This window comes from Amblyomma mixtum, chromosome 4, assembly GCF_055824585.1.
Source record: "Amblyomma mixtum isolate Tamu chromosome 4, ASM5582458v1, whole genome shotgun sequence".
NCBI lineage: Eukaryota > Metazoa > Arthropoda > Arachnida > Ixodida > Ixodidae > Amblyomma > Amblyomma mixtum.
The window spans coordinates 156,862,936-157,112,405 of NC_143015.1; the positions used below are offsets into that span (position 1 = coordinate 156,862,936).

The window sequence follows — 249,470 nt, forward strand, 5'->3', positions numbered from 1 at the left end:
CACAGCTGCGGCAGCTTGTGACTTTCAGTTCATGTGTCATTGCTTGCTGTGCTTGCTACGGACCGCATTGCTCTACTTGCTATCTTTTCACGGACCCCTCATCCCTATCCCCCATCGCACGGTAGCCAACCGGAACATTCTTCTGGTTGGATTGAATTGTAAAACGTTTATTGCGTCGAGAGCAGGTTGCGAAGACACGTACTAGATGGCCGGCAGCCCACGGCTAGCGGCGTCCTCGTTGGCCCGCTCGATTGCCCGCACTTGGATCTTGGGGTCCGAGCTGACCAGCACGGCCTCCCACCGCTCGGGAGAAGGGAGCTGTATCAACTCCGCCGGAGGCGGATCATCTGCGCAATTCCACAGAATGTGGTCGTAGGTGGCCCTTTCACCACATTTATGGCAGTTTGGATCGTACTGGCCAGGGTACATGAGGTCAAGCACTGCCGTATTCAGAAGGGAGCGTGTTTGCAGACGGCGCCAGGTAACTTCCTGCGCTCTCGTTAACGATTTGTGGGGAGGGGGATATGCGCGCCTCTCCAGCCTAAAGTGATGGGTGATGTCATGAAATGAGATTAACCCGTCCCTCGTGAAATTCGGGTCGGAGGGCGCGCTCACTGCCCGGTCGACAAAACCTCGGGCTTGCGCGTGAGCTACCTCGTTCCCCGGATTAGACGAGTGGGCCGGGACCCTGATTACCTTTAGGGGTATCTTGAAATAAATAATTCAACTTCTCTAATCGGAAGGGGGTGTTTTGTAGGATGCGGAGTGAGGTAGATGTGATAAGGCCCCTCGCGAAATTGCGAATGGTTGTTTTGGAGTCGCTGAATATAATATCAGCAGGCGTGTTCGCTATAGCTAAGGCTATTGCCGCTTCCTCCGCCGTCTCGGAGGAGGTGGTTTCTATCGACGCGGCCGCCAACGGGGCGCCGTTCCCGTTCACCGCGACCACTGCAAACGCTTTCCTCGGGGTTTGTCCGTATTCCGCTGCGTCCACGTACGCCACGTTGTCGTGTCGGCCGTATATGGTGTGTAGTGCGCGAGCCCTCGCTGTGCGTCGGCCTTCGTGGTGCGTGGGGTGCATGTTCTTGGGTAGGGGTTTGATCAAAAGAGCTTTCTTGATGTGCGTGGGTAACTGCGTTTTCGAGTCTCTCTCTGGGAGCTGTTCGCACATCTTTAGTCTGTATAGGAGGGCCCTTCCCGCGCTCGTACGAGTGAGTCGTCCGAGCTGTGAAACGAGGTGCGCCTCGCACAACTCCGATAGAGTGTTGTGAACCCCAAGGGCCAGCAACCTCTCCGTGGACGTACTGTGCTGGAGCCCAAGGGCCGCCTTGTAGGCCTGCCGGATTGTAGCTTCGACCTTGTTTCTTTCCGCCAGCTGCAGTTGCAGGTAAGGGAGGGAGTAGACGATCCTGCTCAGCACGAAAGCCTGCACAAGTCGACATAGATCTTTCTCTTTCATGCCTCGTTTTTTTGCTGGAGATCCATCTGATTAGCGGCGCAGTCTGATTGACTGTGGCAGTGAGTCTGTTGATTGTTTCGGTGTTTTTGCAATTGTTCTGTATGTACATGCCGAGTATGCGTATGGTTAGGACCTCCTTGAGCGAAAGTCTTTGCACATATACATTCAGAGGGGTCGGTGGGGTCAGCTTAACCTCACTTCCTTTCCTCTACCACTTTTCTCTCTCTCTCTTTTATAGCCGCGCGAAACTGTTTCCACGTTGTTCGAGGTTATCGTAGATGGCTTATTCGCTTGATCTTGAAACTGGGCGCGGTCGAGAGCGCCGAGCACGTTTTTTGCTATCGCCACTGCCGAGTCCTTCAGTTAGTTGCGAGAGCATATCAGCTCAATAAAGAACTAATTATCGAAGCCTTTCGCCGCATTCCTGTCTTTCGAAGTGTCGTTACCGCCAAGTGAAAAAATCGTCAAGGACAATATTTTTCATGAATTCTTAGTGTCAGTTACTAGTCAAGGTTCGCTCCTGAACCCTGGTTGCGAGAATACTTTTTCTGCCGCGAATTAATAATGTAACCATCATTATCAATACGAATGTTACTGGCCATATATGAATTAAAAATAAATCCCTTACAATGGCCGTCAGAATAGAAAATGCTCATGTTAGGTTCGCAAGTGGACCCTTACATTTTCTTTTTTTTATCAGGCCATTTTGACCAAAAGTTCCCGTATGAAAATCGAATTTTGTTTAGCCTATAAAGCCATTATGTAATAGTCCGTCTGTTGTCATTCTAATTTTTTCCAATGCTTGGCAAGTCCTCACTGACTCTGCTAATAAATGCTGGGACCTCTTCCGAGAGCCTAATGCTTACACTTTTCGACGGGAACGATGCCTCTCGAAATGTAGCCCACAGAAAGTTTCCATTCGGCAACAAAGGCGGCTGCGGTGGCCACGATAACTGCTGCTTAGAAACTCATGCTGAACTTTGAATCCCGCTGGTTATCCTACATCTTCAAACGGCCAGAATTAATCTGAGCTCGACCAGTTCTCCCTTTCCAGAAGCGCAGATATTAGTGACTCCGAATCCTTGCTGACAGCGCGGGGTATTCCGGGTAACGGGTTGGCTGGTGTTATCTATGCCCAAAACTTATCCTGGATTCCTTATCCGAAGGCAGAACAGTGCGTTCTACGTAGCTCCTGCTGCACGAGCTCCAGCGTTCAAGGTTTCGCCGCCCCGTGCTCGTTTTGTACGACCTCATGAATTCAAGACGCCGGAGCATGACATGACGAAAACAGCCGGTTGAATTACTTTCGCTTTACTTGACACGCACAGCGAACGTGACAAGGACGGACAGCTCACGTGTTCTAGAGCTGTGAAGAACCGTCGAAGCAGTCGCACGTGGGAACTATGCGACTTGAGTGGATGTAGCGAGTCGGTGTAGAACGAAGGCGCATTCATGAACAAGGAAATAAAAGCTTTAGTTTTGCTTTCGCTTTTTTTTGTTCCGATTAAGTTTTCATATCAATACCGAGAGTAAACTAACTGCGTATAAGTGTGCACGTTCAACCTGCCTCACCACCACCAAAACCGGTGTCCTTCCTCTCTCTGCCTTTAGTATGGGTTCTAATGCTTCCTGAAATACGAGTGTTAAATAAATGTCAAAAAAAAAGATAAATTTTAAGAACAAATACAGAATTTGAAAGTGAATTCAGTGTGGACGTTGACTAGGAAACGCGGCGATATATAATAGCTGCAGCTAGCGCCGGAATGGGCTCGTATCGCGGGCCTTAGCACTGCCGTGCATGGCATATGATGACAATGGGCAGTTGAGCTAGTCGGTGATGAAAATACAGACCTCCAACTTAGCGTGTTGTATGGCTCTTACTCTATGCGTCAGTATGCTGTCTCCTGATGTTTTCAAGAGGATGATGATACATCGTGTGCTCTTTGAATTATCTATGTATACCAGGAAGCAGCAAGATTACTGTTCCGCATCAGTGAGGTTTGAAATTTCTGATCGCGTTCTGTACTACAGCTGTTGCCGCCTAGACCTCTGGCTGCCTCTTCTAATGGTCGCTACTTCTTCAGTTTTACGGCTGGAATCGAGAGATCCATGCCTTAAACGGGCCAGTCTTTGTCATTTCCCAAACTTTACCATCTTCCTCCTAGAAACTCATCATGCCTTCCAACCGCGTTTCGCGGCACCTTATTCACACTTAAGCACTTCACCTTCCATCTTCCATCTCCACATTCCAGCGACTACACATCTTAACGTTTCTTTTATGCGAAGCATACTACTTTAGCTACCACTTCAGCCCTTCACCGTGGTTATGCGCCTCCAAATCGCGTGATACATGACGTCACACCACGTACACGATGACGTCACGGCAGTGGAGAAACGGGGGCCCACCTCGCGCCGTCGCTGTGGTTGTGCGCCTCCAAATCACGCGACACGATGATGCCACACCACGTGACACGATGACGTCACAGCAGTGGAGAAACGGGGGCCCACCTCGCGCCGTCGCTGTGGTTGTGCGCCTCCAAATTACGCGACACGATGATGTTTCGCATTCTCCAGGCTTAACCAAGTTAAGCCTCAGCCTTTTTTCTTTTTTGTTCGGACAAGCAAGTCCAGGTATCATCTCCCTGCTGACACATTTTACCACTCAAATCGTAAGTGCGTCAAAGCGTTAAAGAAATCGTCTGCACGCTTAAACAACCTGCATCTCAGTGATACTTCAGCGCGGCGCATTTCAGATGTAAATAAATCAATAAAGCAACACTGGAAGCGTTTTGTCGAGGTGGTGGTACACCAAGAAGAGATAGTATATTTTTTATTCGTACTAGAAATAGTTTGTTCTTGTAACAATTCGTCGCAGTACGCAAGGAGTATGACCTGTTCGGGTGCGTCTTCTTGCCGTAAGCAAGCGCCCGCGAATCGCTTGCGGAGGCAATCACAATCTTCAGTCGACAGCAGGAACCGTTGACTATCTTTGAAGCGTCTTCTTTTTGGTAGCTTTGCAGGCGTGGCTCGTCTTTTAGTACAGAACGCGACGCAAAGCCGGCGCCCATGGACTGCTTCTAGTGACAGGCTACCTGTTCGCAGCACCGAGGGTAGACACCGGTTCCCTTTAACAAAACGCAGTCCCGACCCGCAAAGACTTTTCCGCAGCTGCAAATTCAGAAAAAAAGCAAAGGTCAGTTGGCAATTCTGCTGTCACCAATCACCAAAAGGTGTATGCTTCACCAAAGCATTATTATTGCGAAGCAGTACTACTTTCACTTTCAGCTCCTTGCGTGGCGAGGCCGCGGTAACTACCATTGACCTTGAGCGGCGCGCCTAGCGGTGTGACGTCACAGCTGCAAGAGCAGGGCTCCAACTTGTGCCGTCGCGAGGCGAGGCCGCGCGTGGTGGCTGCTGCCTAACTCCTGCGCCCGCCGCGCGCGGCGCGGATTGGATTGGATAAGATAAGATAAGATTAGATTAGATTAGATTAGATTAGATTAGATTAGATTAGGTTAGGTTAGGTTAGGTTAGGTTAGATTAGATTAGATTAGATTAGATTAGATTAGATTAGATTAGACTAGATTAGATTAGATTAGATTAGATTAGATAACCGATGCATCACCACAAGCACCACCACCAGCTACAGTACCAGCTGAACCATGGCGTAGCTACGGAAATTGCTTTCGCAATTACCGGGCTTAACCAAGCTAAGCCACAGCCATTTTTTTTTCTACAATCAAGGAAAGTCTGAAAATTAGTGTATGTTTCGAACCTCCTCTTTAAAAAAATAACTTGTATGGCTTAGAAAGTTTAGGAATTCAAGCATACCGCGCACTTCCATGATAACCGAATACCAGAGATATTCTTAAAAAATACGTACAGTTTACACGGTTTACTCAGTTTACAGTCTGGCATGCGCGAGAGTGCACATTTATGTTTTCATGGAGCCCCTACTCCAGTATGTGTTAATGACATGTGTCGGTGTGTGTGTTCAAGACAAGAGTTTCACATGCGCCATGAAACTCATTGTATTCTGCCATCATCAACCTTCATTCGCACTTTCCCTTTCCTCCCCTTCCCTTTCCCCAGTGTGGAGTAGCAGACCAGGGCCATGTTACAACCGGCCGACCTCTCCACCTTTTCCTCTCATTAAAATTCCTTTCTCTCTCTCTGTCAATCACACACACTGATGGCAAGAGTATAATTTTCTACTGAGCGCAAAGCTGTTTCCGCCATGAAAAATCAGCTAAAGTGTTTTTCAGTAAAACACACCATCACGTGATAAAAGTAAAAGGTTACAAAACCAGGCACCACTTTCAAGGCGCACCGTCAACGTTCGCGACATCCATCTTTTTTTACTAAGTGAAAATTTGTCTATCAGTCTGTCCAGCAGTGATTCCAGATTTATCCGGCACCACTTATCGGGAAAAGAGCTCTACATGCTTCAAAATAAAAGTCTTAAAAATGACGTCCACAATCGTGGACAATGTGCCGGATGTGTACAGTCGGGGACAAAAGTCTCCGGACCACGTGTTCCTATAAAAAAGCCGATAGCTCTGCTAATAGTCGGCGGCTGGAGACCACACTTATGAAGGTAAAAGTTAATTTTTTGTTCTTTCATCTCCGCAAGTGCAGTCTGCAGCCGCTGTCTGGTAGTAGAGCTATAAACTTCGTTTGAGGAACACGTGGTCCGGAGACTTTTGTCCCCGACTGTACATAGACAGCGCCAAATGTGCAGCTAAAATAAAAAAACAGGGCGAGAGCTACACGTCTGCTGTCAGCTTTTAAAAACGCTCTTCTTAATTCCCTTCATAACCGCTGCACATATAGGCTCAGGTGGCGGGATCGAATGCCGACCGAGGCAGCCAATTAAGTTTCAGAGGAGATGAAATGCAAAACAGTTCTGCGCTGTGAGATGGTTAGTGCCCCTTATACAATTACAGCTCTCACAGAAAACTGCAGAGAATGTTTACTACATTCGAATCGGAGCGAAAGCACGGATTTGTGCCACGCAGAAGACGACGGTGTGCATGCAGTGCCACGGGACGGAGCAGCTGGAAGTTGATGAAGACGACGCCCTCCTATGCACAGCGCGACAGTGTGGTGCAGTTTAACACGAGGCGTGCTGGTGTTTTTTCTGCCAAAGACCATTTCTGTAGAATGACTGTACACCTAAAAGAATTGTATGCCCAGACCGAGTATGAGCCGAAGTGGTACTTACTCTTAGTGCTGTGTTGTTCATTGCCTTTTTTCTAGTTCTTTGTTGCTTAGATGTGTCGTGTTGTGATTTATCACTTATGTGCTCCGAACTGACTCTTTTTTCTCTTGTTTGTGTGTTCATGTGGCACTGTTTGTAGATAGCTCATGTACAGAGGGCAAAAAATGTGTCTAGAACGACCGAACTGTGTGTTCCGCAGCTCCCAAAACTGCTACGGTCAGTAAGGTAAAAAATGACAATGAAATACTACGAGTTCCACTGCACATGCTTACATCTATACTATTTTAAACCAAATTTTGTCGCTAGATGTCGCGCATTCAGCCCGGAACACACTCAGAACGTGTTATAGGCAATAGTTTTGCCCTATGTACATAAAACATCGCATAATTGTAACAAATACGATTTTGAAAAAAAAAAAAAGCGGCGATAGCCTAGTGGTCTCCCTGAGCGGCTCTTAAAGAAGATCTGTTGGCGCAGCCGCGGGTTCGACTCCCAGTCATGGATATTGATTCACTTTCTTGTTCTCTTTCGCATGGTTTGACCTCAAACTCAGCTGAAGGCCAAACATGCATGGTCCGCGACTGAAGCCCGAGGCCCCGTAGTGACGCTTTCGCTTCAAAAAATGAATGTATGCAAAGCAACCGCTGGCGGAACTGTCACTTCCCTCCCCCTCGCTGCTTTTGGCCTCCACTAACGTGTTTAACAAACAGCACGTGAAAATTCCATCAGCTATAACCTCTATGCAGTAACGCAGTGGACGAGGGCAGCTGTCCTACCTGCGAACTTGCACTCAGCAGCACGGATTCATGGTCGCCGATCTATCAGGGCGGTTTGTTGAAGCGGCGTCAAAGTAAGCGCTAGAGGTGAAACAACATTACCGATAACACGTGCACGTGTACGATCCACAACACTCGTGTAGTATCGCCAACTAAATGAATTACAGGCACTGATTCTTTCCTGTTCAAGGACACGCACTTAAGATGCACTCTAAGCTCATTATTGGTTTGGTTTCGGTTATTGGTGTTTAACGTCCCAAAGCAACTCCGGATACGAGGAACGCCGTAGTGAAGGGCTCCGAAAATTTCGACCACCTGGGGTTCTTTAACCTGCACTGACATCGCACAGCACACGGGCCTCTAGAATTTCGCCTCCACCGAAATTCGGTCGCCGCGGCCGGGATCGAACCCGCGTCTCTCGGGTCAGTAGCCGAGCGCCATAACCACTGAGCCACCGCGGCGGTTCAAGCTGAGAAGTCGCATCCGCTGAGACAGATGATGACGATGTCCTCAGGATTAACGAGGACATCATCATCATCTGTCTCAGCGGATGCGGCTTCTCAGGCGCCCGACGCGCGATTCTCAAATTGATGCGATCAGAGGGCGCACGCAATGTCCGTTATAGCCAGGTGTGTTGTGTCCTGCGTGACTCCAACACCTCTTTCTTCATCTTACTATGTGCTTAAGCAGTGGTGCTACAACAAAAAAAGAACCACTTTTTGAAATTCAAACTACAGAATAGCATCGTAGCCAGTCCCTCAGCTGTGGCAGGCAAAAAAATTTATATAAGCTGTTGTCTTCAATGGAATCAGCATAGCCATTACAACTTCCTTAAGCACTACTTCTCGTAAAATAGATATAAACATCCACAAAGCGAAACTTAGACCTCTGAAGCCCTCAAAATTGCAAACACGAAAAAGAGGCGCCATTGTGTATGAGAGTTTCTCAAAGAGCACAACATCCACCGCGTGTAACTTCGCATTTCACTTGGCTCCTTTGTGACAAAAGGAATGAACTGGAGAGAAAAATTTCAGCTGAAGCTGCAAAGCTAGATATGTTTCGTTTTATACTCGCAAATTAAAAAAACTATAGGCGACACTTCGGCTCCGCTTTAAGGGTACAGATAGCGTTAATGCGTTAATGCCCATATATGCGGAATTGGTCATTCTCGATTTTACGTTGATAGATACCTGGGAGTCCTCATACCAGTACTGGTGCAGTGGTGCAGCGGTTAAGCGATAGTGTAGTGATAATAGTTTCATGATACCCAAAGCTCTAGAGCATTCAGGAATGTTTTTGAGTGCTATGAGAGAGAAAAAGTTAGCGCTCTGAATTCCATGGGAATGAAACCACTTCAAGCTCCACCGTAATGAGCTATCACATATGAGGATAAACGTTTCGCCAAACACGTGTACTGAAACCAGTCGCCCACAAAAGATTAAGCGCAGTACAACGGCAGTCTAATCCACGTTTTCAGCCAAGCACTATTCAAGCCACGTGCTCAATTAGCACTTCACGACGTACTGGCCTTGCATAAACAATCGCAGCACCCGTTTTACCTCCTGGCGAATATATGAACCGGAAGTCACTGGAAGCCAATAGAATCAGTTCAAGAGGCGACACTGACCCCGTGATGATCAGGTCACCTGCCATGTCGCACTCCCATTCTTCGCATGGAAACTCGGCATAAAAAGGTTCACCCGGTGTAATCTCCGTCTCGTTGTACAGGCATTTTCCTTGAGAAAGAAAAACACGATTTGGACGTCATGCACTCGAAGGAACAGCCTCGGCAGTTACTAATAAATAATGGTACACTGAAGACCCAATAAAATCCCCTAAGCACAACTATGGGGGAAATTTAATTCTTTTCTTGAAGCATTCTTCAACCGTGGCGACTCTAGAAAGCTGAGTAGGTTTTCCTTCTAGCTACCCAACTGTATTATGGCACATATTCAAAACCCCTGTCCTTTTCTCGGTTTCTTGAAGCACTGCGGAATTTGCCTGGGCCACACTGCTACAATGCCTCGAAACCTTGTCGCATAAGCACTCTGCTCACGTCAAAAAATTTCGCACCCTTCTTGAATTGATTGAAGCTGGTTCAATAACAAACACGTGAAGGATGTGATACAATTAGTGCCCGATTTATTACCCAGGACTATCTCAGGGATAAACACTTCGGTCAGCTTTGCGTTTGCAATAGATTTCTAAGGGCTATTCTGAAAACAGGCTTTAGTAGCTGTCCGTTGTCAATCATTACTTGCAGTTCGTGCTTGAATCCTTATTACTATAGTACTTATTCACACTACTTCATAGTTTAACACTCATTACCCTTGATATGTTAAAATCTGCATTAGTACTTAAAGTCTAGTAGAATATGCGAGAAGGGCTACAGGAATAGAAAAGATTTAAATAGAAGTTCTAAGCAAACTCTTGCTTGTTTCTGAAGAGGTTACTGCTAATAAAGTTCTCGCATGATAACCAAAATGTCTTTAGCTTAGCAGTTTATCTCTTGGTCCGTGCGTTATCCTCCTTTTGATTTGTAGTGCACTTTGAGTGGCTAACAAATTTACAAATTTAAGCTACTAAATTCTGTCCTGTCTTCTGAGAGCTAGACACTTACCGTTTTTGACGGGAACCTTCCCCCTCGATACGTAGCCCGCAGACAGCTGCCATTCCGCAACAAAGACAGCCGCAACGGCAACCAGAATCGCTGCCTGGAAATGCATCTTGAGCCGCTACTACTGCTACTGCTTATGCGACCACCTGCAACCTACTGAATGAGTCTGAGCTCGACCAGTTCTCTCCTTTTCAGTTTAGCGGATACTAGCGGTTGCTGACAGCGCCCAGTGTTCCTGGTAGCCGGGCCGCCGGCGTTATCTATACTCGACACTTCACCTTGACCTCTTAGACGCGGACGTAGCTCAACGTTGTACGTAGCCCCCGCTACACGAGTTGTAGCGTTCAAGGTCTTGCCCGAGGCTACTGAGTGAGCTCTTAAGACCGCGACGCCTACGCAAGCAGGAGGAAAAAAGGCGGTCGAAATATCTTTTTACATGCTAAGCACAGTATACGAGACGTAAAAACCCCCCTGCATGTCGAGACACGCAGAGACCCCTTGCATGTCTCGATGCTGTTTCGAAAAACCGCGGAGATTCTTCTCACGTATACCAACCGGTGCAACTTGAAGAGATCGATGCCGCCGGCTGGCGCAAAACTAAGGAGCCGGCGGGAATAAAATATATAAAAAAGCTTTCGCTTCCGTCTTCCATGTTAGGTTTTATCTCCGCTTCGCTAGTGCGATCCGCTAGTATGGCTCGCTCGTCGTTTGCCATGACAAACGATGCAGACGATGCAAATCGAAATGAAATGTAACTGGAAGACGGAAAGCGCTAGGCACAAACGCAGTAAGAAGATTTGTTTGCTTGCTTGGGCGAACCCAGCCTGTCGTGTAATGTCGCTGTCATTCACGAGAAGAAAAGGCAGTTACGTATGCTTAGCTCTGAAAGCTTAATCGGTGCTGGTCTGTGCCTTGTCTCTGCGTTAACACTGGTGTTTGCAGTGTCGTTCACATTTTCCTGTTCGAATGTAGGTGCGTGTCTGGCGAAGCATTTCTTTTTCGTGTACGACGTCATCATTTCAAGGCGCATGTGTACCTCTACACGTTCTCCCGTGTAAGTCTCCGGGTGGAAAAGAACAAAGCCAACGGGCTTTCCAGAGTGACAGCGTTGGACAGTCTTCAGGAATCGCTGGGTGTTAGCAGCTGAACGCAACAGATGATGGGCATACACTGTGTGAGCAGAGCGGTCTTGTTTGCTCGCAGTAAGCGAAAAGAACTGCTAAGCAACAAAAACAGAAGTGCTACGTAAGACGAAGAAAAGGCCTTCTACACCAAGCAAGATGGTCATCCCTGTTGTTAGAGAGAGGCGCTCCTCATTTTGAATTGAATTTATTTCCTCTACGTCATACGTGAAGAAATGAAAGAAAAAGCTGCCTTAAGGCAGCTTGGCAGTCCCCACTCTCTTGAACAAAAGGACAGCATCTAACACGTGGAAGCTGTATAGTTTTTCTTTTTCTTTGTAGCCGTATGGCTGCGTTTGGGTGGATTCCACTGAGTAATTTTTCCTTATTACAAATCTGCTCCACCTTGAGGGATTGCCCTAATCATTCGACCAGTGTATTGCAAGTAACATACTTATAAAGAAAATAGCACGTGTAAGGAGGGCTCCGACTGCTAATCATCTTCCTCCTTACACAAGCAACAAATAAAAATGAAAAAAAGTCATCTTGCACTCCAATTAAAAAAAGAAACGAAGTCCATAGCAATTAAGATGCGCGCACACTAGCACGTGCATATTATTCATTATCAATATAAAATGCGAACAAGTGGGACATTGGTTGGCTTACTCTATATTTTTTTACATCTCTGGAGGGGAGGAATAGTATTACGACAATTCTCAAGTCTTGTTTGTTATAGCGTGCAATTTGGTTTTAAGTATATATTTTCTATGTTCTAGTCAGTGCCGTCTCTATCTGATATTGCATATGCATGTACTTAACTATAGCCTCAGCACTGTCTTGCATTAGCCCCGTCATGTGCTCAAGCGTCATGTGGGTGTATATTAAACACATCTGCGTCGTATTAGATCCAATGACTTTCAGACGTTCCACTGAGACATCCTCGGACCTGCAATACAAACCAAGAAATTAAGGCGCCGACATTAAATCATTATCAGAGATCGAGTTTGACTGAGCTACGCGGACGCCGACACGACGCAGCTTCAGAGGTTGGCAGAAAGTACACGAGTAGGGTTGACACGAATGAAACACCGCTGGTATTGTCTAATGTACGTAGCCGTTATCCCCTTACTAATCCTCGTTGATGCCTTCGTTGGGCTTTAGGAAAGGTTATGCATGAGTAACAAACATGTTGGGCCTTGAACCAAGATTTTTCTTGAAGTAACGTCTGCAACCAAAGACGATGCTTTGCCACGATGTTTCATACAGGCCATACATAGCGAAAGCAGTCCCTAGCTGAGGAAGAAATGATTATCATGATATTCAGCTTCGTATCTAACTCTCAAATAAACATAGCAGATAGTTTGTTTGTTTTTTTCGAGCCGCCGAGATGGCTCAGTGGCTATGGTGTTCAGCTGCTGACCCGGAAGACGCGGGTTCGATACCGGCCGCGGCGGTCGAATTTCGATGGAGGCAAAATTCTAGAGGCCCGTGTGCTGTGCGACGTCAGTGCGCGTTAAAGAACCCCAGGTGGTCGAAATTGTCCGGAACCCTTCACTACGGTGTCCCTCATAACCTGAGTTGCTTTGGGACGTTAAAACCCCATAAAGGAAACCAAATCAGATACAATTTTCAAAATACATGTCACCAATGAACCAGATTTATATTCTGAACAAATATTTACAAATGAGAGGAGTCACTCTGAAGTTTGTAAGTAAATGCCAGAATACATTATACTTTTGTCTTTTCACTCTTCCCTGTCAGTACTGGTTTCTCGGTCCATTCACTGTCAGAGGCATCACCTGAATGACGGAAAAGAGTAGTCGTGTGTTTATTAGTGTAAATTGTATGAATGGCATTGCGTAAATAACACCACTTACATGGCCGCATGAATAGTTGGTGAGCATGCAGAATGAAGAGCAAGTATACCGTGAACAGAAAAAACAGTAAATGACTCGTTGCGTAGCGCACTCCCGAAAAGGTGGTCAGATACTCCACGAAAAAGGGTAGCTGGTCTACTCCTCTGTTTGCAGAGGTATTCAAGGAGTGTTAGAAAGAGTAGTGTGTTGCCGCTCTCTAGACAAAAGTTTACTTTTCGAGCAAATGCTCGGCTCACAAAGGAGTTAGCACAGCAATTAATAGAAATATTACGCACTCCTTCGCAGCTGACTTCATTGTATATTTCAGGAGTATGCGGCTGTTCTTTTTAATTAAGCGGTTTTTGCAGCAAACTTTTGAAGCAGTTTCGCTTGCTATAAGTTGGCCTTTATGATGCCTAGAGAGGTACAGTCTTTGTCAAAAGTAACCAGGCTCCATGGTTTGCTTCTCATTCGTATAACAGAGCCCTCACGTCTTCCCTAAAGATCAAAAAAGTTCTTTGGGGGTGAGAAGAGGGCTTCTTCTTACCATACAGAGATTTAGAGCTTCAGGGCTGGCATAATAGTTTTATTATACGACTCAGAAGACAAACGTGCAGCCTGGTTACTTTTGACAAAGACTGTACATTTCACTTAAAGAGGGAATATATTTGAAATGAATCACTCCTATTTAAGCCTCGTTGTAGAGCTTTGAGTTCGAGAATAAACGCGTCAAGAAATGACAGTGACTGATTTACACTACCGAGAGCTGGCAGAAGTATGTATAACGGGGCAATCCACAATGGGTTGATGGTCTGTAGATAGCAGACGACCAGAAGCTGGGAACAAGAGCGCTGTCTTGCCGCTCTAATTTTTGTATGCATGCATACAAGCGAATAAATTGAAAAAAAAAAATAAAAATTGGCAGGGACACATATGCTCCGCCTTAAGGGTATGACGCGATAGCGTAATAGGTTAATTGCCACATATGCAGAAGTTCATTCCCTACTTTGCATTCATAGATCCCTGGGAGTCGTCATGCCCCTCCTGGCGCAGTGCCCTGCGATGGCAGGTGCTCCCAGCGGAGGTCCTTGTGCGGCCCCAGGTTGCCTTCCCGAGCGACCTCTCGCGACGACTCACGTGACCTATGTGGCCCACCTAAGTTGCTTCTCTGTGGATTTATCTTATATTTTAACGCGACAGCTTTAAAAGCCCCGTTTTCCAGAAAATCCGGCGTCGGCGTTGCGAGCGAAAAATCACGAGCATGACTCTGGCAGGTGGTGTCCAGAGAGCAACCTATAGGAGGCAGGTGGAACACCTAGGTCACGTGACCTTGCGGCTTCGTCACAACCTGCCCACCGGATAGCGAGTACACGACCCACCGTGGCAGGTGGCAGTTAAGTTGATGATTGGCCGCTCGGGAAGAGCAACCTGGGATACGCAAGGCCCAGCGCAGTTTATCTATGCTGAAAAGCCTTATGGGATGCACAAAAGCATAGTCACGCACCCCTTGACTAATCTATCTTTCAGAGCAGTATTGAGTGGGGAGCAAGCTACAGGGATCATCACACATTGACGAATTTATCTTGTCGTTCTGCAAAAGCGATAACGATCCCTGCCACGCTTACGCTGACCGTATTGTCTTAATCACGCTTATCGAAAGATGCGAACCAGTGGCTTCCCGTACCATATAAGTGCATTCTAAGTGCGCAATGTGTCACAAGAAGCTGCAGCTAGCAGCTGGTGTACAATGGAGGCTGCTTAATGCATCTTATGAGTGACAAGCTGCCTTATCTACCTAAGACGTCGTGCCCGTAAACTCCTGTGTTCATGTAAGTACTAGCGAGAGAGTCACAGAGGCCTAAAATTACGTCATAAGAGTCACTTACCGAGGGGGGGTGCACTCGTTCCAAATTGTTCCATGTGCGGTAAAGAATTGCGTGGGCAACAAAATTTCTTGGCAACAAAAGTGTTGAGAGGTGAAAGCCGAGGACACTATGCCGTGACGACTTCCGGTGGATGTGACGTAACACCGTTCCCGTGGCTATATCGATGCCCAAATTACACACTTTTCGGGGATGTTAAGTGTTAATTACGCTTAGATACACATTTTTCCGTCTGATTTGACACAAATCCGTCTTTTTTCCGACCATTCTGTGCCAATTTTCACTATGCCATGACGACTACCGGTGCATGTGACGTCCGACCGTTCCCATGGCTACATCGACATCCGCGCTATTTCGGCGCGATTTCGACATTTTTGACCATAACTAATTAACTAATCAATCTGCAGTCATCAAACTTGGCTTCTAGGTTCATTTTTTCCATCTCTATTTGAAGCAGCCATTAGTCTTCTTATATTTTTTTTAGTTCCCGAGTTAAACGCGTGTGACACGCTTTGTTAACAAAACGACAGCATGAGCCATTAAAGACTTTCGCCTTAATAGTTTCAGGCGGCCCTCCAGCAACCCTGAAGACCAAATCATACCAGCGTCCCGCCGCGGTGGCTCAGTGGTTACGGCGCTCGGCTGCTGACCCGAAAGACGCGGGTTAGATCCAGGCTACGGCGGCCGAATTTCGATGGAGGCGAAATGCAAGAGGTCCGTGTACTGTGCGATGTCAGTGTACGTTAAAGAACCCCAGGTGGTCGAAATTTCCGGAGCCCTCCACTACGGCGTCCCTCATAGCCTGAGTTGCTTTGGGACGTTAAACTCCAATAAACCAAACCAAACCATACCAGCATCCAGGAGAAGCAAGCCTCTTCTCAATCACAGCGCAGTTAAAAGATCGATTGGAAGTTTCCACCGCACTGTCCGGGAAACACCGCTCCGGAATTCTTCCCCGCCCTCCTGACCCGCACGCCGAAGTCGTCTTTGTTCGCGGGCTGGGTCAAACAGTCCGTCGCGGAAACCAGTGCACGCGGGCCGAAAAGAGGAAAGGTGTGTTTGCGGCCGCATATTCCGACGACGATGAGATAACGCGCTCGCCTAGCTCACGCCCCTCGCCATCGATACGGTCCGCCACCGCGATAACGGCATATCGGCTTGGCTGTTGTTCAACCACCGAAGCAAAGCTAAGATCAGCGACGACCAGCTCCGCAGAAAACAGCGACGCCCGCGAAACAAAAACACAATTCGAGCATGGACGCCGCCACAGCAGTCGTCTGCGTCACAGCGTCGCTGGCTACCGTTTGGTGTCTTTCGGAGGCGTATCTGCGCTACGTCTATTCCAAACGGGTCGTCATCGGTAAGCCGTGTGTCCGTATCTCCCTTGCGTCTGTAACTGCGCGCTATCAATGCTGAGTGTATAAAACACTGAACCGAAAGAACTGAAGTATATCGAAAGAGCTGAGCCGAATAGTACCAGCCGTTGAAAACTTGAATTAAGTGCCTCTATAGACCTTTGCAATAGGGCCTCCCTCGGCGCTGCCATGTTGTTCACTGGACTGTCGTGAGCACCTCGCTATAGCACAGCGGAAGCGGGCGCGAAACCGGTTTCCGACAGTCCAGAGAGGAGGTGTTTCGACAACTCCCTCGCCCGATGCAATGGTCTAAGTGACGATCAAGTTAATGATAGAAATGTCAACGCTGTATGTTATATACGAGGTTTTGGTTTTATTCAGTATCCGCGCATTTGTTCTTCGAGCCGACATCCGCACGCCTAGCAAGTAGTCGAGGCAACTCCTATGTCGTTCGCATCTCTCTCTATAGGCACTTCATTGCTTTCTACAGTGAGCTTTGTTGGTGCCGACAATGAGTTTTATTTATTAGTCGTTACGTGTAAGCTCTCCTAAGCGCCTATTGTACAGGCGCTGTCCGGAATGCTAGAATTTAAATGTTTTCGAATAAATTCTTTTTGCCTATAAGTTCTAACGCAAAAACAATGCGCATTCTTGCACCAGTGACGCGCTAATAGCTGAAACTGTGGTACTATACTTTAGTCATTCTTTGTTATGTAGTGTGCGCGCCCAGCCTTTCTCAGCCAAGCGTGTAGCGAGGGCGGTTTAGCATGGATAGCTGCCGCGACCACAAATATGCAGCATTTTTTCTAGGTACCGTTATTGCAAGCGTCGCGTTCTTCTTTATAACCGTCCTTTAACACTAACAGAAAAATGCGGAGTCGTTAGGGTCAAGACTGGCCACAGTCGATTTCTTTGCACGTGTTGATAGACCGAGGCGTTTTGATTGTCATTGTACTGTCGTCACTTTCATTAAAGGGAACACGAGAGCGCGTGGCAGATAGCCTCGAACCCTACTTGTCGCGATACGTGGTGGCCGCTTTCAGAAGCCAAGTGGAAATGGAGGTGCGATCATTCACTGCCAGAAGCAGGCAGGGCATGCGGAACCCTTTCCACCACGTTATGAAACGCGGCCGCCACATATCGCCACAAGTAGGATTCGAGGTTATCGACCACAGGCTCTCGCGTTCCCTTTAATCAGGCTGACGACAGTAGACCGACAGCGGTAAGCATATTATTATTACGCTTGTCCGATAGTTCGTTCGCATAATAGAAAAAAAAAGTCGAGCCGCCGCGGCTGCTCAGCGGTTATGGTGCTCGGCTGCTGACCCGCAAGACGCGGGTTTGATCCCTGCCGAGGCGGTCGCATTTCAATGGAGGCGAAATGTTAGAGGGCCGTGTTCTGTGCGATGTCAGTGCACGTTAAAGAACCCCAGGTGGTCGAAATTTCCGGAGCCCTCCACTACGGCGTCCCTCATAGCCTGAGTCGCTTTGGGACATTAAACTCCCATGAAACAAAGTCTATAGGTTTGTTTAGAGGGGTTTAACGTCACAAAGCGACTCAGGCTATGAGAGACGCCGTAGTGAAGGGCTCCGGAAATTTCGACCACCTGGGGTTCTTTAAAGTGCATTCTAAGGATTGCATGTGTAAAAAGAAGCGCTGAGCATGGCTCGTGCAGGCAAATTCAGCAAATGAATATTAAATTACTTTTAGTTGTGAAAAAAAAGTGCGAAGAGAAAGAAAATTTTGTCTCCTCTCAATGCATATTGCCTCACCGCCTTAACAAATGTTTTTTTTTTATCCCATGCTCGAACAAATTAATGTTGGTTGGTCGGTTGGTTAATGGGGTTTAACATCTCAAAGCAACTCGGGCTATGAGGGACGCCGTAGTGGAGGGCTCCGGATAATTTCGACCACCAGGGGATCTCTAAATTGCACTGATGTAGCACAGTACACGGGCCCCTTTGCGTTTCGCCTCCATCGAAACGCGGCGATCAGTAAACGCCTTCATACTTCTGTGGGAACCAGCATAGCAACAATTTCGGAAGCGTCTTTTTTTTTTTGCGTCAAGGATGACCGACCGGCCAGGTGTGTTCCATATTGTGTATGCGACTGTACATTGCTGCCGACAAGACCGTCGCGTGGCTTGCAGGCCGCATGGAACACATTTGTATAAATTTATCTTTGAGGACCGTACACAGGCTGTTTCACGTAAGATTTTACACAGTTTTTTTAAATATGCTTTTTCAGCTAGAAGAGTGACTTGTTCGGCATAGCACTGTCAACGATGTAGTATATCATAATACAGCTAAAAAGTGCTAACTAGCAGGCTGATTACCTGTACTGAATGGCTAACTTTTCACTATTACTTTTAGGCTCCATAGTTATAAAAGATGTGTAGCCCTCTGCAACTAACATCCATATCATTTTTTACAATTTCGAAAACGCGGGAAACCTCGGTGCTGTGACCCAACGAATTTTGGCTACATCGCGACAAAATACATGCACTTTCGAGAATTTTGCAGGTAAAGCAACCTCTCCAGTGCATCTAACTCGTCGAAATAGCCGAAATTTGTTGGGTCACTGCGCCGAGGGTAACCTCGTTTTCGAAATTCTAAAAAATGATATGGATAACAATGACGGTGGGCTACACACTTCTCAATAATTAGGAAGCCTAACAGCAATAGTTAAAAAAGTTAAGTATTCATTATTACTTAACCAGCCTGTACTCTGATCTACAACCTTTGTCAAAAGTTAAGAGCCCAGGGGGTTTGCTTCAAAGCACTATTGTGGCGCTCCTGTAGCACTCATGGAAGTCCTACGCATCAGAGGGAGCAGGACGAAAAATCTTCTTACCTTCAGGAGATTTCGGACGCTGAGCAAGAATTACGAGCAAAGCAGTGTGGCCCAGAAGCAAACCCCCTGGGCTCTATACTTCTGACAAAGGCTGTACTATACCGCTGACAACGCTACGCCGAAGAAAGCGCTTTTCTAACTGAAAAAGCCTATTTTTAAAAATTCTTGAAAGTCTTAGGTGAAACACTCCGTACATGCTGCAATTATCTTTTCAGGAATGGTGCCCCCCGACTCGCCTCGTTCTGGCCACAACCTCTTCTACGGATCCTCCCTGGACGCCTGCCAGGAGATGACCCCGTCGTACGTCCAAGTCTGTGTCGACGGCAGCGATCACCTGCTCTCCATCCCGCTCGAAGCGGTTATGATCATAGAAGACTCGAAGCCTCCACCGTACGACCAGTGCATCATGCAGGAGTCAGAGCCACCACCCTACGTGGAGTGCCTTCCGGAAGAGTGAACGGCGACACCGCACACAAGGTTAACTATTGATTATGCCCAGCCCGAGGCACTCTCAGTATAACCAGGCGTTGACGCGGACGCCAGTCCAAGCTTGATCAGAGAGCTGTCTCGGCTTGAAGCCGCACTGACGAGGCAGCGGTGACGTTGTTACCGGTTGCCACTCGTGCCTTGTGCACAGAATGGCAGTGGAGGGTTGCGGGGACGCCATCTTGAAAACAAAACGCCTTACCGGCTTCAAGCCGCTTTTGTGCCACCGCCAAGAAGTGTCGAGCAGCACTGAATTATTTGATCATATAAGCCGAGCTGCTTCGTGTACAATCTTTTTATCTATGATTCCACTGTGAAATCTTAAGCTTTCCTTTATCTACTACGCCCACAGCCATGACGCCGTGCTGCTGAAATAAAAGGTTAAAAAGAATTACGTCGAGTCGCATTTAATCAGAAGCACTAAGCAAAGGCATCTGGTCCGTTTACATCTCTCTCCTTCGCCTCTAAACGCGTACACACTTTAGCAGAGCACACGGAATCGAAACGTTGCTAGGCCTAATGAGCTGGTTTTGGAAACGGGCAGCCAATTTTCTTTCTCCTCAGTTGTAGCACACAACACACGCAAAGTGACAAGCACGTTCTAATCGAAGACGTTGCAATTGCTGACATGAGAGGTGAGATTTAACAAGCAAAATTTGGAACCGCAATATACCTACATGCACTCACAAGGCACGCAAACAACAATCCACTTCATGAGGGTCTCGTGCATGGCTACGATTGAAGACCCTTCTGAAATGCAGCATCGCGTTTATTACTGCAAAGTGGACAGCTTCCTATACCGGTTCGATGCTTGCATCTTCTTGTACCGTTACATACAAGCAATTTGGTTTGTCTACACATACATGAAAAAAAGCGAACTGGTGGAAAACAAAACGGCCGAAACAAAGCCAGAACGAGAGCTAACCACGGAACGAGTTCTGGTACGACTCGAGATGACTTTCTGTAAAACGTATTTTACGTAAGTTTTCTTGTACCCGAATAGTCCTGTGTGACCTGACGCGATAAGCCTAGCCGAGTAAGCATCCCTCCTAACCCGCACCCTCTCAGTGGTGGCGCATGCATCTGTCCTTCTCTGTCCTGTCCACGCTGCGGTGCTCACTCCTGCTTGCTGCGTCAGCCGAAGCGTGGCAGAGAGGATTACGTGACACGTGCGTCACGGAGCGACGAGACTGATGGGCCTGGTTAAATGCTTGCCATAAGAGCGCGATTTTTAAATTGCGCGGTTTCAGAATTCTAAAAACCGATGCAGATTTTACTAACAATAATCTAGAAATGTTTATTTGTAACAAAGATGCCTGACTCTAATATTTAAAAATGTATCAGAAATTACTTAACTAGTTTAATATTCAACCTACAACCTAGGTTTTCTGCTGTCCGCCAAATAGTATTACTGGCGAACTCTCTAATCATATTAAGCAAACAAGGGAACGGGAATGAGGGGCTCGTTATAAATACGACAGAAGCCAACAGCCACAGAAACCAAGGGGCATAGGGGATTTTAGTTTTATTTATTTATTTTGTGGTGTTGATAAATTTAGAATATTAAAGCCAATTGATTAGAAAAGCAGAAGAAAAAACAACCACATGCCGCCGGTGGGATCCGAACCCACGACCTCCGAATTACGCGTCCGGTGCTCTACCTCTGAGCTACGGCGACGGCTGTCAAACCTTCTGCTTTCGGGGGTATTTATGTTTACAAGTAACCTAACCTTGAGAGTGTTCATCAGCGCCACCCACGTTCATGAGCGGCGGACGTAGAACGTCCTGAGTTACCGCAGGTGTGACGTAGAACGTCATCGAACGGAGAGGGTGGAAGCTGCGTGAGAACCCTCTTATGCTTCCTATGGCGTCAAGGCTGCCAGAACCGAGGCCCTCGCTAAGCAATTAAGCAAACAAGGGAAGGGGAATGAGGGGCTCGTTATAAATACGACAGAAGCCAACAGCCACAGAAACCAAGACGCGTAATTCGGAGGTCGTCGGTTCGGATCCCACCGGCGGCATGTGGTTGTTTTTTTTTCTGCTTTTCTAATCAATTGGCTTTAAGCGATAACATATTCAGTAATATTCTAAATTTATCGACACCACAAAATAAATAAATAAAACTAAAAATCCCCTATGCCCCTTGGTTTCTGTGGCTGTTGGCTTCTGTCGTATCTCTAATCATATTGTCACGCGTGGTTTAGTACGTCAGGCACGGTTGTGTACGTCAAAGTAGGCGACTGCAGCGGACGTCGGCAGCAGCCCAAAAGCGGAGCATTCGCTTGCCAGACACTTCGGCTTCTTTCTTTCTAAGGCGAGCTCGCGCGCATTCCGCGCAGTCGTGTTTCCAGGAGAACGATGACGATGAATGGACGGTGTCAGTATAAGTAGCACGTCGCCATTAAAATTGATGAGCGTGAGAAAACGCGAAACGGGGTAAGCTATAGCTTTTAAAGCTCGTGCGACAATAAGAACGTTTCTAACTTGTTCTGTGCGCTAGCCCCATGACGTTCGCTTGCGCACCTGAAGTATTAAATGCAAAAAAAAAAACTGCGCTTCCAGTTTAGTTATTCAGCCGCTGTGCAAGTCCCCAACGTCAATGTTATAGATTATAAATTCTCTACAAAGTGCGCGTCCACCGTTCTCCACTACGCATTCAAGCCAGCCTTTTTTTCAGACGCTAAGCAGCGGTTTAGCTCTTCGCCTCTCACTTACTGCAGAACCTCGCAACAACGAAACGATTTATAACAAAATAATGGATATAACGAAGGACTCAGGATTCCCCTTGTAAGCTCGGTCAACACGAGCTATAACGAAGCTACGGCTGTAACGAAGTAATCGTCGGGCGCAGTTCTTTGATACGGTTGAGCAACAAAACAATGAGTGACACGAGGTCTTCACTGTCGAAAAAAAAAAAAGCGCGAGGTTATCGTGAAATTTGACATAAATACGATTTACGTAGGCTGAGCCCAGAATCAGTCCTCCGTAACGCCACTGTATGACTATTATTGTGACAAGTCTGAGGTATACAGCGAAGAAAAAAACGTGTATAAACAGAGTCGCCCCCTCAAGATCGTGTAAATCGCCAATATGAGGTAGGCCGGTAGATGCCATAGTTCCAGGAGGCAACAGAAGAGGCAAATCCCTAGTAATCATCTCGGACTCGCAGAACTGTCTGTAGGAATTTCCTGCTAGGCAGAATTGGCAAGAATGCTGTCCTCGTTCTAACCCAAGGTGGCTCAAGCGAAGAAAAACATCCTATCACGTGGGCAGCGGGACATGCCGGCCCGGTCGGCAACCATGCAGAGGACGCCATCTCTCGATTTCATACTAACCGAGCGACGGCTGGGGCATTGGGACTCCAGCCAGTTACCCAGACGTACGGCGACATACTGGAGCACCTCAGGGGACTAAGGAGGATCTATCCCCCACCACATAGCGAACTCACTAAAGAGCAGACTGTAAGTTGGATACAGCTCCAAACAAACACACATCCATGCTTATTTATCCTAAATAATATACACACCAGTACATACTGGCTCGCATGCCCATGGTGCGGAGAGGCAGCCACACTGCACCACATCACATGGGATTCCAACACAACCCTGGAGTCCCAGTCTTACACAATGACACGCGGGAGCGTGGGGAGGTAGCGCTGTCCAGATGGGAATCCAGTGATCAGCTTTCACTGGTCGAACGGGCCCAAGTTGCCACAGCCGCCGCAAGAGTCCTGTACTACGGATTCCTCCCAAGACTCCCAAGACGCTATGAGCAATGTATATACGCTTTGACTCTCTCTCTCTCTCTCTCTTTCGAGGAGCTATGGTGGGTGCTCAGCATATACTAGGCCATAGCCTTGAGCGGAGTGCAGCCGCGAGATGGTACTGCTGTCGACGAACTGTGACAGCCCGGAACCCTCCCATCATCATCATCTAACTTGAAGCGCGGTTCCCTGGTGTCATGACGACTGCGTCTCGCGCTCATGGGCCACGACCGCTCGTGCAGAAGAAGAAGATCCGAGCAGGAGAACGGTCCACCATACCGAGCCGCTCTGCGAGCTAGGATATTATCTGCTTTCTTCACAGAGCAGGTAAGTGTGTCCTTGCGTAGCTTTAATTCATTGAGTGCGTAGAGATTGCGAAGTCATGTTAACAATCACGCGTTTTTTATGCCGATGTAGTACAAGGTTATACGGTATGGTTGGCATCGCTCATCGTGCCTTGGCGTCGACGTAGGTGAAGCATCTTTAAGAGATGTCCGGTCCTTGTGTGTTCCTAGTCCACGCTTCTGTGGCGGTAAGCCTCAAGTCGAGCTTCAAGCTATTCTAAGCTGCCATAAAGCGTTTCTGTAGTCGCCGGGGGATTCTCACACGGGCGTACTACACCTATGCGCACGCAGTGCTGTGAGTCCAGCTCGTTCACCGTCCCTTGGCTTTTGATGCGCTACAACTCCGAGATATGAACCAACAGGCCGAAGATTCGACATTATCGCGATTTATTGACGTACACGGTGAACCACACTTAAAAGTGAGCACGCTAGTGTGTGACCCCGCCAAGTTTGTCCTGCGCATCAAAGCTAAGGCAGAGTTGACGCGAAGCACTACCTTGAGGTCCTGCATGTACGCAATATCACTTCACTGCGTGGCCGTGTCGAACGTACGAGCGCTTCGAAGAGCAAGGTCGCGTATTTCCATGCACACATTAAGTGCGGACCACCGTGTGCGCGTCGGTTCTAGGGAATCAACACCTTGTGCTAATTTCGCGTTGCGATTTCGTATCTCGTTCCTATTGATTGCCTCATTTTGTTCGCTATTTTTTAGACAGAATGTTCATTAAATTTGCACCTCGGCCCAATATCGTGTCGAACTGTGTAGTGGACACGTTTTGTTACATTGTGTTCAGCCCCGTCAGTATACCTTTTCTTTAACTCTAGCAGAAACTTTGCAATGGTGTTCTTGTGAGGTGTAATCATCAACTTCGCATGCGGGATGTACAAGGTTCGATCCCCGGTGGGTTCGATACCCAACCGTTTTTTCAAATGGTACAAGCTTTCCCCTATCAAGTGCTCGGTTTTTCTCCATTACGATATGACCTTTAAAAATAGGTCTTCGAACCGTCTGATGCAGACCGAATAATACATCACCTGTGGCACTCTTTGGCAAAGCTGTCGCTGTGAACTTGAGAACAAATCAGCATCATAAACAAAAACTGGAGGTGACACTTAAGCTCCGCCTTAAGGGTATGACGCAATAGCGTAATGTGTTAATTCTCATATACGCAGAAGTTCATTCTCTACTTTACATTCATACAGATCCCTGCCAGTCCTCATACCCCTCCTGGTGCAGTGGTGCAGCGGTTAAGCGATGCGCCACTGCCCTGCGATGGCAGGTGCTCCCTGCGGTAGGTCTTATACGACCCAGGTTGCTATTCCCGAGCGACCAATCAATTTAACTACCACCTGCCACAGTGTGCAGTTTGCTCACTATCTAATGTGCAGGTTGTGATGACGCCGCATGGTCACGTGACCTAGGTGTCCCACCTGCCGCCTAGGTTGCGCTCTGGGGAACACCCGTCAGGGCCATGACCGTACTTTTTCGCTCACAATGCCGACATTGCCGAGGCCGGATTTTCAGCGTAACGCGGCCTTTAACGCTGTCGAGTTAAAAATTGCGAAGACACTTTGGCAACTAAAGGGTTGAGAGGCGAAAGCCGAGGACACTATGCCGTGACGACTACCGGCGGATGTGACGTCACACTGTTGCCGCGGCTATATCGATACCCAAATTATACATCTTTCGGAGATCTTAAGTGTTAATTACGCTTAATTACACAATTTTTCACCTAATCTGACACAAATCCAACGTTTTTCCGACCATCCTGTGACAATTTTCACTATGCCGTGACGACTTCCGGTGGACGTGACATCACATCGTTCCCGTGGCTATATCGACGTCCGCGCTATTTCAACGCAATTTCGACATTCTTACCTATGATTAATTAACTAATTAGTCTTCAGTCATCAAACTTGGCTTCTAGGTTCATTTTTTGTCCTCTGTTTGAAGCAACCACTGGTTTCCTTCTATCTTTTTTAGTTCCCGAGTTAAACGCGTGTGACACGCTTTGTTCGTACTAACTATGGCAAGCAGACTGTTCAGTACTCATCGATTTCCCTATGGAACACCTTACCTTTGAATGTAAAAACTCGCGTTCGGTATTTAATTTTAAACAGACCTTAAAGCATTTCTTGATAGCAGACAGTTGACCATTAGTTTCTTTGTTTCTTTCTTTTTTTATCTTCCTTTTTTCTTTTTCTTTGTAGTCTGTGTTCCTTAGTTTGCGTTCTTTGTCTACACATGTTTTTATTGCGTCTTAATTTGGTACCATCTTTCATTCTTAAAATGCTGCGCTTAATTTACTTAACTCAATGTTATTATGAACAGGAGGTCCCCTTTCAGTCATTCGACTATGGGATCTCCTTCTGCATATCATTGTACACTGCTCAAATGATTGACTAATAAAAAAATTCTGATTCTGATTTGTTAACGGACGATAGTATGAGCCCTTAAAGGCTTTCGCCTTAAAACAGACCGTATCCGCCATGAAGCCGCAAACGTCATCTTTGCGTAGCCGAAGGCGGATATTTGTGCACGAGGAGTGCCCTGTCCTCCCCAACGGTCGAGCGATACCAGGACCAGTCGTCCTCCGCTGTCTCCCCGCAATGGCGAGGAGGCGGCCCGCTCCGGGAGGGAGAGGAGACAGAGGACTTCCACCGCTACTGTCCGCTACCTCCCTGCTCCTGGTGTTCTGGCTGCTGAGCCCGGCACTCGTGGCATCAGCGCGGCGCCGACTGCAGCTTGAGACCTACCCGTCCGACGTCGTCTACGATCCAGACCCCACCTGTGAGTGTCATGCAGGGGTTGGGTTATTAAGACGGTCAAGGTCGCTGTTGGGTTCTATAAGCATGCAGAACGTGGTTAAGCTCCAGGAGGTAGATTGTGCGGCATTGGACAGAGAGCCGGAAAATGACAACAAACTCATGATGCTGCAAGGTTTGCAATGCATGCGAATAAACAAGGGATGGTCAGAACTATTAACGGTAAGAAGGGTTGTTTTGTAGGCCAATTGGTAATCCATACTTCAAGAAATGCTTCGGCGCGGCAGACAAGGACAAGACATAAAAAACACGCCACAGAGCGCTCTGTGGTGTGTTTCTGCGTCTGGATCTTATCTGCCGCGCCGAAGCATTTCTGTAAGTATAAACGGGAACCACAGGTGGTCGAAATTTTCGTCCCTCATAGCATGCGTTGCTTCGGGACGTCAAACCCCAATAAACTAATAAACCAACCAATAAACCAAAAAATAAACGGGAACTATACAAAGCGGATTGACAAAGCAGCCTGGACTTTCATCTATCTATGCTGGTGCTGCAATACCTTCCTTCCTCTCAGACTTGCTGAAGGAAGATGGCTGAAAGGAGAAAAAGTTATTGGCTAAACAAGTCCACGCCTCAGTTAAAAATCAGGCAAGAGCCGCGACTGTCCGCACCCAGCGTTCCTAGCTGTTTTCGCTGCTTGAAGTGTCTTACCGCTTGTTCGCTGTTCTTCTTTACTAACGCGTTCGGCTACCCTGGCCGCCTTCCCACATTAGTGTGCAGCACCACAAAGCTGGCTTTTGTACACAGGCGAGCCTACCTATCTTTTGACTCAACTGGGTCCACTGTGTGGGCACGCTTCTATTATATGCGTATTTGTTCGAACTGAACGCGCGGTCGAAAGATGAGGACGACGATGATTTAGTCGTTAAGAAGGGCCGTGTACCAATCGCTAGAAATGACGCGAGACCGCTGCGGAGATGGCCGAGTGACGTGACGCTTCGGCAAAAGTTGCTCTTTTTGAACAGACTCTCCTTGAAATTCTGCATAGGCAGTAGGATAGAGCAAAGTGTTATTCGCTTAGCGCCTGGAATTTAAGATGGTTCGGAAATTAACGGCTCTAGTTTCTGCTTTGGCTTTGCCGCGATTTTGGGAAAACATTCCCTTGAATTTACTTAAAATGGTATCCGGAAGTGTTTAATGCTGAAATTTTTCCCTTGAAAGTCGGCGCTCCTGTTGCGCCCTCTGTGGTCACGGTCAGCTTTGCGCTCTTGTTTTCGTGTGTTCGATACCGTGCAGAAACGACCTCCTGATGTTTACCGCGCGTTCCAGACTGCCTGTCGCCGATCAAGCTCAAATTCTCCAATAACCTCCGCGCCTACTACTTCGAGTCCTCTGAAGACGTCTACGAGTCCCGGACGCCGCGCCTCCTCTACGCGTACGGCCATCTCGTCGCGGCCCTCTTTGTGTCGGCGAAGGTGCCCAGGTGTAAGCCGGATATTTTGAACCCTTCTTTGATCAGCGAGCCAAAAAAAAAACGAAGAAAGAACTTTGTGGACATACAAGCGAAACCCCTTAGGTTGCTGCATACCCTTAAGGCGGAGCTTCAGCGTCCCCAAAATTTTGAAGTGGAACTTGTTGTAGACCAGCTTTTTTTAATTTGTAGCCTCGCTAGAAGCTCCTCGGACAATGCGGTTTACGAAAATATAATAATATTCATAGTAGTATTTTTGTTCGCGTCTTAGCAACTTTCTCGTTTTCCTTTTTTTCTGCTTTCCAGTGTTTCTAACGGACAAGTTCATCGAAGATCCGCTAAGTTACTTCAAAAATAACTACCTTTCGGTGAGTTTTCTTGAAAAAAACAACAACTTCTCTGCCGCATGCTCTGAACGTTGTGTACAGACGCTGTAGGAATGCAATCCGATCGAGTACCCATCGAGGCCTCTGTATCGCAACGGTGTCCTAGTGGTTTCGAGCATTCGCCTCGTATACGTCAGGTACGGAGTTCGAACCCCAGTGCCACCGCCCCCCCCCCCCCCCCCCCCCCCCCCCCCCCCCCCGGTCTGGTGCTCGACTTCTTGGGGCGAAACGCTGAAGAATAACAGGTCTTTTACTCTTTACTCCTCCTTAGCACCCCATTGCCCTAGCGTCATTAAAATCAAATCACCATCATCAGAAGCCTACGCCCTCTACCGAACATGATAGAAAACATACAAGTGCGCCAATAGACGAGACAGAGAAATGAATAGGACAACCGCAGACTTTATTTGGTTGACCTCGCTGGCGCAGTTCAGTGTTCTCCAACTCGGTACCTGGTCACTCAACAGCCCCGTCCAACGCTAGCAGCCGCCACATAAGCGATTATCAATAGGAGCTACAACTGATCACCGACCAGCCCTGTCCAGCGCTATCAGCAGCTACCCTGCCCCCGCATTCACCCTACAGCACATGTGACCAGGATGGTGTTGGGTATGGTGTTGGAGATGATCATGATGACTGTGATGAGTCCTTGGGAGACTATTTGCAGGAGGCACAGAGTTAACTGTATTAACTGCGGGGAAAACAATTGGCTGTGGTTTAGCTTTGGCTAAACCTGGAGTGACGCGAGAGCTGGAGTGATTCCCTCTCCCTCTTTCCACTCCCCCCCCCCCCACTCGACAGGGCGCATGCGCACAGTTATTGCAGCTAGGTTTCGCCGGCGCGCCGCGCAGCCGGCAGCAGCAGCACCACGTGACCTACCCACGTGACCAACGGGGCCTCCACAACGCACAAGGGGTGCCACGCTGAAGGCTCGAAGAGCTGGCGTAGTGTAGCTCTTGCTACAAATGCGGAAGCCATGCTCCTATGCACGTCGTCTCCCCAGAGTTTTGATGCTTTGGTTGAAACCATTCTGGTAACGCCCCTTGACAGCCTTATGCTCTTGTGCGGACCAAATACTCAACAAACTAATCTGGCATCGATCTTGTCAGATGACGCATTCTTTTCGGTGTTATGCTCATCTTGAAAACATAAAAGTAATTCCAAGATCCCTCCGGTGTTTAGCTCCCAAATTCTGGTATTTCAACATTCTATTTCCAACTATTCTCACCATTTGTACGAAATGCCCTACATGCCTAAAAAATCGGGCTCAGGTAATATTAGCGGCTTAGCTCAATAATGCCGATAGAATGCGATAAGTAGAGGGTCGGCATGGGCGAGCTTTTTAATCTCTAACTATACCGAACAAGGCAGAGGCATCAGAATTCTTGAGGTTACAATCTTGTCTTGCAATTAGCTTCTTGTTTCGGTAACAAGAAAAAGCTTTGACAACTGACTACTTTTTTGTCGCGGAGGAACTCTGTGTGGCACTCCTGAATGTGGGCGGAGCTTCACAACAGGCTTAGGTAAGTTATTTCCGACAATAATAGAAGTGCAGCTGTGCCGACATGTAGCGCTCTGCGGCATCTGCGGTCGACCTTGGCTCCACCAAGAGCTGCTCGTCAGCGCTTGGCGATGACATCATGGGCACTGATGACACGGGCTATGCGTGGAACCATACGGGAAGGCCTTCATAAAATAGCTCTCGCTTCTGATTAATCGTGTCTGTTTTTCTTCGAAAAACTCCATAACTGGCTTTCTTAAAGGGAAACTGCATAGGTTTTAGAAATCAACGAGCTTAAGAGGGTCGGATGTGTGGAACTTGCAGGTAAAGCGTGCGAAGTATTTTTGGGCTAGCACTTGAAATAGTGAAGTAATCGCCGATTAAAATCCGAACGCCCTTCAAAGCTTCTCCGCAGCGCACAACGCCAAGTGGGGGGCGCATGATCCACCGCAGAAACGCCTGCTTTGAAGGAAAAAACTAACACCACCGAAGGCAAACCCTGCTGAGAGTTGTGTGACAGCGTCTAAAGAGTCAGGGTAAGGTGTGGCTGACAACAGCGGTAATTTGAAATCATACCTTCCGTGACGTCACGCTGATTTTCCCTGCACTCCTCCGGTGCATTGAGGAGAAGCGCAAAATTCAATCGTCGATTACGTCACTGTTTTAAATGCTAGTGCAGAAACACTTGGCATGCTTTACCGACAGCCTACATAGATGTGAATCCTTGAATATCGCGAAATTCTTAAAAAAGTGCTGCAGTTGCCCTTTAAGGCGTGGATATAAAATTTAGGCTTAAAATATTCGTACTCATTGAATGATTGTGAAAGAAGCCAACAGCCACAGAAACCAAGGAGCACAGGGGATCTTTTAATTAATTTTTTTGTGGTGTTGATCAAGTAAGAATATTACTGAATATGTTGTCGCTTAAAGCTAATTGATTAGAAAAGCAGAAGAAAAAACAACCACATGCCGCCGGTGGGATCCGAACCCACGACCTCCGAATTACGTGTCCGGTGCTCTACCTCTGAGCTACGGCGACGGCAGTCAAACCTTTTGCTTTCGGGGGTATCTATGTTTACAAATAACCTTGAGAGTGTTCATCAGCGCCACCCACGTTCGTAAGCGGCGGACGTGGAACGTCCTGAGTTACCGCTGGTGTGACGTAGAACGCCATCGAACGGCGAGGGTGGAAGCTGCGTAAGAACCCTCTTATGCTTCCTATGGCGTCAAGGCTGCCAGAACCGAGGCCCTCGCTAAGCAATTAAGCAAACAAGGGAAGGGGAATGAGGGGCTCGTTATAAATATGAGAGAAGCCAACAGCCACAGAAACCAAGGAGCACAGGGGATCTTTTAATTAATTTTTTTTTTGTAACCTCTGCTCCTCACAGCTCCTGGGTGACCTCCCGCTCCTGGCGATGCTAGCGCTGCTGTGCCTCCTGCTGGGCATCTTTGTGCCCTTGGTGGGACTGGCGACATTGCTATGCCGACGCCGCTCCGCTGGCCGCACAGACATTGCGCCTGAGGGCGGCGCCGCTCCCGCTGCGGCCGCCGCTGGTGGCGCTGGCGGCGGCGCCTCCAGTTCCAGCTCCGACTCCGAGCAGCCAGTCGACGAGGAGGAGATACGCCGCAACAAGTACTCGGCCGGACTCCTGTCGTGCTGCGCCATAATGATGTCAGTGCCGCGCATCCGCTGCTGATATTTTGACAGAACGGCGTTGCTGATATTTTGACAGAAACGTGTTGACAGAACGGTGTGTGCATTTGTGAGCGGTGTAAAAGGGAACCTTTGGAAATGAAGAGTAATTTATAGTAAATTCATTTACACTCAAGGCTCTTCGGTGCCGAGAGTAATAAGTAAATCTGTTCAAGAAGAACGGCGCGAAAAGACAAGGGCTAAAGCAAGATGCACACAGACAGGTGTCTTCCTTTAGTACTTGTCTTTTCGCGCTGTTCTTCTTAAACATGGCATACGAACTCACCCAAGCATCAGTCCTAACGAGTAAATGTGGTCAGCAGTGAAGAAATATAAACTCTTTCCCACGAGGTTAAAAAAAAATGACATTGGGTGGTAAAAACAGGTACACATGTATATTAAGCAGATTAAGAGAGATGATTAGATAATGCAGTCCGAGAGGCATCGCCTACGGGAATGCACACCCTGGAGGCTGCAACATGGCTCTATCCACGGTATACTTTCCGGCAAGATACTGTACAGATCAGAGCAGTGTAAAAGGGAACACTTCTGTATGAAGAGTAATTTATAGTAATTTTTTTTTACACTCAGGTCTCATCGGTGCCGAGTGTAAATAAAGTAAATTGGCTGTTCAGCAGTGAAGAAATAGAAATTGGTAGCCACGAGTTCTAAAAAAATTATAATTGGCTGGTGCAAAACTGGAGTATACATGTCTATTCAGCATATTAAGATACTAAGGGCTTAGCGGTTTTAAAATTCGATGAGTTTTAGCTTGCCGAATGTGCAAAATATGCTGGTAAAGCCTGCGAAATCGTTTTTCTCTAACATTTTAAATGGTGGCGTAATCGCCGAATAAAGTCGTCGTCGGCGTTCAGGCTTCTCTGAAGTGCACAGCGACGGGCAGAGGCCCCGATAATGACGTCACGTATGACGGCACTGTGTTTCCAGCGAGGAAATGATTATTCCGTGGAAGAAAACCGACGCCTTAGAAGGTGAAGCTCACAATGCATTGTATGGCGCCCTCTGACGACGCACAGCAGCATGCAGGCGTAAGCAGCATACACTGAAGTTTCGGCAACAATGACGTCACTGCCGAGCTTCCTCGCACTCCTCCAACGTAGTGAGGAGAAGCCTAAACATCGTTGCGGTTTTAATCGACAATTATGTCACCATTTTAAATGCTAGTGCAAAAATACTTTGCACTGTTTATCTTGAAGCTTGATAAATTCGAATTCTTGAATAACCTCGAATTCTCGAAAAACCGTTTCAGCTTCCCTTTAAAGGCATCGGCTGCGGGAATTCACGCCACGTAAGCTGCAGTATAGCTTCAGACCATGGTTTACTTTCCGGCAAAAAAAAAAAAAAACAATTTCCTTTTTTTTTAACTTCTGCAACGAAAGGCGTTTCATGACCAATACGTCTAGAGGAAAACTGTCAAGTAAATTTGCGGCCTCTGCCGCGCAATACCCTGATCACCCCACTACAGGAATGCACGCAGTCTGTTCAATGTTTCGACCTCATCCATATGCATGTGACAACGCAAGCAAGGTTGCGACTAAAGAAACCCTACTGAACATTTTTCTTTACGTCACACTTGTAAGCAACCACTTGACAACAGCGATGACGTAACGTGTACGACATGTGCCCTTCGAATCTTACCCTGTTGGCATTTCGGCACGATAATTTTTTTAATTCCCTTTACTTTGCAGTGGTGTAGCGCGTTGCTGGTACAGGTCGGTAAGGAGGATTCAAGGCCGCTAGCGTTAGCGCCAGCATATTTATGGGCATTTTCTGCACGCGACTAGCCGACCACACACACGAACTATCACATACGAGAGAGCAGGGAGACTACAGCCCTTAGGAAAACTTCTTTAGTCAGTCTGTAGACTGTCTATAAGCTCTTGTTACCAAGTCTATGGATATAAACGAATGCTACAGTATAGTCGACACGCAACAGGAATCCTCTACACAGTCTATAGATAATCTATAGATTCATGGCCGTACTATATTAGTGGATTTTTGTCAGTATAGAAAGTCTATTGACTATGAATAGACAAAAGTAAATATCTATATGAAGTCTATAAGGGGTCTGTGACAGACTACAAACCATTTTGGTAAGAATACGAACGAGTGATCGAACGCAGCTGAGAACGCACCGCACAGCAAGGCACTCTGCGCGTTCCAAAAAGATGGAAAGTTGGAACCTTTCCACGGAGTCTCTTTTTGGTCACCTCGAGAGGACATTGCGCATTAATAAATGGACAGAATTTACCTCTAGTATGATGTTTCTTGCTTTCCTCCTTGTGTTTCGTCGAGTAAAAAGTTATCATTTTTCAGCGAAGCCGTTGTTGTTCATCATCATCATCAGCCTGACTACGCCCATTGCATGCCAAAGGCCTCTCCCATGTCTCTCCATTAACCTTGTCCTTTGCCAGCTGCGGCCACCGTATCTCCGCAAACTTCCTAATCTCATCCGCCCACCTAACTTTCTTCCGCCCCCTGCTACTCTTGCCTTCTCTTGGAATCCACTCCGTTACCCTCAAGGACCAGCGGTTATCTTGCCTTCGCATTACATGCCCTGCCCAAACACATTTCTTCCTCTTGATTTCGACTAGGATGTCATTAACCAGCGTTTGTTCCCCCACCCACCCCGCCCGCTCCCGACCTCTTAACGTTACACCTATCATTTTTCTTCTCATAGCTCGCTACGTTGTCCTTAACTTAAGCTGAACCCTCTTTGTTAGCCTCCACGTTTCTGATCCATAGGTGAGTACCGGTAAGATACAGCTGTTGTATACTTTTCTCAAGAGAGATATTGGTAAACTGCCATTCATGATCTGAGAGAACCTGTCATACGTGCTCCACCCCATTCTAATTTCTTTAGTTATTTCCCTCTCATGATCCGGATCAGCTGTCACTACCTGTCCTAAGTGGACATAATCTCTTACTACTTCCAGCACCTCGCTACCAATTTCTAACTGCTGTTCCCTTGCTAGGCTGTTGAACATTACTTTGGTTTTTCTGCATGTTAATTTTTAGCCCCACCGTTCTGCTCTGCCTGTAATTCATTGACCATGCTTTGCAGTTCATGTCCTGAGTGACTTAGCACGGCAATGTAATCCGCGAATCGCAAATTACTTAGGTATTCTCCATTAACTCTTATCCCCAACTGTTCCCAATTCAGGCCCCGGAATACCTCCTGTAAACAGGCAGTGAATAGCATAGGCGAAATAGTGTCTCCCTGCCTGACACCTTTCCTTATTGGGCCGTGTGCACGAGGAGGTTGGACAGCGCGGACGCTCGTATGATCTTGCCAACTCAGCCTCGATGAAGCACTGAGCTTGTGTCCATGTGCGCCGCTCAGCCTCGCAGTGTTCAGCTGGCCGTGTAGCCTTTTTTTTTGCGGAGGTGAAAGTGCCAGCGTCAAAGCAACCACCGAAGCCGAAGCTCAGGAATCATCGAAATTTTTCTTGCAGCACCTTAAGGCGGGATAAGTTTTCCGCTTGCTTTTTGTGAGGCTCCGCAGAGCATCTTATGCGCGGTGATTCGAATATGCCACATGGAAGCTGTGCTGAAGTATTGGGCACCGTTACAAATCGACATACTCAGCGAGAAATGACTAAATTTCGTTTAAGGTTAGTTATATCCCACTGGAGAAAGTAAGGCAGCGGTTCAACTCTGCCGAAACGAGTTTCACGTATCGAAAGCTACATAAGCATGTTTAAACATGGTTTATCTTTGTTACATCTTTTAACAATAGTTCCCCTCACCACTTCCGAGACGCTTATTTGTCTTCATTGAATGGCTTGATGGAGACAGACTGATCGATGGTCAGTATAGCGCACAGCTCTGGTTACATATGCCCTATACCTGACGTCACAACGGTGAATCGAATCACGTGACACGTGATTACCACAAGGATTCTTGCTACCTCTGCCGACAACTTGCGATGTCAAAATTCAATGTCAAAGTTCAAGATCAAAGTTCGAGGTCAAATGGCAAGGTCAAAGGTCAGAGTTGAAAGTCAAAGTTCAAGGTCAAAGGTGGTCCACTAAGAGGGCCACACACAGTTAGGTATGCGTGCATAGCAACACTAGCCATAACTTATCTCAAGGTCGTTTCAAGGTCACTCGGAGGCTCACGACGAAATCCATCCCAGCTATAGTAGTGTAGGTTTCGCTACAAAACTTCACTAAGTTTAAAACGAGATATGAAACAGATGGGCTGCTACGGGAGCTTCCAAGAGGATTGAATAGTCATTGCTTCGTTATATCTCTATTTTGCAGTAAACCGTTGTCGTTATAGCGAGGTTCGACTGTACATGCGTACTCCGTAGTCTCCTTTTGCTTTCAACAGAAAGTTGTGATGCTCCAGATGGCGATCAATATATACATTATATTTCTTTGAAGTCATATACTCGCTTTGATTTGAATACTCCGTTAGGAGTACTCTATATACGTGTCGGCAGCTTGGATCGAAGGAGGGGTGTAGCTTTCCCCTTAATAAAATTTTTAGACAGTCTGTAAGGTCTAAAGACTCTCTATAGGCAAATCCTAGAGAACAGCCTATAGGCAATGCAAGTGCTATAGATAGTCCATAGACAATCTATAGATTTATGGCCATACACTTTTGTTGGACTTTCGTCTATAGGCAATCTATAGACTATGAATAAACAAAAATAAATATCTATAGGAAGGCAATAGAGTTTATAAGAAGTCTGTAGACTGTCTAGAGGCCATTTTTATAAAGGTTCTTACCCTCTCTCTCTTACACTGAGCAGGTTGTGCGCCGGCTGCTCGCTGATCGCCCACCTGCACATGTCACACGGCGCCAGAAACGTCCTGCCGCATTCCCGCCGACTCATCAGCGACGCGCTTCTCTTCTTCGACAAGACCAAACACGTGAGGGCGCAACTCTACTCAAAACTGTTGCTAAACGTTCAGCAGAACGACCACAGGCGGTCCGTAGATATCGATCATTGACAGCCTACTGACTGCCTGTAGTCTGCTCTTAGAGTGACGATACCTAATAATTCCGGACAAAAGCATTTTTAAGGGGGAAACCTTTGGTGAACGCAATTTTGTCCCAATGCGCGTAACGGCATCCGCCAATCCGTCCATGCGCTGCTGCAACCTTAAAAAATTTCTTTGCACTGTCTCTAGATTATCCACAGACATTTGTGTATAAAGTCTATAGACCATCTATAGACAACTCCTAGAGAATACGATATGGCACAAATGCTATGGACAGTCTATAGACAATCTATAGATTTATGGCCATACACTTTTAGTAGACTTTTGCCTGTAGACAGTCTATAGACTGCGAATAGACAGAATGAATTATGTATAGCTGGGCAACACAGTCTATAAGAAGTCTGTAGACTCTATAGGCAACTTTAATAAGGGCGCACGCCTACCCCAAGTGGTCAACACAGCTACGCGATGCTATCCTTGTTTTTCTTCATATGTATATTTATATACGCTAGAGTAGGTACGGCATTTAAGGGCAGCTCATGGAGTACTTTTTTATGAGTTAATAAAAAGAAACCGAGGACAAGTTGATGCATCGCCTTTTCGTCTCATCCCTGTTTTCCTGCAGGAAATCGACATGCTCTTCGTGAGGGACTACAACACTTTCGAAGGCGACTTCAACCGAAGAATAGACAGTGAGTGGCGTCGACAATGAGCACAAGTTTGCCGTTTCCCGCATTCTTCTCTACGGGCCTCACTTTGCCCGGTGCGAAAATTTACAGCTGATGCGAAGTTTTCTTCACAGGTTGCGTCGTCAAGATGAGCGAAGACTTCAAGGGCATAGTCGGCGAGTCACCCATCGAAACCGTCCAGATGATTGTGAACCGTGAGTATTAATGAGAAAGCATTTCTTGGCTGATCAGATGCGTTCGTCTGACTAGACAGATCCATAGCCAATCCAACACTAGCCACATAACAATCCATGCATTCGCTATACTGCCTAAACAGTCCTTTCTTGGCAAAAAAAAACTCAAAAATAAAATCAAAACTAAAAAAAAATAATAAAACAAAGAATACCAAAATAAAAAGATGGAAAAAGCAAAAAGAAAAACTACAGAACAAACAAAAGTAAAAATAAATAAGAAGAAATAAAACTAAATTCTAGAGGCCCGTCGTGTACTGTGCGATGTCAGAGCACGTTAAATACCCCAGGCGGTCGAAATTTCCGGAGCCCCTAACTACGGCGTCCCTCATAGCCTGAGTCGCTTTGGGACGTTAAGCCCCATAAATCAAACCATAAGCCAAACCAAGAACATTAACCAAAAACATAATTGTAGGGAGAAACAGAGGACAAAGAAAGGCTTTCGCATTCCCCTTCTTAAGCAGACTTTAGTGCAATCCTGTAATTTTCGGAATCACCCTGGCCACGGCTGTCATTGCGTTGTTGCCAGAATGTATTCCCTCTGTGAGGTGGTCACAGTGGCTTAGCTACAGCTCAGAGCCGCGCACTCGCGGGTTGTTTCCCTGCGGAAATGAAGGCAAATTTTTTTTTTATATTGACCAACGGCAAAAACTCTCTCCAGCGAACAGATTTCGCAGCTCTCAAATGATGATCACGTGTTTCGATGTCAGTCCGGAGTCACCCAGCACAGTTATGCATGCGTTGCGGCAAAGGCCTAGCTATCGTGTTTTGATGCCTTCCAATTGATCGTGAATTGTGAATTGTGGAGTTTAGCGTCCCTATGCGACGCATGGGCTCTCATGGACGCCGTAGTGGTTGGGTACAAATTAATTTCCACTACCTGCGGTTATTTAATGAAGGCCGGCAGAGTACAGCAATCCGGGCGAGCCTATTGATCGCGAATATTATTTCGCTGTACGTCACGGGAGTGTTTAGAGTGACTTTTCGAGTTTCCGCGCCGCGGCGCCGCTTCGGTCGGAGGGCACAGCCATTTATGAGAGATAAGCACCGTTAAGTACAAATGTGAAATTAGAGATCCCTACGCTTTGTTGTCCAGTAGGAAACACGCAAAATCCCTGCAAGAGCGAATAATTTTAGCCTAAATTGTACCTTGTGTGGGTAAAAAAATAATAACGGCATTAACTAATCGCATTCAAGCCTGTGCTGAACTTCATAGAACTAACTCCTCGCTTATGGCACTTACAACGCTGTAATTGCCCTGCATGAACGTGGGTTCTTTTATGTGAGAACGGCAGCTAGTTACCCTGTAATCAATGCTGGCGCATTTTGTGTAAAGCTACCGCTATAACGAAGTAATCGCCGAGGCCCTTAAAGTTCGTTATAGCGAGGCCCAACTGTAGGTTGTTCTTTTCCCTAGGCCAAACTTCGGAGAATGTTTCATACGGAGTAAATAAAAGCGATCAAGAGATCTGATGTAGCTTTGGCACTAATAAAAATGTTCTTTAGAGAGTCTATAGACTTCTTACAGACTCTATTGCCTTCCGATAGATATTTCTTTTTGTCTATTCATGGTCTATAGACTGTCCATAGACAAAAGTCCATTAAAGGTTGGTTGGTTTATGGGGTTTAACGTCCCAAAGCGACTAAGGCTATGAGAGACGCCGTAGTGGAGGGCTCCGGAAATTTCGACCACCTGGGGTTCTTTAACGTGCACTGACATCGCACAGTACACGGGCCTCTAGAATTTCTCCTCCAAAGAAATTCAACCGCCGCGGCCGGGATCGAACCCGCGTCTTTCGGGTCAGCAGCCGAGCACCATAACCACTGAGCCACCGCGGCGGCTTCATTAAAGGTGTGTGGCAATAAATGTATAGATAATCTATAGACTGCTTATAGCCTTTGTATCGCCTATAGACTGCTCTATGGGATTTGTCTATAGAGAGTCTACGGGCAGAAGTCTATAGACTGTCTAAAAATATTTTTTGTAAAGGTAGGGCAACTACGACAGGAAATGGTATTTCAGTGATGCATTCGGGCGCCTGCAGGTGTCGCTCGCATCGATAAGTGCCTGAAGGAGGCGACCATCGCGACAGCCGAGCTCAGCACCGCCATCCGGGAGCTTCGGGACCAGCGGGTTGGAATCCACTTCCGTATCGCCGCAGCGGTGTCCGAGTGCGCAAGCAAGACTCCGCTCCCGCCCTACTGCAGGGACCTCAACAGGACCTCCGACCTGGTCCCTTCCCAGGACGCGTCGCCCGACGAGGTCCGTGCGAATAACGCGCGTTTGCTCTGTGTACCTGTCCCCAAAAAGTACGAATTGCTTCCACATAGTGGCTGATAAGAGATGTGCTAAAGATATAATTCCCACCGAGTATTCTTTTGTGGTAAAAATGTTATTCGATCAAGTTACTCTTACATGAGAATGTTTAGCGCAGGGACGACAGGAAAAATAAAAAGGAAGGAAGAGAAAGAAGGAAAGAAAGGAAGAAAGAAAGAAAGAAAGGAAGAAAGAAAGAAAGAAAGAAAGAAAGGAAGAGAGAAAGAAAAAAAGAAAGAAAGAGAGAAATAAAGGAAAAGAAAGAAAGAAAGAAGGAAAGAAAGGAAGGAAGGAAGAAAGAAAGAAGGAAAGAGAGAAAGAAGGAAAGAGAGAGAGAGAAATAAATAAATAAATAAATAAATAAATAAAGAAAGAAAGAAAGAAAGAAAGAAAGAAAGAAAGAAAGAAAGAAAGAAAGAAAGAAAGAAAGAAAGAAAGAAAGAAAGAAAGAAAGAAAGAAAGAAAGAAAGAAAGAAAGAAAGAAAGAAAGAAAGAGAAGGGAGCAGTGAAGCGACAGCGACAGGTTTCGTTACAACTGAACAGTTTCTACTAGACCACTGCACGGGCCTCAATCTGAGGCCCGAGACCTTAAGCTCGAGCCCGGCCCGGGCCCGCGGCTTCAAGCCCGGGTCCGGGTCGGGCCCGCTAAATTATCGGAGTGAAATCCCAGCCCGGGCCCGGCCCGTTTCACAGTAACGCTTGAGGTATACTGCTCACTCTGAGCAAATAGACTGCTACTAAACCGATAAGGAACTGGCCGACAAAGGTTCTGAAACCGCAGTTTGGCTTCCAGAAAGTTGGTTCTTTTTAACCCAGAAGGAAGTGATGAAGAGTAGTGCTCGCCAGGCCCGTCTTTTGGAGAGTGATCCCGTGTGGTGGGCAAAGAAAAACTAGAAAGTTACGAGGTCTAAATAAAAAGGGCTGCATACAAGCGTAGCAGTCTACTTCGCGTTCCCCTCGTGATTGTAATCAGTTATATTCTGCCGCCCGCGAAGTATAAATATTAAAGATGCCTAGCAAGCAGTAGGATGGCATTTTTTTTAGTGAACGTGGTCTCACAGGTTGAGCTCATAGCCGAACTGGTCGTCATTCAGCAGAAATGAAAAGCTAAAAGGCTTCAGTATTTCACGGTATGTGCTTGAAGACTATAAGCGTCCTAAACTGATATCTTCCCGAATGCATTTCTAGTAGTGTATAGGTATGTTTCAGGATGACGAACGATCAATGGCCAACTAAGGCTGGTTGAATTTTACTCTTACTGCACCGCGGCGTAGAAATAAGGAAATAAGTCAATGAATAAAGCTTAGTTTTTCTCTCAGCGCGTGCTATAACTAAGCTCATCCCTGTCGCTGCTTCAATGCCGTAGTTGTGCACTTCACTCTGCAATAGTGAATGAAAAGTCGGACACCAGCCGTTTCTGTACGGACCCAAGCCTGGCAGGCCCGCAGCTTTAAGCCCGAGCCCGGGTCCGCAACTTCAGGCCCTTGCCCGGTCCAGGCCCGACAAAATAAATCATGCCCTGGTCCGGCCCGGCCCGCGGGACGTGTCGGGCCCGGGCTTTTGGGCTGGCCCGAGCCCGTGCAGTGCACTAGTTTCTACTGCTTCAGCGAATATGTGCGTTCAACAAGACTTCTCTTCCGGCAGCTGTCAAAGTTAAAGCTCTTGAGCCATGTTTGTAGCGCAGTTTCTGTTTACTGTTGACAATTTATAGTATAGGACCGAATCAAAGCAGTCACAAAATACTGAATCCGACAACCCGTGCTTCGTTCGCAGGTGTACCTGGGCGGTTTGAAGAGGTTCATGACAAAGCTGGACCTGGTACAGCCGTCCTTTCTCAAGGACGAAGTGGACTTGGTGCGTCCTCACTCAGGGCACTGTTCCTCGGCCTGTCTTGTTCGGCAACCTTGGGTGGAGTTGAGAACCAGCACTAAGCGATGGAGAAACAAGCCACTGATTGTTCCGAGTTCTTGAAATGTATTCTTAACCATTGTACAGTAGGAGTGAACATAATCCACCAGGATATGCGTTCTTAAACTGCGAAGATTCTAGAAGAAAATTTTGAAGCTTTCCTTGTAACCGCACTTCTGAGCTCTGAAGGATGTTAATTACAACAATCCCCCTTTTTCACAAGATGTGGCGCCCTCTGGGGTGCGGGCGAAAGCTGTTTGAAAACAAACGCAAGTTGGGAGACGCAGGCGCTATCCCGTTCTACGAGGCACTAAATGCACGTGCGAAGTGTCAAGTACGGGCTTGACGGCTGCCGCCATCTGTCGCTTACGCCTGTCACTAACATGAACTGCCCAGTAGGGGCGCGGGTTGTTTTCAACCAGGGAAGCTGGAGGTGAGCCGCGCATGCGCAGTGCGGCCGTGTGAAACAGGCGAATTCCCTCGCATCCTTTCATCACGTCTCGCTATTATCGATTTCTGGCTGAACCGAATGTTTCTCCGCGCTACTGCCTCGAGTCAAATGGGCAATAATTTTAACACAGATGAACCTCCATGGCAACTTTGCCGACACGCAGGCTGCTCAGCTGCCTGTGACACCTGATGGAGTTCGGCGCACCCTGGGGGCAACAGCCAAGGGTAAGTGCTTACTCGCGGTAATCTTGGTAAACGTGGGAAGACATGCTCGTCCGCGGCGTTACAATGATACGTACAGGGTTATTTGAAAGTCCCCAGACCACAGGGCCTGCTTTTGAGCCGCGTAGGGGGGAAATTACGACATCTTCGTGGAGGGTGAAGAGTTTCAACCTTGCCCCTGAAGACCTTAATAGCTTAGGCACCGAGTTGGCAGACTGTACTTTGAGAGGCAGACACGGGGTGATTGAACGTGTAACGAATCCTTTTGCTTATTTATGGCAAATGAGCAGTGCTGCTCCGTTGGTATATCAAAATTTTGCTAGCATGACGGAAACCTGCAGCCACCGAAACTACGAAGCGAAGGCCATCGTTTTTTTCTCTCCACTTTGTGGTGTTAATTAAATGGACATTGATAGTGAGAAATTCATTAACTTAAAGAAAGCAGGGAGAACAACCACATGTCGCCGGTGGGATCAGGTGTACTTATGTACATGAGTACCCCCAGAAGCATAATATCGGACAGTCATCGCCGTAGCTCAGTTGTTAAAGCACCGGGCGCAAAATTCGGAGGTCTTAAGTTCGAATCCCACCGGCGGCATATGGTTGTTTTTCCTCCTCCTTTCTTATGAATCATCTTTAAGTGACTGAATATTTACGCTTCTAATCTCGAATTAATAAACGCCACAAATTGGGGGGAAAAAATCCCCTATCCTCCTTGGTTTCGGTAGCTGTTGGCTTCCGTAATGTACCGTATTTTCCGGTGTACAAGACGCACCCGCCATATATGCAGACTGTCATTGAAAAAATTGGTATATAAGACGCACCCGTGTATAAGACGCACCCTAATTTACCCAGTTAAGCTAGTGAGGCTTAATTAAACATGCTTATGCGACCATCGCAAAATGCACCGTACGTGTGAGAAGTTCTTAAGCAACGCTAAGTGATCGAAAAAGGCAACACTCACGCCATACCAGCCCACGTTTTAGCACAAAAGAAAAAAAAAAAGCGAAAGAACTCTCTTTACGTCCATAGCAATTTATTTTTACATAAAACTTTCAGTCTTCATCTTTGGATGCGCTATCGAAAAGGCAACGCGGCTGAAGCATTCTCTTCGCACTACGCACTTGCAAAGGGTGACTAAAAAAAACGTCGGCTTCTCTTGGCTTGTCTTGACAATGGCGAGAAGCGTGACTGTCGCCATCTTTTGGCATTTCACATTACCTTTGCTTGGGGCCTCCGAAACGGCCGCGTGTTGAAGATCCCGGAAGTGGTCAACCCCGCCGTTTGATGATAAAGTTCACCTAAAAAAGTTGCGCACGGCGGTCCCCGTAATGAAGTATTAACCATGTTACAACCGCGTTATTGGTAGTAATATTTTTTCGGTGAAAAAGCTTGAACATGAACCTGAGTAATTTCTGAACTCGCAAAAAAAAAACGGAAAATTCGCATATAAGACGCACCCTTGTATAGGACGCACCAGCAAGATTTTTGAAAAAAACCCGCGTCTTATACACCGGAAAATACGGTATTCCATATGCTTTGCCACATGCATAGACATGCCATATGCCATCCATAGACATGTCATGCCATATGCATAGACTTTATGCTAGGTTTGATTAATTATGTACCTGAAAGGAAACTGAAATGCGACACACTGTATCGTCAGTGTGTGTCATGCTGCTAGAAGGCAAGAGCCGTATTTACTGTAGCTCGGAGCACCGGAAAACCCGAGAGAAACCAGCGTCTGCACTGATGCCTCGCTGGCGGAGGTGTTCTAACCGTAGGTCAGAAGAGTGAGCACGCATAGCGAGCATACGAAAGGACAGCGAGCTTAGTGTTGCACAGATAAATGCATACTGAGGGGTGCTGAAAATAAAAAAAGCTTTCATATGAGAACGCCTCATCAGTCGTAAATATATATCATTTTAGTTTTCGCACTTTTGTCCTCCAGCCATCTTAGTGCAATAATCCCTTCGTTCATTCATTCATTCATTCATTCATTCATTCATTCATTCATTCATTCATTCATTCATTCATTCAATCAATCACTTTATTTCAGCTTTTTTTTACAAAAACTGAGGGCGGCAAGAAAAAAGCAGCCATTACGACCGCTTGACAAGCCTCGCCACCCCTACAAAGAGGCAGTTTGGTAGCGACTATGATGGTTACTTCATACACTGGTAACAACGCAAGGTACACGGAAAGACAATGCATGTAAATATATGCATAAAAGGAAAAATGTTTTTTTTTAAATACGTGCATAAATAAAAAGAAACTTTGTTTTTTTTTAAATACATGCATGAAAGGAAACTTTGTTTTCATTTTTCATGGACAAGTAGTAATTCCGCACAACAGAATAAAGGTTTTACACAACATTTACGGTTCAATGCAATAGAATTCTATACATGGGTACGCATACTGTGGGACCTAGCTTGCAAACACATTTCGAATAGCCGAGACAGACATGCTGAGCAACATGTCATAAAAGTGCGTGTTCAAGTATTTGGGAAGAATGTATTTTAGTGTGGAAAAACCATAGTTTGTTCTGCATCGTGGTAATGAATAGATGATACGCTGTCGTGTCATATACGGTGTCTGATGTGGTGTAAGTGTCACAATGCTAGAAAGAAATGTGTCGTCTTCGGCTATTATATTTTTATAGAAGGATGCAAACCTGTAATCGAACATTCTTGTTACGGGTATCATTCTGTATTGCTGGTAGATAGGACGTGTCGGAGCATCATACGGTACATTAGCAATTACGCGAAGTATTCTTTTTTGCAGTACTAGAAGCTTCTGGATGTTAGATGCTGTGGTTTGTCCCCATACAAGGAAGCAATACGATACATAAGAATAAAAGAACGCATAGTACAGATTCAGCTTAGTTTTGGCGGGTAAAATGTGTTTATTCCGCGAAATTATCCCAATATATCTGGAAAGGGATAGGCACACTTTGATTACATGAGCGTCCCACGACATAGTAGCAGTAAACACCACTCCGAGTAATGTGAAGGTTTCCACGTACTCAATAGGGGCGTTGTCGAAATAGAGTGGTGGCACACTGCCTATATGCTGCCCCTTCGGATGGAACAATAAAGCTTTAGTTTTTAGTTTGTTTATTTTTAATGAGTTCAAAGATGACCACTCAGATAATGATGACAAAACTGTATTTGCGGTGCTAGTTAGTTCTTTGATGTCAGGTGAGGACAAAAATAGACTGGTGTCGTCAGTATATATGATGTATTTAACTAAGTTACTGATGTTGCATACGTCATTAATATATATGTTGAATAGGAGCGGCCCCAGAAGGCTGCCCTGGGGCACGCCGTTTGTGATTGCTAACAAGTCCGAAGAGCAGTGATTTAAAGCAACATACTGGCGACGAGCACTGACATACGATTGAATGAGACAGAGGGCGTGGCCACGTATACCGTAGTGGTCGAGTTTTTTAAACAGAGTTTCGTGATTCAGTGTATCGAATGCTTTGCTAAAGTCTACAAAGACGCCAAGGTGAGGTGTTGAGCTTCGAAGTTATTTAATATGTATTCTTTTTGATCAAGCAGAGCATGCTCAGTTGATCTATGCTTTCTGAATCCATACTGACACTTGGCTATTACACAGTGCTTCTGTAGGAAATTGTAGTAACGTCGATGCATTATTCGCTCTAGCCCCTTGGAGAAAAAAGGTAGTACAGATATTGGCCTGTAATTTCCTAGAACGTTTTTATCACCTTTTTTATAAATAACCACAACTTTGGCCACCTGCATGGCAGCGGGAAAACGTCCTGTGCGAAGCGCGGTATTGTAAATATGTGTAAGGCATGGCACGATCAAAGGTAGTACGTATTTTACAGGTAAACTTTGAATATTACTTGGGTCAAGACTTGTCGTGTTCTTTAAACTTTTGCACACCGAGTAAACCTCAGCTTCGTCGGTTGGTTCAAGAAACATCGATTCGTTTAGCCTGTTGCCCAAAAATCTAGACATACCTGGATTGTACTGACTGCATCCAACTTCAGTGAAATATTGGTTGAAGGCATTTGCAAGGGACGGCCCAGCGATTTCCTTGCCATGCATAACTAGGCTCGCGAGGTCCTGATGTTGGTTATTTCGATTTAGCAGAATATTTAGGCGTCTCCACTTTTCTTTCGGGCGGTCTGAGAGATGCGCATTAAACAAGTTATTATAGTAGGCAGTCCTAGATGATTTAATTTCGCTGTTTAAGCGGTTCCTTAGCGACTTATAAGTGGCTAACACTGCGGGGGCTCTACTTTTTATGAAAGTCGCGAAGAGCTTGTGTTTCTTTTTTACCAGTCGTACCAAGCGAGCAGTCATCCATGGCTTTCGTGCTTTTTTTGAAGGTTTTATCTCAACGATAGGGAAACACTCATTATAAATTGGGAGAAAGAGCTGAAGGAGCTCACTGTATGATTCATCGGGTGTTGTGTGCTGGAAAACAGGATTCCAGTTCACAAGTGAAATACTGTTCCTGAAATGGTCAAGGCGGCTTTGGGAAAGTAGCTGTCGACGGACTTTCAAGGCTGTCTTTGCGGAAGGTTCTTTTTGAAGACGGACGAAGGACGAAGATAGGAAGATGGTCGCTAATGTCTATCGCAATACGACCGGCAAATGACGCATCCTCGCAATTGGTGATTAGTAAATCCAAAGAAGAAGAAGAATGTGAGGTAACACGTGTAGGTCCGCGGATTTCATTTTGGAAGCCAGCTGTTTGTATGGTGACTAACATGCGCTCTTGCACTGAACTGCTTGTGCTCATATCTATGTTGAAATCGCCCCCGATGCACGCCAAGAAGTTTTCAGAAAGAAAAGATAACTCGTGATCGAAGCTGCCAAAAAAATTGGCTGTATTGCCATGTGGGGGACGATAAACAACGCAAAAAGCTTGACCGCCACACCTAACTGTCAGCATTTCTATGTCATCGTTACTTAAGCAGTGATCAAATAAAATGTCACAGGAATAGTTTTCTTTGATCAACATTGCTACGCCTCCGCCCCGCTTCGTAGTACGATTAAGAAAAAATGTTCTGTACCCGGGCAGATGGATGACGCCAACGTCTGAGCGATACCATGTTTCTGTCAATAGAATGACATCGAAGGGACAGGTTAAGCTGCATAAAAAGTATGTTAGTTGTTCAGCTTTATTTACGGCCGATTGCATATTCAAATGTATGATTTGGCAGCATTTGTCTTTGTTTTGGGAAAAATATGCGTTGAGCTGTGAAGGTGTGAAAAGTGGCGATTCCTCCATTGGCAATGTTAGAAGAGCCATTTCCACGTGTGCTGCTTTACGGCGTCCCTAATTCATCTTCGATAAGTCTGCTTGTGAGTAGATGTGAACCACCGAAGAATCGTCAGTTTGGCGGGCTAGAATAGTGCCGTTCCTCGTCCACACATGTTTCCACGAGACCTCCTTCTTTCTCGCAATCGCAGCGCCTAGAAGCCTTTTGTTGTCTGGTGTCAAGTGTTCATTGACATAAATCGGCGGTGAAGTTGGCAAAGAGCAATCTACACTGATGTCCTCATTTCTCAGACGTACTTTTTTCGCCTTTTCCAGCACTGCGTCCCTTTTTACACGGGATTTAAATTGAACAACAATGTTTGAATTATTAGGGTCACGAGTGGGCACTCGGTGGCAACACGCTACGTCCGACTCAGTGATAGGTTCATGAATAGCATCTCCAAGGTTTGTAACAAGATTAAGAACATTTTCCTCGTCTTGCTTCAGGACACCTTTAATTTCAATGTTCGACCTTCGTGAATACTGTTCCGCATGATTAAGCTTTCTCTCAAGCTCCTTTGTCTGCTTTTCCAGAGCAGCACACGCCACGCTCAATTCGTTGGTTACTTGCTCCAACTTGGCGTTCTTTTCCTTTTCATTTTTTAGTTCCCTTTTTAGGTCCTCAATTTCAGCATGCGCGTGGTCAATGCTCTTAATCATTTCAGTTTGCTCATTGCGAACTATTCGGATTTCATTGCGCAGGTTTCGTTCGACAGATTCTCGTGAAGCTTTCAGTTCCTGCTTTATCTCTTCTTTCAACTTTGACAGATTGGCTCGCATTTCATCCTTCCTTCATCCTTCCTTCAGAGCAACAGGGCACACACCAGTTGGCAGCAGCGGCGACGGACAAGAAATGCAAAATTTCGATGTGTAAATGCCAAGCACTAACCTGCGGAACCGGGCAAACGGAGCGTTAGGCGTTGTTTTCCGTGCGTCGTCGCTACTGCCAAGTGATGAGGGTAGCCAGCGATAGCGGTTTTATATCCGGGTCGCGGTACGTCACTGCTGCTGGTGATAGCAGACGCCCCTCGTCGGTGACGATTACGTCCCCTGGTGCCGGTTGTCCGGTAAAGGGCAGCGCGTCCAAGCGGAGGGAATGCTCGGTCGGCTAGAAACTGTCGATGCAAAGGGGCGGGAACGACCTGCGGAACCGGGCAAACGGAGCGTTAGGCGTTGTTTTCCGTGCGTCTTCGCTACTGCCAAGTCATTCATTCATTCATTCATTCATTCATTCATTCATTCATTCATTCATTCATTCATTCATTCATTCATTCATTATTCATTCATTCATTCATTTTAAAGACTTTTTCTAGAGGCCCAAGTACTGTGCGATGTCAGTGCACGTTAAAGAACCCCAGGGGGTCGAAACTTCCGGAGCCCTTCACTACGGCGTCCCTCATAGCCTGAGTTGCTTTGATGCGTTAAACCCCATATACCCAAACCAAACCATTTTGAAGACTGAGAAAAACTGGAGAGGACATTTAAGTTCCGCCTTAAGGCTATGAAGCGAGAGTGTAGAGGGCTAGGCTTTCCATTCTGAGCAGTTTGACACCTTTGAACGCATTTGCAATTTTTTCAGTCAATTGATCAATTACGTACTCAAAAATTTCTTAATTATCATTAATTAAGCATTATCATTAGCACACCTTTGAGCCCCCTTTTTCCAATTTCTCATTTCTTTAATTAATCAATTAATTCAAATGATTTCATTAACTCGCCATCGCCTATCACACACCAATCAACCATCAGTCACTTGAACCACTAACTATCATGATACGATTTTTTTACGCAGCTCCCAGTTATAGGTTGCCGGTTCGAATCCCTGCCGCAAGCGAGGCTCTACTTAACTGCGAATTTTACGCTGCACGAAACATTGAATCGCATGACACAATCCGGAGCGTTCTGCGGTAAACAGTTGGCATGATACGATTTTTTTTTTACGCAGCCCCCGATTAATTCTAGAGGCCCGTGTACTGTGCGATGTCAGTGCACGTTAAAGAACCCCAGGTGGTTGAAATTTCCGGAGCCCTCCACTACGGCGTCTCTCATAGCCTTATACCCCTGTCAAGCGCGCAAGTTAAGTGCACTTACGGGGAGTGCGCTTCGGCATCCCGAGTGACACTTCGGGCTACGCGGTGCTAAACGGGAAAGCAAAGTGCACTCGTAGTAAAAAAAAATGGCGTCAGAAAATGAACGGAATTCATGAAGAGGTCGATGGAAAATAAAAAGGTGTCATAATAATTGATTGCTTAACGTGATAGCACAAATAAAACAAGGTTCGACAGTTTTTAACGAAGGAAAAAAAATAGAAACAGAAAAAAAGCCAAGACTATCCAGAATTGCGGCAACAAACAAGATGGCGGCGAGCAGCGTTGTTGCATCGGATCTCGTACCTTTGTTTTGCTGCTTCGCCTGTAGCTACAACGAACGAATTTTTTTCTAAAAACAGTATTATAGCATGTAAAATAAAGTTGTGAGTACTTTTTATGCGCTATACGCATGTGTTTTTGAAGTCGCTGATGGCGAGGCTACGCACTCAGCGCTCTCAAAGTGCGTTCTGTGAACGCACTCCGACAAGAGTGCGCACTTTGGCAAGTGCACTTATGTTACGACGTTTAGCTGTGCTAGAGTGCACTTTCAGCAAGTGACACTCTTCATAAGTGCACTTTATTTTGCGCGCTTGACAGGGGTATTAGTCGCTTTAGGACGTTAAACCCTGTAAACCAAACCAAACCAACCCGATTATTTCCCACACTCGGTGCAGACTACGGCTTTTCGACCGAACGAGCTGTATACGCTATCTCGTAAAACAATTCAGCACTACTTAACCATTCAAGCTACACTGCCTGAGGAGCAGGGCATCTCCAGGCATGTCGGTTGACGCATGCGCAAGATCGGTTTGGTTTGGTTAAACGTCCCAAAGCGACTAAGGCTATGAGAGACGCCGTAGTGGAGGGCTCCGGAAATTTCGACCACCTGGGGTTCTTTAACGTGCACTGACATCGCACAGTACACGGGCCTCTAGAATTTCTCCTCCAAAGAAATTCAACCGCCGCGGCCGGGATCGAACCCGCGTCTTTCGGGTCAGCAGCTTAGCACCATAACCACTGAGCCACCGCGGCGGCAACATGCGCAGATATCAAGCTGGAGGTGGAGTACTTCGGCTCGGACCTCGTGGATCTTGTGGACAACTTCAACGTGGAATGGGTGGAAAACCCGGGCATCCTGCACTCCATTGTGAGGGAGCGCTTTGGCTTCTTCTTCAATAAGGCCGAGCCGTACGTGCGTACACTGACCCCGGCCGGCGTGTCCTTCGTCGCCACACTCTTCTTAATAGTGTGCCTCTACTCGTGGGGGCTGGCCTGGTTCTCTTGGGGAGCCGACGAGGTACGCAAAGCCGCCATTAGAGGCTGCATGCGCTGCATCCTTTGTTGACACTAATTTTTCCAGGTCTTGCATGTTAGTTTTGACGGACACTATTTAGCGTTAGCACCGCACTGCTTACTTTGGAAAACAATCCAGGATCCGCTTGCACGAAGCAAAATTGAAAAGTCTAGTTGTCACTCTAATATTATTCGCAGTCTGTACTATCCGTAGGTACCACAGAACGCTTGCAAAAAGTAGCAATACTGTTTTCAAGACTGCGAACTAGACGCCGAAGTATAAGAAAAACTAGCGGAGGTGTAGCACTTGTTAAACCTAATGATACGAGCGAAAGCTCATTAAGCGTAGTTACCCATGGTTTGGCGCCGGAGTCGGTCCGGCATGCGCGTCATCCATGGCGAGACTGAGCGACTGAGCGCCAGCGAAGCAGCTGTTATACTCCCGCTAGTCGTGTGGTACGTACAGCAGCGGCGCCTATCCACAGCGAGTCACGTGGCATGACGTCACTTGCCACGCCTCCACTCCGCCAGCTCAAGGTCAAACGCGCACCAAACTTGACCTTGGGGGTTGTAGTGCGAAGAGTAGAGCTTTCCTAAGAGCTTCGCCATCATTGCAACTGATGTGGCCAAGCTGTTAGAGCAAGGCGATGGGGGGTGGGGTTGGTATGAGGAGGGGATCTATGAGTGTGAAGAAGAGAATGACCTTCTGCATAAAGGGGAATTAACCCATTACGCTATCGCGTCATGCCCTTAAGGCGGAGCTTAAGTGTCCAAACCATTTTCGAACACCATATTAAAGCCATTGATGGCATCCCTAAAAACTAAACTGCTTGCATCACGAGCGCAACTTTTCTAACTGTGCCGAAATCTGAGAGTTTCCGAAATGCCTAACTTCTCACTACACTCCTGCTATCACGGACATTGCGTGCAGGGTTGGCACGACCGTCGCAATGGCGGCTGGTGTCTGGCGGTGGGCGGCTTCATCTTCCTGCTGCTGTTCGGCTACGCCATGATGGCCACCGCGGTGGGCGTCGTGACCGGGTTCCCCCTGCAGCGATGTGGCTGTGACGTCATGTCCGACGTCTCGCAGCCCGCCTTCAGGGACGTGCTCGGGGTGGCCCTGAAGGTGGCGCGCAAGAGGAACATCGCCAACGAGACCCGCAAGGCGCTGTCGCAAGTCGACCAGGACAGCGTGCACGACATCGCCAAGCGCTTCAGCCGGTGCCACGAGGAACCGCTAAGCATGTACCACCTTCTCGGCGAGCAGCTCATACAGAACATCAGCAGGTGACCGCCAATCGCATGACGGGACGACGTAGTTACCGGAATTTGTGTGGGGAGCATGTGGCAGCGTGTCTTTCGGTTTTACGCAATTTTCTGGCTTATCCAAGCGCTGCTGTCGGTGGAAATGTCATATTCGCCACCTTGAGGCAGCGTTCCCTCAATCTAGCTAAACTTATAGTTCCCCTTTCATGCCCCTTTGCACCCCTAATAAAAATGGTCTATAGACAGTCTATAGACTTCTCATTGACTCTATCGACTTCCTATAGATATTGCTTTTTCTCTATTCACAGTCTATAGACAAAAGTCTACTAAAAGTGTATTGCCATAAATCTATAGATTGTCTATAGACTGTCTCTGGCATTTGTATTGCCTATAGACTGTCTCTACGATTTCTCTACAGACAATCTATAGACTTAATAGACAGAAGTCTATAGACACTCTATAGACTGTCTAAAACTTTTTTTGTAAGGGACCTTTCATCAATGTGCCCGTGAACTAGAAGCTCCGCGCCTGGGTTGGGGGTAAAGAGTGAAGAGGATATCGCGCTAAATGTCTTCGGCGCCACCACGATCTTTTTTGTTCTTTTCGTGTTCTAAGCATACACTCGTCAAAGAACTTCAGCCGCCGCGGTGGCTCAGTGGTTATGGTGCTCGGCTACTGACCCAAAAGACGCGGGTTCGATCCCGGCCACGGCGGCTAGAATTTCTTTGGAGGAGAAATTCTAGAGGCCCGTGTACTGTGCGATGTCAGCGCACGTTAAAGAACCCCAGGCGGTCGAAATTTGTGGAGCCCTTCACTACGGCGTCTCTCATAGCCTAAGTTGCTTTGGGACGTTAAACCCCATAAACCAAACCAAACCCAACCAAAGAACTTCAGGTCGCCGAAATTTTCGGAGCCCTTCACTACGGCGTCCCTCATAACCTGTGCCGCATTGGGACGTTAAACACCCATAAACCACAAGCCATAAACCATAAACAAGAGAAGGATTCACACGGACGACACTGGAATTTCGGGACCCACATGGGTTACTTATAGGTTCCGAAACGTTCGTATTATAAATTGCTTTTCTCGCTCTTTGGCAAGTGTATTTTTATTTTTTTCATCACTATGCTAAAAGACAATCGTAGGCTCCGAAATTTCAATGGTCTAAATAGCCTTCTTCGTTCATCGCTAGCTATGGGCCACTTGTAGGTGCCGAAACGTCAATGTTTTAAATCGTGTTTTATTCTTTCTGAGGCGATGTAGGTTCCATTTCTTCCCAAGCAGCACAATTAATCAACTTAGTATCGGAAACGTATCGGCAAAGGCCGGTCAAACAAAGGCCCAGATTGAAACCATCCATTTGCATTATTGTAGCGAGAGCTACACTACGTCAGTTCTTCGCGCCTTCAACGTGGCACCCCTTGAGCTGCGTGGCGGGGCCATGGCCTTGAGCCGGTTGGTCACGTGGTGCGGAGCAGCTGCTGCTGCCGGAGGCGCGGTGCGCCGGCAAAACCGAGCTGCAACAGCTGGTCGCATGCGCCGTGTCGAGTGGGGTGGGGGGAGGGGTGCAGTGGAGAGGGGGAGAGGTGTCGCAGCTGTAAAATTAGGCGGCTAAGCGGAGCTCTCGCGTCACTCCAGGTTTAACCAGAGCTAAATCACAGCCAATTTTTGGATTGATTACATGTGCTCCTTGGGTTTGCCAGAATATATTCGAATACTTACTTAGGGCAGGTAGTGACCGCAGATCCAGATCATGAGAGGGAAATAACTAGAAGAATAAGAATGGGGTGGAGCGCGTATGGCAGGTTCTCTCAGGTCATGAATGGTAGCTTACCAATATCCATGAAGAGAAAAGTATATAACAGCTGTATCCTACCGGTACTCACCTATGGGGCAGAAACGTGGAGGCTAACAAAGAGGGTTCAGCTTAAGTTAAGAACAACGCAGCGAGCTATGGAAAGGAAAATGATAGGTGTAACGTTAAGAGATCGGAAGAGGGCGGAGTGGGTGAGGGAACAAACGCGGGTTAATGACATCCTAGTTGAAATCAAGAGGAAGAAATGGGCTTGGGCAGGGCATGTAATGCGAAGGCAAGATAACCGCTGGTCCTTAAGGGTAACGGAGTGGATTCCAAGAGAAAGCAAACGTAGCAGGGGACGGCAGAAAGTTAGGCGGGCGGAGGAGATTAAGAAGTTTGCGGGGATACAGTGGCGGCAACTAGCAAAGGAGAGACATGGGAGAGGCCTTTGCCCTGCAGTGGGTGTAGTCAGGCTGATGATGATGATGATGATGATTCGAATACATCAACTATACATGCTTCGCGCCAACTGTGGCTCGCGCTTACTTCCAGCGCTGTGGGGAAGGACTGGGCCTTCTCTTGGCTCTGGTCGGACCTGAAGAGCCCAGAGCTGTCGAACAAGTTGTCCCACTTCGGCGACCCCAGTACACCCCTCCTGGTGCCCGAGGACATCCGAAAGCTGAGCGAGCTCGAGCCCAAACTAAGTGGCATCAAAGGTGTCCAGTTCGACCTCCTGAACGTGGACACCTACATACTGGACGTGAGCAACCTATCGATCTCTCTTCGGCTCACTGCCATTTATTGGATCACGATCACGTACGATGCTGTTACTCATCTTTCAAAGCGCTCAACTTGTGGGTAAATTAATGAAGTATTAAACCATTCTAACATTTTTTATATTCCGTTAGAGCGCAGTTTTTGTACAATTGTCCTCTTATACGTATTACCTCGAGTGTGTGAGCGCACGACACGCCCACACGAGAAATGGAAAACTACACACACGAACAAATTATGAAAAATAGTCTTTGAGATCAATTATGTTGAATGGTACGGCAAAGCAGCGCTGACGGACGGGACGGAAGAAGATGAGACAAACACATGCGCTGAACTAACAACCAAATGGTTTATTGCGAAAGAGGGGTGCAATATAAAGCATAGAAGGGAAAACTGCTGTGTAAACATGACAAGGCATACATTCGGGATATCACCAATGATTAAGAAAAGCGATCTCCTGTGGGAATAGAGCCACCGATGGTTGGCTTACACATGAGTTGCCTAATGTGTGAATGTGAAAGGCCTCCGATATCAGGCGTGAGGTGTGGTCTCTATACTTGCCGATGATAGTGGTTTGGTCTAAAAACGCCTCACATTTGTCGCAATCTGCGAAACCACTACCAAACCACTATCCAAACCACTATCATCGCCAAGTATAGAGACCACACCTCACGCCTGATATCGGAGGCCTTTCACATTCACACATTAGGCAACTCATGTGTAAGCCAACCGTCGGTGGCTCTATTCCCACAGGAGATCGCTTTTCTTAATCATTGATGATATCCCGAATGTGTACCTTGTCATGTTTACACCGCAGTTTTCCTTTCTATGCTTTATATTGCACCACTCTTTCGCAATAAACCATTTGGTTGTTAGTTCAGCGCATGTGTCTGTCTCATCTTCTTCCGTCCCGTCCGTCAGCGCTGTTTTGCCGTATACCATTCAACATGAACCAACCAGCCCGACTCAGCCCTCTCATTGAGATCAATTATGCCTTTTTTTCGTAACTTGAGCATATATGCCTGCAAAAATCTGGAATAAACAGGTACCTTTTACAACGTGTGCCTTCCTACGCCTGATAATATTCTAACACTGTGCGCCTGATCAATGTTACGACAAGGCGTTTTTTTTTACAGCTCGGAAAGTATTGTTGCTATTGCCGGTATTATGTTTTCTGTTCCATAGTGTTGCGATTTCTGTCAGTGCTATGTGCGAAGTACTTACTGCAACTATATCCGCGTCACGTCTTCTCAATTTCCAGTTTTATTCTATTTTTGTCTTCTATTGAAAAATATGCTGTATTCTATTCTCTTTATATATCTGCGTCATGTCTTCTCAATTTCCAGTTCTATTCTATCTTTGTCTTCGATTGAAAAATATGCTGTATTCTATTCTCTTTATATATCTGCGTCATGTCTTCTCAATTTCCAGTTCTATTCTATTTTTGTCTTCTATTGAAAAATATGCTGTATTCTATTCTCTTTATATATCTGCGTCATGTCTTCTCAATTTCCAGTTCTATTCTATTTTTGTCTTCTATTGAAAAATATGCTGTATTCTATTCTCTTTATATATCTGCGTCATGTCTTCTCAATTTCCAGTTCTATTCTATTTTTGTCTTCTATTGAAAAATATGCTGTATTCTATTCTCTTTATATATCTGCGTCATGTCTTCTCAATTTCCAGTTCTATTCTGTCTTTGTCTTGGATTGAAAAATATGCTGTATTCTATTCTCTTTATATATCTGCGTCATGTCTTCTCAATTTCCAGTTCTATTCTATTTTTGTCTTCTATTGAAAAATATGCTGTATTCTATTCTCTTTATATATCTGCGTCATGTCTTCTCAATTTCCAGTTCTATTCTATTTTTGTCTTGGATTGAAAAATATGCTGTATTCTATTCTCTTTATATATCTGCGTCATGTCTTCTCAATTTCCAGTTCTATTCTATTTTTGTCTTCTATTGAAAAATATGCTGTATTCTATTCTCTTTATATATCTGCGTCATGTCTTCTCAATTTCCAGTTCTATTCTGTCTTTGTCTTGGATTGAAAAATATGCTGTATTCTATTCTCTTTATATATCTGCGTCATGTCTTCTCAATTTCCAGTTCTATTCTATTTTTGTCTTCTATTGAAAAATATGCTGTATTCTATTCTCTTTATATATCTGCGTCATGTCTTCTCAATTACCAGTTCTATTCTATTTTTGTCTTCGATTGAAAAATATGCTGTATTCTATTCTCTTTGCAAATCGCTGTAGCACATTTCAGCTTCAAAGAGAGCAAAACTGATTTATGATATATGATACGACTGCATATATAAGTCATCATATATCATATACATGATATGATATATGATGACTTATGATAAACTTTCACTGTGAAACAAGTGCGTTTTACATACTTAGGTATTGTATAAGGACGGAACGTCTTTCTAAACGCTTTGTTTTCTCGCCATTGACAGGTGAGCAGCATTGATTTCAGCACGGACGCCTTCAACATCCTTTATAAACGACTGACGCGTTTACAGGACACCATTGACGACGTAAGTCTAAGTTCTTGCGTGCGCCCTTCCATATATCCTGGTTCATTTCGTTTATTATGCAATATCATAACGTGAAAAAAGTCATAGTGCAATATCATAACATGAAAAAAGTCATAGTGAAATGGTTGGTTTGGTTGGTTTATGTGGTTTAACGTCCCAAAGCGACTCAGGCTATGAGGGACGCCGTAGTGGAGGGCTCCGGAAATTTCGACCACCTGGGGTTCTTTAACGTGCACTGGCATCGCACAGTACACGGGCCCCTAGAATTTCGCCTCCACCGAAATTCGCCCGCCGCGGCGGCGGTCGGGATCGAACCCGCGTCTTTCGGGTTAGCAGCCGAGTCATAGTGAAATGATAATACATACAAGAATAACTACGCCGTACTATAACATTATTAGTTTCCGAAACAAGAAAAGCCTCTTTGTCGCTTTCGACGAATTGCGACAATCAACCAAGAAGTAAATGAATCAATGAATCGATCGATCAGTCGTTTGATTGATCGAGCAGTCAAATTTGTTCAACAATCGGCGCTAACGCATAAACGAGAATGTATAATGTTGTGCTCACGCTTCAACTTACGTTTGAGTTTTTATTGAGCCCTCTATTATAGTTATATAATGACAAATAAGGTAGCATCTTAGTTTCGTTCTCTTTTTGCATCCTTTTAAACGGATACACAATTAATGATACACTGTTTTAGAGAAGGGCGGAAAAATGTCTACATAGTACAAATAGAATACAGCTGCATTTTTGGTCACATACTTCTTTCTGTTACTTTTCTTTGCGCTGAATAAATTTCGCTGAAGCATCTGTGGGGCTTTACCAGAAAAATTGGCTCTTTCTGCCACCACAACCTTGCGCGTTAGGCTTCGCTGCTTTTAACAAGATACCAAAAGTTTTTTTCTTTTTTCCTGTGTATAGGCTATTGCGTGCTATCGTATTAGGGGAAAATTTTCCGAGTTTCTCGAGCATGCGGGGATGCGCATTGCGCATCTTTCACCTACATGTACAATAAGCTTCAGTTGATGTCTAGCGTGTGTCCCGTCGGTACCTCTTCGCTGTCCCTTGTGTTTTTAGCGCTAGTCCCTTATAAAAATGGTCTATAGACAGTCTGTAGACTTATTATTGACTCTATTGCCTTCCTCTAGATATTTCTCTTTCTCTCTTCATAGTCTATAGGCTGTCTATAGACAAAAGTCTACTAAAAGTGTATGGCCATAAATATGTAGATTGTCTATAGACTGTCTGTAACATTTGTATTGCCTACAGACTGTTCTCTAGGATTTGTCTATAGATAGTGTATAGACTTGATAGACAGAAATTCATGGACAGTCTATAGACTGTCTAAAATTTTTTTTGTAAGTGGTAACCGTATTTCAGCAAGAGACCAAAGTGATATGCCGCTCCGGACGTGCCCGATGTGGTTAACTGGCCCTATAACGACAGCCTTGCAAAGTTTTTTCGCACGTCTAACGGGGAATATCACTTTAAAAAAATTCTGGGTGCGCTTTGCTCTTACTAAAGTGCGATGAGGCGAAAGCCATTTCCGCCTCTGTTGCTGGCCCTGTTACTGTGGTGATGACGCCATAGGTTATATCACGCGCATGCGCAATATATTTCCGGTTACGACACACTACGCCATTTGATGACGCCATCAGTTTTTGTTAATTACTTTTTTTTATTTTTAAATTTATAATTAATTAATCTTTATTATTTCGTGTTACGCACACTACGCAATGTCGATGACGTCACAATTTTTATTATTTGGTAGTAATTATTTTGATTAATTTTTAATAACTTGATTTTAATTCATTAATGTTTTGTTACATCCTACGCCATGTTAATGACGTCATCGGTTTTTAATTGACAGCTGTGTCAATTTCGCGTTACGACATATTACGCCATGTTGATGACGTCCTTAGCTTGACAGCTAGGATGGGACAACTTCTGCGGACGCACAAACCGGCGAGTCATGAGCCTATAAAGGCTTTCGCCTTAAAATGGAATGCTGGTATGACCCATATAAATGTTCGATCCCGGCAGCGTCGGTCGAATTTCGACGGAGGCGAAATTCTAGAGGCCCGTGTACTGTGCGATGTCAGTGCACGTTAAAGAACCCCAGGTGGTCGAAATTTCCGGAGCCCTTCACTACGGCGTCTCTCATAGCCTGAGTCGCTTTGGGACGTTAAACCCCATAAACCAAACGAAATCAAATGCTAAGCGTTTGAAAAGTCCGGCTTTGTAAAACACGACTTATAGCTTTGAAGAGTGGGAATACATTGAGAAGGACAGTGCGAGCAACACGACTCGTTTGTATTCGCATGGCCAGCCGAGCGTCAAGCAGAAAGTTGGCGACGCCCTCCAACAGGTGACGAAGACCACGAACGACTATGCGAATGCGGAGCCTTTAAAGGTGCGTCTGCCGCTGGCCAGTTCTATTTTGTGGGAGGCACATGACTGGCACGTCTTGTAGTCATCTTAAAAAGAGCTCATTTTAGATGTTTTCTTGTCCTCTTCTGATTTTTGCTTGTCTTCTTCGTTTTTTGGCACTGATTCATGCGTGACACTGTCTGACCTCGCATCTCGCTCCGTTTGCCGCGCAGTGTCTGATTTTCTTGCAGTGAGGACGAGGTTATGGGTTGCGACACGAAAACGGAGGCCGAACTGTGATAAAATGTAAAAACAAAACCGTGGACCGAGATTTGGGTGATCGTTAAACAACACTAAACGGTAGGAAGTGATAGTGAGTCCCCATCTAAGATGGCCTGTCCAGTAAGACAAATTTCGAGGTGTCAAGATGGCTTTTGTGGCATAGTAATTGCAGTCGTTTAGGAAGTCACAAAACAAGTTAATTTTACTGAATAGTATACGCTGGTTACGTTAATTATGGTAGTATCTTTTAACCGCTACAGTTAGGAGCCTGATCCTTTTACATTTGTAGCTGGCGATTAGTGCTAGTAACAGTTATTAGAATTTTGTTAGCCTATTTCCACTCGTCGCTGTACTACATGAGTAGTATGCCGGTTACGTAAATTACAGTAGCCATCTTTTTAACTTATAGTTATAGGAGCCTGAACCTTTTATATTTGTAGCTGACGATTAGTGCTAGTCATATCTATCAGGATTTTGTTAGCCCTTTTCTACTCATCGCTGTAGTACACGATTAGTATGCTGGTTACGTAAATTACAGTAGTTAGTATTTAAACTGTTATAGTTAGGAGCCTGAGCGTTTTACATCTGTCGCTGGCGATTAGCGCTAGTCATCCCTGCTGGAAAAATTTGTACGATAGAATAACCTCATTCAGGCTTCGTCATACAGACGTCACGCAATTTGTGTATTGTATGTCATCTGTATGACTGATGTACGATTTCGCAAAATTGAATGACATTTGCTTGAAAATTTCTTATGATTTTTATGATAACTGTACGACATTTGTATGTCAAACTGAATGAGTTTATTGCAATCATACAAATTTTTTCAGCAGGGATAGTTATTAGGATTTTGTTACCCTTTTCTACTCGTCGCTGCAGTGCATTGAATTCTGTCCTTCCGGGCGCGTCGAAACGAAACCGTGCGGGTTGTTGAGTGCATACGACACACCCAAAGCAAACTTATAACTCGTCTCCGCAAGTCGGGTGCCACACGGCTACGAACACAGTTCTGTTTTCGAAATTATAAAAAAGTTATCAGGCTATTCCTTACCACCAGCTACAAATCTCTGAGAACTAGGCGCCTAATATTCAAAGCGAATGTCTTGGTTTCATATGGCCGCCGCGACTTGTACTGTAGTGCCTATTATGAATGCCCGAAAGACGCGGGTTCGATCCCGGCCGCGGCGGCTGGAATTTCTTTGGAGGAGAAATTCTAGAGGCCCGTGTACTGTGCGATGTCAGTGCACGTTAAAGAACCCAAGGTGGTCGAAATTTCCGGAGCCTTTCACTACGGCGTCTCTCATAGCCTCAGTCGCTTTGGGACGTTAAACCCCATAAACCAAACCAAACCTATTATGAATGCATTACATGGCGATGTCGCGTCAGCAAAAAGTGTCCGTAAAGCGTGTGCGCAATTTTTGTCCGCATGATTACGTCGTTCTCTGAAAATGAATGTGTGAAACTGTGATTGTGACAGTGTGATTGTGACAGTGTGGGATAAAGTTTTGCCGTGGGAAAAGTTTGACTGATGAGGTGTAATTAGTTAATTAAGCGCGAAAAAAACGCGAAAAATACACTAAGACGTCAGAATAGCCACGGACGTCGGTATAGTATGTGGACGTTTTGCTTTGGCATTGCTCCAATGCGGGTCGCCGCAGTGATCTCAAAGTTTTTACAATGCCTATCAAAACGCGTTTCTTTTGTTTTTAATTGCTGGTGGCCTTCGCCGTTCCAACCCCTGTGTTGTGACCGAATCATTAACTTTATTTTTTCCCTTTCTCATTTCCAGAAGAATGTGGTCCAGCTTTTGCAGGAACTGGCCTCCCTGAAGAATGTCGAAAATGAGACCATCGACGTGAGTTCACGGCGTAGAACTTCAGGCGCAGTCGTTAGCTATAATAAAGCTAATGGAACGCCTGAAACTTCATTTCAAAGGGACTGTAGAAAACTTCGTGCTGATCGTGTATGCTGCATTGCAAAAGTGGCGAATGCCGCCTATTGAAATACGGCAGTGGTGGTTTCGGTAGACCGTCATGGAAGGCTCAAGACTTGGTAACCGTAATGGCGATTTCTCGTCTTTGGATGCGTTCTATGCCGTTTTGAACAAACAAATACATGAACAAACGCCCCGCTGTAAACTTGTGATGTGCCTGCTAAATCGAATCTAATTTTACACAAATGTGGCGTTTTTTCCGACCATTCTGTGACAATTTTCACTATGCTGTGACGACTTCCGGTGGATTGACGTCACACCGTTCCCGTGGCTATATCGACGCCCGCGCTATTTCGACGCAATTTTCACATTTTTGACTGTAAATAACTAATTATTCTACAGTCATAAAACGTAGCTTCTAGGTTCATTTTTTCCTCCTCTATCTGAAGCAACCATTCGTTTTCTCATATCTTCTTTCGTTCCCGAGTTAACACGAGTTAAATGCTGCCGAAGGTGTGACATGCACCCTCTGCTAACGGACGACAGTATGAGCCATTAAAGGCTTTCGCCCTAAAATGGTGGCCTCCTAGTGGTTGCCATGGTAACCGCGGTGGTTAGATAGTGGAATAAAATAATAACAGGCGGCAGTGTCATGCCAGACCACACATTACCCGACATTCGTCCCGACATTACCCCCGTTAGTACCGACACTCGTGCAAAATTTGTGGGCCAACTGTTTGCCGCAGAATGTTCCGGATGGCGTCATCGATTCAGCGTTTTGCGCAACATAAACTTACTAGTTGTGTTAGAGCCTAGCCCGCAGCAGGGAATCGAACCGTCTACCAATGTACCCCCAATTCCACGTCTTACGAATCTTCAATGAACGTTGGGGCTCAACGTTTGTGGCAGAGTGTTCGGGGTGGCGTCATACGATTTCGCGGTTCGTGCAGCATAAACTTACAAGTTACAGTCTAGCTCGCAGCAGGGATTCGAACCGGCGGCCTATACGTTAGATGTGTTAATTCTCGATATTCGATCGCTGCCCCAGCGTCGACTTATTTTTCCAGCGCGCAACAATGGCACAATGAGGTGCGATTTTAGGTTCCCTATGATGTACAAGCACGGATGTTACTGAACATGCCGTGATGAACACGCTTGCAGGCTTATTACCGGGACCATGTCGACAACTTCACGTCGCGCACGCCCGAGCTTCCTCCTGCTCTCGCCAGGGTGCTGGGAGGGTCAGTCCGCTACAAGCAGCAGATAAGTAACCTGGTCAACACCTACTTGTCGCACGTCGCCAATGAGGCAAGTGGTTTTCTTGCTCGCCAGCTCCTGGCCTGGGAACATTTTCAAAAAAAATTTTAGACAGTGTTGTGTCCCCTTATTGCTTTTGTGTGTGTGCGCCCCCGCATCCTCCTCCTAACGACCACTCGCATCCTCCTCCTAACGACCACTTGCCCCTCGTCGCACGCTGTCGCCAGATGCCCCCCCCCATGGTGCGCCCCCGCATCCTCCTCCTGTTTTGGGAAGCCACTCCCTCCCGTGGACGCTTCTCCGCTCCCTCCTTTCTTCGGGCGGCCAGTTCGGCTCCTGCCTCGGTCGACGCTGGTCGCACCCTCATCGGCTTTAAATAAACGAAGTCTTAAAGTACCGTGTGCGTCTTTCGCTGCATTCAACACAGCGACCGGACACGACAGTGGCGACGAGAAAGTGGATTCGACCCGCGCTACGCAACGCTATTGACAAGCCATGGCTACGCGAGGGTTTCCCAATCAGATACCAGAGTTCAACGGCTCATCGTGGTCATCGTGGGTTGGACGCCTTCAGTTCTACTTTGAAGCTAACAACATCACAGACCCAGCCTTGAAGAGGGCCAACCTGCTGACGCTGTGCGGGGAGCAGACCTACGATACTGTCTGCGCCCTTATTCAGCCAAGCACACCAGCGGCAGTGTCTTACGACGACATCGTAAAAGCGCTGCAAAAGCACTACGACCCAAGGCCATCCGAGGTCTACAGCCGGGCTCGCTTCCAACGACGAGATCAACTGGGAGGAGAAACTGTGAGCGCCTACGTAGCCGCGCTCAAGAAGCTCGCTGCCGACTGCAATTTTGGAACGCTGTCGACAACAGCTACCGGGCAGGAGGGAGACGCAGCTTCTTCTGCTAACACCACCATGCTTCCCTTGGACGTGATGTTACGCGACAGATTTGTGTGCGGACTGAGTGACGAGTCACTGCAGCAGCGCCTGTTCGCTGAGAAGGACCTCACATTCAGCAAAGCTTACGACATCGCCGTTCGAGCGGAGAGCGCCGGTCACCAGCAGAGAGGGATTCGCCGGAACACCGAGCCGGTACACCAGACAAGCAACCAGGTGCGCAAGCCTTCTGTTGTTGTAAAATCGGTCAAAAAGGCACAACGCTGCTGGCGGTGTGACGACCAACACAACCCCCAGGGATGTCGATTCCAGTCAGCCACGTGTAATTTTTGCCACAAGCGAGGGCATATCGAAAGAGCATGCATTACGAAACGGAGACTTGCCAAGATAAAGTCACCTTCCCAGCCTAATCACAGCGTCAACGCCTCAGAGAATACGCCGCTATCTGATCTCCATGGAACAACATCAGCAACACCATCTGTGTTGTACGACCTGAACACCATGAATCTCGGCACGCGACCGAAGATTTTTACAGAAGTAAGCGTACATCACCAGCTGATTAAGTTCGAGGTGGACTCCGGCGCAGCCTGTACTCTGATCAGTGAGGACACGTTCCGAACTTCATGGCCATCTGACGCACCCGCCCTGCAACAAGACGACACGCACCTGCGAACGTGGTCAGGACAGAATCTGCCACTATTGGGCTCTGCCAACGTGCAGGTTAACTACAACGGCCAGACCCATACGCTACCTCTGCTTGTTGTGAAGGGCACAGGATCAAGCCTTCTAGGGAGAAACTGGTTTTCTCCACTAGGCGTGATGATATGCGGCATACACCAGACGCCGAGCCAGAACATGGTTGAGCAACTGCAAGAGAAATATGAAAGATTATTCTCGGAAGAGATTCCAGGAAACGAAGGGCCCCCGGTCACACTGGAGTTGTTGGACAAAGCGCAACCCAAATTTCTGAAGGCCAGGCCGGTGCCGTTTGCTCTCCGAGATTCAGTTGAAAAAGAGTTGGACAAACTGGAGCAGCAAGGTGTCATCGAGCCGACGCAGCATTCAGAATGGGCCACACCACTTGTCGTAGTTCGCAAGAAGAACGGAACCATACGCCTCTGCGGAGACTACCGGAGCACCGTCAATCTTGCGACTAAAGCGTCCTCTTACCCGCTACCGACACCTGAAGAAGTATTCAGTGTACTACGTGGCGCAAGAGTCTTCAGCACATTGGACCTCACCCAGGCGTATCAGCAGCTGAAGGTGAGCGAGTCAACTGCTGAATTATTGGCAATTAACACACTGAAAGGCTTGTACAAAGTCAAGCGACTGCCTTTTGGCGTAGCTGCAGCCCCGGCCATATTTCAAAAATTCATGGAGACAGTGCTTCAGGGCATCCCAGGAGTTTGTGTCTACCTTGACGATGTCATCATCAGTGGCACTTCCACTGAAGAGCATGCAGTGCGCCTAGAGCTCGTTCTCGAAAGGCTAGCAAACGCTAATTTGTGCATAAGCAAATCGAAGTGCTGTTTTGCGGTGCCAGAGGTGCAATTTCTGGGACACCGAATTGATGCGGAAGGCATTCACCCTACCGAGGACAAAGTGCGAGCGATCACAGAAGCACGAGCTCCAACAAACAAGCAGGAGCTACAGGCTTTTCTCGGACTCTTGACGTTCTACGACCGGTTCTTGGAACAAAGAGCTACCGTGGCCAACGACTTATACCAACTCCTTCGGAAAGATGTGACATGGACATGGTCGCCACGCCATCAGCAGTCATTCGATGCCCTGAAAGACCTGATTCGAAGATGTACAGTCCTCCGCCACTACGACGAAAGGAAGCCTCTGCTTTTGGCTTGCGACGCATCACCGTACGGAGTCGGCGCGGTTCTATCGCAAACTGACGAGCAAGGAAGGGAAGCTCCCATCGCCTTCGCCTCACGTACGTTGTCGCAAGCAGAACGCAACTACGCGCAACTTGACAAAGAAGGGCTAGCCATCGTCTACGCGGCGACACATTTTCACCAGTACATTGCCGGCCGGAAGGTGACCTTTATAACCGATCACCGACCGCTATTGGGCATTCTGGGACCACAAAGGCCTATGCCACCAACTTTGTCTCCGCGAATGACACGTTGGTGCATCAAACTCTCAGCGTACGACTACGCTCTGGTCTACCGCAATGGGAGTAAACATCAAAACGCCGATGCGCTAAGCCGTCTGCCACTAGACGCAACTGTTGACGAACCATTTCCACCAGGAGACGTTCTGATGTTCGAAGCACTGCCAGAACCTCCGCTTACAGCAGGCACAGTTGCAGCATCTACGCAGAAGTGCGCAGCTCTCCGGCTAGTTTACACAGCTGTTCAACAAGGCAACGTGCATAAACTCAAAGGGGACAACTTCGACGCTTACCGCAGGCGAGCTACAGAGTTGAGCACCCATCGCGGCTGCATCATATTTGGGTCCCGAGTTGTGATGCCGAGAGAACTACGCGCACAAGCTATGTCTCTCATCCACGCCGGACATCGGGGCATCGTTGCAATGAAAAAGTGTGCCAGAAGCTACATGTGGTGGCCTGGCATTGACAACGACATCGAAACAGTGGTGCGAGAATGCAGGCCTTGCCAGAGCAGCCGGAGCGCCCCGCCGAAAGCTCCTGTCCCAGAATGGGAAAAGCCAGACACACCATGGCACACACTGCACATTGATTTTGCAGGACCAATTGAGGGCTGCACTTTCCTTGTGGTCGTAGATGCCTACACAAAGTGGCTTGAGATAAGGCAAATGGGACAGACGACTTCGGCAGCAGTCATTGACAACCTCCGATCACTATTTGCAACGTTCGGCCTGCCGCGCAAGGTAGTGTCGGACAACGGAACACCGTTTGTGTCTGCGGAGATCCTCAAGTTTTATCGCGACAACGGGATCTCATCAGTTACATCGGCCCCCTACCACCCAGCGACAAACGGACAAGCCGAGCGCTACGTACCCGAGCTAAAACGCGCCCTTGAAAGAGATCAGACAGGCTCGCTGCAGCGCCGCCTTGCGCGCTTTCTCTTCAAGCAGCACACGACGGTTCAGAGCACAACAGGCGAGACCCCCTCGAAAATGATGTTCGAGCGTGAAATGCGAACCCAGCTCACAGCCATCCTCCCCGAGCCAAAGGCAGAGACGTTCCGGGAAGAAAAAGCAATTCCGCGCTGCGGCACGCTTAATGAGGGGCAGCGCGTCCTCGCCCGACAGTTTCTGAAAAAGCCACGCTGGGAGGAAGCTACAATTGTCAGACGCATAGGCCTGCGCTCTTGGCTCGTCAACATACATGGCACAGTAGCACGCCGACATCTCAACCAGCTGCGTAGATTTACGACGCCGTCTGAGAGCTGTCCGCCAGCGGAGAGAACACGTGCACCATCTTCCCACATAGCCTGGCACCTCTTCCCGGAAGAAGAGACTTCGCCCAGGACAGACCTAGGAGACACAGCGAACAACAGCCAGCCTACAAGTGTTTCTCCCCCGAGCGCACAAAGCCAGCGCGCCTCCACGCGTGAGCGCCGAGCCCCTGCACGATACCAGGCAACTTTCTAAGGGGGAAGGAAGTGTTGTGTCCCCTTATTGCTTTTGTGTGTGTGCGCCCCCGCATCCTCCTCCTAACGACCACTCGCATCCTCCTCCTAACGACCACTTGCCCCTCGTCGCACGCTGTCGCCAGATGCCCCCCCCCCCCCCCCCCCCCCCCCCCATGGTGCGCCCCCGCATCCTCCTCCTGTTTTGGGAAGCCACTCCCTCCCGTGGACGCTTCTCCGCTCCCTCCTTTCTTCGGGCGGCCAGTTCGGCTCCTGCCTCGGTCGACGCTGGTCGCACCCTCATCGGCTTTAAATAAACGAAGTCTTAAAGTACCGTGTGCGTCTTTCGCTGCATTCAACACAGCGACCGGACACGACAGACAGTATATAGACTGTTTATAGACTTCTGTCTATAAAGTCTACAGACTCTCTATATAGAAAAATTCTAGAGAACAGTGTATAGGCTATACAAATGCTATAGACAGTCTATAGACAATCTATAAATTTATGGTCATAAACTTTTAGTATACTTCTGTCTTTACACAGCCTATAGACTATAAATAAACAAAAAGAAATATATAATAAGGGAGTAATTACTCACTGACATCCACCCCAGCGCAGCCGTGCGGCTACAAAGGAAAGCTCCACCTACTCCACCTTGGGGGATTCCCCTAAACATTTCACCAACACAAAGCAATAGAGTCTACAAAAAGTGTATAGACTGTCTATAGATCATTTTTATGAGCGAACTAATCTATTAAAGGCAGCGAACTGCGGAGGGCATTCGCAGATACGTTACAGTTGTTTTGGAATATGTAGCTGTGCTGTGTAAATGGCGGCCTATAGCCTAAATGGCCTACTTGCTATTGGTGTACGAGTACTAAATGGTGTACTCGGGTTATTCAGTGATCCCTTTTATAAAAGGGAGTGCACGAGTGAGCAGGTGACTCCTGTTTTACTTCCATATGGGTGTATTTTGTGCTTAGAGTGTAGATGCAACTGAAACGCATGTTATGCAAGATAGGTTGATGTGTTAGTCGCAGCCATAACAGCACCGATTGACGTATATCCCCGACAATGTGAAGAAAAACAATATTAATGGCCAGATGCTACGCTTAAGAGAATGAACCCGGAAGAACGACCTTTCACTTGTAATAATGTTGCGAACAGTCATGCTCCTGGGAAGAAAACTGATTCGAAGGTCCTTTTGCAGATCAAGGAGGACGTAGGACGCTGCGGCCCAGCGTACACTATGTACAAGTCGGCCTTGAAAGCGGCCTGCTTTGACTTGGTGGCTCCCTATGTGAGTACGAGTGCCCCTCTGTAAGCATATACCTTGTTCGCGTTGTCCCCGATGCTGAGGAGCGAAACCGCTAGCTCGGTAGCAGAAGCGGTTTTCTAGACCGGCTAAGCTTAAAGAGTAAGCAATGTTTCCATGGAACTAGTTATAGCATATCGGCGCACCTAATTCTACTGCCTTTGGCGATACAATCGGCTAGCCTAATTTCTGAAGAACCGATCGGTGTGCCCGGTTTTGAGAAACATAGAGGTTTGGGGGGATTTTGCAGCTGCTATAGCCTCGTCACTCCCCGTGTACATTATAATTCGCATCTCTCTTTCACGGCAATTTCATTAAACTCAGAAGATCTGCAGTCTAAGTGCCATTATAAGTCTTAGAATCCTCTTTGCGCTCTCACGAAGTCACCTGTTTAAGAATTTAGCAGCAATAAAGATGCTGTGAGAAGCCTTTCAAGTTAGTTGTTCTGTCTAAATCAGTTTTCTCCTCCGAGCGGTCCTACACTTCCCGCGGTCTAAGTTTCCCGGGTTTACAGAGAGATTATTCGTAATTTCAGTTTCAATATTCCACGTATCTATTTAACTAAATGCGCGTCACAAGACACTGGTGCATGTTTCTGAATGCATAAAGACCAGTAGCAAAGAGAATAAAGGAAGATCATTGAAAAAGGACGCTTCAACCTGCGGCTGCATAACTTTATGTGCAGCACGCTCATGGGTTCAGCCAGACTTGAGAAATGTTTCGGAAGCAAAGCTCCAAAAATAAAAATTGTCAGGCCTGAAGAACAGTAGAACCTCGTTACAATGAAGTTGAATGGGGCTCGGCAATTACTTCGTTATAGCCGTAGTTTCGTTGTAGCGAGTGTTGACCGGTCTGTCAAGGGGAATTGTCAATCCTTCATTATATCCAATATTTCGTTATAAGACATTTCGTTATAACGTGGTTTGACGTAGTCTTTTATTTCGCTATAAAAAAAATTCGTAACAACGTGTTTTGAGTTCGTCTTAAAAAGCTCTGGACGACATCTTTTCATCCCACACCCTCTTGTACGCATGCTACTCGCAACGGGATCTCGGAAATGCAGAACAACTTCTGGGTGTACATCCTCACCTACATGCTGGTGGGACTAGCGGCCTTCGTGCTCGCCATCTCCCTCTCCAGTATGTACGTGCGCTCCGGGCCACAGTCGCCTGCTGCCCAGGAAGGACAGTGAGTGGTCACCAACCACCTCCTTCTCTACAGGCTGTTGACGTCATTCCCCTGGTGGAGCTCACACCCTGGTTGATACAGGCTGCGCTCACTCTTCATTATTTCTGGTATCTTGGGAGCGGTTGGGGGTGGTTTTCATTTGAACCGTGTATTTCTTGGACATTGCTGCGGTAAAATGGGGTTCAGCAATGATTTCCTATGTAAAATTTCTCGCTTGCGGAAGAGTCGACCATCCCCTCCGCCGCCCCCATAAAACCATCCCTGATTCCATGACGGCGCAAACTAACTGGTTCACTGCGGTAATTCGCTGACTTTGTATGCGGATCATGATGGCTTTAAAGAAAGAGACTTACAGACACCTTATTCAGGATGAATGCCGACAGGGTTGTAATACATCGTGATTGAAAACATCCTTCCTCGTCTGCTTGTCAGAATATTTCATAGCTGGACCGAGAACTGCGCGTTTTCGAAAATAGAAACGATGGAATTTTGGAAAGAACGGTCACAAAACCTTGCGTGCTCCTGGGTAGAATTAGTTTTGGCCAAACGTAGTGGCAGTTTTCTTTTATGATACGGCAAGCTGACGCAATTCACCCCGAAGAAGGTCCATCTCCCAGCTATATTTGTGAAAATTCATGCACCTTTGAGCGGCTTAGTGCAAAACGGTTGATGCGTTTTTCGCGTTCATTTTCACGTACCAGGGGAGCGGAGGGTGACGCCAAGAAGGCGGAAGAGGGTAAAGCGGGTGCCTCCAAGAAGCCCTCCACCTCTTCGAGCAGCTCCAGCAGGTAGTCCCTACAAACATTTTTTTAGACTGTCTATAGACTTCTGTCTACAAAGTCTGTAGACTCTCTAAAGACAAATCCTAGACTAGTCTACAGGCAATACAAATGCTATGGACGGTCTATAGATAATCTATAGATTTATGGCCATACACTCTAGACTCTCCAAAGACCTCTCTATAAAGTCTATAAACACTCTATAGACAGATCCCATATAGTGCAGTCTAGAGGCAATACAAATGCTATAGACAGTGTATAGACAATCTATAGATTTATGGCCATACACTCTAGACTGTCCACAGACTTCTCTCTATAGACAGATCCTAGAGGACAGTCTAGAGGCAATACAAATGCTATAGACAGTGTATAGACAATCTATACAATTATGGCCATACACTTTTAGTAGACTTTTCTCTACAGACAGTCTGTAGACTATGAATAGACAAAAATAAATATCTATAGGAAGGCAATAGAGTCCATAAGAAGTCTGTAGACTGTCCATAGACCATTTTCAAAGGGTAGGAGAGAAAGAGCTGTGCCCGTTCCCTGCTATCTCTTTGCGTGCTTCTTAAGGAAACCAATAACCGACCAAAACGCGTTGTGAGATTGTGGTGCACGAAACAAGATCTGGCCTGCTATTGTAAGAATCACTGGAATATCGAAGAAACCAGCGTTTTAAAACTTTTAACTCGGCTTTCATAATAGCAAAATATAGCATAAAATATGATGTTTCATTAAAGGAAACAACACAGACGAGAGCTGTGTTTCCTTGTTCGCTCGTCTGTGTTGTTTCCTTGTTCTTTCTGTCTTTCGTCTGGTTGACCTGTTGCACCCAATATGAGACCCGATATCTACCCGTCGTGACTGAAAACTGGTTTCAGGGTCTTACTCATACCTTTGACGTGATATTATTAAAACAACTCCTGATGTGAACAAACCTGCGCATATTAAGTATTCAAAGTACTGACTCTTGAGAAACAACCAAAACAAAATTCTATCTGATCGCAAGCGCACCACAGCTAACGTAAAACGCGGATGCGTTCATGTTAAAAACCACTGTGTCGCGTTCATTTCTTATGCCTAGTTTGTAACGCTCCCGCGGACTGTTTTGCACATTTCGGTGCACTATATTAGTGCCCATTGCGCTTTCAGAGCACATTGTGCCTTGTCTATGGGGATTTTACAGGATTCAGGAGGCGTTTACAAATGCGCCTTCTATACGGGTATTTGACAGGGCTCGGGAGGTGTCTACAAATATGCCTCATATATGATGCATTGACAGGACTCCGGAGGCGTTTACAGATGTGCCTTCCATACGAGTATTTGACAGGATTCGGGAGGCATTTAAAAATGTACCTGTCATGCGTGAATTTTACAAGATTCAGGAGGCGTTTATAAATGTGCCTTGCGTACTGGGACAGGATTCAGGAGGCGTTTACAAATGTGCCTTCTATACGAATGTTAGACAGGATTTAAGAGGGGTTTCCAATTTGCCTTCTATACGGGGATCTGACAGGATTCAGGGGGCGTTCACGAATGTGCCTTCCATACGGGAATTTTACAGGATTCAGGAGTAGTTTACAAATGCACGCGCACCACTTGAGCAGGATAATTTCGTATTTGATTTGATTTGATATCCCTTCTCGTGTTCAGTTGCCGTATGACGCAGCCCCTAAGGCACCGCGGGAAGGTTCACGGCTGATTCAATGTGCTGCTAGTTTAACGGCACATGCACAGCCGGCCGGTCTTGGTGGTTTGCTGATTCGGAGTTACATTGCTTGTTTGCCCCCGCAGTGGCATCCAGCACACAGCAGAAGTGAAGGCCCGCAAAAAGTCGTGAGTACTGCATTTTGCTAAGCAAACGCTGTCTCCCCGAAGGGATGAAGTACAATGCCAGCATTGAAACAAGAGGAAAGGGGGGGACCAACGACGATTTCCGCTACGGAACGCGAGATTCATTGACAGTATTTGTGGTAGTGAACAAGTTTTTTTTTAATAATATCTATCTCCTTGTCTGGTCGAGTGTGCCTTACGTCACTATCTTCAGTGTATGCGGACCAGTCAGCGTGGCGTATTGCAGTGACGTCACTGCATGCGAACCAATCAGCGTGGCCTGGTGTTAAGCGAACGCCAACGCAGGTGTACCGGGAAGTGTACCATTAATAGACGTCTCAGAAAACACAAACAAAAACAAAAAACGGCCGATTATTTTCTCACCGGCGTCACCCTTACAAATTCCTGCTGGAAGTATATGCCTGCGAGTACCATTTCATGGTTCTCTGCTTCAACTATTAGACTGTAGCCATTGAGATGGTAATCTTTATGGGTAGTTCGAAATCAAATAGTACCGAAAAGTTGTTTGAATTAAGGTGTTCGAATTAAGGAGAGACCGAGCGCATTCCGCCTAATGGAAAGATGCTCGTGGGAAGAAAAAGCCGTTGGTTCGAATAAACCGGAAGTATTAATTAAGCGGAAGTTCTAATTGACGCCATTGCACTGTATTTTATGTTGTATCCGGCACCGCGTGAGACGAGTCTTCTTATTACGCTCGCGCTCCAGGCGGCGCAAACAGAAGTCAAAAAAGGCGGAGGGTAATCCTGACGAAGCGAAGCCTGACGAAGCGAAGCCTGATGAAGCGAAGCCTGACGAGCCAAAGCCTGGAGAGCCAAAGCCTGACGAGACAAAGCCTGGAGAACCAAAGCCTGGAGAGCCAAAGCCTGGAGAACCAAAGCCTGGAGAGCCAAAGCCCGGAGAGCCAAAGCCTGGCGAGCCAAAGCCTGGCGAGCCAAAGCCTGGCGAGCCCAAGCCTGGCGAGCCCAAGCCTGCTGAGCCGAAGCCTGCTGAGCCGAAGCCGACTGAGCCAAAGCCTGTTGAGCAGAAGCCTGCCGTGCCGAAGCCTGCTGTGCCGAAGCCTGCTGAGCAGAAGCCTGTTCAGCCGAAACCGGCTGAGCCAAAGCCTGCTCAGGCGAAGCCTGCAGAGCAAAAGCCTGCCGGGCCGAAGCTTGCCGAGCCGACGCCTGCTAAGCCAAAGCCTGCCGAGCCGAGGGCTGTCGAGTCGCTGCCTGCCAGTCCTGATGTCATTGGTTACAATGTCGGCGATGAGGAGGTGCTGGTGCGGCCTTTCAGCTGCGGTATCGATCGCAGAAGGTCTCCCGCGGTGCTGTCGCCAACGGCATCATCCCCTACGTTCATCTCGTCACCGAGTTCGCCAAGTTCACCGAGTTCACCCTAGACTCAAAATGCCTGCAGAACTGGCACTCCCGAAACGAACACGGTAGTTATTTGGACGCTGTAGGATCCGGTAATGGGATCAGCTCCAATGCGCACACGCATTGACGTCACTGGGACTCTGGCGCATGCGCAATATTCCGTTCAACTTCCTGATCTTCTTTCTCTTATTTTCTTTACTCTCAATGCCGGCGTTTTTGTACTTCACTGCACTTTCCCGTCTACCATACTTCTGAACTATTTTCTTCCCAACCATGACGCCATAATTCACACTGACTCAAGTAGATGTGCTGAGTCAATAGTGTTACTTTTGTGTTTCAATAGTGTTACTTTCAATAGTGTTTCAATAGTGTTACTTTTGCTGGTTGAACTTAATCTGTTTTAGCTGTAAGTGTGGAACGCGTCCGATCAACCATGGCGACAGCTGTGACGTCGTATTGGTCACATGACCACTTCTAATTAATTGACCCCATATATCCGTGGCTTGTTCCCAGAAAGCACTGCGGAAATTTGTAACGTGGATGCAGACTCAGCTTCACGGTGTTGCATGTCTGAGGCACAACAGCCAACTTGACAGTCGTGCACACGCTCGACTTGTCAGTCGATCGTGTGCGAACCCATTGATGTCACGCCCTGTCGATGCGGTAATAGCTTTCACGACACTTAAAAGCGCAACAATATTCACGGAATTTGCAAAATCACAAATGCCATTAAATATGAGTGCACTAATCCTACTGACGCGGGCTCATACGATTGGCTGTTTCGGCAACCCATATTTTATATTTAGAATGTAGCTTCACTATTGCAATCTTTTGCCATTATTGTGCTCCTTGTTTCTCAACATTGTTTTGTTCGCACCCTCCCCTACAATAGCCCAATACGGCTGCGGTATGTATATATAAAAATAAATAAAAACATTTTATTTACGCATGCGCAAAGATATCGAACGTGTCCTCTCTTCCGCTGGCCTTACATTTTTGCCCATTTTCACACCTTATGTGAATTTTTGGATAAAACATTCCTGTTTTACTTCGTGATTTCTTTTTAAATTGCTAACATCCCAGGTAGAGCAGAAACGTTACCAATATCCTTCTTTTCTAGCATTTGTGAAAATTACAAATGAACTCTCAAATAAGCCAAATTCTGCCGAGCCGATGGCGTAGCAGGCTGGCTTCTTAACCTTAGTTAAACATTTAATCAACATATATATAGATATTTTACTGAAATGGTAAAATTACCCTTCAAAGCCAGACCCGAAGATTCTCCAAGTACGCAAGATGCAATGAGGGCGACATTTATGCTCACATTGGAACGGACATTGTATATGGCCTCATGCCTTTAAAGCTAGTCAGTACAGGCGTCTCTTATGTGATACCAAGGCAAAGGCCTCTCCCATGTCTCTCCAATTAACAATGTCCTTCGCCAGTTGCGGCCACCGTATTCCCGCAAATTTCCTAATCTCATCCGCCCACCTAACTTTCTGCCGCCCCCTGCTACGCTTGCCTTCTCTTGGAATCCACTCCGTTACCCTTAAGGACCAGCTATTATCTTGCCTTCGCATTACATGCCCTGCCCAAGCCCACTTCTTCTTGATTTCAACTATATAGGATATCATTAACCCGCGTTTGTTCTCTCACCCACTCTGCCCGCTTGCGATCTCTTAACGTTACACCTATCATTTTTATTTCCATAGCTGGCTGCTTTGTCCTTAACTTAAGCTGAACACTCTTCGTTAGCCTCCACGTTTCTGCCCCATAGGTGAGTACCGGTAAGATACAGTTGTTGTATACTTTTCTCTTGAGGGATATTGGTAAACTGCCCTTCATGATTTGAGAGAACCTGACAAATGCGCTCCACCCCATTCTTATTATTTTAGTTATTTCCCTCTCATGATCCGGATCAGCTGTCACTACCTGCCCTAAATAGACATATTCTCTTACTACTTACAGCACCGCGCCATCAATTGCGAACTGCTGTTCTCTTGCTAGTCTGTTGAATACTACTTTGGTTTTCTCGCGTTAATTTTTAGCCCCACCGTTCTGCCCTGCCTGTCTAATTCATTGATCATGATTTGCAGTTCATGTCCTGCGTGACTTATCAAGGCAATGTCATCAGCGATTCGCAGATTAGTTATTCTCCATTAACTCTTATCCCCATCTGTTCCCATTTCAGGCCCCGGAATACCACCTGTAAACAGGCAGTGAATAGCATAGGCGAGATCGTGTCTCCCTGCCGGACACCTTTCCTTATTGGAATTTTATTGCTGCGTTATAAATATCTTCCAATATTTTCACGTAACACTCTTTCTGACGATAACTTCCACTACAGTATTTTTGTCTGGAATCGCGGCACATCTGAACTACACCTGAAACCATCACAGGTCAATGGGGCCCCTGCTAAATGCTTGTGCGTGCGGGCTATACCAGGTAACATCCGGTATCAATCGGCTAACACGCAGGGTGCAGACACAAAGTTCGTGGGTGTTAATTTTTTTGTTGTTTTTTTTTTGCCTTGAAAAGGGCCTGCCGGTCCAGTAATCATGCAAATGAGCTAAAAAAACCAGTGCGCACAGTGAATAATTACAAGCGATTTTGTGCCAGAAGTGTCAGGTATCGGTCGGCGCCAGCGCTGAAGTGCACCTTGCATGACGTCACGGTGAACCGACCACATTCCTGATGACGTCAGCATCACCGGCAAGCTCTGATTGTTCTTGTGAACAACCACTAGGTTCGGTGACATGAGAGTAATGAAGGCAACTGTACCTTGACGTCACTCGATGCTGACGTAAATTCCAAGCGGCTCCTCAAACAAATATTCAGGGGGCACTTTGGCTCTCTAAAAGTGCTGCAAGGCGAAAGCGTTTCCTGGCCACTGTTTGTTTTATTTACTTTTTTATTTTTCACATTTTGATTTTTATTTATTTTTTTTGGTCCTTTTCTTAATTTTATCGTTTTTATTTTTACTTTCACGTCTTTTTATTTAGTTTTTATTTTTGTTTACTTTCTTATTTTTTATTTTCCTTTTCTTGACTTTACTCCTTTTATTTTATTTATGAAGCTCATGCATTCACTAGATGCGCCTTTATTCATGCTGGAACCTTGAGCCCTTTAAGCAGTGACGCCGAAAGGCGGACAAATCTGCTGACGCGTCTGTAAACACGGCTGCCGACGCGTCTGTCGACACAGCTGTCGACACGCTGCCGACGAGTCTGTCGACATTTCTGCCGACGCGTCTGTCGACACTCCTGCCGACGCGTCTGCTAACGACAGTATGAGGCATTAAAGGCTTTCGCCTTAAGATTCAAAAACATATTGAATTATGTTCCACTCAACGCCTGGGACTGAAACTTGCTAGAAAGCGTCTATCTCCTTACGCCCACGAAACAAATTACACTCTAAACAGAATGGAGTAAAGAGGCAGTAAGCTTTCCATAAAAGGGAGTGCACTAGAGGACAGCTTATACTCCCTTTTTACTCCCTTATAGGCGTATTCGTGTTTAGAGTGTATATTGTTTGCGTTCACAGTTTTGTGTCTGTATATACGTACCCCTTTTAAAAAAAATAACCAGAAAGATTATTTGTTCGATTCATCCAAATACAATTACTGTATCATTTGATGCCCTGTGTGTGTGTGTGTGGCTAAGTCCACTGTCGTCTTCTAGAGACAAACGGTCGGCCGCGTCAGCGCACATGTCGCTTAATTTCACGCGCAGCGATCAAGAAAATTCCCGCAGCAAGCTGCACAGATGGTGCGTGACATTTTTCTGCCGTGTTATGCGTTTTAACGCCTGCCTGAAATATTGCCGGGGAAATTATCGTTGCGTTCGGCGTGCTCTTTGTTCTTTTTTCCATGCAATAAAAATACCAACATACAAACCGAATTAAGTCAGGTGCGTCGGAGTCCGCCCGGATAGCTCAGTCGGTAGAGCGTTAGGCTTTTAACCTAACGGTCCGGGGTTCGAGCCCCCGTTCGGGCGCTAATTCTTTTTAAAGTTATATCCGTTAGTAGCACGGCCATTGTCTCGAAACAAGAGAAGTTGTTTATTATTAAATTTTTACGTTTGAAGACAATATTGTGCGCTGTGAGGTTCTCCACACGGGAAGGGCTGATTTCATTTAGAGCACGTGAAGTTACATGCCATATGTTCAGGATTGTTTTTAGTGAGCACTAGATGGGTCATTAGCGTAAATGCCGTGATGCGCGATTACGAAGCTTTGGAGTAACTCGGGTAAGCCCGAAGGAGCGTCGCGCCAGCTGCAGTCAATGGGAGGAAGGCGTCGATGACAACGATGACAAGTTGACGATGACAACGAAGCGCAATGCACAGCGCGAGAATGTAGCAGCTTAACACGAGGCGTGATCAGCTACGGCGATAGCATAGGAATCAACTGGACTACAAACACTGCAGCGAGTGTACAAATAAAAGTGAATGCATGAAAATGCTTGATACAGCTCAATTTTTTTGTTTACAATTTGTGACTTCCCAAACTCGTGACTCCGCTGTCTTGGACCTGTTTTTTACGATCTACCCCTGACGGTCAACAACGGTTACTGACCATTGTGCCGTTCCCGTTAATCTTTACAAATACATGATTTACAAGGGTGGAACAGCAGGGGACCTCGAAGTGCCTTTCTAAGTGCTGCTCGGACGAAGTTCGTGCAACGGCACGCAACTGCACAATAGTCTGCAGTGAAGCTCCGCCCACATTCAGCCTTCGCGCACAGAATTCCTCCACGACGATAAAGTAGTCCGCTGCTTAAACGCTTCTTGTTAGGTAAACAAGAAGCTTATCACAAGCAAAAAAATTATGAGCTCTAGAATATTGTTACATGAATTGTTTGATATAGTCGAACATTAAAAAGCTGATTTCGTTTACAGTTTCGATTGGCCAGCGGAGTAATACAGGACGCCGCGGACTGCGGCCCAGTGTTAGCAACTGCTGTTTTTTAAAGCTGTATCCTACTATAGGAAAAGAGCTGTGCATAGCAAATGTTCAACGCGCCTCCACGTTAACAAACGCAGCGCTCGGCGTGTTCGCTCGTCAACGCATCAAGACACTGGGCTGCATAACTAGCCCTACTAAGACTATTATTAGAGAATTTAAATATGCGCGCACGTACCAGTCGCCATACATGTCGTGACGGTGACAGCGACGCTGCAGACTCCTCGGCACTAAGAATTTCTTGCCAGACCAGCCGCCTCAGCTTTCAAAAGTATCGCATGCTGTGTAGGGTTGAGGTCGCTGAATGCAGGGTGCAGTTCTTTGCGAGAACTTCGTTGTCGGAATCGGGATCCATGTTAACGTTGGAGCAAACGTAAACGAAGCAACGACGGCTGATAAAGGCCCTCAACGTCCGGCCCGCAGTATTCATTTCGGCTGCTGCTAGGCGGGAGCGCAGAGCTCGCTGCCAGCAATCACGGAGTCCTCGTTTCCGTTTTCGCCGCTTTACGTCACCCTTCTCCTATTTCGTCATCAGGGAGTCCCGAGTTTGAATCGCAGCGGCGGGAAAGTTGTTCAATATCAAATCAAATCTCTCAGCAATAAATATACCTTCCGCTGCTGGTCAAGCAGCAACAAAGGCACGAAATACCGAACTACCGGATTTTACTAACAAAAAAATTTGATAGCGTTGTCCTTAGTGTCCCTTTGAAGAGAGAGATAATGGGTTAATGCCCATATATGCGGATTTGGTCATTCTCTACATTCATAGATCCCAGGGAGTCTTCATACCACTCCTGGCATAGTGGTGCAGCGGTTTTCTGTGTAATGGGGCCGTTAATGCTATCTCGTTAAAATGGGCATACGAGAGCGCACACCGAACAAAAAAAAACGCTTCGTAACATACATCTTCCGAGTACAATTTCAAATTGAGCTTTATCGAACGCTATTTCGAGAGTTCAGCACGCGTACCTTGATTTAAAAGAAAAAACTATACAGATATGCTTCCCACATTCTGGTCTCTGCTTACCTGGAGAACACCCAGCAAATTCTTAGTCGGGTGAGCTCGCTGGAACCACCCGATACTTTATGGAACCTGCTGTCCGAATCTGCTGGCCCTATTTGTGATAAGACAGCCGTATGCGACTGTCTCCGCAGATGACGCTGAGACAGTGGGACAGCTTGTGGACGAAGACACTGCTAACATCTCAGATAACCAGGATATCACTGATACGAATTGAGAAGAGGACTTGAGAGAACCTGTGCCCAAGTGCCTTGCGCTCGGCATGGTTCGTAGTTATTGCACGTTGATAGAAAGCTGCGGTCTAAGCTGCTCGAAGTCCATCGATAACACTGAAAAATGTGTTCTCTCCGAGGCACTGAAGATGAAGAAACAAAAAATTCATGACACATTTGCTCAGTAATCTGCGCACTGTAAGTGGCTATCAAAGAAATAAATTTTTTTCCATCTCCATGTTTGTACGTTATTAAATTTGTTGGTTTTTATACTGAATTACATGTTATATCAGACTCGTAGCAATTTTCGTGAGAGTTCGATCTGTTTGTTCGACTGTACACAATGCACTGCGCCTGGGAATTTTATGAATTCGTATTGTCCCGAAATTTGTATCAACCGTGTTCGTATCATCGAGATTCTGCTGAAAAGCACTAAGGTCAACAACTGAGTGCACGAAACATGAAGAGTGACAAAAAATTTATTACATCATTTTCTTGCACTCAAAAGAAACAACCAAACATACAACATTTCGGGTGCGATGAGTACGTCGGCACATCGCTGATTGAAGCCCTCGCCAGGATTCACGTAACAGCTGCCCCAATAAAAGAGCAAGACAGCGCAGCAACATCTTCACATCTTGTGCTGCACAAGCCTGGTCAACAGGTCATGCAGGTTTTGGGTCCAGTAAGTAAAGACAAGAGAAAAGGAACGCAAAGACAAATTTCTAAACCCGTTCTAACTAGCTATAACAGCTTCAACACAAATTACGCAAAGTCAGCTTCAATGACATTGTTGTTGGCGTCACCAAGGAAAATGTTAGTCCGCCCACCAGCATGATGACAATGTCGTTCAGTCACCAGCCACAATATGAACACAGAAGATTGTGACAACCAAAATGATGAGAGTTGTTCCAATGCTGTCGTGCTACAGTGACCATGATAAGCTGTGCATCACCTGAAGTTGGACACAAATGAACTGTAGGATGCAGGCCGCATTAAAGCAGCTGTTCAAAAAAAAAAATGCGAAGCAGCAACAATTATGTCTACTATGAAATCGAGGTGCAGCATTTTCAATGGTGAAACATGCTAATGTTTTGGTTCATGAGCACGTAATGAAAAGAACGCTTCAAACTTAAAAGCTTTAAAACTTTCGTTACCTGTAGATGCAGCAATGAATCACTTGCCTTGTTGACATTCCTGTATTGCTACATTGATTACCAACACAAAACACGGTACACCGCCGGTAGAACGGGCAGCCATTTCTCTGCTCTCCCTCAAACCTTCGTTCCAACCTACTTTACAATCTTCCAAGCAATGCTTTTACAAGCGTAAGGGCTCATACTTTCAGCAACCTATCCAGAACTATCAGTCAGCACTTCTGTGTAGTTCCATTTTTCAAAGAGAAAACCTTGCCAGAACACGCAAAACAGAAACTGCACCATTTCCATGATTTCACACAATCTCCTCCCTGCAACACGCTGCTCAGTAGAAAAACTTCATGACTGCTCCTCTCTCAAACACTCAACAGTGGATAATGCAGACTATATAAGTGCCCCCTACAAAGACAACGAATGCAAGTGAGCGTAAAGCAACTGCTTCTGATCAAATACTATTACATACGTTGCCAAACCAGTGCAGGGCAGCCACCACACATTCAGCTGAGCAGACAACCTCGTGCAGCCCATGTCAAAAGTATACGGGCCATTTAGCACTTTAGCAGATCTGTCATCCAGCCATGAGGCAGGCACAGCAAGCACCGAGATAAACACGGAATGCAAAAGGAAACCCCTCAACACGGCTCGATCTCTCCTCTGCTAAGTGGCCTGTGAACTTATGACAAAGACTGCACCCCACGCGCCCGAAGACACTACCGCTAAGCTTTCTCACTTGGCCCCACTTTAAACGACCACCAGCGGCTTAGAAAGGGTGCGGGCCGCGGGGGGGCCGCCCACCCCTCCAGTTGGGGCTCCACATCAGACCCGCTGCCCCTCGCACTCGGCCGTGAGGGCCCGCCCTCCGGACCTGTGGCAACGCCCCTCGCAGGCGCACCCGGCGGCCGCGCAGCATCGGGTGCCCCCTGTGCTGCTGCTGCTGCTGTTGCTGCTGCGCCATCACGGGAGGCCCGCCGGCTCCAGCAGCAGGGGCCACGTGCGCCGGCGGCGGTGAGAAGTGGGCGGGGCTGGGCGCCGCCCCCGGAGCCCCGCCCACTGCCGGCGCCGCCACCTGCGGGGGCCCCGCCGAACTAGAGGTCGGCTCAGGCTCCTCCCACACGATGCGTCGACGCTGCGACGGCGCCTGCTGCTGCTGAGACGGCGGCCCTGATGACGACGTGGCCACGGATGCGCCAGCTGTGCACAATCCAAAGGCCAAGATGAACACCACCGAGCACCGCAACACTTTCGAGCCATACTATGCACGGTGCAAGCATACGAAAGCAGTCAACAGGGAACCAAGGAAAGAACCCGAAAATTTTACGATTGTTGCTTTTTACTCTTGCTAGAAGGGAAAAGTGGTAGGAGATAAACTGACAAGGCGGAAAGGCTTTGGGCAACAAGCACAGAGTTTCTTACTATTACCTAGAGGGAAAGCTGGCAACCCGTCTATGGGAGTTTGCATGGAGACCCCTTGAGACCACTTCAGCCACCATGGGCGCTCAAAGCATCATGGGGCGGTGAGCTACCGACTGCAGAACTACAACTTTTGGCCAAACAATAATAGAAAAATAAAGCTATTCGATAACTACAAATGTCCTACCATTCAATATCTTGTCTAATGATTGCAACAAACGAGCAGAAAAGCATTTAAGTGCAAAGTTTGCCCAAAATAAGAGACGACTCGCTCTCCTATTGGCCAAGTAGTGAACACTATAAAAACTAATATTCTTAATTAACAGGCGCACTTTTAAAAGTAAATATGTTTTCAAAAAAATGTTGTTGCTTAGTTACTTTAAGAGGTTTTTTAATGGCATTTCGAAAAAAGAAACCTTTTATTGGCGTCGTATGCTGTTGCGGTTTCACTACTATGGCTTTTGCACACTGCGTTCGCGTGAAAAGTCGTCTGCGCACACACGAACAGCATGTTCGGAATGAATCATCTTAGTAACGCCACTCCGTGTTCCTGAAAAACTACGACTGTGCCGCAACAAGTAGCTCACCGCCCCATGATGCTTTGAGCGTCCGTGGTGGCTGAAGTGCAGCGCCGCCAGCTTTCCCTCTAGGTAATAGCAAGAAACTCTATGGCAACAAGGCGGAAATGTTTCACATTGCACTCTTAAGGATAGCTTAAGCGTCGTCCAAATTTTCTGCCTCAATATATCGCATACACTCAAATTTCACAATAGGGAGTACCGTAATCGTCAGCCAAGCTTTTTTCTTTTTTTACATCTGCCACTACGGCGACAACTATCGCACACAATGGCGAAAGTGAGGACATTGTGGGCGAAACGCAATGCCATCCAACATACAATTTAACTAACCAAAACTAGCTAGTGTTCGATAAACAGCCACAATATTTTGGGGCAGGGCCATTGTGAAAGAAAATGAAACTACTTGTGTGTGCCATAAAATCAGTGTGATGTAGTCGAGGGTTTGACGGCATACCATCTGGTCAGGAATCATGGTGATGAGGATTGCTGGTCACTGGCCAAAGTCAATAAAGAAAGGAGCAAGGGAGCCGTAGCGCTCCCGAAACGTCTTTCTTTATTGACTTTGGCCAGTGACCAGCAATCCTCATCATAAAATCAGTGCCTTGGAGTCACTAAGGTACCACATGCAATGGTTTCTCGCAGTACAATGGCATGGTGCTTACACACCTTTGCTATTCACAGTATGACATCTTGTCCCTGCTGTTGCACAAACTCAAGAGCCTGTCATTGCCAGTGCTCTCCCTCCTCACAGGGAGTCTGTACAGCGCATTAGAAGATTCACGAAAGAACACAGACTACAAGAAACGAGAATCTACCAGCACCAGTAAGGGAGCAAAAAGCCAGGGCGAGGGTGAAAAGCGTTCTGCGGATGTTGCGGGATTTGCTGGCACAACTACTAACAGCAATCTCTTCAAAACGTTTCGCATTCAAGTACACGCACTGCTGGTGCCATCAACTCAGCACGGGTTCGATTCCTAACGTGCACGTGAGGCAAATGAGTTTAAAGGTTGGGCTAACACAGTGTGACCTACCTGACGGGGACGGCTCTTCCGAGGACTGTGCCTCAGAGCCAGTGTCCACTGCAGTGTCGGGCGCATCTCCTTCCGAGCAAAGGAGCTCCTCTTCCTCCTTTTCGTCGGGAGTCACTGAGAAGCAGCAGCAGTGGGGGTAGTATACATCTCATTATTCACTGACAGAACAGTATGTGGGGGGCAAAAACCTGATCGGCAGATTACGCATAACTTGTATCAAGAGAGGCAGCTTCCAAACGGGTATGTGTAAGTGAAACAGGAGTATGTACCGTATTCACTCTAATGTAACGCGACCACGACTGTAACGCGAGGGTAGACTTTTCGGGTGTGAAAAGGGGAAAAAAAAACACAATTGTAGCGCGAGGGCAGACTGCGGGCGTGTGATGGAAAAACCAAAAGGACCCGAATGTAACGTGAGAAACCGGCACTGCACAGTTCTGAAAGTCAAGTGCAACTTTATTGAAATACATGCCAAACGGGCATTCCTATGCATCCTCACGGTTGTTGTCACCGTCACTTTCATCATCACAGCTAGACTCTTCTTTCGTACTAGCTGCCTCCCACAGCAGGTCATCCTTGCTTCCGTCTAGAGCATTTGAAATTGAGCCTTTCTTGGGCTCCCAAAAACCATTTCGCAGGCGGTTGCAGCTAAGCAATTCCTCGCGATGTTTCCTCTATTCCGATTGTCGATTCGTTGACGTCGAGACGTCTTTCAGCTGCTGAACTTCTGACTTTCTCAGTAAGCAGAATAGCGTAGCGTTAGAAGCCAGCTCTATACTGAACGCACGAGCACGCCATTCCGCTTGAAGACACGCTAGACCGTTTGATGATGGGGACAGGCCAATGACATGCTCCAACACACACTGCCACCAAATACCATGCTGTGCTGCCTGTGCGTTAAGCCACATAGCCACGTTTTTGCATCAGCTGCAAGGATTAACAGACAGACAGAGGTAGGATCGCTCCTTTGCTGGAGTCTTGGCAGCGATCGCACGTGCTCGGTGCCTCCGAGATTGCTGTTTTCTTTTGCGATCACGGAGGCCACACAATCTTGCTATAGGTTGCGAGAATTCGTCAAGAGATGGCGCCCTCTCATCGCAGTGACTAGTTGATGTCGACTCTTGTTGGCTTGTTCTCACTGGCGTCGTTTTTTTTTTTTTGCATTTGCAATTAGGTTGGCACTTTGTCACTTTGCCTTAGTAGCTGTGACCCATGGTTCGCGTACTGGTTGACCAGCGAGTTGGAGTGCACGATTTCGAAAGAGCGGGACGATCAATGCACACATTTTACACCTTAAATGACTTTAATAGTGTGTGTTTGGTGCCCTTCTTAGCGTTTTTAAACCTAGTATTCGATTGTAACACAGGGGGGGGTGACATTTCCTTTCTACTTTCGGTAAAAAAACTCATTACATTCGAGTAAATACAGTATAAGTGTAGTACTACATCAAGCACAAACCAAACCACAGATTATGTGCTATGCTTATGAGGAGTTGTCTTGACCTCAAGCTGCGAAAGCACTTTCTCTGCAAAAGGTGCTTATTTTGGTGACCTAACAAACCAAAAGTACCTCAGTTTAGCAGACAGAAAGTTCACCAAATTTTAAACAAGAATATTTAAGTGCTTCCAAGGTTAAGCGCTTCTATTTAACCTCTTAATGAATGCTCACAATGAAATGACTGAACATAAAGCAGCAAAATGAATACAGTAGAAAGCTTGTTAGTTCGAAATGCAAGGTTTGGTTTGGTTTATTGGGGTTTAACGTCCCAAAGTGACTCAGGCTATGGAGACGCCGTATTGAAGGGCTCTGGAAATTTCGACCACCCAGGGTTCTTTAACGTGCACTGACATCGCACAGCCCACGGGCCTCAAGAATTTCACCTCCATCAAAATTCGTCCACTGCGGCCAGGATCGAACCCGCGTCTTACGGGTCAGAGCGCCATAACCACTGAGCCACCACGACGGGGCTTAAAGAAAGCGAAAAACGTGCGAAATAAACAAAGAAAATTAATCTAGATCAATTTTCTAGAAGGAAATCATTTAATTTGGTTTTCAAGTGACAACGCGATGACGAATAGCATTAAAACTTTAAAGAGAAAGGTGAAATGGCTGCTAATGATGGGGCCATTATACCATAATTAGCGTAAACTTTTTACAGTAGAATATTGTTGACCATGCAGAGTGCAGTCATTGTTGACTTCTTGGGATCCATGAACTAGTGAATTTTCGAGCAATATGAAAAGCAGTGTTCGTAAGAAGTAGAGAAAAAGATTACAGTAAAAGCTTGCTAACTCGAACCGCATAGGAACACCAAACCAGTTTCAATGAACCGAAGTTCGAAGTAATGAAAGTGAACAGAAAATACGATAAACTGCTGTCGGGAAGAAGTTTGGTAGTGAGATTAGCATATAAAGATATCTATGATCACATGGTTCTTTCTTTTTTTTTTTTCTGGTGGGCACTGGCCAACACGTCTTGCCCAAACATGGGGGAAGGCCTTTTCCCTTAAAAACTGAAGGAGGGAGGCATTCAGTGCACTGGAAAAGTAATACAAAGACAGATAACATGTATCAGTGGCAGCTCCAGTTGGTTTGTTTCACACACGTTACGATGATTTTGTGCCAATCGTTGTTTCGGAGTGCTGGAGAAGTTACGACGTGCCTGATTTGCTTCATATTGTTAATATCTCAGCACTGGTCACGTCATCCATCACTAAAAAACATCAGCTTCCTTAGCAAGCTACTGAAGCCTTCGAGATCAGCAGTTACGTGGCAAGCAACATTTGGGCTCTAATCTCAGAGGTCATGCAGCTACCTAGTTGCCACCACTATGCTGCCACTGCAACACAAGGGGGGGTAGAGTGAGAGAGAGAGGCCTCAGCCATTCACAGTTTTCATTCATTCAGTCATGCATGCTGTTTTTACACTCCTCCCATCTCCTCCGAAGATGAGTGGGAGGCCTCGAGGGAGCGTTGCTCAGCTGTGTGTCCAGGCCACTTAGACGGGACCAAGTCGTGCAGTTCATTCCTTCGAATTTCTGGATAATCAATGCCAGGATTAATCAATGCCTTTCAAAATCCACTGTGGCTTTCAAGGGTAGGTGGAGGGAAGAAGTCCCTTACTGTCCGACCAGTGACAGATTACATAATCCATTAGCAAGCAAATGATTTCTGCTTGTTCTGAGACACGTGCTGGCAGTGCCCAAACTGAAGCACTCACCTTCAATCACAGGCACTGGAGAGATGACAACTGTGGATGGTGACGCCCGCCTGGCTCCTGGCTCAGCCTTGGCTGGCGATCCTTCGGGCTCTGAGGGCTCCTCCACAATGGGCACGGCTGAACTGTCCGACGAAGGCCTGCACAAGGCAGATAAGCACCAGGGCATGATGAATTCAATGTGAGGTCACAGCTGTAAATGACTTATGTGCATTCAAATCAATGCACAGCAAGAACTGGTTTGGTTTGCCTTTGGGTGTTCAACGTCCCAAAGAGGCTCAGGCATGAGGGATGCCGTAGTGGAGGGCTCCGGAAATTACGACCATCTGGGGTTCTTCAACGTGCACTGACATCGCACAGTACACAGGACTCTAGAATTTCGCCTCCATTGAAATTCTACCGATGCGGCCGAGATCGAACCCACGTCTTTCGGGTTAGCAGCCGAGCGCCACAACCACTGAGCCACCGCGGCAGCTTAACTCTGTTTTATGTGTTGCCATAACATCCCTCCTATTCGCTGCTATGTGCCACTACCAAACCAGCAGTTGTGGTGCTGTGCGTCTGAGAAAACAGAATTGCGCCAACAGGACGCACCCTTCTTCGCTGGACTCGGGGGCCTCGGTGACAAGAACGACGGGCGGGCTGCAGACGGTGAGCGTGCCCGCCGCAGAAGCCTCCTCCTCGCTGGGGGCAGGTGGCGCTCCCTCCTCGGGTGCCTCGTCGGGGGGCTCCTCCACAACACTCGCCTCCGCTTGGAACAGAGATGCGTCCCGCGATTCTGTGCGAAACACAAATCCTGCATGTGCCGCATGTCCTTGCTTACACACACACAGGTAGCATCCCATCACCAGACGCCATGCATCCAAGCAACTACACCGAAAGAAAGAAAAAGGAAGGGATACTAGCTGTTGGGTTTCTGTTCAGAGGAACTGCTCAATCCTGAGGCAAGACGTGATGCATGAAGTCTTAGTGAATAGACAGGCACGCTGAAATTAACTTGTCACTTCTTTCCCACCGCCGCCACATTTCTAACCTCTGCCTTTTTCACAACTTCTTCAACAGGTCATTGCACGAAGCAGTATGCCGCATGCACATATCTCAGTGCAGTCATCAACCGCTTCAAGTTGTATGTTCACATTCCGTATTACTACATTCTCAGCCTCGTTTTTTTGCCTGAGCAGCATCTGACTGGAATGGACTACCCCACTAAGTTACAACCATCACCTGTCCATCAAGATTTTACCAAGAAATAACGCAGCTGATGTTAGGCTGAGCCTCAAGTTATATCCGTAGCCCCACCCCTTACAAGTGCCCGTGAATAGGGGTCTTGAAGGAAAATAAACTGAAGTGAACCGAATGCATTCAGCAAGTAAGTAGTGCTTTAGCAAAAGTGCAGAACAGATATGCAGTGTGCGCTGCTGAGGATGTGCTGCTCCTATAAAGAAACACAGGAAGGAACACAAAAAGGAAGGAAATAGAAGCAAGGAAGAAATGAAAAAGAAAAAAAGTTGTGTTGTGTTGTGTTGGGTTTTATGGCACATAGGCAACTGAGGCCATCATGCGCCAAACACAAGGTATTGTAAAAGTTCTTTGTTGAATATTAGAGACATGTAAAAAGTCATCCCTGGTGTAAAGGCCTTCAGGCATTAATATTACCTTTTGAGCATGTACACAAATTTTACAAATGGCTACTAGTAAAAGCTTTAAAGGGGGCTGGGAAACCTCAGTAGCTATCCTTGGCTGGACAAGGACACTGAGACTCCCAATCAACCAAAATTAAAACCTCAGCCTTCTTCTCAGGCGTGAGAAAGTGGCTGAGGTGCATTAGAATTAAAACAGACCTGTGGGTAAAAATTTAGAGACACTTAAAAAATCCAGTTTCTTTAAGAAAGCTGAAAACACATGATATATCAGCAACTGCATCATCTCCTAAAAGCAGTGCGGGATGAAAAGGGATGTATTCGTTATAAAATTGAGTAAAGTACTTTCTCCTTAGTTTTTCCAAAAAAAAGTGAAGAGCATGCAAGACGCAAGGCAGGAACACAGGAAGAGAATGATGGAAGGAGACAATGAATGGAAGAAAAACAAGGATCAAAATAAATAAAAACGGCCGTGAAAGGAAAGACAAGAACCTCCAAGAGATTAAAGGTGCACTGAAGAGGATTCTGAACATGTCTTTTTGCCGCGGGAACTCGATCCACACGTTTCTAGCATTCTTAGAAACAGTGACTTATTGCCCTGTGTGGCCGATTTCCCCAATTAAAACGAATTAACGTCCGGCTCCCGCCTTTTTTTTTTTAAATTCTGCCTCGTACGGTGGGCGGACTCGACCGACGCGTGGAGCGCCTTTCACCCAGTCCCGTGGAGGCTTTGCTTTCGCTTTATTTTGTTTTTTAGGTTTCCATGAATAAATAGTTTCATTCGCAGATAATATAGCCGCAAAATAAGCCCGCAGAAATAAAAATACGCGCAGACTATTTGCTTCTACGGACTACTACGTATTACTCCGCCGATGGCAGAGCGGCAAGCCGCCACGGGACTGGGTGAAAGGCGCTCCATGCGTTAGTCGACTCCGCCCATCGTACGAGGCAGAATTAAAAAAAAAAGGCGGGAGCCGGCCACACAGGGCAGTAAATCGCAGTTTCTAAGAATGCTAGGAACGTGTAGATCGAGTTCCCGCGGCAAAAAGACAAGTTCAGATTCCTCTTCAGTGCACCTTTAAGCAAAGCAAGAAAGCAGGCGTCCACCTATGTATCCAGGCAAACTGCTGCCAGAAAAACACAGAAAATGTGCACTAACTGCACATGCGTTTGGCTCACCGGGTGGGGAGATTTGCAGCGGTGTGGATGGTACGCTGCGGCCGCCTCCTTCTTCAAAGTGCGACAGGTCCATTCGGGTGTCGTCCACTCCCACACCTGGGAAAGAACACGCAGTCGCATATGGTTTTTTTTTTTTTCCAAATCTTGACCCTTTATCTGCTGCAACTGATCATGAACATGAGAGCAGAAATGTAAATGAAAGAAGTGACATCATGTGGAGTGCATGGTAGACCCACCTTCCTGTGAGGCAAGCTGTGACAGACCGGATGGCTCTGGTGCGGACTGACTTTCGGATGCCGTGCCGAAGACAAAGCCACCGTGCGGCACGTGTGGAGAGCTATGAAGGGGGATGGGACACACGGAGAAAATGACCGCAGCAAAAGTTTTCAATAACGAAACAGGCCACGAGACTAGTCAGTGTAACTAAAACATTCTAAACCCGCATGCTGTAACCCTCCATAACCAAACCTGAGTGCGTACTGTGGCACCATAAACTTGCGGCTCATTTAATTGGTACATCACATATGCAAACAAATACATCACATATGCATACATCACATACATCACATATGCAAACAAACTCAACATTCATTAGGTCCAAATTAGAGTACGCTTCGGCATTATGGGATCGGCATTATGGATGGAGAAAGACATATACAAGATAGAGATGGTGCAAAGGAAAGCGGTTAGGTTTATTTATAACAAATACAGGAGGTTAGACTCACCTACAACACTAATGAAAACCAACCATATTCCATTACTTGAAGTACGCAGAAAAATTTCCAGTCTGTTGTTTATGCACAACCTTTTAACACATAAACTAAACATACCCAGCCCTGTAATTCTCAAACAATTGTCGCGCCGAACACACCATTCACGAATTCATTTGCTGGAACCCATTTTTGCAAAGACTGACTAATTCAAGCACAGTTTTTTTTCCACGGACTGTTTCCGACTGGAACTCTCTTCCCGAGGCCATTTTCCAGTCCTCAAATTTTAGTAAAGCTCTTGAGAAGCATTTTCTCGAGTGAATGAGCGTTGTATTTTGTTATTCTGCTCATTGTTTGTAACCCGATGTATTTTCTTCGTATTTGTCATTTTCAATGCCTTGTATAGCCCCTCCTGCATGGGCCGATCTATCGGCCTGCAGTATTATGAAATAAATAAATAAATAAATAAATAAATAAATAAATAAATAAATAAATAAATAAATAAATAAAGACAGAACATCGCACAGCTAAAGGACTATTGCCCACTGTTTGCCAATTTCCTCACACCGGCTGGCATTTTTAAGGGGGGACACTGGTCTTGAAAAGAAAATTTTATTAATTTAGTCATAGTTATGAAATTTTCAGGGCCCATGTATTTTTGTGCGCTGATTCTAGATATGTCATTTAATTTCATGTAAAACAATTCCTTGAGCACTTATGCACTTTTTATGCAAGTATTTTGCGGAGAGTTTTGAAGAAAATTTTCTGCAGGAAACTCGCTGAAATGTATGCCATTGGGTTCTCTTGACACCAAGGAATACAATAAGGGTGAAATCATCATCCTGGCTCTCATAGAACTTGAGTAACAGGGTACTGAAGCTGCCACTTCAGAAACAGGAATACACATTTTCCTTCTCATTTCAGAAGCGACAACTTCAAAACTCTATAACTTAAGTTCTATGATAGGCAGGAAGACAATTTCACCCTTATTGTGTTCCTTGGCGTCAAGAGAACCCAATGGCACACATTTCAGCGAGTTTCCCGCAGCAAATTTTCTTCAAAACTCTCCGCAAAATACTAGCATTAAAAGTGCATAAGTGCTCAAGGAATTGTTTTGCATGAAATTAAATGACACATTTAGAATCAGCACACAAAAATACATATTCCCTGAAGATTTCATAACTGTGACCTCATTAATAAAAATTTTTTTTTCAAGACCAGTGTCCCCCCTTAGAACAACACTACATTGAATTACCTGTCAACAATCTTGCTTCATTTTAGCCATTAATTAACAATAAGACCTGCCTAATCAAAAGGCATTACAGCAGAATATATCAAAACCAAATCCCGAGTACTGAAGACAGACGCAGGGTTAGCAAGCAACTGAAATGTGCTTTCCTTTCTAAAAGTAGGAGAAGGTTTCTCTGCTAATCCCATGCACCTCTCGAGTGCTCCTTTAGGCAACTTCATCTCCGTCCTTTCAGCGCATGGAAATCAGCCCCGTAAACACCAATGGCCTAGCATCTCATGAAAATGGTCCATTAAAGGTGCACTGAGGAGGAATCTGAACTCGTCTTTTTGCCGCCGGAACTCAATCTGCACGTTCCGAGCATTCTTAGAAACTGCGGCTTACTGCCCTGTGTGGCTGATTTCCCTAATTAAATCGAATTAACGCCCGGCTCCCGCCTTTTTTTTTTAATTCTGCCTCGTACGGTGGGCGGAGTTGACCAACGCGGGGAGTGCCTTTCACCCAGTCCCGTGGCGGCTTGCCGCTCTGCCATCGGCGGATTAATACGTAGTATTCCCTAGAAGCAAATAGTCTGCGCATATTTTTATTTCTGTGGGCTTATTTTGCGGCTATATTATCTGCAAATGAAACTATTTATTCACGAAAACCTAAAAAACAAAATAGCCTCCACGGAGCTGGCTGCAAGACACTCCCCGCGTTGGTCGACTCCGCCCACCGTACGAGGAGAATTAAAAAAAAAAGGCGGGAGCCGGGCGTTAAGTCGATTTAATTAGGGAAATCGGCCACACAGGGCAGTAAATCGCAGTTTCTAAGAAAGCTCGGAACGTGTAGATCGAGTTCCCGCGGTAAAAAGACGAGTTCAGATTCCTCTTCAGTGCACCTTTAAAGCAATGGAGTAGATTTCAAGAGAAGGCAAAAGAAGTGGGGGAGGGCAGAGAGTAATGCAAGTGAGTGACACTAGGAACTCTGCGGGGGATAGGGTGGCCACAGCTGGCACAGGACAGGGCTAATTAGAAGGATATGGGAAAGGTCTTTGTCCTGCAGTGGGCATAGTTAGGCTGATGATCATGAAGACAAACTCGTCCTCTGGCTAATCAAACAGAACACAGCAAATTTTCCAACGTTACCATTGCGCAATTTGTAGACATCAAGACAATAACAGTGACTCGCCACTTCTATCACGTGTGGAAGAGTCTAGACCCGCTCCAAAGTAATCGGCCGCAAGAGGCAACTCGGGTCAGGATCCGTTCAAACTCACCTGACAGCCTCGGCAAAGCCATCAGTCCTCCGAGGCACAAACAGGGTTGGCGTGCTGGGCACGATGCTGTCGTCGCCTTCTTCGAAGCCTGCCGCACTCTGACTCTGCAAGATTCAACAAACACGATGGAAAAAACTGGGACGTGGAAACAGCGGCCTTAACCTGGCACTAGAAGGTGACTTCGTTAGCATAACTGTGAAAGAGGCAGCGATCAGGAAGAAGCACAATGCAACACATCCTTTGAAACATCATGAAACAGCAACTATACGTTGCAAGGTGACCTGTGTAAGATGTGGCTGATATGTCCATTCTGCCAAAAGTCATAAAGACGGTTGATCTTCCCTACAACAGTCCAATTCATTTGAGTTCCAACATCCAACTACAAGGCTTCATGTCCTCGACATTCCTCACGGAGTAGCTAGGTGATAGCATTAAACAGAAGTTCTAGTAAGTAGCAGTCCTGAATAAAAGCTTCCAGCCCTCAGACTGTCATACGCCCTCTCCATTTGTTGCAGTACAATGCTACAGTATCCAAATCCTGCAAAACTAGGCACGTTTGAAAAAAAAAAAAAAATCCCTTACACCTAACTTCCTGCTAGTGGTTTTCCCTGACGGCACAAAACTACTGAAAAAAATCTGTCCAGGGCCACCCTGAAGCATGTCAAAAGACACAAAAATGTGAAATGAGACATGCACTCGTACACCCTCAGCTGGGCACTACCTTATTGCACTAGACCAGTGTCATCCTGAGGCCTCCTGTCTTGACTGAACAGGAATCCTGACCAATAACACTAATGCACAGCCCCTCCATCATTACAGCAATTCCTTACAATCCAAACAGATTAGCCAAAACCCATAACAGCCGCGGCTACCTTTGCAATAGAGCAAAGTTCTATTCGAAGCCTGACAAGGTGGACTAAGACGACATGATAGAGCTGTGCACGGGCTCGGGCCGGCCCGAAAGCCCGTACCCGGCCCGGCCCGCGGGCCGGGCTCGGGCCTTGCGGAAGTCTATTCACCCGGGCCCGGGCCGGGCTCGGGCCACGGTATATTTGTCTTAGACAAGCCGGCCGGGCTTCGCGACGATCGCGATTGCTCCTGTGTGGCTCCAGCCCCCTTGCTCAGAGTTTGAGCTTTCACAGGTTTGGAGAAGCAAGGCAGCGACGTACCCAAAGCTTTCTCTTCTTGCCAAGAAAGTGTTAGCCATTCCGGCTACCAGTTCAAGCAGCGAGAGAAACTTCAGCGCTGCCGGGTTCATTAAGCAGGAGCGCCGCACTTGCCTCAAGCCGTCATCAATGGACGATTTGTTGTTTTTACATAATAACTTGCAGTGATAACTCTCTACATGCGCCGTGTTTGCATATACTCACTAATTTTCATCTAGACCATGAGAGCCAAGCATTTTAAAAGCATTGAAATAAACCGATTTTCCTTAAATTATCTCTTTCTGTTTCGTCGTCACTTCAATTTCAGTTTTTCAGGTCAGGCCGGGCCCAGGCCGGGCCTTAACTCGGGCCGGGCCCGGGCGGGCTTATACCCCTGTCACACGGCCAGTTTCAATGGCCATCGAGTCGAGGGCCTTCCGAGATTTTCGATCGCCATCGAACTGGAGGGAGTTGTGGTGCTGCTACACGGCAAATCTCAATGGCCATTGAAGTCGTTCTCACCTCTTACGCCAAGCTCGTGTGGCGCCACAATCGCTACGTTCGGTTTCGCGCAAATAACAAAAATATATTGACGAAACTTAACTAAATGTTGAAATACACTTTTTTGCAGTCATAAGGCGTGTTCACACTTGTTCAAAAATCCGGCAAGCGAAGCGGATTCGCTCGCCGCAAAAACTAGGACCTGTTCTCATCTGTTGACGCCCCGGCGAGTTGGAACGGCCGCGCCGCTGCTGCTTGTCGCTGTGCGCACCACGTCGCCGCTCGCGGCGCACACAGATGCAGTGAGAAAAGCGCATAAATTTATGCTGTCTACGTACCACGAGCGTATGCACGCTTACGTACGCTAAACGCAGGCGCATTCCCACACTTAGTTCAGCGTATGCTAGCAGAGACGCAAAAATAAATTTAGCCTCTAGTGGCGCCATCTGGTTGTCAAAACGGGAACCATTACTGTCAACAAACCGACTCTCTTAGGCCTAGCAGCGGCAGAATCGTCACTCTAAATAAAAAATAAAACAAATTTATCACTTATACGTTTTCTTGTAGGCAAGATGAGACGAAGCGAAAGACCGGTGCCCCATTTATGACCAGTGAACGGACAGAAAAAGGCAGCAACAAGGAGAATTCAGTCCGAAGCGAGGGGTCCGGCTTTGAAGGGCGCCGCCATGTTTGTTGTCATTCGAAGCAATGCTAGCAACCCTGGGCAACGCTCGAAGGCCCTCGAAATCTCGATAGAGTTCCGGGCTGCTCCGTCGACTCGATAGACTATTGACTCGATGGCCATTCAAACTGGCCGTGTAGCAGCGCTCGATCGCCTTCGAGTCGATAGACTATCGGTTCGAGGGCCTTCGAAATGCCCGTGTGACAGGGGTATTAGGTTTCTTCAGTGTCGGGCCAGGCCTCCGTCAGTAGTGTAGGGCTCGGGCCGGGCGCGGGCTGAAATTTGCGGCCCGTGCACAGCTCTACGACATGACAGCATTCAGCAGGCAGGCAAACGCATAACAGGTAGCCCGGACTTATACGCAGAACCATATTTTGAGAGTCAAGCAATGGCAGAATTTTCGCAGCGATACGAGCTGCGGTTAAACTCATCTTTATTGGCCCCCCACTGCAGAGCAAAATACACAAAAGTTAGGTCTTACATATCACTCTTTTTCTCGAGACTTCTGAAAAGAAGAGAAAGCAGAGGTGTAAATCTCCTCGTTAGGTTGTTGGTTGGTTGGTTTATGGGGTTTAACGTCCCAAAGCGACTGAGGCTATGAGAGACACCGTAGTGGAGGGCTCCGGAAATTTCGACCACCTGGGGTTCTTTAACGTGCACTGACATCGCACAGTACACGGGCCTCTGGAATTTCTCCTCCAAAGAAATTCAGCCGCCGCGGCCGGGATCGAACCCGCGTCTTTCGGGACAGCAGCCGAGCACCATAGCCACTGAGCCACCGCGGCGGCCCTCGTTAGGTTGTGTTTAGGCTGTCTCAGAAAATCAATTCAGCGGTTTCGTCTCTCCAAAAGCGTTCACTCGCTATAGCTGCGATGAGGTATGAAACTTGTTGACTAGGAATAGATTCCTTGATTTCATTTCTTCTTTGCTTCATAAATGTGCACAACAGTGAAAGTGGCAACACCTAAGCTTATTGCAGAATATATTTACAAAAAAAAAAAAACTGTCAGCCTAATTTTTGTGCCATTTAGAAACAGGTGCCAGCATCCTGAAAAAAAAAAAAAAACCTAAAACCAAGCCACCTAGTCAAAACACAACTTATGCAAAGCTACTAGCAACCTTAAAGGTGCACTGAAGAGGAATCTGAACTCGTCTTTTTGCCGTGGGAACTCGATCTACACGTTCCTAGCATTCTTAGAAACTGCGACTTATTGCCCAGTGTGGCCGATTTCCCTAATTAAATCGAATTAACGTCCGGCTCCCGCCTTTACTTTTTTAATTCTCCCTCGTACGGTGGGCGGAGTCGACCGACGCGGGGAGTGCCTTTCACCCAGTCCCGTGGCGGCTTGGCGCTCTGCCATCGGCGGAGTAATACATAGTAGTCCGTAGTAGCAAATAGTCCGCGCGTATTTTTATTTATGCGGGCTTATTTTGCGGTTATATTATCTGCAAACGAAACTATTTATTCACGGAAACCTAAAAAACAAAATGAAGCGAAAGTAAAGCCTCCACGGAGCTGGCTGAAAGGCACTCCCCGCGTCGGTCGACTCCGCCCACCGTACGAGGGAGAATTCAAAAAGAAGGCGGGAGCCGGACGTTAATTCGATTTAATTAGGGAAATCGGCCACACAGGGTAATAAATCGAAGTTTCTAAGAATGCTCGGAACGTGTAGATTGAGTTCCCGCGGCAAAAAGATGAGTTCAGATTCCTCTTCAGTGGACCTTTAATTGTCTCTCCCTTATTTGGCCAAACAGATCTTTCGAGCTTTGATTCTCGGCTTTCTGCTAACATGAGCAATCACTACAACTTTTACCCAGACACTCACTCAATGTAAGACAAAAAAAAAAGGGAAACAAAAAGAGACAAGACAAGCACTAGCAAAAAAATCATTTCAGGAAGGAACAAACAAAATAAATAATTAAGCATACATGAGCATGCTGCCATGAATGCTTTTGGGCATGGCACAAAGCAGACTACATGAGGACACAAATATACATGTAACAGTAACTTCCAACAACCACCTCTCGCTTTATCCTTGTAGAGAGAGAGAGAGAGAGGAATTTTAATAAGAGGAAAAGGTGGAGAGGTCGGCTGGTTTTATCCTTATCATGTTCGCATTACGCTACTCAAGCACTAATGTACCGACAAAATCTACCTGAAACCTTTTTAAGATAGCCCTGCCCATCCCGTTGAGCTGAATTCTCACTCCTCCAATCCTAAGCTCTTCAGTAACTTGCAACTACACTTGCCCAAGAGTCACCAACCCTAGAAAAGCTCTACTGTAAGTCATAGTTGAGGTACATGCCTGCGACAGCACGCTCAAGTTATAGTTTTCTCTATTCCCTGATGGCTTTCTGCCGACTTCTCTTTCGCTAATGACTGCATTCATTACATGAGTCCCTTTCACAAATCTTAAATTAGTTCTGGTGTTATACTGCATAACTAACAACTTGCTAGTTACGCCTGATAATAACCTTTGACACCAACATGGACACCAACAACACAGACACCAACAAGAGAGCAAAGAAGTTCACAACCCACCGACGGCAGGCGCTCATTTCGCACACGAGGCAGAAGGGACAGCCTGTGCTGCTGCAGCGGAGGTGGGATCAGCAGCGACGGAGGCCCTTCCGCCGCGGAAGACTCCACGGGAGGGGCTGGCTGAAGCTCTTCTTCCTCCTCAACGGGCACGGAGGAAGAGCTCTGCTGCACATCCACATCCTCCTCGGGTAGGGGCTCCTCCATCTCATTGTCCTCGCCGGCCTCGTCACCAAGGTCTGCGCACACGCCACACCAATCCTCAGTGCGGTTTCAGCCGCAGGTCTCGGGCAACACTCTTCTACGGTATATACAGCCCTATTCCGCTGGATACCATGAGCTTGTTTACTTTCTTGTTTCCATGTTTTGTATGAGTTCGTTTCGCCGCTCTCCGTTTCTAACTCGTGTTTCAAACATGGGTCCTTTCATTTCCCTTTCCCCTGCAACAAGCAAGTGCACTGCCCACATTCACCACAACCACCAATTCCCTCAATCAGCACTTTTTTATGCGAAGCATACTACTTTAGCTACCACTTCAGCCCTTCACCGTGGTTATGCGCCTCCAAATCACGTGATACATGACGTCACACCACGTGACACGATGACGTCACGACAGTAGAGAAACGGGGGCCCACCTTGCGCCGTCGCTGTGGTTGTGCGCCTCCAAATCACGTGATACATGACGTCACGACAGTGGAGAAACGGGGGCCCACCTCGCGCCGTCGCTGTGGTTGTGCGCCTCCAAATTACGCGACACAATGATGCTTTGCATTCTCCAGGCTTAACCAAGTTAAGACTCAGCCATTTTTTTTATTATGCTCTGCTGTCTTAGCGTTAGAGAGAAGCTACCAAGTTCTCTTACATTCCAGTGAAAAAATGTTACAATGTGGACGGCTAGTGTTCCCGGAGGAATCATGGAAGAATCGTGAACACGACAAGTGTTTTGCGTTGTTGTGTCCACCTCCAGTTTCATCCTACTCACCCACAATCTCTATCTCATTGGCATCATCCATCTCTCGCTCCGCTTCGTCCAGAGACTCCGGCTCCGCCATGTCCTCTTCAGGCACATCTGCTTCACCTGAACCCCGACCCTGGAAGTTGAGTGCGAAACAAGTTATGATCAGACGACTGACTGACTGACTAAAATAGCTTTTCACATGCCAGAGAGATGCTACTGGTTATGAGACATGCCATGGTGGCGGACTCTGGGTCATACTTTCGGCCACCTAGTGTTCTTTAACCTCCAGTGGACTTGGAATAGCCGGGCTAGTCATAAGCAGAATGTTACTTCAGACTTCCGACAAGCACAGCTCGTCCCATTTTCTGGTGAAGTCTAAGGCAACTAGGCGCTCGTCCAATGCATTTTTTTTTTGTTTTCTGAAAGATTCAGCACGACTACTAAATGACCAATTTGATACCATTTTCGGGGGGAGGGGAAACTTACGTGGTTAAAGTGCATTGAACTATGAATGCATTGGCATTACTATTTCCATCATAACACGACCACTACCAAATGGTCACTAAAACTCTCATGGACATACTGCGGACGTTCAGGACATCTCTAGGACATTCAGGACATCCGCAGGACGTCTGAAGGAGTTCCGGTGCCCACTGAGTATGGCCAGGACTGAACATGCAAACTCGCGCTAAGCAGCCAAATGCCGCAGTGATTTGTTCTGGTGATAGCACACAATAAGGACATCTTGCGGCAATGTGCTCGCTGACGGCCTTCTGCCGACAACTCACCGTGCCGCAGGTGACGTTCATCTCCTCGTCTTCGTAATCATCTTCCATTCCAGATTCAGCTCCCTCCTGGAAGCACAGAGTGACAAGCTCGAGACACACCACTAGAAGGTGCTTGACCGCTCACCGACAAGGACAAGCCGAAAAGCACTTGTTTTCTGGCCACACATTTCTAGAACACATCAACATTCATCAAAGACACTATCCTCACCTCATTTTTTTTCAAGAGAATGCTCATATGTTACTCACTAATGTAATGGTGCTTGCTCCAAATAGACGCCTTTTCTGTTGAGCTGTACACAACTCTCCTAGCCCCTTTCCATCGATTTTGAAGAAATTCTATGAGCCACTGTTAGATCAATTCGTGCATTCCACACCACAAAGCTGCACTCTGAGCATGAATGACGCTGCAGTAGTGGGCTCTCTGTCAACCTTAATCACCTCTCATTTTTGAGAACACCAAAAACCTGTACACCGGCGTTATTCCCTACAGCCCCCATCAAAATTCAACACTGACGTCCCCGTACTGAACCTACAACTTACAACGTCAAGCCCACCAGAACTCCACAGCTGCTGAACCCCTATCCCGTGTGCGTACCACGTGCTCAACGGTGATCAAGATGAAGTCTCCAGTTACAGGTTACCATGGATACTAGGACAACAAAAGAAGCGCCTCCGAAAGCCCACAATAACAACGCAACATCACCTTTGGCTGTTCTTCCTCTATAGCTTCTTCCTCATCGTCGCTCTCGACAACAATTGCGTCATCCGCCGAGGTGGATTGCTGGGGCTCTTCAACACTGGGTCCGGCCAGTGAACTTGATACTCCTGCATGCACACAAAAGGGAGGAGAATCTAAAGTGGATGCTATGAAGTTGGCACTTCCCAACACGACACTCCTCAGCACCTGATCTGCCGTAAACCAACCCGCTCGTCAACGAAGCCGAACAACTGAATCCTGATACAGTGCCTGCTGCATCGTGTTCAAATGGATCCCGCTCCAAAACACCCCGAGCCCCACCGCATCAGGTACATGCTAATCCTTTGCAGAAAAGATGCAGAGCCTCAGAACAAAAATGAGCGCTCTATTCACAGTACAATAGAGTTTAACAAGCTAGCAAGAAGGGTTTCCCCTCGTGAGCACTAAGTCGGTCCAGGATATATCGAACAAGCTCCATGCGCAAAAAGTGAGCAGAATTAACAGAAGCACCACTTCCACGGGCATAGCACACAGTTCGATACACCAAACGTTTTAGATGAACAAGAGTTTGATAAACGTGAACAATGCTGCTACACATATTTGCATGGGATATTCAAGGGGATATTCTGACAGTTCAATATAAGCAATAATTTGATATATCCAGGACCGATATACTATCCGTGATTGACTGCACTAGCATGTTTTCAGGAGGTGTAAGAGCAAAACAAATGAGGCACGTGCAACGTTCCCGACAGTCAAAGAAGTGGAACTGCAAAGAAATTCGCACCTTCTTTTTCACTGAGGAATTCATCAATATCCTCCTTTTGTAAGTGAAAGCTCACCAACGGCAACATTTCGTTCTTAGCAAATGCAAGACAAGTGAGCCACGTGGGGCACTGGTAGACAAAAACCCAAAGCAACATTTGGTGAACGAGGGATGTCACAGTAGAAGGCTCCGGATTAATTTTGAAACCACCTGATGTTCTTTAACGTATGCTGACATTGCACAGCACACAGGTACAATGAACTAGAATATACAGTGCAGCACAGACAGGGGTCTTTGTGCGGCCCCAGCGGCATTGCCAGCTGTGGCCCATCTTCAAAGAGCCTCTGATCACAGTGTCACCAGAAACGGGTGGACCACCACGGCGTTCAAGCCGGTGCATTTTTTCGAAAAGCACTGTCAAAGTAACAGCTTTGCAAAAGAAAAATGTTTTGTCGTTTCATGCACCAGGAACGCAGCGCAATGCAAGTTACACCAATTCAGTTTGCAGTCGAACTTCGTAACGTCACAGCATTGCGTTCAGGAACGGGCGACTGCAGCGCCACCTCTTCGTTCGGCAGTGGTGGAGACAAGCAGCAAGTGCATAATCCTGGCCGGGCACTGCACTGTCCCTTCTAGCACACTGCAACATGGCCGTTTCTGTATTCCGCCACCATCAAAAAGCGCAGCCAGGATTCGATCCCGCGACCTTGGGATCAGCAGTTGAGCGCCAAAGCCACCGAGCAACCGCGTGCGGGTCAAGCATATAAGACCCCGAGAGAAGAGTGGCAAACGACTCAATAGAACTTTGCAAATTTCTCGAAAAAGAAGGGCGTTGGCGTTTCAACGGGTAAATGACGCACCTTCCTCAACTGCCTCGGCAGCCAACGGGGATGCTTCCTGGGTGGATACCTCAGCTGTGCTTGCGGCCAGCTTGTGCTTCTTGGAGAGCGGGGACTCGGGCTGCACCCCCGTGGAAGCCAGGCTCTGCGTGTCCGAGCTGCATGACCGCCCCCCTTTCCAGTTACAACAACGATCACGGCGCAACTCGTTAAGGGGGAAGCTGCACTTGAAAAAATGTTTCTATATTACAAAGTCACAGCTACAAAATTTCCAGGGAACATGTACTTTTGCATGCCGATACAGATTCCAAATATGCCATTTAATTTCGCACAGATGTAGACCTTGTGCAAGTAATGTGTTACGCAAGATTTTGGGGAGAAATTGAAAGAAATTTTTCTGCAGGGAACTTGTTGAAATGCATGCCACTGGCCTGTCTTGAAACCAAGGAATGCAATAGGGGTAAAATCATATCCTGCCATGCCACTGGCCTGTCTTGAAACCAAGGAATGCAATAGGGGTAAAATTATCATATCCTGCCATGCCACTGGCCTGTCTTGAAACCAAGGAATGCAATAGGGGTAAAATTATCATATCCTGCCATGCCACTGGCCTGTCTTGAAACCAAGGAATGCAATAGGGGTAAAATTATCATATCCTGCCATGCCACTGGCCTGTCTTGAAACCAAGGAATGCAATAGGGGTAAAATTATCATATCCTGCCATGCCACTGGCCTGTCTTGAAAACAAGGAATGCAATAGGGGTAAAATTATCATATCCTGCCCCGTCATAGAACTTGAGTTATAGGGTTTTTGAAGTTGTCAGTCCAGTTTTGGAATCTCTACAGAAAAACGCACTCCCTGGAAATTTCGCAGTTGCCACTTCATTAATAATTTTTCTTTTCCAAGAACAGCTTCCTCTCAGTAAGAAGAAAAGGTTACATGACAGGGATAAATTTAATCACTCTAGATATAAACACTAGAAGCTTGAGTTCGCATTTTCTGGCTAGAAGTTCACCACGTGGCGTATGTTGCGATTATTGATCTTGATTCTGCTAGACCAATGCTCTTTTCTCTGTTTGTTCACGTGATTATGTTGTATATATGTTTTCTGTTTTCAATAAAAAATTTAGTTTCGAGTCAGCGCTCGTCTTTGTGTCCTCTTGCTTCGTCTGTCGTCTTTTGTTCGCGCTGTTCCCTCCCACGATGTATTATTACAAACTCGCCCAGCTATCCATCCTTCTTCTCGGCAAGCTTTCAGAGCATGCCCCCTTACAACAGGTGCAGTGTGATTTTCTTTCCTGGATTTTTTTTTTCTTACTACCACACGCAACCACAGACAAGCGGCACGTGACACCCACGCACCTGGACGGCTCCTGGTCCATGTCCCGGGGTCGCTTGTGTGACGCTCCCCTGGCCGAGGATGGGCCTTCGTCAGCTGCTGTTGGGGACCAAGCATGAGGAGGCACCATCAGCATGGTAACACAGCAGGTTTCGGAAACCACAGAGAAATTCCGGACTTAGCGATTACTTTAGAAATGCAAGGCAATCGAGAATAAGACTAAGTAATTAGAAAATGCAAGTGAGCGTTGCCAGGGGAAGCCTCTTGATCAGACAAGAAAGGGACACACACATTTAAGATGACTGCTTCAGTGCACACTGTAATGCAGATGTAAAGTGAATGCTTGCGCATTTCCAAAGATGTGCAAAATGTACAAACATAAAAAACAGCCAAGACACAGAGTAAAGCAGTACAGTTGAAGCTCGTTATAACGAAGTTGAAGGGGCCTGGTCATTACTACGTTATAGCCGTAGCTTCGTTCTAGTCTGTGTTGACCGAGCTTCCAAGGGAAATCGTCGCACCTTCATTAATCCATTATTTTGTATTAAACCATTTCGTTATAATGGGATTCAACTGTATTAGATTGTCGGCACTGAGAGACAAAGAACAAGTTACAGCAAACATACCTGTCGCACTGCTCGGCTCTGCCACTTGAGTTGAAGGGGTGACGATGATTGACACCGTGCTTGTAGGCACCACGATCTCGACACCAGAATCAGTTTCTGAGCAAATTGTAAAGGGAAAAAAAAGAAAAAGTGCCGAGTAAGCTGCTGTGCTAGCTCATACAGATGAAGAAAATAGCTGCTATGCTTCTTGTAGCGGGTGCAAACACTAATGAAATTTTTTAATACGGATTGAATACGAATACAGCAGCCGAGCGAGTTTCCCGACTAATAATTTAGACTAATAATAAGCGATATTTCAGACCTCACTGAGAAACCGTCAAGCACCTCAAAGGAACACGAACATTTTCACAACCAATATTTCGGTCTCTGTAGAATCCAAAACATTTTTTAGACACTGGCAATACGGTGGAGATCGTTTTTCAACCGAAATTTTTTTTTTTTTCAGCTTAATGTAGACACATGCGAGCATCATTGTCTTCATATGCCTGTTCTTCGTCGCTATGCAGGTGCTATCTTTGATTTAAATGGAGTCAATCGAATGGGCTGGCTTGGATAGCTTGGATATTTGTTTATCATGGCTGCCACTTGGGAAAATGGCATGCTGACCAAGTCCAAAAAATCAGTTTGCGACAACAAATGAAGAAAATATGCATTCGAATATCAAATCGAATATCTGTTCATAGAGAAACAAAGATTTTAAAAATAGATAGGCGAAAAAATGCTGTTTTTTTGTTTTTTTTAAAATATAGTGTGTCATCTTTTGCAACCAAAATAAACCTAGACTGACTCAGCACCATAGAAAAGAAAACATGTGGCACTCAGAAATGCACACCATTTGGTCAGACAGTACAACAGAATGCAATCTGTACTCTGGTCATGCAAAACAAGCGGCAAAATGAGTCGTATGAGTGACACATGACTGGAGATTAAAAATAAAAAGATGAGTAGTAAAACCTTGTTATTTCAGAATTCTATGAACCAAAACAAATGGCCGCATTATCAAAAGGTGACAACATGGTTCCCTGGAACTTGCAAGGCTTTGTGGTTTTTGTGATCGTTCGCATGCACAGGATGTCCTAAACACCTTACAATGCAACTCTCCATGTGCCTGAGCAGCTGTTAGTAGAAGGGAGGCTGCAGCGAAGAGGGAAGGCGTGCGGAGTGGCTGAAATTTGTGTGCGCGTGTGCGCTTTTGCGCTGTTTTTGTGGCAGCCGCTTTAATTCCACACAAACCTCATCCACTGGAACCTAGAAATTCCGTTCTTAAGCCGCAGCATAGTTTTGCTTTCGTGTCTTCAGCTATTCGTGCTCGTGCCTCTGTTGCGATGGAACTGCACCGACAGACACGAAAAGACTCACGCAGTCCATAAGTGCGCTCAGCGGCAGCAAGCCGCTCCTTGTTCATTAAACATAGGCTGTCAAAATCCTGGCACGGGGAAAAGCACTATTGTGAAGAGACTTTCATGATGTAGCAGGCGGAAACGCAGTCACGTTGCGACGTAATTGCATAGTCCGTATTGCACAGGTGTCTATGGTAGCTTCGACAGGACTGGCTCATGAAAACGAAGCAGCCAGGAAAACACAGCACCCAGGAACGTAAAAGCGGGATTCTACTGCATTCTAATGGCAAATTCACCCGCCCTTGCGAAAAGCGAAACATCCACCCCTGAACAGGGGCAATAAATAACCAGATACAGCAGCAAATCTAGCCAATCAGAAATGAGAGAGGTTGCTACAGGCAGCATGAAGTGGGTCACCAGCAACTGTGTGTCAGCAAAAGCCATCGATGACTGGACTGACTAAACAGTCCAAGCTTACAGCCACATTCACCTCCATTAAGGGGGGACACTGGTCTTGAAAAAAAAATTTTTATTAATAAAGTCAAAGTTACGAAATCTTCAGGGAATATGTATTTTTGTGTGCCGATTCTAAATATGTCATTTAATTTCAGGTAAAAGAATTCCTTGAGCATTTATGCACTTATTATGCTAGTATTTTGCGGAGAGTTTTGAAGAAAATTTGCTGCGGGAAACTCGCTGAAATGTATGCCATTGGGTTCTCTTGACGCCAAGGAATGCAATAAGGGTAAAACTGTCTTCCTGCCTATCATAGAACTTGAGTTATAGAGTTTTGAAGTTGTCGCTTCAGAAATGAGAAGGAAAGTGTGTATTCCTGTTTCTGAAGTGGCAGCTTCAGTACCCTATTACTCAAGTTCTACGAGAGCCAGGATGATAATTTCACCCTTATTGTATTCCTTGTGTCAAGAGAACCCAATGGCATACATTTCAGCGAGTTTCCCACAGCAAATTTTCTTCAAAACTCTCCGCAAAATACTTGCATAAAAAGCGCATAAGTTCTCAAGGAATTGTTTTGCATGAAATTAAATGACATATCTAGAATCAGCGCACAAAAATACATGTGCCCTGAAAATTTCATAACTATGACTAAATTAATAAAATTTTCTTTTCAAGACCAGTGTCCCCCCTTAAGACAATGTGCACCATATATGGCAACGGTCGCACTCTGTGGAAGATTAGTTTGTTGTCCACGCCAACAACTGCCCACCGCACTACTGCACGGGCCCGATGTTTCTGCGCTGTCTTCTTTCTGGCCAGCGTGCGATCGCTGGGGAAACATGGCGCAAAGCACAGGGACCCACCGGGGGACGATAGAGCATCGGAGGTCGCCGAGCTGGCCTCTTGGACGGGTGCCACAACCACCGTGGCCAGCTGCACCTCTGCTGCCTGCTGCACGACAGGTACGGGTGCCGACGCGGTGGACACCACAGCTGTGACAGTGGGTGTCGCCGCTGGTATAGGCAGTGACGTCGGCGTAGGCGCCGGTGTTGGAGCCGGTGCGGCCGATGATGCCGGGCTCTGCACCTCCACTGCACCACCCAGAGCACAGCACGTGGAATGGCAGTTAGACGGATTACTGACAGTGCTAATGCTTTAATTCTACGCCGGAATCCATCAGTCATTTTTGATGCACAACTATTATGGCCTAAGGGGGATGAGGGTCTTAAAAACTTTTATTTGTTGACATATCTTCCTGAAACTTAGCACCTAGGTATATCATTCAATGCTGATCTCGAGTATGCAGTTAGATTTAAAATATCTCAACACTGTTCCCACTTCGAGTTATTGATCAATTCGCTCTCGTCCTACCATAAGCTTGCCGTCCCGGTTAGCTCAGTTGGTAGAGCAACTGCTCCGGTGAAGCGGTGGTCCCGGGTTCGAACCCCGGACCAGGACGAATTTTTCTTTAACTACGAAGTTTCTGAGAAAGCTGTATAGCTTTCCTTTGTAGCTGTATGGCTGCGCTCGGGTGGATGCCAATGAGTATTTACTCCCTTATTACAAATTTACTCCACCTTGGGGGATTCCCCTAAACATTTGACCAAAATATCTCAGGTGGAAGGAAATATATGGCAAAATAAAATATCCCAATTAGGTAATTTCTTATGGGCCTTTGTAGTAATTTATCAGTTATAGAAAGATTTTTTAAAACTACACAAACATTTGCAAAGGTCTAAATCACATCCTAAAGCTAACAAAATGTCTACAAAATCATTTTGTCGATCATAAATAAATAGCAAAGTTGGAAAGAAAAAACCATGCGGCAGTAATTACCCCACACTTGGCCTAATTGCTCATATATCATGTTTAAAGGAAAAAAAAGCTTTAGGATGTGCTTTGGGCCTTTGCAAATGTCTGCTTATTCTCAAAAAATCTTTAACTGATAAATTACTATCAAGGCCCGTAAGAAATGGCCTAATTTTGATGTTATTTGGCGATAAATTTTTTTCCAGGTGAGATATTTGAAATATAAATGCATATTTGAAACCAGCATTCTATCATACACCTGCGTGCCAAGTTTCAACAAGTTACGTCGACAAATAAAAAACGTTTTCAAGACCCTCATCACCCCTTAAGGTTTGAAATAAAGACGCTGCCTACAAACAATGCCGCCAGTTGCCGAGACTTCTCGAAGCCTTTGGGCAGTGCTGAGGAGGTCCAAACGCAGTTTTGCTCTCAATACTAGGGGTGTGTGAATATTCGAAATTTCCAAATATAATTCGAATATTATATTTTTGGTCTTCGTACTCGATTTAAAGTGCAAGTATTCGTGTTGTTTCGAATATTCGACACGACACGAATATTCATATCTAGCCGAATATTCTATTGCGAGCACCGGCGTTCATTTCGGTCTGCAAGTCCTATCGCCAGAGACATAACAACATGACGGCGCCCAGAGAATGCGTAACGTTGGGCCATGCAGTAGCTGACTGCACTGGTGAGCTTCTTTGTGGCTACAGTCGAACCCGGATATATCGAACCCGCATATTTCGAATTATTGGCTATATCGAACACACAGATTACCCCCTGGAAAATACTATGTAAAAGTATAGGACAGTTGCGTTGTATATCGAATTCCATTTTCGCCGGACATTGGATATATCGAACGCCGCGCCGCGCCGCGCCCCTGGAAGGTGCGCTTTCCCCAAAGACATTCCTGTCCGGTCCTCAGCCGCCTCAGCGGAGAACATTTCCGCAGTCAGCAGGCGCAGGGCCCTTTTTTTTTTGTTCCCCGTTTTTGCGCCCCACCGGCGCGAGCTTTCCCACTCCTCCTCTCCTCCTGTACCGCCGGCGTGTGCTCCGTCAAGGTCATTGGAGATCAGCGAAGAGAGAGCGCCGCATGGAGACGCGCGGCGACCACGCTTCTTGGGGAAAGAGAGAGAGAGAAAACGGTCGCTCGTGCGCACATCGTGGGTCTGGGGAAAAGAGAAAGCTCAAAAAAAAAAAAAAAAAAACGAAGCCCAGAGCGCCGATCTTTCTCCCTGCTCTTTCTTTTCCCTCTGTCGTTCCTTCGCAGCCGCGTTGACTGCCGCTCGCATAGGCTTCGCTCTTATCGCTCCATCTGCGCCTCGCGTGTTTTTTTTTGTGTGTGTGCCTGTGTTTCAACGCGCGACGTGAAGCAGGCCCCAGTAGCCAACTGTTTTGGCAAGGCAGGCCTTGAAATGGCCGGAGATTAATGTCCGGAAGATTTAGATGACGATGAGTGCTTGGACGACGCGTTTCGCGACTTGTCCAATTTTCTCGGCGCCATTCCGTCCGAAGTGACTGTTGAGGACTTTAACGCTGACAGCGAAGTTCAAGCGGTAGCTGGCGTTCAAGACGCCGACTCCAGCGACGACGAGGGCAACTGTGTTGTCGAAGAAACGCGTCCGTGCGCAGCTACTGAACTGGCGTCAGCGTTAGCCTGATTCGGCGCTGTTGCGGCGAAATGGAAGGCACTGTGCTCTCGCACCTGGACAGTCTCGAGAAGATCGAGGCCAGTGTTCTGAACTTCGTTTCCCAGGGGAAAAAGCAGCCCAAAATTAGTGATCTTTTTTTCCGCGAAATAAAGCGCTTTCACATTGCGCGCCCATACTATGTGATTCGCGGCTGTTCCAAACGGTAAGCCACAATTTGTTATGATCGGGAGTGCAGTTTTAGCCTATATCTGTATATCGAATTTTCGCTATATCGAACTATTTTCCGATCCCCTTCGAATTCGATATATCCGGGTTCGACTGTATACCTGCGAAGCTGGTATAGTCAGAGCTGTGCACGAAATACCTCGCAATATGAGCCAGTTCAGTGCCAAATGAGAGGGAATTTCCTGTGGCTGGAGAAGTCGTTTCAGCTAGAAGGGAACGACTCCTGCCTGACCATGTGGAGCAGCCGGTTTTCCTTCATGACAATCTCTTATGTTCATCCCAGCAATGCGCTTTTGTGCTTATGGCAAGCTAGCCTTGATCAATGCTGTGTACTAGCCATCTTTTCTGATATTTCCACTCTTTTAATAACAATGTTCGAGACTTTGGTACTTTTTGTGCAGCCACACACACCTTTTGTGTTCATTTAATCATCGATAGTTGAACTGTGATGTCCTTGGAAGCTCAAATAAATATTTTGTAGTGGTTAAATGCGTCTGTCCTTGATTATTCAATATTCGATTTGATATTTGGAACCAAGTATTTGTATTCGAAAAATTTGATATTCGCACACCCCTACTCAATACGTAAAAATCAAAAGTGCACTTCCATAGATATACCCATGCAAATCTCTACACAACCCAAACACAGTGCCTCCATTTTTCCCTCTCCTTTCAATGCCTGCCCTCACTCGCACCACATACCCTCTGGTGGCGTGGCGGGTGCCGGCAAGGGTGCAGTGGGTGCCACAGTCGCCAGCCGGGTCGTCTGGGTGATGGGCCGGATGCTGGCGGTTGGGGTCAGCCGCGCCCCGCTTGGACCGGGGCGTTGCAGGGGCACGGCGCTCTGGGGAGGCGGAGTCAGTGGCCGCACGTTGGCCGTCACCGGCTCGCTCGGTGCCCCACTCCCGTGGCCCCTGCAGCAGAGATCCACACAGCCCACTGTAATCCGGGCCCTACACAAACAGGCTCTTGTCCAGTTTTCATTGGATAAGAGTCAATTTTATGGTCAAATCTAATCCAGAAACTGTAGATTGTACAGTCTAGCCCGGTTATAACGAAGTCGGCGGGAATCGGAAATCACTTCGCTATATCCGCTATTTCGTTATATGTGGACTACGAAAAAAAAAAATGCAAACATCGGCATACCGATTTATTGCCGCTGAAAGAAGTTGTCCAGCGTCCCCTGAACACGTTTCGCGAGTGCGGACTTCAGGATTGCGGCTTCCATACCATCCAACTGCGAACCAAAGATCTGGTCGAACTCCGGACTCCCGAGGTACATCCGTAGCGTGTCAACAGCTGCGATGGCCGCTGCGGAGGTGACCGGCTTAGGGGCACAACTAGCATCGTCGCATTCGCTGTCGGAGGCGCTCTGCGCTCAGTTATCCGTTCACCAGCTACATCAAGTCGAATAACTATGTCCTTATAAACAGCATACAACGATCCGCGATAACGATAAAAATGAGCGAGTGCGGTTTTCAGGAGTGCGGACTTCAGGAGCCACGATTCAAGGACGGCGCAACACGAGACCGGCGTGCCATGCGATGCAGTGAAGCAACCTTTCGCTCCGCAGGAGAGCAGACGACGCCACGAGAGGATGCCGTCAGCTGAATTTTGCTCTTATTTTCGCGGAAAAAATCGCCTCAAGGACGCAAAAATGTGTTGAATGGCAGATTATTTTTCGATTGGTATTAAATCTCTTTGTTATATCCGCTGACGCGCTCTTATTTACTTCATTAAAACCGGACCCAAAATGTATTGAAAATGCAAAAATGGGAATGGGAAATTGAAATCCCTTCGTTTTATAACCGCTATTTGGCTATAAGTGGCTTCGTTATAAACGGGCTAGACTGTAGCATGCCCAAAAGCCAAGGCTGTGCCTTGGCACATAAAATTACAATATGCGCTTACAATTAGCGCCTACATTAATAATGGCTTAAAAACAGCACAGTAAAAGCTCGTCAGTTCGAACTTCAAAGGACCAAAAAGAAAAACGTTTGAACTATCAAATGACCCTGAAAAAACTAAGAAGAACTGCTTGCACCACAGCAAATTTATCTGGCAAAAGACTGGGCAAGGTTGCTTGGTTTTGAGATAAGAACAGTGTGGCAATGATTATTTTTAGCGGCGAAGCTCCACCGCAATTGTGTTGGACGCCTCCCCAGCAGCAGGATCATGTGTGAGGAGGTCTCACCATGCAAAGTGTGAGCAGCACACAAACGGCAGTGGCCGGGACCGCACCAGCAGCTTGAATTATCCGGATTTTCAAATTAAGGGGGGACATGGGTCTTAGATCATTTTTTTTATTTACAGACCAAATGCAATGAAACTGCACAGACTTATTCAGTTTTTTCTGCTGATTTCAAATATGCAATTTGTTTATTTCTAGGCCAATTAGTTCCTGATATATTATATATATCATGCCATTGTCTGCTGAAACAATAGGAAAGAAATGGGCCACCAGAAATTTAATTTTAATGTGTGGGTAGATACTACAATGTGTGAGGAATCCAACGCTGGAAGCAGTTTTCAGTTTTTTGTCCATGTGGACAAATGGGCTTAATAGTTAGTTTCATGTGTGTCATGTTTTCTGGCACTGTATGTCTGGTCAACTCACTTGAAAACTAACTATTAAGCCCATTTGTCCACACGGACAAAAAACTGAAAACTGCTTCCAGCATTGCATTCCTCACACATTGTAGTATCTACCCAAACATTAAAATTAAATTTCTGGTGGCCCATTTCTTTTCTATTGTTTCAGCAGACACTGGCATGATATATATTAATATCTCAGGAACTAATTGGTCTAGAACTAAACAAATTGCATATTTGAAATCAGCAGAAAAAACTGAATAAGCCTTTGCAGTTTCCTTGCATTTGGTCTGTAAATTAAAAAAAATGCTCTAAGACCCACGTCCCCCCTTAAAGAGTTTCAAATGAATGAGCTTTTACTCCAAACTATGGTCAAGGCAAGAAACACAGTGCGTGCGAGCAAAAAGTGGCATTCTGCTTACCCTGCCCTCTCCACGGGCGCCGTCACCATGGTGGGCTTCGCTTGCTTCTGCTGCTGTTGGTTCAGCTGCATCATTTAGCGCAAAATGTATCAACACACTGAGCCTTCAATTCCAGGTGAGCACTGTATGCACAGTTTGAGTGAGTTAACTACGACGACAGCTGACTTACACAGCGAGAAAAAAAGCGATGACCCTCAAGATAGAACAAGATTCTTAAGATGCTATAACGGGGGGGAATGGTAGGTGGTCCCCCTCACCTTCTGGGTGAGCTCGTCGACCTGGCGCTGAGCCCGGTCGAGGGCCTCACGGGTGTCGCGCATCTCCTTCTCCTGACGCAGCAGCCGACCCTCGAACTGCGACCGCAGGCTGCTCTCCCGCAGTGTGCTCTCCTCTGCATTGTGGCATCGACACAGCACTGACGTATTGGCATCAACATCCACACGCTCACATCGACAGGGCACTGACATATCGGCACCCAAAATCCCCACACTTGCATCGACGTGGCACTGACGTATCGGCACTGACATACACACACTTGCACCGACACGGCATCGACATCCACATGCTCGCATCGACACGGTATTGACATACTGGCATGGACATCAATATGCTGGCATCCGTTAGTATCAACACATCCCCACTAACCACTCTCCATGGCGAAAAGACAATGCTTACTGAATTTCAAAAGTCCGTCGGAGACTGAACGGGAAAGCCACACGAAAGCATGAACCGATTCAGAGTTGCCTTGTCCTCTTGTTTGGCTTGTCAGCCTGTACGTGGTTTCGACGGCTCTTCCGTTTAGTAGTGAACCAATCATATTCAGCTTTTCTCCGTCTCATTCCTGCCAGTCTCTGGATGATAAAACTTTTCGTCTAAGTCGGCGTGGCACAGTGCAAACACCAAGTGCTTGGCTTTTAGTCAAAGGACGGGGGATGATCACCTGCAGCCTCCTTTCAATGCTGTCAAACCTTGACATTTCTGCGAACCATGACATCTTCTACACTAGCTATGGTAATTTTGAACGACAGGGTGACAGTTGTTTTAACAACAGTCCAACGGTCTGACATGCCCCGAGGAAATTGTGGACATTACTTTTTACAGCTGCAACCGAACCTTCCGTGAGTAACCGTATTTACTCGCATAATAGGCGCACTCACATAATAGGCGCAACTCCAGTTTGGTCGCGAAAAATCAGATTTTTTTTATTTCTGCGCATAATAGGCGCACCCCGAACTTGGCACTGTGATCAATACTGTATTTACACGATTGCAAGCCGACACCTCGCCGCCCCCCACCCCCAATCTTTACTTTAACAAAGTTTTTGCTGAACTGACTACTGGTCTTCATTAGTGCTGCTGCCGTCGCAGCTGCTGCGGACCCACAGCACGTACAACGACATCGCGTAGAACAGCCGCTCACAGTTTTCAGGGATGCTCACTTTAAACGTCTGTTTGGAAAGTTTCATCTCCAGCCGGAAACGTTCCCGACTTAGGCCCGCGAAAACCTCGGCGCCTGGAGTCGCATACAAAAATTTAGGCACGCCGCAGACGCAACTGCTGCACTTCTCGGCCACGTCGAGTTTCCGACCTGCCGCACGCTTGCCGTGTTCGAGAGCAAACTCCCAGCCGTGTAGCTATTAAGGTGCTTGCCAGTCGAGCTAAAACAGCAACGCTTGGCGGCGAAACCGGAAACCACGATGAACTACGCGCTACCGCAGATCCCGGAACTTGATAGCAACAACAACAAAAAAAAAACTGGAGCTGGTGATGCTGATGGCGATATGGATAGTGAACGCTCGCGGCGGAAGAAAAGTTGATGATGATGATGATAAGCTTGGCCTCGGGCGCCCTTCGTGGGCGGCGTCTGGAAGCTCCTTTGCACGTGTGTGGCCTCCGTGATCAAGCGCCCGTTGCGCGCAGCCGGAGCCGGTCGCGGAGGCCTCGACGCGTGCATTTCGAAGGCTATTCCCGCGTGGGTCGTAGAAAGTTTCGGTGCGGCCCTTACACGTTTTTTTTTTAAATATTTTCTTCGGGAAAACGGGGTGCGGCCCGTACATGAGGGCGTTTATGCGGTATGTTCAATTTCGTGACTCGAAAAATTTCCGGAAATTTTACCCCGCGTAATAGGCGCACCCCAAACTTTGAGCCGGATTTTCTGGAAAAAAAGTGCGCCTATTATGCGAGTAAATACGGTAGATGCACCAGGAGAAACGCAGGAGGTCCCATTTCAGTCTCAGGTTTTTTTAACCTCCTGCTCTATATGATCACAATGTAACGTATTGACACTAATAAAATAGATGCCACTCTGTGGAAAAAACAGCCACCCACGCTTCATCTGTTCCATGGAGGCAATGCGCTGGTTGAGGCCTTCCAAGTTTTGCTTCAGGGACTGGTTCTCCTTGGTCAGGGCCTCATTCTTGGCTGGAAACGAAAGAAGAGACCGAGTGAAGCAGCGCGCTCTGCGAGCTGCATCAAGTAGAACAAGTAGCTGACACAAGAAGCTCTTGCGCTGAATGTCGGGTGAGTGCTGACATTTCAATGCCACAACGTTCTGCACTCAACGCAATGCGCCTTCTGCCATCATCATTTATGAGCGGGCATTATCCATCGCCACCAAGACTAAAAAAAGGGCAGCAAATGACACAGCCCTGCCTCATAGTGCTGCAAATACAATGTGATGGCTTCAGAGCACTTTTAAATATAGGATAGTGCAGGAAATATTTTTTTAAGTTTGAAGTTCCACACATCACAACAGGCTAAGGTAGATCGCTAAAACGTTCCATGGACATCTTTGGCTACACTGATGTTCTAAGACAAGGATCCTCAATATTTATAGCCTTGGGAAATCTCAATGGATTTAATAAAATGCTGAGGAACACCGCTCCTCTTAGCTTCCACTCTTTTTGTCCCGACTTGCGTGCAAAAAGAAGCTCAAATCCAATCAATAATGACTTGCCCTACAGCCAATGCCCTACTAAAAAGCAATTACAGCGCAATTAGTCCCTAAACAAAGTGGTTAAAGGAACACCGGGGGTTGAGGAATGCGTGGATTTAGATGCTCGTAGAATCCAAAGAGCCCTCCCAAGAAGCCCAAAGGCTCAACGGAACTCGGCTTGAGAACCCATGTTCTATAATGATGTTCATGGAGCTGTTTGAATTACAACTGATGTAAATGATTTGAAAAAGAGAGAAACAAAGGATCTGAGCCTTCCACTCAGCTGACAGCACTCACTGTTGAAGTCTGCTATGCGCTTGCGTGCCTGCAGGATGAGGCCCTTGGCATGATTGGCTGCGGTGTTCGCCTGCTCCTTCTCAGCAGCCAACTGCACACTCTCCTGCAAGAAGGCGGGGGAAGCAACCGTCATCCACCGGGTCCTACCCAGCCAACCAACCACAGGCGAACCGATAACCATGAACGGAAAAAGCTGTCAAGTCAAGCGAAGACTAACGACAACAAAGTTCTCATCCACTATGCACTGCTTACATCTGGCACATACTTCACAGAAGTTTAGAAGAACAACTAATGGTCCATCAAGAGGATTCCACTATGCAGCGTCCCCCATAGCATGGGTAAAAGTGCTGAAATCCAGAAATCAAGCCAGTACACCCAAAAAGAAAAAAACAGACCATTCGTTACTACGCCTCTGTATGGTGGCAGTTAGTGATAGCTAAAGCCCCTAACTTTTGCTGATGGAAAATTCCAGATTCCGCGGATGCAGAATTACGAATATGCAAAATTCAGCACAAAAGAAACAGGCAAGTTTATTCACATGCATCATATGCTGCAGAAGTCCATGTTCTAAAACTGAAAGTAACTGATATAACTCAGCATCAGTAATGTTCCGTGTTATCTTCACTAAAAGAATGGCACTTGTTTGATACAAGATAACCACAACAACTGCAATGAAAGGAGTGTTGGGGTCACTTCTTCCATCCCAGCCCAGAAAGGTAGGAAATCAAAATCTACCTTCTTTGCCTAAACTGTAGAAAGACTGTCACTGGATTTCAGTTCTCAAGCAGTTTCCGGGTGCATCTGTCACTCAGCAGCTGTGATCCTGACCTGCAGTGGATCCTCCTTCGGCTATGGTTGGCCTCAACAGTTGGGCTGTCATTATAATTGTAATAATTGTTTTAAAGTTTACCTGAAGCCTCAAGCTCCCCCTCGTGTTGTATTTGTGTAAATAAGGTAAAGCAGTCATTTAGCCATCATTCTGTCGCTGCTACTGATGCCCATAACAACTGCATCAAAAAATAACAGTTTATCTGCCAACACAAAATTGTGCAAAAAATGCTTAAATCCGCAATTTTCCACAGAATCACAGGAAACTAGGGGCCTCAGTGACAGCTATTAGAGAGCATTAGTAGCTTCATAAGATTAATAAACAAGCTCCAGTAAATGCGGCCATACGCCAAATGCAGCTAGGAAAGCTGTGTTACAGCATTGGCCATACTAGCTGTACAGCTGTGCTAAAACTTAATTTGCAGTGCTGAGTGCGCCATTAGCTGTGCCATCGCATGGCATCCTCTATACACAGAGTGCGCATGGTACAGGGACTAGCTGATGCCTGCTGCAAGCGGTGACACTGCCCTCTGCTCCTCGTTCCTCCTTCATGCTACGCCAACTGCGCCACAGGATCAGGAAATGTGCCCTTTAACAGCCGTCGGTGTAAAAAGCATGCACAAGGCCCAATGAAGAATAAAAGCATAAGGAACCAGCTGCACTCAACAAGGAAGAGGGCGGAACTCACAGCCTTTGCCCGGTCCAGCTCCTGGGTGAGGGATGACTGGCGCTCCTGGAGCTGCCGCACACTGGCGTCCAGGTCGGAGCGTGCCTGCGCCCCCTCCGTGGCGGCCCGTGTCTGGGCCTCCTCAATCTCCGTGCAGCGCTTCTCCAGGGCCTCCTTGGAGGCCTTGATCTCCTCATACTGGCTCCGGTAGTGGCGCGCTATCTTCTTCACCTGCAAGCACGCAACAATGCAGGTAAGAATCGGTAAAAACTCACCATAAAGGCTCTGAGGTGCCACCCTCCCCTGCTAACGTGCCCTTCGGCAAAGCGGGCCGTCTCTGAGTAAACAAACAAAAACAGCCCAGTAATGAGACGTGAAAAAAAGTGGGACAAGAACTGCTGTGAAGTCAATGAGCTGGCAAGTTCGAAGGGCCGGCAACACTGCAACGTGCCCGAGTGTCTGCATCTTGGCACTTGTCATGTCATCCATTGCCAAACAGCAAAAGCTAACACGGCAAGCGAACTATTCGGGTACAAGTCTCTGAGGTCACGCTGCCTTGCCACCACTGACTGAGGGGGAGGGGGGGGGGACCATTCACTAGTCCTCTCCGGCTCCGCACAGCGTTTCAGAGCGCAATTCTTAAGCGTCTGTTCGTGGCTTAGGCGGAGGTGCGTAGCCGGCAGAGCGAATGAGCACAGCGGAGGATGAAAGAGAGCAAATAAAGAGCGTGGCAATGAATCAAATTATACAGCGATAGTGAAGAGCACGTGAGAAGGAAAGCAGAAGAACTTGTGGCAAAGGAGAGGTAAGTGATAAGGAGAGGTAAGTGATAAGGATAAGGGTAAGGGTAAAAAAGTAGGGCTGTGCGAATATCAAATTTTTCTAATACGAATCGAATACGAATAATTAGTTCCGAATATAGAATCGAATATCGAATAATCAAGGACAGACGCATTTAATCACTACAAAACATTTATTTGGGCACCCAAGAACATCACAGTTCAACTATCGATGATTAAATGAACACAAAAGGTGTGTGTGGCTGCACAAAAAGTATCAAAGTCTCGAACATTATTCTTAGAAGAGTGGAAATATCAGAGAAGATGGCTAGTACACAGCATTAAGGCTAGCTTGCCATCAGCACAGAAGTGCGTTGCTGGGATGACGTAAAAGGTTGTCGGGAAGGAAAACCAGCTGCACCACATGGTCAGGCAGAAGTGGTTCCCTTCTAACTGAAACGACTCCTCCAGCCACAGAAACGACTCCTCCAGCGACAGCCCTCTCACTTGGCACTGACCTGGCACGTATTGCGAGGTCCTTCGTGCACAGCTCTGACTATACCAGCTTCGCAGGTATAGCCACATAAAAGCTCACCAGCGCAGTCAGCTACGGCATGGCCCTTGGAGGAAGAAAGAATTTTCCTTCCGTGTAGGCGCCGCCATGTTGTTATGTATCTATCGATAGGGCTTGTGGATCGAAATGAACGCCGGTGTTCACAATGAATATTCAGCTAGATACGAATATTCGCGTCGGGTCGAATATTCGAACCAACACGAATACTTGGATTTTGAATCGAATTCGAATACTAAAAATATAATATTCGAAATATATTCAAAAATTTCGAATATTCGCACACCCCTAGTAAAAAGTGATAAGAAAGATTCCAAGCGACGAGGGAGACGGCTCCAAAGAATCAATGGGGCTCATGATGAGCACAACCAAAATCTTTTTTTTTCTTTTTTTTTTTCTTTTTTTTTCAGGGAGGTGGGTGGTCTTTTTTTACTCTTGGCCTGCATTCTAGGCATTTTTCTTTTTCAGGCCTTGAGACTTTTTTGTGGAACGGCTTACATTAACAGCTGGCTTAGATTCGAACAAATAAGGTACAAAAAAAAACCCAGAGGGAACAACACAAGCGAGGATGGGAAGTCCTGTCTTCATTCCTCAGACTTGTCTTGTTTCTGCACTGCTCTCCTTTTGTGATGCTTTCAGCTTTGATTCCTACGGATCTGTATTTGAATGCTCAGCTGCACATGCAATGACTCCCTTCCCACACAACGTATCACTCCCAAAAAAAGCGCAAACTTGCCTGCACTATGGTCTTGAGCTTCTCCTCCTTGTCGCTCCTGAGGGCCTGCAGCTCTGCGGCTGCCTTCTCCGCCTCGGCCTTGAGCTGCTCGGCCTCGGTGCGGGCCGCCTGGAGCTCCTTCTGCCACTCCTTCTGCTGCACAGCCAACTGCGAGGACAGCTCGGCTCGCACGGTCTTGGTCTCCTCCGCGGCCGCGTTGATGCGGTGCTTGGCGTCGGCCAGCTCGTCCCTGTAGGTGGCCAGCTGTCTCTTGACGGCGATCAGCTCCTCACCACGGTTGTGCGTCTCCCGCTTGAGGCTGGTGTTCTCCTCACTGCACAGGGCGAGGGCAACAAACGCGGGTTAATGACCTCCCAGACAAAATCAAGAGGAAGAAGTGGGCTTGGGCAGGGCATGTAACGCAAAGGCAAGATAACCGATGGTCCTTAAAGGGAAACTGCATAGGTTTTAGAAATCAACGAGCTTAAGAGGGTCGAATGTGTGAAACTTGCAGGTAACGCATGCGAAGTCTTTTTAGGCTAGCACTTGAAATAGTGAAGTAATCGACGATCAAAATCCGGATGCCCTTCAAGCTTCTCCCCAGCGCACAACGCCAAGTGGGGGGCGCATGATGACGTCATCGAAGGTATCGGTACATTTCCGACGCACAAACGCCTGCTTTAAAGGAAAAAAACCAAGGCCACTGAAGGCGAACCCTTCCTAGAGTAGTTTGGCAGCGTCTAACGAGTCAGGGCAGGGTGTGGCTGACGACAGCGGTAATTTGATATCATACCTTCCGTGACGTCACGCTAAGTTTTCTGCACGCCTCCAGTGCATTGAGGAGAAGCGCAAAATTCAATTGTCTATTACGTCACTATTTTAAATGCAGGTGCAAAAACACTTGGCATGCTTTACCTACAGCCTATATAGATTTGAATCCTTGAATATTGCGAAATTCTCAAAAAAGTGCTGCAGTTGCCCTTTAAGGGTAACGGAGTGGATTCCAAGGGAAGGCAAGCGTAGCAGGGGGCAGCAGAAAGTTTAGCGGGCGGATGAGATCAATAAGTTAGCGGGGATACGGTGGCTGCAAATGGCAAAGGACAGGGTGAATTGGAGAGACATGGGAGAGGCCTTTGCCCTGCAGTGGGCGTAGTCAGGCTGATGATGACGATGACTGAAAAGGATGCTAAAATAGGGGTTCTCATTCTTTTGTACTCAGGCAACACTAATGGCTTTCAAAGAGTTTAAAGGACCCCCATGTGCCTTGGATGCCACATGTATACAAATAGAAGCATGTCCCTTAAAACATGCCCAAAATTTAAATAATGACCACTGGCTGTAAAATGAAACAGCCTGCTACAAGCAATAACAGTACAATCATAGTCCCAGAATAAAGTGGGTGACGGAAAGGTGGGAGTCGAGGTGTGGATAAATGTAGGTGTTCAGAATACCCAAAAAGCACCTAATTACTAAGAACCGTGCACTAGAAGGAGCTCAAGCGAAACAGATTTTTCGGATCCTCGACAGACAGCAGAAACATCTGAAAAATAAAATTTCAGTATAAACACATTCTGTCAGCTTCCTATTGCCAGTATGGTGAAAGATGGGGTCAGCAGTTTTGTGCACATCCTGAAGCTTCACATGACAATCTCGCCGCACGTTGTATACTGTCACGTAGTGGTGACTGCAGTCCGGCGAACAGGAAAACAACGAGGATGTCTTCGAAACGGAACTCTTTATTCGGGCTGACTTGCGCCCGCAAAGAAGTGAATCACTCGGCGGCGGCGTAGCAACAAGCATGCTCAGCGGTCGTCGAACAGAATGCCACCGCTGTCGGCCGTGCTCTTTTTAAAGCTGATAGCGAGCATTCGAGATAAAGCTTAGGAAGTTACTAGAACCTTCTGGCACAAACTAGAACAGACTCCGTCCGGATGCGATCAATCGAGATAATTCTAGGCGTGTCTTGCGTCACAAACAAAGCGATAAAGCGGCAGGCCGGCAGCCTTGAAGCATGAACAAATAAACACAAGAAACAAACGCTACAAAGATTCGCGGCATTATAGTACAGGCAGCGACCGCTTTCTTAAGCTCAGCGTTCGATGGCAAGCACTGCTGTCGGCACGTTGCAGATGAATGCGCGGGACGGGGTGAAGTTCAGACACAAACTGAGTTGCACCCGCCATGCAGAGAGTGCAAAACAAAATGGCAGATAGTAGGAGACAGAGATAAGAAAAGCGCCAAATGGCTGAAACAAGTGCTCCGTTGGCACTGGCCTTTGTAATTAGGCTTAGCGATTACAGCCAAAACCAATCACACAACCAGAGGTACAGAGTGGCTGTTCGGGCGAGTTGGTATGAGATGACAAAACATTTAGTGCTTGCAAACGAGGACGAACATGTTCTTCAAAACGAGGGCGAACATGAAGAACATGTTCGCCCTCGTTTGCAAGTGCTATAAGTTTTGAAGAACATGTTCGTCCTCGTTTGCAAGTGCTGTAAGTTTTGTCAACTAATGGTACGTTTTTGTAGGCACTCTACAAGTGGATTGCATGTAAGGAGAGGCGTCTTGCCTGTCATCAAGACACAAGTTTTGACAGTGTTTTGATAGAAGTCACAACTGCACTGCATTTTATCACACGCACAGGCTTCAAATGCTTACTGGTGCTGTCATGAATTTCGCTCTATCTGTTGGAGCAATCCCATCGCCGCTGCAACGCGAGCACAGACGGCCAAAGGCACAAGAACTAAACTGTTGCCATGCCAGACACCACACAGATAATGCAGACAAGATGCAGCTGTGGAGGTTGGCTCCAAGGCTTTTGTTTTTCTCATTCGCTTATTCTCTTGTCATCCACAACCTCCAAGGCACCATTTCTGTATTCCAAAAGATGAAGAATGTGAAGGATTAAGGGGGGACGAGGGTTTTAAAACTCACCTTTATATTTGTGGCTAGAATCTCGTGAAATTTTGCACACAGATGTGTTTTTCCCTTCTGATTCCAAAAATGTAATCATAACTGAGCTGGTTGTCTTAGATCAAAAGTTATCTTGAATTATAGAGTGTAAGTAGGTAATTTCTTACACAGCTTTAATGAACTTTCTCATTGCATTTTGTTGCTTTTATTTACATGAATTGATAGCCAGCAAATTCCCATACCCGATGACATTCTTACTTTTTTTGTTTAGGCCACGTATAAATAACAATTTACAATTAGCTTAATGAGTTGCAGTGTCAAATACTGCAACCTTTTACTCTTGACACAGTATATCAGGATGACATGCCTTTAGAGAAAAACGAAATATGTCATCAGGTATGGGAACTCTCTGGCTATCAATTCATGTAATTAAAAGCAACAAAATGCAATGAGAAAGTTCACTAAAGCTGCGTAACAAATGACCTATTACATTCTAGACCTTTCAAGATTTAAGACCACCAGCTCAATTATAATTACATATTTGGAATCGCAAGAGAAAAACACATCGGTGTGCAAAATTTCATGAGATTCTAGCCATAACTAAACAAGTTAGTTTTAAGACCCTCGTCCCCCCTTAAGGGGGGACACTGGTCTTGAAAAAAACATTTTTATTAATGAAGTCACAGTTACGAAACCTACAGGGAATACGTATTTTTGTGTGCTGATTCTAAATATGTCATTTAATTTCATGTAAAACAATTCCTTGGGCACTTATGCACTTTTTATGCTGGTATTTTGCAGAGAGTTTTGAAGAAAATTTGCTGCAGGAAACTTGCTGGAATGTATGCCATTGAGTTCTCTTGACACCAAGGAATACAATAAGGGTGAAATTGTCTTCCTGCCTATCATAGAACTTAAGTTATAGAGTTTTGAAGTTGTCGCTTCAGAAATGAGAAGGAAAGCGTGTATTCCTGCTTCTGAAGTGGCAGCTTCAGTACCCTATTACTCAAGTTCTATGAGAGCCAGGATGATAATTTGACCCTTATTGTATTCCTTGGTGTCAGGAGAACCCAATGGCATACATTTCGGCGAGTTTCCCACAGCAAATTTTCTTCAAAACTCTCCGCAAAATACTAGCATAAAGAGTTCATAAGTGCTCAAGGAATTGTTTTACATGAAATTAAATGACATATTTAGAATCAGCACACAAAAATACATGTGCCCTGAAGATTTCGTAACTGTGACTTCATTAATAAAAAATTTTCTTTCAAGACCAGTGTCCCCCCTTAAGGCAGCTGCCGCGAAAACAGTCCGGAATGTAAGCTGTTCTAATGTAATCCGTGAACAACAGTGTCGGAATAACGAAGCGAGGCTCACGCGAGCTTGCGGAAGGCCTCCGGGTCCGTGCGGCTGGACTGCTCCAGTAGCTGGTTGGTGCGCTGCTGCCAGCGCTGCACCTCCGTCCGCAGGAAGGCCGCGTCCGCCTGCAGGGTCTCGGCCTGGGCCGCCCGGTTGCGGGCCTCCTCCCGCAGGGGCCCCAGCTCCCGCTCGAGTGCCGCGCACCGCTCCTCCAGCTGCTGCTTGCTGTCGGACAGCTCGGAGCGCTCGTCTCGCAGGGCCCGGTTGCTCTCAGTCAGCAGCTGCACCATCTCCACCTTGCGCAGCAGCTCCGAATGCTGCGCATCGCTGGTGGCACGAGCCTGACAGAAGCGACGCACGAGGAGAGTCAAACCCTGAACTGGGGAGGCACACCCTGATGAGTGCTATTGGCGCTTTCACCCTGGGGCTGAATTACGCAACTATCACAATAGACCATAGAGTTTCTTACTATTACCTAGAGGGAAAGCTGGCGGCACTGCCCTTCAGCCACCATGGAGCTCAAAGCATCATGGGGCGGTGAGCTACTTGTTGCGAGACAGTCGTAGTTTTTTGGGAACACGAAGTGGCACTACTGAGACGTTTCATTCCAAAAATGCTGTTCGTGTGTGCGCAGACGACTTTCGCTCGAACACAGTGTGCAAAAACCATAGTAGTAAAAATGCATAGACACACGACGCCAATAAAAGGTTTTACTTTTCCGAAATGCCATTAAAAAACTTTTTAAAGTATCTAAGCAACAACATTTTTTTGGAAACATATTTACTTTTAAAAATGCGCCTGTTAATTACGAAATATTAGTTTTTATAGTGTTCATTACTTGGTCAATAGGAGAGCGAGTAGTCTCTTATTTTGGGCAAACTTTGCACTTAAATGCTTTTCTGCTCGTTTGTTGCAATCATTAGACAAGATATTGAATGTTAGGACGTTTGTAGTTATCAAACAGCTTTATTTTTTTATTATTTTTGGCCAAAAGTTGCAGTTCCGCAACAAGTAGCTCACCGCCCCATGACGCTTTGAGCGCCCATGGTGGCAGAAGCGGTCTCGAGGGATCTCCATGCAAACTCCCATAGACGGGCTGCCAGCTTTCCCTCTAGGTACAGTAAGAAACTCTATGCAATAGACAGTTTTAGTTGGCCGTACGGAACGGCGTTACGTACGCAGGAACGTTGCGGGCCGCGAGTGCGCATGCGCAGAACGTTCCGTACCGCTGGGCCGCTTGCGTACGTACGTACGCATCGTGTCGTTGCGTGCGTGCACTACGGGCACGCTACGGGTTGCGTTGACAAGATGGCGGCGCCCAGCTCGCCCGCTTCGAAATAAATACATGTCGCCGCTGCATTCTCCGACGGGATAGCTTGCTCAAATGGTAGCGGTTCGCTTTTATTTCGCACACTCTCGCCAACACGCAGAAGTGTAAGCGATAACTTGCCCCTGTTTTTCAAATAATTTGGCGATTTTCAAGCTGTAGGCCTAACCATGTTTACATCGTAGCATCGACACCTGGCGGAGCACTTCTCTGGCTTTTAGTAAATTATTTCATTTTCTTCTGCTTGCATAGTTTTTCTTGGAACAAAAAAAAAAGACTCGCGATGCAGCCAGCTTCGTTACCAGTAATTAAATGCTTCTCGGCATTTCGATAGCTGCTGTGGCAGTCGCGGAGCACACGAGAATCGCAACCTGAAGCAAACAAAACAGCAAGAACGGCTGGAGGAGGATTGGCGAGAGGCTTGGCTTGGCTGATGTCAAGAACTTTTCAAGCATCAGTTCTTATTTCTTGCGCCAGATGGCGCGGAGAAGCACAGCGGAGAATTTTAGGATGCGCTTGGTACGTCCACTCGGAAGGACGCTAACGTACGGCTAACTAGAAGTGTGATGGACGCGCCATTCGTACCGTACGCAACGTAGTGAGCATTGCGTACGTAAGCCCGTTACGTACGGCCAACTAAAAGTGTCTAAATTCAAAGCAGTCTCAAACCGTCCATGAAGCCCCGCTCCTATTGATCAATGCGACCACAGGTCAAAACCAACAGGGCCAGGGGCAGGACACTTCGGTTGGTTTCGGTTTCAATTACTTCAGCGCACCTGGTGACTGGAGATAAACTGATGCTTAAAAATGAACGATTCAGGCCCACACACATAGAACGATAAGGCTGCGGGCCGTGGCAAAATTGTCCGAGTGGTGACCGGTATACGCAGTTTCTCTTTTTTTGACACCAGTGGTTCGAATCCTGCTTGGTTATGAATTTTTTCCAACCGGATACCGTTGTCATGACGATGATAAGACGCTCTAGCTGGCTTCTCTCCAGCCGCTATGGCAGGCGTCGGTGCGGATGTCTGCATTTGCTGGATAATGGTATACAGTCGACGACCGAAAATTCGGACGCCTGATTTTTCGGACATGCTTGATTATTCGGACTTTTTCGCGGCACCGCGACATGGCCCATAGAGCCAATGTGTAAGCGCGCTTGAAATTTCGGACGCACCGCAACTGACCACTCGATTTTTCGGACCTCGTTCACACTCGCCGCCAGCACCCAAGCCGCCATATAATGTGTACAGTGGAACCTCATTAATTCAGACTGCAGGAGATATCGAAAACTTGATCAAACAAAACGAAATTCAAGCGTAAAGGGAGCCTCTTGCGACGCTGAAATTCTGTGCGAGTCGGCACATTGCGCTCGCGTGTTTTCGTACTGTCCTTGAATGTCTTCCGCCGCACGAACTTGAACCATAGTCTGAGTTCACGGAACTCATCTGTGCCGAGTCTTTAGTCCCGAACACGGAATGCGAATACGATCGCGGAGGCTACGCGCACGCCGTGGCCTCCGCGATCGAAGCGCGCTTCGGGCGCGCCGCCGGATCTTATCGCGGCCGCGATCTGCTCCGGCGCTGCGCCGTTCGCGGAGGCCACGCGCGCGCACCGGAGCTTCCAAGTGCCGTCTATGGATGGCGCCGTGATCATTATCAACATTTTTCTCGGTCGCGATTTTCCGCTGTTCACATCGACATCAGTATCGCCAGCTCCAGCCTTTCGTGGCGTGTTAGCATGTGTGTTAGCGCGTTCGCCGTGATAGTGGCTTTCGCGTGCTGCCGCCGAGCTTCACAGTTTTAGCGCGATGGGCAAGCACCTTAAGCTACACGGCTGGGAGTTAGCTCTCGAACGCGGTCGGTAAGCGTGCGGCGGGCGGGAAATTCGACGTGGCCGAGAAGTGCGTCCGATGATGGTGCAACCAAAAGAGAAACACAAGCTACAAAAAGCGCGCTTTCCGAGGCAAGCCGTGCGAGTTTCCCGGATTGGAAGAAGAGCTGCTCCTCTATGTGATGGAATTTCGGAACAATGGCTACGCGTTGACAGCGGACATGCTGCGCGGCTTCTTTTGGCATGAGCGTGCACCAGAGCGCAGCACCAGCTCAGGAGTCTAAATACTTCGCGAGTGACGATTGAACGTAGAATAAATGTCGCTCATTCCCTGGTTGGTGTGTTTTTACTTAAAAATTTTTTTTTCGCATATCGCGTGTATGGGCCGCACCCCGAAAATTGGCCCTCGAATCTGGAAAAAAAAAAGTGCGGCCTTTACACGCGTTTATACGGTATTTTGCGCGGCGAAATATAGTCATGAGGAGCTTTAGAATGTGTGCAATACAATTGGCCGCTTTCTCCGGCATAGTGGTAATAAGTTCGTGATTTTTTCGGTGAAATTTGATTTTCCGGACTGCCCGATTTTTCGGTCGTTTTCGCGGTCCCTAGAGAGTCCGAAAAATCGGTCGTCGACTGTATTTGAAAGTTTCCTGCCCCTGGCAGGGCTTTGAGAATGTTTTGAACCTATTCCAAGATTGCTATTGTTGCGTAATTAGGCACCTGGCGGGCACTGCAAAAGACGCAGCTTGGTTTCTTTTGAATGAACAAAGTGGACTGTGTAGATCAACTGCTTCCATCTATCAAACCTAATATTGACTGCGTCAAAATAAGCGTAGTCTGATATGTGATAAGTAACGAAGCACTGAATGTTTTTGGCAGGAATCGCAGAGTGTAGCATGGATGCTCAAAAGCTATGCACGTCCCCCTCTATGCTGCACGCACGCATGCACGACTCACACACAAAAAAAATGTTTCTTGGAAACAGAATTTCACTTTCAGAGTCCATAATTAACATATCGTGACCTTCAAGGAAACAGGAAGTGGGTTCTATTTATTTGTTGCATTCCTTTTTGGCGAAAATAAAAAGTCTTCAGGGCATAGTTGGCAAGTAAAAAAAAATTCGCAATCAAGAGGCTAAGAGAGTGTGCCCTGTGACCTGAAATCAGAATCTCGGGCCATGTGGTCTAAATACTTGGTGATGAAAGTGTGCCTTCTTAACTATGCTACTCATCTCTGTACTGCCTGATCATCTCATTCTTACGGTTCTATTCCACACCATGCAGCAGTTGTACACTGAACACTATCCATCCCTTCACCTCCCCTTCTCTACTGAAAGTAATGAAGCGTAAGCCACAGCAGTACAACAGCACCACCGGCCATTTTAGGCTATTCAACCACCTTAGCTGGTATTCAACACAACCGCACATTCATTGAGAGAACAACAGAGAACTGGATAAGTTGACATGCATTCATGGTCTGCAGGACGTGAATACAATGATGCCCGTCTTGTACTCTCTTCTTGCCCGTTGCCTTTTCACATGTCAACGGCTAAAAACTGTTGGGTCGGAGAGAGAGAGAGAGAGAGACAAAAGAGTCCCCCTGCCTAACACCATCTCATACCAGTGCACGGTCGTGCTCGGCCCGCAGCTCCTGCTCGGCCTGTCGCAGACGGGATGACTGGTGTTCCAGCTGCACCGTCAGCCGCGCGCACTCAGCCTCGGCCGCCTCAGCACGGGCCGCCACCAGGTCCTTTTCACGCCGCAGGAAGTGCACCACCTCCCGCAGCTGCTCCACGCTGCGGTCTCCTCCACTGCCAGCTGCTCCCGCCGCCGCTGCCTCGCCCACTGGAGTGTCTGGCCACGTCTTCTGTTGCAGCACGACCACCTGTCGGGATTACAATAAATAAAGTCTTTCATCACCATTGCATCACACTCTGGCAATGACAACACCAACACACGCGGCTTCTACGCCAACAACCTTTATTCCTCTGCTCTTCAATCCTGTTCGTACTCCCTATGCTGTCCTGCGCCTAGCGCCATCCTGTGCCCATTTTCCCAACTACAAGGTACTAAGCGCCCTCTCATGGCACTGCCCACAACTAGGTCTGCTGTAGCAGATGCTTTAGCCGCCCTGGCTCCCAACAACTCCAGGACAAGGGCAGGTAACCTCCAGCGAACCCAGTCTTACGACACCTAGCCATATAGGCTCGCATAAAGGCCGCATAAAGAACCACCAACATTAAGGACAGACTGACAGCTGGTGTGGGTACTTAATGCCGAACAAGCAATGCTCAGTCAATCATGTGTCGCCCCTTCAAACTTTCTTCTGTCCTCTTTTTTTTTTTACTAATGCCCTCAAATGCTTCTTATCTTGCACAAGGAAACTAACCAGTGATGAAATTTTACTTTGAGGGACTTCACTTCTATTCACTACCTTAAGACCTTTGTTAGAAACTGTTACATGAGGGGTAGAGTGCATAACAATGCGGGAAAAAAAAAGAAGGCACGGAATCATCTTTAGAAGTGTTACACGCATGATAGAAAGAGTTTTCCATTCTGAAAGAGCGTGTACTGCAACATTAAACAGCACGCTCACACCTCCAGATGCCGACTGCATGCAAAGCGGCTTTCGACCAGCACACACTGCAGCTCTAAAGCAGACTCCGCAGCTCCCGACTACACAAGTGTTCTCGCCTTGCGCGTTTGCCACTCCCGCGGCCTACCTGAGAGCTCAGCATCTCCATCTGCTGGTGGAGCAGAGTGTTCTGGTGCAAGACCTCCTCGACGTGCTTCGACAGCGCATCCTTCTCGGCCTGGAGCTGCCGCTCCTGCTGGGCCCAGGACTCGCGAGCCGATGCCAGGGTTTCTTCCGCACTCTTGGCCTGCTCCTGCAGGCTGGATATCTCCTGCCGAACCTGGTTCAGCTGCAGGTGAACGAAAGGTGAAAAACACCGATCTACCTCATCACCAAGAGCAGGTACAGGACAACAGTGCTTTGCAGCCGTCAACTCGACATCATCTACTGTTGTTCATGGAAAGTACGCTACAGGAGACTGAGCATACGTGGCATACTACAATGAGATTTGGCCACATTTCTAGACAATGCTACTGGTACACTTGTATCGGAGTTCTTGCATCTGCATCCTTTCATTGTTTCAACTGTGTAGCACGTCAGGGCTTCACTCCAAAGGCTGCCACAGTTTACTGAACACCTCCTAGTGCAACTTTGCTGTTGGTGCTCCCTGAAATGGATAGTGCAAAAGTCTCTCCACCAAAGTTGCAAAGCACTATCTATAACAATGGCTTTCCTGTTTAATGCACACATTCCCCAGATATGCTTCTGCACCAAAAAAACAAAAGGACCTACTAGTATCAGCAATGTCTGCACCTTCTCTCAGTGGCTGATACACTCTCCGTGATGGCTTTGAACTGCAATCTGTCACTAGACAAATTCACAAAGATACGTGCTACTGGTTGGTATGATAATGCTTGTACCTGGGTCTCTACTGCTCCATCAAACTCATCATCAGCCACCGTAAAACCCTGTGACAATCCCTCATGAACTACGCTTTAAAATGACACAATAAGCCAAGAACAGTTTAACCTGTTCTTCTGAAAGCGTGGCAAGCATCAATCAGTTAGCTTCTAGACGACTGACAACAATAAAAAAAATAATGGAATGATCAGAACCTCGGCCCGCGTAGCTGAGAGAGCTTCGATGTCAGCGGCATGAAGAAGCAGTTCCCGTTCGTACTTCTCCTGGGCCTGTGCAAAGAAAAATGAAGCGCTGTGAGACAGTGCACGACAATTATTCCACAGATTGACTACAATGGGCCAACCAGAGAAAAAGCAACCTGCAATACAAAAGACGACCACTGATTTCCTTCGAAGTAGCACATCCATTAGATCAAGGCACTTCAAAGAATGAGGCAGTGCCTAAACCATCAAGTGCACAGAAGGAGGCGCACTGCTTTTGTCAGAACAGAGGTTTGAGAAAAGTTCATCAAGAAAGTTCGAGAACAAGTATGCATGGCATTTCGCTCTCTCACTATAGTGGTGCATACTTCACTCTGGATAGCATTATTTTTGCCAGCACATACTTAGTATAGTACTTAGTTTGTACCACCGAGATTCAACTGTACAGTTCATTTGTCCCGTGTACATCGAACTGGATGGGGATTGCAAAATAATTTGACTCACAAAAAATGGTAGTAGATACACTTACCTGTGACCTAGAAGCAAGAATACATTGCACAATCCGAGTATACTACTCATATTACACACCTACATACTTCGCATTACCTATGCCTCAGCATATCAACGGAAGCTTACTTCAACAATTCTGTGCTCGCAATTTCGTCCATCGTCACACACATGCAACTGTAATAGCGAATGCTACTACACTTGCACTACCTGAGGTAACAATTTAACTGCACCAGTGCAACACTAGTGCAACCCTGTACGAAGAACTACACCCTCATTTGTCTTCATCACCACGCAGTCAGTGCGTGCACTACCCTCCCGCATCTTGAGATAAGAATGCACATTCCTTGCAATGCCATCGCACTGTACACACCATAAAACTGCTCTCTCACCTCAGTAACACGCCGCACCACAACAGCAAACAACGCTGCACTTCAAGCTACACCGGGACAACACTGGAACTACACTAAACTGGACACCGGTGCAGGGCAGGGTGGGCTCCCGCTGTGCCTCCACGCAAGTGCTCGAAGACCCACCTGCTTGGCCAGCGAGTGCTGCACGTCTTGGTCGAGGACGTGCTCCGCGTCTCTGCGGGCATTGTCCGCCATCTGGCTCCGGGCCTGGGAGAGCTCGCTCCGAACGGCCGCCAGCTGCTGCTCCAGTTCCTGCACCTGCGACAAGAATGGCATGGATATATGTCCAGTGTGAAAGACCACCATGACTTGAAACCACAGATATTCAGGCTCAGTACTATCAGTTGCACTGCCCCTCTTACATTGCCACTGCAGCTATTTGGACATACCACCTGCAAATTAGCCCTTCTAACCTAAGTCGCATAGTAGCTACAAAGACGACCTGGACTAACCTGAGACCCCTCAGAAGCACCTGTCCTCAGCAAACCTTCAAGACCTCTCATATCAATCGTAAAGTTCTAGCCCTTTGTTATGAGTGTAACACACATACGTGCTGACCTGCAAAGTAATAGGCCCATAATGCTGCAACTAGGAATGGAATTGTCAATGGCCATATGAAAAACGTTTGCCAAACAATAGCGGAAATAAATTGCATTTTTTTTTACCACTTTAATTAAATCTGCTTTTATTCTAATTCAGATATACAAGTCCTGTTGCAGTGCAGTACATATGAGCAAATGTTTCAGATGTGTCAGGGATAAAATGTGCTGGTAGACGCATTGCAAAAACAAAATGACACACACGACAGCATTCCTTGTTTATATCTTTGAGCCCAAGAAATATCTCTAATTTGTATTGGTGAATTTCAAGTATGTGAAAATTACCAATACAGTTACTTTGCAAATCAACCAGAGCTTTATTACATACTTTAAAAACTCTCTCACTACTCTAAGCAGTAACTGGGTCTTGAGTTCACTGGGCTGTAACACTGTCAGCATCTATTGCTCCCCCCCCCCCCCTTATGTAATGCCTTCGGGCCTTTAAGGGAACAATAAATAAATTAATGAAACACTCGTATTAAAAGACTGCATGTCTCTGCGATGACAGTTTCACATACACGAACCTTAACTACAACAAACAAGCCAATGAGCAACCTTTTCTGGGCTCAGAAGGGACACCCCAAAGAACGGGTTGAAGGTATATGTAGTACCCACCTTGGCCTTGCCCTCCTCAAGCAGTCGAGCCTTCTCATTGGCCAGTTCATGGACCTCTTGCTCCAGACGCGACACCTTCTCTTCCAGCTCCCTCTTGGCTGCGGGAAATACAAACGGAACACTCAGCCTCAGAAAGCTTATCTCGCTCTGGAGCTTTGCCACATAACTTGGGTGCTTTCTGCGGCAACTCAGCAGACCTACGCGCAACTCTAGATACCTATACGGTACCCCAGGTGCATATGTCTAGCAGGCATCATGAAGACACAGCTTAAAAGCAACCCGCAATTAAGAGCTGGTCTCACATATAAGTCTCACACCCCACAGATACGTTAGTACTGCATGTAGGATGGCTCCCCCAATTTATGATGGCCATTTCTGCAGAAAGTCAACACACCTTCAATGCATGACTTTTGCGTTTGAAAAATTCACAAGAAAATGCCCATTGTGCCGTTCAACCTTTCTTGTGAGCAAAGCATTCAAAATATCTTCGAAATTGTTCGCAAAAAACTACTATTTGCTTCGAACGTAAAAATATGCTGGCACACCGTGAACGTCTCATGGCATAAGGCACAGTGAGTGAAATATCTCGCAATATTCATTCGAACTAGTGTTTTTTCGAACTGTCACGCGCTCTTGCACAAGATGTTGCCACACTGCATTTCTGCACCAGCAGGGTTCGTGAAGCAAAGAACCGAATATTTTCCTTCCTGCTCGCAGCATCACTCCAACTAGCAGCGCCATCTCGTGGCACTTCCCCGAACTCTTGCCCAACAGTGTCCCGCTGTGCCACCAGATGGCACTGCCTTCGCAGTGTGCCCTTACAAGCCAACACGGACTAAAGCCCCTGAAAAAACTAAAGTAGCGACAAGACGCCCTCCCTCTTCTCTCCTCCTCCCCCGCGCGCCGGTCGAACGACTTTTGTTTTCTTTGTGAATTCATATGACTGCGGTGGCGACCTCTAGCCCGCTCCGAAGGAACTAACGCCCCTTTTCAATTGGTTGCGCTGGATTCCGTGCTTGCCGAGTTCTTCTCTATGTCTCCGCATTAACCGTGCGTTCCGCTGCATAAATACATGGGTGACTTAGGAGAAACATTTGCATGCTTCACTGAATAGTGTAAAGGCAAAAATGAGCACGCATTGATGGATTGTTTTGGTAGAGCCGCACGCGCACCGTGTACGGGTGCGCCGGGCTTTATGCGGCGTGCCAAGTTTGATATCGAGAGTGGGGCGTGCATTGAACGTGACCGTGAATCACGAGGCCTTATAATGAATTTGCGGTGATCTGTTTTGATGAAGAGGAGTATGCAAACAGAACGACCGCCCCCGTCGGAACACTGGACGTGCTACAACGGATGCACAGGTTTGACATTCGAAAATACAACTGCAAGTGAAGGCATTCTAAATGCCCGTAGTTCATCCGCTCTCCTAGTGGCTTTTGGTTTTGGTCTGCTGCAGTGTATCGCGGACCAGGTAAGACGCTTGAGGGAATGCTCGAAAATGAGGTATGAAGGCCACGCTACGTGTGTACTTATCTGTGCCTCCCCTAATGTTCTCTCGCGTGCATGAACAGTAACGATATAGACTCCCGCATTAAAATTTTCTTTGGAATAGTTAGTAAGGAGAAAACCTACCTCGCAAATATCCTTCGCCTGCCAGGAAAGGGATAATAAAGTTCTACGTAAATGTTTCATCGGCATCAGTCATTTAGTGAGAAGCAAAACCTACCTCGCTTTTAATACATCTGTCCGATAATCTTCCTTATTCGTATAGTCGCTATTAGAGCACTGCACGGGCCTTAATTATTCACGCGTCCCGAGCCCGTCAACCTTTTTCATTACCCGCCCCAGCCCGGCCCGATTTTTTTCGATATAGGCCCGAACCCGGCCCGGCCCACGAGGTAGACATGCCCGGCTAAGGCTCGGAAACAGCCCGAGTACTAAATGCACACCGGTAAAGCCGAAGCCTTTTGTTATATGGATCTCATTAAAAAAAAAAGCGGCTACAAAACTTTTAAAAATGGAGATAATGGAGGCCTCACTCTGGACAACGTTAACAAAATAAAAGTTTTAACATTAATAAAAGAGGTTATCACAGATTTGCTCGCATTCGTAGCCTCCTCCTAACTAGTTAGGCGTCAAGGGGAAGTGAGAACGCGGAAGTGATGTTACAAAGTATGTGACAGGAAACGCGCGACCCACTTACGATGGGCACTACCACGCATACCCACAGCTACTGGTCATATTTCGAGAGTAAACGCAAGCCAGCGCCCGCTAGCTGGTGTTTCCACCAACGGTGCCTACGGTGCCTTGACGATGCATATCGGCACGATAATTCTCTTTTTGTCTTTTTCTGTAATATATCTATATATAATATACACGCACGCACGCGCGCTCGCGCGCGACTGCAGAATGTAACGCGTGCGCTTCACCATGTCAGAGCGCAGTTTGGTCAGCGCTTATAGTAGGCATGTATGTCTAACTGCGGCATGCGCTAAAATTTAAGGAACGTCACTCTACAGTTAGGTGTGTGCCTCGCGTCAGTTACACGTTTGCGTGCGTGCAATCACGATGCGCTCAACGCAAGCGCCCTTATGTCGAGCTTACTGCGGCCATACGCTCGATTGCGAACAAACCACTGCACAGCGTAGCTTGAAAAAAAAAAGAAGGAAAACTCAGCAGCTTTTGAAAGCACGTCACTGACCTCGCACAGTCTGATCGATGGCGTTGCGTTAAAATTAACCAAACCTTCCGGCCCGCGTCGGTTTTCGTTGATGGGATCGCGAAGAACCGCTTTCCACCGTCGTGACGGTTCTCGCACCCGAAGGCGCAGCAGCCCGTCATGCCGCACAGATAGTCGGCTTGAAGTTAGGTGACTGACACACGTTCCGAGCAAAACAAAAGCCGCTGTTCTTCACAGCAAGCAAAAGCGCAGTGTCCGCAACGACGCCTGCCGAAGCTACAGTGCGCGGTTGGAGCGGACAATATGGCGTCTGCGGCCGCGAAAAGCGCTGGTTTAAAGGACTTTTGCGCGCGAAACCATCGACCAATGGGAAGAGGCGACGGGCGCAGGAGAGGGAGAGGCGGCGTTCTGCAAAGGTTGTCGTTACTTTAAAAATTTCCAGGGGCTTTAACACGGACGGCCCACCTTGCTGTGCCTGCTCCAGGGCCTCCCGGCAGTGGCCACTCAGGGTGTCCTGCTCCGCGAGGCGGGCTTCCGCTTGGCTGCACACCGCCTTCAGGTGCTCCGAGTGCTCCCGCATGGTGCGCAGCTCAGCCTGCAGCTCTGGAAGGCGGCAATGGAGAACACAGTGGAACAAACTTGAGAAAGTTTAAGACAGCACAAGGCTTCCCCCACCAGACAAGACTAATTACACCCTATGCTTGCTCACTGCCTTGTGCCAAAAGCATTTGAAAGGCTTACGTGGACTGCTGGTGGAAGCTATACGACAATCAAAGATAGGTTACATAACTTAAGCGCAATGAAAAATCTCAGCCTGTTAACGAACATGCACCACATAATGATCCAAGAAGTATACCGTACCAATTTACTTCACTGATTCCTCTCTGCAATGGGCTGCTACACAGCAACACCGTACACGCGTGAGCAAAAAAGATTAGCACAAGTGACGTGCCACCACAGCGGCAGATGGCAATGCTCGGCGCTGCTGCTGAAAACACGCCGATAACAACAACGCCAGGCTTGCTCGCCAACCACAGCCCCGTACCAGTCGTGCGGTGCGACTTTGTTGCTCCAGCAGCGTTACTTGTGCCAATTTTTTTTTGCTCACGCCTGTAACTTCTGAACAGTTCTTTTTGACACGCAAGCTTCCAACCCCAGAAATGTTTTCAAGAATTCCAAAGGGTGGGAAGAGGAGCCTCATTTGAGAACCAGTGGATTGCACAGCTACGAGCGACAGAAAACTGACCTTTGACCTTGTCCTGGCTCTTGGTCAGGAGGCTCTTCAGCGAGCTGACTTCCGCCGTCTCCGCCGCTGCGTGCAGGCAAAGTAGAGGAGCTGGAGCTCAATGATACAGTTGCTCAGAGACAACACATGGCTGCCAGTTTCACAAGAAATTAACACGAACTAGCGTCTAGCCTGGCAAGCAACGCACTCAAACAGCAACAATCTCTCGTGACCAGATCACTCGTGAACTTTTCTCCCCTAAGCCACAGTTCGAGCCCCACTACTTTCAAATTCAAATTCAAATTCAAATATTTATTCCAACATTACACCATACAGATATAATGTCGAGGATGGCAGGCAAAAAGCCTCCTGGAGGCTTGACCGGTCCTGCATCCTGGTGTACACTTGGCAGAGCGGCGGTGGCAGTCAGCTCATCAAAACACAAGAAGTGAATAAAGAAAGCCCAAAACAAAACATAGAAACATTCACAAATATGTATGAAGGAGAGACAGAGGTATTAAGGAAATAATAAAGACAAAAATATATTATATTACATTTTATGCAGTATAGGAGCGTATGAAGGCTTTAAAGTTTGACGGGTTCATGCTTAGAATGTCGATACCCATTTCAATTAGAGAATTTAACAACCTTGGTAAATTATTCTCAAGCATCTGTTTGCTATAATTAGTTCTGTATCTCGAAACATTCCATATTTCTGCGCGGCGTGTGGTGTAGGCAGGTACATTCTGACGCAGGTTCGCGATTTTAACTAACGTAAAATTTTGTTTCCTGCTGCTATAGTAAAAATCCCGCAGAAGTCTGTATGTGTAAATGTCGTGAATCTTTCTTATGTTATACTTCTCGAAGAGTGGTTCAGTGTGTTCCGTAAAGGATACATTGGCAATAATACGTAGAGCCCTTTTCTGCATGATTAATATATTATTAAGATTTGATTGTGTCGTTGTACCCCATACTAAATGACCATAATTAATGTGCGAGGCAAACAAGGCATTATACAAAAGTATTTTAACAAAAGTAGGAAAAATGTGTCGATTGCGATTTAGCATACCAACCGTACTGCTTAGCTTCTTGAGGACTGAATCTGCATGCTCGTCCCATTGTAGGCTGCTGGAGAAGGTTACACCAAGAATTTTAATTGAGTTAACAACCTCAATTTGCATAGACTCGAACAGTATATTATGGTACTGTGGGATTTCTTTTCCTTGAGTTCGGAAAATTACTGCTTTTGTTTTACTGCAATTAACCTGTAGGCAATTTTTTTTCGACCAAATCGAAAGTCTCCCGAGAAGTTCATTTGCCATTCTTATTAATTCTGTGTAATTGCGGGACGATAAAAAAATACTCGTGTCATCTGCGTACATTATAAATTTTGCTTCTTGATAAATCGATACTATATCATTAACATAAATGTTAAAAAGTAGCGGCCCGAGAATACTTCCCTGTGGTACACCTGAGATTATGCTCTGGGTTTGCGATTTGAATTCGCTTAATGAGACAAATTGGTGCCTGTTTTTGAGGTAGGAAGATAATAAAGCGAGAGGTGTGCCCCTTACGCCGTACCATTCTAGTTTATTGAGGAGAATATTGTGATTGATATGGTCAAACGCCTGAGTGTAATCAACAAATATACCGAGAGTTAAAAGCTTGTTTTCAAAGTTTCTTAATATGTGCTCTTTCTGATCTAAAAGCGCTAGTTCTGTGGACTTCTCTTTCTGAAATCCATACCGTGCTTCGGTTATAAGCTGGTGTTTACTGCAAAATGAAGACAGCCTATTGAGGATAATTTTCTCAAAACCTTTAGAAAAAATGGGGAGAATCGATATTGGACGGTAGTTTTTTATATTCTGTTTGTCGCCTTTTTTAAAAATAGGAATTACTCTTGCGGTTTTCATTCTGTCGGGAAAAACCCCGCGAGAGATACACATGTTATAAATGTACACCAGTATAGGGGCGAGTTCACGTATGGCATATTTAACAGGCCGTATCTGTAGGTCGTCCATGTCGCAGCTGCGTGAATTTTTAAGGTTGAGATAAATGGAACACACCTCCTCACTGTCAGTTGGCGCGAAAAAAATGGAATTATTGTTTCTAGGTGCTGTGAGGTCATTGCTAGGACGAGCATTCTGGTCTGTATCTTTTGTTACAAAGTACTGATTAAATGCATCAGCAAGCTCCTGGTCTCTCACTAAGCGTCCATTTAACGAAATCTCTTGTGGTTGTTCCCCCTTCTGTTTCCGTCCTGTAAGAGCATTTACCTTGTTCCAGAGTTTAGCCGTCTGTCCGGTACAGGATGCAAGTTCCTGAATATAATACGCGTCTCTTGCTATTCTTAACTCCTTAGTTAACTTATTTCTGAAGGTCTTAAACAATTTGAGATGTGAGGGTTCTCGAGTTTTTAGAAATTTCGCATACAACCTGTCTCGTTTTCTAATTTTCCTTAAAAGCTCATTGGTTACCCAAGGCTTACGAATCTTTTTATTTATTTTTTGCTCTTTAGAGACAAAGTGTTTCCTGTATACTGTCACAAAGTGACTTATGAAGGTATCATAAGCCTCCTGTGCTGTATGTTGTAAAAACACGGTATCCCAGCAAGTACCTTGTATGTCGATGCGGAAAGCCTCTAGAGAGTTTTCAGTGATGCTTTGCAAGTTTATACATGCTTTCTTCGTATTCGGTGCTCTTTCGGGTGCTTTAACGGACATACATATTGGCATATGGTCGCCTATACAGCAGCTTAGTACGGCACTGGAGACACATGGCAGATCGTAGTTTGTGATAAAAAGGTCAAGTAAAGTAGCTGACGTGGAAGTTATCCTTGTTTCAGATTTTATAACATTCGCGTATCCATAGGATGCAAGTAGTCTTTCAAAGTCTATTGATTTGCGAGTAGCACCTTTGATATCAATGTTGAGATCGCCGCCAATAATAACTCTCTGCCTATTCTGACTTGCAAAGACAAAAAATTTCTCAAGAAAATTGAAAAATGCACTATGGTCTCCATCAGGGGGCCGATAACATGTAGCAAAAAGTAAACAATTGGCTTCAACACAGAGCATTTCGTAGTCATCGGTCACCGAACAGAAATCAGATAGCAAATCAGTTTTCATAGAGTCATCTATCAACATTGCAACACCTCCGCCACGTCTTGATGTCCTGTTCAAATAAAATGTGTTTTTATTGGGCAATCTAAATACCTCAGAATCTTCATTACACCATGTTTCACTAAACATAACAACATCACAGTGTATGTTTATGCCAGCAAAGTAGGCCTCTAACTCTGGAATTTTCTTATTTAGTGACTGGACATTCATATGAACACAGCTCAGTCGTTTTGAACCCAAGTTATGAAGAGTGAACCATTGTTCTTTTGGTATAGATTGCAAGCTGTCCATAAGGAGAGAAAGTTTCAAAAAGCTACAAACTAGAAAGGACGTCTACGAATGTAGAGCGTCTAAGTCACTTTCACATTTGATAACTGTGGCTGTTTCACCTGGAGCCCTGCGCACGAGAACCTTGCCGCCTGTGTGCCACACAAATTTGTAGTCTGCTCCTTTCGCCCATTCTTTAGCGAATGTAAGCAGCTTCTTAGACCGAGACGTCATATTTTCACAGATGTACCGCTTCTCGTCAGGTCCATTCAAAGCTTTCCTTTTAGCCATGAAAGCATTCTTAAGTTCTTGGCGAGCACAGCGCATTATAATCCCTGGTGTGTTTCCTGGTTTTGCTGGCAGTCTGTGGAGTGCTACCACGTCCTCTCTAGTTAGAACATTTATGTTTAGTTCTTTCGCCAGGTCATTTACTTTCTCAAAAAGATCTTCGCCCTTCGTTTCAGCAACACCGTGGATCTCGATGTTCAGGCTTCTGCTTCGCCACTCAAGTGCATCTATGTCTGTCTCAAGCTGCACTAGCTGCTTAGTGGCTCCGGATTTCTCAATGCTCTCGACTTTGCGCCTAATATCTTTGAGTTCTTTTTCTTGGCGGTCCTGACGTTGCTGTATGGCATCAAAGCGATCTGAGAGTAATTGGATAGACTCTTCTATGCCGTTTACCTTGGTCGGTAATTCAAGCAGCGTGGTTAATTTCCGGTCCATCTCTACAAGTTTAGCCACCACTTCACTATCAGATGTCTTCGTATGTGGACTCCCGGTGTTTCCTGTTTTACAAACTTCACACTTCCAAGACTTCTTAGCAAACTTTTTGGACTTAAACTGCTGCTCAGTGACGCCAGAGCACGTTCCTACATGAAATAAAAATTCACATTCTCCACAGGTCAATGCAAAACCATCATCACTCACTGCACACCGACAGATGTTACACCGCTCCATCATAAGCAAACGACAATGGTAGACAAGAATATTGCCTCGGCCTAGGGCGCCCTCAAACGTGCGTATCGCGTTTACATTGTCAGCAACCCATCACACTGGCAGCAAACGGCGGAGCGCCTATAAACAGTGCAAGCGGCACTGAACAACAATTACTAACCTGGGACAGTACAGAAAGAAGGATTCAGCAGGCTGCGTGTGATCCGCTCCGCCGCTGCTGCCAAAGTTAGTGTGCTGTGACCATTTTAGTGCAAATCAAAGCCGGGCAAGACATCACCATTCCAGCCAAGGAATTGCCCTATACCCATTTTGTCTGAGTGAATGAGACAGTCACTGTATTTGTTTTAAAATAGTGCTGTTGATTTGAACCTTCACAGTGCAATCACTGGTGACATTTCTATATTGGGGCTGCTCTCAGTAACAGGATGCAAAAATCTGTGCAAGAAATGCTGGCCAAGCTGGAAGTGAGTAAAGGGTCTCTCAAGCCTATTCTCTGGTCAATAAGCAAAAGCAGACATTAGAGCTATACGACCCTCTGTCACCCACCAACACATCAGCATTTAAAAAATTTACAAAAACTTACAAAAGTTTGCAGGATGTAAGTTTGCAGAAAAAAAAACTAATTTGCGTGCAGCCAGGCGAGGAACACAATGGCCAGCGAGGCACCAAAGGAATAGATTACTTTCTGTGAATCACATCCCGTGCACTTTTGCCCCTGACTGTATTTAACGCTGCCACCACAAAACACCGAAAGGCCGCTTATGGTCTTTCCTCATAAACTGGCATCTTATCCTTTTATCGGATTTGCGATATTTATTAAAAAGTTCAAGAGCACAACCTAAAAACAAGCTCATTAAATTCCCCAACGTTGACTGACATGTCTCCTGTCAAGGACCTACAACAGCGTTTGATGAATATAAAGGCTAATTCAGCAATGCCCACAATTACAATTCTCTGCCACAAGCTACACCACAAAAAGAAAACCGAGAACAACCATGGCCTACCTCTCCACATCCGACATAGGCCAGCAGTTCCATACTAAGACACATAAGATGACATGAAGGACGAATCAGTACAAGCGCTGCACGCTGCATACTGTTACGGCTCCACGAGAACTTCATACTGGACTTTAAACCCAACGTGGATATTCACCCATGCTGAACTGAATCGAGAGTGCTGCATGTTGCTTCGATACTACCTCTTAAATTACGACACCCGGAGCTTACCTGAACCTTCGCTGCGTGCCAGGTGAGACTTGCTCTCAGAGAGCTAGCGAGAAGAAGAAAAAGAACAAGAATGAGCTTCAAGCACACCACTGAACAAAGAACATCACTGTCAACAGACATTTCAGTTACACAACATTCTCGAATCTCAGCTCTGAAAGCCTATCAGAAAAAACAATTTTCACAGAATTTCTTTTTGCTTCATACTGACCAGAGTGGTGTCATCCATTCACTCAAACTTAGGTGCCCTACGACACTTGGTGGGGCCAAAGAAAATTGAACTTAGTCAAGACATCTGATGCCAAGCACCCACAATTTGATTGTCTAAATTTGTCGGTGATTTTGTCATGGTGAACTTGGTATGGGGGAATCTGGTACGGTATAATTTGATGCGGTGAAAATTGGTACGGTGAAATCTGACACGAGAAAATTTTATATGGGGGAATCTGATACGGTAGATTTGATAGAGTACTCGCAGTCAGTACAAGCAAGCAGGCTGCTTAGTACGAGCAAAGTAATAAGCACAGTCAGCAGTAGCTAAATCAAAGCTGGATTCCACATGTGAAGATGCTCTTTCGAAGCCCCAAACAACACAAGCATTGGAAAGTGTTCCGAAAAGGAAAACGATTTTCCAGTACACATCCCCTCAACTTCCAACACCGCTGGCAACATGGTGAGCAGATTTTTTTTCATTTTCCAGAAAATATCAGAACATTTCAGAGGCTTTTCAGAACATATCAGAACAGAGAACATTTCAGAACATATCAGAACATTTAAACACTGCCTGAATGACTTGGCCTGGCGGGAAGCTTATTGCTGGATAGACAGCAACACAGCAGACATGATTTGAGTTGACGCAACACAAATAAGGAAAGCCTTTTAGTTGATGAGCCAGCAGCAACCACATAAACTACCGACTTTTCTCCGCACGCAACGGAAATGCAAAAAGCTGTGCTGGTAACACAATGACATTTGTTTTAAAAGTAACAAGATGAAACAGAAAGGTTCCACTGATGCATTCCCCAGCAACACAGGTAGTTGGCCCAATATTAGAAAATGGCTGGTATCACAGTGGTCCTTTGTAGGACCGGCCTTTGCCAATGCATTCCCAATATTTGGCCGATTACCTGAGCTGTTTGGGTTGTTAATACAGGCACAGGGACTTTGATGTGAGCTCGAGCAGGACTGGCTACCGAAAATGTGTATGTGTATGCGTAGCAGCCGCGAAAACGCAGCACTCGAGAGCGTTACAGCTGGGTTCTACAGTAGAGTGGAGTTTCCAAACCACGGAAGCCGTCCCAACGCACCTCCTGGCGTGCCTGGTGCAGCTGCGCGTAGGCATCAACCAGCTCGTCGGTGGACTTGCGCGCCCGCTCGGCCTCAGCCGTGGCACGCTGCTGGGCTTCACGCAGCTGCCGCTCCCAGGCGGCGGCCACCGCCGACTGCTGCTCCGCGTGGGACTCCAGCTGCCGCTGCAGGGACTCACAACGAAGCTCCAGCTGAGACACCTGCACAGCAGCGCCAGAACGGCATCATCATCATCACCAGCCTGACTACACCCACTGCAGGGCAAAGGCCTCTCCCATGCCTCTCCAGTTAACCCTGTCCTTCGCCAGTTGCAGCCACCGTATCCCCGCAAACTTCTTAATCTCATCCACCCACCTAACTTTCTGCCGTCCCCTGCTACGCTTGCCGTTTTCCAAGAACGGCACGGGGCGCTTAAAAAAATACACCGATTAGTCTGGCTACTGTGTTTACTGCCTTCACCTCAAACTAAATAGCAGCTGGAACATTCGAAAAAAAAAAAAACAAAACAAACAACTAGAGCCCACAACATGGCCTCATGAACCCGCAGCAAAGTGCAGAACCCCCTCCCAGCAATCCGAGCATGAAATACTTCCTCAGGGTGACCACGGGGGCTGGTTACCACGTCTCCTCCAAACTGCGCCATTATTCCAGTCATGAAACAATTCTTTGCTGAATACAACAGCCTCTTTGTACAGTGGCACAAGAAAGAATAACGTGCAGCCGAGACTCATTACACTAAAAATTCATAATGAAGTAACAAATAACTCCGAAAACGTAGCTCTTTGCAGAACCCAATGTTATAGAAGTTATTACAGACGTCACAAAACAGCCATTAAAATAAAGCAATCTCAAAGTCCACCAACGTCCCTACAATGGCATTTAGCTACTTCTGCAAGTTCGATCAATACATGTTAAAAGAAGAAGAAACCCCTTCAAGGGGCATTAACTTGGAAGGCCGACACTTACCGATGCTGGTACACAAAGGGGAAAAGAGGAGGAAAAAAAAAACTGACATTCTCAACCTCCTTCGTGGCAAAGAAGCCACAGGAATGACTGCTGCACCACAGTGAGAAATTGCACTGCACACACCCCTTGTCTTATATGGCCCACACATCTTACTACACAGTCTTCAATCTAAGAAATGCATCGGGCATCCCTAACCGCATCAGGGAAGTGCCAAGGAAATGACAAACTGCAACTGTCTGCAGACTTGCTCACAGACAGGAGCAGAGAAAAGGCAGCTGGTTCTCACCCAACTGATTAACGTCAGGTGAGCACTTTCCAGCATCGCAACCGTTCATAATTTGGTCAACGGCAAGAACTTGGCGAAAAAGCCAGTCAACCACGCGCTTCACAAACCACGAAGGCAGTTTTAATTGAGACGCTTTCGTGGCATTTATGCATGGCCAGACACACACCTGTCAGAGACCGCAGCAACTGTAGCAGCCTTCGCATTATGTACAACAATGCAACTTTGCCCTCAATGCGTGCTCTCTTGATGACATCCGAGTCGTCGTAAGCTGCGCAAGTCTGCACTCTACACTTTCACCAGGAATTTCTCACTTTCCTTCTTTTTTATTTTCTCTCTCTCCCTTGTTTTTATATAGAATGTCACAGCGTTCCTTACCTTGGCCTGGTCAGCAGCGTGGCGCTCCGAATCCATGCGCTCCAAGTTGAGCTGCAGCGTCTGCAGGTTGGCCAGGATGCGAGCCTGCACGACGACACAGCAGCGCGGACAATCACTTTTCCATCCAAAAGACGGCACGAAGACAACAACAGTACCTTCACTGTAGCATACAACACAGTAGATGCACAGATTATGCCGTAAACATCCCAGTCGAAAATGGGAGAAGGCAACAGGAAAGGACAAGGCACATAATGTTCACAACATGTATCTGGAAAGACTATTGAGGTGATTGAGTGGACACTGGTGGACACAGCTAAAGGCAGCAGAGGCCAAGATGGACTGATGACAGACACCGAGGACACCTCCATTCGACTGTTCTCAGTGAAAATTGGCTCTCTGGTTAGGCTGACATTTGTCTGGTAGCAAAAGATAAAAATTGGATTTAAAAGTGTCTCCACCAGTCGATTCAAACTCGCAACTTCCCCACCAAAATGAACAGGTTGCTACCATTTTGAGATGAACTGCGCTCTAGGATCCACACCCAAAAATCTGTGAAGACATATGCGTTTTGCTTGAGATGTCAGTCTGTGATGGTAGCACCTATGTTTCGTTTTTCTGCTCTTTTATAGGTTACAGAAGCTATGTTTTCAGTGAGAGTGGTCTCTTTGCAATTAGAATACGGTACCGTATCAAGGCAGGCCATCATGTGTTTGTCCTGAGAGTAGAGACTGCGGCCGCAGCTGTCACAAGACAGGGTTAGCGTATATACTCAGGTAAGAGTGCATTTTTTTTTTCACAGTTTTAGGTTTATCGAGGTTTAATGTCCCAAAGCGACTCCAGCTATGAGAGAGACCATGAAGGGCTCCGGAATAATTTCAACCACCTGGGGTTCATTAGCGTGCACTGACATCGCACAGCATACGAGCCTGTAGAAGTTCGCCTGCATCGAAATTCAGCCGCCGCAGGCCGGGATCGAACCTGCGTCTGGCATGCATGCAGCGACTGCTGGCCAAACTTGCCTGGGAGCCCTTCTCCTGGCGCAATGCCTCCAAGTCCCGCTGCAGGCGGGCGTTGGTCTCCCGCAGCTGATCCCGCTCGGCCCGGGCGCTCTCAAGCAGCACCTGGGCACGGGACGCCGCCTCCTGGGACGTTGACAGTTCCTGCACACATGGGTAAACAAAGCAGATAAAGGAAACGTGGGGGGCCGGAGCACACATTTAGTAGGTGCTTCGGGAGCCCCCAAAAGCACTCCCAGCTTAAGAACCCCCGGTCTACTAAACTGTCAGCCGAAGGAATCGGACCTACTCCCTCAGCGCAAGTATTTTTAAGGGGGGACACTGGTCTTGAAAAGAAAATTTTATCAATTTAGTCATAGTTATGAAATTTTAAGGGCACATGTATTTTTGTGCGCTGATTCTAGATATGTCGTTTAATTTCATGTAAAACAATTCCTTGAGCACTTATGCAATTTTTATGCAAGTATTTTGCGGAGAGTTTTGAAGAAAATTTGCTGCAGGAAACTCGCTGAAATGTATGCCATTGGGTTCTTTTGACACCAAGGAATACAATAAGGGTGAAATTGTCTTCCTGCCTATCATAGAACTTGAGTAATAGGGTACTGAAGCTGCCACTTCACACACAGGAATACACATTTTCCTTCTCATTTCTGAAGCGACAACTTCAAAACTCTATAACTTAAGTTCTATGATAGGCAGGAAGGCAGTTTCACCCTTATTGTATTCCTTGGTGTCAAGAGAACCCAATGGCATACATTTCAGCGAGTTTCCCGCAGCAAATTTTCTTCAAAACTCTCCGCAAAATACTAGCATAAAAATTGCATAAGTGCTCAAGGAAGTGTTTTACATGAAATTAAGTGACATATTTAGAATCAGCACACAAAAATACACATTCCCTGAAGATTTCGTAACTGTGACTTCATTAATAAAAATTTTTTTTTTCAAGACCAGTGTCCCCCCTTAATGTGTTAACATTAGAACGCCCATTACCACAAAGTGCCCGGTGTTGGCATGTGAAGCCTCGGTGGAGAGGGAGAAAAGGTGCAAGGGAGAGGGTAGGGGGAGACTCCGTGGGATGCAACGAATGGCAGGAGCTGAAACTGCGGTCGCCAATCGGAGTAGACGGGTGCGGAGAGCAGAGAGGGGGTTACAGCATGTCACACGGTGATTGATGGACTCGAGATCATGTCACCACCACCGTCAGTCAGCGGGGAACACTAACAGTCTGCAGTGGTACAACTAATAGGCCCAATATCGGAAACGTATCGGCAAATACCGGCCCCATAAAGGACCACAGTGAAACCACCCAAGCAGCGCAGGTAATTGGCCCAATATTGCAAACGGACGGTTTCACTCTGGTCTTACCTAGGGCCAGCCTCTGCCAATACTGGTCCAATATTGGGCCGATTACCGGTGCTGCTTGGGCAATGCATACTCTGCCGCGTGCCACAAATGCGCCCACCTTCCGGAGGGTGGCGAGCGCCTGCTGGTGCTGCACCAGGGTGTCGGCCAGGTGCTGCGAGCGCTCGCGCAGCGTGATGGCCTCCTGCTGCAGCGGCTCGAGGCTGGTCTGCGCCAGCTTCAGCCGTTCCTGGACATGGGACAGCTCCGCCTGCTTGCGCGCCGCCTCCAGCCGCAGCTGCAGGCACTCCTCCTGCGTCGTTGCCAGCTGCTCCGCCACCATCCTGCACGTGACAAAAAGAAGAGAGTCCTGTGTCAACTGAAAGATGCATCATCTCATCATCATCAACCTGACCACACCCACTACAGGGCAAAGGCCTCTCCCATGTCTCTCCAATTAACCCTGTCCTTTGCTAGTTGCCGCCACCGTAACCCCGCAAATTTCTTAAATCTCATCCGCCCACCCAACTTTCTGCCGTCCCCTGCTACGCTTGCTCCCTCTTGGAATCCACTCCGTTACCCGTAAGGACCAGCGGTTATCTTGCCTTCGCATTACATGCCAGCCTTCAGATAACCTTGGCATTTCTTCTGGTACCTTGATCCAAATTATTGAGGTTTTACTAGCCATCATGTCTTTAGTTGGCCATTTCATTTTGTTGTTCATTTTGCATGACCACATTGCAGGTTGTTGTACACTGTTATGCTGCCAAACCAAGCAGTATACATTTCTCTGCAAATCACTTTTTTTTACACGGTGCTGCATCAGTCTAGTTGTTTATTACAGCTGGAAACAACACACCACATCGAAAAAAGAATGAAGGGCAACATATTGAACATAATTCGTATGAACAGAAATTCGAAGTTCTATTTATAATCAATGCCATTTTTTTCTTCATATCAGTATTTGATTCGTATTAAAAAATTTCAGTATTCACGCACCACTAAAAAGGTGCACGCACGCTACCTGATCACAAGAGCATTAACGAATCAACAAAAATGACAATGTCAATGGGGTGCCACAGTGATGTTTTACAAAAGACAGTGTTTGCCACATGCTTTTTTTTTGCTGCAACCCCAACAACTATAGACACATTTCTAATTGATCGTATTAAAAGGCCAACAGGATGTATACGCTGGTCGGCAATAAAAAGTTCAGAAATGCTGCAAGGAACTCCTTGCCCATCCCATTCTTAAGGCGGGACACTGGTCTTGAAAAAATAAATTTTATTAATAAGGTCACCGTTACGAAATCTTCAGGGAATATGTATTTTTGTGTGCCGATTCTAAATATGTCATTTAATTTCTTGTAAAACAATTCCTTGAGCACTTATGCACTTTTTATGCTAGTATTTTGCGAGGAGTTTTGAAGAAAATTTGCAGCGAGAAACTCGCTGAAATGTATGCCACTGGGTTCTCTTGACACCAAGGAATACAATAAGGGTGAAATTGTCTTCCTGCCTATCATAGAACTTAAGTTATACAGTTTTGAAGTTGTCGCTTCAGAAATGAGGAGGAAAGTGTGTATTCCTGTTTCTGAAGAGGCAGCTTCAGTACCCTATTACTCAAGTTCTATGAGAGCCAGGATGATAATTTCACCCTTATTGTATTCCTTGGTGTCAAGAGAACCCAATGGCATACATTTTCAGCGAGTTTCCTGCAGCAAATTTTCTTCAAAACTCTCCGCAAAATACTTGAATAAAAAGTGCATAAGTGCTCAAGGAATTGTTTTACATGAAATTAAATGACATATCTAGAATCGGTGCACAAGAATACATGTGCCCTGAAAATTTTATAACTATTTCTAAATTAATAAAATTTTATTTTCAAGACCAGTGTCCCCCCTTAACAGGGCCTTTTTCTCTCCCAAGAGCTTTTCAGTTCCAACTACAGATCTCGAAAGGCCACTATGTGAAAGACCAAGCCGCATCTGTAGGCTGGTCACCTAAACTAACGCATACTGATCTTGGTTTTATTTCACAATGGCTGTGACCGACCCCATTACAAGCTCCTGCTATGCCTTACTAGGCAAAATAGCTCTGTATATTTGCGCAACAACAAGATGCACTTTTGCACCCCAGATTTACCGTAAAAACCCGCGTATAATACGAACCCGAATATAAAACGGGGCTAAGTTTTAGAGACGCGAAATGGGAAAAAAAAGTTTCACCCGCGCATAATACGAGTAACACAAGCTCATAGAAGACATTTATTCAAATTGCATCCCGCACTTTACTTCAATTACTTTGTTCTTCAGTAGCGCTTTCTTCGGACATTTCTTTGTCCAACAAATCATCCCAAATGTACTCATCTTCCGTGCCATCGAGGGCGTTTGAGATGCCGCACTTCTTAAGCCCGCTTCAGCCGCCCGGTTGGCGTCACTGCAGGCTCACCTGAGCGCATCCACTCTGCGTAGCACCGCCTGACTGCGTCCTTGAACGGTTTGTTTACACAACCATCAAACGGCCGCGAAAGCTTTGTCGCATTCCGCTGCACGCGAAAAGGGCTTCTTTCTGTTGTGGCCATCCACGAATGCTTCCTTCGATGACACCAAACTGCCTCCCGGCCGCACCGTTGCCGATGTTCTCCGCAGCCAAAATCGCTTCAAAGTAGCCGAGTACTGTTTTCAAGACCGTGACATCGTGCTCTCTAAAACAATATCCACTTCACGAAGTGTGCCTTATATGCGAGCACGTGTGTTGTCAACAGGTGCACCCAACGGATCAACAAAGAAACGACGTCGTGACGTCGTTTGTTGAGAGTAACGAAGCCAAGCCGTAGCCACGCGCCAATAGCGAAGCCAAGCCGTAGCCACGCCGCAAAAACGAAACCAAAACTTCAAGCAACTTCGAAAATTTTTGTTCAGATCTATAAATAGTATGAGGCGGAAATTTAGGACGCTAATTATGGGAAAAAAACCTCGTATTATATGCGGGTTTTTACGGTATTTGCGCAACAACAAGATGCACTTTTGCAGCCCAGATTTAATTATGTAGTTCTGCTGCAAGCTCAGCCGCTTCCCACCTGTGGTTCTCCGCCATCTCCTTCTTGTATGTGCTGAAGTCCTTCTGGAGCTCGGCAAGCGCCGCCTTGGCGTCCTGCGGTGCGGCCTTCGACTTGCCAAGTGCTTTGTCAGGTGTGTGCCTGCCTCCCACGGCCGGTGTGGACGCCGTCTGGGGCTCAAAGATGCTCTCGTCCTCCTGCCGAGGTACAGAGGGTGGCATGGTGGGCAAGGACCTTTTGCGAATTCAAACATAAATAACAACTGCAGCCGTGTCCCCACAGCCTCGCGTGCACAATCTTTACGCAGCAACAGCAGCAGAGAAAAGTACACTCAGCTACACCACCATACCACCTGTTACAATGTACTGGGCGGTGCTCCACCACAAACCACCACCTTCACAGCCATGTCACTGTGTTCACAACCAGTTATAGGCTTACAAAGAGGGTTCAGCTTAAGTTAAGGACAACGCAGCGAGCAATGGAAAGAAAAATGATAGGTGTAACGTTAAGAGATCACAAGTGGGCATATTGGGTGAGGGAACAAACGCGGGTTAATGACACCCTAGTCGAAATGAAGAAGAAATAAGCTTGGGCAGGGCATGTAATGCGAAGGCAAGATAAACACTGATCCTTAAGGGTAACGGAGTGGATTCCAAGAGAAGGCAAACGTAGCAGGGGGCGGCAGAACGTGAGGTGGGCGGATGAGATTAGGAAGTTTGCGGGAATATGGTGGCCGCAACTGGCAAAGGACAGGGTTAATTGGAGAGGCCTTTGCCCTGCAGTGGGCGTAGTCAGGCTGATGATGATGATTATAGGCTTACTAGGATAACTGCCCTCCAGCTGCAAGCAGTCCAGCGTAACTAATAAAATCTTGCTAAAGAAGCCCATCCACTGTTTGCAAGGCCCAAGGTGCGGCAGTTCTGACACTGGCTAACATCAGCCCGTAACTGAACTTGTTTCAGAGACTCTTTTAGGCATTTTCGTTCTGTGCGTGCTCTGAACACACTCTCAACACTGGCTATCGCCTCTACACACACGTGACCAGTACACCACCTATTTTGAAAGAAAAAAACTGGTAATAGCGCAAGAAACGAGGACACGGAAGGCACACAAAAGACAGGACTGGCGTCAGTCCTGTCTTTTGTGTGCCTTCCGTGTCCTCGTTTCAAGTCAAGTCATCTTTATTTCAACATCACAAGGATGCTATGGGCGCAGCCAAAAAGCCTATTAAAGGCTTGACGAGGGGCTGCGCCCCGTACAAAAACTTGGTAACTTCGGCGTAAGAGTTGACTATGCACTGAAATATATTTTTAACAGAAACAACAGGGCGAAATGGCACTTTCACATAATGTTTAACTAAAGACTGTAGAAAAGGTGACATACGATTGCGGCAAAGAAGAAAAAACATACACGCAGTGTGGAAAACATATTTACAGAAATGCACACTTTCAGTGAGGTAATAAAAATAATAATAGTGTTATCTGCACACTATAACTATTGAATTGTGTTTAGAAAAAGAGGCAAGGTGTAACTAATGCTCTGCCGTCCGTAATTTGTTCGGGTTTGTGGAATGACGAAATGATTTTTTGTACGAGTGCTGTAATTGTGAGACTTGCGTTTAAGTCTGTAGAGTTCCTTGAAGAAGATAGCTGTGTTTATGGCTGTAGTCCTGTAGCGCCTTAAGGGGGGATGAGGGTCTTGAAAACTTTTTTTTTATTTGTTAACATATCTTTCTGAAATTTAGCACCTGGGTGTATCATTGAATGCTGATTTTGAATATGCATTTAGATTTCAAATATCTCAGCTGGAAGGAAATATATGGCAAAATAAAATATCCTAATTAGGTCATTTCTTACGCACCTTTTTAGTAATTTATCAGTTAAATAAACATTTTTAAAGAATAAGCAGACATTTGCAAAGGCCCAAAGCACATCCTAAAGCTAACAGAATGTCTACAAACTAATTTTGTTGATCATAAATAAACAGCGAAGTTGGAAAGAAAAAATGACGTAATTAGCCCACACTTCGCCTAATTGCTCATATATCATGTTTAAAGGAAAAAAGAAAGCTTTAGCATGTGCCTTGGGCCTTTGCAAATGTTTACTTATTCTTAAAATCATTCTTTAGCTGATAAATTACTATAAAGGCCCGTAAGAAATTGCCTAATTTGAATGTTATTTTGCAATAAATTTTCTTCCAGGTGAGATATTTGAAATCTAAATGCATATTTGAGATCAGTATTTTATGATACACCTGCGTGCTAAGTTTCAACAAGTTATGTCGAAAAATAAAAAAGTTTTCAAGACCCTCATTCCCCCTTAATAAGGTTTGTTTATATTGCTGCGGGATAGGAATTATATTCAATTTACGAAAAATCGCTTCTGTTGGTGCGTCTCGAGAAACGTTGACGATGATTCTAAGGGCACCATTACCAGTTTTTTTTCTTTCAACATGAACCAACTCACCCAAACTAGAGTTTTACTATACCACCTATGCAAGCCTGCTTCCGTGAAGCACCATGACAAACAACATCAACGTCATATTCTTCTCGGAAAACCTGCCACACATTGTCTACTGCCCTCTGGTGGCAGGAGAGGCTGGCGGCAGCACCCACCATGGGTGCTGGCAGGTCGATGTCCTTGCGGCCGCTGGAAACGAGCAGGACGCGGTACATGTCGCGCTGCCGCGAGATGGAGGCCACGAGCCCCGCCTGCCGGCTGCGCTCCTGCTCCAGTTCCTGCAGCTGGGCCAGCAGGCCATCCAGCTTCTCGCGCAGCTCACAGCTCCTGTTGAAAAGAAGGAAGGAAAGAAGAAGGAAGGAAGAAGGAAAGGAGACTTTCTGAAGCACCCACAACAGTAGCAAGGTGAGACTGCACAAACGGAGCCTCCACTGGACTGCCTGAACTGGCATTCAAGACCAATGAATGACGAAGAAATGCTTGGCCAAACCGAAACGCAGGTGTGAAGTTTACACAGGACCATTAAAACATTCGGCTTCACTGTGCCGCAGCTGCACTTAAGGGGGGACACTGGTCTTGAAAAAAAAATCTTTATTAATGATGTCACAGTTATGAAATCTTCAGGGAATATGTATTTTTGTGTGCTGATTCTAAATATGTCATGTAATTGTATGTAAAACAATTCCTTGTGCACTTGTGCACTTTTTATGCTAGTATTTTGTGGAGAGTTTTGAAGAAAATTTGCTGCGGGAAACTCGCTGAAATGTGTGCCATTGGGTTCTCTTGACACCAAGGAATACAATAAGGGTAGAATTATCATCCTCGCTATCATAGAACTTGAGGTATAGGGCACTGAGGCTGCCACTTTAGAAACAGGAATACACATTTTCCTTCTCATTTCTGAAGCGACACCTTCAAAACTCTATAACTTAAGTTCTATGATAGGCAGGAAGACTATTTCACCCTTACTGTATTCCTTGGTGTCAAGAGAACCCAATGGCATACATTTCAGCGAGTTTCTCGCAGCAAATTTTCTTCAAAAATCTCCGCAAAATACTAGCATAATAAGTGCATAAGTGCTCAAGGAATTGTTTTACATGAAATTAAATGACATAATTAGAATCGGCACACAAAAATACATATGCCCTGGAGATTTCATAACTGTGACCTCATTAATAATTTTTTTTTTTTTCAAGACCAGTGTCCCCCCTTAAAGAAAAGGCGCCCACGGTTTCTCTTCCCGCACATAAACCAACACGGAATAAACACCCCACACCGTAGAGCCCCGCCCCGTATTTAAGGCACGGAGCTGCAAACTGATCAGAGCCGTGTTCTTGACCGAGGCACTGGCAGAGCTAAGGTGGGCATTCCAAAGCTGCCGCAGCTGCCAGAGGTGGCGTGGCAGCACTGTGAAGACTGCAAGCCCCATAAAGCCGGTGTTCTTCAATCAAAGCTTTACTAGTGTTTGCTTGTTGACTGATTGACGGCCATGTCATGAAATTCTTTTACTCTGTGCAGACTGTTCACTGCTGAATGCGTTCGGCACAAGTGGACTAAATTTTACATTTCTATTTTCTATGAGCCACTCAGTTTATTCACAAATCCTGTCCGCTACATATAAGACACCGTAAATTGTCATAAGTGCCACATCTGCAAATTTGTTTCGACTTACAATCGTCGGCGGCGTGTGGTTGTTTTTTCTTCTGCTTTTCTAATCAATTAGCTTTAAGCGATAACATATTCAGTAATATTCTTACTTGATCAACACCACAAAAAAATTAATTAATTAAAAAAAAAAAATCCCCTGTGCTTCTTGGTTTCTGTGGCTGTTGGCTTCTCTCTCATATCTATAACGAGCCCCTCATTCCCCTTCCATTGTTTGCTTAATTGCTTAGCGAGGGCCTCGGTTCTGGCAGCCTTGACGCCATAGGAAGCATAAGAGGGTTCTCACACAGCTTCCACCCTCGCCATTCGATGGCGTTCTACATCACACCAGCGGTAACTCAGGACGTTCCATGTCCGCCGCTTACGAACGAGGGTGGCGCTGATGAACACTCTCAAGGTTAGGTTATTTGTAAACATAAATACCCCGAAAGCAGAAGGTTTGACAGCCGTCGCCGTAGCTAAGAGGTAGAGCACCGGACGCGTAATTCGGAGGTCGTGGGTTCGGATCCCACCGGCGGCATGTGGTTGTTTTTTTCTTCTGCTTTCCAATTCAATTATCTTTAAGCGTTAACATATTCAGTAATATTCTTACTTGATCAACACCACAAGAAAATTAATTAATTAAAAAAACAATCCCCTGTGCTTTTTGGTTTCTGTGGCTGTTGGCTTCTCTCATAATCGTCACTAGATGTATTTTAAATGACACTACATTGAAAAGGTTTTTCGTGTAACAGCTTTTAAAAAATACGGTTGACAGTGCTTTTAAACAGCGACCAAGTTTATCGGGATTCTTGGTTTGGTTTGGTTTGGTTTATGGGGTTTAACGTCCCAAAGCGACTCAGGCTATGAGGGACGCCGTAGTGGAGGGCTCCGGAAATTTCGACCACCTGTGGTTCCTTAACGTGCACTGACATCGCACAGTACACGGGCCTCTACTGTGCTCTTTATGAAATGATTGATGGCATTAACAATGCAATTACTTGTAGGATCTAAACTACGCTCTACCTCAGCTGCTCTCATTGTCCTTTTGGTCTGCTGCATGATGTAGAACAGTAGAATTGCGATGGTACGAATTTCGGAATGATGCTAATTTCGGGACGATGCGAATTCAGGGACTGCAAATTTCGGAAAAAAAAAAACAATTTAGAGACGATGCAAGTTTAGGGACAATATGAATTTAAGGACGACACAAATTTAGGGACAATTAGAATTTCGGGATGGTACGAATCTGTAATTTACCGGCAGGCGTGCACCGAGTACAATGAGAAGAATTTAAATGCGCTCCAAATGAACTCCGCGCCACTACGGACGATATGAACATGTGAGCCGCGACCACACCCTCAAAATCTGAGTGCTACCCGAACATCGCCGACTCCCCGAGAGCCAGTCGCGCTGAATGCACCACGAGCAGTAAGCTGTGGCCGCGCGCCTGTTTAAATCCCATCAAGCATAAACAGAGCGGCATGAATACATTTAGAATGCTTCTACTGCTTTGCAAGCAGCTTTTTCTTTTCCATTACCTCGTTGGCGTAATGTGCATGTAAACACCCAAAAGAAAAGACAAAGAAGCTCCTAGGCAGCTTCAGTAATGGTCCCAAGTCTAAGCCAAGCCTACAGCAGAGACGACAGTAGCAGCCCCCACCTCTCCTCGGCCAGCTTCTTCTCTTCCTCCTCTCGCTTCTCAGTCAGCTCCCGCACCACGGCCAGCAGCTTGGCATTCTTCTGCTGGAGCTCCTCGATGTTCCTGCAGGCGGACACCGGACAATGAAATGATCCAGACTTCACCCGGCGAGCAAAAAACTGATAGGGGCTTAACGTAGTTAACCCTTTCGCTGTCACGGACGTACCGGTACGTTTTTGCGCTTCCCCCCCCCCCACAGTGTCACTGACGTACCGGTACGTTCTCTATCGTGCGTTCAAAATTTCGCGCTTGAGCGCAAAGCTGACGCTCTTGGACTAGCCGCGCCATCTGTTGAATCTTTCTACAAGTTTGTATTTTCACCCCTTACTGTTTTGGTACGTGTATTGAAGAGTACGGAGCGACTGCCATCCCACCCCTCTCTCTTTGCGGAGTGGCGCGGTCGCTCCGCGTTCGCCGGATCATGACGCGCGCGCGCGTGGTTATGGGTCCAAGGGTTGTTCTGCCGGTTCTGCCATCTGCCGCTGTTTTGCAGGTTTTTATTTTTCTTCTGTCGGCGTGTGAGCTACGGCGCTTCAAGTTCAAGGGCGCGCGCCGTTGCCACTCCAAGAGTCAAAGAAACCGACACATGACTCGATCGCTGCTTTCGCTCTCTCGTCGCACCCTCGCTTGCGGCTGGCAGCAGCAAACGTAAAGCTCCTCTAACTTTGTTTTAGCCTTTTTCCCTCTCTCTCTCTCATCTTTATTACACAGCGTCCCATTTCTCTCCGTTTTGCGGGCCACTGAAAGCACACCCCCGCTGCGCGCGGTTACTTTCGGATATGGCTGACCGCGCGGGACCTTCCTCTGCGCATTGGAGCGGTGGCTCTTCCGATTCTGAATACGAGCCGAGCTCGGATTCGGACTCAGACAGCGTCTCATCCGAGGAAGAGGCGAGTTCCCCATCGTCAGATTCTGATGTTGAAACAGCGGGACCATCATCCCAGAAGCGTGCGACACTGGGGGTGCGTCACGGGCAGAAACACCCGACAGCGAAAGGGTTAAACCGAGTGGACCTGCGAAAGCAGGTGTTCATTCTTCAATTGGAGGGGGCCTTAGGGGTGTGGCATGATATCTTTAGTGGGTTAATGCCCATGTATGCTGAATTGGTGATTCCTGCTTGAGATTCATAGGTGGCGGGGAGTCCTCACATACCACTACCAGTGCAGCGGTTAAGCGATGCGCCACTGCACCGGCAGGTGGCTGTTCCTATCCCAGCCACCGGCAAGGATTGCAAAATCCGTGTTGCTCTTCCCGAGCAACCTCTCGCGCAGATGGCACGACGCTCGTCCGAACTTACCCGAGCTTACCCGTATAACTCGTGCAATTCAGGTAGTAACCCGGGTTAGGCGCCATCTGTTGGAGCGCAGCTAAAGCGGTTGCTAGGCAACGACACAAGATTATTTGGTAGCCGCACTGCCTTGAGCATACACGACGAGCCAAGCTGGGCTCCAGTGGTGTTGCTTTCATAACAAAAAAAAAGAGCTATCAGCCCTTACTATCATAGAGTTTCTTACTAGTACCTAGAGGGAAAGCTGGCGGCGCTGCACTTCAGCCACCATGGACGCTCAAAGCATCATGGGGCGGTGAGCTACTTGTTGCGGAACAGTCGTAGTTTTTCGGGAACACGGAGTGGCACTACTGAAACGCTGTTCGTGTGTGCACAGACGACTTTCGCGCGAACGCAGTGTGCAAAAACCATAGTAGTGAAAACGCGACGACACACGACGCCAATAAAAGGTTTCACTTTTCCGAAATGCCATTAAAAAACCTCTTATAATGTTTAAGCAACAACATCTTTTTTGAAAACATCTTTACTTTTAAAAGTGCGTTTGTTAATTACGAAATATTAGTTTTTATAGTGTTCATTACTTGGCCAATAGGACAGCGAGTCGTCTCTTATTTTGGGCAAACTTTGCACTTAAATGCTTTTCTGCTCGTTTGTTGCAATCATTAGACAAGATATTGAATGCTATGACGTTTGCAGTTATCAAACAGCTTTATTTTTCTATTATTTTTTGGCCAAAAGTTGCAGTTCCGCAACAAGTAGCTCACCGCCCCATGATGCTTTGAGCGCCCATGGTGGCTGAAACGGTCTCGAGGGGTCGCCATGCAAACTCCCATAGACGGGCTGCCAGCTTTCCCTCTAGGTAATAGTAAGAAACTCTATGCTTACTATCACTGAAGTATGACAAGACAACAAGACATGGCTCGGCAACGGAGCAGGTGGCAGCCTGCTGGAGTGAACGAAGAGCCAGACTGGTCAACCATGCTTTACGGAAGTCCGGATAACCCACAGGCATGTGTACACATTCAGAATAAGCACTGCCACAGACTTCATTTTTTTTTTCTACCAAAAGAGAAAATCCCTCTGCATATCTGATCAACCAGAATCTACAGAGCCGACGTTCCTCCTCTAGTTAAGACATTTACCGAGGAAGAGCATAATGACCAGCATAAGACGTCGTGAGAACAGCAAAACCTCGTTAACTCAGCCTCAAAAACCATGAAAAATACCAAGGAAAGTAAAGTACCAAAATTTTCAGTGTTCTAATCTTGCTCTGTAAACATTCAAGTCTTCTACCGAGCTGTATTAATGTGAGAGCATTATATGGCTCTGTCGTGTCAGCAAAAAAGTGTCCACAATTTTGCTCGCATGATTAAATCATTCTCTGAAGATGAATGTGTGAAAGTGTGGTTGTGACAGATAAAGTGTGATAATACCCTGCCATGGAAAAAATTTGGTTGATGATGTACTTAAACGCGCAAAAAATACACTCAGACGTCATTATAGCCACGAACTTCGAAATAGCATGTGGATGCTTTGGTTTTGCATGGCTCCAACGCGAGTCACCGGAGTGGTCTCAAAGTCTTTTTTTCACATTGCAATCTTAACTGTGCTAAATAGTGCCCCACACAACAGTGCAGCATCTCAACAAGCAACACGACCGACAAAGAGGTGCGTGGAATGTCTTACGAGACAGCAACCGAACGCCATAAGCATTGAGCCACCTCAGTGACTCAAAGTAATAATTTCGCCGAAACCTCCCTTTCAAAGGTATTCTTAGAATCCCAAGAGCGATGGGGGGTTGCTCTGTGCTGCTCACAACCGACGCTACAGCTTTGCATCGTGGGCTGGGCCTTGAAAGTCGCCACAGCCCAACAATGCCTGGTTATCTAGAGTGGCCAGAGTGAATATCACAGTCCTGCCCAACCCCCTTTCCCCTCATCTTGTCCACTGAAGCAGATCGAATCAAGTTCTTACCAACCGACCTGAGTTCTTGCTTCAAATAGTTAAAGATGAATTCTGCAGCACACGCGGAGTTTTAAAAAAAAAATGATTTTCAATGTCTTGCACTTCCTCCTCCTTGTTTCCATCGCTGATCGATCTCACTCAGCCACCAATCACAACCAATCATTGCGGTTGCCCCACCTTCTTTCATGAGGCTGTCCCCCTTGCGCAACCCATCTTTAGGCTACAATGAACCAACTTTCCCAACAACTCATCTTGCCGGATCACAACCAGCCACTCTCACATAGTTGCGATACAAAATGGGGTTAGGGAGCATGGCCCCAGTTAGCAGCCCACCTGAACGTCACAAGGTGCTGTGAAATGACCTCAGAGGCCGTGAGTGGAGGCGAAGACCCGTCATCAGTCGAGGTGATCTCCTCCTCTTGTGACGATGTCAGCGCTCGACCTGCACGTGCATCCTCCACCTCTTGCGTCAGCTGGCACACCTGCAAAGTCAACGGCATCGTCTTTTGTGTCTCCTCATTTTAGTCTCCACAGTCTGGGGTTACTACCATATAAACGCGTGTAAGGCCAACAACACCCATGACGGGCCACACCCCATTTTCCAGAAGGAAATCTTAAAAAAAAAAAAAAAAAAAGATCCATGCAAGAGCCCCACCCAAACTTCCCACAACCCACGCGGGAATTTCCTTCGAAATGCACGCGCTGTGATCTCCGCAATCAGCTTCGGCAGTGAGCAACGGCGGGCAGGAAATTCAAAGTGGACGAGAAGTGCGTCCGACGATGGCACAACCAAAAGGATGCGTTGACGAACACGAGCTGCAAAAACCGTGCGTTTCGAGGCAAGCCATACAAGTTTCCCGAAATGAAAGAAGAGCTGATCTGCTACGCGATGGAAGTGCGGATCGTGGGGTGAGTATGTGGCACAAGCTCGGAGTCAGAAAACTCCGCGAGTGACGACTGAACATAGAATAAATGGCACTCATTCCCCGAGTCATGCGTTGCTGCTTAAAAGAAATTTTTGCCACACATTGCGTACATGGGCCCCACCCCAAAAAATTGACTCTCGAATATGAAAAAAAAAAAAAAAAATTTGGCCCCTACACACGTTTATATGGTACTACCGTATTTATTCGAATCTAGGCCGATAGTTTTTTCAAAAAAACGAGATGTAGAACTCTTATGTCGGCTTAGATTCGAGGATTTCGTTTCGAGGTTTCGTATTCGTAAAATACGAATAAATGTAGCACGCAGGTGGCGCCCCCACAAAACGCCAACGAAAGACAGCACTGTAGCCGTTGCTATCCGTAGCCGTTGCTCTCCGTAGCCGATACTGATCAAAGCACACATGAGCACTGGCTGCCATTTTGGCCTTCTTCTGTTCTCGTGCGGTGGCGTGAAGACATTCGCAGCAGTGAAGTTTTCGTGACCAACACCATGGCACCAAACAGGCGGTGCCATTATAGTGCCGCCTTCAAGCGGAAAGTTATCCTCGCTGCAGAGCAGTCGTCAAATCTTCAAGCCGGGCGGGACTTCGGCGTGGATGAGAAGAATGTTCGCCGTTGGAGGGGGCAGCGTAACGAAATTTTTGCTTGCTCGGCAACGAGAACGGCTTTCACGGGCCCCAAGAAAGGCCGCCATCCAGAAGTGGAGGTAGCTCTGGCCGAGTTTGTGAAGACGCAGAGGTCAGCGGCACTTCCAGTGACCACGGAAGTGCTGCAAGCCAAAGCAAGAGAGCTGGCGAGAGAGCGAGGCGTCCCCCGGGAACTGTTCAAAGCCAGCCGGGGCTGGTTGCAGAAGTTCATGAAGCGCTTTGGCTTCAGCCTCCGACGTCGCACGTCCATTTGTCAGAAGCTGCCGGGCGACTTCGAAGAGAAGCTGATCTCATTTCAGCGATTCGTAATAAGGAAGAGGATGGAGCACGGCTACGCCGTAGGACAAATGGGAAACGCTGACCAGACGCCGGTATGGTTTGACATGCCAGTGGCGTGCACCGTGAACGAAAAAGGTGCCAAGGAAGTGAAAGTGCGCTCGGCCGGATACGAGAAGCAGCGCATGACTGTAATGCTGGCCTGCACGGCGGATGGCCACAAGCTGCCGGCGTATATAATTTTTAAGAGGAAGACTCTTCCAGCTCGGGAAGTGTTTCCAAGAAATGTGATCGTCCGCGCCAACGAAAATGGATGGATGGCGAGCGATATGGTTGAGGAGTGGATCAGAATGGTTTGGCAGCGGCGTCCAGGGGCCCTCTTGGCCAAACGTTCCCTCCTCGTCCTGGACTCTTACCGTGGACATCTCACTGACGGCGTAAAAGCTGCGCTTTCCGAAGCCGGTACCGACGTCGCCATCATACCCGGCGGCATGACAGGCCAGCTGCAGCCTCTTGATGTGTGCCTCAATAAGCCTTTCAAGGATCGGCTGCGCAAGTACTACGTGGACTGGCTGAGTGAAGAGCGGCGCGAGCTTACACCAACAGGCCGAATAAAGCGCGCCTCGCTGGGAGTTGTAGCCACTTGGATAGCTGCAGCCTGGGATGACATCCCAGAAAGCTTGGTTGCGCGCTCATTCCGCAAGTGCTGCATCTCTAATGCACTTGATGGCAGTGAAGATAGTGCACTGTTCGAGGAGGCCAGCGATAAAGAAGTCAGCGATGATGATGACGAATGAGCGGGGGCTGATCCCGGGCTGGCGTAGCATACGTCTCTTCGCCCAACGCCGCCTCTCCTCCTCCCATTCTCTCAAAGCTGCTTTGGCACCTTTTTTTTTTCAACGGTCCCTCTCGGGGCCACCAATCGCGCTTCGGCAGAGCATGCAGGCGCGATGCTTCCCGCTGTGTCTCACTCGAGTTCCTCTCTCTACATCAAGTCGCCTATGCGCAGACACATGGTGCAGTCGTTTCGCGCCACGCACTTTCACGTGCGCGGCGACGTAAGAACAGTCGTGTCACGTCATAAAAACAATTGTGTTAATGAGGTATAAACAGTGTTGTAGGCAGTTGTTTTTTCGGCCGGCCTACAATCGAGGTAAGTTTTTTTTTTTTTCTGTGGCCTTCAACTTTCGGGTCTCGGCTTAGAATCGTGGCCGGCCTAGATTCGAGTAAATACGGTATACCACAGCAAAACATGCAAATGCAAAGCAAAACCATAGTAAAAAAAACTTGCAGCGCACAATCATCCTCTGAAGAAAATGTGAAAGAAAGTACAGTTGAAACTTGATATAACAAAGAAGGCAAAGTTCGCAATTTACATCGTAAAACCGAAATTTTGCAACATCGAAACTCGTCTCCTTCACTACTTGGGGAATGGATAAACGAGGTTAACGTCGTGCACTGCTTTTAAAGGGGCCCAGAAACACAATCTTAGTTAACTGTTTTGCCTGTTCATTGCATACAGTCAGTTATTGCTATTCAGTTGATGCTATTAGCGTCGGTAATACCGCATACATTCCGTTTTTAATATTTTAATGTCCTCCCAAAAACAACTTCATGGCTCTGATGGTGTCGCCACACAGTGGCGGGTTTTTAGCAGCGGATATGACATCACCTGGCGCGAGCTTGATGATCGGACAAACAGTAAATATACTGCAAATTGTGTGAATAAATAGACACATTTTGTCACCTGTCTGCGTTTTATATTAGATCAACAAAAACCAAGTTGTTTATCTTAGATAAAAGCCCTGCAAAGCAAGTAAAATAAAAATACACCACCAGGGGCGCTCTGGCATGGAAACGACGCTGCCAGTCTCAGCAAGAACGAGTTACAGGGAGCAGGCAACCATGGAGTACAAACTTCCGCGACGTGCTCTGGCAGGCTGTTTTGATTGGTTGCGCCAGGTGCCATCATTGGGAGAGCGAAATAGGAGCAGGAAGCCCCGCAAAAAATCGACTTGAGGGCAGCATTTTGTTTGCTTGTATTTTGACATTTCTCCACTGAATAACTCCCGTTCCTGTGCATCGATTGCTGTAATTCTTTTTAAGTCAGCATCTGTGTGACATAAAGAACCCACCTGAAGTATAGCCTGTATCCCCCCCAAGCAGTGTTTCGCAGCCCCTTTAACACGCACTCCAACTGCTGTTGTATACACCCTGTGCTTAGTGCACATTAGTACTAGTTACGGCTCAAAGAACTTGTCAGAGTAGAGTTTTTCCTTCCTAATGAACAAAAAGAAGCAGTGAGTGAACCTTATGCTGAGACTGAATGGATGAAGATAGCAAAGCTCTCTGATGCGAGGGATATTAACACAGAACCATGTTTCACAGCACCAGACCCTTTCAGTGCCAAAGCTAACTGACACTTTGCATCCCCACATCTTATCCAAGTCATTAAGCGTTTATACGCAACTCCTCATTAACTGACTCCCATTTCCTGATTCACTTCTCTCACTTTGTGTCTAATCTTTAATTGAACTTGTTCCTCTCCAATAAGCATTGAGGCCTGTGGACCCATAGCTGTAATTAAATTCAAAGGCGCCAAACCATACGCACACACACACACACAGGAGAAGAAAGACGAGACGAGAAAGACTGTGTGTGTGTGTGCGTATGGTTTGGCGCCTTTGAATTTAATTATGAATAACTACCAACTAGCCCAACAACAAGTTCTTCTAACCATAGCTGTAAGACTAGTGATGGGATTCACTGAAGCCAACCTGAACTGATTTCCTGAATCCACGTTTCAACTAAAATGAACGTGCCCAAAAACTAGTGGGCAGAATCCCAATCCCATGAATTAAAAATCCAGAGGCATAGCTATTGAAGGCATACCTTCAATAATATAAGGTATACCTTCAAATAATATAAATCAGCAACTGCTTCCTGACGGCAACATTCCACTTTCCCACTTGCATCAGGAACAGTAAAAGACTGACCAAATCAATTTCTACCAACAGAACAATTAACGAATGTTCAAAGTACGCAGCCAGAATGCTAAAGTATAGCAAGATGGACAGATACGCTTTTCCAATCATTCTTGAAAGCAGCACGAAGAACGGGGCAAAGGAGAAGCAGACAACAGGAATGCTGACTATGAACTCAAAGTTTCATTTCAGAAAGCATGAAAATACAGCTTTCGAGAGACTAGGGAAAACAAAAGTTGAATCAAAGTGCACAGCTCGGGATGAAGGCGACAAAAACAGGTGGTGCTTTCTTAAAGGGAAACTGCATAGGTTTTGGAAATCAGCGAGCTTAAGAGGGTCGAATGTGTGAAACTTGCAGGTAAAGCATGCGAAGTCTTTTTGGGCTAGCACTTGAAATAGGGAAGTAATCGCCGATTAAAATACAGACGCCCTTCAAGCTTCTCCGCAGCGCACAACGCCAAGTGGGGGGCGCATAATGACGTCATCGAAGGTATCTGTACATTTGCAATGCACAAACGCCTGCTTTGAAAGAAAAAAACCAACGCCACTGAAGGCAAACCCTGCCGAGAGTTGTTTGGCAGCGTCTAACGAGTCAGGGCAGGGTGTGGCTGACGACAGCGATAGTTTGAGATCATACCTTCCGTGACGTCACGCTGAATTTCCCTGCACTTCTCCGATGCGTTGAGGAGAAGCGCAAAAATCAATCGTCGATTACGTCACTATTTTAAATGTTAGTGCAAAAACACTTGGCATGCTTTACCTACAGCCTATATAGATTTGAATCCTTGAATATCGCGAAATTCTGAAAAAAGTGCTGCAGTTGCCCTTTAAATACAACCGCCAGTTGATTTTGTGCTGTTCGCCTCTCTTTTGCACTGTTCTTCATGTTGTTTTCCCGAGAACTCAAAGCAACAAGCCAAACTCCACACTTCTCCAGCCACGTGTGCGTACCTGCCGTGAGAGGTCCTTGGCCTGCTGCTGATAGCGGTGAAGCTCCCGCTGGGCGTGAGCCAGCGCAACTCGAGCCTCGTCCCGCTCGCGCGCCCTCTGCTCCTGCTCCACCAGGGCCCCCGTCAGCTGCTCCCGTAGGGCAGCCACGCTGGACGCCACCTTCTCGTACTCCTGCGCTTGCACAACACGCAAGCATCAGTGGTCAAGAAGATGAAGATGATGAATGTTGATGGCGCAAGGGCAGCTTTGGCCAAGGATGGTTTATGGTTTATGGGGGTTTAAAGTCCCAAAGCGACTCAGGCTATCAGATACGCCGTAGTGAAGGGCCCTGGAAATTTCGACCACCAGGGGTTCTTTAAGGGGGGACATGGGTCTTAGAGCATTTTTTTTTATTTACAGACCAAATGCAATGAAACTGCACAGACTTATTCAGTTTTTTCTGCTGATTTCAAATATGCAATTTGTTTATTTCTAGGCCAATTAGTTCCTGAGATATTAATATATATCATGCCATTGTCTGCTGAAACAATAGAAAAATAATGGGCCACCAGAAATTTAATTTTAATATGTGGATAGATACTACAATGTGTGAGGAATGCAACGCTGGAAGCAGTTTTCAGTTTAAGCTGATAATATAGATTTAGCAGCCTAATGAACTTGGTACTTGCAAAATGGTCATTAGAGTGAAGAAAAAAACAAGAAAATAAAAAAATTTGGAAGGTGAAAATTAAAAATCTGTTCCCAGCGTTGCATGCCTTATGCTTCCAGCTGCACAATGCAAAAAGAATTGTAGCTCTAGCTGCTCTAGGTGCAGAGATACACCTTGAGCAAACTTCGAACTTGACACAAAACACAGATTTGAGAAAATGGCAAAAAACAAGCAGAACAATATTTAATCAAGAAAAGCTGAAAATATTTACATATTTACATTCAAAAAGAGCTAATAGGCACCAGGCATATAATCTGATTGGCTTTTGCCACCACCATGGCGCTTTTTTAGGGCCCGTTGCGTGCTCTCGCTCTCTGCACGCTTGCGTGCTGATGCCTTCCTCCTGCGCAGGTCCTTCTCCAGCATGCGCTTTTCGCTCTCGTTGCTTGGATTCAAGCCCAGCTCTCCGAGGATCGTTGTTGATGCCGTCACATTCCCAGCATTGAATTTTATTACAGCTTCGGCTACAGCAGCCTCCACCGCAAACAGTGAGGCATGGGTGTGCTTCGGAGCAAGTGCCCATATCATCGAATGCAGGCTCTCGTTGTTGTTCTGCGTTTTGCCACGCAAGCATCGCTCCAGCAGCTTCTTGTCTGAAAGGAGTTGGTATATGGGAAGCAGGGACTCACAAACATGGGGGGGCAGGTTCCTGGGATGCTTTGGTGCTGGCTCACCCCTGGCTTTTGCTGCATTTTGCTTGCACCAGGAGTTCGGCCCCGTTGGGCAAAATGTGTGGTTGCTCTTTGCGTCATTGGACGTGATGTGATGAAATGTCGCCATCACCGCCCTCTGCATCGAATCCACATCTTTGTGGGTTTTTAGAGCCCATCCATAATAGGAGCTCATTTTGTTTATGAGGTCTCCTGTTAGGTTGCCTCTTCCACTGAGGCTTTTGGAGCCAGGGCCTTTGTTCTTGGCTACTGCATTCCGCAAAGCAGTACCCATGCGTTTCTCCACATGGTTGACGCAGTCCTCTTTGCTTATGGGTATATACCCATACACCTTCTCTTCTTCCAATGCAAGGTAGGTCCTGCTGTCACCGTCGCTAAGTACGGTTGTGTAACGCAGGTTGTGGCGCTCGAGGGATCTCTTGAACAGGATCAGGGTGGCCTCCACTTCCATCTCTCCTGCCTTTTTTGTTGTGTTCTTTTGGCACACATGGCTGGCTGCCCAAGATTCATACAAAGGGTCATCTTCATTTGGGCCTGACTCACATCCGGCGCAGAAGTTGCTCAGCACGACATAGTCAAGCACCAGGCCACTGAACAGTTCAATTACTGCCCCGACGCCAATGCGGGAAGTGTGCCCGCGCGTCATCCACGACCCGTCGTAAGAAACGGCGATATTGCCGGGATTACTCACATTCAGTATTGAGTAAAGTTCGCGAACGGACTGCGCGCACTTCGTGGTTAGCTTTCGCGCCGCGCGACTAGCAGCAGGCATCAGCTTGGTTTTCAGATGCGACTGCCACGTTTTTGTGTGCAGACCCCGACCGCTGATATTCATTGAAGAAAAAATATCATTTAATGCTGTTTGGCGATTGCCAGTGGCCAGCATCGCACGCGTGGCGAGGACGTTCACGGTGAAAGGATTCACTTTTTGCGTACCTTCGACGCGCGGCGAACTCCATGTCGACGACGAGTCGCCGCAATCTTCACACACAATGTGCAGCTTGACCGCAAGGCCATATTCACGTTCATTCCGCATTATTTTAAGAACTCCAGAGCAGGATCTGCACTTCGCGATCTCGAGCAGAGCGTTCACAGAATTCAAACACACAATCGTGAACGAAGTCCCGTCGTGCAGTTGAACCGCGGCGTCGTCGCTGTCAGCAAGAAGCTCCTTCTTCCGATCTGTTGCTGCCGTTCCCGAAAGCTTATCTACCATTTCCGCTGCTTTTTTTTTGCGTTCTTCTGCTTCAGATGGTTGTAAAAATACCGTGTCGTGGCGTACGCAGCCGCTGATGGTATCGCTTGCGGGTGTCGGGTCCGTGAGGCCTAGCGCGGCAGTGCCGGCGGCCCCGTCACTGGGCGCGTGAAGCTCTTCTTCTTGGGCACAGTGCGGTGAGGCGGTGCGCGGTTTGAAGTTTTCGCTCAACGAACGCTTCACCTTCTTCCCGAACTGATGTCTGGCGCGAAATTTTACTGAACTGCGATTCATCGTGCACAGCGTCGATGTCAACAAAAACAAAATGGCACTCGGGTGTGCCGCGGCCGCGAGCGTCTTGCAGACGACGAAGACAGATTCAGCCAATCCGCTAGCGCACACGCGTCACGTGCCTTCAGCAACGAATGAGGTTGCGCATCGTATCTTTTTTTTTGCGCTTTTTTTCTCTCGAACCAATGAGCGGACGGAGACATCGGAGGCGGGAAATTGGAGAGGAAAGGCCGCTCTCTCAAACGAGACCAAGATGGCCCCGATAGCATGCATAGAATAGGAGCTGCGGGCCGCGGAAAAAGTGCCATTTTGATGTCAATTTCGGATCAGATTCAGTCGACATCGGCGATATAAATTGGTACTGCGCGAAAACTACTGATACTAGAGGCATGAAAATTTTGCAGACTGGTGAGGAATTGGCAGCAGATTTCGAAAATAGCATTTTCAAAAAATCGATTTTTTGACGATTTTTTCACCTCTAAGACCCGTGTCCCCCCTTAAAGTGCACTGACATCGCACAGCACACGGGCTTCTAGAATTTCGTCTTCATCGAAATTCGACCGCCACGGCCGGGATCGAACCCGCGTCTTTCGGGTCAGCAGCCGAGTGCCATAACCACTGAGCCGCCGCGCCAGACAGCTTTGGGTGAAAAGCACCATGGCACAAGGTATTTTCATCTACACAAGAGAGAGCATTTCACCTCTGATATATATATTGCACTTGGGTATTTGGGATTTCACCAATGATTTTTTGGTTCTTTTTCATCATCACATAGAGGAGAAAAGTAGGTGAGCCTCGACGTGGTCTCTGTTTTGGATGCTTTCAACAACCCATTGTTCTGAAGATATGCATCAGGAACACAAATTTTTGTTTCAGCTGGAATTTGGCCTCGTTCGCAGTACAATCTTCAGACACTAAGGCTCTCCCTATAGCTCTTCTGTCAAGGAAAGTGTTAACGAATAAAACGGTTTTCAGAGATCTTATCGGACTTTCTCAAAACAACATCTTTGGAGGTTTGTGTACTTTTTTCTCAGGAACTATAAGGCACAAGCAAACAAAATTTCTCGCAGATGTTAATCAATGCCATTTACGTAACTAGTACCAGAATCAATAGGCCAAGTTCATTTGCATTTTTCTGAAAAAAAAAAAAAACCCCAATCAAGTGGCAATTTTATTGCATCGACAAAGAAGAAAAACCATTTTTGTTCGAAGCACATTTTTGGTACCAGCTGTGTAAAGAATTGGTTACTGCTCTCATACAAAATTTCAACACTCTGCAGATAGTGGATTTGAAGAAAAATGTACATTAGTGAAAAAAAAAAAGGAAGAAAAATAAAAAATGAGACAAAATTTCAATCTAGTTTTGAGCTCTAATGAGAACTGAATCTATCTTTAAAATTCCTTGCAAATTTTACAGCAATAGCGTTTATTACAACTGCTGTACAGCCAAATAGTGCTGTGTCGCTCTTTTCCCTTGTTTTTGGTCATCTTGTTTGCTCTTCCCTTTTAGGATGAACATAAAGAAGTTCACAGGTAAGAAAAACCGGACAACGTGCTACCGAAGCCTGTGATGTAGATGATGAAACACACAATGAAGGGCCCACTGTATGAGAAAGGTACCAGAGTAAAACATTTTTTTTTATACGTTCAATCACCTATGCCTCAGCTGTTCGTAGCGCACTGCCCTGTCTCTCTTACTTGTGAACATCTATATGGTTGCGTCAATTGTTACCCAAGAGATAGAAAGCATAACCTCTCCCAGCAAGAAGTTTCGCTCAAGTTCAGATGATATGAATGTTTTTGACGACCCGATGAGATTCGTATCCCCGAGACTTTACTTGAATACAGCGGCTGCATTGCAGCGCACCCATCGATGCAATCTCCTGACCTTAGAACTAGAACAAAAATCCCACGTGCACTGAAGTCTCCTCATGCGGAAATGCGAAAGCTGTGCGCGGTCCGCCACCTGCTGGGCCAGCACCGCACACTGCGAGGATGGTTTTCTGTGGGTGCCACATGATGGTGCTTCTGCTACACGCCAAGCACAGAGGAAAGTTACTGGAAACGGAGGAAATTTGGTACTCGCTTGATTGTGACATCTGTAACTAACATGCACATAGTTACTCTTGTAGGCCTTGGTGCATATCTGGAAGATACATTTTAAGAACTGTGCATTCAATAGATGCACCTTTATTCAGCTTCAAACGTCGAAGTGTCATGTCAGAGTAGCTGCATCCCCACCTGGCACACCGGTGGCCCCGGTTCAGTTCCCACCTAGACTCCAATTTACTTTTCCTATGACCGACAGTTCAAATGGACACTTTCGCGGACAGCCTCTGTCTACAACTTCTGTCCACGCCACTCATGAGCCAAGAAAGGCTTTCTTTCACCTTAAGGGGGACACTGGTCTTGAAAAAAAAGTTACGAAATCTTCGGGGAATATGTATTTTTGTGTGCTGATTCTAAATATGTCATTTAATTTCATGTATAACAATTCCTTGAGCACTTATGCACTTTTTATGCTAGTATTTTGCGGAGAGTTTCGAATAAAGTTTGCTGCGGGAAACTCGCTGATATGCATGCCATTGGGTTCTCTTGACACCAAGGAATACAATAAGGGTGAAATTGTCTTCCTGCCTATCATAGAACTTAAGTTATACAGTTTTGAAGTTGTCGCTTCAGAAATGAGAAGGAAAGTGTGTATTCCTATTTCTGAAGTGGCAGCTTCAGTGCCCCATTACTCAGGTTCTATGAGAGCCAGGTTGATAATTTTACCCTTATTGTATTCCTTGGTGTCAAGAGAACCCAATGGCATACATTTCAGCGAGTTTCCTGCAGCAAATTTTCTTCAAAACTCTCCACAAAATACTTGCATAAAAAGTGCTCAAGTGCTCAAGGAATTGTTTTACACGAAATTAAATGACATACAGTCGACGACCGAAAATTCGGACGCCTGATTTTTCGGACATGCTTGATTATTCGGACTTTTTCGCGGCACTGCGACATGGCCCATAGAGCCAATGTGTAAGAGCGCTTGAAATTTCGGACGCACCGCAACTGACCACTCGATTTTTCGGACCTCGTTCGCACTCGCCGCCAGTACCCAAGCCGCCATATAATGTGTACAGTGGAACCTCATTAATTCAGACTGCAGGAGATATCGAAAACTTGATCAAACAAAACGAAATTCAAGCTTAAAGGGAGCCTCTTGCGACGCTGAAATTCTGCGCGAGTCGGCACATTGCGCTCGCGTGTTTTCGAATTCGTACTGTCCTTGAATGTCTTCCGCCGCACGAACTTGAACCGTAGTCTGAGTTCACGGAACCCAGCTGTGCCGAGTCTTTAGTCCCGAACACGGAACGCGAATACGATCGCGGAGCGCTTGATCGCGGAGGCTACGCGCACGCCGTGGCCTCCGCGATCGAAGCGCACTTCGGGCGCGCCGCCGGATCTTATCGCGGCCGAGATCTGCTCTGGCGCTGCGCCGTTCGCGGAGGCCACGCGCGCGCACCGGAGCTTCTAAGTGCCGTCTATGGATGGCGCCGTGATCATTATCATCAACATTTTTCTCGGTCGCGATTTTTCGCTGTTCACATCGGCATCAGTCAGTCCAGCCTTTCGTGGCGTGTCAGCATGCGTGTTAGCGCTTTCGCCGTGATAGTGGCTTTCGCGTGCTGCCGCCGAGCTTCACAGTTTTAGCGCGATGGGCAAGCACCTTAAGCTACACGGCTGGGAGTTAGCTCTCGAACGCGGTCGGTAAGCGTGCGGCGGGCGGGAAATTCGACGTGGCCGAGAAGTCCAAAAGAGAAACACAAGCTGCAAAAAGCGCGCTTTCCGAGTCCAGCCGTGCGAGTTTCCTGAACTGGAAGAAGAGCTGCTCCTCTATGTGATGGAATATCAGAACAACGGCTACGCGTTGACAGCGGACATGCTGCGCGGCTTCTTTTGGCATGAGCGTGCACCAGAGCGCAGCACCAGCTCAGGAGTCTAAATACTTCGCGAGTGACGATTGAACGTAGAATAAATGTCGCTCATTCCCTGGTTGGTGTGTTTTTACCTAAAAAAATTTTTTTTTTCGCATATCGCGTGTATGGGCCGCACCCCGAAAATTGGCCCTCGAATCTGGAAAAAGAAAGTGCGGCCCTTATACGCGTTTGTACGGTATTTCGCGCGGCGAAATATAGTCATGAGGAGCTTTAGAATGTGTGCAATACAATTGGCCGCTTTCTCGGCATAGTGCTAATAAGTTCGTGATTTTTTCGGTGAAATTTGATTTTCCGGACTGCCCGATTTTTCGGTCGTTTTCACGGTCCCTAGAAAGTCCGAAAAATCGGTCGTTGACTGTATTCAGAATCAGCGCACAAAAATACATGTGCCCTGAAAATTTCGTAACTATGACTAAATTATTAAAATTTTCTTTTCAAGGCCAGTGTCCCCCCTTAATTAAATTGGAGTGTTCATGAGAGGAGCACTTGCCTGCATGTGCCTGGCCACGATGGGCACCCTGTCGGCCAGTTCCTGCGTGAGCTCCTGGAGTTGCTGCTGCAGGGCCTCCTTCTCGCGGGTGACCTGTGCCAGGGCCCGCTGCTGCTCCAGCCGCTCCGTCAGCAGCTCCGTCAGGCTCAGGCCGGACTCCGAGGCCAGGCCAGAGACGTGGGCCGCAGGGAAGAGGCGCTCCATGATGCCTCCTGCAGGGCAGCATATTGATGTCAAAGATGCATTGAAACGAGGCCATACCAGGGGTTCTTAAGCTTTCTAGTATGGGTATGCGAATACTGAAAATTTCGAATACAAATCGATTATCGAATGCCCGTTCAGTGTGAAAAAAAATTTCAGGAAAAGATAAACAGAGAAATATTGTCGTTAGTTTCTTTTCTCTCCTTGAAAGTAGAGTGACACCTCGTTATATTGAATAAGTAAAAAGTCGCGAAATAGTTCGATACAGTTAAGCCTGGATGTAACGAACCCCTACATAGCGAATTCCTCGATATTATGAAGTTGCTCAATTCTGCAATGTCGCCGCCATTGAAGTACAGGCGCGGCCATAAGTAAACGGAGCACAATATTGCGTTCAAAGTGCAACCACGCTTTCCCCATTGGTAATGAAAAGCGTTGTTTGTCTACAAGAAAGCCCACTAACCTCCTCTACCAGCATGCGCGTACACCTGCTGGAAATTTCAATTACGTGACGCGTGAGGAATATTCAGACAGTTGCGTGCCCCGTTTACTTTTGTCTGCGCCTGTACATGCATTTGAGACCTCCATGTAAGGAAGGTACTCTATTGCTACTATCTGCGGTCCCTATCTGCGGTCCCTATCTGCGGTCCCTATCTGCGGTCCCTATCTGCGGTCCCTATCTGCGGTCCCTATCTGCGGTCCCTATCTGCGGTCCCTATCTGCGGTCCCTATCTGCGGTCCCTATCTGCGGTCCCTATCTGCGGTCCCTATCTGCGGTCCCTATCTGCGGTCCCTATCTGCGGTCCCTATCTGCGGTCCCTATCTGCGGTCCCTATCTGCGGTCCCTATCTGCGGTCCCTATCTGCGGTCCCTATCTGCGGTCCCTATCTGCGGTCCCTATCTGCGGTCCCTATCTGCGGTCCCTATCTGCGGTCCCTATCTGCGGTCCCTATCTGCGGTCCCTATCTGCGGTCCCTATCTGCGGTCCCTATCTGCGGTCCCTATCTGCGGTCCCTATCTGCGGTCCCTATCTGCGGTCCCTATCTGCGGTCCCTATCTGCGGTCCCTATCTGCGGTCCCTATCTGCGGTCCCTATCTGCGGTCCCTATCTGCGGTCCCTATCTGCGGTCCCTATCTGCGGTCCCTATCTGCGGTCCCTATCTGCGGTCCCTATCTGCGGTCCCTATCTGCGGTCCCTATCTGCGGTCCCTATCTGCGGTCCCTATCTGCGGTCCCTATCTGCGGTCCCTATCTGCGGTCCCTATCTGCGGTCCCTATCTGCGGTCCCTATCTGCGGTCCCTATCTGCGGTCCCTATCTGCGGTCCCTATCTGCGGTCCCTATCTGCGGTCCCTATCTGCGATCCCTATCTGCGATCCCTATCTGCGATCCCTATCTACGATCCCTATCTACGATCCCTATCTACGATCCCTATCTACGATCCCTATCTACGACTGACCTTCACTACGGGGGGGGGGGGCCTCATAGCCTGAGTCACTTTGGGAAGTTAAACCCCCATAAATCATAATGTGCATGCAAAAAAACAGCACACAAGCCCAAGACCCTTTATGAGGACTGCCCAATACAATCAATAATGACTGGCTGCACAGTTGAACCATGTGTAATATGCAACTGCAGCGCAATCCAAAAATAAAGTGGGCAAAGGGGACGTGCAGGCTGCGGCATGCCTGGACTTGGGTGTCTGGGCCCAAAAAGCATACCAAGGAACTGACTGGTTCCATAAAACCCAGTTTGAGAGCCCTTGCAATGCCGATGACAAATGAAACAGAGACAAAAGGAGCTCCTTTTAACCCACCCTTGTTCTCGAGCAGGTTGTTGGCCAGCTGGAGCTCCTTGCGCAGGGCCTCCATGTCTGCCTCCCGCTTCTCCAGCTCCTGCTCGTGGTTGGCCTGGGCCTCCCGCAGCACCTCCTGGGACTTCTCGGCCGCCGCCTTGGTCTCCAGCAGCAGGGACTGCATCTCCTCCAGCGTGCCCACCAGCTCATCGATGCGCGCCTTGCGGCTCTCCGACAGCTCCTGCACGTGCGCCCCAGACCAATCAGCATCACCATCGTCTGCCCAATCGGGTCCTCCAGTCAACCCTGCAAGGTCACTTTATCCCCACGCACTTCCTAATCTCATCTGCGCACCTGATTTTGTTCATCACCTCTACAGAGTTTCTTACTATTACCTAGAGGGAAAGCTGGCGGCCCGTCTATGGGAGTTTGCATGGCGACCCCTCGAGACCACCTCAGCCACCATGGGCGCTCAAAGCATCATGGGGCGGTGAGCTACTTGTTGCGGAACTGCAACTTTTGGCCAAGAAATAATAGAAAAATAAAGCTGTTTGATAACTACAAACGTCCTAGCATTCAATATCTGGTCTAATGATTGCAACAAACGAGCAGAAAAGCATTTAAGTGCAAAGTTTGCCCAAAATAAGAGACGACTCGCTCTCCTATTGGCCAAGTAGTGAACACTATAAAAACTAATATTTCGTACTGAACAGGCGCACTTTCAAAAGTAAATATGTTTTCAAAAAAGATGTTGTTGCTTAAACATTATAAGAGGTTTTTAATGGCATTTCAGAAAAGTGAAACCTTTTATTGGCGTCGTATGTCGTCGCGTTTTCACTACTATTAGCTTTGCACACTGCGTTCGCGCCAAAGTCGTCTGCGCACACACGAACAGCGTTTTCGGAATGAAACATCTCAGTAGTGCCACTCCGTGTTCCCGAAAAACTACGACTGTGCCGCAACAAGTAGCTCACCGGCCCATGATGCTTTGAGCGTCCATGGTGGCTGAAGTGCAGCGCCGCCAGCTTTCCCTCTAGGTAATAGTAAGAAACTCTATGATCTCCTCTTCTTGACTTCAGCACTACCAACAACACTATCCGGCAACCAGCCCTAACTAGATGTCTACTGCACCAACCAATGCTTGCATCGTCACTGTCACTCCTTCACCTCAAAGAACAGCAAACACAGCAAGAGTTCTTGTTTGTGTTTGTTTATGGAGGTTTAATACTCCAAAGCGACTCAGGCTATGAGGGACGCCGTAGTGAAGGGCTCCGGAAATTTCGACCACCTGGGGTTCTTCAACGTGCCCTGCAATCGAGTTTTTGAAATGAAAAGTGAAAAGATGTATCATGGCGCAACGGCAACGTTGGCCAAAGAGCGCCATGGCACAAGGTAGTTTTCTTTACACAAGTTGAGGACCAGGAGTTTTCTTATTTTTCTTTAAACTGTAAATTGTGTTTAAAGCCCCCGATAAGACACATGGGCTATGAGGGCTATAGTGGAGGGCTCCAGACTAATTTCAACCTGCTAGGGTTCTGACATCACACAGCACACGGGCACCTTTCTGTCTTGCCTCCATCAAAACCCTGCTACCAAAGCCGAGATTGAACTTGGGTCCTTCGGCTCAGAAGCTGATCATCCCATGCACTCAGCCACTACAGCAGGGCACTTTATTTTTCAAATCCCACAATTTCAAACCCGCAATAATTTAAGCTCTTCAAGTCACCACCTGCACTCTGAGTTGACTGAACTCCTCCAACAAGACACTACACTTTTCAGGAGCTATGAAAAGACAGATGTGAAACATGACTACGATCAAACTGATGCGATGTCTCCGAAAAGTGAAGGGACCAGTGAAGCACATGATTTGGATTAAAAAAAAAGATGAGGACCAACTGCAAAAATTTTTAACAAATGTGCCACTAGCCACATGGTGCCATCTTTGTGCGCAGGCATGAATGGCATGAGCATTACCGTATTTACTCGCATAATAGGCGCACTTTTTTTCCAGAAAATCCGGCTCTAAGTTCGGGGTGCGCCTATTACGCGGGGTAAAATTTCCGGACATTTTTCGACTCGCAAAATTGAACACACCGCGTAAACGCACTCGTGTACAGGCCGCACCCCGTTTTCGCGAAGAAAATGTTAAAAAAAAAAAGATCCGTGTAAGGGCCGCACCGACACTTTCCACGACACACACGGGAATAGCCATTGGAATGCACGCGCCGAGGCCTCCGCGATCGGCTCCGGCTGCGCGCAACGGGCGCTTGATCGCGGAGACCACACACGTGCACAGGAGCTTCCAGACGCCGCCCACGGAGGGCGCCCAAGGCCAAGCTCATCATCATCATCATCATCGTTTTCCTCCGCCGCGAGCTTGCGCTATCTATATCGCCATCAGCATCTCCAGCTCGTTTTTTTTGTTGTTGTTGTTGTTGTTGCTGTCAAGTGCCGGGATTTGCGGTAGCGCGATAGTAATCGTGGTTTATGGCTTTGCCGCGGAGCGTTGCTGTTTTAGCTCGACGGGCAAGCACCTTAACAGCTACACGGCTGGGAGTTTGCTCACTAACACGGCTAGCATGCGGCAGGTCGGAAAATACGACATGGCCGAGAAGTGGGGCAGTTGCGACTGCGGCGTCCCTAAATTTTCGTACGTGACTCCAAGCGCCGAGATTTTCGTGGGCCTAAGTCGGGAACGTTTCCGGCTGGAGATGAAGCTTTCCAAACAGGCGTTTAAAGTGAGCATCCCTGAAAACTGAGTGCGGCTGTTCTACGCAATGTCGTTGTACGTGCTGTGGGTCCGCAGCAGCTGCGACGGCAGCAGCGCTAGTGAGGACTAGTAGTCAGTTCAGCAAAAAACTTTGTTAAAATAAAGATTGGGATGCGGGGGGTGGCAAGGCGTCGGCTTGCAATCGTGTAAATACAGTATTGATCACAGTGCCAAGTTCGGGGTGCGCCTATTATGCGAGTGCGCCTATTACGCGAGTAAATACGGTACTCTGCGTTGCTGCCCACAGAGGGCACCACTCCCCATTTCCTCCTAGTATGTGCTTCGTGTTACGCCAACAACGCCGCAGAATTGAGAAACCTGCTCTTAACAGCTATCGCTGACTCGCCTTGTGCATGTCGGTGAGCCGCGCCTGTGCCTGCAGCTCGTGGTGGAAGTGCGCCTCCAGGCTGGCCTGGGCCTCCTGGGCCTCACGCAGTCGCAGGGCCAGGGCCTCCGCCCGCTGCTCCTGCTCCCGGGCGGTGGAGCGCCACGTCTCCACCTGGCTCGTCAGGGAGCGCACCTGCACAAACACACGTATACACACTGTCACATGGATCCATGGAGCTTTACAGGAAACCAGGATAATGCTCCTGAAAGAAGAAGTGCTTCGACATGGTGGGCAAACATGTAAGCACCAGGTAGGTCTTATTCCTTCCTTTTATTTCCACGTAATTTAATTTGTTAGAACGAACCAACACAAACAGAAACCATGGGATGTCCTTGCTTATACTTTCCTGCACTCTGCCTGCAATCAAACTACAGTGGAACCTCGATTATACGTCCCCCGGTCATGCGACGACCCGCATTTTACGACGAATTTGTGCGGTCCCGGCAAAACCCCCATAGAGACAATGCATTAAAAACCTCGGTTATACGACGCAAATTTTAGAAGGACCCCGCTTCGTACGATGTTTGGCTCGTACCGTCCGTCAAAAAAGGTCGTCAGCAAACGCAGGCCGGGATGTACCGTATTTTCGCGATTCTAAGCACCCCCCGAATCTAAGCACCCCCCCTATTTTCGGAAAAAAATTTCTGAAAAAAAACTTTGCATGCGAATCTAAGCATCCCCTATTTGCGCGGAAAAGAGCGTTGCCGAGGCCGCCAAGTGCACCTGCTCTCTTTTTCGTCAAGCCTGTGCAGTCGGAGTCCCGAGGAGGTGCGGCCTGCGCGTTGTTGTTGTTGTGACTGAGAGAAGGATGAAAAGGAAATTGCACAGGCCTGCCTAGCCACCACCGCTGCCAAGTGCAGATAGAGGACAGTTAAAAGATCAGAGGAAAGAGAGAGAGAAAAGATAAGACGCACGTCCCAGCAACAAATGCCCAGCAACAAATGCGTCCGCCGGAGCGGACGCTGATGAAAAAACAGATAAGCGGGCGAGGCCGCGCTCGCCGAAGCGAGGACAGCGGCGTCCACGGCGCTTTTTGTGTTGCTGCGTTCCGACACTACAAGACAGATGGCGGCACAGAACTGTCTGCAGCTATTTTTCTTTTGAATGTTTCCTAAATAAAATGTTTTTTCTCGCGCCCGTTTCAGCGAGATTTCGCCGCGAAAAGAGGGGCCGGGGGGGGGAGCGGGGGGTCAGTTTAGATTTTTCGAATCTAAGCACCCCCTCTCACTTTGGGCATCGCGATCGTGAAAAAAAGGGGTGCTTAGAATCGAGTAAATACGGTAGGCACACTTTAGCCAGTCGATAACTGGTGCGCCTTAATCTTTCCACCTATCAAGAAAACCGCGCGAGCCGCTGCCCCGCTGCTCACGGCAGCCTCAACGGCCATTTTATCTAGTTTGTTGAAGACTAGCCCTCTGCCGGCAAAAATGTGCTGCATTTGTGTTCCGAAAAAAAAAAAAAAAGATGACGATGAAGTTTAGACGTTAAAAAATATCACGCTTGATTTTCGATTCTACAACACCCGGATTATACGACGGTTTCGCGCGGTCCCCTGAACGTCGTATAACCGAGGTTCCACTGTACAGGAACAAAAATTACTTTCTCAAAACAATTAAGGCGCTGCTCTACAGCCGTGCGCTAGCCTTTATTTCAAGTGCTACATCTTGGCTGAAGAGAATGTGGTAACCTGCAGTGAGTTAAGCCAGAGAGAAAGGAAGGACTACTGCCGATTGCTCACAAGCTCTTTCTGCTGGTCGAGCTGTGCCTGGAGGTCGAGGGCGAGGCCCGCCTTGTCGCGGCGCAGCTGTGCGGCCTCCTGGCGGTGGGTGGTTGCCTCCTCCCGCAGCTCCTCCAGCTGTGCCTGCACCAGCTCCCGTTCCTGCTGCAGACGCTTCTCCGCATGCTGCACAAAGGGCAGACGAAGCAAGGCCACGACGCACACATGAGTTGAGGTTTCAGTTGAAGCACAAGAGCACCCATACTGCTCAATTCGTACTAGAAGGCACAGACACACGAAAACACAAACGGACGAAGTGCGTAACGGAACGTGCTTAGAACGAAGTGCGTAACGGAACGTGCTTTGTACGAAGTGTGTAACGAAACGTGTTTCGTAGGAACGTGCTTCGTACGAAGTACGTAACGGAACGTGCTTCGTCCGTTTGTGTTTTCGTGTGTCTGTGCCTTCTAGCGCGAAGTGATCAGTATGAAGCACCAACTAGCCCCCACTCTTGCATTGTTAACAAGAGCACCACGTCGCAGCATCTGGTCATCGTCAGCTTAACTACACACACTGGAGGACGAGGGCTTCTCTCACATCTCTCCAATTAACCCTGTCCTTTGCCAGCTGTGGCCCCCGTATCCACGCAAAACTTCTTAATCTCGTCCGCCCACCTAACTTTCTGCCGACCCCTGCTACGCTTCCCTTCTCTTGGAATCCACTCCGTTACCCTTATTAAGGACCAGCGGTTATCTTGCCTAAGCACTACATGCCCTGCCCAAGCCCATTTCCTTCCTGTATATTAACGTTATACCTATTGCTTTCCTTTCTCCCGTCCCGATTTTTAAGTGCAAAGGGAGAATGGTGCTTAAAAATCGGGACGTGAGAGAGACATGCAAGTGGACAACACATGAGCTCTTTGGTGGAGGAGCATGCTCACTGGAGCGAGGAGCACTTTACCACATGCTGGTCATTAATACGACAAACCAACCAGTAGCCCTGCACCCTAAAGCCCTTGTTAAAAGTATATGCTCTAACGGGTTTGCTTCTGTACTGGACTGTGGGATGCTCTGCCCTTTGATTAAGATGGGTGCTACCGAGAGCTCCTCTGAGCTTTTAAGAGTTTTGCAATGCTAATAATGATGCAAATGAGCCCAGCTGCATAGCCTAGAAGTAAAGCTGGAATCTGTGTGTTTTCAGCTAAGACTTCACACTTCTAGACTTGATCAAAGCGAGCAAGCTAGAGACAAATTAACCCCAAGGTGAGCCAGCAAAATTGTGGCTTGCTCGAATTCTCGTGCTGGTCAAGAGCAGCACTGGTGTGCACCTCCCACCAGCTGCGTAACGGTTGACAAAGAAAGAAATGAGTCAACAAATGAGCCAAATAGGCCATAATCAAGAACAAAATAAAAAAAAGTGCTAGGGTTTTAACTTAGTTAAACCGAGTAGACATGCGAAAGCATGTACTCAGTCTGTTTTGCTCATGGTTTTGCTCTGCTGGGTCGTCAGCACGTCTGGCGACGGTATCAGTTCGATACAGTATTACTTGATGAAGATGACAATGTGCAATGCACAGCGTGAGAGTGTGTTGCAGTTTAACACGAGGCGCGATCAGCTACGGTGATAGCACAGTGCTCTTGTGCAGAGGCCAGCGAAGTTGATCTGTTTGTGCCTTCGCGGGTTCGAATCCCAGGGCGGCAATATCTCTTTCATTTACTTAGTACAGTCGACTACCGAAAATTCGGACGCCTGATTTTTCGGACATGCTTGATTATTCGGACTTTTTCGTGGCACCACGACATGGCCTATAGAGCCAATGTGTAAGAGCGCTTGAAATTTCGGACCTCGTTCGCACTCGCCGCCAGTACCCAAGCCGCCATATAATGTGTACAGTGGAACCTCATTAAATCAAACTGCAGGAGAGACCAAAAACTTGATCAAACAAAACGAAATTCAAGCTTAAAGGGAGCCTCTTAACTTGCGACGCTGAAATTCGGCACGAGTCGGCACATTGCGCTCGCGTGTTTTCGATTTCGTACTGTTCTTGAATATCTTCCGCCACACGAACTTGAACCGTAGTCTGAGTTCACAAAACTCATCTGTGCCGAGTCTTTCGTCCCGAATACGGAACGCGAATAGAATCACGGAGCGCTTGATCGCGGAGGCTACGCGCGCGCCGTGGCCTCTGCGATCGCGGCGCGCTTTTGGAGCGCCGCCAGAGATCGCGGCGGCCACGGCGCGCGCCGTCGACGCCGAGATCTGCTCCGGCGCTGCGCCGTTCGCGGAGGCTGCGCGCGCGCACAGAAGCTTCTAAGTGCCGTCCTTGGATGGCGCCCGAGGCTGTGATCATCATCATCATCATCAACTTTCTTTTCCGCCGCGATTTTTCGCTACTGACATCGGCATCAGTATCTCTAGCTCCATCCTTTTGTGATTGTGGCTTTCGCATGCTGCCGCCGAGCTTCGCAGGTTTAGCGCGATAGGCAAGCACCTTAAGCTACACGGCTGGGAGGTAGCTCTCGAACACGGTAAGCGTGCGGCGGGCGAGAAATTCGACGTGGCCGGAAAGTGCGCCCGATGATGGTGCAACCAAAAGAGAACACAAGCTGCAAAAAGCGCGCTTTCCGAGGTAAGCCGTGCGAGTTTCCCGAACTGGAAGAACTGCTATGTGATGGAAGCGCAGAACAACGGCGACACGTTCACAGCGGATATGCTGCGCGGCTTCTTTTGGGATGAGCGTGCGCGAGTGACGATTGAGCGTAATATAAATGTCGTTCATTCCCTGGTTGGTGTGTTTTTACTTAAATTTTTTTTTTCGCACATCGCGTGTATGAGCCGCACCATGAAAATTGGCCCTCGAATCTGGGAAAAAAATTGCGGCCCTTATACGCGTTCATACGGTGTGTCGCGCGGCGAAATATACTCATGAGAAGCTTTAGAATGTGTGCAATACAACTGGCCGCTTTCTCCGGCATATTGGTGATAAGTTGGTGATTTTTTTGGTGAAATTTGATTTTCCGGACTGCCCGATTTTTCGGTCCTTTTCGCAGTCCCTAGGGAGTCCGAAAAATCGGTCGTCGACTGTATTTATGATTTGGCCAAGATCACCCTCAAGGTCAAGCTCCACACAAACTCATTGTGCCGGTTAGACCCTGTGAAGAAGTGCTTTCGCACTAGGACTAATGCTCGAGTAGTTGCTGGGCAGTACTGACTGTGAATGCAACAAGTGACCCCTGGCAAGCAAGGTTTTGAAGAAGCCAGCAAAAAGCTCCCAAGACCAGAAAAAAAACAAAACTGCTGTGCAATGTACAATGTTGGGAAAGGGCAGCGGACTGACCTGAGCAGTGAGCAGCTCCAACTGGAGCTCTTCAAGGCGCACCGCTTGCTCTCGCTGCTGCTGGTGGCTGCTGTTCAGCTCTGTCTGCAGCGACTCCAGACGCTCTGCATGCATGCACACACACATAAACACACGTTAGTACACAATCAGACAGTCGACTTCTACTATCCCCCAGCACAAGAAGATCCTGTATACTGCAGGCTGTTTACTGCCCAATTAGGACCCCCTACCCAGTATTGCACACTGCCACGCAAGACCTGCACACAGCTTTGTCCAACCCTGGTGAGGCCACGAGACACGCTTGTACTCACGAGCCCACTACTCAAGCTCCAACAGGTGTCGCTAAGTGCACAACTGTGATGACTGGCGTTAATGCAAACATAACAATGAACAATAAAATGTTGGCCCACCAATCCCAACTGCTCGGGTCCAAAGTGGTTACTCAGCCGTGGCTCCTTTTTGTCTAGGCTTCAAGGCTTTCTTCGCATGACTCTTTAGAACTAAACATGTACCAGCTCAACTAAACGAGACAGAGCTGACCCTCTCCCAGCATAGAAAATCTCAATTCTTTCCAAACACCGCTCACTTTCTGAGCTGAGCACCTAGCTGACTGTGAAGAGTGGAGAGTTGGGCTTGTTGGTTCACGACCATATTGGGAACAGCGCTAACACAGGACGAAGCGAGAACACAACCCAGGCGCTGCGAAAAGATAGTGGAAAAAAGGCACGTGCTGTGAATCTGTGTATCGTGATTTGCGGGGTTGCAGTATGTATATATATCTGTATTTCTGACAGCGCCTGTGTTGTGTTCTCGCTCCGTCCTGTGTTACCGCTGTTTCCAATATGATAGCTGACTGTGCTAAGCAAGGTGCAGTTGGCACAGAGCCAGAACGGCACCAGAACAAAGGCCATCAATCAGCTTCCCAGCTACAGTCTGCTTGGGTGCTTCTGTCTATACTACCATACCCAATTTTTATCGTGCGACCATTTTTCACATCAATTTAGGTTTTTTCCAAGCACTTTTCATACCATTAATGCGTCCAGTTGCTTTACTGAGGCCTCTTGCCACTTCTAAACAAGCACTGCCCTGCTGCCACGAAACAAAACTGCTGTTCCTCCCTCAGTCCCAAGACTCCCCGTTTCTTAGAAAGCAATGGGCTTCAATGCCAGTAATCCGGCGTTCCCTTTAAGCCTGGAGAAGTCGGTATACCGTTGAGGGATGTTATCTCCTGCGTCCGCTTCTCCATGGCCTGCAAGAGCTCCAGTTTTTCCTTTGTCGCTTGCTCCAGGTTCTTCTTTGCCAGTTCCTGCCCCCACAACAAAAACACAAGGTTAGATTGCACATAAAAAAAAAAAGATATATGTTGCCTTAAAATGCTGCCACAGTGACCAGATTTCACAATGAATGAGAACCAATGTATTCAAAGCTTCGCTACCTACATGGTAATCCTCAGAACAAACTTCCACGCTTGCTGCTAATGTATTAAGATTTGCGCTGGACACCAGCCAGCAGCAAACGATGGCTCAAATCAAGCATGTGATACACCCAAACAAACAATCCCTTTCTCCGCAAAATAAATATATACGCATAGCAAAACAAAGAATGAAACTTGAATGCTACAGTTTTTGATTTCCTGTTTTGTCATATGTTCCTCACAACTTTTTTTTTGTGTGCTTTCTGTAAGCTATGTTTTTCTGGCTGATCCAATATCAATATTTTGCTCCTTTTCTGCTGTTCCGCAAACCTGTACATCTTTATCCCACCCTGCAATCCTTATACTGACCTCTTCAGTGGTCAGCGGTGAATAATATCAAAAGTGAATATGAATAAATATCAAGAGTAAATATAAGTAGCAGGCCTACTAGGTTTGTCACCCTGATCAAGCTAAGTATTAGGTAGACAAACTTTCAAGCATTTAAATTCCCTGTGAAGTTTATTTCTAGCCCCAGGGTGCCACGAGGTCAGCCGAAGTTCTGCACACTTTACCTCGCCACATGGAGCACGGGAGGTGTAAATAAACCACAGCCTAACAACCAGTCTAGGCACTAGTTTGTCTAGTTACCTCAACCAGCCGCCGATGGTCACACCAACAGAAGCAGGCCTAAATATGAAATGTTTGTAGCTCACCACAATCTGCCATCAAGTGCAGAAACATAGCTACCTTCTATCTGACACCAGTTACGTGCACTTCTGACACAGCCCTGGCAACAGAAACCCACAAACGTTTCAATGTCTAAAAACTTAAATCTGCAAGCACTGCCTGAGAACTGAAACTACAAACACCCTATAGAGCAACCCTGACAGCTCCACAGTTGAATAAGTCATGATTTTTTAAAGGAGTACAGACACCTAATTTTGGTGGCATGTTTTCTTCTCTACAACGATGCGGAAGGATCACCATGAATCACCATGAATATGCACGAATCACCATTTGGTATTCACCTACGACCGCTAAATAATTTATAATCAAATTTTATTCTCGTGCAGTTTCGATTTCAACAGCCAAACGATGGCTGTGATGTCACAGAAAGGTTACAGATCATGTAAAGCATGAAAAAACTACGATAAAATCAATGCTTCATCGTTTTAATTCACTCCACCAGCCTTCTTCAAGAGCCAGAATGACAACGAATGTAGAACCACAGATTGTACCGTATTTACTCGCATAATCGGCGCACTTTTTTTCCAGAAAATCCGGCTCAAAGTTCGGGGTGCGCCTATTACGCGGGGTAAAATTTCCGGAAATTTTTCTACTCTCAAAATTGAACACACCGCGTAAACGCACTCGTGTACGGGCTGCACCCCGTTTTCCCGAAGAAAATATTAAAAAAAAAAAGATCCGTGTAAGGGCCGCACCGAAACTTTCCACGACCCACGCGGGAATAGCCTTCGGAATGCACGCGCCGAGGCCTCTGCGATCGGCTCCGGCTGCGCGCAACGGGCGCTTGATCGCGGAGGCCACACACGCGCACAGCAGCTTCCAGACGCCACCCACGGAGGGCGCCCGAGGTAGAGCTTATCATCATCATCAACGTTTTCCTCCGCCGCGCCGCGAGCTTTCGCTATCCATATCGCCATCAGCATCTGCAGCTCGTTTTTTTTTTTGTTTTTTTTTTTTGCTGTCAAGTGTCGGGATCTGCGGTAGCGCGATAGCTCATCGTGGTTTATGGCTTTGCCGCAGAGCATTGCTGTTTTAGCTCGACGGCCAAGCACCTTAACAGCTGCACGGCAAGGAGTTTGCTCTCGAACACGGCTAGCGTGCGGCAGGTCGGAAAATACGACGTGGCCGAGAAGTAGGGCAGTTGCGACTGCGGCGTCCCTAAATTTTCGTACGCGACTCCAAGCGCCGAGGTTTTCGCGGGCCTAAGTCGGGAACGTTTCCGGCTGGAGATGAAGCTTTCCAAACAGACGCTTAAAGTGAGCATCCCTGAAAACTGTGTGCGGCTGTTCTACGCGATGTCGTTGTACGTTCTGTGGGTCCGCAGCAGCACTAGTGAGGACTAGTAGTCAGTTCAGCAAAAGCTTTGTTAAAATAAAGATTGGGGAGCGGGGGGTGGCGAGGTGTCGGCTTGCAATCGTGTAAATACAGTATTGATCACAGTGCCAAGTTCGGGGTGCGCCTTTTATGCGCGGAAATAAAAAAAATCTGATTTTTCGCGCTCAAACTAGGGGTGCGCCTATTATGCGAGTGCGCCTATTATGCGAGTAAATACAGTATTGCAGTTTTTCATGCCTCCCGTGGCCTATAATTTCTCTTTGACGTCACAGCCATCATTTGGCTGTTGAAACCGAAACAGCACTATAAAAAAATTTGATTATAAATTATTCAGCAGTTGCAGGAGGATACCATGTGGTAATCCATGTATAATAATGCCTTACGCCTCCTTACAAAGAAGAAAACACGCACCCAAAAATTAGGTGTCTATACTCCTTTAACTCCAAAGGTCTGTTTAGATTTGTTGAACTGGCTCCTTGTACCATATCCAGCCCTGATTATAATCATTTTGTGCCAATGCGAGGAGAAGAGAGCTGCAAGAGAGGCCGCAGACACTCACCAGGTCCACCTTAGTGGCCGAAGCAGCAGCCTTTGCTTCTTCAAGCTCCACCCGGCAGCTGCCCAGCTCGGATGCTGAGAAAATGGATTCAAAGACGTCAGCATCGGTCAACACTACCCACAGGATATGCCAAACTAGTTGCCAGTTCCAAAATGAACCAACCATAATGAGCCACAGGAATCATAAGTCAAGACAATTAGAGCTCCACAATCCACTGCTAGATAAATCACAGAGGGCACAGACGACCACTGATGAGTGCGGTACATGAAATGGCCTACTTCCACATGTCACAGCTTTATTCACTTTGTTTTCTAACAGCTATACATCATCATGATCATCAACCTGGCTACGCCCACTGCAGGGCAAAGGCCTCTCCCATGTCTCTCCAATTAACCCTGTCTTTTGCCAGTTGCGGCCACTGTATCCCCGCAAACTTCGTGATCTCATCCGTCCACCCAACTTTCTGCCGCCCCTGCTAAACTTGCCTTCTCTTGGAATCCACTCCGTTACCCTTAAGGACCGGCGGTTATCTTGCCTTCGCATCACATGCCCTGCCCAAGCCCACTTCTTCCTCTTGATTTCGACCAGGATGTCATTAACCCGCGTTTGTTCCCTCACCCACTCCGCCCGCTTCCGATCTCCTAACGTTACCCCTATCATTTTTCTTTCCATAGCTATACATACATGCAGCTATACATGTGTCAGCATAATCACAGTTAGATGCCAAGGTATATATTTTTCATCGAGCTGTTTGAAAGACAAGATACTGTCAGAACCCGTACTTGCCTTTCACCCACACCACCTCACCCACAAAAATGGCCGTCAAGTTCATACCCTATTCTTGCAAGTAGTGATGTTTACCACGGCGCTCTTATAACATGCAATGCATAAGCAAACCTGAACCGGTTTCACAAGTTACACCACTGAACTGTTTCTTCAATTAACTAACAAAGTAGAGAGATAAAATTTCTGGATGCATAGTTTTTTCTTTGCCGTGATGCACTGGACAGTGGCATACATGAGTCACAACGTGGAATGCACCAACGGCAGCTGAATAATATATAACTGAATATTTTTCTCGTGTTGTTTCTGTTTTGGTTTAAAAAGCCCAACGGTGGCTGTGACGTTACAAGACTCATTCAGGTCATGCGAGCCATGCAAAAACTGCTATATAATCGCTGCCTGTTCATTTTTTGTCATTACAACTATTCAGCAGGCTAGCATAAGAATTTATGAGAAATAAAATGAAGTAAGCAGCAACCATACTGGAGTTTTTTATGCCCCATGCGACGCAAATGCGCCTAGGATGTCACGGCCATCATTTAGCTCTTGAAACCGAAACAGTGCGAGAGAGAAGATTCAATTATAAATTATTTACTGCTGGTTGGTGCAATCCATGCAGCTTTCTGTTTTCTAATGTGCTGCACATAGTTCTAGAGAGAAAACAATTAAAATCTGGTGTCTACACTCCTCAACACAAATGTTTCGCTACTTGTATAAAACCCTCGCCCTTATGTAATGCATTTTATGGGGGACCTACAAGATAATAAACTGAACTAAACATTCTGCAAGGCCACAGTGAACCCTCCCGCACTGAAGAGAAATCCTCCATCAAATTAAGGAAAAGGTTGCACACCAGCTCCTTTCGAAAACCATAAGCTAGCGGTAGGCCACCAGCATCTTCTAAACTCCTGGCCTACAAAACCTTTGTAAGGCCAGTCTTAGAATACGCGAGCATAATCTGGTTCCCCCAGTCAATAACTAATATCACAAAACTTGAGGCTATACAACGCAAAGCCCTACGAATAATTCACAATAGATACAAGCGCACAGATTCCCCAACACTGCTTGCAGCTTCATCCGGTCTCCAAACACTATCCGCAAGAGCAAAACAAGCGCGCTTAAAATTTTTGTTTCAATTATTACACGAGCAGTACAGGATAGATGTGCAAAAATACGTAACGTGCTCACAATCGCCACCTTCACGGCACAAACATACGAACACATTAACCGAGTATGTTTTCTTGCAATAAGACCAGCAGTATTGTAAATAAAATAAATTATCAGAGCTTTAACACACGTACTTCCCTATTCTGATGATTAAGCGTCTAAGCCTAGAGGCACAGAACTGGTAGGTGAACTGCCTTTAAAAACATTTTACCCAACCAAATTGGACTACCGAAATTGTCTAGTTTCCAGAGCTCAAAAAAACTGTGCCTATTAACCGAATCTCAAAAGCAGTTTCCTCCAACAGCTAGACAGGACTTGGATATCATGGCAACATGCAATAATTCATGGTACAATTAAATAAATCAACACTTGAGAAAGTCTTTGCAACAACTGCTGTAATGACTGCATTATATCTTCCTTCACTTCGTACGAAAGGTGCTTCTCACGACCATACTAATAATACCAGATAAAAAAAAAACGTAATGGTTAGGTGATGTGGCAACGACAGTTTTGGGCCTTTGACGACAATGCCCCATCATGTAAATGGTTTATGGTTCATGGAGGTTTAACGTTCCAAAGCGACTCAGGCTATGGGGGACGCCGCAGTGAAGGGCTCCGGAAATTTCGACCACCTGGGGTTCTTTAAAGTGCACTGATACAAGTGCACTGATATAAAGTGCACTGATATAAAGTACACTGATATAAAGTACACTGATATAAAGTGCACTATTATAAAGTGCACTGACATTGCACAGTACATGTGCCTCTGAAATTTTGCCTCCATCAAAATTCGATCAGCGCAGCCGGGATCGAACCTGCGCCTTTTGGGTCAGCAGCCGAGTGCCATAACCACTGAGCCACCGCGGCGACTCCCATCATGTAAACGCCGAAAGCCACAGCTCTGTACAAGACATGACAATTAAGATCGTAGCTGCTCTTGCCAGAATGGGCGAAATGGGATAAAGTGATGGGCAACGTTGGACACTAAAACAGATTTAAAAGCCCAGTGTAAAGAGCTGGAATAAAAATACGACATGTAAACATGACCAATTATAACTGCAGAGATTTAATGAGTGGGGCAAGCTATGACAGGAGCAGGGCAGAATGGTGGGCCTGTTGGTAAGGCATGTCAAGGGAGAAAACCAGCCAAAAAGACGGAAACACAAGAAGAGAACGACTCAGGACAACGGCTGGACTAACAACTGAATTTTTCATTGAGTACAGACCGCCAGGTAATCACCACGCATGCGCCAAGGCAACACTCAAACATGATCACTCAAATAATCAAATTCTTTTGCCGTTAATGCTATCGATGGTGAGCTGACGCAAGCATCACCATGTTTGGCAATCTGGAAGGCCCCAAAGATTTCACGAGCCTTCCGTGTTTTTCCGCAGCCCAGGATGATGACATCTGCGAAACGGGAGGAACATTTTCCGGGACGTCTACTGCAATGCAGAGCAATATTACCATCTTCACCAGCGCCGACTTTTGTTCTGTGCTTGCGCAACCTCTCGTTCACACAGTCCCCCGTCTGACCTATGTAAAATTTTCCACAGGTCAGCAGAATCTTGTAGATCACTTCGGTCCGGCACTTTGTGTACATTGTTCTATGTTTGGTCGTGCAACGCTTCTTATTTCCGCCAGGCATAATTCGTGCACAAAGACCTGAAAGCTTCACGGAAGGCTCGTGAAATCTTTGAGGCCTTCCAGATTGCCAAACATGGTGATGCTTGCGTCAGCTCACCATCGATAGCATTAACGGCAAAAGAATTTGATTATTTGAGTGATCATGTTTGAGTGTTACCCTGGTGCATGCGTGGTGATTACCTGGCGGTCTGTACTCAATGAAAAATTCAGTTGTTAGTCCAGCCGTTGTCCTGTGTCGTTCTCTTCTTGTGTTTCCGTCTTTTTTGGCTGGTTTTCTCCCTTGACAAGCTATGACAGCACATATTACACGGCGTTCCCTGCTGAGAAAAGAACTGTGGGAAGGTGGTTACCGAGCTGAGCTGCCTGCTGCTTGGACCGTTCACAGGCATCCTCAAGCACACTCGTCTGCGACCGGTGCTCCGTGAGTGCCGCCTCGAGCTGGAAATTGCTGCGCTCTGCGTGGGCCAAGGAGGCAATGAATAGATGTTAAAGATTAGACACTGAACATATATCAGCACAAGAACATCGCAAGAAACTGTACTGCAGTGGAAGTCTAATCAATTCCGGTTTCGTCAACCTCCACGCGAGACATGGCCCACTGAAAGAGTTCGTTATGGGGAAATCCTTCAAAGAGACTTCTTATCATTAATCACGCAAACCTCACATCACACAGCTGAAGCATTAAAGGTGCACTGAAGAGGAATCTGAACTTGTCTTCTTGCCGCGGGAACTCGATCTACACGTTCCTAGCATTCTTAGAAACTGCGACTTATTGCCCTGTGTGCCCAATTTCCCTAATTAAATCGAATTAACGTCCGGCTCACGCCTTTATTTTTTTAATTCTGCCTCGTACGGTGGGCAGAGTCGACCAACGCGTGGAGCGCCTTTCGCCCAGTCCCGTGGCGGCTTGCCGCTCTGCCATCGGCGGAGTAACACGTAGTAGTCCGTAGTAGCAAATAGTCAGCGCGTATTTTTATTTCTTCGGGCTTATTTTGCAGCTATATTATCTGCGAATGAAACTATTTATTCATGGAAACCTAAAAAACAAAATAAAGCGAAAGCAAAGCCTCCACGGGACTGGGTGAAAGGCGCTCCACGCGTTGGTCGACTCCGCCCACCGTATGAGGCAGAATTAAAAAAAAAAGGCGGGAGCCGGACGTTAATTCGTTTTAATTGGGGGAATCGGCCACACAGGGCAATAAGTCACTGTTTCTAAGAATGCTAGGAACGTGTGGATCGAGTTCCCGCGGCAAAAAGACATGTTCAGAATCCTCTTCAGTGCACCTTTAATTGCGCAAACCACACATCACACAGCTGAAGCATTAAGAGTTTCTTGACACAATGCAGATTATCCCCGCAACAGCAATTGGAGAACATAGCAGGCAAGTGTACATGCCCCAAAAGCACCTTGTCATTCACTTTAGGCAATGAAATCACCATCTATCACCAGTCAATCTGGTTGGCCACTGTAGAAAATCAAATAAGCAGTACAGGTAGGCCGTGTACTTTCCGGTTTCAACTGAAAAACCCTGACAAACATCCAGCGATAAAAGCAGCATGACATAAGTAAAATCCAAAAGCACCAACTACCATTTTCAGCAACAAACTTTTCTATTCCTTTCCTTTCCGAAACACAGAGGTGCTCAGGAAGCCAATAAGAGTACCGCCAATATTTAGAACTCCCATCGACGAGAATATTGCTGCAGTGGATTGTTTCATCCTTCAAAGGGTGAGTGCAGTGAGTAAGGCCGAGAAAATTTTTTGTAATCAGAATGAGTTTTACAGATAGATGCGTGGAACCACTTTTTTTTTTTTTTATCTACGACAAAGAAAGCTCAGATTTGGATGAGCACACACCAAAAAGGATAAGCCACATCAACGAAGAGTACCACACCATGCCTTTCAACCAAGAGTTACCAGGAACTGCGGCATTAAATGAAACGTCCTCGATCATTTATTAGGCACTGATCGAAGCGGTCCCTCCACAGTTGGCCCTTTGTATTCATCAGGCTCTCGCCAAAGTTGTGAACTGCTGGTGCCCAATTTTACCTTATCTCAAGACCACTGACACCGTTGAGAGAGGAGCTAAAAATTCAAATCACACGGCTAACCTCTCGAATATTCACAAAAACTTTTGAGAACGGCCTTTTCATACGAGACATGAAGACTCAGGTCCGAGAAGAACCTCATTTACAAGACGTGTCCCCGTCTTTGTGTGAGACTTGCCGCCCTGCTAAAGGCCCTGAAGCAAGGACATCCTAATGAACCTGGTAAACAACGAACCGAGAATGTAGCTAGCAGAACTTGTGCAGCCTTTTATGAGGTGCTCAGACAAGTTGTTTCAGAACATCCACTGGAGCACCCACTACGACTTGCAGTTCACAGCTGTCTCCTTGATTGACGTTCAAATTATGGCCCTTGCAAAAACAGAGTACACAAATGATAGGTTTGGTTTATAGGGGTTTAATGTCCCAAAGCAACTCAGGCTATGAGGGGCGCCGTAGTGAGGGGCTCCGGAAACTTCTACCACCTGGGGTTCTTTAATGTGCACTGACATCGCACAGTACACGGGCCTCTGGAATTTAGCCTCCAACAAAATTTTACCGCAGCTGATGAACTTAGGACACTACAAACACACCTACAGAATCGCAGTGTGAGACAAGTGCAGCCTGCGGAAGATTCAGTCGGAGCTCCAAACTTGCGCTCCAAACTACAAGCCCATACTGTGACATTTCAGCAGTCATTTTTTCAGCGTACTGCACGAGACTGGAATGACCTGCCCACCGAAGTTGCCATTATCATCAACCCACTAGAATTCAAGCGGAGCGTCGCCAGCCTTTCATCTTAACATTTTTTACCATTGTTTGCCAGATACCGTCCACTCCCTCATGTAATGTCTCAACCGAGACCTTTGAGGAAATAAATAAATAAATAAATAAATAAATATAGTGTCAGTACTGGCGTAATCGCTCACTTGTTCTGGGAACTACGTGCAAGCGGCAAGTCTGTATTGGCTGAAGGTTTAGGTTTATGGGGGTTTGATGTCCCAAAGCAACTCAGGCTAAGAGAGACGCTGCAGTGAAAGGCTCCGAAAATTTCTACCACCTGGAGTTCTTTAACGTGCACTGACATCGCACAGTGCACGGGCCTCTAGAATTTCATCTCCACCGAAATTCAACTGCTGCAGCCAGGAGGGAACGCACGTCCTTTGGGTCAGCTGCTGAGCACTACAACCACTGAGCCGCCGAGGCGGCTTAAGTCCGTATTGTCCCGAGATTCTTAATACCTCAAGCACTAATGTTCAATGCACATTTTCAAAGTTGGGTGCTGTCAACACACGCATGCTACATATATACAAGAAAGATCAACAAGCCTACTACAACAACCAACTGTGCATAATATATGCAACAATGAGGCAAAAATATTGGTGCTCGGTTTCTATCCTTCAGTTTGTAAACTCTGCGATTATTTTTGTCGATAACCCACCCCTTGTAGCTGTTGCACAGTACAAATAGCGGAAAAACATCCAGCGATTTTTTTGCAGAAATAAACACCAGAGAGTCCACGGGGCCGAGCTACAGGCCATAAATCAGAAAGCAAGCTATAGGTATGTGTTCACTGCTGATGGTAAGTTATGACTTCACAGAATTTTTCTTTTTTTTTTTTACAAAACATGCATCCTCTACAGATGTCAAGTTGAATGAAGCCACGCTCACATTCAAAGCACTGCAGCGGAAGAGTAATGAATGCCTTTCAGGTAATAAAGGTGCAGAAAATCTGAAAAGGCCAAAGGTCCAAGCTTCTCTACAGAATGGAGGCCCGAAAGGGGGGGAGGGGGGGGGTGTAATCCGTCATTGTGCCCCTACTACCTCAACTTGCCAATGACCCTAACAATTCACCTCTGACGCGGAGGGGCTCACTGAGCCTGCGAGAAAGTAGTCTTCTCTGCCAACAACTACAGGCCATAAATCAGAAAGCAAGCTATAGGTATGTGTTCACTGCTGATGGTAAGTTATGACTTCACAGAATTTTTCTTTTTTTTTTTACAAAACATGCATCCTCTACAGATGTCAAGTTGAATGAAGCCACGCTTACATTCAAAGCACTGCAGCGGCAAAGTAATGAATGCCTTTCAGATGATAAAGGTGCAGAAAATCTGAAAAGGCCAAAGGTCCAAGCTTCTCTACAGAATGGAGGCCCGAAAGGGGGGGAGGGGGGGGGGGTGTAATCCGTCATTGCGCCCCTACTACCTCAACTTGCCAATGACCCTAACAATTCACCTCTGACGCGGAGGGGCTCACTGAGCCTGCGAGAAAGTAGTCTTCTCTGCCAACAACTGAAAATTCAAGCTGGCAAGCGCAAACAAAACGGTATACTTTGCGCAAGCTTTAATTAATTGCTACGTGCGCTGTTTACGACGGACGTCAGACTATTTCGCACACGCAAGTCAACAAAAACGAAATGAAATCCGTGTTTTGCTTTTCTGCGGCGGCATACAGGCTGAAGGAATACGGTACTAAACCCGGAACGCACTTTGAAATTTGAAAAGTCCGGAAGCGGTTACTATGAGGCGCCAACCTCATTTGACTAGCCGCTCACTTCGAAAAGAAAATACAGCATACACCGGTAGTAATGACTACCCAAAAACTGAATGAAGCACAGGAACCGCGATTTCTGAGGGAAGACGCAGTTCACGAACGCAGCGCTCAGTTGGTTGTCAACAGGGTAGCCGTCAACAAGGCTGTTGTCAACAGGTACCCCGTTTTATGAGTGCAAACGTATTTCATCTCAAAGCGGCGGGAGAACAGCTACTTTTGTCTTTCAAGCATTACACAAGAATGAAAGAGTGTTTTCGGCAGAAACGTCGGCTTACCGCATCTCGCCTTGAGCTGTGCATTCTCCTCACGGAGCTCCTCGGTAGTCTTGGCATTTAAGGCGATGAAGCTTTCAAACTTCGCCCTGCTGGCCTCGGAGAGGGCCTCTACCTCTTCGGCGTCGAAAATATCAGTTAACATGACGCCGAATGCAACGCCAGCAGCGCCGGCAACTAACAATCACGGCAAGAAATGCCCGCCATGTGCTACGCGCTGCGCAAACGCCGGCTCAACTAACGGATGGCGACCGGAACCGGATGCTCAAACGGAAAAGCGGTTTACGTCACGTGGATGAGTAACGCGCGAAATTGGAACGCAAATATTGTGTGTTGGACCCGCGGGGAGGGGAACACCGCCCCAAACCACGCCTAAAATCTCTTCTTCGATAAAGTTAACCATCTCTTCCCGAAATAACGAGCAAGGAAAAGCTCTCTGTTCTGAATTTACTTCTTGAAACTAAAAAACGCACGATAGACTTTGCTCATGTTAGTGGAAAGCGATCGTACATCATGATAGCAAGAAGATACCCAAGCAACCACAGATATCCGTCGGACGTACGAGCTAGATCCGAACGTCCTTTGCCGAGATCGGACGTCCATCGGACGTACGAACACAATCCGATTTCGGATATCCGTATTCGTACATCCGCCGGACGTACGGACAGTGTCCACTTTTGTATATCCGCATGACAGACGACGTGGACGTCCGAAGGATGTAAGGTCGAGTATTTTCCCAGGCCATGAGTATGGACGTTTTTTATTTCACACGAAATTCGAGTCTTTCGTGTATGTATACTGTTTTATTTGCATCAGTTGGAGGGTTTGACGCGAAGACGTTTGTAAATTGGTACGATTCCACTCCTACCTGCAGTGCAAGAGCCGCCAACGAGCTAAATTTATCTAAGAGGAGAAGCAGGTGTTGCAGAATTTTGCAAGAACTCAATGACTAGTTTTATATTTATAAAACTTCTCCAAATTAGAGGAGTTGCGCGACATGTCCACTGTTTTGCTAAACTTGCCATGAAACCATTCGTAAGCATCAAAACTCCCGTGCATTCTGCTATCACCATCATCATAGATGTCAGTTCGCGGTCAGACCAATCCAATCCATCAGTACGGCTCCGTAGCGCTGTTGTTGGCATGTCGCGTAGTGTTGTCGCGCAGATCTTTATAGCTCTGTTATTATAAAATGTGGCTTTGTTCGGTCTGTGGACGAAAGTTGTATGTAACTTAAGCAATTCGAAAGATACGGGAAGCGCCTGAAGCTCTTCTGGAACACCGGAATCCCGTACTGCGTCGACCTTGGTGTAAAGAAGGCTTAGTGCACATGTGATTGCCTACGAAGGTATGTATCCAGTACACTTCTTGGAACTTTGCTTCTAGGACAATGCAGCATGCTCATATAACATTCGTTCACAGGACAGTGGGAGCAGTAAGCGCGAGGAGATGGCTTCCCCAAGTGTGTGCTGTTCTCACACTTTCGGGAGCCTACATCACACAGCTGCGGGAGCCCTCAACTCGCGCGACTAATTCCCACTCCTCTTCAAAGTTTCGGGACGGAGTGTTTTCGCATCTTGTTAATTTTTAAGGCATCGCTATGTTCACTGTGCCTATATAAAGAGTGACAACGCGCGAAAGGCAGACCATAGGAAGCACGTGAGGTCGCAGTGGTTCGCAACGGAAGCTTTGCGGCTTTCTATGCACAGTCGCGTAAAGTGCTGCGCAGGTTAGTGCCCTAAGGCCCATGAAAATAAGTAAAGAACAGATACATTGTCAAATATGGTGTGGAAAAGTGAGAGCTGTTATTGCCTTATACTTATTGAGGTGTTTGTTAAAGTGCATTGTCTGTTATACTTGCAGCATTAAAAACTTCTATTAATTGGTTCCAATGTTTTTACTTGGGCTACTGCATTGTGCCATTTGTTTCACATGACTGATGTTTGCCGCGTTCTTTTTTATTTCAGAAATCCTGTGTGTGGTAAGATTACGGATGTGTGTCCCAAGCTTGCCACATTTGAAGAGTCACATTTAAGAAATTTTCCGAATGTAACCCATTGCTCTGCTGATGTATCATCAACCACAATAAAATATGCGTGCTATGCATCAAATTGTTTTTGGTTTTATTGCATTGCGCGGAGTGAAAAAAACACGCATGCACCATATATGCGAATATTCGAGAAAGATCCGCCAATGGACGTACTCAACTGGACGTCCGTCGGCGGGCGAACCGTATACCTTTGGCCACCTTTCGGACGGCCGACGGACGTCTACCGGCTGTTTGCGGATGTTCAGCGGACGTACAGAACATCCAAAATAGACCTCTGTCGGCCGTCCGAAGGATATCGGTGGTTGCTTGGGTATAACAGTTATCAGTTAAGATAACTGTTAACAACTTATCTTTCATCTACCCTTGTAGATTTTAAGGGCGGTCTGTTCATACAGAAAAAAGGTATCTGTATTGGTGCTAGCGTAGCTCCTATCTTGTGCCAGATTTTTTTAGCGAAGTTTGATAACACACTTCTCGGCTTTTTTCTTGACAAACGAGTGTGCAAAGTTTTTAGATATGTTGACGATTTCTTGATAATGTTAAATCTTTCACCGACTGACTCCTTGCATGAGGTTGTAGAAAATGTCTTAGAAGATTTTAAAGCTTGCTCGAGCTCCCTTTCTTTTACCATTGAACTACCCGCTAACCAGTCGATTCGTTTTTTACAACTTCAACTAACTTTTCGTGACGATGGCCATGTATGCTGGTGTTTTTTACCTAGGAGTAAGAAGGCTTTCTTACCGTACTCGTCTGCACACTCAAAAGTCGTCAAGAGAGGGATTGCCATGAGCTGCTTTCGCAATGCTCTGCAGAAGAGTTGCCACCACAGGATGAAGTCAAGTTTCGACAACCAGGTTAAGCGTTTGCAAGAGGCCGGTTTCCCAAAACCGCTTTTGAATGCTGTGGCAGAGTCGTTGCTGCAAAGAATTAAGAGCCGTGACGAAAAGGTGGCTGACCCTACTGGGGCTGAAAGAAGAAAATTTGAGGTGATGCCTTATGTGCATGGGGCTCCCCATAACATCAAAAAAGTTGCTGCAAGACAAGGTGTCAATGTTGTCTTTTCTGCTCCTTGCAAACTTTCAAGCCTTTGTTCACGTGTCGCGCGTGGCAGAACTAGACCACCTGTTTGTTCGACGCGGCATCAAAACTGCTATGTTCCTTGTGCGACACGGGTGGTTTATAAGATTCCGCTGACTTGCGAAGAAGTTTACATCGGCCAAACTTGCCGGTGTATAAATGAAAGGCTACGAGAGCACCATAACTCTCTGACTCCGGCTGACGGAGCAAACTTGCCTCGCCATTACCGCGATTGCGGGTGCTACCCGTTGTTTTCTAATGTCACTTTTCTCGGTAGAGGCAAGTTTAAGGTTGAGCGCGAAATCCTCGAAGCATTTCACATTAGTAATCATGGATATAACTGTATTAGCATGGCGTCTATCACGTTGATGCAGAAAGAATTAGGTTACTTGTCCCGTTGACACTGCAGCTTGACTATCTTACGAGCTCGCTGTCTTTTTGTGCTGTTTTTGCGGTGCCGTTGAGCTGCGCATGCTCTGTTAGGTTTCCTGGGAGACTGGCTGTTTTTCAATAAAGCCCAGTTGATAGTCCAGTCGTTGTGTGTGCCTCGTCTCTCCTCTGTCCCCGTCTTTTTGGCTGGTTTTTCTTAAGTAAAAAAACGACGTGTTTCCTTTGCGCTGTTTTACGTTATGAACTTTCGTCTATATATATTCTCCACGGGGCAGCCTCAATGGGGCGCCAGTTTTCCAGACAATATTCGTACAAAACTGTGACGCAAGCTTTTGTCGTACACCGTTCCGGGTGGTTGCCATACGATTTCTCGTTGCATATGGCTTGTACTACGTGCTTGTCAAGTTGGAGGCTGTGTAGTTTGCTACAGAGACTCGAACTGATGACATATGCACCTTCAATTGTATGCCTTCTCAGACACACTACTTCCCCTAAGGCGTGGTTGAGGTGCCCACCGAGACGGGAGACAGTTACTGTGCAACTTCCTTTCCTCAAAAACCAATTTTCGTATCAAAGTTGTGGTGCAACCTTTCTTCGTACGGCATTCCGGGTGGTGTCATACGCGCGCGCGTTTTTAAAGCGAAAGCTTTACTACTTGCACTTTCAAGCCTTTGCCGTGCGACGGCGGTGCACTTGAAATGACCTTTCGCATGACCTCTGTGTGACGTCACGCCGAAGAGCTGGGCGACCATCTCGCGCCGTCTGCGAGTAGTAGCAGTGCCACCACCGGCGGCCTTAGATTACATTGGATTAGATTAGATTGGGTTAGATTAGATTGGGTTTGATCGGATTGTATTTGATTTGATTGGATTGTATTATATTAAACTAGATTAAATTAGATTAGATTAAATTAGATTAGATTAAATTGGATTGGATTGTATAACCGATGCATCACCACAAGTCTACCCACAAGCACCACCACCAGCTACACTACCAGCTGAACCATGGCGTAGGTACGGATATTGCTTTCGCAATTACCGGGCTTAACCAAGCTAAGCCACAGCGAATTTTATTTTATTGCGAAAGCAATACTGCTTGCACTTTCAGCCCGTCACGTATCGAGGCCGCAGCTACCAAGCGCGGCCTAACTCCTGCTCCTGCCACGCGCGGCGCGCTTAGCGGTCTGACGTCACAGCTGCAAGAGCGGGGCTACAACTCGCGCCGTCATGTAGCGAGGCCGCAGCTACCAAGCGCGGCCTAACTCCTGCTCCTGCCACGCGCGGCGCGCTTAGCGGTCTGACGTCACAGCTGCAATAGCGGGACTCCAACTTGCGCTATCGCGTAGCGAGGCCGCAGCTACCAAGCGCGGCCTAACTCCCGCTCCTGCCGCGCGCGGCGCGCTTAGCGGTCGGTTCGGGTGTCCACCGAGATGACATAGAATTACTGCGCCATTTTCTTTCCTCAAAAAGCGGTGCGTTCAAAGGGCAAGGCATGGCGCAGTAATTCTCTGTCATCTCGGTGGACCCCCGAACCGCACCGTACAGGAAGGGAGGAAGTGGGAGTGAAAGAAGAGGGAAGCTTCCAGACAATCATCCGTTAGCGCGTCAGCCGCTCGTTTTGGCGACCGAGGCACGCGTAAATCTCCCAGCACGTGGGGGCCCTCTTGTGGTGAGTATAATGCCATGTAAAACAAATGGGCAAAACTTTCATAAATAAGCTTTACTAAGAGCACTACCAAGAAACATTACCAGGCAAACCAGGCGCAGCCAGGGCTATTGCTTTCGCAACTTACCGGGCTTAACCAAGCTAAGCCTCTGCCAATTTTTTCTATGGGTGATTGTAAATGAAACCAGGGCAGTAAAGCTTTCGCATTCCCCCACGTATGCAGCTTAAAGTATCGGCTGATTTATGTAGCTCTCTACTCTAGGTAAAGCCAGTTTTGCCGTAGCCGCGTTTGACCTACAAATGACCTTCATGACCCATGCCCAAGCTGCGCTGCCAACAGATAAAGCAAAGGAAAGGAAAGGTGCTGTAGCTGCCGATGGTGCTGTGAGATGGTGAGAGAGAGAGACGTGGGCTGCATGCGTTAGCGCTGACAACGTTGTGGCAGACACACTGAACTACAGTGTACTAGAATGCTTTCTAGTACACTGTAACTGAACTGCAGCAATATGCCACAGCGTTCATTGGGTGAGCATACTCTCGCGATCAGCCATTAACAGCCACATGCCAGGGTGGGCGCGCTGCCTGTCGTGTCAGGAACGCACTCAACATTACAGTTGCCCGATACGCCGTAGCTTTCGCTCTCTAACCGGGTTTAAAAGTAGTTGGAGGAGGAGGAGGAGGAAAACTTTTATTCGTATTTACAGTGAGAGGTCGATGGGGCGAGCCGGAAGGGCCCGCCCCTTACAAACACTAGGAGGGATCCCTAGTCCGGGATCCCTGTAGCTTCCGCAGCGGCCCGGGCTCTAGCTACCAATGCCTGTTGGGCATGGAGTTCGGAGCAGCCGCGCAGGGCAGCTTCCCAGTCCTCTCGAGTGGGGTGGAGGTGGGGTGGGTAGGCAGGATTGGAAGGGCATGCCCACACCATGTGGTAGGTATCCGAAAACTCCTCCTCACAGTGTGGGCACGCGCCCGAGAAAGAAGAATTGAAGTGCTTAAGTACTGCCGGGCACAGTACAGTATTGGTATAGAGGCGGAGAAGCCAGCGCTCCTCCACCCTGGTGAGGCCTTTACAGGGAGGGGGATAGAGACCATGAAAGTTTTGATAAAGAGAGGTGATCTCTTTAAAGGTGATGGCCGGATTGAAATTGAATTCCGGATCAGGCTGCGGATGAGGCGACGCCCGGTGAGTAAGCGCGCGGGCGGCAGCGTCTGCTGCCTCGTTCCCCTCAAGACCCGCATGAGCCGGAGCCCACACGATGGTACGATGGGTCGGAAACCCTGTGTATTCGCATGCGTGGAGAATTTTGAAAGCACGGTCTGGAATATACCCTTGCTCAATATTGCGGCAGGCGCCCCTGGAGTCCGTAATAATGACTCGGGACTCTGGATCTGCGGCGGCCAGTGCAATGGCGATCTCTTCCGCAAATGTAATGTTTGGGGCACGGAAAGTAAGGCCCTGAACTGTAGTGTTTTGGTGGATGACGGCCGCCGTGTACCAACCCCCATGGTGTGGGCCGGCCGCATCCACATAGAAGACACCTGGCTTATGGCCATATTGTTGAGAAATAGCCTCCGCCCGCGCGAGACGGCGGCCATCATGGGTGTCTGCAGTCATGTTCTTCGGAAGGGGTCGCACCTGGAGTGCAAAGCGCCAGGCTTCAGGGATGCGGACCCGTTCTTCTGTATGTGTTGCATAGGATATGTGTAAGCGGGTCAGAAGGCGGCTCCCCGCAGGTGTTTTGCTTAGGCGCAAGTATTGATTGTTAAGATGAGCTTTTCGTAACTCCCCAAAGGTGTTGGTCATCCCCAGACCGAGGAGACGCTTGTTGGACGTCGTTATGGGGAGGTCGAGCGCTCTCTTATAAATCTTGCGGAGAACTACTTCTAAGGCATTCTCATCGCATTTGCGTAGGTGGAGGTAGGGAGCCGAATATAAAATCCGGCTGGTCACGAATGCATTGGCCAGCCGCAGGGCATCTTTGCATCGTAGTCCCCCCCTTTTATTGGACACCCGGCGGAGCATCCGACCCACCTGGTCCCCCACCTTACGTAGCTTGTTTAGGGTAGTGTCTATCTTGCGCCTATGATGAATGAAAAGCCCCAGTACCCGGATCTCCTCGTGTTCAGGTATCGGTCCGCTAAGTAGGGAAAGGGCAATTTTGGTTGTGCACTTTGAGTTGGGGCGTATGTGCACAAATTCTGATTTGCTCGGGGAGCATTCAAGACCACAGCGACGAGCGTATTCGTCCACAATAGCTGCCGCTTGTTGCAGGTTGGTCTCGATGTCTCCAACCGATTGTTGTGTTGCCCAGAGGGTGATGTCGTCCGCATACAGAGCGTGCTGCACACCGGCGACCTCTGCCAGCTGGGTAGGGAGCTTAATCATGGCCAGATTAAATAGTAATGGCGAGAGGACAGCTCCCTGTGGGGTCCCTCGTGTGCCAAGTTGATATGGGCCATATTCTGTGTCTTGCAGCCGGATATAGGATTGGCGATCTGTAAGGAATTCTTTGATATAATTGAAAGTATTGCGCCCACAGTCTGTTTGCGACAAGTGGGATAGGATGATCTTGTGGGTCACATTGTCGAAAGCCCCCCGCAGGTCAAGTGCGACGACTACTTTATCATTGCTGGGGTGCTCGACGAGGTCGAGAATCTCCTTGTGAAGTTGCAACAGGACATCTTGTGCGGATCGGTGTGGGCGGAAACCGTACATGGTGTCAGCGAAAATGTTTTGCTGTTCCAGGAAAGCCGACAATCTGTCGCGTACCATAGTCTCCATCAGCTTCCCCACACACGAAGTGAGGGAGATAGGCCGGAGGTTGTCGGTGTTAATGGCTTTACCTGGCTTGGGAATGAAAGTTACTAGTGCCGTTTTCCAATCTATGGGGAGTGGTGTGCCTCCAATCCAGATAGTGTTGAAGTAATCGAGGAGAGTTTCGTAGGCGGGATCTGGGAGGTTGGCAATAAGCTTTACCGTCACCTTGTCCCGGCCTGGTGCTGTACCTCGCTTCATTTTAGCCAGGGCCGCTTTTAGGTCATGGAGCTGGAACGGTTGATCCAAATCCGCGTTCTCGGAACCTGCATACGAGTACGCCTGACCACGGGGATCCTGGTGTATACTCAAATATTTGTCGCGGAGCGCATCGGCCAGTTTGGCCGTGTCTCCAGTGAAGTTATGTATAGCCCTTTGAAGCTGTTTTTGTGTCTCAGTACGGGTTTGTGCCGGATCAATAAGGGCGCGGAAGAGGCGCCACGTACTCCGACTCGACATTTGCCGAGCTGCAGTGTTGCATCGGTGCACCCAATTGGAGTCGGCGAGTTGGGCCGAGTATTGTGCCGCCTGTTGGGTGATATCCGCGATGCGAATTTTGAGTTTCCGATTGTGTTTTTGACGACGCCAGCGGCGGACTAGGCTGTGTCGTGCCTCCCAGAGGTGGAGGAGATGGTTATCCACCGCCGGGCTCGCCTCTGAGAGTTGAACATTTTGCTCGACTGATTTCAAGTGGGATACTAGGTGTTGGGACCACGTTGAGTATCCTTGGTCCATTATTGATTGAGGATTGGTGTAGCTGCTCCTAAATTTGGTCCAGTCGGGTAGTTTTGCATTGGCCTGTGGTCTTGTGAGTGGTTTGGTATGGATTGTAGTGGTAATTATGCAGTGGTCGCTACCGAGGGATTCCTCGGTGTTCCTCCAATCTGCATAGCGAATATTTTTCGTAAAGGTGAGGTCCGGACACGTATCGCGTGTAACGGAGTTACCTATACGAGTGGGTTGCGCGGGATCCGTGTGAAGAGTAAGGCCCAGTGTGGAAACAAGCTCCGCCAACTTGCGTCCGCGTTTCTCTTCACGTGTGTACCCCCATAAGGTGCTGGGAGCATTAAAGTCCCCAACGATTATGAGGGGATCCCGATTCGCGACCTTCAAAGCCCGGCTGAAGATGTCTGCGAATGTAACATTTGGTAGCTTTGGGGGACAGTAAATGTTGAGTATGTGCAATGGGGGGTCCTGTTTGCGTAGCGGAAGGATCGTCACCATTACATAGGAGAAATTAGCGCTAAGATCCAGGTCAACCTGGGAGGCCGTGTAATTTTTATGTACGCAGAGGCAGCTCTGCGCATCCTGCTGGTACACCGTGTAACTGGCAAGGGTGGCGCCATTTCCTGGCTCCTGAAGGGCCACCACAGCAGGTAATTCTGGGAAAGTTGTAAAGAAAAGGCGTAGATCGGCTCGCTTTGTGCGTGCCTTGAATCCGCGACAGTTCCACTGTACAATTTGAATAGGGATCGAATTGCTTCGCGGATGCTTCCTATTTCTAGGGGCGCCCGCCATGATCAAGGGTAGAGTTGTGAGTTTGGAGAGAGGAGGCTTGAGAGCCAGTGGCTCCAAAGAGAGGAGCGTTCTCTATACTGGGGATGGCACAGGGGACCTCTTCTTCTTCTCCGGAGATTCGACGCCTAGACGCTTTGAGCTGCCGGCCTGCGAAGGTTTTGAGCGGGCCAGCGCGCTTGGGAGCGCGGGTGAGTTGAGCGAACTGAGCGGTTATGAGGTTTGGGATAGATGCCGCAAGGTGGCTAATTTTGTTGAGTGCCGCCGTAAGTGTGGCATTGATTTGCGTTTCCAATGCGGATATTCTGTTGTTAACTTGAGTTTCGAGCGCGCTCACTCTCGCCTCGAGTGCCGTGAGGGCATGCGCAGCCTGTCCTGAAGGGGCTGCGTCGCTTTCCATTGCCTCTGCTGCGGGTGAGGCAGAGGTGTGGTTGGGGGAATTTTGGCGGGCCTCCGCTATTGCGAGGCGCTTTTGAAAATTTGCAACCTGCTCGCGGAGAGCAGATATTAAGCATGAAATGCTTTTAGCCCCCGTTGTCGGCAGTGTGGTGACGTCACGCCGAGACCGAGAGCCATCATCCGGGCACTGAAATCGAGTCATCCGGGCACTGAAATGGAGTCATCCGGGCACTGAAATGGAGTCATCCGGGCACTGAAATCGAGTCATCCGGGCACTGAAATCGAGTCATCCGGGCACTGAATTCCAGTCATCCGGGCTCTGAAACGAGAACATCCGGGCACCGTACGAGACTTAGCGAGATTTAACGAGACTCCGTAAGCCCTCCTACGCGACCGGCATGCAAGCACTGGATGGTCTCCAAATGAGACAAAAAATAACTGCTGCCAGTGCCTTCTCAATGTTTATCAAGATATCAGTGGAGCTGTGGGTTTGATAACGCACGGAATTATAATTTCCGATTTCTAATAACGCGTGCAAAAACCACATAAATTGCATGTTGCACTTCGTTGTCGTACGTGATCCGGGGGAGAAGCGCTGCGTTCAAAGGGCAAGGCATCGTGCCGAACGGGTGGTGGCGTTCCTCCCTTCCTTTACGGTGCGGTTCGGGTGTCCACCGAGATGGCAGAGAATTACTGCGCCATTTCCTTTCCTCAAAAAACCTTGCGTTCAAATGACAAGGCATCGCGCTGAATGGGTGGTGGCGTTCCTCCCTTCCTGTACGGTGCGGTTCGGGTGTCCACCGAGATGACATTAGGCCCGTAAACATTTCATGCTTACTCTACTCTCGGTTACGGGAGAGGCAGAGATTTTTTTTCTTTTTGTTCGGCAGAGATTGGCCGTGGTTGGGATTGGGAAGGGGGAGGGAAGGGAGAAGCTGCCCTGCCCGCGCCGCTCACCTGGGAGTGTTGCTTGACAACGTTTGCCCACGTCTTGGAGCCGCCGTTCTGGGGAGGTCCGAGGGGCTTCGCTGCACCGGCTTGAGGCGGCGGTGGCGCAGCTGGAGGTTTCCCCTGGCTCCCGGTAGAGGAATTCACAGGCTGGTCCATGGCTTGGTCGGCAGCCTTGGCCTTCAGCTTGTCCGGGCGACGCTTGCCACGCTTGCGTCGATTCCGCTTCGATTTACTGCCGCGCTTGGCATGCGGAGGCTGGATAGCGCGATATTTAGCCGTACACGCAGGGCCCCCCGTGGCATGGGCCCCGCCGCACAATGAACACTTTGAGTTGCACTGGTGAGGGGCCCGCACCCCCTCAACGAGTAGAGCCTGCTGTCCGCACAGGCCACACCTGTCCAGCCTCTGGCCGGGGCAGGCGTCCACGCGGTGGCCGACCACACCGCAATGTCGGCAGGCTGGAATGGTTCGCTGGTAAGGCCTAACTTGTACAAGCTCTGAATCGTAGTGCACGAAACGTGGCTTCTCTGTTCCGGCAAAAGTCAGTCTCGCTTTGTTGGATGTCCCAAATTTTCGCACTTCCACGATGGTGCCGTAGCGCCATTGGAGCCTAGTACGGAGCGAGTCCGTAGTTTCAGAGTTACGGACGGTAATGACGCCGTAGCAGACGTCCTTGCCGTCTTGGCGCAGGTGCCCCACAAGGGGGACCCTCCCGTCGGGTCCATTAAGTTCAAATTCGCCGATGATCCGGTCGGCTAGCTCAGGTTTCGTAGTCTGAACAATAATGAGGTTTTGTTCTCTTACCGGTATTATGGTAAGGTCAGTTGCGGGTTGCGTGCCCAGGAGAGCCGTGAACGCCCGGCCGTAGCCGGTCTCCTGGAAAGTCTCGAACAACGAGACGCGGGTCCGGGGCTCGATGACGACGACGTAGTCGTCTGGAGCAGGCTTGGGTATAACAGGCGGTTTCCACTTCGTGAGCAGTCGCCGACTGCGGCCCGACGCGTGCGGGGCGGGTGACTGCTGGTTTCCGGCGTGAACGCCGGCCGCGTCTACGGACGCCGGCTTTAAGGCTTGGTCTTGCGCTCGGCGCAGCACTGCGGCGTTCAACGCGGCGCTGCGAAATCTTGCCGAATCTGGGCCTCCGGTTGCCGCTGGGGTAACCGTTGTCCAGTGCATGTTTTCGGGGTCGTAGCCTCGGCAGGAGATTTGCGGAGCAGCCATACTGGCGTCAGTGGCCAGAGGCCCCGATGTGCCGGGTACCGGTTCGGCCGTTAGGCCTAGCCGCGCCACCGGCCCGATCGGGCCATGTGTTGCCCGAAAAAGGGGGTTTAACCGGGCCCACCTTGGAAAAAACTGGTGTCCAGATGTTCCCGACAGCTTTCGGTGCACGTTGGGGATGAGCTTGCTAGGGTCAGGCGGAAACTTCCGCTGCTCCGGCTGAAAATCAGCGGAGCCGACGAAGAGCACGTCTGACTCCCCGTGCGAACGCGCGCGTCCGCCCCTAATTTTAAGGCGGAAGCCTTTAATGCCTCATCGTTGTCGACAGAAGCTTGTCAGCAGAGGTGTCACGCTTTTAACGGGTGTCCACCGAGATATGTGAGACAGTTACTACTTAATTTCCTTTCCTCAAATACAATTTTCATTTGGTTGGTTGGTTGGTTGGCCTCGAGTAGAATGGCACATACCCACTACGGGGGAGTGGCCAAGACACAGGCGGTGAACTGTTGGAATGATTAGGAGCTTTAGAGGAAAAGGAGAATTAATAGGGTATAGGCTGACAGATTGGACGACGCAACGAAAGGGGTCCTGTTAGCTGGGAGATCGAAGCTGGGAGATCGGCATAATGTGCAGATTTGAATGCAACATCTGGAATGGTTCAATTTTGTATTGACTGAAAGAGAGGCAGAAAAAATAAAAAATAATAATAATAAATTAAGAGATTGATAATCAGAAAATGAAAACAAAAAGGGGAAAATAAATAAATAAATAAATAAATAAATAAATTAAAAAAAAGTAAAAAAAAAATTAGCATGGGAGTCGCTGTGTTTCTAAAAGAAATTTTTGAACTGCACAGCGCGCACTCCTGTTGCTTCGTCCAAGCGAAGTAGCGCCAAAGGAAAGAACAACCTCAGTGGACACAGGCAGACCCAGCTGATGAAACGGAATTTCTAATAGGCGCCTCCTCAAAGAAGAGAATCGGCGGCAGAACAGCAGGAAGTGATCCACTGTCTCAGGCTCGGCACAAAATGAGCACAGTGGAGAAACCGCCAGACCAGATCTGTGAAGGTAGAAATTTAGCAGAGGAACTCGGCATCGCAAACGCGTGAAGGAGACCTCCAGTCTGCGCGAACTCGTCTTTGCTGCTCCAAGGGTGCAGAAGATGCTTGTATTCGGGGGATGAAGTAAGCGCCGAGGCTGAAAATTCCTGAAATATTGTGTAACTGCGAAACCTCACCGCAGCTGTATATGCGCAGGTAGGCAGGACCGCAATTATTGGGCCACAGAGAGAGGCCCTTGCTAATGAATCAGCAACCTCATTCAACTGAATGCCCACGTGACCCGGTACCCAAAGCAACCTCACCGAATTTAGATGAGGCGGGATCAGCTGCTTAAAGAGGCGTAATGCCCGAGACTCAGAGGTTGATGATAATGAAAAGCAAATAGATAGAGAGTCCGTCATAACCATGACTTTGGAAACGGCAGGATCTAATTTACGTAAAGCTAGAATGACAGCTAATAATTCGGCCAGATAAATTGGAGTGAAGTCAGGGAGACGGAGAGAAAAGGACCATCCCAATGCAGGAGAAAAAATGACCACACCTGCCTTTTCACGATCCTGCGAGGCATCGGTAGCAATGAGAATATGAAAAGGAAAGGATCTTAGGTGGTCCTGTAACAAACCGAGAAGGAGAGGAAAGGGCTGGAGCTTGGCATTCGATGGGAAAATGTTATCAAATGCAATCTCGACTGAAGGTGAGATGTTATGCAGAGGATGGATATCTGTGAGCTTAATGTTTAAGGGATCGAGGAGAGACTGCACGAAACATATCTGCGGAGTATGCAACCGAGACCAGGTAGCATTTAAAAAGACTGCGGGCTGACTAAGAAATATTACATTGGATGTGTGGAGAGGAGAGTCGCACTTCCTCCCTGCCTGCACGGTGCGGTTCAGGTGTCCACCGAGATGACAGAGAATTACTGTGCTATTTCCTTTCCTCACAAAACATTGCGTTCAAAGGACAAGGCATCGCGCCGAACGGGCGGTGGCTTTCCGTGGACTCCGTGGCAGCGCTACAACACGCTGTCGCGTTCCACTCCTAAAGGCGAGGCTTAAGCGTCATCAACTAGTAGTTAATTAGCACTTAGTCATTAATCAGTAATTAGTCATTAATTGGTAATTAGTACTTAATTATGTGTACCGTCATCCAGTGGTGACGTCACCAGTGCCAAAGAGGCAGCCAAAGTGGTGTGGAAATCGCTTTGGACTCTACGCACTTTAGACAGTCAAAGTGCAAGCCCCCTGAATTTTTTTTTTTTTTGGGGGGGGGGGGGGGGTTGGCACGCTCTAGCAGCGCTAAAATAATACATTAAGCTTAAGTTTCTGTATTTCTACCACAAGCAAAAACTTACATCATAGAAACATACGAGAAATGAGATTACGGATAATACCCTAACCGAAAGCCATGGGCTACAGTCTGATTTTTGTTCTCATTCACTGGTGCGCATTGCTGGACCACTCTTAACAAGGGGGACGCAGGCTTTACGTGGTTCCTCCATACACGCTCTTTACAATGCGTGCTCATTCCATAATTTTACAATGTTCGGGTCGGGATAGGAGCTGTTGCAGCCGGCGTCGTCGCTTCGGCGGTCGCGGTTGTTGCGACCCAGGTCTGTTCGTCCAATCTTTCCTCTCACATTTACTCTTTCCTATGTCTGCACGTGACAGCGATTGTGGCTCAGCTCGGGCCAGTGGGCAGGACGGTGCAATTTCCTTCTCATCCTTCACTCATTCGCAACAACAACAACGTTCAGAATATTGTGTGCTGGCGAAATACGCCAATATTGTCTCCCGCGTGTTCTTTTACACTAACGTGGCTATCCTGCATCAAGGGTTAGGGAAAATTTTTTGAAATGCGCGCTAACCAGCAGCACTTGTGAACTCCTCACACCTCGCTCTCATCGCAGAATGACAGATAAGAAGAGTGTAACGGTCGATTTGGAGCGGATGACCGGGCATGGATAATAGGAGGCTATGGATTAGCTGTCGAGTACTGCCGCCCACTCGCTTAACACATTCTTAACGGTGCCGCCGCGGTGGCTCAGCGGTTATGGTGCTCGGCTGCTGACCCAAAAGACGCGGGTTCGATCCCGGCCGCGGCGGCTAGAATTTCTTTGGAGGAGAAATTCTAGAGGCCCGTGTACTGTGCGATGTCAGTGCACGTTAAAGAACCCCAGGTGGTCGAAATTTCCGGAGCCCTCCACTACGGCGTCTCTCATAGCCTTAGTCGCTTTGGGACGCTAAACCCCATAAACCAAACCAAACCAAACCAAACCAAACATTCTTAACACGAACGCCCGAGCGCATAGCTTAGTCTGACGCTAGCGCCGCCAAGCATTCTCAGTATGTTTGCGGCGGCTGACGATAGCTGGTGCGCAGTTCGACGTGCCTTTAGGGCGCCTCCTCTGGTTCAACCTTCACGAAGCTGCATCGAGACATCATGTTAGTATTTCGCCTGACGTCTGACGCGCGCCAGGGAAACTTTACAGATATTGCAATCCACAAAAGGGATTTTCAACATATCAGTACATAAACACAGACAACAAAACAAAGCGAAAACAAGGTACATTGCTTAAATTACAGCGCATGTCGTTGTTCTATAAAACGTCGCATAAAAGGACAAGGCATATTTGAGCTTGTAACAAAATCAGCAGAGATTGGCAGCAAATTCAGAAGACAAGGGCTGAGTAACTTCGATATTTAGTTATTTCAAACTAGCAGGGTCCTAGGAAAAAAAATTAAATTTAAAACAGTTGTTTTTTACACGTTGCAGTTTCCCTCGGCAATCCTACATGGCATATGCGCCAGGTCGCTCTCCTTTCGAGCTTGGTCTCAAAACTGCCGCTTGGAAGAAATAAAGGTTATCAGAAAAATGAGGGCAAACGCGGGTTCGTTGTGTTTTTAGGGTTGGATAACAAATATAAGGAAAATGATAGGTGTAACGTTAAGAGATCGGGAGAGGGCGGAGTGGGTGAGGGAACAAACGCGGGTTAATGACATCTTAGTTGAAATCAAGAGGAATAAATGGGCTTGGGCAGGGCATGTAATGCGAAGGCAAGATAACCGCTGGTCCTTAAGGGTAACGGAGTGGATATTCCAAGAGAAGGCAAGCGTAGCAGGGGACGGCAGAAAGTTAGGTGGGCCGATGAGATTAAGAAGTGTGCGGGGATACAGTGGTGGCAACTGGCAAAGGACCGGTTTAATTGGAGAGACATGGGAGAGGCCTTTGCCCTGCAGTGGGTGTAGTCAGGCTGATGATGATGATGATGAACAAATATCTACCCGATAAAGTTGGTTCAGTTCTTGTTCATTTCTTCATTTTCTGGCAGCGTGCATCACAGCTTCCTTTTCTGCCCACGCTGCTCAGAGATCGTACATTCTGGCGTGGTATGAAAAGAGATGTTAGCGTGATCGGAGCACAAAAAACGCGTGGACGTGATACGTGATTACAACTGAATTTCTGAAGTCCAGTTAAGAGTGAGTCTTGGTAGACTGCCTAAATGGCCCATTTTTTTTTAATCACTGTAGTAGTAGCCGTATATGCTCAAGGCTAAAGAATGGCAGGTGGTGGGGGTGAAAACTTTTAATTGTTGAAATAGAGTTTGGGAGCCACAGAGTGGCCCCGCTACATGGTCGGCGTCCCTAGTCCGGGACACCGCATGAGAATGCCCCGTCTCTCGCCCGTTTCACCAGAGCCCTTTGGGACTCAAGCGAGGAGCAGTTGAGAAGGGCAGTCTCCCATGCCTCTCTGGAAGGGGTAGGGGAAGGGGGGAGGTGGGGATTTTGAGTACATGCCCACACCATGTGGAAGATATCACAGGTCTCCCCACAGTGCGGGCATCGCCCATCCGTGTTAGGATCGTAATGCTTTAAGATTGCAGGACAGAGTAGAGTACCTGTCTGCAGGCGCCTTAAAGTTCGCTCCTCCGTCTTACTCAGCCCCTTTGCAGGGGCCGGGAAAAGACGGTGGATGTCGCTATAATGCGTTATAATTTCCCTGAATCGCAGCAGCGGCTGGTTAGTCTCCGAGCCAGAAGAGCTGGGATGAGGAGCCCGGTGAGTAAGCGCTCGGGCAGCCGCGTCAGCGGCCTCATTACCTCGTAAGCCCTGGTGGCCAGGAGCCCAAATGATTCTTTTGGGTGGGAGATGGTTTGTCCTTTCCGAGCAGGCGCCAGTAAAGCAGATTACTCTATTGGATTTTTACTGTGTTAGCAGGATAGACATCTTCCGGCGAAACGCCGCTGTCTTGGTGTCCATGTGAAGCCTCCACCCCTCAGTTCCCCTGGCAGGTCGGAGCGGATCGGAGCGCCTTCCGGGCACCCTCCGGCAAAAATGCATTTCCCACTAACAAGTCACCGCCCTCTAATCACCGACATACTCAAAGGTTCCACCTACCCCTCTTCCTAAGCCGTCATCATCTTAGACGAGGCCTGTATACCCAACACCCACCAACCATAAGTCCATGGCGCGAAATCGAATTTCGAACCCTACCGCGGCGGCCGCGTTTCGATGGAGGCGAAACGCAAGAGGCGCCCGTGTGCTCTGCGATGTCAGTGCACGTTAAAGATCCCAGGTGGTCGAAATTATTCCGGAGACCTCTACTACGGCACCTCTTTCTCTCTTTCTTCTTTCACTCCTACCATCCTCCCTTCCTTACGGCGCGGTTCAGGTGTCCGCCGATATATGAGAGACAGATACTGCGCCATTTCCTTTCCTCAAAAACCAAAAACCAAGACACAATGGGAAGGAGATCAATGCGAAAGCTAAATTACGAACCAATACTGCTACGCAGATTAGTAGCATCACATCGTATGATCACCAGTGATTTCTTTTTCATAAAAAACGACCAAAGAAAGGGTACCACATGCTAGTTCTTGAAAGTGGCAGCTTATAGCAGTTGGTTCACTTAATTGCTTCCAATGACGTTGCTGCCTGTTTTTTGGCGAGGGTATCACGCACGAATGAAATAAAGAAAGCAAGGGGTAAAAGAATGGCTGCAGCGACCTTTGATGTGTTCTGTTCTTGTCGGGTGTGTATCTTGAGGTTCGCTCGTTAGCGCGGTCGAAACGGATGCACACTCAGCGGAAATCGTGTTCCACCATCTCCGTCAACTTCCCGTCGCTAATGGCTTCGAGGCGTCGTTATTCGCTCCCTCGACGGTTCTTCGCTCCTGTTTGAAGTGAAGCAGGGCTCCGAACGGGCGTACCCTTGGAGCAGACGAAGCGACAGCGCCCGCCGAAATGATGTACAGAGTACTGGCTTTGGTCCTCTTTTTGGCGGCTTTCCACAGCCACATGACTTCGAGCCAGACGACTAAGCCTGGAGAGGCTCCTCCCCCGTTTCCCACTGGCCCGGTGCCCACGCTGGAAGTCAAGGACGTGGTCGTCATTGGTGGTAAGTCCCGGTGACCATCGCTTAACTACTGACCTGCTCAAACACGCCTGGGAGTACGACACTTACTGAGTCGGTTAATACTCGACTGTGGATGCGACTACTATAGTAGGATGAAACGTGACAATGCAGGGAGAGGACTATCCACTTAATCTGCCACTTCCTGCATTGCCACGCTAGCAGGGTCATGAGAATCGGCCGACGCCATTGGCTGGAAGGGGATCCTTTGTCGGGGAACAGCCGCTTCGGTCTTGAGTTGTATTCGACTATGCCTGTCCATACTCGGCAGTGGGTGCGAAAGAACTTACTATGGTGCATGCCAGCACCGTTAAGTAATTATTGCTCTCTCTCTCTCTCTAGTGTGAATGTCTGCTACGTGGTACAGGTAGTCAAAGTGGGTGCGGGTCAAGTTAACCAGCTGATTTGGTGAATTAGGGGAACTCGATGTGCTCTGAACCTCCCTTGGACGTCCCGCAGACATCCTGAACATCCGCAGGACGTTCAGTCTAATGCTTTAGTGCGAAAGAACTACGTGAGGTCTAAGCAGCTCACCGAGTTTGTGTGAAGTTTCACCTTGAGGGCGACCTTGGCCAAACCATAAATAAATAAGTATTGCTGTTCAGATCAGTCTCGCTGGCCACTGCACGAGAGCACTGTGCTATAGCAGCAGCCGATCACGGCTCGTGTTAAACTCCAACACACTCTCACGCTGTGCATTGCACATCGCCGTAGTCATCAACTGATACTACTATCGAACTAATATTGCCGCCAGACGGACCGAACGACGATCCAGCAAAGCAATACCATGAACCAACCAGGCTAAACACGTCCTTTGGCATGCCAACTCGATTTAACTACGTTAAAACCATACCATTTTTGGGGGGGGATTCTCCAATGGGGAATAGCCATCAGTTCAGGGAGTAATTACAAGTTAGGACGCAACTAAGACCATCCATACGGCTACAAAGAAGACATATATACGCCAATTGCTCCCAAACTTTAAAGTTGAAGCAAAAGTTCTTCTTAGTCTCTGGTTCGAACCCGGGACCGCCGCTTCTGCGCAGCAGACGATCTACCAGCTTTCTTTTTTTGCAGCCGCATGACGTCACTCTGGAGGTTGCTGGGTAAATGCTCCTATGATTTCACAGTAAATGATAAGGACTTGCTAAGATAGTTGTAATAGATCCCTCCCTGTCTCTAAAACAGCTGACGTCAAAAAGCTTAGCATTGTCGGCAAAAGCACCAATTGTGCCCTCACACTTATCTACCCAGCCTTTTCTCTCGCGATCCACTCCGCTGATTGGTACGCCACTTGTCAGTCTTGCACGCTGACAGTATGGTACGCCCCACTGTCAGCCTGCAGAAATACATTTCTGCACGAATACTGCAGAATACCTTTATTCATTTAAAAAAAAAAAGACTTGTTGCGAAAGCAACACTACGCGAGTCGCCGAGCCATTGCGCGGAGCTGACGCAAGGCCATACTGCGCATGCGCGAGGACGGCGCACAGCTGGCGCGCCGCCGCCGTCGCTGCACGGTGGTGGTGAAAAACTAATTTGCAAAGAGAGTTTGAGGTTCAAGAAACTCTGCTACATGGTTGGTATCCTTAGTCCGGGACACCGCATGACGAGGCCCCGTCTAGCGCCCGCTTTACTAGAGCCCTTTGAGACTCCAGCGTGGAGCAGTTGAGGAGGGCAGTCTCCCATGCCTCTCGGGTGGGGGGGGGGGGGGGGGGGGGAGGGGGAAGGTGAGGATTCCGAGTACATGCCCACACTATGTGAAAGATATCGCAGATCTCTCCACAGTGCGGGCAGCGCCCATCTGTGTTCGGATCGAAGTGTTTTGCTATGGCAGGACAGAGAAGAGTTCCTGTCTGCAGGCGCCGCAGAGTTCGCTCCTCCGCCTTACTCAGCCCCTTGGCAGGTACTGGGTAGAGACGGTGGCTGTCGCAATAATGAATTAGGATTTCGCGGAACCGCAGAAGCGGTTTATGAGCTTCTGAGCCAAGAGAGCTAGGATGAGGAGCTCGGTGTGTGAGCGCTCGGGCGGCCGCATCAGTGGCCTCATTACCTCGTAGACCCTGGTGGCCAGGAGCCCAGATCACTTTTGTGCGAGTTGGATCGGCGGGAGCGCGTCTTAGAATTTGGGAGGCCAGAGGGGATATTTCGCCTGCAAGATGACTCAGAGGTGCCGCCGCCGCGCTCGCCAGTTTCGCATGTGCATTAGCGGCGCATAGCTAGCGTGCCGGGGCCGCCGCCGCCGCCGCCGCCGCCGCCGCCGCCGCCGCCGCCGCCGCCGCCGCCGCCGCCGCCGCTGCTTTCGCAATGCTCCAGGTTTAACCAGAGCTAAACCACTGCCAATTTTTATAGTTGTGCATCTGAACACGTCTTCATCTGAGGCTCCAATTTAATTTTCAGGCCGGTGTTCGTGGGGAGGTCTGATGCTGGAGTCGACCACGCTGAACCTAATGAAAGAACCCTGCGAGGCCTGGACTTGCGACGCCGAGAACTTCACTGTCACCATTCAGAGGTAACAGCTGCCCCGGTTGAGCTGGCGAATGTATCGCGACAACGGGACAAGAGACCCGGATTAAAGGAATCTCGCTTTGCGTTGTTGCCGGGAGCAGCGCATGAGAATACAAACGAAGAAAGCGAGATAATCAGCAAGTGTTTCTTCTTCGTATCCCAACTCTCCAAATGAAGCACATTGTAAACGAGGCCATTGTGTCTGCCCCTTAGAGACAGCTCAAAAAATTCAATCCAGGTGAACATTGTTTCCGACAGTACGGTTGGTTGCAGCTAAAACTAAAAGCTCTCGCCATGCGACAAAGGAGAGATCATAAGCGGAAGAATAACGTACGCGAAACCTACCAGCTTGCGTACATGCGCAAAATAATTTCTTCGTGTTTTTGCACTGACTGTGGTATCCTTTGCAGACATGTATCTGCATACCTACTGGGAGAGAAGTGTCTAGTGCCTTCATGATTGTCATGACAGAGTTTAGGAGGGACGCGTTCATAGTAAAAACTATGTGTAATTAGAGAGAAATGATTCGTTTACTGGGGTTTAACGTCCCGATGCGACTCAGGCTATCTAATGACTCGTTTGCATCCACCCAAGCGCAGCCATACGGCCACAAAGGAAAGCTATACAGAAGCGAATGTTATGCAAACCTAGGTAATCAAAGACAAACAACTAAAAAGTTAGGGAGCCTTGAAGATCCAGCGGGGGCAGACGCAATCATGTCCACATTCTCAGACAGAAATTTTGAAAATTGGAAATTGTCAGACAATGTTATGGAAATATTGAAGGTAATGATTCATTCTTCTTAAATCTAGCCAATGTCTTTCTTTTAAAGTGTTTACATCGATCGCATCGAACAGTTAAGACTGCCATAGAAAACCAATGGTGAACTCCTTTGACGATAGCAGAGAAAACAAAAATGCAGGACTGCCGTCGGGTGATCTGCTGGTATCTTGATTACTACAGTGAAATCTTACATTATATGAAAAAATTGCAATCATAGACGGTTTACCGACGAAAAATGCTGTTGTCCAGAATTGTTGGGTATGTCTGTGAGACAAGGTCTCATGTGACCGAATTATAACAACTGCGATAGGCACGAGAAGAGTGACATTATTTTTTAAATCTCGCAGCTCGTTAATTCTCATGCAGCTCAATACGGCCTATACGAGGTTGATAAGAAGTTTATTCAGACAGTTCAGCTGAATAAATATTACTTAGATAGTTTTCTTCTTATGTAAGTGGAGCAACTAATTGAATATGCGAGTTACGAACCCCAAGTGGTCGTAAACTTCCGGAGCCCTTCACTACGGCGTCCCTCATAGCCTGAGTCGCTTTGGGACGTTAATCCCCCCCTAAACTACGCCTCTATACCCCTGCCAGTAGGAAGCCGCCCTGTCTATAGAACGGCCCTGATTACCAGCGTCCCATGATAGGCCGGGCCAGCCGTATAGCTGCGGCGAATCGGACCCTGGACTGAAGGCTTCACCGCCTGGGTGCCTCCCTCCAACATCAGTTTATAATAAAAGCTTTACTCTCCCCCATACAGAACCATTATTTAAACTGCCAAGTGCTAAAAAAAAAAAAAAAACTCCATGATGATGAGGGGTGCGAACTTGCGGGAGATGTCGCAGTTCGAAGGATGCACTAATTAAAGGGGTCGGAAACACTTATATGAAATAAAGTGCTCGAAATCCTCACATTTTACTACAAATGAAGGAGCATTAAATAGGCTTCGCCTAAAACGTCGGTAGGGTACAGACGAGGCGAAATCGATTGTAGAGCAGTCTCAGAAAACATATCCCGTTGGCCTCCACGCTACACATGCGCGCTTCACCTCTTTCTTTTCCAAATATTTGAGAACTTGACATGTTCATAAAAGACGCGGCTGCAGTCTGACGGGCTTTGAATGAAGAGTGGTAGAAAAAGCTCACATTTTTATTTTTGTCAGTTTCTGTAACATTGTCTATAGCCTTAATTGCAAGTAGACGAATATGGAAAGGAAGAACTTTTGTTTTCACTTGCCCACTCGAATGCATAAACTTCATTCTACACTCAGAAAAGTTGATGCGGACCCGGAGACACGGGTGTCAAGCGTAGCGTTTGCAGACAGGTGTTCATTGTCTCTTTGTTTCACAGCAACTAGTTGTGGAGAACAGAAGTGATGTGACAAGACGCGGTTTGAATGTAAAAGCTTGTACTCCGTTGTTCAACTGATCAGCAAAACAACGGAGCTAATTACGTTGGCAGACGACTGGCTGTGAAGAAGCAGCTAACAAAAAATTAAAAGAAAGAAATGCGCCCCCCCTCCCCTTCCCCCATAAATTCGTCTGCATGGTCTCATGCAGCTGGGTGATGATAGTTATGCTCAACGATAACGCACTGCTTTTGGAAAGCCTTGCAGTCAGCATTATAGTCAACAAAAACAAAGTTGATTTTGAAGTTCTTTAGACTCCTTGGGGTCCGTATGAACCTGGCAGTGAGAAGATTCGTTTGTCATATGAGGATATATCGTCTGGGATGCGTCAGCGGCTATGACAAGCTACTGCAAATAGCCGTGGAAGCCGCATTGCCATGCAGACGAACGCCTCATTCGTAACATGAAACTCCTCATAGATAACCCAGGTGCTTCTTAAGACTACAAAAAACTGTGACGTTATGATGCTACATATTTAAAAATATCGCACACTAATATCGTTTGTAGCCCTACACAGGGCGCTGTTTTCTAATTTATGAACTAGTATGCAGTCGTTCAATTAAGGACAGGAAACTGAATCTAACCTTGTAAAGCAGGATACAATGGCCACTGAGACAATCATAACTGAATTGCTGCGTCAACAATCGAAGTGCACTGACAAGATCTCAACGTAACCATTTCAGAATTAATTTCATTTTTGTATTTTTCCATTTGGTGACATCTTTCCCGCACATTTATCTGGTTTTTGTGTTGACTTAGAACACAAACTTGGTTTCGTGCATAATTTTTTCGTTTTTCTTTCGAAACGACCTTAGTTTTGTGAGTTATTTGGGTAAAGATTTCAATTTAATACATCATCTCGCAACAGTACACAGAGGTACCTTTCGACCCTTCTTTTCTGTTTAGCGGAAGACAGCCACTTCTTGTTTAAATTAGGATGCACCCTTTCTTTTCAGCAGAGAAGACCGGTTTTGCATTCGTTGTATGTCTCTTGGTAATAATTTTCATGAGCACAATATCAACTTTTTGAAGTTATGGATGTTGAAGAAGAAACATCTCATAGTAACACCTAACATTTCTCTTTTACTTCGCTGCCAGATGCGGAGATTTCCAAGTGCCGCAGTACTGCGAACTGGAGGCGGCACTGGAGGCCTTCCCAAGCTGCTGCCCTATTCTCGTCTGTGGTGGGGTTTGAAGACAGCAGCGTCAACGTGAACCTCATTTCTGCTTTCTGATGTTCTTGCTGGAGAAGAAAAAAAAAACCATTAAAAGTTCAGACCTCGTATGGAGCTTTGAAGCCCAGAGTTTATTGCCTTGTAATCATGTTTTTCCACAATGATTCACCAGTAGCTAACCTAGGCTAAATGAACCTAACCTAACCTAACCTAACCTAACCTAACCTAACCTAACCTAACCTAACCTAACCTAACCTAACCTAACCTAACCTAACCTAACCTAACCTAACCTAACCTAATGAACCGACGCTTTGAAAAACATGAAGCCGACATTGACCACCTTTTCTAACTGACCTGCCTGCATGCCAGCTGAGGTTTCCAGCGAGTCAAATGCTTTATCGCAATCAATGAAGGATATATATAGGGGTAAAATGATAGGTGTAACGTTAAGAGATTGGAAGCGGGCGGAGTGGGAGAGGGAACAAACGCGGGTTAATGACACCTCAGTCGAAATCAAGAGGAAGAAATGGGCTTGGGCAAGGCATGTAATGCGAAGGCAAGATAACCGCTGCTCTTTAAGGGTATTTGAGTGGACTCCATGATAAGACAAGCGTAGCAGGGGGCGGTAGAAAGTTAGGTGGGCGGGTGAGATTAAGAAGTTTGCGGGGATACGGTGGCCGCGGTTGGCCAAGTAGAAGGTTAATTGCACAGACTTGGGGAGGCCTTTGCCCGGCAGTGGGCCGAGTCACGCTGATGATGATTTCATTTCATTTCATTTATTTTACCCTCAGGGCTTTCGCATTACAGAGGGGGTGGGACAGTGAAGAAAACAATACATAGATCAAAAACAGGGCTATATATACGAACAATATTGAAAGATCCTAGAGACAGATGACGAAAACATTGAGAACAAAAGTACAGGAGTAAAAAGAAATAAATAAAAGGATTACAAAAAAAAGAAACCTTATGTAGTCTATATATGAGTAAACAACATATCACAATTGGTCTGATTCTAACAGTGCGATTAATTTGCTTTTAAAACGCGCAGTGTCGCTAACACAGGTGGCTGTGGGTGAAAGATTATTCCAGTCACGACATGTTTTAGGGAGGAAGGAATTAGAGCAGGTCACTGTGCGGCAGTGTGGAACAGCTACTTTTTGATTGTGGTCTATGCGAGGCGAGATGAAAGATGGTGCCTTTACACAGATGGCTTTCAGGCAAGGATTGTGATAGTAAATTTTATGGAAGAGGCAAATGCGTGATAGCTTACGGCGAGTGGAGAGTAAGGGGAGTTTAGATTAGATTTCATTTTTGTTACACTGGCAGTGCGATGGTTAAAGCTGATTATGATTAAAGCTGAATCTATTTACATTTTCAGAAGCAGCAACACGAAGAAATATGTAAAATTCATGCCGACCTCTCTTCCTTCCTCTGTGAATAAAACCAACTTTCTCTTTCTTACCTCGAACACAGTGAGAAGGTGAGTGTAGCATTAAAGATCCATGCTAAATGGGAGGAACGCCCACATAAATCCGCGAAAGCGACGCGCAGTGCTGTGTGCAGCGATATAGCTGTATTTTCGTTTGATATGACGTCATTGTCAAGTGCGCCAAGGAGCCTGTTTGGTCATGCCTGTTTTTTTTTATCTATTGGACGTTAAAGTGGTTGCTGCAAACAGCGACGTAATTAGCATTCTTCAAAGAGATTGCTTTGTCCCGTCGTATTTGTCAGTGTTTTTATGCGAAGCATACTACTTTAGCTACCACTTCAGCCCTTCACCGTGGTTATGCGCCTCCAAATCACGTGATCCATGACGTCACACCACGTGACACGATGACGTCACGACAGTGGAGAAACGGGGGCCCACCTCGCGCCGTCGCTGTGGTTGTGCGCCTCCAAATCACGTGATACATGACGTCACACCACGTGACACGATGACGTCACGACAGTGGAGAAACGGGGGCCCACCTCGCGCCGTCGCTGTGGTTGTGCGCCTCCAAATTACGCGACACGATGATGCTTCGCATTCTCCAGGCTTAACCAAGTTAAGCCTCAGCCATTTTTACTAGGCCGCCGCGGTGGCTCAGCGGTTATGGTGCTCGGCTGCTGACCCGAAAGACGCAGGTTCGATCCCGGCCGCGGCGGCTGGAATTTCTTTGGAGGAGAATTCTAGAGGCCCGTGTACTGTGCGATGTCAGTGCACGTTAAAGAACCCCATGTGGTCGAAATTTCCGGAGCCCTTCACTACGGCGTCTCTCATAGCCTCAGTCGCTTTGGGACGTTAAACCCCATAAACCAAACCAAACCATTTTTACTAGTTTGTCCGGTAAAAAATTTAAACTGGAGGTTCAGTTTTTATTTCCCCCAGCTGCATAAGACACTGTCGTCTGTTCCTGTTTAACATGCATCAGATAATGACTCGCATGCTGCGGGGGCCTCATTTCACCTAAAAATTTACGGACCGCTCAGCCCGCCGGCCAGAAATGGCTAGTGGATCGGGCTTTACGTGAAGCACTAGCCCGTGGACTCCTGGACCAGTAGGGGACCACCCTGGAAGATTTTTTTTTTGTGTGTGTAATAAAGTTGTTTCCATCCATCCATCCACCTAAAAACACCCGTGTCAAATTCACCTTAAAAATTCCCATATGTTCCATATAAATCGCGGGGCTTCCACTAAAGCTTCTCTCATTAAATTAAATTAAATTGGTTTATGAGGAAAGGAAATGCCGCAGTATATGTCTCACTTATATTGATGGACACCTGAACCACGCCATAAGGGAAGGGAGGAAGGTAAGAGCGAAAGAAGGAAGAGAGAAAGAGGTGCCGTAGTGGAGGTCTCCGGAATAATTTAGACCACCTGGGGATCTTTAACGTGCACTGACATCGCACAGCACACGGGTGCCTCTTGCGTTTCGCCTCCATCGAAACGCGGCCGCCGCGGTCGGGCTCGAACCCGGGTACTCCGGCTCGGTAGACGAGCGCCTTACCACTGAGCCACCGCGGCGGGTCTTCTCTCATAGCCCACAGGCAGGTTTGGGTCGTTAAACATCAAAAACTTGATATCTCAACGAAGCTAAGTAGCATTCCGCGTGACAAACAAAGTAAATTAAACAAAAATCTTATGCAGACAGTCTAGATGCATCGAAAGCACTCTTCTGCTCAGCGAGAAACTCGCCTCTCATGAATGCATTTATGTTTTACCTAGCTTCTTGCTCATCTCAACATCGCCTGCAGGAAACAAGCTTAGCCAGGCAGTTAGTGCAAGCTATGCGCCGTATACTTGGAAACGTTAAGATAGTCCGTGAATGCCATTCTTTCACAGATGCGCCTCCTGTTCAAAAGCATGAAGTAATTTCTTAAGATGACGTGCCAGCAAATTTTTTTACCTTCAAAGCAAAGCGCCCCTTTTCTAAGCTGTCAGCGATCACATATGTTACAAATCTCGTAATCAAGCAAATTTCATGCTCAACTTGGTTCGTAAACAAGGCTGACAGTTTACGCGTGCCAATAACAGCGTTTTCTTTTATGCGAAGCATATTACTAGAGCTACACTACAGCCCGTCGAGCGCGGCGGTGGAGCTACCATTGACCTTTAGCGTGACCACGTTACACCACGTGACAACATGACGTCACAGCAGAGGAGAGATGGGCTGCCGGCTCGCGCGGTCGGCCGCGGCGGTGGAGGCTCCACATCAGAGGCGCTGCAGCTGACCACGTGACGCTACAGCAGCGGTATAAAGCTGAGCTTGACTCGCTCTCCGGGCACTTACGAGGCGGCCAGGTGTTGGGATGCCGCCTAGAAGCAGGGCTGATTTGAACGAGAAGCGAAAGCTTCAGCGTGCCACAGAGACCGATGAAGAGCGGGATGAACGTCAACCAAGGAAAGCCATGTACTACCAAGCCTAGCCATCAATATGCTTCGCATCTGACTAGGCTTAACCTTAGCTAAGCCTCAGCCATTTTTTTTTCCTATTAGTCACCTTAAATAAAAACTAACTTTAAACCACTAGTCCAACAGGAAATCTTGGAAATCTTTTTAAATGAACATGTCTTCGTGCTGACAGCTAGACACGCACAAAGACCTGGTGACTGTCTTAAGCATTCTCACTTCTTTCTATTGATTTTGTACCCATTGTTCACGCTAAATCACTTTAAAACGAAAAAAAGTGGAAAGAGTACTGCACCAGCCAGAGTGTAAAAATTTATTAACCACCAAATGCAGCCTTTCTTACCCATCAAAACGTCTGAGTAGATGGCGTTCGTTCGGCTACTGAACCCAAAATCCCGAATGACCGCAAGGGATGGAAACTAGTCGTAAACACCGTCCGTCATAAATACATGCAGACCAAGAACGTTAAAGGGCAACTGCACAGGTTCTAGAAATCGAAGAGCTTAAAGGGTCGAACGTGTGAAACTTGCAGGTAAAGCATACGAAGTCCTATTGGGCTAGCATTTCAAATGGTGACGTAATCACCAATTCCAAATCGCGACGGCCTTCCAGTTTCTCCGCAGCGCACAACGCCAAGTAGGGGCGCATGATGACGTCATCGAAGGTATCGGCACATTTCCGACAAATAAACGCCTGCAGCGGCAATTTGAAATCATACCTTCCTGGACGTCGCACTGAACTTCCCCGCACTCCTCCGGCGCTTTGAGGAGAAGCGCAAAACTCAATCGCGATTATGTCACTATTTTGAATGCTAGCGCAAGTACACTTGGCATGCTTTACCTACAGCCTATATAGATTTTAATCCTTGAATAGAGCGAAATTCTGAAAAATTGGTGCAGTTGCCCTTTAAAACCTACGTACCATACCTCACTCATCTTTGATTGTCTATTTGAATGGACCGACGAGCAGTAAACCAGAAAGTCCTGAAGAACAGTCGAACAAGTATTGCAAAAATTCTGCCTTCCAGCAAAAAAGCACACTGTTCATAGGCTGGTCTGAATTTTATTGCGTTACGAGATTGGAGCTACATATTGGGATTAGTCTCCCCCTCTTCCGTGGGAAACGGATTCCCGGGTTTTTGGGGACGGAAGTCGATGTCGCAGATGCAGTACCGTCCGTTGCACCAGGCCTCCTTGGCGCCTCGGGGGAAACATTCGTCTTCGCACTCCTGTGTAGTGCAGCCTGCTACAACGTAAACCGCCAGTAGAAAGAAGGTCACTGCCGTTGAAAGAATGGGGACGACCGTAGAGTGCAAACATCTCCGTCGAACCGTACTCTGCATTATGACGACTTTTTCCCCTTCAGCTGCTGGTGGTTTGTTTTGTCTTATTGGTCGCTCTTGTCTTGTCATGTGTCTTGAATTTGCAGTTTCCACTGCTTGCAACCGCACATTGCCTGCATACAAGGTGACCGGGCAAAGTCAAAAAGCAGCACGCTGGACAGTTACTTTAAGCGGAAATTTTGTAAGACGTGTCTTATTTTGACAAAGGTCCATGTTTAAACTTGCACTTACTGTAGTAGAATAAGTTTCGAAGAATTTTCCAGTGTTGAGAAATTTCCGAAATTTTCATCGTAAACGTGCGATAAAAAAAAAACTAAAGAAAACCCATGGGCAATGATCAAGTAAAACTCTAGTTTGGGCGAGTTGGTTCATGTTGAAAGAAAAACTGGTAATGGCGCAAGAAACGGGGACACAGAAGGCACACAAAAGACAGGACTGACGCCAACTCAGACTTGAGTACCTTGCAGACGCGCCTGACGTGCCCCCAAGATGGCTGCAGAACACCGAATAATGACTGAACCTCTAAGGGAACTATTTTCCGTTTTCCGTATTTTCCGTATTTACTATTTGACAGGATGGCGTCAGTCCTGTCTTTTGTGTGCCTTCTGTGTCCCCGTTTCTTGCGCAATTACCAGTTTTTCTTTCAACATGGGCAATGTGCATTATTTTTTAGGAATTATTTTCCGATTAATTATTCTGTGCCTCTATATCACCTGTAACTTTCTCCTGAGACGTCATGGTTAAAAACCAACCAGAACTCTTTATCATACCGTAGAGAAACTCCGCTTCAAAAACTGTCTAGTTCTAGTGGACACTTCATTGAGGTTAATAGGAAGGATGCTGAATTGGGCGAGTTGCAGCGGATGCATGTTTGGAAAATTCAGCGCGAAACAAGACGAAAAGCAAGAATGCGCACGAGCGCTATCATGGCGCCACCTATGAACTTGGCTGTCAGCTGACGGTAGCATTCGGCCGGTTATATTAACTCTATGCATTCGGCATTACATCTGCGCCCTGTTCGTGCCTTGAGCAGCGCTGTTCAGTTCGTTTGTACGCACAGGTGGCGTGACAGTCTGCTATCCTCCGGATTTTGACCAAATAGGACGCTTGATTGCAAACATGGACCTTATGGATAGTTTCGCAACTGATGTGTTCAAAGCGCCTTGAAGGCCAAGACGCGTTATTATTCGCATGCTCTGTAATGGAAGGCAAGGCCAACAGAAGGCAGCAAGCAAAAAGCGAATTGGGCAGAAAATAGCAAAAAATGACGTCGGGGCGGATATTGCTTTAATTACGAATATTTAAGAACGCCGTTAAACACTTTCGTGTAGCCGAGTTAGTTTTGTAGCTTTTTTTTGGAGCGTTAACTGCGCTTAGATAGTTACAGAAAAAAAAAGTTTACGAACCTTTAGTCGCCTAAAAAATCTTGTACGAATAAATATTTGTGAGTGTTCGGCTACATTGAGACAATGAAATTATCTGCCTTGATAAATAAGTACACCCCATTGCTTTTTCTATGGCCGTCGTAAATATTGATGCTGGCGTAGGGAGCATTAATAAGTCATATTTTGCAGCGAAGAGGAAGAGTCGGCCATAATAACCACGCCGTTATCTCTCGGGACTACCTAATTTTCTCAAAATTACAACTTTAAAATATATTCCGGTTTAGTTACGCGTTTCTCGCTACTCGCGACCGACAGATGGCGTTATTTGCTGGTGCCCAGTAAGTGTATGTCGTGTCTTATCTGTAGCGTCCGTGTCGAGGGAAAAGATCTCAAAGATAACGTCGAACTAACTGTTCTATAACAACAAAATCACTCCACCATATATATATAAAACAAAGGTCTCACCCCTAGTGGGACCACTTACGTGGAATATATTTTTTTTCTCCCTCGAGGCGGCACTGAGTCGTATAAGGGGCGCCAGAGAGGCAGTTAAATTTGGAATAAGTCTCTGGCTCTGACACGTCTGCGAACAGCCTTTGACTGCGTTGCGAACAAATGCGAGCGCCAACTGCGTTTCACTGTAAACCATTTAGGCCCTTTCAGTCGCGTGGTCGTAATTTTTACATTTCAAATCATCTTCTTTTCACAACTGCTCGTTTTTATGGCTTAAATAACAGGCAGGCTACAAGTAAGCAAAAGACGGAAAAACCGACCGTGGGCGATGAAAATATGACTAGCCTTCACTGCATTTCACTTAATTCTAAGAAAATTGCAGCAAATGTGTCGAACGATCACTGAATACATCGATCAGCCGACATGCTGAAAAAGAACTCCGCGAAGAAAATCGCCCTTTGTTATTTCCATGGCCGGTAAGCCTGATGTTGACGGCTGGAATAAAGCGCTTTATGCTCTGGGTTAATAAAATATAAACGAGAAGGAGAAATTTGAGGCGGCCTTTCCTACCAACAGCAAAGGCTGAACAGCTCTTTTAGAAGCGCGAATTTATGCACTGAAATCGGCTTTCAGAATATAGCAACTATAGAAAGGAAGAAGGTAGATAGACGGGCGGTGTTTTTGATCAGATTCAATGAGGGTGTTTGCTGTGGACTGCTGGAGAATCCGATTTCGTGGAGAAAGTAGCTAGGATAATAAAAGTAACGTCCCCAGCAGCACAACAAATCGGCCAAATATTGGAGATGTGTTGGCAAATGCCCGTTCTACAAAGGACCAGGGTGAAACCATCTTTGGAAAAAATTCAGGGGGCACTTTGGCTCTCTAAAGTGCTGCAAGGCGAAAGCCTTTCCTGGCGCACTGCTCGGCATTGACTGCGAGACCATTTGTGCTGTACTAGTGCTTTATCTGACTACACACCTTGACTACACATTACAACTACACTTTGACTGCCGACTTTGACTGCTTCTTTAGCAAGACTCTCTCTGCTTCAATGAGTTCGGTTGCATCCATGGCTCTGTTCGCAGTGATGAGGTATGTAATGTGGTCACCCGCGGACGCCTTACGCTCCCTGTCGGAGCGAACGACAACTATTTTATTAGTTGTCGTCTGCTCCAAAAGGGGGCGTCAGGCATCCTTGGGTGACTTCATTACTGCGAAGCAGTGAACTCTGACGCCATAACCATTTCGACCAACAGAAAAGCGTGACACCTCTGCTGTCAACCTTCTGTAGACAACGATGAGGTATTAAGGGCTTTCGCCTTAAAATGAAGCGGTGAGCGACAGCCGGGGAGGCGGGAGCGTACTACCCAAGCCTTTAAGTCGTGATGCCATCTATCGGATGCGTTACGAAGCTCTACAAGCATCATTATCAGCAGAGTTGCCTCTTCTGTTCGTTTTGCTCCGTGCTTGCGACAACACAGCAGGCAGCTTTGACTGCGAGGGACTTTGTTCCAGGAGAAAGCGTTTGGTAGCGACAAGACTAACAACAAAAACAAAGAGACGAACAGCAGCAGCGGTGTTACAGGGCTTGTACATTTCCCGCAGTGCCGGCTGAAAAGGCCCTCCAAGTGGGCCGCATTTAACCCTTTCGTTCCAATCGTTCTCGCGTTCGAGGTAAATGGGGTCGACTATAGAATGCTTTGCGCAATCTCGAATGGGGCGGAAGAAAAGAATGGCCTCGGTCATGTCTTGTGTGCGGATAATTTACACACTATGCTGTCACGCCATCAGCTCGACCCTTTCTGTAAGGGGACGCAGTACTCCCAAAACGAGCTTTTCGAAGAAAATATTCAGAAGGTCGAGCATACGCAGGCACACTGTCGATGAGAGGACGCATTTACGTAAGTTTCCTGGAACAAACAGGGGTTGCTTTAGAGGGACCAGGAAATAACTTAAAGGACTTTAAACACCAATTTTTATCGCGTGTTTTTTTTCTTTCAAATGATGCTTTAGACATTAGAATACATTGATTCCCGTGTGGTTTTCGCCTACAACCAATAAACAATTTATAATTTGATTTCTACTTTCACGCTGTTTCGGTTTCATCAACAGAACGATGGCTCTGATGTGTAGATTATGTTAAGGTCACGTGACAGACAAAAAAAAAACGGCAATACAAATGCTGATACATACTTTTAACCCATTACAGCACTGAAACCAGTCTGCTTCAATATCTAGCATTACAGCGAACGACGTATCAGCAGTTATATTGCCGTTTATTTTGTGCGTCACTGGACCTAAACATCAAATACACGTCACAGCCATCGCTCGGTTGATGAAACTGAAACAGCGTCAACAAGAAATTCAATTACAAATTATTTCGTGGTCGTAAGCGAATAACACGAGGTGCTTCGTGCATACCAATGTCTAGCGCGCCGTTGGAAAGAAGAAAACACGCAAGCAAAAATTTGGTGTCTATAGCCCTCTAAGGTTATATTACAGCAGGCTTGCTTAACTACGAAAGCTGTATACTGACCACTGAGAAAGCTTCAAATTGCTTACATAGCGTCTGGAAGGTGTTGCATTTATCGCTTCATATTCATTACCCACAATTCGCTGAGCGGGCTTAGTATATTGTGTTTCGCTTTGTAACAATTATCAGGTCGTTCTTTCGCTCCGTGGCACGCTACGCCGCAGGTGATCGATTCACGCGCAAGCCTTCGGAGACGGCCAGCCACACGTTTACCTTTTCGAAAAGGAAATTTGCGAGTGCACAGAAAAATGCCCCTTGTCCATTCATTCCGGAAGCACAATCATGACCCCAAACTGACGCTTCTTGTTAAAAACAACGCGGCACACCATTGCAAAGGCATTTAGAATAGGGTGACCATATCAGTTAGGGGCATAGGGGAATTGTGCCCATGCGCAGCACAGTAACTGGAGGGACGTTATTGTCCTGCGCCTGCGAGCGGCGCCCCGCAAATCCCCTATGCCCCTAACCGTGATAGGGTGACCATATATACTAAAATTCTCTAATAAACACTTAGAATAAAGCGAAATGAACGGCAGCGCAACAAGGACACTAACAAGAAAGAGACACCACATGCCCACTTAGAATAAGGTGACCCTATTCTAAAGGTCCCTTTTATCCCCATTTCGCCACGATCATGGAAAATGTTTCCCACACAGTATACGCCTGCCAAGTCGCTTTCAACTCACCCCATTTCTCCATACGTCGATGGAATTGCATAACCGGGCCTGGGGTGTGGCCTGATCTCCGTGGCCAGAACCGACAACGCACACCCTCACCAGAGAAGGATTTGGCCACCCTTGTGTAGTGCTTGTCCACAACCTTGTATGAACAACCCAATCAACGATCGGCTTTCAGTCCCCAGTGGCTGCGGAAAAGTTGACCGGGGCGGCGGTCAGACATATGACGCAGCGGAGGGTGCTAAGAATCTCTAGCTCCGGACAGGCCGCCATTGGAAAGTGAACCTGGCAACGTCTAACGCTAAAACCTTATCCAGTGAGGCTAGCTCGAGGAACCAGCGGGTATTAAATGGAATGTCATAGGACTTAGTGAGGTTAGGTGGACAGATGAGGCGTATACAGTACCAAAGGGCGGGCACGTACAGTGCTACCGTGGGTTAGCAGACAGGCGAGAACTAGGTGTGGGATTCCTCATAAATCAGTATATAGCTGGCAACATAGAGGAGTTTTATAGTATTAACGAGAGGGTGGCAGCTATCGTAATTAGGCTTAATAACGGGTACAATCTGAAGGTGGTGCAGGCCTACGCGCGTACAACCAGCCATGATGACCAAATCGTCGAAAGCTTCCATGAAGACGTGTAATCGGCAATGAACAAAGTAATATATGAAATATCTATTTTTATTTCCTTTTATAAATATGCTTGCACTTTTATTTTGTGGAGTTTAACCCCATTGCTGTTTGCCTTTTGTACTCCGTATTATGTATTTGTGTGTTTTACCACTCATGTGATACCCTCTAACTGAGGGCCCGTAAGAGTATCCTGAATAAATAAATAAATAATACAGCACACTGTACTTCACTCCCCTATAGGGCTTCAGCTTAAGTTAAGAAACACGCAGCGAGCTATAAAAAGAAAAAGGACCAGGTGTAACGTTAAGAGGCCGGAAGCGGGCAGAGTGGATGAGGAAACAAACGCGGGTTAATGACATCCCAGCAATACTTTGATTTGAGCTAGTTGGTCGTAGCATGACATGTTTACGCAAAAGGCGTACTGGCGCTAAAAAACTGAGACAACACACACGCGCCAGTCCTGTCCTATTGTGTGTGTTGTCTCCGTTTTTTAGCGCCAGTACGCCTTTTGCGTAAACATGTTAATGACATCCTAGTCGATGAAGAAGAAGAAATGGGCTACACAGAACATGGCCCATGATTAGTGATTAATGACAGTTTATGAGTCAGATCAACGGTGTGAGATATGGCGCACACCGTATTATGGAGAACAAAAGACTGATTTAGATCACATTGCGTTCTATAACATGCACCGCAATATCAGTGAACGGCACCGTACGGAGGTCGCCCAAATAAATTCTCGACGGCTCAAGGACGCAAACGCACTGAGTTAGACCTTATTAGCGAACTCATTTGAAAGGAACGTTGAAGCTTTAGAAATTACAACCACGACAGGTGGCAGCTGTCGACGGTTTCGTCTCCCATAAGTCAGCCATCGCGAAACGCGTGTGTCTCGCAAGTTGGCCACCGAAGAGGCAGATAGACAGATGGCGGCTTTAGAAAGGCAGATGGTAAGAATTGAAGTTGACATGCATTGAAAATTACAGCGCTCTAATTACTAAGCGACTACCTTTGCGGAAAACAGAGCTCTTGTGAGCTACTTTGTAAACGGGAATTACCCTATAAGAGAGTAAATAATCAGTAAACGGCCTTCCAGCACACTCCCTAATAGGGGCAGGGTGTGCTGCCATGGTTATGCCGCCATGTGCTGCCATGGATATTGGCAGTTTGCCAATAACCCTCAAGAGAAAACTCTATAACAGCTGTATCTCACCGGTACTCACCTATGGGGCAGAAACGTAGAGGCTAACAAAGAGCGTTCAGCCAAAGTCAAGGACGCCGTATCCCCCCCAGCCCCAACCCCACCAGAGAGGACTGGGAGGCGGCCCTGCTCGGCTGTCAAGACCTAAAAAGCCAAAAGGCTTTGGTTCAACGGACGCGGGCGGCGTTGCTTGCCAATGGGGCACCGGAATAGGGGCTCCACCTAGTGTTGTAAGGGGAAAGGGCCAATAGGGTCCTACCCCAATCACCTTTCTGTAAAAAAACTTAATTTCCCATAAATGTTTTTCACCACCACCAGCGAGCTATGGAAAGAAAAGTGACAGGTGCAATGTTAAGAGTTCGGACGCGGGCGCAGTGGGTGAGAGAACAAACGCGGATTAATGACATCCTAGTCGAAATAAAGAGGAAGAAATGGGTTGGGCAGGATATGTAATGCGAAGGCAAGATAACCGCTGGTGCTTACGGGTAACGGAGTGGATTCCGAGAGAAGGCAAACGTAGCAGGGGACGGCAGAAAGTTAGGTGGGCGGATGAGATTAAGAAGTTTGCCGGGATACGGTGACCGCAACTGGCAAAGGACAGGGTTAATTGGAGATACATGGGAGAGGCCTTTGCCCTGCAGTGGGTGTAGTCAGGCTGATGATGATGATGATGATGATGAGACTATCCATAGTCCATGGTACAATGATTGGTTTGGTTCATTTGGGTTTAACATCCCAAAGCGACTCAGGCTGTGAGCGACGCCGTAGTGAAGGGCTCCGGAAATTTCGACCACCTGGGGTTTTTTAACGTGCACTGACATCGCGCAGTACACGGGCCTCTAGAATTTCGGTTTCAACGAAATTCAGCCGCCGCGGCCGGGATCGAACCCACGTCTTTCGGGTCAGCAGCCGAGCGCCGTAACCACTGAGCCACCGCGGCGGGGCAAATGACAATGATCCCTAGACTATCTATTGCAGAGGGATGGATAGCTGGGTGAGTTGGTAAAAGTTCATTGCAGGTGGTATAGCGCGAAACAGACGAAAGCACAAAAGAAAGACACCACAGACGAGCGCTGACTCGGAACTAATGTTTTCATTGAAAAGAACACGAAATTTATACATCAAAGTCCAGTGATATAACAGAGCCGAGAGCACTTGCACAAGCACTTTCAAGGGCTGATTCTTTTTCGAATCATTTAGCTAATCATTCCCTTCTTATAGACTGTATTACACTCCTATAGATATTTCCTGTTGTCCATTTAAGGTCTATAAATTGTCTATAGAAAAAAGTCTGCTAAAAGTATATGGCCATAAATCTATAGATTTTCTATAGACTGTCTATAGCATTTGTATTTCCTATAGACCAATGTATAGGATTTATCTATAGAAAGCCTATAGACTTAATAGAAGTGACAGTCTAAAGAAATTTTCGCAAAGGTGGGGTACATTTCCATCACTTAAAATATGAAATGCGGTTGGCAAAATTACCTCTTCAAGAAGTGCGAAGTTTTTGCAATTACCAAGGCTTTAATCGAGGCTCCAATCTCCTCTACTTGCTAACCGCAACAGCTACGGTGCCACTTTTAAAAGGCTCCCTTCATTGCTAACTTCATCATGTTACTATGCTTCGAGGTGGGGACATAACTCCGTTGCCAACAGCAAGCATTCCATATTTTTAGTGATCGAAACCTATCCCGGGATTTGGGCCATATACCCTGCCCTATTAGGGAGCCCGCCAGAGTACTGTTTACTCTGTTCATATACCCTCATACGTTAATTCCTGTTTACAGTGTACAAAATTTAAATAGAAAGCATAAGTGTCGCCCCCACCGGCCATTTTCGCAAGCACAGTGCGGTGACTAAAAGCTGACTTTTTATCGCGCATCTCTGAAGCTTGGCTAAGCAGCCATTCACTTCCAAACGGTGAGAACAGAGTCCTTTTCTGTGTTGACGTCACGTGTTTTTTAAATTTTTTAAATCGAATTTTCTGATCAATGAACACATCTATTGCTGCCAGACAGATGTTAACATAGCCAGAAAGAGCCATAAACTAGACTTCTTTAAAGACCAAAAATTAGATTGATTTGTCCTCCGCGTTATCCTCCGTGAGCCTTTGATGATTCAGGATGGATTGATCCGCAATGGGGAAGGAAAGGAGGAAAGGCCGAAAGAGGGAGATGTTGAAGATGAGAAATGAGGATGTCTGCATGAGGCGACCGAAACAACACGCACATGTCCATGCGCGTACCATATACAACAACGCATATAGCAACGGGACGTCGCAAGACGTAATATGGACTTTTCTAATAGGATGGCTCTATCGATTAATGGCGTAGGGGAACAGCGGATCTCCAGTACGCATGCGCAGGGCAATAACCGAAGGGGCGCTATTGTCCAGCGCCTGCGCACATGGAACTCCGCTGTTCCCCTGTGATCCTAACCGATATAGTCACCCTATTCGAAAACTCTCTGATAGTAACACTGCGTCACTAAAGCGCACGGTGTATTAAGAAGTGTGTTGTGTTGTATTGGGTTTAATGGCACATAGGAAGCCATTTAATGGCACATATTAAGGAAGCCAACACTCACCGAAGCTAAAGATAATAGGGAAGTGTTTCTATCTTTTATATTTATGGTGCTGACCAGTGATAAATGAATAGCGTAATTAATTCATAGCTGAAAGATATTTGATTAAAAGGCAGAGAAAAAAAAAACATGTCGCCGGTGGGATTCGGATCCACGCCCTGCGAATTTCGCGTTCGATGATTTATCAACTGGGTTACGATGGCGGCAGTTCAGTCTTATACACTCGAGGGTATTTATGTAAATTTACGGAGCCCAAAAGCTGCGGTGTGCCATGCGTCTGGTAAACCCGATTTTTTTACTTTATAACACCGCGCCCGCGTTCAGCGCTGACCACGACAGTCTGCCGGTAAATAAAACGAGCAATCTTCGGACACTCCTCTCTGTAGGCGTCTAACGGAGAACCACGCTGGCATATTATGAAGGCAAAAGTCTATTGATAGAAGTCAGGGCAAATAAGAGAAGAACGCGCCAAGCGTAACTCTTTCCCCTCACGCATTTCCTCCTCACCGCCTATCGCTTGAACACAGACGCTCCGTATTCAACAGCCCAGGCGAGGAGGGAGGGGTAAAGGAGAGGACATGATTTACGAGGCCACACCCCCCCCCCACACGCACGCACGCACGCACGCACACACACACACACACACACACACACACACACACACACACACACACACACACACACACACACACACACACACACACACACACACACACACACACACACACACACACACACACACACACACACGCACGCACGCACCTTTTTTGACTGACGGGCAACCAGTTAATGAAAATGCCAAAGAGGCAGCCCTGGCAACTCGTCGAAGGCAGGTTTGTAATCAGTGAAATACACACCTGCTCGAGCGTAGCTACCGTGTGCCCGGTTTGACGGCGCTCACAAAAGGCGCACGCGACGCCGGGGTGCGAAAGGAAACCATGTTCGTGCGCCTTGGTTAGGCGCACAAAACACACAACAGCACACCTTAGAAAACGGGCACCTCGAGGAAGCTGGAGGGACCTGGTTACCATTGTTACTTGCCACATCTGTGTTTGATTGTTCGCGTTCTTGTCTCTGCGTTTTCTTTTCGTCGATTTTATTTTTCGTTCTCGCGCTCCCCCGCCGCGTCTCGAATCCGCGAGAGAGAACGTGTTGTGCTCTGCAGGGACTTGACTTTACGGAGTACACCGGAATACGACGGAAGGACAGCACCGTACGCTTGCCCTAGGCTTCCTATGCTTCTCGGTGTTTGAAAGTTGCGGACACTACGGCATCTCTGGAGCCCGCGGCTGGCATCTTTGTGGCTCAAGTCGGAAGCGCCCGGACGTACTTTAAGTTAGACTCCCCGGAAGTCCGGAACCCTGACCAGGACCTACCTCACCCACCACGGATCACCGTCGACACGTTTTGTCGAGTCATCGAATGCGCGCCGCTCCCGTAAGCTGAGTGCGTCTGGGCCACGCCCATTTCTTTCTTTCTCCTCTTCTTCACGAGCGCCTTCGAAAAAAACGTGACAATAGATTTCGACCACAATACCGATCGACAGCAGCGCGCAGTACGTATAAAGGAATCTCGAAAGCTGAGGCCTTCTTACTCGACTTGTTTTGAAAGCGGGTGCTACGCTTCGAGCGACCTGCTACAACTGCCAGGTAAAGCCATCGGTTGGTTGTCTTCTCATGTGGAGCCTTGAATGCTCTCAGCTCTCTCACTGCTGATAAGGCTGGAAGATGCTATTAATAGCCCGACAGCGCACGCGCCACAAGCTATATTAACTTATAATCAGGACATCAGGTCGCGGATTGTCCGTACTACCGTTATGTTGCCCGCTGCGCAATGGTGTCTTGAATGTGACCAAATCAGTTTTGGCGCCATTAAGGATGCAGCCTGATTTATAGCCGGCGTCTCTTTATTGCATGAAAGCAGCCTGTGAAGAGGCTGGAGTAGCTTTTACAACCTCTCACGGCTTTTGAAGAAAGAATCTAGAGTTGTTTTTTACAGCCTACTGTGCCGCCGGGACCCGTAGCGATAGGGTGGTTCAGAAAGTTGTTTTGCGGCATTCACTTTGTGCAGTTATAGCTGCTGCGTAGGCTGTCCACTGCTGCGCTCACTTTTATACTTACCTGTGTATTACAACTTACCTGTAGTGCGTGCATGTAATGCAAGGAAAGGTACCGTGATTGCAGTCTAACGCAAAATACCTTTGTGGTTCGATGCATAGGCCGCCGTGCATTTTTTCGCTACATCGTTAGGCCTATCGTTTCTTTGAAACGTTCTGCTGAGCGCGACTGCCAGAAATGAAGGTGGAGCTTTGTCAACCAAAGTAATACAACTTGATTTCTTGAGGTGCTTTCAACGGTCTTCCGTACGGAGCCACGGTAGATGAATGTTGACGGAAATGATGTAACCGAGCCGAGACGGGATGAAAGGAAAAGACGCGAACCCTCGGTCCCTTTTTCCCTTCTTAGCGTTGTTACATTCTTCACGTCAACATATACCAACCAGCCCGCATCAGCCCTCTTCTAAAATGAATGTTCTATTCGAGAAAGAAAGACGGAAACTGAAGATGACGATGCCGAGGCAGCTCCCCCAAGAGCTCGAAGTAGTCATATGCTAAGGCTTCTATTTCGGCCCTGTGTTTCAGTGCATCTTCTATTATTCCACTCACAAAATTAGAATACGTTGTCCTGTGACCTGTCAGTCAGTGAAGAGCTTCTTAGGGGTTCACACCAGAGCGTTCAACTAAGCTGTTATGAGTCCTAGGCAAAGGAAACGTACTAAGTACAACAAAGGATTAGCTGTTTTCTTGAAGACAGCTCTAGCTAATCGAATCCTGCAAGTCGTCCAGCCCACTGAACAAAGACTATAAACTGTGAGGAAGAGTAGCGGTGTTCTTTGCGGCATTTTTTCACTGCGCTGCTTACTCCGGGAAGTCTTTGGCATAGAGTTATCTCTTGTGGCCCACTGTCACTTATCCCAAATGAAAATGTTGATCATGACCGAAGACACATGGGGAAAAAGACTATTTAAATGCTGCACAAACGTATCTTTTCCATGCCACCGTCAGCTTTGTCGGACCAGTGACTTTTCGCATGCAGGAGAAAGCACACCGCTCTCACAAGCAAATTTTTTCAGGTCAGATATCACAAGGAAATAAGTAATTGCAACAACGAACTCTTAGAGTAATTACGCATTAATATCTTAATAGCAGCGTCTCTGCAACTAAACTAAGTTCTTCTCAGCCGCGTCTTAAACGTTAGAGGGAAGTTCAGGAGAGGAATACTCTTGTCGAAACTTAGCCACGAGGCGGAGGCTCTATCCTTAACCGAGTTTTAGTCGATCACTCCCGAATCGAAGAAGGAGCCGAGAAGCTACTGGATGACTGTCCCAGCTTTGATACTCCGCGAGTGGCTCCCATGGGGCCAATGCGTTTAATCGAATCTCGTCCATTCACGGAGGGCAAGATTTAGGGACTACGACATTACATCCGGTCGGTACGGAACTATATTTAAAGTCTGGAGTGGTCGCCTATAGAGACGCACCATGGGTTAATTTCTTAATGGGAATTCACGGACATGACTTGTTTGATTTCTGTTTTCATTGTGCTCTCTTTGCTTTTGCAAACTTTTTCCTTTTGTTTTTGAGCTCGATGTTTCACATTAAGTAACCAGCTGACCTAACGTTCTACGCTACTGAACCCCAAGCATGCAGGTAAAATTTATACAGTAGGACGAAATGTCCAAACACCGACATTGACTAAACTGTCAGGAGCACCAGACGATGCAAACTGCAAATATTCGAAACCACATGTGAGATCTGTCGATAATACCTTTTGATTATTGGGTTTTCCTGTCCTTCAGCTATAATCTGTTACTCATCGGGAATAAGTAAATAAGGACCCAAAATTTGTTTAGTGTGGTAGTGTACACTTCTTGTCCTGGCATGTACGGCTCCCGAGAATAAATTTAGCTTTATCTGTATTAATTTTTCTTTTGCTAGAAAGACTGTTCTGTTGATAACTCAAAATATTTTTTCAGCAATATTATCGCCCTCCTCAGAGAACACGTGAAAATAGGCGCGAATATGTGCGTTTGTGTTTCTTGACGCTCGTCAATCGGAGTGAAGTATTCCCGCGCACTTCTTCGCTGCGCCGGCCCAGAGCATTGAAGTCAACACCGACGAGTTCTAAAGTTAGCGTAAATTACGTTTTAGAGAAAAAAAGAAATAAAAGTAGTCTTCCGTGTGGAATGATTTACACGAAAACCGAAATTCCTGCGAAATCTTCGGCGTCAAAGTGAAGAAAACGCTCTTTGTTGCCCAGACGGCATTGACAAGGAGCCTACCTTTACTTCAGCAAGGCAGAATAAATATGTCTCAAGGGGCTCAGTAGGGGAAAATGTTTGCCAACAAGAAAGCTAAATTATGTAAAATTCGTCGATGAACAGGTATTCTGCACGCAAAAAAAAAAGCTTTTACCGAGAAAAGCGAGGTCTGTCTGTCGGTTGCTTACTATTTACTGAAATACTAAAATGCGATAGACTGGTGTGTTATACCGAAAGGCACGTGCCAACCACGTTTCAATGTTCGAGAATGACAGGGTCAGCTATAACGAAACGATACGTAGTAAGTAAGTTCGATGTTATTCTTTAAAAGTCTGGAAACTCGGGAAACCAGATCCGAGTGCAATGAGACTAATTCTGTGTGTTTCAGTCAATTTTCACCAGTCTGCCCGTTTTGCTGGCTTTAGTTCACATAAAACGGCTCAGCACTGATAAGCGCTCGAGGGCTAGACAACGATACCAGCCAACAAAGAAAGCAGGGACCCATCATAAACTGCACTTACATAAGGAGACGATTGTTAATCTCGTCCCTGGTTCCAGAGTGATAAATTACAATTGCCGCAATGATCTAAAATTGATTTCACTTCCTTTCCACTCTTTTCTCCTTTCTCCCTTTCTTTCTTCCTTCCTTTCTTTCTTTTCCTTCATTTTTGATTCCCTTCCTTCCTTCTTCCTTTCTTCTTTTCTTTCTCTCCTCTCTCTCTTTCTATCTTATTTTCTTTCCTCTCTCCTTTCTGTCTTTCTTTCCTTCCTTCTTTTCTTTTTCTCTCTTTCTCCCTTCCTTCCTTCATTTCATTCCTTCTTTTCTTTTTCTTTCTTCCTTCTTTTCTTTCCTTCTTTTCTTTTTCCCTCTTCCTTCCTTCCGTACTTCCCTTCCTTCTTTCCTTTCTTTCTTTCTTTCTTTCTTTCTTTCTTTTTTCTTTATTTCTTTCTTTCTTTCCTTCTGTCTTCCTCTCTGCCTTCCTTCCTTCCTTCCTTCCTTCCTTCCTTCCTTCCTTCCTTCCTTCCTTTCTTTCTTTCTTTCTTTCTTTCTTTCTTTCTTTCTTTCTTTCTTTCTTTCTTTCTTTCTTTCTTTCTTCCTTTCTTTCTTTCTTCCTTTCCTTCCTTTCTTTTTCTCTCTTTCCTTCTTCCTTTCTAACTTCTTTCTCTGTGTCTTTTTTCCTCCTTTCTTGCTTCTCTTCCTCTTTTCTTCACTTCCTTCCTTCCTTTCCTCCTTTCTCTCTTTCTTTCTTTCTTTCTTCCTTTTTCTCTTCGTGCAGAGCCATGCGGAGCAGCCTAACCAAAGACAAAGCCTGAGCCAGATAGTTTAGACGAGCAAGCACCACATCGCGGCCTCCGTACAGGCACAACGTGGTACAGAGGTAACAGCCATGAACTGCCCCGTTCTTCTGGCTGTCCTCGCTGCATTCGTCTCGCTTCTTCTGGGTCCGGACACCTGTCAGGCGGAACCAGACTCGCGGTGCGACCTGGACGACTGCTCGGCCTCCTGCTCCGAGCTCGGGGCCATGCGTTGGAGTTGTGAGGAGGACGGATGCCTGTGTACTTTCCTCGTGGACGACGCCAAGTCCCTGGAGTTGGGCGAGGAGGTTGAAGGTCAACAAACTCAAGGCGGCGGCCGCGAGAAAGGACGTCCGAAGTTGAAGTACAACCCAGCAAAGAAGAAACACACCACTGGAAAGGACAAAGACATCACTGGAGCTGACAAGGACAGTTCTGGAAAGGAGGAAGGCGGCCCTGGAAAGGAAACTGGCACCAACAACGCCACCAACGCCCCTGGTCAACAGTCTATTCAAGGGCAATTGCCTTCCAGTACTGCGGGCGGTCATAAAGATCAAGGACAGAAGAATCAAACGACGGGCGGACAACGCGAAAAGGATAACGTGACGGCCGCTGGAAGTCCGGGGGCTTCAAAAAAGCCGGACAAAAAGGAGACTAGTGTAAATGACCCTGGGCAGAAGGACAAGGGCATCTTCGGCTTTTTTTCGAGACAGGCACTGGAACCGGATAGGGGGCGCAGAGGCAAGAAAAAAAGCACCTTTATGGGCCGGGCCGGCCCGGAGCGTAGCAATATGCACATGCCGTTCCTTGTGAGAAGTCTGGAGCGGCCGTTGTCTCAGGAGCAGGTTATGAACCAACTCAAAAAACAGAAGGGAGACATTCCTATGAAGAAGATAGAGGAGTTTATAATGAAAGGGTGACGTGAATAAAGGCACTCTGCGTTTAAATGGCGAAAGCTATCCTGGGTTGTTAATGCGAAATCATTTCTTGGCTATGTTCGCGGTTTCGTGTCCGCAGAAAGTGGACGCAGAACGTGTCGGCAGCCCTTACGTTGTTCGAGGAAGAGTTGAGTAAAATAATTGAATATGATAGAGGATGACAAAATGTCGATGCCCGTCCAATTTGGTTCATGTGGAGTAATTAATTAATTAGAGGCGAAAAAGTCGATTGGATGTCAAAATACTCACGGACGTGATGAAAGCACCCAAGCTTTCATTCTGGCAAATTTTATTGACAAAAGTCGATGAACAGTCTATAGACTGCCTAAAAAATTGTTGCAAGGGCAGAAATTCAGTCGTGTCCCGGATAGATCACGCCTTGCCCTGTAGCAGCAATAGCACTGGCACCCTTCCTGAAAAGGGTATCATGCTCCAAACTCTTAGCCCACCTCGTTACATCCCAAGCAGAATAGGTAATCGGGCCAGTATTGGAAAGACATTGGAAAAAGCCGGTGCTACAAAGGACAAGAGTGGAACCATCCATTTCCAATATTGAGTCGATTGCCTATGCTGCTTGGGATCTATCCGCGTACTCTATCCTGGTGCACTGACATAGTGAGACGCGAAGCACAGTCACCAGGAGAACGAACAACAGCGCCACTGTTCGCCCTCGATGCCCCCAGTCATGCCTGTTCAAGACGTGGAACATGACAGCGCTAGTCGCAGTGGGTACTATTGACTGTCTTCGCGCGGAAAGGGGGGAAATATGAATGGAGCCTAAATCTTTCTTCGTGTCTCGCTTTGTCAGCACCGCAAAGTTTTGGCGGCGAAATGGTTTTGTCCTCGATTCTACGCCTAAGAGGGCATCGCATACTGTCGCCAATGGAAACACGACATAGAAACACTCTAGACACGAATATACACCTATATGGGTGTAAAAAGGGAGTAAGTTGTCCTCTAGCACACTCCCTTTTAGAGAAGAGAGCGTGATAGAAATCAGATTACTACCTTTTTAGTCCCTTATTTTTAAAGTCAATGATAGGATTATTAAAATAAATTCTTTATGCATTGTTTACACGAGACAACCCATTGCTTTTTTTAACCTCTTATTTCTCGAAGCTGAGTTTAGGAGGAGACGTCAAGAAACTGAAAGCGGTGCCCATCAGATGTGTTGTTCTACACATACGCTTGTGAAACTGAAATACGCCAAACGCAGAACAAGCTGACCTGACGTTCGTTTGAGAGCCCCCTTAAGTTCAGAAAAGCCCGACAAGAAAAAGATTATGACTCCGCACAAAATAACATGAGATGAGTCAGTCAAGTCAGCCACTAGAACCGAACACAGCTGGCAAAAACAAACAAAAAGCGCAACGTTAATGGCCGTATAGGCGCGGATAGCAGCAAGATGCACATGCCATTCAATATGGAGTGTCTAGAACGGTGGTTCACGAAACATGTAATGGAGTAACTTAAAAAACACAAGGAAGGCATTTCCCATGGAAGACAAAAAAAAAAAGAGTGTCTAAATAAACGGGGAAGTAAAGAACGGCATGTGCATATGGATGGGGGGGGGGGGGGGTGATTTCAGAAGTCTGGAGAGTTGGGCTTGTTGGGCTTGTGTATCTATCTGTTCGTCCCGTCCAGGCGCTGTTTCCAACATTACGAGAATAAGAATGCGTACTTTGATGCATTTTAAACGATTCGCTTTTCTTTTGAAACGTTTTTGAGAACGCGTAGTATAGCTGAGTTACGTATAACAGCTTACGTCAGGTGTCTTCCAGACACCAAATGAGAACTGCAGTGAGGATTGACGCAACAATGCACAAGTACGCAACAAATTATTTGCTCCGTGGATTCAACACATGCAATGCTTCTTCAGCGGCTACTTGAATTATAGGCGCCGCTTTTCTGCCTGCTTAAACCCTGCATTGCCCACACACTGCAAACTTCAGATAAACGAGATGAACTCCAAGGGTTTGATCTCTGATAATCCTTTCATTGCTAACGAAAAAAAAAGAAAATTGACAGTGGCTTAGCTCGGCTATGCCAAGGTATACGTAGCGAAAGCAGGCATGTGACACAGCTGGCGAAGCAAGCGGAGGCGAGCGCAACGACGAGGCAAGCGGTGTGACGTCATATACCAAACGGCGGCTTCGCGGCGAGGCGCGTGGTGTGACGTCATTCCAGATGGCGCGGTGAGCGCGCGGCGTCCGCCAGCTGAGGCGGTTGCTAGACAACGGCTCAAAGAGGTCGGTCTCTGTGCCTCCTCGGAGCACCGCCACAGCGAAATCGCAAGTTCGATAGCAGTGTAGCTTTCGCTACAAAACTTTGGATTTATTAGGACAGAGATGATTACACTCTATCTAAACCATGCGAGTTTTCGTGATTTATAAATATCTCAGGACGATAAAACTGCGCGCAAATGTATAGGCGCATACATAAAGTGAAGAGCAGATTTCAAAACTTCTCTATCTCCTGGCAATTCAGAATTAGCACCACAGATTGGAGGCTGATATGCCATTAGGATTAACTTTTAGATGGATTTATAGTTCAGCAGACCTCGTGTATCGCTACAAGCCGACAGTTTGACCTTGCTATTATACCTGAGCTGGAAAGGACCGTTTCATCAAGCATGTCAGCAGTTCATGTAGTGCGGCGATCAGAAATAAATATTACCGCGACAGTGCTAGAGGGGACGTTCGGAGCTAACGCCGTGCGCGCGATCTCGCACTAATCCAGGATTCGTCAGAAGAGTTGTTGGTTGGTTTATTGGTTTATTGGTTTAACGTCCCAAAGAAACTCAGGCTATGAGGAACGCCGTAGAGTTGAGACGTCACATTCTGAGCTATGGATTGAAAATGACTAAAACTTCATTTAGTGATAGGATGTCGTAGCACGACTGAAATGACATAACATGTAATGACGCAAAGTAAATTAATTATGCTGGAAAGAAAATTGCTGTAATTAGGAACTGAACCCCTCGACCTTGGGTTGCAAGACACACGCGGTATCCTTATAGGCCATTGAGGCACGTTTGTTCGACTTGGTGAAAGGGAGACATTGTGTGCCTTGCGGTGCATCACGTGGCCTACTACCCCTACTGATTTATGCTAATGAGTGTTTAATTAGAAAGAGGCACTAATAAAGAAGAAAAGAAAAATAACAACTAGCCATCAACACCGTCGCGTCATACCCTTAAGGTGGAACTTAAGTGCCCTCCTAGTTTTTATTCATTCTCTTACACTATGTATTCAGTGCGATTCGAGGGCCATCAGAGTTGAAAGGTATCTTCAAATAAAGACTGTGCGTCAGTTTTTCTTCGCAGTCACTTTTATTCAAGACATGATCACAGAAAAAAAAAGGTTACAGTATAGTGACACAAGGGTAGGTTATGGTGACCACCGCAATATCCTCTGCTCACCGTATCGCTGTTATATTTCTTAAACATACCACTCTGTTCGAGTTCATGTGTCTATAGCGCTACTGCACAGTGTTTCTACGTCGTTGTAAATATGTGCAGTGGTTGCTAGAGCGCGGTTGTAATTAAGACAGTACTTGGACACCTTCTCGCGAGCGGCACACACTTCTTCACTTCTTCACTTTTTAGATTTTTGTAATAATTGTAAATGGTGTATCTCAGGTAGCTCTTCCCTGCCCTTTCTCGCTATTGCTCCCCTCTGTGCTTCTTGAAATCCTCTCCTTGTCCCTTTATTTCCAGCGGCCGCATCTCGGGCGCTTAGGATATCAGATAGCAACTGCCGTGTCTGGCATAACCTTTTCTTTCCTTTTTATATTTTTGTAATAATAAACCACCACCACTACTACCACTGCGCCTTCCTGAACGACGCCGTATCATGCGTTCAGTGCGGAGTCCGGGATACTCCTCTTTACGCTGCGTACGGGAAGATTTTCCGCGCTTTGTTGCTGCCCTCGGGTGTCGGAAGCACCTGCAGACTTCCTGGAACGGGTAGTTCTGTACCTTGCAACATTCGCCGTACTCCCAGTCCGCGTCCTTGCACACCTTTGTGCAAGTCTCCTTGTTGCATAGACAGTTTAAGCCGGGAGGCAGCGTTACCATGACAACGAGAGCGAGAAGCAGCAGCGCGGACTTCTTGTCATGGGTGGCGAAGGGGCGAAGCGGTGACGAAGCCTCTCCAGGCATCCTTTGTCTTTCTTGCTTCTGTAAAGAAAAAAAACTTTTGAGATAACTGCGGCGACCCGCATTGGAGCAATGCGAAAGCGAAACATTCATTTACTATATCGACGTCCGTGGCTGTTCTGACGTCCATGCACTCTATCGACGTCCATGGTTATTTTGACGTCTAAGTTTAGCAACATGGCGACAGCTTTCACAGAGTTTAACGCGTCATGCAGCAGAGCGCAAACCCTGGGCAATTTTTAGAGCGTAAGCTCTACTTCCCGGCCAAAGCTGCGAAAACCGTTTCACCGCTGAAGCCTGACCTTGAATTTACCTTGTTAGCCTAAATAAAGCAAAATAAATAAATACTGCGACGACTGCAGTTTGAACCCATGGCGGCGCGATCAGCTTTCCTGGTCTGTGCTCAAGAGTTTGCTCACTATCCAATTGTCAGGTTTTGATGAAGCCACGAGGTGACGTGACGTAGGTGGCCCACCTGTCTCGTAGGTTGCTCTCTGAGGACAGCCTGCCAGAGCTATGCCCTTGATCTTTCGCTTACAACGCCGGCAACGCGGACATTTGATTTTTTGCATAACGGTTCCTTTAACGCTATTAAGTGTTATAACATGAGGACCAATGCATGCCAAGGAAACGGATCATCTTTGTTCCGAGCGGCCGTGCATATATATACTTATATGACGTTACACGGGTCACGCTCAGAGATGGTCGCGCCATACACATGTGAGCGTGTTAGCCGACTAGCTGCGCTATCACCTTAAGAAAGAACGAGGGGTCTTGTGCTTTGAAATGCTACACTGGCCTAATCTCTGCCTTAAATGTTGAGCTACTTTCGGATAACTAGAACAATAAGAATGGGGTGGAACGCATGTGGCAGGTTCTCTCAGATCACGAATGGAAGTTTCCCAATATCCCTCAAGAGAAAAGTATACAACAGCTGTATCTTACCGGTAATCACGTATGCGGCAGAAACGTGGAGGCTAAAGAAGTGGGTTCAATTTAAGCTACGGACAACGCTGCGAGCTATGGAATGAAAAATTAAGATCGGAAGCGGACGGAGTGGGTGAGAGAACAAATACAGGCTAACGAAATCCTAGTCATAATCAAGAGGAAGAAATGGGATTGGTGCCGGGCATGTAATGCGAACGCAAGATAACCGCTGGTCCTTAAGGGTAACAGAGTGGATTCCAAGAGAAGGCAAGCGAAGCAGGGGGCGGCAGAAAGTTAGGTGGGCGGATGAGATTAAGAAGTTTGTGCGGATATGGAGGCCGCTTCTCGGAAAGGACAGTATTAATTGGAAAGACATGGGAGAGGACATGGGACGCCCACTACCCCGCAGTGGGCGTCCCATGTCCTCTCCCATGTGGTCAGGACGAAGATGATTATGCTTTCAGCTGAAGGGTTTCCTGTTTTCATTCATATATTTGATCCAACAGATAGTCTGTTGCCATACACGCTGTGAACTGGAGCAGTACAATTGATATCGCCTTCACAAAAATACCGATAGTTTAGTGAAAGAGGTGTTTTAACAAGGCGGCACGCAGTATACACCCTATTTATTGTTGTTGATTGAGTTTCTCTTATCCGCCCACACTTCGGAGAATTCTACGACGCACGTGCATGCTTGGCGCTTGTTCTAAAAAAAAAAAACGACAAGACATAATACAAACAGAAAGGGCAAGAATCCACATTGCGTGCATTTTTTTAAAAAAGGGGATGTATTTTTCAAATATCGCGATAGGTGTGCGTGGATCACCTCCTGCGGTGAGTGATCTGCTATATATCCCGCAAATACTTCCTTGTTTCATTATGTACCCATGGAATCGGCCGTTCGCTAACTGTTCACAAATACTTAGAAGAAAAGTGCGACAAAGTGTGCATCGTCCTTTTGAAAATGTATTTAAAAAAAAGAACGCCACGATAAATGTTTGTTGTGAAGCCGGACATACCTCGACAGACGCACCATACTAATTGCACAAACTTACTATCGCGGAGCCCGAGATGCTGACGCGTGCGCTACATTTGTTCACTAATAGAGTCGTTGAAGCTAGACCGCCTAGACAGCTCTACAAAGAAAGCAGTTCTCAAACAGCATGCTAAGCGAGCTGCACACCGTAGCAGAAGACGCAGCAGACGATAGCCCCGGCCGCTGCTGGTAGGATGCCTCGATGCAGCGCACCGCCGTACGACGGCGCTGACATCGAGGCATCCTATTGGCCCCTGCGTCCGAGAGCGCCGCCTATGATTGTAAACACGGTGTTGCTCTACACTTTGCAGAAATCTTTCTTGTATGGGGGCAAATGTTTATAAGGCTTCCTCGGGAGCTCTCCAAACCAGCTTGGATCCCATATGGCGCGAGTTAATAATGCAGCTAGAGCATAATACAATATTGTAGAAAGATATTATGGAGAGATATTGTGTACAGATATAATAATGTGGACATATATTTGCGGCTTGACATGGGCAGCTTTACTTACCGTCTTCGCTGTCAGGGGCTTGCAAACAAAATCAAATGTGACGATCTATACAACTTTCCGGAGCGTGGACTTCTCCTAATGGCCGGAAACAGCAGGTATTCCTTCCAGCGCGTTGTACATAGCTACCAACTTGCGAGATAAAAGAGTTTTCGCTTAGCGGCCGTGTCTGAAAGAGAAAATATGCGGTTGTTGTGGCGCTTTCTCTTTTATGCATTTTTTCTTCTTCACGACGCGGTTGCGCGATTCATTTCCTTAGTTTCGTGCTAACAAGTCTCTTCCAAGAAGATTTAAGTACATAAGTGCCCAAGAAGTGAACTAAATCTGGCATATCTTAAAGCTTGTCTTACGGCAGCTTGTATAGCGATGGGGAAATTTGTGCGCCGGCAGGTCAGTGGAACGCGCATAGAACGATCATGGACGCTCTTGTTTTCGTAGAAAAGCATCAACATCCCTCGAAGTTTGAATATCAGTTATCCTAAACGCACTTATGCCACGTCTTGCCAATGGATTTTCACTACTTAAACATTTTGTCTCATAACCAGGAATTTCGGTTAAAGCTCTTCTAGTTCCCTTACCTGCCACAACAAGGTGCATGGCTTTGAACATTTTCTGGTTTAGAGACTAAAAGTATGGAAAATATTAGGTGTAAACATTCATAGGGTGATTAGAAAAAAAGTGGTAAATATCTGTCAGAAAAAAAAGTAAGCCTGTTGATATCATTCGTGACGTAAGAAAAAAAGCGAACGACCGAGCAGCTACCATTGGGCGCCACAGGCCGTTATGCTTAGCGGCATTGACTGGAAGCTGTAACGAATTAGTAGTAATAGTTTTGCATATTTTTTTATACAGCTGGCTTTATATGCTTGCGAAGCGCTTGCTCCAGTCTCAGCGTCAGACACGCTTACTTATTGACGTGCAAAATGCAAAAGTACACATTGAAAAATACGTTGGGGGCCAATAAACACACGAGCGAGTATGCATAGAATAGAAAGTTGAGCTAATTGGATTTCAATCACCGAATGCCAAGTTGTTAGTGGTTTTAGAGGACAAACGGCAGCACGCAAACACACAACAACGAAAGACAGATGAAGAGTCCTACCGGGCTGCATACGGAAATATAAGTATGACAAGCACTGCTT

At 47.0% G+C, this 249,470-nt stretch overlaps 9 protein-coding genes, 1 long non-coding RNA gene and 1 other non-coding gene across 11 annotated transcripts; 7 read left to right on the plus strand and 4 right to left on the minus strand.

Moving 5' to 3' along the window:
• Positions 1 to 4,342: 4,342 nt before the first annotated feature.
• Positions 4,343 to 10,240, minus strand: LOC149348910 (U-scoloptoxin(16)-Er9a-like). Its single transcript, XM_089585939.1, has 3 exons — positions 10,077 to 10,240; positions 9,084 to 9,192; positions 4,343 to 4,627 (listed from the first exon to the last, which is right to left on the minus strand). Exons 1-3 carry the CDS (start codon positions 10,180 to 10,182, stop codon positions 4,537 to 4,539), a joined length of 306 nt encoding a protein of 101 aa, XP_089442065.1. The 5' UTR covers positions 10,183 to 10,240; the 3' UTR covers positions 4,343 to 4,536.
• Positions 10,241 to 16,096: 5,856 nt separating this feature from the next.
• On the plus strand, positions 16,097 to 20,025 carry LOC149348911 (uncharacterized). The gene is made up of 2 exons (XM_089585940.1): positions 16,097 to 16,293; positions 19,358 to 20,025. The coding sequence occupies exons 1-2, from the start codon at positions 16,188 to 16,190 to the stop codon at positions 19,597 to 19,599; spliced, it is 348 nt and encodes a 115-aa protein (XP_089442066.1). The 5' UTR covers positions 16,097 to 16,187; the 3' UTR covers positions 19,600 to 20,025.
• Positions 20,026 to 26,345: 6,320 nt separating this feature from the next.
• Positions 26,346 to 63,360, plus strand: LOC149348912 (uncharacterized). The gene is made up of 17 exons (XM_089541866.1): positions 26,346 to 26,526; positions 27,831 to 27,986; positions 28,279 to 28,340; positions 31,248 to 31,531; positions 36,333 to 36,453; positions 37,151 to 37,217; positions 37,328 to 37,408; positions 39,490 to 39,707; positions 41,535 to 41,615; positions 42,284 to 42,344; positions 50,776 to 51,026; positions 51,954 to 52,309; positions 54,639 to 54,846; positions 57,327 to 57,407; positions 59,737 to 59,820; positions 61,849 to 61,914; positions 63,154 to 63,360. The coding sequence occupies exons 1-17, from the start codon at positions 26,346 to 26,348 to the stop codon at positions 63,358 to 63,360; spliced, it is 2,565 nt and encodes an 854-aa protein (XP_089397992.1).
• On the minus strand, positions 44,757 to 45,335 carry LOC149348913 (uncharacterized). The gene has a single exon (XM_089585941.1). It carries the CDS (start codon positions 45,318 to 45,320, stop codon positions 44,769 to 44,771), a length of 552 nt encoding a protein of 183 aa, XP_089442067.1. The 5' UTR covers positions 45,321 to 45,335; the 3' UTR covers positions 44,757 to 44,768.
• A 5,575-nt stretch (positions 63,361 to 68,935) lies between the features above and the next one.
• Positions 68,936 to 70,480, plus strand: LOC149348914 (uncharacterized). Its single transcript, XR_016292304.1, has 2 exons — positions 68,936 to 69,021; positions 70,100 to 70,480. It is a non-coding gene; the product is annotated as an uncharacterized LOC149348914 (long non-coding RNA).
• Positions 70,400 to 74,511, plus strand: LOC149348915 (uncharacterized). The gene is made up of 3 exons (XM_089541868.1): positions 70,400 to 70,424; positions 72,776 to 72,842; positions 73,566 to 74,511. The coding sequence occupies exons 1-3, from the start codon at positions 70,400 to 70,402 to the stop codon at positions 74,236 to 74,238; spliced, it is 765 nt and encodes a 254-aa protein (XP_089397994.1). The 3' UTR covers positions 74,239 to 74,511.
• A 3,626-nt stretch (positions 74,512 to 78,137) lies between these two features.
• Positions 78,138 to 78,210, plus strand: TRNAK-UUU (transfer RNA lysine (anticodon UUU)). The gene has a single exon. It is a non-coding gene; the product is annotated as a tRNA-Lys (tRNA).
• A 2,826-nt stretch (positions 78,211 to 81,036) lies between these two features.
• LOC149348917 (nucleoprotein TPR-like) lies at positions 81,037 to 196,262 on the minus strand. Its single transcript, XM_089541028.1, has 49 exons — positions 196,024 to 196,262; positions 191,501 to 191,605; positions 187,553 to 187,626; positions 184,707 to 184,803; positions 183,498 to 183,601; positions 180,182 to 180,346; positions 178,402 to 178,575; positions 175,307 to 175,526; positions 173,291 to 173,502; positions 165,949 to 166,119; positions 160,480 to 160,628; positions 156,855 to 156,956; positions 153,703 to 153,874; positions 151,110 to 151,285; positions 148,150 to 148,372; positions 146,691 to 146,831; positions 145,672 to 145,755; positions 144,044 to 144,244; positions 142,740 to 142,782; positions 137,192 to 137,257; positions 136,411 to 136,548; positions 133,266 to 133,363; positions 132,175 to 132,309; positions 131,126 to 131,200; positions 130,159 to 130,359; positions 129,057 to 129,320; positions 124,295 to 124,617; positions 120,026 to 120,338; positions 117,961 to 118,170; positions 116,445 to 116,547; positions 115,541 to 115,633; positions 113,471 to 113,604; positions 113,214 to 113,278; positions 110,902 to 111,113; positions 107,378 to 107,605; positions 104,719 to 104,814; positions 104,116 to 104,191; positions 102,774 to 102,910; positions 101,154 to 101,275; positions 100,451 to 100,516; positions 99,687 to 99,795; positions 98,708 to 98,943; positions 93,838 to 93,941; positions 90,857 to 90,957; positions 90,621 to 90,716; positions 88,396 to 88,597; positions 87,805 to 87,941; positions 84,587 to 84,700; positions 81,037 to 82,758 (listed from the first exon to the last, which is right to left on the minus strand). The coding sequence occupies exons 1-49, from the start codon at positions 196,163 to 196,165 to the stop codon at positions 82,328 to 82,330; spliced, it is 7,440 nt and encodes a 2,479-aa protein (XP_089397154.1). The 5' UTR covers positions 196,166 to 196,262; the 3' UTR covers positions 81,037 to 82,327.
• On the minus strand, positions 166,310 to 168,952 carry LOC149348918 (uncharacterized). Its single transcript, XM_089585942.1, has one exon. The coding sequence runs from the start codon at positions 168,815 to 168,817 to the stop codon at positions 166,889 to 166,891; it is 1,929 nt and encodes a 642-aa protein (XP_089442068.1). The 5' UTR covers positions 168,818 to 168,952; the 3' UTR covers positions 166,310 to 166,888.
• An 18,044-nt stretch (positions 196,263 to 214,306) lies between the features above and the next one.
• Positions 214,307 to 220,575, plus strand: LOC149348919 (uncharacterized). Its single transcript, XM_089585944.1, has 3 exons — positions 214,307 to 214,554; positions 216,970 to 217,081; positions 220,370 to 220,575. The coding sequence occupies exons 1-3, from the start codon at positions 214,401 to 214,403 to the stop codon at positions 220,464 to 220,466; spliced, it is 363 nt and encodes a 120-aa protein (XP_089442070.1). The 5' UTR covers positions 214,307 to 214,400; the 3' UTR covers positions 220,467 to 220,575.
• A 20,203-nt stretch (positions 220,576 to 240,778) lies between these two features.
• On the plus strand, positions 240,779 to 241,680 carry LOC149348920 (uncharacterized). The gene has a single exon (XM_089585945.1). It carries the CDS (start codon positions 240,853 to 240,855, stop codon positions 241,678 to 241,680), a length of 828 nt encoding a protein of 275 aa, XP_089442071.1. The 5' UTR covers positions 240,779 to 240,852.
• Positions 241,681 to 249,470: the final 7,790 nt, after the last annotated feature.

Excerpts from the sequence above, each read along its gene's own strand:
- LOC149348919 (XM_089585944.1), top strand. The coding sequence starts at position 214,401 with ATGATGTACAGAGTACTGGCTTTGGTCCTCTTTTTGGCGGCTTTCCAC. Across the intron at positions 214,555-216,969 it reads GGACGTGGTCGTCATTGGTG|GCCGGTGTTCGTGGGGAGGT; the intron begins GTAAGTCCCGGT and ends TTTAATTTTCAG. Across the intron at positions 217,082-220,369 it reads TTCACTGTCACCATTCAGAG|ATGCGGAGATTTCCAAGTGC; the intron begins GTAACAGCTGCC and ends CTTCGCTGCCAG.
- LOC149348913 (XM_089585941.1), bottom strand. The coding sequence starts at position 45,320 with ATGTCGTGGGACGCTCATGTAATCAAAGTGTGCCTATCCCTTTCCAGA.
- LOC149348918 (XM_089585942.1), bottom strand. The coding sequence starts at position 168,817 with ATGAATCGCAGTTCAGTAAAATTTCGCGCCAGACATCAGTTCGGGAAG.
- LOC149348912 (XM_089541866.1), top strand. The coding sequence starts at position 26,346 with ATGGCGAGGAGGCGGCCCGCTCCGGGAGGGAGAGGAGACAGAGGACTT. Across the intron at positions 36,454-37,150 it reads TCTTCGACAAGACCAAACAC|GAAATCGACATGCTCTTCGT; the intron begins GTGAGGGCGCAA and ends GTTTTCCTGCAG. Across the intron at positions 61,915-63,153 it reads TCGAAAATGAGACCATCGAC|GCTTATTACCGGGACCATGT; the intron begins GTGAGTTCACGG and ends ACACGCTTGCAG.
- LOC149348915 (XM_089541868.1), top strand. The coding sequence starts at position 70,400 with ATGGGGTTCAGCAATGATTTCCTAT. Across the intron at positions 70,425-72,775 it reads GTTCAGCAATGATTTCCTAT|TTACATTGCTTGTTTGCCCC; the intron begins GTAAAATTTCTC and ends GCTGATTCGGAG. Across the intron at positions 72,843-73,565 it reads GTGAAGGCCCGCAAAAAGTC|GCGGCGCAAACAGAAGTCAA; the intron begins GTGAGTACTGCA and ends CTCGCGCTCCAG.
- LOC149348911 (XM_089585940.1), top strand. The coding sequence starts at position 16,188 with ATGGACGCCGCCACAGCAGTCGTCTGCGTCACAGCGTCGCTGGCTACC. Across the intron at positions 16,294-19,357 it reads TTCCAAACGGGTCGTCATCG|GAATGGTGCCCCCCGACTCG; the intron begins GTAAGCCGTGTG and ends TTATCTTTTCAG.
- LOC149348910 (XM_089585939.1), bottom strand. The coding sequence starts at position 10,182 with ATGCATTTCCAGGCAGCGATTCTGGTTGCCGTTGCGGCTGTCTTTGTT. Across the intron at positions 9,193-10,076 it reads GAAGGTTCCCGTCAAAAACG|GAAAATGCCTGTACAACGAG; the intron begins GTAAGTGTCTAG and ends TTCTTTCTCAAG. Across the intron at positions 4,628-9,083 it reads GGTGACCTGATCATCACGGG|CTGCGGAAAAGTCTTTGCGG; the intron begins GTCAGTGTCGCC and ends CTGAATTTGCAG.
- LOC149348917 (XM_089541028.1), bottom strand. The coding sequence starts at position 196,165 with ATGTTAACTGATATTTTCGACGCCGAAGAGGTAGAGGCCCTCTCCGAG. Across the intron at positions 178,576-180,181 it reads TCGACCAGCAGAAAGAGCTT|GTGCGCTCCCTGACGAGCCA; the intron begins GTGAGCAATCGG and ends GTGTTTGTGCAG. Across the intron at positions 102,911-104,115 it reads ATGGACCAGGAGCCGTCCAG|CTCGGACACGCAGAGCCTGG; the intron begins GTGCGTGGGTGT and ends GCGGTCATGCAG.
- LOC149348920 (XM_089585945.1), top strand. The coding sequence starts at position 240,853 with ATGAACTGCCCCGTTCTTCTGGCTGTCCTCGCTGCATTCGTCTCGCTT.